The sequence below is a fragment of the Tursiops truncatus genome, chromosome 18, assembly GCF_011762595.2.
Source record: "Tursiops truncatus isolate mTurTru1 chromosome 18, mTurTru1.mat.Y, whole genome shotgun sequence".
Lineage (NCBI taxonomy): Eukaryota > Metazoa > Chordata > Mammalia > Artiodactyla > Delphinidae > Tursiops > Tursiops truncatus.
The window spans coordinates 613,406-901,763 of record NC_047051.1 but is presented as its reverse complement, the minus strand read 5'-3'; the positions used below and the strand labels follow the sequence as shown (position 1 = coordinate 901,763).

The window sequence follows — 288,358 nt, the reverse complement described above, 5'->3', positions numbered from 1 at the left end:
AGAGAGCCCAGCGGAAGGAAGCGCCGTCCCTGCGGCTGCGGGGGCGGGAGGTCGCGAGGGAGGAACGGCGCAGACAGCAAGCTCGGTCCAGAAGTGACTGTGTACGCAGTTAAAGTAACATAGAGAACCAGTATGTATTTAACCAGAATCTGGGACGTGGATTTGTGACGAGGACAGAGGGAAGGGGTGGGCACTGGGTGGGAGCAGTGAGGGTGAGTGGAAGCCAACCCTCCAGGTTCCATAAACGTCAGCAGGTCTAAAACGCACAATCAGGAAGTAGCAGAATAAGCACATTGTGTAGAAATCACGGGGTAACTCTCAGAAGAGCTGTAACAAATGAAGGGCTTTGGTTGCCTTTGGGGCAAAGTGTGGCTGTAAGTAGAGGGGTGGGCGGAGGGCTGAACTGTTTCCTGAAAGCCTTTTAGGTCTACTTGAAGTTTTAAATTGTGTACACTTATTATTTTGATAAAATTTTTAAAATAATTAGTATTTCAGTCAATATTTAGTTAAACGGCATAAAATACAATTAAAATCTGTATTTCACGAATTTAAATAATGGAACATAGTTTTACCACGACACTCAGCAAGTATTTAGTCCCAAATGAGACAGAACTGGGAAACAGAACCTCCCGGCTGAAGGGACGGCGGCCTCGCCCTCGGCAGCCCCAGAGGAGTGTTGTCACTGCCAGTGGCATCTGACCCCGCAGACTTAATAATGGATTTGAAACGCAAGACCTCTGAAGACGAAACATTTAGCTATAAACGTTGTTTTCATGATGGAGAGGAATCTAGGACAATTTAAGGACAAGGAAACGTTTATGACCTGAAATACCCAGGTCAGCCATCCAAATTGATTAGGCCATGCCCCTCCTCCCTTCCACGGGCCCTAAAACACGCCGCTCTGGGAAACAAGGAGGGCTCTGTCCTAAGTTCTCTTCCCTTAGGAAGCTGGGATAATCAACTCCCCTATGAGTGCAGTGCGCATCTTTCTTTTCACACATTAGAATACTGCTCCCCCTCACAGAAGTGAATGAGATTTAAGACTCTGAGCCCCACCCAAGAGCATGTGGTTACGAATATCCCCGAAGACCTTTACTTATGGGCTGTTTGCGTTGTGCAGACGACGCTATGGTACATTTCCCGGGGGCTGATGGAATCCTGGACTGAATGAACCCCAGTGAGCATCGGACGTCATCACAGGCACAGAGTGGAGAGAGGCCTGGAAGGAAGAATTCCTGTCCCGGAGGAGCTCGTGATCCCACTAAGGATGCTGTAAACCTACAGAACAGGCAGTTCGAGAAGGTGCCTGAGGAGGAAGGAGGGGGAAGGGAGGGGTGATTTTCTGCTGGAACCATCAGGCGAAAACCTCAGGAAGCAGGCGGTCCAGCAGACTGGCCGCAGCTCCCACAGCCGCTCATCCCAGCATATCCTGCTGCTCTGACTGTCCCCTCCCTGTCCAGTCACCTGCTGTTACCCTGTCGTCCATCTGTTGGAAGAGAGAACATCCATCTCAAAGTGGGAGTTGTGATAAAGCATTTCCTGATTGCTCACTTGAAACACTGTCATTGGGACTTGCCTGGTGGCACAGTGGTTAAGAACCCACCTGCCAATGCAGGGGACATGGGTTCGAGCCCTGGTCTGGGAAGATCCCCCATGCCGCGGAGCAACTAAGCCCATGCGCCACAACTACTGAGCCTGCGCTCTAGAGCCCGTGAGCCACAACTACTGAGCCCACGTGCCACAACTACTGAAGGCCGTGCGCCTAGAGCCCATGCTCCACAGCAAGAGAAGCCACCGAGATGAGAAGCCCGCGCACCGCAACGAAGAGTAGCCCCCGCTCGCCGCAACTAGAGAAAGCCCGCGCGCAGCAACGAAGACCCAACACGGCCAAAAGTAAATAAATAAATGTTTTTTTTTTTAAAAAAAGAAACACTGTCATTTAACTAAACTGCTGGCCCTTCCTCACGCCCCTACCTGGAGCTCCCAGCGATCTGCTGCATTTCATTGTCTAAAATTGTGTCGTTCCCAGTCGTGGCTCCTGACACCAGCTTAAAGCAAAATGGACAGCAGTTGACAACCCATCTGCACAACTGTCAGGAAACTCTGAGAAACCACAAGATTTCAGGCAATGGCTACTAAATACTAAACCCCACGGGCCTCCATCTGCCTTGTCACCACTGTAACCCAGTGCTCAGGACAGAGGGGCCTGATAGGCCTCTGCTGCCTTGAGAAAACACGTGAATGGCCAGTGCACTTATAAGAAATCCTCCAACCCCGTTTCTGGGTGGTTACCAGGAAAAACAACGCTAACTTGAAAAGGCATCTGCGCGCCATGTCCACTGCAGCATCATTTACAATAGCCGAGGTCTGGAAACAACCTAAATGGCCATCAGTGTTTGAATGGATTAAAAGAAAGATGTGTTCCCCACACAATGGAACGTTACTTGTTCAGCCTAAAGAAGGAAGCCCTGCCGTTTGCGACAATGCGGATGGACCTCAAGGGCATTAGGCTCAGTGAAATACGTCAGAGAAAGGCAGGTACCGTATGATCTTACTTCGTACAGCCAACAAAAACCAGGCGCGTAGATACAGAGAACAGACTGATGGCTCTCAGAGGTGGTGGCGGGGTGAGGAAGGTGGGTGAAGGGACTCAACGGGCACGAACTGCTAGTTGTGAAATAAGTAAGTCATGAAGGCGGCAGCACACAGCATGAGGGCTATAGTTAGCAACACTGCATGTATATTTCAAAGTTGCTAAGCCAGTAGACCTTAAAAGCTCTCCCCACAAGGAAAAAACAAAATTCTGTAACTGTGGATGTTGACAGATGTTAGCTAGACTTAACCATGGTGACCATTTCACAGTATATACAAATATCGAATCACTGTATTGTACACCTGCAACCGATAAAATGTTATATGTCAATTATACCTCAATCAAAACAAAACAAAACAGAAAAAAACCACAAAAACAAATTCTCCTTGGTAAGTAACAAATGGCAAACTGTTTACGCCTACAAGAACTTCTGTGCTGTGAAAAATGCATAGAATATTTTGAGGCTCCAAGAAAATGTTTCTAAAATACCTGATCTTATGAAAGGAAGAGGCTGAACTCAGCCACGTGAAAGCACTGTTATCAAAGGAGTGACTGTCAGGCTCTGAGCTTGGAAAAGGAAGAAGGGAAATAATGAGCCCTGCTCAGGGTGAAGTGACCTGCCCGCTGCCGCCCAAGAAGGCACAGAAGAGGAAACGATGAATAAATGGATCACATTGAAGGAAATGACAGAGTGCGACAGCCACTGGGACAAGAAGGACATGAAAGAAAAACTGGAGAGACTCGTTAGGGAGAAAAATTTTAAAGATAAAAGGTTTTAATTTCAAAGCTTCCCTTTTTCCCAGCATGTTTCTGAATAGAGCTTGAAAAGGAAGCAAAATGACCCCAAACCAAAAAGTGGCAGCAGAATTCCCCAATGCAGAGCTGGCGACCACCGTCGGGGCCAGCAGGGACCCCCCAGGCCTGTCGTGCTCACCAGGGGGGACCTGCGGCAGCGACGGGGGACTCGTACATCCGCTCAGGCCACGCTCGTGTCCACACCCGCTCGGAGTCGGCTCTGAGACACACAGGAAGATAACACGGCCCCATTTCTCACTTGGCCGAGCGGTGCTTCCCCAGCTCAGACACTTCTTTGTAAGCAGCCCAGATGCAGAACAACTTTCGGGTGTTTCCAAATATCAGATCCACTCACCGGGTGAAGCTCCGTCCGAGAGCAGCTTCTGTAGCAGCGGGGCCCAGGGTCAGCAGGGCAGGTCCTGGGTCCGCCTCTCGCTCCTTATGGGACGTCAGGCTCGTCCCCGTCCTGCTCTGAGACGTGGTTTCTTAGGTGTGAGGGCTACAGTTGCTCTGCAGATCGTGTCAGGTCGCTGCGCAGACAGGCTTTGCACGCTGTCGACCTGCATTCGCACAGGCTCCGAAGACAGAGACCCGTGATGGGCCAGAGGCGGGGGCATGGCCAATCCAGGCGAGTACTGTATGGGCCTGACGCTGGGCCCAGCCAGGGGGTCCTGCACCCCAAAGGCAGCTCGGCTCAGGCTGAACCCCACGAGGAGAGAGCCCCGGGGCGGGGGGCCGTCCTGGGTGCGCCGGCCCCAGCCCAGCTCCCGGCGGACAAGCTGCATGCGATGGGCAGAGCCCACGGGATCCTGAGAAATAACCCACCAGTGGTTTTTAAACCACTAAGTTTTGGAGCCATTTGCTACACAGAACCGATAACTTAAGCGACAACTCTAATAAAAGTTTCCATCGTTGACAAAACGGTTCCTTCGACAGGCAGCTCTGCAGAGGAAGCCGTCATTCGGGTGACTAAGCCCTCCTCTGGGTTTACGTTAATTAGCAAAGCTCCCTGTCCACAGAGGTGGGAAGAGGGACCCACAGCTGGTACCTGCCGGGCACCAGGGCTGCTCACACCTGGCAGCTCAGCCACTTTCCCCAACCCTCCCCCAAGACCCACAGACAGTTGGCTTGCTACAAATAAAACACAGATTTTTACTCTTTTCAGTTTCTCCTTTTAAAATTAAAAAACCCACTGAAGGGCTTCCCTGGTGGCGCAGTGGTTGAGAGTCCGCCTGCCGATGCAGGGGACACGGGTTCGTGCCCCGGTCCGGGAGGATCCCACATGCCGCGGAGCGGCTGGGCCGGTGAGCCGTGACCGCTGAGCCTGCGTGTCCGGAGCCTGTGCTCCGCAACGGGAGAGGCCACAGCAGTGAGAGGCCCGCGTACCGCAAAAAAAAAAAAAAAAAAAAAACCCACTGAAATAGTCACTCCACGTACTACAGAAAAGGAGGGCAAACGGGCTTGGAGATGTGAGCTGAGGCTGTGTCACCCCAGGGCAGCAGGTGGCTGCCTGGGCCCAGGTGCTCTGCCCGGGGCGGCCGCCATGCCCTGTGTTACAGCCGGGCGTCCAGTGGATCCGCGCCGGGTGCTGGTCCTTCCTCTGCCCCAGTCAGCCCTGGACTGTCTACGAACCGGTCACTCTTCCTGAGCTGGCCTCCCACCTGGTGTTTCCGCAGGTAATCAGCTCCCAGCCGTCGGCCGCGTGGCACAGGCCTAGTGAGGAAGCGCTGGGGAAGTGACCCTTGTGCCATGTGGAACATCAGCATGCGTTTCAAGCTCTCGTTGCCCAGACAGGTCCCCGTGGACAGCACCTGGAGGATGTCGCGGACGAGGGGGGCCTCGAAGAGACGGGGGTCAGGGGCAGGCTGTGCCCTTCCTGTGATGGTTCACTTTAGGAAGCAGAATCAAGGGGCAACTTTCCAAACAGCGGAGCTGCTACTTCCAAGTGTAAAAAGACCCCAAGAGGTACAGCCTTTGACGGCTACAACCTTAACCTCAAACTTTACGCCCCCTTCACCTGTGTCTGGGTCCACACTGCATGACAGATGACAGAGAAAAAGGATCATCGTTACGAACATTTATAATCAACCTCATAGAAGTCAATTGTTTGGGCTGAATTACTCACATGATGAATGGAACCTGACATTACATTTCCAAGACCTCAAAAAGGCCAGAAACTTAGACAGGAGAGAGCTGGTCTTCTCCAGGAGGGCGCGGCTGGCACAGAGACAGAAGAGCAGTCAGTGTAGACCGGAGCATCAGGACCCGCTGACCGTCCCTCTGAGGCTGTGGGTCTCTCTGAGAGTCTAATCAAGGCTACGACACCTTCCCTAGAAGGACGCACGTAAGCTTGGACACAAGCTTTGTGGACAATTGCGTGGAGCTCAGGGACCAGAAGCCCATCCTTGTGGCTTTGCTGGCAGAGCATGGGCTCCAGACTAAGACTCCTCCACACGATGCCTGGGGTCCCCGCCCCGAGGCCAGGAGATGGGAGCTCAAGTCCTACCTCTGCCATTTCCTAGCTGTGCATCTTGGTCACACCACTTAACCCTCGACCGTAGAATGGGGATCACGCTTGTATTTCAAGGATTGTTGTGAAGCTTAAAATCAGTTAAGATACACCCGATAGCACATTATCTGCACACAAACAAATGTGAAAACAATGCCTGAATATGTGGGTGACATTCGTCTGCAAGCCCTAAGAAAGCGTTGACTCCGCTGAAGGACAGAAACGAGGTTTCTGGGTCACTGTTGGCCACAGGCCGTCACATCTGTGAGCAAATCAGAGACCAAAACAGTACCTGGAGGGACCAGGGTCGGGGACCCCCAGCAGCTCAATGCAGTTCTGCCGGGGACCGTTGTAAAGGACAGGAATGAAGGGTGAGTAGGTGGCCTTGCTGTCCTTCCAGGGGACTCTCCGCTGCAGGAGGAATGAAACAATGCCACTGGTAAGCTGGCCCTGATTTTGTGAAAAACTGGAAGGAGGGATGAGCCCATAGAACTGGGGTCCGTCCCGGGGCTCCTGCAGAGGCCACAGACGTCCGTCCGACATCCCCGTTCTCTTCTGTCACCTCCCGTTCACAGCGTCACGCCTCTACTCTGCTTTACAGGACGGAGGTGTTCCTGCCACCCCCATTTCTGCCGGTATTTCATTCCAGGCACATGAGGTGGCGGGAAGAGCCCAGGTCGGGAATCAGGAGGCTGGGTTCAGACACTCTTACGTGTCTGGGCAGGTGCCTGCCTACGTGTCTGGCTCTGCCTCGTCCAATAAATACTTGTGAAATGAAGAAATGAATGACCCTCTCTGAACCCCTCGCTCCTTCCTCACCTGAGAACCGTTTTCCAATGAGCTCCCGTGTGGGAAAGCACCACAGGATCCGTGGGGCACGGACAGTGAGTGGTGTGAGGACACACACCCCCCCCCCCCCCGCTGAAGACCGGGAGAAACCACGCGGAGGGGGGCTCCCCGTGGGTGGGGGGGCCGCCAGCAGAGCTCAGCAGTCGTCACACCCACAGGGCAGACCTGGGTTCAGCAAGACAGGTCTTTGCCTCGATGTCACCTGTGCCCACCGAGCCCGAGAGGTGTGCGTGTGTCCACCTTTCAACCGCACCTGCCTACGGACGGCGGCGGCAGCTCCGCAGGGCTGAACCACGTCCCCCAGTGCGGGGTAAGGACCACGTCAGTGTCGCTCCTTGCCCCACACTTAACTACGTGGACTTGGGTGTCAGCTATCGAGGACACTGGGTTTTAATGACACGTGAAAAAGTTTACAGCAACATCACACCTACAGAAGCTAATTCTGCAGAGCTGATTTCCTAGCAAAGGAAGAGTCTTTAAAATCATTACTCAGAAAACCTACGTGAGAGAAGAATCTGAAAAAGAATAGACATATGTGTATATATATATGTGTGACTGAGTTACTGTGCTGTACACCTGACACTAGCACAGCAGTGCTAATCGACTAGACTCCCATACAAAATACAAAGTTAAAAGAAAAATCATTACTCAGGTTAAGGAGATGAGTGCTCGTTCCAGTTAACAAAACTCCCTGCACACCTGCTGTGGACAAGGCACTTTACGGGCTGCTGTGCTGGGTGCTGGGTGCCGGGTGCCGGGTGCCGGGTGCCGGGTGCCGGGTGCTGGTGCTGGGTGCCGGGTGCTGGATACTGAGTGCCGGGTGCTGGATACTGGGTGCTGGCACTGATGCTTGGTGCTGGGTGCTGGTACTGGGGCTGGGGGCTGGGTACTAGAAGAGGCAATGATATTTCTGTTCTCAGGGGTCTTTTATCCTGAAAACATGCAAGTAAACTCTCAGTATCACATATCACAGAGCGACCTCAGTACGGAGTAATCGTGTGAACGACGCACAGAACGGTCAGGGGGAAATGCCTGTTATTCATGAGAACCAAGAAAAGCAGCTGTCAGCTGAGCCCTGAGAACAGGAATGAATTTTCCAGCTGGAGGAAGCAAAATCCAGACCCCAGGAGCGGCATCGCCCAGAGACGCGCAACGACCGGCACCAAGTGCGTGGAGGGCATCGAGGACGGATGTGCCCGAGGCCGGCCGTGCGGGTCCACGTGGGAGGTAGGCGCCCAGGTGGGGCAGGGCGGCCTCAGGGGCAGCTCCGCGGCCGGAAGCTCTCCTCTAGGTGCCCACTTGAGGGCCTGGGCCGCCAGCCCGCAGCCTCTCACCTCCTCCGGCCACTCCGCACAGGGGGTTGGGGGCGTCCCGGCCCTCTGCCTGCCTGGCCCCCGGCAGGCCCCAGACAGAGGGTCCAGGCCCCCCGCACGGTCCCCAGGGCCACCCCGCCCCCATTCGTGGACCCTCAACAAGCGAGGCAAATGAAAGAACCCGCCAATGAAAAGGTGACAACGGCCCAAATAAAGTCACCAGAAAGATGAGAACAGAGACAACAGAGAAATGGGAGGAGAGAAGCAAGGTGGTGCCCCAGGGAGGGGAGGACGCCGGTGAGTGGGAGGCTGGGATCCCGGGTGGGGCTGGATGGGGCAGCGTCCCCCCCACCAGGCTCTCCCCTCTCCCCTCCATGACTTTCTGTGTGATCAAATTTGGCAGGATCAGTAATAAGACACTTTCGAGTCTCTACTTCCCCACCGACCGTTCCCTCGCCCTGTTGGAAACTAGCACACAAGGGGCAAACTAAATCAAAGTTCTCACTAGCCACGGGTCTCGGGGTGTCATTCACCTCGATTAAGAGGAAATGGCTCCAAGGTTGCAATGGCCTGTCGCAGAAGATGCTGCCCGTCGGTGCCACCTGATTCAGGGATGTGAGTTGTGGACCAGCTGATGCTAAGCTGCTCTCCTGGCACCAGCTGGACGTGCACAGGCCAGGACGCGACCCGGAGGGGGGGCCCGCCTCCAGCTGCTCCCAGGCAGCGTGGCTGCGCGTCCTCCGAGCCGCGCAGAGGTTTTCATCAAAAATTAGACAGGGCAGCGGTGGGCACGGCCCTGTTCCGCCGACACGGAGGGCTGCCTGCCTGGACGGCCCGCGCTGTGGGCTGAAGGAAGCCTCGGGAGTAAAACAGCTGCGGCTTTGGGTCAAAGTCCCGCCGCGGCCGGACAGCCCAGCGCACTGAAGTCAGCTCCCATTCTGCAAACAACCCCAGCGGAGTAGACGATAGGTGTGTCCAAACCCTCTTTGCTGCTCAGAAAATAACGCTTCGGGAACCCAGACCTGCCAACGTGGGGTGCTCCCTGCCTGTCCTCTGTAAAAGCCAGAAGCCCCTATAGCCCTTTCTAAGCAGCCGCCCCGCAGACACTGCAAAGGAGGGACCCTGAGTGTGGAGGCCGGAGCCCCCGACATAAGGCAGCTGAGAGGAGACACAGACAGCAGAGGGGCTGAGGGGGCCAAGGGCTGCAGCCCGGGTCTCCCGCCCTCGCTCGGCCCCTGCCAGGTGCTGTGTGAGGCCTGGAACACCACAAGTCCTCACCTATTTGCTGAGCAAATGAGAGAGAAATCGCCGCAGGGATCCGTGTGATACAGAACACATCTCTTAAGAGAGGAAGCTGTTTCAACATTTCAGCATTTGTTGTGAGTAAATGCTGTTAGCTACAGAGCACTCTTCTGTGAATTAACGCCAGACCTTAAGCTAAAGAGCTCGGGGCTTTTCTGTACTGATTTTTTAATTAACAGACTTTATTTTTTAGAGCAGCGCTATGTTTGCAAGCACAAAGTATAGAGAGTTCCCACACACCACCTCTCTCCTACACAGTTTCCCCACTATCAACATGCCCGAGAGATGGTACCCTTGTTACAATAGGTGAACCTATAGACACACATCATCATCACCCAGAGTCCATAGTTTACACTGGGGTTCACTCTTGGTGGTGTACTTTCTATGGGTTTGGGCAAACGTATAAGACGTGTCTCCACCATTCTAGTCGCATACAGAGTAGTTTGCCCTGAAAATCCTCTGTGCTCCATCTTTTCATCCCTCCATCCCCCCAACTCCTGGCAACCACCAATCTTTTTCCTGTCTCCATAGTTTGGCGTTTTCCAGATATCATATAGTTAGAATCATACAGTCTGTAGCCTTTGCAGACTGGCTTCTTTCACTTAGGAATATCCACCTGTTTCCTCCATGGCTCTTCGTGGCTTGACAGCGCATTTCTTTGTAGCGCTAAATAATATCCCACTGTCTGGACGCACCACAGTTTATTTATCCATCACCTACTGAAGGCCATCTTGGTTGCTTCCAAGTTTTGACCGTTATGAATAAAAGCGCTATAAACATTCGCGTGCAGGTTTTTATGTGGACATAAGTTTCCAGTTTCTTTGGGTAAATACCAACGAGCACAACTGCTGGACCCTATGGTAAGATTAGCCTTGTAAGAAACAGCCTACTGTCTTCCAAAGTGGCTGTAAATTGTGAATTCCCACCAGCAGTGAGTGAGGGTTCCTGTTGCCCCACACACGCTCTGCAGTATTTGGACTTTTCATGGTTTTGGATTTTAGACATTCTAACAGGTGTGTAGTGGTATCTCATTGCTGTTTTACTTTGCGTTTCCCTGGTGGTGTAGCTAAAAAGTCATCACCAAACCTAAGGGTACCTCTAGATTTTATCTCCTATGCTATCTTCTAAAGTTTTAAAGTTTTGGATTTTACATTTAGGTCCATGATATAACCCATTTTGAGTTAATTTCTGTGAAAGGTCTGTGTCTAGATTCTTTCTTTCTTTCTCTCTCTCTTTCTTCCTTCCTTCCTTTTTCTTTTCTCTTTCTTTGTCTTTTTTTGCATGTGAATGTCCAGTTGTTCCAACACCATTTATTGAAAAGACTATCCTTTCTTCGTTGAATTGGTTTTGCTCCTTCATCAAAAGTCAGTTCACTGTATTGATGTGGGTCTGTTTCTGGGCTCTCTGTTCTGTTGCACTGATCTGTGTTTCTGTTCTTTCACCAGCACCACACCTTCCTGATTCCTGTAGCTTTATAGTAAGTTTTGAAGTTGGATAGTGTCCATCCTCCAACTTGGTTCTTCTTCAATATTTTGTCATCTATTCTGGGTCTTTTGCCTTTTGCCTTCCTGCTCTTTTGCTTGGTATAAATTTGATGATCGTCTTGCTTGTTGTTGTATCCACACATAACTTGCTGAGATGTGGACTGAGATAGCTTTAATCTAGAGACCAAGTTGGGAAAAGCTGGCATCTTAATAACGTTAATTCTTCCTGTCCAAGAACATCATTGTGGGTTGAATGGGGTCCCCCAAAACGACATGTTGAAGCCTTAACCCCCAGTACCTGTGAATGTGACCTTATTTGAAAACAGAGTTTTGCAGATGTAGTTAGTTAAGACGAGGCCACACTGGATTAGGATGGACTCTAAATCCAATATGACTGATGGCCTTTTAAAGAGGAGAGAACGGTGACCTCAGAGACACCCAGGGAGGAAAACCATGTGACCACAGAGGCAGACACAGGAAGGAGGACCTGGAAGCCTAGGAATGCCAGCCACCACCAGAAGCTGGAAAGGAGCAAGGGCGCATTCTCCCCTAGAGCTTTCAGAGGGATCAGAGCCCGGCCCAAAACTTAATTTTGAACTTCTAGACTCCAGAACTGTGAGAGAAAAAAGAAATACTGTTGTTTTGTTCACTCAGTTTGTGATATTTGTTGCAGCAGCACTAAAAAACGAATTCAAACATGAAATATCTCTCTATTTATTTAGATCTGTTATTTCTTTCATCAGAGTTTTGTGGATTTTCTCATATAGGTCTTGTACATATTTGCTAGATATATACCTATTTAATTTTCGGGTGCTAATATAAGTAGTGTGGTGTTTTTAATTTCAAATTTCAATTGTTCATTGCTGATATATAGGCCAGTAATTGACTTCCGCATATTTAATCTTGTGTCCTGTAATTTTTCTATAATTGCTTGTTAGTTGCAGGAGAAATTTTATTGATTCCTTTTTTTGGTCATGTATAAAATAAGAGAGTTTTATTTCTCCCTTCGAAGTCTGTATGCCTTTTAATTTCCTTTTCTTGTGTTATTACATTAGATGGTACGTCCAGTGGGATGTTGATTGGAATGTAGGGCCTTGTTCCTGATCTTAGGGGAAAGCATTGAAACATTTAGAAACAAATAACAGAATAAAAAGCCAGCTGTGGGGCTGGAACACGTCACCCAAACGGAAGAGATGGGTTTTGCCCTGTGTTGAGGTGGTCCCTTTTTTGGACACTAGCAAATGCAACACATTCTCTGTGGCTGCTTTGATTGCAAAGTTCTTTCCTCGATGGTCCTGGAACAGCGGCCGCTGGTCTGGAGCATGACCGCTCAGGCGGTGTCGTGCGGAACCAGCTGCGGGAGTGGGAACGTGGGCAGTCCTGCCTCAGGAGCAAGAGCCATTTCCAGGCTCAGCTGCTGTGCTGGTGGGCCCCACCAGTCAAGATGCAGACCCTCACGGAGTGGCATCTACTGTGGGGTAAGGACCCTGCCTGGTGCTGTGGGAATGAGAAAACGTCTTAAACTGCTTATAATCCCCAAAGAAGTTTACAATCTACTTTAAAAAGTGAGTTATTTAGGGACTTCATTGGTGGCTCAGTGGTTAAGAATCTGCCTGCCGATGCAGGGAACACGGGTTCGAGCCCTGGTCCGGGAAGATCCCACATGCCGCAGAGCAACTAAGCCCGTGCGCCACAACTACTAAGCCTGCGCTCTAGAGCCCGCGTGCCACAACTACTGAAGCCCGCGTGCCACAACTACTGAAGCCCACGTGCCCAGAGCTCACGCTCTGCAATGAGAAGTCAGTGCACTGCAATGAAGACCCATCGCGGACAATAAATTAATTAATTAAATTTTTAAAAATTGAGTTATTTTACTATGCCAACGTTTGTGCCCTGCCTGGGGCGGCCTTGGGCATTCAGAGCCGACCTGTGGGAGGGGGCGCGGGCCGGATCTTTGCCAGGAGCGCGGGGCTGGCTGAGGAAGGCCCCCTTCGCTTCCCGGGATGAGGGGGCAAAAAGCAGAGGTGACTAATAAAATAACCCCTTTAACTCAATAACGTGGTCATTAATGAATAAAGACCCACAGTCTCTGTGCCTCCAGGCTGCTCTCTTAACAGGGCCTTGCACGGGCGCCTGGCGGGCTGCTAAGAGGGCGGCAGTGTCCAGAAAAGAGTAGGCTAAATCCCGGGAAAAACACAGCCTGCGCCGAGCACCGATCCCACCGGGTCGAGCCCGTCGGAAGCCTGGCTGCGGGCCCACCCGGGCCCACTCGGCCAGGCCTGCTCCCGGGGGGCGCGGGCGCAGGCCCTGCCCCCGACCCCCCGGCGCTGCGGGGACACCAGGGCCGCCCCGCCGGGCCCGGACCGGGCTGGGCAGGCCCCGCGCCCCGCGCCGCAGAGGGAGTGCCCGCCCGCACGCCCGTGCGCCCCGCAGCCCGCGCCCCGGGGCGGGTGCGCTCCGATTCCCGCGCGCTCGTCTCGCCTCCCGCCCGAGGAGCGTCAGGACAGAGGCGGGGTGGGGCGCGGTTAAAAGGCGCTGCAGGTGGGAGCCGGGCCATCCCAGAGCGGGCGGAGGGCAGCTGCAGACGTCGCACTCCCGCCGAGCTCGCGGCTCCCTGCGGCTCCCTGCCCTTCCTGCCAGTCCGGCGGCCGCGCAGGCGCCGCCCCGCGCCCGGACCCCGCGCCCGGACCCCGCGCCCGGACCCCCGCGCCCGGCCGCATCCCCGCCGAGCAGGTGAGGGGGGCGCTACCTCTCGGCCCCTCGGGCGGAGGGCTTGTCTCCGGAAGCCGGAGCAGGTAGGTCGGCGGCCCTTGGCCCCCTCCCCCTCATCCCCCGCGCCCGCCCCCGTCGGCGACCCGCTCCAGGGCCCGCGGGTGGGGGGCGGTCCGCGAAGCCGCCCGCGCCCCGCATCCTCCCGCGGCCCGGCGCGCTCGCAGGAACGAGGATGGGCTGGTTTGACTTTTACACCGGGCGGTCCCCCCTGACTCGCACAACAGGTTTTGCGGATGCGTCACCTCGTGGGTACAGGTGCCCCTTTCCCCCACCTCCTCTGCTGCCTTTTGGATTTTCTTGGCTTTCATGGGTCCCTGACGAGGTTCGGCTCGCGTTTAGGGGAGCGGGACTAGCCGGCAAGCCCAGGTGGAACTGGCCGGAGCGGCCGCTGGACGTAAGCCCGGGAGCCTGTGAGCCGCACGTGACACTAGCACCATCACTGGACAACAGTACTTGTCACTGGTGACACATCTCAGTAAAAGGTGGCGGCACCGGAAGGTACTTCCTGTCTTGTGGAGGAGACCGGCCCCAGGTGTCACCCGGCACAGGGTGTGGGCTTTTGACCGGCTTGGCCTCCCTTCCTGCAGAGCAGGACGGAGTCTGAGGTGAGTGCGGCCTGGATACAGCTGTGGACGCCTGAAGGGGCTGGGGGCCTGCAGCCACGCAGGGACCCGGGCCAGCGACCCCGGCACCATGTCCCCCAGGTCGAATCTGGCCGTGGGTTTAGCGCACGGTTGAATTCAGCCACGCACCCCTGCTCTTTCCCTTGGGCGGACTTGATGCCACACAAGTCTTTTCTTGCCCCAGTTCTGGCAGTCTGGTCAGTATTCTAGAAGAAGACGTCCTGCCCCAGCCAGACTCCTTAGAATTTCAGGATGTGCTGTGTAGAGCTTTGTCTGCTGCTCCGAATCCCAGGGCCACTGGGGTGGTGTTGGAACCCTGCCAGGCAGGGGAGAAGGGGTTATGAAGAGAGAACGTCCATAGAGAGAGCCTGTGATATAACTGGGGGAGGGGTGTTCCCGTTGCCATCACCGCGTGGATCCAACCCAGAAGGCGTCAGTCAGTTCAGCTGCTTCACGGTGTCTTGATTTAAAACAAAATTCTGATTCAGGAAATGGGAACTTCATTCTCTTTTTCTTTGACTTTTCTGAAGTATAAGAGCTTTAAGAAGGAAAAGAACCAGCAGAGGTTCTGACTGAACAATTTCAACAGGGTGAGAGGAAAATTCTAACTTGCGGGTCCTTACCATGCACCCCTGGCTCAGTCTGAATGTTCTAGGAGCTGTGAGTGGTTTGTATATTTTAGTTAAAAATTTTAGGTAGAATGAAATTGTGGGAAAATAATTTCTGGTCCAAGCTTCTAGGTCCGTGAGGGCATAATCCTGCCAGTGGCTTCATTATCATGGTAAGATTTCTGTTTGACTCATTTGATCCAGGAGAATGGACCGGGGTCCCCAGAGGGCTTTTTCTGTTTTTATTCCCAGGATCATTTAACTCCAGCTGGACTTAAATGTTTGGAAAGGACACAGGTTTGCTTCAGGGAACAGAGACTGCTAAATGGAAAAAAAATTTTTTAACTCTTTGAATTCTCCAATGGATTAAGAATTACATGTACGGTATTAAAATACTCCTTCCTGAAAAAAATATTTTGTGGGTTTAGATTCTAAATAATTGTGGCAGTTTCCTCTGGACTTTAACTGTATACATTAAATGCATTTTTGAATATACATATGTATTCAAATTAGAACATATTTTAATTTTAAATTTATCCTTTAATAAATATTGATTGTATTCTCCAAAGAATTTAATTCAGAAGACCCCATGATATAACACACCTCCCACATATGGACATACGATTACATTGAATCTTGGATTATGATAGCTCAGAACCATCAAAGTTTACTTTGGACAAAAAAAAAAAGAAGTCCATGTAATTCTATGAATTGTCCATTTTTATGTTTAGACTCCATAGACAGGATTTTTTTCATTTTTATTGAGTTAATTTTGAAGAAGTCTATAAATCCTAAATCCATTTTATCACTGGTCATTACTTTGAAGGGACAGTTGATGGATTTTTGAGTCACTAAATTTAAAAATCAGCTATCAGTTTGTCCCTTGGATGACCTGAGATTTCCAGAGACAAAAGGAAAAGATTCTTCTTGATTACGGAGAGAGTTTAAGAATTTTTTTTTTTTTAGGCTGCTGACTTGTGGGGTAAGGGAGTATATCCAGTTCCTCAAACTCCACCTTCTTTTTTTTTTAATGCTCAGGGGCATGGGCCTGAGGTTTGGGATTGGGCATTATTATCATTATTGTTATTATTTTGAAAGGGAAAAGGATCCACATTAAAGATTTTATTTTGATGTTACTGTGTATTTGAAGTACAGGGCATCAGGAAACTGGCAGGTCCAGACACCCCCCTTAACCGTTCTGGGGACAAAGGAAAACTACCACCCGGGGTCGTGCAGTGGACCCCCGGGGAGGAGCTGAAGGGCTGTGGCCACAGCTACTAGTTTTCCTGTCACGGGCCACACCCTCACTGCCCTCCGGAAGCTGCACCCGGGTTCCCGTTCCTGGGGGTGCTGAGCGCCACTGGTGGCCCGGTGGTCGGTGATCGATGGTGCAGGGGAGCCGGGTCCCAGAAGAGGGAACCTCACCCTGAGTCTCCTCTGGCCGCAGAGCTGCGAGTGCCTCAGGCGCTGCTTTTGCCTTGGCGTTATTGCGTCTCATCAGCACAGACTCCTCCGCTGTCCAGAGCCAATGTGGACATGGTGAGGGATGCTCTGTCCTCAGGTCCGACAGGGAGTCGGGGATGGCTTTGGAGGGAGTGCAGATGCTGAGGGGATGCTGGGGCTTTAGTTTTGGTCCTGTCGTCAGTGAAACTGACACGGCTTTGTTAAGCAAACTAGTTATGCTTAAATTCTTAAATAAGAATTTTTAAAACAAGAAATTATATTACTGAGGCAGAATGCTAATAGATTTAAACTATTTGAATTTAAGAGGGAAGCACCATCTCTCTTCCTAACACTCTGTGTCATCAGAAGTCAGGTCACTGATTTCCTATTTTCAGAGCTAAGCAATTGGACCACAGCTGTGTGTCCGCAGTGACTAGAGACACTGCACAGCCCAGTGGCGTTTGCTTCTGTGAGCTTGATTGTCAACCACCTTTCTACACAGGAGCCAAGCAAACTTATTCTTTGCCTAAAAGACAGCCAGGAAGGTGCCAGTTAAAATAAACCAGTCTGGGGACTTCCCCGGCAGTCCAGTGGTTAAGACTCTGCCTTCCAAGGCAGGAGGTGCAGGTTCGATCCCTGGTCAGGGAACAAAGATCCCACACGCTACGGAGTGTGGCCAAAAACTAAAAAAAAAAAGTAAAATAAAATAAACCGCTCTGGTTCACAAAGAAAGAGTTAATATTTTGCTTTTTATTGAACAAAATTTTTATTATTAAAGCTTTGTTTAATACTAATTGTGAGGGGTACCGACAGAGGCAGTTACTTTGGAAAGTAATTTTCAAAGTGTCTTCACATCTTCTGCCGCCAAAATGTTTCTGGCAGGCCCCCCTGAGGCTCTCCTGCCGCGGAAGAGGGGGGGTGGGGGGGTGGGTCCACACCCCCGGCCAGTCTTCTAGGAGGTGAGGTGAGCTCTGCTTCTGTTCGAAGCCTCGACAGTGACGTTCATCCAGACAACAGGGCTTCTCCCTAAGGGAAGGATGGGAACAGACGCTGTAGGAAGCCATCTCATTTCTTTTTCACCCTTTAAAGGCAAATTGCTGATTTTTAGTCAGAGTCAATAAGTATCGTAAAACAGATTATTTTCTGTTCAGCTTTGCTACTTTGATAGAGCGTGTCATCTGGGGACCCAGAAAAGTCAAAAGAAATAAAGATGCTGCCACAATAATTGCCCCTGTTTTTTAAGAGATGCCCCAGGGGGCAGGAGTCAAGGATTCTGCTCTAGAAAGCGGGGGACCTCGTGGGGGGAGATTTGACCTCCTGACCTCTCCCATGACGTCAGCCTCTCCTAATTCCTTCAGGCCAGTGGCCTCTGGCCCCTGGGAGGGGGAGGGTGCTGCCTTACTCAGGCAGCTGAAGATAGACAACTCAGAGAGGAAACAGCCTTCTTACCGGTTGGGGAGTTTCAACTCTCTGCACTTTGGAGGGTTGGAGAAAATGTGACCTTTATTTGAGAAATCAAAACCTTGCTGGTCGGGCGTTGAATTCCGCACTCTTCAGTGGGAGATGCTTACCAGTTAACTAGAGAATATCTCCAGCTTGTAAACAGACAGGATGGACCTCCCAGGTGAGCCGACACTGTAAACTACATTCAAACCTCAAGATATTTGTGTTTCTTCCTTCCACTGGGTGCGTCCCGGTGCTTCCAGGTCAGGAGGGCTACAACTGGGCAGATTTATTCTAACAACTTCCACCAGGAGCTGAGAGTGAATTCTACAGTTCGTAGCTCTCCAATAAGGTTTTTAAATCAAAGACTCATTACCGTGGACTTGGAAATCCTTTAGGTCACGGGGTCAGTGGTCTGAGGCGGGGGTTAGACGCAGATCCTGAGACCAGTCTTCCTGACCGAGGCCCCCGTGTCCCCCCAGACCCGCGTCGGAGGCTCACACAGCCTCTGATCAGAAGCATTAAGGACAAGGAAACACAGCTTTAAGGAGTGTGTGTTTAAAGAGCTGTGCTTTTTTCTCAGCTCTCCTTTTCAAAAAGCAAAAGCCTGGCTGTGTGTACATCCGCCTTTGAGTCCCGCTTAGTCCTGGATCCACACAGGAATCCAGCCCCCAGCCCCTTCGCTGCTCCCGGGGCTCCTTCCAGGCCCTGGCCCCCCGTTCCCGGCCAGGTGGATGCCCACCCGTGTGCGGGCCGTTCTGGAAATGCGCATGAAGAGCCGCCCAGGGCGCCCGGGCTCCACTCTCCTCACCAGCCTGAGAGGGAGAAGCCTGAGCCCACGTTCAAGTGCAAGAAAGTCTCCCCCAGGGGGGTTGACAGAAGGCCTTTGGGGCCCCTCCCCCGAAAAGGCTATGAGAACTTGGGTGAGCGTGTCTTTCTGAGGAGATGGTCTTTCAGAAGATTCTCAAAGGGTCCATTATTCTTTTTTCTTCTGAGCAGAATACTGACCGACTTTGGTCTGCCGTGGCAATGCAGAAGGGGTCCGTTTGCTTTGTGCAGAGTTTCTTTAGGAGTCAAGGCCCCTTCGCCTCAGGATGTTGGATCAGAGCCTTCACAGGGGACCCTGCACTGCAGGTGGGGCTGGTCCTGCACCTGCGGCTCCTGCTGTAAACTTGGCACCTGTCTGGCAGGGGAGCAGCGCTGCCCATTAAGGGGAGAAAAGTGAGCACTTTCTGTAAAAGCCTGTGGTTCTATTCTGGAAGAGGCTCTTTGAGTAGCTTACGGCGTTAGGTTTCCTAAGAGCACATGATTATGGCAGGTCATGTTGTCCAAGCTAGAAGTAAATACAAGCTTATTGTACAAAGTGAACTAATAAGTGTTTGGTTTCCTTTTTTCCTCTTCGTAGTCCATTGGGTAAAACAGATTGTGTCATTCCAGTGAATGATTTTTTTTCTTGGATAAGCCCTTTAACAAATAAAATCTACTGAGGGGGCTTCCCTGGTGGCGTAGTGGTTGAGGGTCCGCCTGCCGATGCAGGGGACACGGGTTCGTGTCCCGGTCCGGGAAGATCCCACATGCTGCGGAGCAGCTGGGCCCGTGAGCCATGGCCGCTGGGCCTGTGCGTCCGGAGCCTGTGCTCCGTAGTGGGAGAGGCCACGACAGTGAGAGGCCCGCGTACCGCAAAAAAAAAAAAAAAAAAAAAAAAAATCTACTGAGGAACATCTGTGATCCCTTGGGCAAAGCGAAACAGGGATTAAAAGGGAGCTTGGAAATGAATGTGTTTGCCTGAGGTCCTGGGTTAGTGGCTAGTGTCAGGCAGCAACCTAACGTATAATCCGAGTTCAGCTGGACCCAGAGGCTTGTCAGCCCCCGCCAGACGCGAGAGTGCTTTCAGAGTGGGTGCTGTCCCTCCCAGAAAACCACCTCCAAGCAGCTCGCGGGGTGAGCTCAAGAGAGACGTCCTCCTGTCTGTAACATTACAGCAGCTTTACAAATTGCAGGAAGGTTCCACTAACTACCCTGTGCTCATTTTCGCCTGTTCAGGATAAAGCGGCAGCATGGACTGGGGCACGCTGCACACGTTCATCGGGGGCGTGAATAAACACTCCACCAGCATCGGGAAGGTGTGGATCACCGTCATCTTCATCTTCCGCGTCATGATCCTGGTGGTGGCCGCCCAGGAGGTGTGGGGCGATGAGCAGGCCGACTTCGTGTGCAACACGCTGCAGCCCGGGTGCAAGAACGTGTGCTACGACCACTTCTTCCCCGTGTCCCACATCCGGCTCTGGGCTCTGCAGCTCATCTTCGTGTCCACGCCGGCCCTGCTGGTGGCCATGCACGTGGCCTACTACAGACAGGAGGCCGCGCGCCGGTTCAGGCGCGGGGAGAAGAGGAACGAGTTCAAGGATCTGGAAGACATCAAACGGCAGAAGATCCGGATCGAGGGCTCCCTGTGGTGGACCTACAGCAGCAGCATCTTCTTCCGAATCATCTTCGAGGCCGCCTTCATGTACGTGTTCTACTTCCTGTACAACGGGTACCACCTGCCCTGGGTGCTGAAGTGCGGCATCGACCCCTGCCCCAACCTCGTGGACTGCTTCATCTCCAGGCCCACGGAGAAGACCGTGTTCACCATCTTCATGATCTCCGCGTCCGTGATCTGCATGCTGCTCAACGTGGCCGAGCTGTGCTACCTGCTGCTCAAAGTGTGCTTCAGGAGATCCAAGCGAGCACAGACGCAAAGAACGCCCCCCAACCACGCCCTCAAAGAGAGTAAACAGAACGAGATGAACGAGCTGATTTCCGAGAGCGGGCAGAACGCCATCACGGGGTTTCCTAGTTAAACGGGGCCAGGCACCGCGCAGCTGACGTAGCGTCGCGGAACTACGGCCTTCCTCGGAAGGCAGCGCCGACCAGGCGTCCTGGCTCTCAGCTGAGACTCTGTCCTTACAAACGGCTTTCACCATTCATAGACACCCGAGTTAGCTTTCTGTAGAATAATTGGGCCATGAATGTGCCACGTAATCAAATGTGTGGCCCGGCTCTACAGCCGGGCCTCGGTGTGACTTTTACATGTGGGTTTAAGTGGACCGTCTGACATGGCGGTATTTCCTGAAAATTTAAGGACGTAACTGTTGTCAATAAAACATTTATCTAGAAATTGATACTTTTATTAGGAAGAGATATTTTTATAGGATTGAATGTTTTAGTTCTGATTTTGAATTTATGTAAAGTATTTTTATAATGACTGGTCTTCCTTACCTGGGAAGACACACAATGTTAATTTTAGAATCATGCCTTCAGTGTCTAATATTTAAGCTTCCTCTGTCTCGTCGTAGGTATTGTTTTTCCTTGTCTGCTGACAAATGTGTGACCTGTCATGGCTCTTAGGGTGGAAAGGGTTCACTGTACCATGTATTTTCACTGCTGTCTGGGCATGGCCGGAACTGTATGGAAGCGGGAAGCTTTTCGTAGGGGCTGATTTGCAGTCCTCGTGAACGGCTGACGCAGGAACGCGCTCCCTCAATAAAGATGAGCCCTTTGCTGAAGCTTCTGTTCCTTCTGGGCCACTGCGTCGCTGGCGACCTGAGGGGCGGCTCGGGGCAGGCTGCTGGGGAGGCCGCGTGGCTGGAGTGCTGGTGTCCGCGCACCCCTGCACCCTCTTCCCATCCCTCTGGCAGGGTCGCTTTAGCAGCCCCCAGGCCTCAGCTTGGAGAGGGGTCGGCTGCTCCAGGACATGGAAGGTGTCCCCTGGGTCAGCTTCCAGCCCCTCGGACAAGGGGAGAGGGCCCTTCAGTCCACAGCTCTGCACCCACAGGTGGTAAAGGGGAGGGCTTCCTCCCGGGCTTTCCAGGTGGGACACGGATGCCTTTAGTGGGGGTATTGGTGCACCAGCCGGGGACCCATCACCCTGGAGATGCCACACCCCAGGGCCACCCCTGTGAAGGGTGCAGTCAGCACACGTGCTACGCATAGGGACGGACACCTGGTGAACCGCGAATATTCTCCAGGGCTGGACCTGCGTGCCGGGGTTCCAGACCCTCTCCCCAGAAACGCAAAACAGGAAGTCTCATTTTCTTCAGAGTCCGAAGCAAATTCCAGACATATCCTTTCATCCATAAGTATTTTCGTAGCGATCCATGAAAACCAAGATCTAACCTTTAAGAACAAAACCACGATTTTTTCACAGGGAAGATCCAGTCCGCCTCCATAATTCCTGATGGTCCCGTGACAACCTTTCCTGATAAACGGCTGTTGAATGGGTCTCAAGCAAAGCCCATAAACAGGATGGGGGGACATGGGGGGGATGAAAAGGCTTTGGCGGCAGCCGCACTGCGTGGGAGAGGCTCGTCCCGCCCGCCGTGCTCCCAGGGCTCCCAGCCACCCCCTTCCTCCATTTTCCCTCTCTCCTCCGCTCCTTCACTGCCCTCAATGCTCCTGCCCCCGGAGCTGTGTCTCGGCCGCCCCTTCGGGTCTGAGGTGGTGGCCACACTGCTGGCCTCGCTCACCCGTCACCTCCCAGCACCTTAATCTGGGCCCAGCCCCGCTACCAGCCCAGGCCGCCAGAAGCACCAGTGACGTTCTGACACCAGCGTAATGGCCTCTTCTCAGCGTCATCCTCATAAAGCTCTCCCTGAGGCCGTGTTCTGTCTGGATTCCGAGACACTGTCCCCTACCCTTGGGCCTCCTGCGCTGGCTTCTCTCCCTCGCCCCCTCCCTCGGGTGGAGACCTTTCCTCTCCTCTCCCTGCACTCTTCCTTGTGAGATATTATCCCCATTTTACAGATGAGGCCACTGAGGCTCAGACCAAGTTTACCCAGCTAATCAGCAGCAGGGCCAAGATTCAAAGCAGGCTGAATGTCTCCAGGATCGGTGGCTTCACTGCCGCTCCCACAGCTTGGTGCTCAGGGACCACAGTGCCAACATGCCCATCATCCCTCATCCAGCTCCAGCAACCATCTAGCCGTGCCCGTTCGCATTCGGGGGGTCTCGCCCGATTATCCCCCAGCCTGGATGACTGTAAAGCAAATCCCAGACAGATCGTTTCTTCTGCAGATATTTCAATATGGGTCCTTTAAGAGTATAGACTGGGACCTCCCTGCTGGTCCAGCGGTTAAGAATCTGCCTTCCAACGCAAGGGACATGGGTTCAATCCCTGGTCGGGGAACTAAGATCCCACATGCCGCAGAGCAACTAAGCCCGCGTGCCACAACTAGAGAGAAGGCCGAGTGCCACAACTACTGAGCCCTCGCACCACAACTAGAGAGAAATCCGCACGCCACGAGGAAAGATCCTGCATGCCGCAACAAAGATCCCACGTACCGCAACTAAGACCCGACACAGCCAATAAATAAATATTAAGAAAAAAAGAGCATAGGCTAAGCTTTTAAAACAAAAACAATGCCACCATCACACTAAAATAGCTAGTCCATGTTCATAATTTCCCAATTGTCCTGCTCATGTTCTTTTCTTTTTTTAATTAAACTTGTTATTTTGAGATAACTGTAGACACATGTAGGTGGAAGAAATAAAACAGACGTCTCGTGTGCTTTGGGCAGTTTCCCCCGATGGTAACATCTCGAAAAACTACAGTCCAAGACCTCAGCAGGACACAACACTGACACAGTCCAGATACAGAACATTTCCATCACCACCAGGATCCTGGTGGGGCCCTTTTATACCCATACCCGATACCCTCCGATTCCGATCCCACCCACTCCTGGCAACCACTAATTTGCTCACTGTTTCTCCGATTCTGTCATTTCAAGAAAGTTGCATAAACGGAATCGTGCAGTACGCAACCACTGGGACTGGATTTTTTTCTCAGTGTAATTCTCTGGAGACTCACTTGGGTCACCGCACCAGGAGTTTGCTCCCACTGCTGGGCTGCATGGTGGTTGCACGTTTCATTTTTGAAAGCAGCCGGTGTTTTCCAGAGCAGCGGCATCATGACACACCCCCACCAGCAACGTCTAAGTCACCCGGTCTTTCCTGAGCCTCGCCAGCATTTGGTGGTGGTGTTATTTTTCATTTTAGCCATTCTTCTTATTTTCAATAACCGGTTCTTAGATTGAAGTATAGTTGAGTTACAATGTTGTGTCAGTCTCAGGTGTGCAGAAAAGTGATTCAGTAATACATATATTCCTTTTCAGATTCTTTTCCATTATAGGTTATTACAAGACATTGAATACAGCTTCCCACGTCATTTTGTCGTTCTGATAGGTGTGTTGCATGTGCACTTCACAAGTAGCTAATGAACTTGACCACCTTTTCATGTGCTTCTTTGGCATCTCTCTGTCCTCTTCAGTTCTTTCGCTCGTTCTCTCATTGGATTGTTTGTTTTTCTACTGTTGAGTCTTGAGAGATCTTTATGTACTGTAGACACAAGTCCTTGGACACAGATAGTGGTTTGTAAATATTTTTCACTCTGTGGCTTTTCTTTTCATCTTCTTAACAGGGTCTTTTGCAAAGCAATAGCTGTTCATTTTAATGAAGTCCAATTTCTCATTTTTTTAATTTTATGGGTTGTGGCTTTGGTGTCAAATCTAAGAACTCTTTGCCTAGCCCTAGGTTCCAAAGATTTTCTCCTATGCTTTTTCTAAAAGCTGTCTAGTTTTATGCTTTACATTGAAGTCTGTGGTCCATTTTGTGTTAATTTTTATAAAAGGTCTGAGACTTGAGGTTCACTTGTTGCCTGTCGACATCCAGCTGCCCCAGCACCATGTGATGAAAGGCTTGCTTTCCTCCATTGAATGCCTTTGGCACTTTGTTAAAAATCAACTGGAGGGCTTCCCTGGCAGCGCAGTGGTTAAGAATCCGCCTGCCAGTGCAGGGGACACGGGTTCGAGCCCTGGTCCGGGAAGATCCCACATGCCACATAGCAACTAAACCCGTGCGCCACAACTACTGAGCCTGCACTCTAGAGCCCGCGAGCCACGACTACTGAAGCCCGTGCGCCTAGAGCCCGTGCTCCGCAACAAGAGAAGCCAACGCAATGAGAAGCCCGTGCACCGCAACGAAGAGTAGCCCCCGCTCGCTGCAACTAGAGAAAGCCCGCGCGGCAACGAAAACCCAACGCAGCCAAATATAAAATAAATTTAAAAAAAAATCAACTGGGCATGTTTGTGTGGGGCTATCTCTGGGTTCTCTGCTCCACTGACCTCTGTTCTCTCCCTCCACCAGCACCACAGTCCTGATTCCTGTGCTTCATTTATGTCTTGAATGCTCGAGTGATTCTTCCCTCTTTATTCTCCTTTTTCAAATTTTTTCAGCTACTCTAGTTTCTTTCCCTTTCCATATAAATTTTAGAATAATCTTGTCTATGTCTACAAAAAAATCTTGCTGTGTGTTCGATAAAAATGGCATTAAACTTGTATATCAATTTGCAGAGAATTGACATCTTTATTATGTCAAATCTTTTATCCATATACACAGCATATCTGTTTATTTACTCCGTCTTTGATTTCTTTCATCAACATTGCATAGTTTTCAGCATACGAATACGAAAAGTTTCATTTTATGTAAAAAGTAAAAAGATTTACTTCTAAGTATTTCATTTCCTTTGAGTGATTGTGAATAGTATTGTATTTTAATTTCATTGTCCGTATGTTCATTGCCAGTATATAGAAATAACCGTTATATTTGTTGGCTTATTTGCTTATATCCTGTGATCTTGCTGAATTCATTTAAAAGTTCTAGATTTCTGTAGTTTCCGCGGGATTTTGTGCACAATCATACCATCTGCAAATAGAGATAGTTTTATCTCTTCCTTTATGATCTGTGTGTCTTATATTTCTTTTTCTTGCCATGTAGCACTGGCTAGAACTTCAAGCACTATGTTGAATAGGAATGATAAAAGCAGAAATTCTTGTTCCTGATCTTAAGGGGAAAGGATTCAATCTTTCACCACTAAGTACAATGTTAACTGTAGGGTTTTTGTAGATGCTCTTTATCAAGTTGAGCAAGTTCCCCTCTATTCCTATTTTTCTGCTGGTTTTTATTATGAATAGGTGTTGAATTTTGTGGAAAAAAAATATTGCATTAAATGATATGATCATGTGATTTTTCTTCTTCAGCCCATTAATATGATGGATTACCTTGACTAATCTTCATACAGAAACAACCTTGCATCCTTGAAATGAACCTCACTTGGCCATGGTGTGTAATTCTCTTTATATATTACTGAATTTCGTTTGTTAATATTAAGCCTTCTTACATCTACGTTCATGGGGGATGTTGGTCTGTAGTTTTCTTTTTTTTTTTTTTGTATTGTCTTTGTCTGGTTTGTGTCAGGGTAATACCAGCACCACAAAATGAACTGGGGAATGGTCTTGCCTCCTCTGTCTTCTGGAATAGGTCATGCAGAACAGGTGTAATCCTTCTTTAAACATTTGGTGGAATTTCCCAGTGAAACTATCTGGGTCTGGACATTTCTTGAGTTTCTCTTTAACAAATTCAATATCCTTAAGAGTTACAAGGATCTTAAAATTATCTGTTTCATATTTGGTGAATTGTGATAGCTTGTGTGTCTTGAGGGAGTGATCCATTTCATCTAACTTGCAAACTTTGTAAGTATAGAATTGTTTATAGTACTCCTTATTATCCTTTTGATGCCTGCAGGGTCTGTAGTGATGTGCCCTGTTTGATTCCTGATACTGGTCATTTGTGTCTTCTCTCTCTCTCTTTTTTTCTCCCTTTGTCAGTCTTGCTGGAAGTTCATCAGTTTTATTGATCTTTGCAAAGAACCAGCTCTTTGTTTCATCAATTTGCTCTATTCATTTTCTGTTTTCAATTGAATTGATTTCCTCTCTTTATCATTGTCTTGCTTTTGCTTGCTTTGGGCTTATTTTTCACTACTCTTTCTAGATTCTTGAAGTGGGAGCGTGGTCTATCGACTTGCGTCTTCTCTTCTTCACTCATGTTTGCATTCAGTGCTGTAACACCCTATCAGCACTCCCGTAGTGTGTCTTGCAAATTTTGATCCCTTGGATTTTTTATTTTCATTCAATACAACGTATTGACCCATGGTTTATTTAGAGCTGTGTTTTAGTTTCCAAGTGTTCAGAGATGTTTCCGTTTTCTTTCTTTCCACCTATTATTGATTAATAATTATTGACCTCCACTTTGGTTCCACTGGTTCCATCAGAGAACACACTCTATTATTTCAACTATTTTAAATGTGCTGAGGTTTCTTAATGGCCCGTGTATGAAGCATGCCTCTTTATCCTGATGCCTTGGTATCTGTGGCCTTACTAACACTGGGGAGACGGCCCCTCCCAGGGCTGGCTAATTCCTAGAGACAGCAAACAACTCTTCTGTGACGTGCACTTTTCATATGCCCACCGACCAACCCAAAATCCACACCCACACCCCCTCTCTCAGCCTCTCACAGGGCTGTCACACGCCAGACCACTGTCCACCTGCCCTAATCACCCCAGAGCCAGGCCCCAGACCAGTCGCTGAAATGTTTCACGCTAGCCAACCCTACGCCCGTCTGCCCTGCCTCGCCTCACCTTTCCGACAGAAACCGCACTGAAGGGTCTGCCTGAGGGCCCTGCCTGGTCTGCTTCCTTCTCACCAGCTTTCAGAGCTGTTTGCTTTTATATAATTTCCAGGGGTTTTAGTTGTACTTGGCCAGGAGAATAGGAAAAACGACATCAGCTGTGTTCCCAGAAGTGAAAATCCCCTTCTTTTCAAAGAGCAGTTAGCTCGGAATCACTGAAATCCATATGCTGCCATCGGTTAACGTTTCTCTCAAGCCTCTTTAAGCTGCTGGTTCCCCTCCACCTCTTTTTATTTCCTTGCAACTTTCTTTTCTTAGAATCTGGGTCATTCGTCTCCCAGAGTTTCTCACAGCCTAGACTTTGCTGATTGTGTATTCATGGTGGTGTTTCATGTTCTTTCATCCTCATGTTTGCTATAAACCAAGAGCAGGTGTGACGTCAGCATTATTCCCCAGTCTCTCTCACTGGCGTCTCTGTGCTCTCCGTCCCCATCCCTGATTTCCCCACATATATCCTCCCCACCCCCCTGACCGCCCCCCTCCCCCCGGCATCGCACGAGCTCCCTCCTCCAGCCCGTCCTCCTAGACTAGTTCAAAGTCTTCACTCCCAAACACCCTCCCCCAGGGTCACTGTGGTGTTTGTGCTCCAAGGTCCTTGCTTCTCCGCTGGGGGTGGGGGGGCTCCTGGACAGAGCAGGGCCAAGCCTGCTCACTCTGCCCCCAAATGTGTCCCTTCACACAGCGAGCACCGGTGTGTGTGTGTGTGTGTGGAATTCACTGCGGTCCTGATCACCAGCCCTCTCTCTCCAGCTCCAGGGCAGGGCAGTGGGAAGCTCGCCCTGTGCCCTGCCGTGGGGACCTGGGGTGGCTTCCCGAGGCCCAGGGAACAACCTCCCAGCCACCAGGGACACTTAGGTGAATGCTGATGCCACAGCAGACATGGCTGCCCAAGGCCTTTTCAGGTCATTGTCAGAGGGAAAAGTTGGAGAAGTGACAGAATGCCTTGAAGTCATTCAGATGTCAGAGCGCAGCAGGAAGAACTCACCATGATTTAGTTCCTCTAAATTAACTGTGAAACCACGGCCAAGAATCATTTTAAAACTAATACTGCAGACCTCAGAGACTCCATCCTTAATCAACCTCAGGAACATGAAGGTTCTTGTCAACCTAAATCGTTTCTGGGTGTGATTTATTAGACAGACACTAAAATAATTTATTTCTAGCTTGTTTGCTAACATAACTTTTAAATTTACGGAGTCAGGACTAATGTGGTATTTTAAATTGTAGTTAGCACTAAGCTCTAAGTAAGTAATCATTTCTTTGTATCCGTGTTACCCTTATTCACCGCTTATTAGCTAAGAGATTGGTTTCTATCCAAAACATAGTAATAGGGACTTCCCCAGTGGCACAGTGGTTAAGAATCCGCCTGCCAATGAAGGGGACACACGGGTTCGAGCCCTGGTCCGGGAAGATCCCACATGCCGCGGAGCAAATAAATCCGTTCGCCACGACTACTGAGCCTGTGCTCTAGAGCCCGCGAGCCACAACTACTGAGCCCGCGCACCACAACTACTGAAGCCCGCATGCCTAGAGCCTGTGCTCCGCAACAAGAGAAGCCACCGCAATGAGAAACCCGCACACCGCAAAAAACAGTAGCCCCCACTCGCCACAGCTAGAGAAAGCCTGTGCGCAGCAACGAAGACCCAACACAGCCGAAAATAAGTTAATTAATTAATTTTTAAAAAACACATATTAATAAAATGTGAGGCAGTGTCTTCTGATCTGTCTTCTGGTCCTCAGTATCCAAATAATCAATGTTCAGATAAAGGAAGGCCTAAGTTGAGAAGGGAATCAATTGCTTCTGGTTGAACTTCAGCCTTGAAAGGACCCGGGAATGGCCTAGATTCTGCCTAACAGTCGTGAGGAACGGACATCTGGGTTCAGCACTCACACCAAAGAGCTCCTCCTGGCAACACGCCAGAGCCTCTCCCCTTCTCACCAGACACTGGGATTCGGGATTTGATCCCATTGTGCCTCCACCCTGGACACGGCAGTTCTAACGCAAACAGGAGGCGGACAGCCCTCGGGTGGAGTGCGCGTTGCGGGGTCGGGATCCCAAGTTTCCCCTGAGGCACGTCTGTCAAGACAGTGCTGAATCCAGCCACAAAATCGTGAGGACAAACTAACACATATCACAGGCCATGGGTTCCCAAAGCCACTGGGTCAGACTGTCTGGCCCCACAGCCCAGGAATCTGCATGTTTAAGAAACTCTTGCGCTGGTTTTCATGCAGCCAGCCTGGTCCCACTTTCCCATGGAGCAGTCAGGTTCAGCACACCCTCCCAGCTCCACTCCAGTCTAATTCAGCCAGCTCGGTGGCGGGCGGGGTGGGGGGGGGGGGGTCTGCATTCCAACACCCCCTCCACGGGGAGCCTCACGCTGGATTCCAGAAACACTCACATTTCAGTCAGGAGCCTTGACAATAGCTGCCCTCTGGAAGTGCTGTGCACGGCGGCAGGACGCTAAAAACCTGCACAAACACTAGGGCCTGCTTCTCCTCTTTGCAGCCCCCGTGGACCAAAAGCAAGAGTCTGCCCTTCCAGCAGCCTGTCGTCCACCCCCCCAGCTCCCGCCCTGGGGAGGACGTCCTGCTGGCCACTCAGCAAACACCCTGCGGGGGGCCAGGCCCTCATCTCCTCAGACAAACCACAATTAAAGGCGCTGATACACACTCTTTGGGACCTGCTGCCCCTCTTTACCCCGATGCGCTGTCTGCGTCCTCGCCCCTTTCCTGCCAGCTCTTCTGCTTTGTTCTCGTGCCGCTATCTGCTTTCTCCTCCTTTTCAAAGGGTTCTCCTTATCTTCCCCCAGAAAGACCTGGTCAGGGGCCAAGCCCATCACGAGGTGACAGCCCAGCGGCACGGTTTGCTCCGTCAGGGGACCGTACCTCTTGCAGGTCCAGAGCCCGGGATGTCGTTTTCACCACCATTGATGTTGGGACCACATCTTCCCTCCAAGGGTGGAGGTGGGTCGATTTCTGGCTCCAGCTGTTCCTTCCCCCAACATTTACTCCATCCTTTATGCAAAGGGAGTCCAAGGCAGGTGCTGGACTGGATTAAAAATGCTCTCACAGAGTTGTGTGATAAAGAAAACCCACAACGTGCGGCACACTTCAGGGCATCCAGTCGTGTGTAAATGTTTAACGCAGGGACCTCTGCCTTGGAGGATACCCAGAGACCCCTTCGTTTATGTGTGTGTTTTGTGTGTCAGTTACACAGTCTACATTCGTGGTCCAAACACGTGACTTCTACAAGTCTGTTTTGTCCTTTGGTAAATTGTAGGCAGGCTATGCTGTCTGAAAACATAGCATCCTAACAACCTAGTGCAGAATGTCACACAGTCTGTAAGGGAAGATGGCTGCTTCCCACCAGACGGTGGCTGAGATGATGCTGCCTCCGTTGAGGATGAGACCCTCCAGGCTGACCCACACTGCTTCCCCCAAACATCCACTCTCCGTACGGAGCCCCCGACCACCAAAGAGAGGAGCCCAAGCTCCACCCTCAAGGGTTTATTTCAAAGGCAGTAAAGAAACAACAATAGGCTATCTGTCTATTGTCTCTTCTTTCCCAAAGCACAATAGTCCGACACCCACTTTTGACATTAAATACGTAACCCATTAAAATAGCCGACCTGTGACCCTGAGCTTACTAGACATCAGGGCATCAAGTATGTGTCCTTTTGTAGATAAATAATTTTATTGTTAGTAAAAGACCCAGTCAGATAGCGCTGTTGCTTCTCCCCCATCCCACGAGCCCACATCCTCAGACCAGAGAGGAGCCCCGGGGAAACAAGTCCGATGGAGGAAGGCATCTTCCAGGGTCATAAGCGGCTGGGAGCTGCTGGGGTTCTTGGGGCAGTGAGCTCGCAGGGGGCACGGCAGAGGAGGGGCGGCGCTCAGGGCCTGGGTGTCTTTCCTGCTGTGACACCACTTCTCCTGAGGCCACAGTGATATGCTTTCGCCCTGGAAATGACGTTCCAACGTTTTGTGACAGAAGTCTACAGCAACCAGTACATCTCACACTGGGACTAGCACACGTGTGAGTATGAAAACACACACGAAACACACATTTCCTAAAACACGACTTAACTCTTATTAAGAGCAGTGTGTTCTGATATTTCCTATTCTATTCTATTTCATTTAATTGTGAAAAAAAAGGAAAGACAGTTATTTCCCAGCCTATTAACGAGGTCGCGACAAGCAACACTAAAGGACAAGAGTATCCATCTTTCTTCAGCGATCGTCCCCGTTTCCCTGACGAGTCTTCCCAGTGCCATCTACTGGGAACTCTGGGTATTGCAAGCGCCTTTTCCCAGCACAAAGATTTTTCAAGGATGAGGTGAAACCAGAGAAATCTATACACCAATACAGTATGTGCTTCTTCCCCCAACGTAGAAGGGGCTCTGAAACAGTTTAAGGAGAAGTCTAGATGAATGGCTAACACACAAACCAAGCTCTGAATTCTAAGATCAAAGACACCATGTCCAATTCCCAAAGAGAATTTCCAAGCCAGAGAACAGCCACCTGACCGGGCTTGTCGGTGCAAAACTGGCCCTGGAATCAGTGGTTTCCAGACAGCGACAGACCTGGGACCGTCCACACTAGCATTTCACAAAAAGCCGCTGTGGTCTAGCAGACACAATCCAACAAAGGAATCATTACTCTGCAGCCCTTGGTCAAACCTATGCCTATAATTTTTTTTTTTTTTTTACTAAAGCCACCCATATTATGAGTGTTTACTAGACCCTAACTTATTCCCAAAGCTCTTCAAGATGGTATATGACACAATATTGTTCTGACACACTAACATGTAGAAATCTCTTTTGTTCCTTTATGAGTTGTGCAGAATTTCCTTTTTGACAACTCACCAAAGCGTACAGAATTTAATTTTTATATTCAATAGAAGTCAATTTTCCCCCACTAGTTTGCCTGGGGAGTTATAGCTTTGAATTCATTTCTGACCAACACATGCTTTTGATAGAAATACATTTGGAAGCATCTTTGTAATCTCTCCACAGTCTGCTTAAATAATCATACAAGAGCTATACGGATGTATTTGCCACTAAGAGCATCTGCTCGTCCAGTAAAGCCAAGGAAATTGACTTATTTTACCATGGCCTTGCAGCTGACACATCTGAGAACTCAAATTGCCCCCAAATATTTCATGTACGAACATAAGAATAGAGTGAGGAAAGTGGAAAGGCTTATAACATTTTCAAATTCAAAAGTGGGAATTTTTATGACTTTAATTTGAAACTGAAGAGAAGAACAATTAAACTAGTGAAATCTGAAAGTTTAACATACTTGGAATGTAACAACTGATCCTTTCCCCTAAATTATTTGACATTAACAATTTTCAGGATACATAAGTGAGGGTGTGGGTCAAAGGTACAGAGAGAAATCTTGTGAAATGCCCTTCTCCTGTGATAATTATATACAAAAACGTGAAAGGCCACTCCTGCTTTCAAATGATATTATCGTATGTAAGTCATTATTAACAAATTATGCAGAGACTTTCAGGGGCTCTTAATATCTGCTCATTTGAGGAGGGCTGAATTTTCCCTTTTTTGCCAATTATTAATATGATTAATATTTCAACAGCAAAGTCGAGAAAGTGGCTGCAGACCAATAGCTCGTGGCTCAGAGACATCCAATGATCCCCGAACTGCCAGGTGTTAGCACGGGGATTCCTCTCTCTCATCAGTCCCTTCTTGCCTTGAGACATTTCTGCTATCACCTTCTGTTATCACGTATGATTTGTGAGTCAGAAATTTAACTGAGACATTCTTCATGTACATTCAGACCATCCTTCCCAGGGGGAACTCAAGGGGCTGCCCCATCAGGCAGCTGGCAGGCAATCATTCATTAAAATATATTAAGAAATAGGATTTGTCTCACACTGATTTCTTGCACAACAGCAGCTTTTTTTTGGCTTATTTGTAAAACAACTGTCAACTTGAAATATCAAATAGCTTTACACATTAGCACTTCCCCTTATAGCCTGACAACTGCATCACTTTAATTTTTGATTTTTTTAATAACGACTTTTTAAAATAAATTTATTTATTTATTGCTGCACTGGCTCTTCATTGCTGCACGCGGGCTTTCTCTAGTTGCAGAGAGCAGGGGCTGCTCTTCGTTGCGGTGCGCGGGCTTCTCATTGCGGTGGCTTCTCTCGTTTCCGAGCACAGGCTCTAGGCGCGTGGGCTTCAGTAGTTGTGGCACGCGGGCTTCAGTAGTTGTGGCTCGCGGGCTCTAGAGCACAGGCCCAGTAGTTGTGGCACACGGGCTTAGTTGCTCCGTGGCATGTGGGATCTTCCCGGACCAGAGCTCGAACCTGTGTCCCCTGCATTGGCAGGTGGATTCTTGACCACAGCACCACCAGCGATGTCCCTGCACCACTTTAAATACCTGTATAAAAGATCAGCTAAATTTTGAATGCCTGGGATTTGTCTTTTTGCTACTAAGTACTTATGTAAAAACCTTAGTCACACATCTCTCTGACACTGTGAGGTGACAGGTGCAGCTGTAACACATACCCACCAGTTTAGCCGTCAATATTTATTCAATGACACCCGGACCTTCCCTGAAAAGGGCCAGTCCTCCGTATCAGCTTCACTCAAGACCTACCCAGGAGACGCCAGAGTTCTTCCATAAAACCGAGTCCAAAACTGTGCTCTATGTTGCTTGCTGCCTAGTTGATGAGGCTGGAGAGGTGGGCGCATCGGGCTGGGGAGGCTGAAGCGGAGGGCAGGACGGGTCAGGATGACCCTTTCAGGATGAAGACCTGAAAATGAAGGCTTATTTTCTTTCTTTTTTTAAAAATTTATTTATTTATTTATTTTGGGGGGCGTTGGGTCTTCGTTGCTGTGCGCGGGCTTTCTCTACTTACGGCAAGCGAGGGCTACTCTTCATTGCAGAGCACGGGCTTTAGGCATGTGGGCTTCAGTACTTGTGGCACACAGGCTCAGTAGTTGTGGCACACGGGCTTTGTTGCTCTGTGGCATGTGGGATCTTCCTGGACCAGGGATCAAACCCGTGTCCCCAGCATTGGCAGGTGGGTTCTTAACCACTGAGCCACTAGGGAAGTCCCTGAGGCTTATTTTCAATGTTTACATATAACAAAGTAATGCTTTTAACCAAAAATAATGCCGCAATATGATTGTGCTATTCACAGAATAATTACAGGATTTTTAAAACATTAAGCTGTGGTGTGATCTGCTAAGTGCACAGACATCTAAGCTCGTGTGGCGATAACTTCAAATGTCCAGACGTGAGACCCTTTTTCCATCTTACCCTCCCTCCCCTCCTCTGCTCTGGAGGACACGAAATACCTCCACGAGATTTCTTGCCCCATCCGAATCCGAGTCTGGTTGGGAAGAAGACACCAGTGCACAGAAAACAACAGAAGTCACACCAAACAGAAGACAATCAGGTGCTGCGTTGTAGTTAAGATTTAAGAGCTGTAGGGGTTCTAACCATAAATCCTCAAATACAGAGTGGCTAGGATATTCAATCAGACAGCAATACACTGTCATTATGCAAATCAGGAGGATAAGTCAGGGAACACAGGAACAGGAAGTTGAACAGCAACCTGCGATCATGATATAGACACGAAAAGGCAAGGGGAAATCCTTCAGCGGGGGAAAGCGAGTCAGCTTTCAATGTCCAAACCGCCTTTACCAGCTGGCTTCCTGCAAAGGTTCCAGACACTTCCTTCACTCCAATCCCAGAGCCCCACAGAGCGATGCCCTGACAACCTGAAGGGCGTTCCCTGCCCCCCAGCTCCCAGGAGGCTCAGGCCAGGAAGGTTCCTCCAGGCCACCCACGTTTGCCTTGTAATTTCCAACCAGCCGATTCAGCACATCTCTCAGATGGGCCTTGTAGGGCTTTGTCTGTTCATGAACAGACACTCCTTCCCGGACTAAGACCTGGGGCTGGAAGGTGGGGTAGTGATAGGGGGACAAACTCAGGTTCGCCCAGCAAGAATGGCCTAAACTGGCCCGTGGCGATGAGGTGCAACCTTTAAAAGGAAAAGTCAGTACCTTTACGCTAATGTTCACAATCACGGGAAACCCATTTCTAAGGCCACATCTGCCCTGTCAGGGTGAATCATCTCTGCTCAACTTAAAACCGACCTAAGTGAAGCCAAGCGTGGGAGCGAGCACGCCTGCACCTCAGGGCTGGCCCCTTTGCAGGAATCCTGGGGTGAGTTTCCTGCCCCCCGTGCGGGACACAGTTCCCCAGACGCGGCCCACTCTTGCGATTTTAATTCTCCATCCACTTGCTTTGTGAATGTCAAAATACCCAGCCACATGTGAACAATGAAACCTTGTAATCCGAGCTCAAGCTTCCGGGAGAGGAACCGAGCTTCCCAGGGAGCCTCTCCAGAAATCCCACCAGCGCGCCCCTCCGAGACGTGTGTGCAGGGGAAGGGGTCGGTAGACTTCATTCAGGGGGGGCTCCGCACCCCGAACTGAGTAACCTTCTTGCTATTTCTCAGCCGTGGGAGTAGGAGGACGTGGGCAGGGTCCGGGGGCACCCTCTGATGGGGCGCAGGGATGGGCCCGCGTGCAGGGTCCCTGGCGCTGGCCTTGTGTCCTCACCACGTCCAACTCCGGCCCTTGGCACGTAGTGGAAAGTGATCGAATCAAACAGGAACTCAAGGAGACATTCGTTAAGTTTGCCTGCGAGGTTTGGGGGAGAAAGAAGCAGGCCCTTGGCCAAGCCCGGCGGTGCAAGCCCGGCGGTGCCCCCCCCCACCCCGCCCACCGTGAACCCACATTCCCAGGAGGGAACCGGCCCAGGGCAACCGCGCTGCCCGGGGGGAGCCTCGCGGGGAACCGGACCTCCGGCCTGAACTTACTCTTCAAATAAAAAAAAATTAAAAATAAAAATTAAACCGGAGCTTTGACTACGACTGTGCTCTTGAACCGGTCCACGTAGAAATAACAATAACAGCAACGACAACGATCCTTTAACCTCACCCTCTCCCCAAAATCGCAGGGAGCCGAGGCTCAGCGTCGCCCCGCTCGGACCCGGGCGGCCGGGGGTCTGGGGGCGCGGGGATCTGTGGTGCTCGGGGGACTCGGGGACACGGGGAAGCGCTGAGGACCCGGGGCCGGTGCGCCCCGCCCGCGGCGCTGGGGGCGGCCGGACGCCGAGGAGCCGCCCCCTCCCGGACTTTCTCAGCAGCTCCGGAGAAGAGGCGGGGTGCCGGGCGCGGTTAAAAGGCGCCGACGAGCGCACAGGTGTCCAAGGCCCGAGCGCCCGGCGCGCCGAGCTCTCCCGACACCGAGCAGATAGCGGCCTCCGCCGCCCCCCCGCGCCCCCTCGCCGCCGCCGCCGCTCCGGCCCCGCCGAGCGCTCCGCGAGACCCCGGGGAGTCCGCCCCGCCCGTGCGCCCCGCTCCAGTCGGTAAGGCCGGCTCCCACTCTCGGCTCCTCGGGACGGCTGGGGGCTGCGGACCCGGCGGGGAGAGACCCCAGGAGGCCTGGGGCTGTGGGACCCTCGGGAAGGGACCCGGGTACCCCGGGCTGGATCCGGCGCGCACCGAGGCCCCGCGCCGCCGGGTCCCGGGCAGTGGCGACAGCGGCGCTGGGGTGCAAGGAGGGTGGCGATCGCGAGCCCCTGGCCGGCAGCTCCTCGGGCCGAGTCTGGGGTTGGACCCGGCCGACCCCGCGGTGCGCAGCGCGCGGACTGGCCCGGAGCCGGGGCCGCGCGGGGAAGGAGGGCCGGACAGGTGCGCGGCCCCCGAGCCGCCTGGCAGTCGGCCTGGTTCCTCCGGGGAAAGCCTGGCACAGACACCGGCGCGCTTCGCCTGCCGCCACCAGGAGCCTGTCCACCAGGAGCCTCGACCTGGCCGAAGGGTTCGCTCAGAGAGGAAAGTCCATCCCGTGGGTTACGCGGAAGCTTAACCTGGAGGAAACTGACCTTTGCCTCCTGGCGCCGCTTTGCCGCCCCGCACAGCCGGATCGAGTCCGCGCTGTGGTTGCCTGTTTTTCTCCTGCAAATTCGAGAGCGGCGTTTCCAGGGGGCGGTGCAGTCGGGGGGCAGGTGGGGTGGGGGTCGGCTTTCGGGGCGCTGGTCCAAAACCGGGGAGCCGTGCTTTAGGGCCGGCTGCGTCGGCCCTGAACGTCCCCTACCGGACAGGGAAGAAGCCTAACCCGTCCTCCAGCTTCCTGAGAGCTGGCCCCTGCGGCCGTCCCCCGGGACTCTCTCGAGATGTGTGGCGACAGCCGTGTCCCCATTTGCCCTTTGAGTCGGGGTCGGGAGTAGTGTGCGGCCAGTCACAATTACAGACACGGGGGGACGGGGTGGGGCCTGTGGGCCGAAGGGCCACCATCAGCAGAAGTAAGGACTGCGAAGCTAAGGAGTAAGGGATCCCTTTTGCCCCTTCTGGAAGCTAGTACTTCACCCAGCAGCCTCCCGACAGGACAAAACAGCTCCTCTGCCCCCGACCCCACCCCCGCAGGTGTGGGCCGGCCAGGAAGGGCGGGGGCCAGCACCCCGCTGCTCACTGTGGAGAGCAGTTTCATCCCGCTGGGTCGGTCCGCCTCTCCCTAGCCCATCGGGATCCAACTTTAATTTGCTCCTCTTTCTAAAGGATCTTTAGAACAGGTAGCTGCAGCCCAGCCAGGCGCTTTAAACAACAACAAGAGTATAGGGTTTACTTGGAACTGTCTTCTTCGCAGCCGCTGCTGACTGGACTGGTTTGAGGGGTGTGGGTCCTGCACTGGGCGCTGGCCTCATTCCAGATTTTTAGCCAGATGTACTGATACACGCCAGACGGTCTGTTTCTGTGAGTGTCCTGTTTCCATTTAGTAACAAGGGCCAGCGAAGAACTGGAGGGTCTGATTTCACAAGAGCTTCGAGTACACTGCTAGGGCAGGACGGACCAGGTGCAGAACCTAAGCCCTCCCGGACCGTCTGTATTTAAGGGTCAGGGCTGAGCCCAGAGCAGACCTTTTCCCAGGGATGTTTCTCTCTTTCGAGCTGAGCTGGCTGAGCGTTTCACGAGGATGTCTCAACGCTCGTAGCTCTCCTGCCCTGACCCTTCTCATGTCTCTGCTGTGGCCTCTGAACGAGGTGGCCTTGGATGGTTTCAGCCAGACCTCTGGTGCCCCCAGCAGCGCCCCAGAGGCAGCAGGGTGATCAGACTCTCCCCAACCTGCTCAGGAAGCCCATCGGGAGACAGGACCCGACTTGCTTAGAATAAGGAGAGCACTAAGCTTTTAAGTAAGAGAAGCTGGAGGACTGAGAACCAGTTTGGAAGGAGTGGACACATTACTCATCAGATTGTGGAGGGTGGGGTCTTGTTTAAAAGAGGCTTGATTGAGACAGACAGGTGTGACTCTTAAGTATGTGAAGACTGTTCATACCCTGGGATGAAGAGGCCACTGGCTGGTGGAAGGTGAGCGCACAGGCTTCCCAGGTCCCTTCAGTAGGCAGCACATCACCCAGCAGTGTCGGTACTGACCTGCAGTACCGTGAGGGTGCCCGGTAGGGCCAGTCCTGGGGAATCACCGAGTTAAACGTTGTCATTTTTTTTTTACAATGCACCCCTTTAGAAACACTTCTAAACACCATAGTCCATGATAACAATGCACCGTCGCAACACTTTCCAAACCTGAGTACTAACCGCTCGGTCAGTCCCAACAGGACAGCAAGGACCCCAATCTATACACAGAATGGTCACAAAAACCCACGCACACAGGGGCTTTTCTCCATGGAAGGACCATTTCTAACCTGCCCCTTTTCATATAGAGACAGGAAGTGAAGCCCTTTGGGAAACATTAAACGTGGATTTTACCATTGGGGACAATCATTTCACTGCTGCATCCCACATCCATGAAAATGAATTGAGATAAGGAAGGAGGTGCTGCCGTGAGACTTGGCCTCTCGGCCTTGAAGGCGACGTCGAGGTCGTCCCCGGCTGGCACGAGGCCAGGGTACCGTCCAGAACAAGCACTTGGGAGGGCTGCATGCCGTTGGAGGGTTGGGGGGAACCGCGCAGGGGTTCAGTCAGCGCCTCCAGCAGGGCCCTGCGTCGGCGCGCACGTTTGCCGGGGTGCCCCACCCCACGTGTTGATCGTGTGCTATGGACTGGGTGCGCTAGTCAGCTGGATATACCCCTCTTTACTAGAGAACGCGTTCCAGGTGTTCTGCGCACTACGCGGCTAGCCCTACGGCAGAAGAGGTTGGTTTGTTTTCCTCTTGTTGGGTGAGGTAGTGTGAGAGCCGGCATTTGTTCGGGAAGGGATCTCTGGGCGCTCACTTGCCCGGACCCAGCAAGCCCCCCACGAGCCGGTCCTGCCCGGTCCCCTCCATGTTGTGTCACTTTGTCTTTTCCAGCGCAAACTGACCGGACGAGAAGATGGACTGGGGCACGTTGCAGACGATCTTGGGGGGCGTGAACAAACACTCCACCAGCATCGGAAAGATCTGGCTCACTGTCATCTTCATCTTCCGCGTCATGATCCTTGTGGTGGCCGCGAAGGAGGTGTGGGGCGATGAGCAGGCCGACTTCGTGTGCAACACGCTGCAGCCCGGGTGCAAGAACGTGTGCTACGACCACTACTTCCCCGTGTCCCACATCCGGCTCTGGGCGCTACAGCTCATCTTCGTGTCCACACCGGCCCTGCTGGTGGCCATGCACGTGGCCCACTACAGACACGAGAAGAAAAGGAAATTCATGAAGGGAGAGATAAAGAGTGAATATAAGGACATCGAAGAGATCAAAAGCCAGAAGGTCCGAATCGAAGGGTCGCTGTGGTGGACCTACACGGGCAGCATCTTCTTCCGGGTCATCTTCGAGGCCGCCTTCATGTACGTCTTCTACGTCATGTACGACGGCTTCGCCATGCAGCGCCTGGTGAAATGCAACGCGTGGCCCTGCCCTAACACGGTGGACTGCTTCGTGTCCAGGCCAACGGAGAAGACCGTCTTCACGGTTTTCATGATCGCCGTGTCTGGAATTTGCATCCTGCTTAATGTCACCGAATTGTGTTACTTGATGATTAGATATTGTTCCGGAAAGTCCAAAAAACCAGTGTAACACAGTAGCCAGCTTTAGATACAAGAGAGCGTGAGAGGATGGGGCAATCAGTGCTCAGCTGTGGGGCACGGTCACCCGCGCCACCCAGGTCCAGCGTCTCGTCTTCAAGGCCACCTTTGACCCCCTGTAGATCTCACGTGCGACCCCAGATGCCCCCAGAGGCTGCACTCCTGCGAGTGTCCGAGCCTCTGCTGCTCTCCGAAATCGGTCCGGTGAGGCCCGAGCCAGCGGGGGTGACAGTGCCAACAGTACTTCCCTATTTCAGACAAAGGATATGGCGTTTGTCTTCCTTTCTTTGAGGAAAGGAGAGAAACGCCAGGGCCTGAAGACGATGCTGAGAAGGTCTGGTTGATCCCCTTAGGGCTACCTGTGCCATTTCCCTTGAATTAAAGGTAAACATGAGAATACTGGGTTTTTTATTTGCTTTGACGCTTTAGTCTTTAACAATGGACGAGGTTACCTAATGCTTCAAACTCTGTTATACTTGCTTCAAACTCTGTTATACTTTTTTAAGTGAAAATTTTAAATAAGATATGTTCTTTTGATCTACAAGGAACATTCATTATACGTTCCTCTAATTTCGAAGGCTCAGATTATGATATGTAAACGGTGTATCATTAGATGCTCTCAGTGAATTTAAATACGGCCTTTCAGGTGTGAATGGTTTGCAGCGCCACCAAGAGGCTGTCCGTTGCATGAATTGTGGCGTGTGCTACCTGGAAGCATTTCAGCTCTCAAGTGAAACAACCTAGAAGTCCTTAGTGATGGCTTTGAATGGCAAACGGCCTCATTTCAAAAGCTTAGATGTGATTTTTTATGAGAAATACAGATTGCATGTACCACCAGCTACTACCGATGGTGGGTTGCCTCAAGACACCCTCAGCTCCCCTACGACGTTGCCTTTTCCACTCCCATGGTCCACGGGAAGAATACTGACTGAAAGAGATTGCTTGGGAGTATTTTATTGCCACAGTACAATTTAATGGTGCAGAACAAAATGGAAAAATTGCGGGGGGGTAGTTACTGTTTCTAAAGAACAGGGAGAGACTAGACCCTAAATTCTGACAATTAAAAATGAGTTTCATCTACTTCAAAGGTTTGTTTGCTTCCCTTTTCAGCATCCAGGTTTTTTAAGTGAAAACAGAATTAATAGACACTTTTTAAAAATACAAACTAGGGTTTAGATAACTATTTAGCAGTTCTATAAGACAAATTGAATCCTAATATTATCATGATGCTTGACATGGTTTCCAAAAAATGGTACTCAACATACTTCGATGAGAGTAAAGATTTTCCTGTTGCCAAGAATAGCATTATAAAAACATTTTGTAATAATAAATAATAGCTTTAATTACATACTTGTAACTAAAATAATTTTGTCATATCTCAAGTCATTTAAATATTAAAATATAATTAATTCACATAATAGTTATTTAAAATCTATTACAATTTTTAATCGAATAGCAGCTTTTAATTTCACCTATATCCAGTTTTGTAAAAGTATGTTAGTATTTTATATTTCAAACACTAAATGGGTAAGTTACCACGGTGTCTGTCCGCGATTCTGGGATTCTTCCACGCCAGTTACAGAAAAACCTGTCACCAGAAAGACTGACAGGGAAGGGAGAAAGAAGGATGATTCCTATCCCGCCCCACGCTCACCGCTAAAGGGTTTCTGAGGAACACGCACAGTGTGGGGTATGGATTGCCTTCGTTGCTTGGAGGATGCTGAGTTGCGGTCACATGACCAGTCTGGCTCCTAGAAGAATTATTTAAACACTTTCAAATGTTATTCACGGTCAAGGTTGGCTGAGGCATGAGAAAAATTCTGTCAGGTGTCTTTTCTATGGGGTTTTCTACAGGATTTCATACAAATGCACGTTTGTATATAACCACAACTGGTCTCATAAACTGTTTTCTGTTCCGGGAGCCCTTTCCCATCCCTGTGTGTGGCTTGCTGGCCCCGGCAGCCTCCCGGGACAGCCAGCAACAGGCCCGTGGTCTGAGCCTTCATCCAGGGACCTGAAAGCACTGTACACATCAGTAACTACGAGTGCTTTTATGAGGATCTAAAAGGCGTGTGCCTTTTAGATGATTTTTTTTTTTTTTTGGCTGCACCGCGCAGCTGGTGGGATCTCAGTTCCCCAACTAGGGATCGAACCCGTGCCCTCGGCAGTGAGAGCACGGAGTCCTAACCACTGGGCCGCCAGGGAAGTCCTTAGATGGATTTAAAAGGACAAAAAGCAGTCAACTTTCCTCCAGGTGATAGAGAAAGGATGAGAAATGGTCCCCGGCCACCTTCCAGGGTGCCCTACACACAGCCCGTCACGGGAGCACGTGACTTTTTAAATAGATGTGCTCACTTACAAGCTATGAAGATGGTTACTCTCGGGTATTAAAAGCCTAGACTGAAATAATCACAGATGACTGCTGACCACTTTTAAGAACTTACAGACAGGCTTGGCCACATGCCTGAAAATTAGAGCTTGAACCCTGGAAATGATCGTCCTGAGTCTATATCTCAGACCATCCACTTACAATTTGTAGTAGGTAAGAAAAAGCTCCGTTTTGTCTTGTTTTGCTTTGGGTCGCGCCGTGCGGCTTGCGGGACCTTAGTTCCCCGACCGGGGATAGAACCCAGGTGCCTGCAGTGGAAGCGCGAGTCCTGACCACTGAACTGCCAGGGAAGTCCCTGTTTTATTTTTAACGATTCCACCAAAGGTCTCTGTGTCAGGTTGGCCACAACAAGCCTGTGGCCTCACAGGCCAGCCTCGGGAGGGCCTCGGCGCTGGCCAGGTGCCAGCATGACCTCTGGGACCTTAAGAGGCAGTGGGAACAGCCCAGCTGCTAATTCTTCCTTGTTCGAGGCTTATTAGGACACTAGCAATCCTGGTCTCACCTCTTCCGTACGTGTGAGGCTCTTGGCAGGTGGATCCGGGTTGAATCAGGAGGACAGAGGTGGGGTTCTCGGGGTGGCCAAGGCTGAGCTGCCCCTCACGGGGTCATTGACCTTGGGGGTGGGCCGGGGCGCAGGCAGCGCGCCGAGGGGTCACCGTGGGTACACCTGCTTCTCCAGACCTGTTTCCTCATCTTAAAGGGCCTGCCGAATACTCCCCGAGGTTAATGGCAATCCAACTGCGAAGTAAGTCAGAAAGAGAAAAACAACTACCGCATATTAACGCATATATGTGGAAACTAGAAAAATGGTACAGATGAACCGGTTTGCAGGGCAGAAAGAGAGGCACAGATGGAGAGAACAAACCTACGGACACCAAGGGGGGAAAGTGGTGGTGGGATGAATTGGGAGATTGAGATTGACATATATACACGAATATGTATAAAATAAATAATAAGAACCTGCTGTATAAAAAATAAATAAAATTCAGAACTTCAAAAACAAAAATAAGGTAATTTACGTAAACCTCTCCGCGCAGGAAAGCACAAAGCGGAATACCATTGAGCTTTTCCACTGGACGGATCCCAAGCTGCACAGTGGATGGATGGGGCTCTAGACAGGAAGGACCCTCGCAAAGCTCGACACACGGGAAGCCTGGGGAAATGCCCGTTTCCTCAAAGCCTGAAATAAGTCCAGTTGGGCTGGGCCGGGGGACTGAGACATCCCTGAGGAGGGGGAGGAAAGGCAGAGGGGCGATGGGACAAAAGGGCAGCCCCGTTTGTAACTGGAGAAAGATCACGCGTAAGAAAGCAAGCTCTGATTCATCCCCTTAGGGTCCCCACACACCTTCCGCCCGCATTACCAAGTACTTTACACACAGGACGTCATCGATGCCGCCCAGAAACGCTCCAGAGTTGTAGCCGAGGCCTCGGGACGGTGGGAGCAGCTCAGGGCAGGGGCGCAGGGGATGTGGGCGGGATTCCGGAACCCCCAGGGCTTAATTCCTGAAGCTGGCGGCCCTTCCCCAGCGCCGGCAGGGCTGAGGGGTCCCGCCTCCGGAGACACCGGTTCCGCTCCTGCCCCCCGCTAAGTATTTATTTCCTCAGCCAGTATTTACCGCGTGCCAGCCGAGCGCCAGGAGCTGTTGGGCAGCAGGGCTGCGAACAAACAAAACACAAACAAATCCCCCGAAGACGAGTGCAGTGGAGAAAAATAAAATCAACGGGAAGTAGGAGGGCCGGGGCCCAGGCAGTGCGGCGTGGCCACCAGGATACCTGCAGGTCGGGTGAGGGAAGAGCCGCAGGTGAGAGACAAAGGCCGGGGCGGTGAGGGGCCCGAGAAGGGGCCTCTGGGCTGGCGTGACATCTGCCGCAGGACACCTGCTTCCCTGTCTTCTCTGCCCTCTGCTGGTCCAGGAGGAGTCTGTCTGCCACTCAAGAACCTTCCATAGACGAGAACACGTCCAAGTTCAGCCCTAACTTCATTTTCCAGCGACACGGGTCCTCGTTCGCCATTCACTCGTTCACTCACTATTAAGCTGCTCCTGGGTCCGGACCCACTGGGTCCAGGCAGAGAAGAAACAGGACCAGACGCACTCTCGCCTCTGCCGTGGAGCCCGGCCCTGGCCAGTGTCCAGCAGGAGGGGCACCTCTGGACCCCCCTGTCCTCTCCGCAGGGAGGCGGGCCCGGCGACCACCTGGGACGTGGCCTTATCGCTAAAGGGGTCTGATCTCGAGTTTGCTTTTTAACAGTCTCATCACCTTTCCTCATTGTCAATCAAAAAGGCCCCCGACGTGATGTGTGTAATTGTAGAATTACTATATAAATACATTTGCTTTGGGATTAAATACAGAAATAGATAAAGTCAAGGTGAAAGTCTCCTCTCCAGCCCTGCTCAGAGTGTGGGTACCAACGTCTCGGTGCAGAGCCCCCCAGAAGTCCCGCGTTGCAGGTGCTCACAGGCAGACACGCACACACACACACAACCACACTGTTGGTTGGCCTGCAGTTCTTATACCATTTTCTCTGTGATAGCGTCTCGTTTGGTAATGCGCCTCGGAACTCTCTGCGGGTCTGTATATATAGCTCTGACTTGTTCTTTTTAACAGACGTGCAATGTTCCGCGGAATGCCTAGCCTTAGTCGTGTAACCATGGCCTCGTTAGTGAGCAATGACACCGTTTCCAGCTTTTCACGAAGAGGACCCCCCTTCCTCCCCCCTTCCTCCCCCCTTCCTCCCCCCTTCCTCCCCCACTCCCGCCCACACCTCTACTTTCCTCTGTAGCACGTGTCGCATGGATTTTCCAGCCTAAATCCAGGACTTGGCCTTCTCCTGGGTGGATTTCATCCTGCTGGTCCTGGCGCGTCCCTCCAGTCCATTAGACCTTCCTGGGCCCTGTATTCAGTTTATTAGCAATGCCTTCCAACTGTACATCACCTGTCAGTTTATTGAGCCTTCAGTTACTGCAGCCGATAAAAAGGTTGACTGTGGAACGCTTCCAGACACTTCCTTCAAGCTTTGCCGCAGTCCCTTTACCAGCAGGCTTGGAGTTTTCAGGATAAATGTACTTAGCTGGGTCTGGTTTGCACATTTGCTTCTTACTAGTAAGGATATTATGACAACTGGGTGAAGGGTCTTACACAAACATCCGAGTGTGTTTGCCACTCCATTATCCACTCTAGACACACTCGCTGAGGTCCTCGCGTGCAGAGCACCGGCGGGGCCCTGGCGAACGCAAAAATGATTCCAGAAGAGGTCCCGGTGTGCAGGACAGATGTGTCCCAGGTGGTCACTTCACAGAACAGAACGTCGACTAGCTGGGTGTGACCTGCACACCAAGTCCCGCGGGAAGAGGTCGGGGCCGGAAATCGTTTCTTTGGGGACTAAAGGAACACAAACTGAACCATGAAAGATGGCAGCCTTTTGCCAGGAAAGGAGGCTGCTGTTCAGTCTGGTGATCTTCCATTTCTCTGAGAAGCTGCATGACTTATCAAGACCGATTTCTGCCACCGTTACAACTGGCCGGCGGGTTTCTGGGCAGCCCAGTGGGGACGGGACCCCTAGGCGATGCTTCCGCTTGCCTCAAGGGAACTGCGGGGCGCGGCACCCCCCCACTACACCCCCCGCTTCCCTCGCGACTGCAGGGCGCCAGGTGGAGGCGGTCTCCTTAAGAACCGGCCGCATCTACCCTCATGGAAACCACGTTGCTTCCTTGCTCTGGGGTTTGTATTTCCAATTTGTAGGTACATGGCCGTTGTTCTTTAGGGTAACCGTAAAAAATGAAAAACAAAATTCACATGTAAACATGCACCATTTCCTCTCATAAACAGGATATGAGCAGTATTAGCAAACTTCTACGATCTCGTGGTTATATTTACAAGGTTCTGATTTAGGTTTTTCCTCGGGCTTCTCTAACTATTCCATTGCTTGTATTTTGAAATCTTACCATCCAGGGCCATGAATGCCACGTTGAGATTATTTCTTATTCATCACTCATCTGTGGGGCAGGGAAGTCTCGTATTTAAAATATTTTTAAACCGTCATCTAATATTAACACAGCAACTCTTTAAGTATTCAGTATTATTTGGTCTTAATTCCCTTACGTTGTCTGGGGAGAAAATCACCTAATATATTCCACTCAGAGTTTTCAGGCTCTTTTCTAACTGTGATACCTACTTTACAAAACTTGAAGAGTCGGTTTAGGGCCATTGTGAGTCACAAGAACTCAAGAAAGCATGAATTTTTCCCATTTGCCTCGACTTTTCCAAAAGGAAAAGATCTCAGTGTAAACAGGTATTTGTTTGCCCACGTTCACAGCAGCATTGCTCACATATGCCAAAGACTGGAAGCATTACAGGCGTCCATCAACAGATGAACAGATAAAAAAATGTGGTTCATATATTCAATGAAATATTATTCAGCCTAAAAAAAAGGAGATTCTGACACAGACTACACCATGGATGAACCTTGAGGACATTATGCTGAGTGACATAAGCCATTCACAAAAGGACAGATACGGCGTGATTCCACTTCTATGAGGTCCTTAAGGCAGTCAGACTCACAGAGACAGAAGTAGAAAGGTGGCTGCCAGGGGCTGGCGGGAGCTGGGGGGGGCATAATAGTTTAATGGGGTCAGAGTTTCAGTTTGGGAAGATGAAAAGCTCTGGCACTGATAGTGGTGATGGCCGCACAATAACGTGAACGCACTTTAAAGTGTGAGCATAAAAATGGTAATATGGTAAATTTTATCTTATGTATATTTTACCATAGTTTTTTAAGATGTCTTTTCTCAACACAAGAGACAGTGGATGGTCTCCATGAAGGACTCTGATGGTGACCACGAGCCCTAAGAAGTGTTCTGAGCCCAGACGCATGTCACACACTGCGAACGTCTCCAGGCTAGTTTACTAGCGCTGTAACGCCCCACGTAACTCCCCGGATTAGCCATAAACATGATGCAAATGAGACAAGTCTGAGCAAGGAACCCAGTCCTTCCTGACCCGTGGGGAACACTCCTTCTCAAGTCCGGTCAAGTTCAGATGCAGGAGTGACCTCTCCTCGCCTCAGAAGTACTTGCTGTGCTCTGTTGCCCGTGCCAGGGAGGATATTACGAATAGAAAGGATGTTCAGGAATGGTGATGAAAACAGAGGAAATTCCCGTGGCCAGATCGTAAGAGCTCACGTGCCTCTAAGTCCCCGAGCTGCCGCCAAGCCCCCGGTCAGCTCCTCTTCCGAAGCCGGTGTGAATTCACGCCCACTGCAGTACCGTGCCCTGGTTTCACTTCCACCCCAGACGGAAGCAGCAGCTTTCACAGTACTCACGTCCCCTGAATCCAGAAGCACACGGGGGCAGAGTGTGCTCCCAGCCGGCAGCACGTTAAGTCACAAAAAGAATTCTTGTGGGCTTTTCGTTCTCAAGCATCATGACCACTTTTGTGTTTCTGAAAACGTATGCAAAACTCCGGCAGCAGCAGAGTCACCGTCTTTACGAGAAACAGAAAAGGACATTTCTGTGCTTGTTGGCCTTTTTAAACAGTGATTTCTTCTGGGCTCCTTCTGCTTTGTCAGGGACAGGAAGGTCCTTTTGTTTATCACCTGGGAGATGGTGGAGAGCTGAGCTGAACGGCTGCATGTGTCGCTGCCTCGGGGCCGTCCTGTGCGGCTGGGGGCCGGGGGCCGGGGGGGACACTGGCCCCTCGTGTGCACAGGGCCTTGATGAGAGCCGCAGGGATCGAAACCCCAGGAGCTCCTGCCCTGACCCCCTACCTCTCCCACATCCCCTGCGTGCGCCCTGAGGTGAGACCCCAAGGAGCTGAACAAAACCCCAGTCTATTGTTTGAACTGACCGACCCCACCTTATTCCGGGACCCCAGAGCGGTCCACCCTGGACCCCAATAAAGGACGTGCCCAGGTCCTGCTTCTCTCTGTCTCTGCACCTGCCTTGACCTCCCCGGGCGGCCCCGGTTCGTCCTCCAGGACCCGTGAGTCCTAAACTTCTCTGTCTCAACTCCCCAGTCACCGTCCAGCTCCAAGTGCGCCGCCGGCACAGGGCTCACGACCAGAGTCAGAGCAGAGAGCGGAGCTGTGGTCCCGCCAGAAAGGAGCGGAACAGACGAAACTGGCAAATGTCCAGCACTGCTTTTACAGGTGCAGGAAGGCCCAGGGGCCAAGGAGGAAACACTTGCTCCCAGGGACGAGCACAGAATAATTCTGGATTCACCCGCGCAGTCCCAACACGGCTCTGAGGAGTCACGGTGCCCTTGCAGGAGGACGGGGGATCGTTCACGTCGCGACAGTGGCAACAGTCCGGGGACGTTTCAGGTGGAGGAACAAGGCGAGCGGTGCCCGAGGGGACAGAAGATGGAAGGTGGGCCGGCCCGGCTGTGGAGCTTGTCGTGTGGGGACAGGACGTGAATGCTGCTCCAGGGAGACAGCTCCGAGCTCCAGGCGCCGCAGAAGAGAGGCTGCAGGGACGGGAAGGGCCAGACACCCTCGTGCAAGGCCCAGGTCAACCCAAGGGGTCGTGCACCTCGCAGTTCATTAAGGGGGTAGATCTCCCGTTAAATGTTCTTACCGAGAGACAGAGAGAAGAAGGACGCACGCTCTCTGTGTAGCGAGACCCCGAGCCAGCGTGTCCCCACAGCGGTACAGAGGGACTTTGGGGCCAGGACGAAGGCCAGGCTTTCCAAGGACACAGGCCCCGAGATCCCTCCTGAAGGCTGCGCAGACGGCGGCAGCAGACCGTCTGTCGGGGTGCAAGGAAGCGGCTCCTCTCAGCGAGGCCTGGACATGGACGGCTCTCCCGGGGGGGAGGCCCTGGCCTCCTTTCCAGCCTTCTTCCCGAGGCTGCCCGGCCTCCCTCCTGCTCCGAAGCGTCCTCTTTCCACCCATGTTTGCGGAGACGGTTCAGCGTTTCTCGTGCTGACATCACTGGTGCAAACCAGTCCTGCAGAATGAATGGTAGCACAGTGGCTACCTGAGGTTTTCCACAACCATTAGGATTCTTCACATTAAAGATCTCAAAGCATGTTTGGTCTGAAAAACAAAAGCCATGAAAACGCTCGTGCCTGTTTCCACAGAAGGAAAGCTGTACCTCCAGAAACGTGAGCTCATCAGCAGTGCTGAGTTTGGCCCCGAGCCCTTGTAAAATTGATCGTGTGATCTAAGCAGAGGGCGCGTAAAGTCGGTTGGATAAAGGACACCAGGTATTCTGCTGGCCGTCCTCAACTGCGCCGCCTCCCAGGTGGGAAGATGGGTCCCTCTAGGAAGACGGCAGAGGCTTTAAACATTTATCGTCAACGACAATAGGGACTTCCCTGGCGGCGCAGCGGTTAAGAATCCGCCTGCCAATGCAGGGGACACAGGTTCGAGCCCTGGCCCGGGAAGATCCCACATGCCACGGAGCAACTAAGCCCGTGCGCCACAACTACTGAGCCTGCGCTCTAGAGCCCGTGAGCCACAACTACTGAGCCCACGTGCCACAACTACTGAGCCCACATGCCTAGAGCCCATGCTCTGCAACAAGAGAAGCCACCGTAATGAGAAGCCCGCTCACCACACCCAAGAGTAGCCCCTGCTCGCCACAATTAGAGAAAGCCTGTGCGCAGCAACGAAGACCCAATGCAGCCAGAAATAAAAATAAGTAAATAAATAAATAAAAAACAACAGTAATATGCAATGTTTGTAAGCTGCTTTGTAGCTTTTCCTGGTGCCTTCACATCTGTGGGTTCATTTAAGTCCTGTACTCAACACTTTGAGTTTGTTGGTATTATTCCAGGTTCACAGATACAGAAATTAAGTTCAGAGAGATTAGCAGGCTTCCCCCATGGTTATACAACTTATCATAACCAACACTCGAGTAACTTTTTGAGCATCCAGACCATTTATGAGAAAGAGCCCGGCATTGTGGCCGCACGTGGGCCTTGGTAGGGCTGGTAGCTGCCACACGCTCACCCCCTTGCCACGGGGGTGACCCCACGTCGCAGAGGAGCAAAGTGCTGCAAAGAACTAGGTGGCCCGTCCAGAGCAAGACAGCGAACAGGGGCCACGTCGGGACTTGAAGGACCTCCGCCTTTTGTGACCTGCAAATGCGTCATTCCGTCTGAACCTCTGCCCAAGGAAGCCTTCATGTCACTGGTAGATTATTCTAAACGTCTCCAGAATTTCAACCACTGGCACTCAGCGTAAGCACCATCTCTGTTTTTAAAATGCTGGAGAACAGTGACCTGAAGGCCCAGCGAAAGGGAAGAACTTTCAGAACCCACCATCACAGGGTCGAGAGTAGGCGTGTTTGGATTCTGAGATCCTTCTGCCGAGGCAAAGAGAAGCAGCCTCCTGCCTGGAGGAAGCGGCCCGACCTCAGATCCCGGTGGCGGAGTGGGGCCAAGGGGGAGGCCCGGGCGACCGGCAGGTGCTACTCTCTGGGTCAGGACAGGTGTTCGGAAAGGGTGTGAGGGCCTCATCTCCCACGACCAAGGAAGAAGCAGACTTTGCTGCTGGAATAAAGGAATAGGACCGTGGAAGCTGAACGCCCCAGAGTCCAGAGCCCCGTGCAGATGGACGGCAAGCATGCCCAGCACCTCGAGGGGACCAGCCATCGGTCACTGAGCTGACAGGGGGAGCAGGGCAGCCAGCAAGCAGCCGGCCTGGAGGCCCTGAGGACCCGTCAGCCGTGGACCGTCGTGGCCTGAGGCTGGGGGGCACGCCCGCGCCCCTGGTGAACGAGAGCCACAGCCCTGCCCCGGCCCGCTCCCATGCTCCAGCAACACCTACTCAGTGCCCACGTGTACAGACCCGCCTCTTAAATGCCCAGGGGAAGCTCCATCCAGGTGAAAAGCAAGACAGGAGGGCAGCTGTGCCGGGGCACCCCCGAGGGCTCCTGGGGGACGGCACCCCACGGTGCCCTCCCAGCCACTCCTTCAGGGGGCTCCACGCGTGGATGAGCTCGGACGGTGGGGCTGGCCCGCGAGGCTCAGTCCCTGGCTCTGCTCTGTGCTCTGTGCCCCGGGGGAGCCCACAGGCGGTGTGCACGCAGCCGATTCTGTTTTGGAAGGAGAATTGGAAAGCCGCTTGCCGTGCCTTTATAAAGCTGATGCTTGATTTCCACTTCTGGGACCCGCGTCTTATTTCTCCTCGCCTTCTGAACTTGCGGGGAGCTCGGAGGGTGCCGACGTCGATTTGGATTAAATTAAATCCCCGAGAGCCCAGCGCCCACCGCTGGCCCCGCTCAGCACCAAAGGCCTGCTGACTCTCCACCCACAGAACAAAGGGGGGACGGGTTGGTCCTGCCTCGATGCAGGGGATGCTCGACAGCGGAGGGGACACTGCAGGAGCCTGGGAGCTTGCTAGATGAGGCGGGTGGACCCTCGCTAAGCAGACGTGGGGCCAGGTGACGCATGGCAGCAAGAGCAGAGGGAAGGACAACCCCGCCCCCCCAAGGGTGTCCAAGACCTGCCCGCTCCCCATGCCTTTGCCCCACCCTGGGTGGGCGGCCTGCAGCCGGAGCCCCTCTGACGTCACCACAGCCTCTGAAGGCCCCCTCGACGTCCTCGGAGACACCATTTCTGGAAGACCCCGTCCTCCTCTGCATCTGATCTTGGCGTCAGGACACTCCTCCAGCTGGAGGGTCTGCGGCCGCCCTGACCACACAGAGTGGATGTCGCCCTAAGGACCCCCTCCACCCTTGCAGCCACTGCCACACAACTGTCCCAGCGCGGAGCTCCCTGAACCTCCCCCAGAGGCTCCTCTGCTCAGAACTGGCTCTGTTTGCAGGACTCCTGGCCAGAGAGATGTGGAGACGGGCTTCTGTCTCTCAGGCCTCAGGGTCACAAGCAGGCTAGTCCTATAAGTCCTTGAGAGACAGGTTTATAGTTCGAAGCCACAGAATCAAGCAGAGAGCTTTTCAGTGAAGTCTTTATTTTCTAACTCAGAGGACATTAAGAAACATTCCCATGACCACCCAGAATAGTGAAATGCACGGGGACAGAACCGTAAAGGGGCTGGGGGAGGGGGAGGGGAAGATGACTCCCAACCACGGGCTCTGGACACGGCGGGGTCAGCTCTCACTGACCTGCTGACACTCAGGGACCGTTTCCAGCTCTGGGATTCAGCGAGGTGGGCGTCCTTCACTCTCCGACCGAGATTCTGCACCTGTGAGCCTGACGGACATCCTGCGCGGCCGTTGCCTGCTGTAACCCACACGGTACCCCCGGGGGCTGCCGGCCTCCTGCGTCCATCGTCACCTGGCAAGTGCCCAGGAGCGTCCGAGAGCTCTGGGAACGCTCAGCTTGCACTGCTGCCACCCACTCAGAGCTCCTCCTTGTCTGCAGGCCCCCAGCACCCCCCGGCCTCGGACACCCCAGGCACGGCGCTCCCCGCCCGGCGCCGTGTTCTCTCGCACACGGTGCTCGTCACCCTGAGGCGCCCCGGGACCGCCCTGCAATGCTGGGTTCGTGGGGCAGCCCTTCTGCTCCTCCCCAGAGCTCCTGCAAATGCCCCACCCTGGGGTCTCCAGGTCTGGCTCTTTTCTGGGAAGGTGAACTCATCCTGTCTCTTCACTTTGGAGCCCGTGTGCACAGTGGGGAGCGGGGGAGACTCCTCCCAGGATCTCCTGCTGCCTGAGAGGTGAACTCCTTCTGAACTGTCATCCAACGTGTGCCTTTCACATCTGGTCCCCGTCTCTGTTTCCAAACCCATCTCTTATTGCTTCCTTAGCGAAGTCCTTCACTCCAGCCCAAATGGTCTCTGCCTGGAGCTGTGGATATGTCCCATTAGCTTTTTTTTTTTTAATTGTGGTAAACACACATAACATAAAATTTACCATTTTTCAGTGCGCAGCTCTGTGGCGTTAAGCACCTTCACGTTGTTGTGCAGGCGTTACCACCATCCGTCTCCAGAACCTGTTCATCTTCCCAAACTGCAGTTCTGTCCACATTAAACACTAACTCCCCATTCTCCCCTCCCCCAGCCCCCGGCCCCCACCAGCCTACTTTCCGTCTGTATGAATTGACTTATCTAGGGACCTCATATAAGTGGAATTGTACAGTATTTGTCTTTTAGCGTCTGGCTTATTTCACGTAGCGTAATGTTCTCAGAGTTCATCTGTGATGTAGCCTGTGTCAGAATGTCCTTCCTTTTTAAGGCTGATAATATTCCATTGTGTGGATGGACCACATCTTGCTAATCCATTCATCTGTCCTGAGCTCTTGGGGTGCTTCCACGTTACAGCCACTGTCACTAATGCTGCTATGAACGTGGGTGTACAAATATGTCTTTGAGACCCTGCTCTCAATTCTTTTGGGTGTATTCCCGGAAGTGGGATTGCTGGATCATATGGAAATTTTATTTTTAATTTTTGGAGGAACCACCAGGCTGTTTTCCACAGCAGCTGAGCCATTTTGTGTTCCCACCAGCAATGCACAAGGGCTCCAATTCCCCCACACCCTTGCCTGCACTTGTTATTTCCTGGGTTTTGCTGTTTGTTGCTGTTGTTAGTAACCGTCCTAATGAGCGTGAGGTGATATCCCGTTGTGGTTTTGATTTGCTTTTCCCTAATCATTAGTGAAGCTGAGCATGTTTTCATGTGATCACTGGCCACTTGCATATTTCTTTAGAGAAATATCTATTCAAGTCCTTCACCTGTTTTTGAAATGGGTGAGTTTTTTGTTGCCAAGTTTTAGGAGTTCTCTATACTTTCTGGATATTCATTCCATATCAGATATAGGATTTGCAAATGTTTTCTCCCATTCTGTAGGTTGTTTTTTACGCTGTGGGTAGTGTCCTTGGACGCACAAAGGTTTTGATTTTCACGCCGTCCAGTTTGTCTACTTTTCTTCTTTGTGGCCTGTACCTTTGGGATCATAGCCACATAGCCAAGAAATAATTGCTGAATCCAACACTGTGACGCTTTAGCCCTATGTTTTCGTCTAAAAGTGACAGTTGTAGTCTTCTGTTTAGGTCTTGGATGCAATGTGAGTTACTTTTTGTATATGGTGTGAGGCAGGGGTATAACTTCCTTCTTTTGCATGTGCATATTCAGTTTTCCCAGCGCCATGTTTAAAGAGACTGTCTTTTCCCCATTGAATGGTCTTGGCATCCTTGTCAAAAATCATTTGACCATATTTGCGAGGGTCCATTTCTGGGCTCTATTTCTGTCCCATTGGTCCATCGGTCTGTCTATTTGCCAGTACCACACTGTTGTGATGACTGTGGCTTTGTTGTAGGTGTTGAAATCAGGAAGTGTTTGTCCTCTGACTTTGTTCTTCCCTTTCAAGTCTGTGTTTTGGACGTTCCTGAGATTCCATGTACACTTTAGGGTGGGCTCTGCGCCCATCCCTTTGCTCTCTGCCATTGCACTGTTACACCTCTTTTGGACGTTCCTGAGATTCCATGTACACTTTAGGGTGGGCTCTGCGCCCATCCCTTTGCTCTCTGCCATTGCACTGTTACACCTCGTGTCTGGGGCTTTCTTCCCAGCTGTCATTCAACCCAGGGAGGGGGAAGGAGGGAGACACAAGAGGGAAGAGATATGGGAACATATGTATAACTGATTCACTGTTATAAAGCAGAAACTAACACACCATTGTAAAGCAATTATACTCCAATAAAGATGTTAAAAAAAAAAAAAAATTCCAGCTCGGTTCCTCCCTGGAGATTCCCACCCACATTGGCACCCTCCTCTGAGCTCCTGCTTCCTTCGAGTCCTGTCCTGTTCGTTCAAGACAGTGTCTGTCTCTCTTCCTCACTCTTAAATCCGTAATCCTCAGCTTGGAGGTCACCCAATCCGCCGGTCCTTCTTGTAACACGGTGGGGTTTTTTCTTTAAAGCACTCATCATGAGTAACAATGAACTAATTTCTTTTTTTCTTTTTTTCATAAATTTATTTATTTTATTTATTATTTTTTGGCTGTGTTGGGTCTTCGTTGCTGTGTACAGGCTTTCCCTAGTTGTGGCAAGAGGGGGCTACTCTTCGTTGCAGTGCACGGGCTTCTCTTGTTGCGGAGCACGGGCTCTATGCACGCAGGCTCAGTAGTTGTGGCTCGTGGGCTCTAGAGCGCAGGATCAGTAGTTGTGGTGCATGGGCTTAGTTGCTCCTCTGTACGTGGGATCTTCCCAGACTAGGGCTCAAACCCGTGTCCCCTGAATTGGCAGGCGGATTCTTAACCATTGCGCCACCAGGGAAGCCCAACAATGAACTAATTTCTAAGTTAATTCTTAAACATGCAGATTCTAAGACAAACAGTTCTTTCACATTTGAACATCCCTGAAGCAGGGAGCTGTGTCCTGCGATTAATGACATCTTAGCATCATAAACGTAGCTTTTATTTTGGTGGAACAAAGTACAGGGCTCCCTGCTTCTCTAAAGTTCACTTTATGCCACTTTGCTTTTACCAAAGATCTGCATTCGTGCCTGTTTTTGCTAACCAAGAGTAATTTGAAGATTTTCACTTTTACAAAAAAAGGTAATTGCTTCATTTTACGCCATTCGGCTTATGGAAGGCCTCACAGGAACGCTCTGCTTCCGGACAGCAGGGGACACCCGTGACGGTGAGTCTTACAATCAGGGGTGCTTGAGAGTCCATGGAACACGGTACACGTCTGCTGGTGTAGGGCCCTGTTTAGTGATGGTCTCATCGGACTGTAAGTTCCCAGGAAGCAGCGGCCAGCTCAGCTCACGGCTGCACCCCAGGCCTGGCTCAGTCTCTGGCCGGCTGCTCTAGTCAGCTATTTGACGGATGAATGACGAGTCCTTCAAGGGTGCAGTCAGTCCGTGCTGCTTCCCCCGGAGCACACAGCTCCTGGGACAGTGCTGCTTGCGCTTAGCCACTTGCTGAGTCAACAAAATTCAAGCCCGATAGCATCACCCCCGACGGGTCTGTGCTCTCTGATAGAAAGAAAAGGATTAAACACGCCTCATTCTTCTAGAGGGAAAAGCAAGGTAAGCGCGGCCGGGAGAACCCACTGACGTCTCCTTTCCTTTCCTTGCCAAGCAGTAAAGAGAATGCTGCTTCCTGAAATCTGTACACACATGATCTCTCGTTTTGTCTCTGTGGCAATGCTCTCTGCCTCGGACTTTGCCCGGGAATCATTTGAAAGTGGTATCATTTTTTTCTCCCGGGGGTCGACAATGTTCAGAAAATGACACACTTGTAACTCTTGGCAGCTACAAACCACTTACGAGCACGTTGTTCCTACATATCAAGTAAAATGACTCTTGAATAGGCAGGAAGGCAAGTCTGCCCTGTTAGGAGGGGACCTTGAGCTCCTGGTCCCGGTTCCTCGAGTGCAAGTCCACAGGTCGGCGCTTGGGCCGCACGCGCACAGGCAAGTCCTTCCGCCGCTGCCCTGCTGGTGACATGGGGGCCGCGCAGAGGGGCACAGAGGAGAAAGAGGACACAATTCGTGCCATAGGAGCTCCGTTCCCATTTCCGCCTGTTTATTCTCTGCCAAAACAAGTCCCTGATCTCTTGGGGACGGATACTTTTGTAAATTACAGTGTAAACGTCACAACAATGTTAAATTGCTAGAAAGATTTCCAAGTAATAACAATGAGAGCCGTTTGGGGCAGCTACATACCAGGCACCGCATTCGATTGCTTCACACGCTGGGTCACCTGGATTCATCTTCAACATGATCCTACGTAGATAATCTCCATTTCGTGCCCTTTGGGGCACATGACCCTGGCCGAATGCTGGGGAGCCGATGAGGGTCAGATCTGTGATTTGGAGTCAGACATCCTCTCAGTTATCTGAAGAATATACGTGCTGCCTGTCTGATCAGCGCTGCTGAGGGCAGGGACTCTGTCCGCAGGAGCTGCTGGGGGTGGGGGTCTTGCGAGGCCCCCCTCTGCTCATGACCATCACAGGTGGCGGGGGAGCGCGGGGTGGAGGGCGGTGCCGGGAAGAGCCATCCTCGATGGGGAAGCGGGCGAGGGAAAGAAGAAACGGTACGTTAGGCAAAAGCACGATTAAAATGAGGGGGTTGGAAAAGGTAACTGAGAAGCAGATGTAGCCAGGAGAAGCCAAGAAGAAAACGAGTAGATAAACAATTAAACAGGTAATCAGTGAAAACAGCCTGTTTCATCAACACCCCAGCGGCAGGAGGGCGGAGCTCGGCCCCGGAGTTGCGCGGCCCTGTCTGTCCGTCTCCAGGAGCAGAGGCTGCCGTCAGGAAGTGGCTCGGGAGGCCCAGGGCAGCCCGGTCCTCTTCTGGCTCTTCTTATTCAGTGCCGTGGACACTCCGGCTCAGAGAACCCCAGGTTCCAGCAGGTACCGGAGCCTTCTCCTCCTTCATGTACAGAAGACGGCTCAGATGTCCTCTTGACAAATTCCCAAAGTCAACCAGGTCATCAAGTAGGTTTTATTTAACGCGTTGACACACAGTGCTGGTATCCAGCCTTAATTGGATCTGAACTCATCCCTCCCTTCCAGAAGGCTGTCCTCATCACCTCTGCACAGGTGCAGTCCCTGCCAGGTGCTCGGGCAGGCGTTACCCCCTCTTGCCTCGAGCACCTGACCCTACTGGACCTCCAGCACTGGGAACCACCCACTTCTTGATGACTCCCTTAGGGCACTTGTAATGGATCGAAGCAAAAGCCATTCTCCAGTAACTTTTGTCCATAGGTCATAGTTGTCCCTTTGGAGAACACACAAAACAAGCCTAACCTTTCTAACCAAAACATATACATACACTACTGGTTAAGAGCAAGGGCTTGGGGGCTAGCAGGCTCATATGAATGTCCTGGCTCTGCCGCTTACTAGCTGTGTGACCTTGGGCAAGTTAATTAACCTCTCTGAGCCTCCATTTCTTCATTGGAAAACCGGGGAGCCTGTGAACCTCACAGCGTTGCTGTGAGAATTTCTCTTATTGAAGTGTAATTGACATAGCATTTTATTACTTTCAGGCGTAGAATGTAATGATTTCATATTTGCATATATTGCAAAATGATCACCACAGTAAGTCCAGTTAACATCCGTCACCACATGTAACATTGTACCTTGGTATCTGCAGGGGACTGGTTCCTTGAGGCCCCAAGGCTACCAGAATATGCAAATGCTCAAGTTCCTTTTACCAAAGGGCATAATAATTGCATATAACCTATGCACACCCTCTCGTATACTTTAAATCATCTCTAGATTACGGTACTTTCTTTTTTTTTTTTTTTTTGCGGTACGCGGGCCTCTCACTGTTGTGGCCTCTCCCGCTGCGGAGCACAGGCTCCGGACGCGCAGACTCAGCGGCCATGGCTCACGGGCCCAGCCGCTCCGCGGCATGTGGGATCTTCCCGGACCGGGGCACGAACCCGTGTCCCCTGCATCGGCAGGCGGACGCTCAACCACTGCGCCACCAGGGAAGCCCGGATGGTGTCTTTTGATGCATAAAATGTTTACTTTTCATCAAGTCCAATTTTTCTACAGTATTTTTCTTTTTGTTCCCGTCCCTTTGGTGTCATATCTAAAAAATTATTGCCAAATCCAATGTTGTGAAGATTTAGCCCTATGTTTCCTTCTTAGAGTGTTACTGTTTTAGCTCTTGCTTTTAGGTCTTTGATGCACTTTGAGTTAATTTTGTATATGGTGTCTGGAAAGGTTATAATGTCATTCTTTAGCATGTGGATATCTCGTTTTCCTGGCACCATTTCTCAAAAGGACTGTCCTTTCCCCGTTGAATGGCCTCAGCACCATGTAAAAAATGTTTACTTGTGAATTAATACTTTGTATTTCAGAACGGGTTGCAAATTCCCCCAGTGGGCAGAGTTGGGCCCAGAGCTCAGCACAAGGAATTCTTTGGCTGGAGGAAGTGGGACCATCTCACCTCCCCTAGCACCCAGTCACAGCCTTGAATGAGCAGATGTTTAATAAACAGTAGTAAAATTAATTTACAAAAGTACCATAGAAGATACATATACCTCACAAGTAACTAAAATACCATGCATCGCCAATTAGTATAAATAGGTGATGAACGAGTAATTTCCAACTAAAAGGAAAAAGAAATCAGGTAACAATTTTTTAAGCACCTTAAACCTAGTTACTTAAAGAAAAGCACCATTAAATTCTGCTCTCCACGATTACGACAGGATTACTGTGTTTGCTCTGGGCCTCCGCCTTCAAGAAGGACATCTATATCCAACAAATATTTGTTGAACTTCCTTTGTATACAAAGTGCAGATTTATCCAGATTCTATACAGGCCCTGAAAGGTAGTTCCATCCCTGACCACCAGGAGGCAGCCGAGGCGAGCACATCTTCGTGACCGGTGGGAAGGACAAGGGCCGGTGGTGCCTCTGCGGGACCCACGCGCCAGGGGTTCCCCGCTCACAGAGCAGCAGTGCGCTCCGGGCTTTCGTCTCTGCACACTTTTCTGAGCTGGAAATGTGGTCGAATATGGAAATGGGACCTATCAGTTGAGAATTCGGCTCTAAGCAGTTTGGCGCACGCACACGTGTGTATGTGCGCGTGTGTGTGTGATATATGCATGTATGTACATATATATATTTCCCTGAAGTTATCCTAAACACAATCTCCCTTGAAACCAAATGAGAAGCAGTCTTTACAACTAAAACTTAAACCACATGATTAACATCTTAGCTGTCTACCCAGAGTACGTACAATATGACACGTAAGGAAACCAGTGTCTTCTAGTCTTGCTAATCTTTACACAACATCACTGAACATTTTTACTGTAGTAAAATATGCATGCCATAAAATTTACCGTCTTAACCATTTTAATTGTGCAGTTCCGTGTCTTAGTGCATTCGCGTTGTTCTGCAATCACCTCCGTAACCTCATATAAGTGGAATTGTACGGTGTTCGTCTATTCGTGACCGGCTTGTTTCACTTAACATGATGTCCTCGAGGGTCACGTGTTGCAGCCTGTATCAGAATTTCCTTCCTTTTTCCCGGTGGATAATATCTCATTGTACATATAAGCACATCTTTTTAGCTATTCATGGAGTTGTTTCCACCTTCTGGCGATTGTGAATAATGCTGCTATGTATATGCGTACAAACATTTGATTGACACAATATCATTTTAAATCGGCATTTTTAATGACAAGTTTTAAATTATTGCAATATTGTATTTCCACTTTTTATCCTCGGAATACCAATAATAGTGTTTGTTTAAGAGACTAAGTATTAAGAACTTTCAGTTCTTCTGAGATAAGAAAAGATAAAACTATTCTTGCACTTCTCAGAGAGAGTTAAAAATCGAGAAAAATATCTGAAGACCTTCTCTAGTAATATTCCCCAATTAAAAAACAAAACCTAAAAACCTAAGTCCACATAACCACCACCTACTACACACAAACACGTCCGAGTTCTCCAAGGTGAAGGTGCTGTAGACATGCCTCTGGCAGCTTAGCTTTCCTTCTCCGTGGGAGAACCTCACGTTCAGACCTCAACTGAACAGGCAAATTCTGCGGGGCAAGCAGATGGCTCATCAGACAGATCCGAGCGCTAATAAAGGCTCCGTGCGGCTTTGAAAACAACCAGAGCCTCGAATTTCGCCGCCTTCCTGCCCCACTGCCGCCGCTCACTCGGGACTGGTGAGAGCGGCCGGCCCCTCCCGTCACCCAACATTTACTACACCTCCTCCCGGGCCGCCCGGGGGACGCGGGCGCAGAGCAGCGCAGGCCGCACGCAGCGTAGACGCGGCCGCCCCCTGGCCCCCCGCAGGGCAAGGCGCCTCCCCAGGAATCCCGGGGCCCTCGACTGAATTCAGCTTGTCTGACTTGAGCCAGGCTCGCCGCGCTATTTAGAGACCCCCGCACAACGTGGCCGCAGCGGCCGCGGAACACGCACCCCGGGCGGAACCCGGCCCCGCGCGGCGCCCCGCACTCCACGCCCCGCGCCCGCGCGCCTAGCACCCTCAGCGAGCAGGCGGGAGGTCCAGCCGCGGGGCAGGTGCGGGCGCGGGGCGTGGAGTGCGGGGTGGAGCCAGGCGGAAGCGGGCTGTGGAAGGCGGGGTTCGGAATGTGGAAAGGGGCGCAGGACGCGGACTAGGGGGCGGGGGCGGCCGTGGAGCGGGGTGTGGGACGCGCGGTGAGGCGGTGGGATGTGGGATGGGGACGGAGGGGGGGCGCTGGGGGCGGCCGCAGGACGGGGCTGGGCCGGGCGAGGCGAGGCGGGGCGGAGGCGAGGGGCGTGGCGCGGGGCCCGGGCGCGGGGCGCAGCGCGGGGCGCCGGGATGGCTCCGGGGCGGGGAGCCCGGGTGGCGCGGGGCGCACGCGTCGAGCCGCGCGCACGGGACGGCGGTGTCCGGCAGAGCGGCCCGAGCCCTGCCCGCGGGAGGAGCGCACCGGGTTGGCGCGGCGGGTAAGCGCGGGCTGCTGGGAATTCCCTCGGGAATCTGGGGGGCGTTTGTGGGCAGCGGGAACGGACAGCGGGGCTCGGGCACTTCCTGGAGGCTTTCGGAGCCACTGCCACCCGTCTGCTCCTGGAGAGCTCGGCGGAGCGATGGCTTCCTGGGTGGGCGGCTGGAGGCGGCTTCAGGCCTCTTCCTGGGTTTTTCCCCTGAGGGGGAGCGGGACCTGCCCTAGAAGTTCAGGTCCAGGGTCTGAAGGACCCTGTGGACGCTGGGCCGCTGCCGGCCTCGCCACGCTCCCTGCGGGGTGTGCGCTTGTTGTTCCCGAAGGTCTTGCCTCGCCTGCGTTCTTTTAAGAAACTCTCAAAGTTTTTAAGGAAAGACTTTGGCTCTAAGTGCCAAGATCTCATTTCTTGCCGGATGTGCGCGTGGTGGTGCGTTTAAGTAGAATTTGCAGAGAGTGGAAAGATCCCTTATCTGCGCCCTGCCGGAGCCCTTTTGGGGCTGTGCTGACAGCCTTCGCGGTGAGGTCTGGTGAACAGAATCCGTCCTAGTGTGCAGACCTCTCGGTTCAGAGTATTTGTGACAGGGACTTCAGCGACCAGGGGAGTCCTCCAGTTTTTGCTTTATCAAGATATCGCCCAGATGTGCCATTTAAAAATGGTTGTATACAAACAGCGGGATGCGAACAGCTTTGGTTTTTATCACCCAGGAATTCAGAATGATGATTTATGACATGTGCTTCACTTCACTGGCAGGCCATCAATGTGGTGTGAAATGTATTGCAAATCAGACATTAAAAGATTAAAGAGGAAAAAGGACTTTTTTTTCCCGAAGGTCAGTATATTCAAAGTAAGCATCAGCTAGTCGATCTGGCACGGGTTCCACTGCTTCAGCAGTTTGGTTCTTGTTGAGATAAGCATCTAATGAGGGCAGTGCACGTGACTGTCGTGTAAAGTAATTCACAGAAACTTTACAACTGTAACTAATTCGACAATGCTGTTCATGTCGACCAGCAAATGCTAACGGGCTTAAAGCTGTCTTATAATAATGGCGTGTAACAGAATTTCATTGTTTGCCAATGAGAAAAAGAATTTTGACATAATTTCCCTGGATGTTGCTTATATTTTGTGTTCATTTTCTTAACTAAGATAACTTTTACACATTTGAGACTTCAAAATAATTGTATGTATTTATCACAACCATGTTACACAGTCTCACACATGTAGAGAATTTAAACCATAATTCGCCTTCACCTGTTACCATTGCTTGAACAAGTAACAGAATAAATAGGATACACATGCCTTTAGGATTGTACCTCAGTATCGCACATAAATACATCAGTAAACACATAGCTTTTGTAATGTATTAAAATATTATTGGGACACTCTAGACAGTGGGAAGGCCTTTGAGAAGCACTTCACCCTGTACAGAAGGCATGGTTCCCAGGGTCTGTGTGTGAAGGAAGACAGCCAAACTCAGTTGCCATCTCAATATACCATCTCCTTCTCCCCCGACTGTATCAGCCCCCGCCCCTCCCCAATCAGGGCCATTACCAGTACTTTGTAACACGTGTCATATTACATTTTGACCAGTTTTTTACAAGCCTGCCTCTCCCATACACTGAGGGGATGGATGGGATCTGAATTATTCTGGTAATCCTAGTCCCACACACGTAATAAGCGTTTGATAAACGTTTACTAACTTGAAGAGGGAAAATATCCAATACATGTGACCCTAAACAGCACACACGTGTCTCTAAAAACAGTATGTTTATATGGGGATATATGTATACATGTAGCTGATTCACTTTGTTATACAGCAGAAACTAAACACGACATTGTAAAGCAATTATACTCCAATAAAGATGTTAAAAAAAAAACCAGGATGTTTTTGCAATTTCAATGTAATTCTTAAAAGCAATAAAATAGCGAGAGATTCTCACCTTAATTTTCATTCTTACAGCGGTGGAAATTCATCACGATAGATAGGTTAGTACTCTACAACTTGCTTTTTAGTATCTGCATCTTCAAAGTTGTGACTTAATAATGGTTGATGTAAGGGTTTCTGCATTCTTACATTTTCTTTAATTTGAAGGGTTTGTGGTTTGCTTTAAGTTTCCTGTTAACAAACTAAATGGTACTAAATGTAAAAATCACTTAAGTTTTTTCATTCAGATCACCTGATTAGCTCCATGAATGCTCAGCTATTCATGAAACTCCATTTCCCATTAGCTTTAAAATGAATCTTTTATTCTAGAACAGGGAAGAGATTTCTGGTTTATACCAATAGAAATAAATTTGAATAAGGAAATTCAAATTCTATTTATACTATAGAAATTATTATTTCTGCAAAAAGTAGAAAACATTTTGACAGATGTAATTTGTGTCTGTAATATAAATGGAATAATAAAATGCCATAAGGCTGTCGAAATGTAACATGACGTTACATGTGACCCTAAACAGCACACACGTGTCTCTAAAAACAGTATGTTTTTGCAAGAGTGAAGATAATACCGGAATTTGCTTTAAAATGATAATTCCAGTTTATATGATGAAGTAACTGGCTGTTACTAGCACATCAATAATATTTAACAATTGTAGATACTCTGGACTGGAAGAAAAAAGCAAAAGCTTAAAATGTGCTCTAACCCGTGTCTCTCCACATATGTCTTAAAGTGTGGCAGAAACGACTCAAAAGGCAAGTGTTGTAATCTGGACAGTCTGCCTGCTGCTTAATCCCGTGAAGTCATGTGGAAGGGGACCCAGAGTAGACAGTCAGGGGTTTTCGTGCCAACTTCAGCACTGTGCGCTGTGCAACCTCAAGCAACTCCTAGAGCCCTCTCTGGGCCTCCATTCCCAATCTGAAATGAGGAGGGTACTGGGGCCACTTCTAAGGTTCTTTCAGCTCTAAAATGCTATGACTCTATATTCCTTCCATGGATTATGAGTAAGATTCCTGAAAGGTGTCATTGGGATTTGTACAGGGAAATTACCTTTTAACTGCATTTATGAAGTCAGGGTTTGGTGTAGTATTCAGACTTCCCGACCTCATGTTTCAGACACGATGAGCTATTCAGAGTGCTTGTAGCTATTGTACCCCTATAATTTTCTTGATTGTTTTTTACTCTTGGCCCAAACCAGCCTTCAGAGAGTGATGCATTAAGTTAAGGGCAATGACTTTTTTTTCATTATTCAGTTATTAAAACCTTAGGGCTGATGTTGAAGTACATTAAAATTAACACATCACTGAAATGTCTAAATAAAATGTTTGGATAAGTGAAAAACTCTAATGGTATTCCTAGGTCTTTCCCGGAGGTCATTGTAGGAACGTATAATGCTGTTTAATAATGGGCAGAAAAACTAGAGGAGCCTGCAGGGTGGTGGGGCAGGGAAGCTATTTGGAGGGTTTAAAGAGGGAGCCCTGCGTGGCATGAATCGTCTTGGAAGACAGTCATGTTTCTAATTCCACTCCAGACTACCTACATTTTCTGTCAACTGAACTGAAGCTGGGCCAGCTGGTAAATTTCTAGCTTAATATTAGAACTCTAATTGTGGAACTGTGATGTGATACTGATATCTAGAGGGAATATTTATTTTATTCAAGTATTTTGAGAGGAAATACTGTGGATTAAAAACTTAAGTGTACTTTTAATTTTGCCATTGTTGATATACAACATTAAAGGCATTTGTTCGTAAACTAACACAGTTGTTTAAATTGCTTCTAATTTAAAATTAGCTCTCACTAAGCTTGCAAGTGACAGAAGGTCAAAACCAAAGACTGATGAGTACTTCCCTCTGACTAAAGATCAAAGTGTTACCCATATTTACCTTAGCCAAATAAAGACTTAGGAGCATGTGAGTTTTTGAATATTCATAAATGATTAAAATCCCCACATGAAAGAGAAAAATATGAGGATAATAATAATACATGGATGGCAGGAACTATTAAAAGTGCTTTCCATACATTCTTATTTAATAACTAAGATAATTAAATTAAAATATTATTTTAAAACAATTTTATGTTTCTGGAGATTTAGTCTCTGCCAATAAAATATATAATCCTGGAAGTGCTTTAGAATTATTAATAAAGAAGTTGAAAGTTAGTGTATTATAATTTCACTAAGTCAGTTGTTTCTGGATGAGAGTGATGTTTCCTTCCAGAGATTTACATTATTGAAAAGTTGAATTTCCACTTAAAATTAGGAAGGAAAACCCCTGGAACTATATAATAATGAATACTTTTATACTAAGGTAAAGGATACTCTTAAATTGTATGTATGCCATTTATAAAACTACCAGGAAACACTGAAATCTTCACTGTCTATTGAAAAGGTCCATAGGAGTTTTTGACAGATGTATTCTGTGTACTGTGAATATAGCGTGCATGGTACGACATTGAAAAAAATAAACTCTCATTCTGTTTCAAGCATATCAAAGTTGGTTCTTTAATAAAAGAGAAACTTCTAGCAAGACTACTATTTTAAGTCTCAAACAATATTTGGAACCAAACAAAGGAATCTAACTACAGATACCATAGGGTTTTAAAATCATAGGAAAATACCATGAACAATTTTATGCCAATAAATTTGAAATTTAAATGAAATGGAAAATTCTCCAAAAGATGTAAACGATCAAAAATCACTTAAGAAGGGCTTCCCTGGTGGTGCAGTGGTTGAGAGTCCGCCTGCCGATGCAGGGGACACGGGTTCGTGCCCCGGTCCGGGAAGATCCCACATGCCGCGGAGCGGCTGGGCCCGTGAGCCATGGCTGCTGAGCCTGCGCGTCTGGAGCCTGTGCTCCGCGATGGGAGAGGCCGCAACAGTGAGAGGCCCGCGTACCGCAAAATAAATAAATAAATAAATAAAGTCATGACCAGTAAGGTGTTTCACCATCTAAAAATCACCATAGATGCAGGGGGGAAAAAAGTATTCCACTAAATCCATACTTGTTCATGATTTAGAAAACAAAAGACTGAAGGATAATTTATTTGCCAGATACAAGTTGAAACATCACGCTCCGTGATAAAACTTCAGAAGCATTCATTTTAAGGCAGAAACAAGGAAAGATGTCACCACGTCCACATTGTACCAGAAGTCCAGGCCAATGCAAGAAGGCAAGAAAAAAAAATAACGGGGATTCGAACGAGACATCTCTCCTTCATGGCAGACAATACGATCGTGTGTCTTTCACAGAAAATCCAAAGGAATCTCCTGACTTGTTGCAACTAGGAGGGGCTTTCTAACAGGTCGCTGGATACAAGATCAATATATAGAAATAAGGTTCCTAGGTAGCAATAATAACTACTCAGAAATTATAATGAAAACAACTATTTAGAACGAAGTATTAGAACAACCACAAAGCTACCTGGGAATAAATCTAACAAAAGGTGTATAAGACCTTTCGGGACAGCGTCCAACAGCATAAAGATGCCCTCCATGGAACAGTTGTGCTTAGTGGTGGGGGCCCTACATTGTAAAGAGGTAGATTTGATTCATCTGTGAATCCTATGCAATTCCAATCAAAACGGTGTCCAGATTTTTGTGGAACTTGACAAGCTCTGCCTAAATTTCATATGGAAGAAATAAAAGGCCAAAAATTGTTGAGACAAATATGAAGAACAAAGCCGAGGACTTGTCCTGCCAGGTATCAAATGTGTCTGCAGCCATGGCCACTGGGTGTCCTGCTGGTCGCTGAGATCAGTCCTTCTCTTCCGGAGAACAAGTGTCCCGTGTTATTCAGTCTGACACTTCGGAGGTTCAGCTTTTTCCTCTTTCATGCTTGTCTCTGTGGTTGAACTTTTCCACGTTGCTGTGGCCCTGAATAGGGCCGGCTCTTACTCTTGGGAGTTTGGACAGAGCTACATGTTGGGGTCACCTCCCCAGAGTAGAAGAAGAGTGAGTCTTCTGTTACGTTGACACGTTTATTTTGAGTTCTGTTTCCTCTTTGCGCTCTGTTCCGACGTGACCCTGTGCGTGCTCTGCCCCGCCCCCGTGCTCCTCTGGCTCTGCGCGAACACCGCGTGCTGCTCTATTCCGTCCTCACGACGTGTCTCCTTCCTGGCCTTCTTCCCCTGTCGCCCCTCCTTCGGCACTCACTCCAAGATCACCGCCCTCTCCCCAAGGCCCTTCTTTCTGAGCAACCTTCGCAGGGTCCTGTGCCCTCGGGGTGGCCGAGTGAACGTCCGCCCTGTGGCCCCCGCCCCGCCCCCCTGACCGCCCGCCGCACCTTTGCCACGGCCACCGGGACGATGCTCCGGCCTGGAAAGGCGCTCTTTCTCCCTCATGCTTCCCGAAGCCACACCGCCTGATCCCACGGCCAACCCCCCTCTTCCCTGGGTACATGATTTCACACAGATGTCCTTGTTCTCTGAGACCCTCTTCGCTTGCATCACTGCCCGTTTTCCTGACTTCCGTCTCCACACACAGATTTCAGAAGCAGGTGTGTTTACTTCTACTGTGTCCAACGGAACCTGTGGCCCAGAGTTGGGCAGCAGGCTGCCACTGAGCAAATAACCATTGATGGACCGGGAGGGAGAACAACATGACCTCAAGCCCAAGGGGAAACATATAATTTGGAAGGAAAACACAACCATCAGAAGAATGGGAAAGCGGCCACGTAAACTTTGAGACATAAGATCTTTGTTCTGCGATAGTGTCAGAATGAAATTTTTCCTTGAGATAAAAATAGAAAACAATCAAATGGCATCCCATGAAGATAATTAACGTCCCACCTCCGTGTGAGCTCAGTGGTGTGACAGCGCTGGGCCCTGGGGCCTGTGGGCGGCTCTAGCTTGGTCCTGAGATGGCCCTGCGCCTGGATGGTACGTTTCCGCTGCCGACTCCTCTCAGGACGGCCCACTCTGGCCTCAGCAGGGCGTGGAGTCCGTCTGTCGTCCGTTTCCGCTGCCGACTCCTCTCAGGACGGCCCACTCTGGCCTCAGCAGGGCGTGGAGTCCGTCTGTCGTCCGTTTCTGTCCTTACTTGGCCCAGCAGAGCTTGCTGTTCTGAGGGTCTCATCCTCTGCTGTTATTTTGTTCCTTAATTGACGTTAGGGATGCGTGGTACTGACAACACACCCCGAGGCCCCTGTGTGCCGTCTGGAGAGACAGGCTGAGGAGCCTCGGAGGCTCCCGTTTGGATCCGACCGGGCCCCGTGTTGCCGGTCTCCCAAAAGATACTCAACCCTTTGGTTAACTTTTTTTTTTTTTTTTTTTTTTTTTTTTTTTTTTTTTTGGTTGGTTAACTTTTTAATTCATTCATTCATGCATTTTCCACAGCAAGACCAAAGCTTCAAAGTGTGGTAGGAAGGCCGGGAGCAGGAGGAGACAGTCCGGCCCCTGCGCACCTGGGGCCCCACCGTGGGGGGAGAACGTAGCCCAGGGCAAGCCCTGCGTCCTCCGTGACGGCCACTGTTGGGCCAGTGGTGCAACACGTATTGTGCTCGTCCTTTGCGTGTTTATTAGGGACACGATTTAAGAGATCTAAGGTTACAGACCATAATGAGAGAACAATGAGAAAGGACTTGGCAGACTTTTTCCAAAACCAGAACTTCAGAAAATGAAAGTCATGGTCATTAATCTTTTATGATGATAAATGTGATAAGTTGTAATGGGAAATGCAAACAAATATGAAAAGAACAGAAAATTGCCCAGTTCTCAGAAACCCTGCAGCTAACATTGCAGTATCATCCCTGCCCTTCCTTTTCCTATCTGCACGTACAAATGTTTGCAAAATCTAATGAGTACCTTACATTTTGGGAGTTATGAATGAACCGTGGCTTTTCACTTATGCCTGGCCTTATTTTATAAAGATTTTAAGATAGCATATCAGTTGGGAATTCTTTTGTCTGCAGGCGACAGAAAATCTGACAAGCAAATAGGGTTCCTCCTCTCCCGTGAGTCTGGAGGTGGCAGCTGGGGTCAATTCAGCAGGTCCACAGTGTCACAGCAGGGGCCTGGGGACTTTTTTGATGGTTCCCTCATGCTTATGACACATGGTTGCAAGATGGCTGCCCAGCTCCAGGCATCACATCTGTACTCAATGTGGAAAGAAGGGAGAAGGGACAGCATGAGTAGCATCTGCCCTTTTATTAGATATCAAAAGCTTTCCTAGAGGTTCCCCAGCTGACTTCTTACACATCATTGGATAGAACTGCCTTTTATAGTCACTGCCAGCCACACAAGGAGATGGGAAAGCAAGAATTCCCTTCCTGGTCATGTTAGAGAAGAGTAGCACTGCGCGTGGCAGCTGGGTCACCAGACCATGATGTCGCCGTGGACAGACAGCTGCTCTTCTTCATTTAACTGTTCGTCTCTCAGGGGACGCTTCGTTCCCAAGTGTTCCTTCTTATCAGCAGTATTACAGTAAACATCCATGTGCACCACTTATCAAAGGCTCTGATTAGCTCCTTAGTGTGACGTCCTGGAAGTAGAATTGTGGGTCAGGATGTCATCACCTCCACAGCTCTTCACACGTGAGACGAAGCTCCTTCCCAGGAAAGCCTCCCAGCCTGTGCTGCCACTCAGTGCAGGGGATGGGTGCTGCCCCCGGGGACACAGTCTCACTTGCGCGGGGACACAGGCTCTCCGCCGGGGACACATGCTCACGGGTGCCGTCGTGGACTTAGTGAGCCTTGGAAGCTGCCAGATGCCCGCTGGGTTTGCAGGTGGTAACCGCCTTCTGTAGGCTGCACTTGGGGGTCGTGGTGCAGCTTTAAGGCACATTGTTTGAAAGTGTTTTGCGGCCCCTGGACCCAAGGGCTCTGGAGAGGCTGGGCCGCCGCCCCTCCTCCCTCTGACTGACTGAACAGGCCCATCGATAGCTTGTGTCTCTCAGCAGAGGGCGTTTGGGGTGGGACGGTTCGTTCCTGTGTCTGGTTTCCTAATAAAAGGGCAGATGCCGTGGGTGCTATCCCCCTCCCACGCGCGCACACACACACACACACACACACACACTGTGGGACATTTCGCCTCCCTGGCCCTGCAGGGAGATGCCAGCAACACTCTCCAGTCTCCGGGTCCCCTCCCTCTGGGCGCTGGGTGTGCGGACCTGCTGCCCTCGGTCTGGGACATCCCTCCGACGGCTCCCCAGCGAGGATGACCTGCACCTGCTCATCCCGAGGGAGGCAGGAGAAGGACCGAATGGCCCACAGTGTTCAGCTGGTGAGGCCCTGAGTGCCCTGTGCCCAACCCCTCTGCCTGCAGGTGTCAGACAAAGGTCCATGGCCTCAGAACTGGAACCAAAGGGGAAGGCCACGGGTGGTCAGGACCGTCCAGGAGGTTTTCTGTGGAGGCCTGAGGCCACGCCGCCGGGGGCCCTCTGAGGCCAGGCGGTGGTTGGGGAGGGCAGCAGACCCGCGGGCGCAGCCTGACGAGGACGAAGGGCCAGCACAGCCCCACGGTGGCCTAAGTGTGGATGTCAGCAGGCCGGGCCCCGCCCCCCGGCCAAGCTTTAAGGTGAAGAAACAGCGGGTGTGGAAGCTCGAATGAAGCGCTGGGGGCACAGCGGGCTCGTCCTGCCCGGATGGGCTGGTGGGCAGCAGGGGGAGGGCGGCAGGGGGAGGGGGGCGGCAGGGGGAGGGCGGCAGGGGGAGGGGGGCAGGGGGAGGGGCAGCAGGGGGAGGGGGCAGCAGGGGGAGGGGGGGCAGCAGGAGGAGGGCGGCAGGGGGAGGGGGGGCCGGGGTGAGGCGGTGCTGTCCAGGCCCAGATGGGCAGCTGCAGTGTCTGCGTGAGAGTCAGGTTTAACCCAGAAAGTGCCTGACACCTGACTTCCTTCACGTTCAGTAAGTTAAGTCTCTAAATTGAAACATTTTACTCTCTGAGAACAAGCAAAATAGAACAGGTGGCAGTCACAGTCAGGGGCAGGTGGGCTGGTGGGGTCTGAGAAGAGTAAGTTGTCGTGAAAGATCTCAAACAACCAAAACAGTTGGAAATTTGGTCTAAAGAGAGCTAACATTTCTCTGTTTCTTTAGGTCACAGTAAAGTTTTGTATTTTGCCTCAGAACCAACTCATAAACATCAATATTTTTAAACATTTTAAAATTCAATGTGAGAAGAGTTGTCTTTGGTTCCACTGGAGGGCCGTGAGTGTGTATATATGTGTGTGTGCATGTGTGTGTGTGTGTGTCTGTCTGTGTGTGTCTGTGTGTGTGTCCGTGAGGCTGGCAGTGCCCTGCATCGGGGCACGGAGGCCCCCGGGTTCCCCCTGCCGCCTCCCGTGGGGCAGTTGGCCACGTGCGCCCGGGTCCCGTCTTGCAGGGGGAGGCGGCATGGCTGGACCTGCAGCGAGCTGACCGTTTGTGGAACATTTGCCTGGTGAGAAGGGAGGGGAGGGGAGGCAGTAGGTGGACACGGCAGGAGTTACAGCAGTGGCCTGGGAACCACGGCCATCTGGGAAAATCACTCTGATTTCACATGAACAAAAAGGTCCGCTTAGGAATCCACCCAGCTGTGTGCAGAGCACCATGCCCCCCGAGAGCCGCTGGACTAGACCAGGACGGGTGTCGGGAGGCTGGGGAGAGGTCCCTCCCCTCAGGCACCTTTCCCAGTGTCCTCGGCTCTGAAGTGAGAGCGTTAGCAGCCTGCGGTCGTCTCCCTCACGCTGGCCCCTGTGCCGTGTAACTGCCGCCCGCTCAGGGCCACACGTGCTGTGGACGGCCACCAAACCCTGCTCGGTGGACAGCCGGGAGATATGCATGCACGTGCCTGCTACACACACCTGTGCGCGCACGTACACGCACACACCTTCCCGTGGAGAGTTCCCGCTGGTCGGCAGGAGCACGGCTCCCCATGACAGCAAATTCCGACGGCCCTCGGGGCCCAGGGTTGCCCGGGGCTGCACCCTCAGCTCACCTGGCGAGCCTGCCTAGTAACGAGCCTGTTCCCTTGCAGGTTAGCCATCCGAAGCGATGGGCGACTGGAGCTTCCTGGGGAGACTCCTAGAGAACGCCCAGGAGCACTCCACCGTGGTCGGCAAGGTCTGGCTGACCGTGCTGTTCATCTTCAGGATCCTGGTGCTGGGGGCCGCGGCCGAGGAGGTGTGGGGGGACGAGCAGTCGGACTTCACGTGCAACACGCAGCAGCCGGGCTGCGAGAACGTGTGCTACGACCGCGCCTTCCCCATCTCGCACGTGCGCTTCTGGGTGCTGCAGATCATCTTCGTGTCCACGCCCACCCTCATCTACCTGGGCCACGTGCTGCACCTGGTGCGCATGGAGGAGAAGAGGAAGGAGCGGGAGGAAGAGCGGCTGAAGGCCGACGGCCCGCCCCTCGGGCAGGACAGGCCCCCGGTGCGCGACGACCGGGGCAAGGTCCGCCTGGCCGGCGCCCTGCTCCGCACCTACGTCTTCAACATCATCTTCAAGACGCTGTTCGAGGTGGGCTTCATCGCCGGGCAGTACTTCCTGTACGGCTTCCAGCTGAAGCCGCTGTACCGCTGTGACCGGTGGCCCTGCCCGAACACGGTGGACTGCTTCATCTCGCGGCCCACGGAGAAGACCATCTTCATCCTCTTCATGCTGGCCGTGGCCTGCGTATCCCTCTTGCTCAACATGCTGGAGATCTACCACCTGGGCTGGAAGAAGCTGAAACAGGGCATGACCGACCCTTACCGCCCGGACACTCCCGGCTCCAGCGTGAGGGCCGCAAAGCCTGCGTGCGAGCGGCCCCTCCTGCTGCCCTCCCACTCCAACCCACCCGCCCTCACCATCGGGTTCCCGCCCTCCTACGCGCCCTCGGCCTCTTCCCTGGGGCAGGCGTCGGCCCCAGGCTACCCCGAGCCCCCTCCGCCGGCAGCCCTGCCCGGGACCCCCGGCAAGGGCCACCCGGTCGGCTCCCCCGGCGGCCACCAGCACCTGCTCGCGACGGCGCCGAACTGGGCCGGCCGGGAGGCCGAGCAGCAGACTTCTGCCGGGAAGGCCTCCCCGCCGTTGTCCGCGCCCGCAGCCCCGAAGCCCCCGGCCGGCCCCCAGCAGCCCCCTCCGGAGGGCGGGGCGGGGAGCTCGGGCGACAGCGACGGGGAGGGGGCGGTGACTGCCGTGGAGCTGCACGCGCCCCCCGAGCTCCCCGCAGACCCCGGCCGGTCCAGCAAGGCCAGTAAGTCCAGCGGCGGCCGGGCCAGGGCCAGTGACTTGGCCATCTAGCGGTGGCCTAGCATCCAAGACCCAGGGGGCTCACACCGGCGGTGGAGCCTGGAGGCGGGAGGAGGGGGCGAGCGAGGGTCGGGCTCGTGTGTCAGTGCTTGCTGTTCCTAACGCTGGGAGGTAGTGGGGAGCGCGTCCGAGGCAGGGAGGGGGCGCAGGGGCGGGGCCGCCAGAGATTCTCCCAGCAGCCCCCGCGCCCAGCAGCCCGGCCGCCTCCGCAGCTGCTGCGGTCTCCGCGGGGCGCTGTTCTGTGGTGGGAAAGCAGGGGTGTCTGTGGCAGGCAATTCGGTTTTCCTTTCCTACGCCCCCATCCCCGCCCCGGAGCCTCTGGACGGCCCAGCAAGTCTAGATGCTCTTAGCCTTATCTCTGTGTGAGACTTTAACTTAGAGTTGAATTTCATTTGGGATATTTGCCAAACCGCACTAAAAAAAGATTTTGAGCAAGTCCATGTAGCGTCACTGAGTTTCTGAACCGGCATGTGAAGCCCAGGATATCAAGCCACACACTTCATGACAAGTGACAGGAAGCAGCCGCCCATCAGAGGCAGAGCCGCGGCAGGGGGAGAGCAGACCCTTGAGATAAGTCTGAACAGCCGAGGAAACTGAGTGAAAGTGTGGCCGGTATGCCTTAGGTATTTATTTTTTAAATGACATTTTGTGCTTTGATCTGAATCGTACAGGTAAGCCTATTTCCCCCACTTTCTATCTTTCAGGAAAAAAATGAAAGAAAATAAAAGTATTAAAATGGATACTGACCAAGAGAATGCAAATGTGTCCCATTACATACTAGTAGAGATTTGAACTTTATTTTGAAAGAAATTCTTTGACTTTATGAGTCGGCTAATTAATATGAAAATGGACCGTAGAAAACAAAAGCAGGGGAAATCTTTAAGTGCATTTCAAACGCTTGAAGTTGTGAAGTTTTTGAACGGGAGGTTAAAAGTTAACTACTGTTGCCAGAAAAATTATTTATACAGATGAATCCACGACCTACATTTTTTAACAGTACAAAATAAAACTCTTCCAGTTTCCTAACCATTCTTTGTGGGTAGCCTCTTTGCTTTCTAAGCATGAGTGACATTGTCGGGGTCTCCTGCCCGCGTGAGTGCATGTGCTGGTTGGGACGAGGGCCCCGTTTGGCGTCTACACAGATCCTGCGCTGCCCGGGGAGGCTGGAAGATGACACAGGGGTCCCGTCGCTGTTTGTGTACAAGCCAGTGGACACTGGTGATGTTGAGCCTGGGCCTTGTCACACCTCACATCCTACCTCCTCTGCGGCTGGTCAGTTCTTGTCCCACAAAACTGCACCCTGCCCCACCTGATTCATCTTTTTGTGAATTACTGTAACTTCCTGATGATGTATTTGGGGCCAGACTCCACAGCAGACTGTTGTGTTTTTTCTTTTTAATTTTTTATTTATTTTTGGCTGCGTTGGGTCTTCATTGCTGCACGTGGGCTTTGTCTAGTTGCGGCGAGAGGGGGCCACTCTTCGTTGCGGTGCACGGGCTTCTCATCTCGGTGGCTTCTCTTGCTGTGGAGCATGGGCTCTAGGCGTGCGGGCTTCAGTAGTTGTGGCTCGTGGGCTCAGTAGTTGTGGCTCGCGGGCTCTAGAGCACAGGCCCAGTAGTTGTGGTGCCCGGGCTTAGTTGCTCTGCGGCATGTGGGATCTTCTCGGACCAGGGCTCAAACCCGTGTCCCCTGCATTGGCAGGCGGATTCTTAACCAGTGCACCAGAGGGAAGCCCAGACTGTGTCTTATATCGTAAAGAGCGACCCACTGACAATCTGATGAAAAGATGACTGTGTGCAGCTGGCTGGTGACCGCCGGCTTGGAAATTAAAGGCTTTCCCAGCAGACTGATGGAGAGACTTCTCCAAGTGGCTATTTTCTCCATCTCCCCAGGCTGGTGCACAGGAGAGAAGGTAATTCCTCACCCACAGGGGATGCCTCAGGCCCCCGGCTGTGGGGCTGAGTTTTCTTGGGCGAAAAGGGCCACTAGAAAATCCCAATTTGAAAAGCTTTCTGATAAAAAAGCTTCAGCCGCTGTCGCAGTGACCAGACGGTGAAAGGACAGCTCACTGGGTGGCTGTGAATGTTCTCAGTACCCCAGGTTCCACCAGGACACATGTCAGGTGCAATCGTGACCCACGATGTGATTCTGAGTGGGGCTGGAGATGGAAGCGAGAACTGTAACTGTAGTTCGTTTCTACACTTTAAATGTGGACTTTATTCCCTGCGTGTTGGTGACGGTGCCAGTTTGGTCTATAGTCTAGTAGGGCCGCTCGGTGCCGGGTCGGGAGGGTAAAATTAGATGCTCCTACTTGAAAACCACTAATTGATAAAGAAGCAAAATTTCGCAATTCCACGGTGCCTGTGGTATTTCTTCAGGTTAGTGTTTTGATTTCAGTTCGTGTAAAAAATGAAAGCATGTCTCACATTATGTTGCTATTTGGGGCGTCCGTGGCCCTGAAGGCCAGGGTCCTCCTCCCTCACAGGGACATGGCCAGGGAAACGGTTGCCTCTATTCAATCACTTTTAGCACTAATATGTGTGTTAAAAACAGAAACCATCGCCCCTGTGGTCAAGATTCCAGATGTATTTCTTCTGACTTGTTAATATTTGGAAATTTCACTGAAACTATTTTTCTCCCAATTTAATAGAAATTTTTTAAATCCCTAAGCTTATTTTTAAACTGAAATGCCATACCTATTACATTTACACACTCTGTTTCTTTAATCCACAGCGTACAAGACAATTATATTCTTCCACTCCTGTTTTTGGAAGCCCGGTCATCCGGCTGGCACTGCACAACCTATAGTGGTTACAAAGTGTCAAGTATTACTACATTCACAGTGCCCAAATCCAGTGTTTAAAATCCTAAAACACTTCATACATCATCACTCACTTTCCCTTTTTTAAACTTTATTTTACTGAGTTGTTTTTCCCCATGAAATTAACAAAAAAGATACCTTAAGTTTAAAAAGAAAAGAGAAAGGCGAGAAGAGCCAACCAGACGATTTCCGATATAGCCCAGCTTCTTTGATCTTTAAATAAGTGGCTAGATCATAGGTTTCTTGTACGAGAACACCTAGAATAAGAACTGTGAAGACAATTCAAACATCCTTTACAAAAATTAACCTGAGGAGATTTAGGTCTCTTTTCTCTTTAGGCTTTTTTTTCCCCTATTAACACTTTCTTTAATTCTATTAACACTTTCTTTAATTCTTTAGTGTTACTGAATAAAGTGCTTTTTCTAAAATGCTTTCTTTTGAACTTATTCTTCTGATATTTGTAACATTGACTTATGGATCAATTTTTGGATCTCCACCAGAACAAAACTCTGCAGAGTACTGCATGACTTCAAAGGGTGAATCTTTTGTAAAGACCCTGCCACCCCACCCTTGCCTTCAGAGGGCTCAGGGCATTCTCGGAATAACTTTTTAAAATAACATGTACATTGTACATTAAAGTCAGAAAATGTATTTCTCTTCCTAATTCCACATTACACTGCAAAGCTTCAGCTTATTCACTCTAAGATTTCTTACTGCCCCAAAGATTTTTTTTCCCCTTTGCATTATGGAATGCCATAGCAAGACTTTTTATGGTCAGTTAGGAATTTAAATAACTCTAAAACAGTGAACTGTGCCTAGTACCATATATGTAAATGGTAACTTAGGTCATAATGTTTACAAAACTCTTACTAAAACTTTTTGTGCTATAACAGTATCTTTCATAGATTAAACTGTAACTGAAAATAAGCATTTTACCAGATAAGTAATTAAAACTGGCCTTAAATTTAAATCACTAGTTCTGTAGTGAGTTAATTGTTTTTCCTTTTTTTAACTTTTGAAAACTTTTTTTTTGAGGTATAGTTGATGTCAATATTATATAAGTTTCAGTTGTACAACAAAGTGATTCACAATTTTTAAAAGTCCTACTCCATTTATAGTTATTATAGACCACAGACTGTATCCCCTGTGCTGTACAATATATTCTCGTTGCTTTTTTATTTTCTGCATAGCAGTTTGTACCTCCACACTGGTAACTACTAGTTTGTTCTTCATCTGTGGGTCTGTTCCTTTTTTGTTATAGTCACTAGTTTGTTGTATTTTTTAGATTCCACATTTTAGTGGAAACACACAGTATTCACCTTTCTCTGACTTACTTCACTCAGCATGATGCCCAAGAGATCTTTCCCCCAGCAAGGCTGGAGTTTGCGGTTCTTGGGGAAGACCCTTCTGTGTATAATTACACATAATTGTGTATTTGTAGCTCTGCTTTTATGACGCGGGGCGATACCTGTGTGTGTCTAATGGCAAGTTCTTGATCAGAAATGCAATATTCCCACTCACACTGCCCCCGCCTGGCAAACCCACTTCTGGATGGATGCAGGACACAGCATAACAACACCAAGACCAGCCCAGATGCTTCGAAGGCTCGAAAGAAACCCAAATTCAAAATGCAGCCCCACCAGACAAGAATTGGCGGGAAGTTCCCATACTCTTCACTGGTTGTGACCATGGGTGCCAAAGCTGTCCCCATGGATAGTTTTGGGAAGGGGCTTGGCCCTGCGGACAGCGCGTCACCGGCGGTGCCAGGCCTGAGCTGCACGCACGGGGCTCCAGGGGCGCGTCCCGACCCGTCGCCACGGACACACGAGCGGCGCTCTGAGGGGAGGTAGCACCCATCGCCCCGGCCCCGCCAAGCATTCCCGGGGGCGGCCAAGCGCATGGGGGCGGCGAGGGGACTCTCCGCAGCCGAGGGGACTAGGGCCACGGGCAGGTGCCCAGGTGCACGCTCTGCGGGCCCCTTTGGGGAAGACGACCCCAGGCCGCCACGCTGCAGGCCCCACTCAGCCAGGCCCAGGGTGACCCCGAAGTGGTCGGCAGGAAGTCAGGGCTTCTGCGCAGGCTCAGTGGTGCCGTCACGCGTCCTATAACTCGGAAGGTTCCCTCTCCCCCAGCGCAGCCACCCTGCAAGGTGGGCAGGTCCAGCCCAGCCCAGGCTCGGCCTCGGTCACAGGAGCGGGTCTGCGCTCAGCACCGCTCCTTTCCAGCCCCATGACTTCGGGGAATTGGTTTCACCTCTCTGCCTTTATTGATGTTTTCTCATCCGAAAAAATGGAACTAAAGTTGTGGGGAGTAGACCAGAATGGACAGAAAATGCTACGTGTAACCCTGACCCACAGAAGCACCACACAAACCCGCCGGGTCAATGAATTAACATTATCCACGGGCTGCCAGCATTTTCTTGTGTCTATGCATTCCCACCTTTTACCTTTGTTTTAAAACAGAAGGGTTTATACCATGGAAATGGAATGGTTTATTCCATACCATGGAATGTTATTCAGCCCTAAAAAGGAAGGGAATCCTGACACCTGCTAAACATGCATGAACCTTGAGGATGTTATGCTCAGTCAAGCCAGACACAAAGGACAAGCACTGTGTGACTCCACTTGCGGGAGGTCCCTGGAGGAGCCGGATCCACAGAGGCAGAAAGGAGGGTGGGTGTCGGGCTAGGGGAGGGGGATGTAGAGGTGTTATCTGGGAAGAGTTTCAGTTTTGCAAGATGACAAAGTTCTGGAAATGATGGCAGCGATGGCTGCACAACAACGTGACTTAATGCCGCTTAAAAATGGCCAAGATAGTAGATTTTATGTTGTGTATTTTACCATGATTAATATATATATATATATACACACACACACACACATATATATATCTATGCAAAAACTTTTTAAGTTTTACATTGAACTAAAATGTACACACAGGAGGACACAGCTTGATGAATTGAACACACCTTGGCAAGAGACAGAACTTTTCTCCTTCCCAAAGCCTCCCTCTCTTTTTTTCTTTTCTGTGTCACGCTTTTCCTGTTGTTGTCATTCACTCTGAAAGTATTCCTTCTGGGGGACCTTCGGGAGGGGGAAGGAGGAACCGCGTGGAGGGAAGCAGGTGGCGAAGTCTCACCGTCAGAAGCCATCCAGCCTTGCTGCTCCCAGAGACGAGAGCGTAGCGAGCTCTGAACACGGCCCAGAAACTACTGTCGTCCCTGGGAGTCTTCTTCGAGCCACTCTAGGAGTTTTCATGACATTTTTTAGTGGGAAAAACAAAATGGTTTATAGTTTTTTAAATGGCTTATAGTTTTATTGAATAAGTTCTCAAACGTGTGAATATCGAGTGAAGGCATGTAAACGTCCCCTTGGCCTGAGGCCACGGGAGTCACACATGGGGCCGCTGGATCAAAACTCGCCGCCTCTGCAGGGACCTCCCCTGGGTTCCGAACGGTCTGCTGCTCAAGGAACAGGCGCCGACCCCTCCCTGGAGTCTATGCACGTGCAGCTTTACTGTGTGCGACGCCAACAGAACCAGACCTGGACCTTTCCCGGCCGCCAGAACTGCAGGTCCAGTGGTCCACAGTGGGGCGGGCTGGGCGGCACCCCGGGACGCCCAGGGATAAGATGATGACGGCTGGGCTCCGAGGGCGTCCGTGGGGTGGAGGCCCAAATAGGGAGCTAGAGACTCTCGTGGGATAGAGGCCGCGCCCCCCTTCTAGTTTCCTCTCAAAGTTGAAAGCGAGATCAACAGCAACAACAAAGTCACCCTCAGAAGTCAGCGGTTCTCTGGCGGGAGCTCGGACCTGCTCAGGGCGGCCCTCCGTCCTCACCGCAGCGCCCTGGTCCCAGGCGAGGCCCCCGGCGCCGGCCGCGGGGTCCCCACGAAGGAGGAAACATGGGAGCTAAGAACTTTCATTCCCAAGACCCTCAAAACCCCTTCAGAAAGCGCGTCCCTTCCTTCTAGCGTTTATCCCGAGCGTGTGAGTGTGTGCGGACCCCGGTCCTCCCCGTCGTCCTTTCAGGTTTGTTCTTCAACTGTTTAGGGCCCAAACCAGACGAAACACGAGGCAGATGCAGAACCGAGTATGATTTCCTGCCGTTCGCTGCGATGGAGGCTGCGGCTGAGGGTGCGCTTGGGGTCCTGCTTCCCTCGCTCGAAGGTGCCAGGACACCAGTCCTAGGGCACCTCTCGGGTGTCAGGGGTTGGTACCGGGGCATCGTGCCACATATCAAGAGCAGAGCGATCAGAGGAAACCCAGTGTGTTCTGGAGAGGAAGGGTTTTTTCTTTTCTTAAGAAAAGGCCAACACTAATATCACAGATCCAAGCATCAGTCTGCAGGTTCCTCTCCCAACTGCTCACTCCGGGTAGAGCTCAGGGCCGACATCACCACGATGTGGTCATCGCCAGGCAACCCCTCCCCCTCCCTCCCCTCCCCCACTCCGAAAGCTGGGAGCCGGGACTGTGCACGAAAGGCCAAGGCCCGTTCAGTTACGTGTGGACTGTGTCCAGCTCTGCATGAATGAAGGCTGTGAGACTGTGTCTATGTGTGGTTTGGGTCTTCGGGTTTTTTTTTTTTTTTTTAATGAGCGACAGGGACTTTAATGCACAGAAAGAACTTTACAGCTACTTAAATTTCAAATGAATGATGCCTTATTAAAGTTCAAATTCAAAAAAACCTTTTTTTCCTCTAGCTTTTATGTTCATTGTACAAATCTTATGTCATGTTCTAGTATGTGTAAAACTTCAGATAACGTAAGAATCACCTTCAATCAGTTGAACCAACTAAACTCTTAAAAATCAATCCATTTAATTAAATTCTTCTCCACATTTTGAACTGCACTTATAAATTTAATATATTCATTTTTCTTCTTAAATATTTCAAATGTCTGAAGGGCGCAAGCAATCTATATCCCCAACTCAAAAAAACTTATGACAACCTTAAACAACTCGTTAAAAATCCAATAAATCAAAGTTGTAAGTACAGGAACTTTCAACTTCTTGTATACGTTCCAATAGCATTTACAAACTTTGTCAAATGCTCTTAAACTTTTTAATTTAAAAATTACAAGTCTATCAGCCATAAAAAGAAACGAAACTGAGTTATTCGTAGTGAGGTGGATGGACCTAGAGTCCGTCATACAGAGTGAAGTAAGTCAGAAAGAGAAAAACAAATACCGTATGCTAACGCATATATATGGAATCTAAAAAAAAAAAAAGGTTCTGAAGAACCTAGGGGCAGGACAGGAATAAAGACACAGATGCAGAGAATGGACCTGAGGACACGGGGAGGGGGAAGGGTAAGCTGGGACGAAGTGAGAGAGTGGCATGGACATATATACACTACCAAACGTAAAACAGATAGCTAGTGGGAAGCAGCCGCATAGCACAGGGAGATCAGCTTGGTGCTCTGTGACCACCTAGAGGGGTGGGATAGGGAGGGTGGGAGGGAGGGGATATGGGGATATATGTATACATATGGCTGATTCACTTTGTCATACAGCAGAAACTAACCCAACACTGTAAAGCAATTATACTCCAATAAAGATGTTAAAAAAAATTACAAGTCTACACTTAATTATACACTTTACATAGAAATGACAAACCTATTTTGTCAGACTCCCTAATACGCCAGATTCTCCTAAAGATTACGGACACGTTAAATATCCGATATACAAGATGTGACGCTGACACTGACAGAAGGCAGATTAGTGGCTGCCTCGGGTCAGGGTTTTCACTTCATGCAGTTGTGGTGAGATCGACACCCAGAGAACACGTGAAAAGGCCGCCTCCAAATGAAAACAGGCAAATGACACCTAACTTTAGGCTTAAAGGCATCATCCAACATTAACAATTTTTACAGTTACATCCTTAGCTATAAACTTCCGAAATAAATAACTTTGACTTATTGAACGTATCAGACAGTTTACCTAAATCATCTCATTTAATCCTCACAACAACCACACGAGGCAAATAGTGTCGTCAAAGGCAAAAGCTGCAAATTAGACCAAAAGCAAAGTATGAGTCATGCCCCTCACAGCCGGTGTGTTCTCTGCCCTCGTCCTTGGCAGCGGCCTGTGTGTGTGTGGGAGGCTCCCATCGCCACCTCCTTCTCACGGGCAAAAGCTGAGGCACAGACGCCCAGGCATCTGCCCCAGGTCACAGAGCACCTTCTCTCCAGCACCGAGAGGGGCGCTCTGAGCCTGCAGGGAACATCGTGCACGTCAGCTAGGCACTGGCTCCTTCGCACCCCGAGGCACCCCCCAAAGTCCTAAGCAAGAAAACACATTTCCATTTAAATGAATTCTCAGTACATTGGACAAAATTCAGGTTATTGCTTCTATGATCCAGCGTTTCTCTTTTAATGAGTTCTCAAATCTGGGGAGTGGTGTTAACATGGCTGAAGGCGTGGTTAAGAAACTAATCAACTACAGCAGCAAAGTCGCCACCCAGCGTGGGCTGCACGACCAGATCTCCTAGGACCGCCTCTACTAGTCAGACGGGGCTGGTTCGGACGAGACGCGGAACAGTTGCTGAGAATCCTCGCACCCATTTGGAACTGACCCGTTTGGCAAGTCCGGCTAACGTGGAAACAGTTCCTCCCTGTTCACCTGTGTTCCAGGCCTCGTGAGACTTCCGTTTGCTCTTCGTGCCCTCTATGCTCTGTCTTGGGAAGCTTTCCCTGGTGAGAAGTGATCTGTGGCCTCTGGATCATGTTGAAGGTGGGAGTCAGCTCGGCCCAGACCTCCAGGCATCGTGAGACTGAGGGTGAGGCCGGCTGGAGGCCCGAGGGCCAGGGACACCCCACGTTCTGTTCCAGCCCAGCCTCTGCCTCCTCAGGTCCCCCACGGGGTGAGGGAGGGGCAGGGGGATGGGCAGGGCCAGCATCACCGCCTACCTGGAAGGGACAGTAGCAGGAGGAACACCCCCGCCCCGGCCCCGGGGCTTCAGATGGGTTGGGCCCAACTTGGTTTCTGCCCGACCATCTAAACGTCCTGTGTTGCAGGTTGGGGCAGCAAAGGACACGGTTTCAGAGAAGGTCACTCCCGCCAGGCTGGCTGATTCTTTCTGCAAAACCAGCTCTGCTGAGACAGAACGCGCGTTTGCCCTGCGTGCGCCAAAGTGCCACTGCCACTGGGGCCGTGCCCGTCACCCCACGGGCTCCCCGTGCCCCTCAGGTCACCTCCCCTCCACCAGCACCGCCAGGCTGCCCTCCAGCGTCACAGCCCCGTCTTCTCTGGAATTTCACACAAATGGAAACACAGTATGAACTCATCTGTGTCTTTTTCACTCCACACAGGGCTCTCAAGATTCCTGTCTGTTGTTGCTGTCTCGGTAGTTTATGCCTTTTTACTGCTGAGAATTCCAGGATTCGTCCATTCACCCGCTAGTGAACCCTCTGGGCGGCATGGGGGTGTATGCTGAGGAACTGCCTCCCATGGCTGTAGAGACTGATGACCCCCGAGGTCTGCGGTCGACAGGCTGGGGGCCTCGGGAGCCCATCGCGTAAACTCCAGTCCAAAGGCCGGTAGGTTTGAGACCCAAGAGAAGCCAATGATTCAGTCCGAGACTAAAGGCAGGAGAAACACAGTGTCCCGGCAGAGCCGTCGGGCAGGAGAATTCGCTCTTCCCCATGGGGGGTCAGTCTTTTCATTCTGGTCAGGCCTTCAGCTGCTCGAATGGGGCCCACCGTCAGGAGGCGAGGCGTGCAGCTCCATTGCTCATCTCATCCTCAAACACCTTCCCAGACACACCCGCGATCACGTTTGGCCAGATACCTGGGCACCCCGTGCGTGGCCTGTCAAGTTGACGCTACAGTTAACCATCACGAACGGTTTGCTGTTTGGGGCTGATGTGAACATTTGTGCACAAGCCTTCGTGGAGACACATTTCAGTTCTGCGAGTCTGACCACTGGGTCGTGGGGTGAGTGCACATTCAACTTCTTAAGGAAATGGCCATAGAGGAAAACAATAGAGTGGGAAAGCCACCAATGAGTAGGAGAGCTTCAGGTAAAGCTGCCCAGTTCTTGGCAAATAAATAAACATGGAAGATAAATATTTTTATTGAAAATAGAGGAATCATGAAATATACACAGAGATCTCAGATTTCTTTACATGCTGTTTTTAGGGGTTAGTTACTTGATTATATCTTTGGCAGTTAATTCAGTGGAAAAGGAAAATCCCAAGTTACCTTTCAGGAACCTGCGTGTCTCCGTTTTACGTTGCCTAACAGGCCGTGGCATCTGCAGAAAACACAGTTTCTTTTCTATGCTGCGGGCTTCGGCTGGGCCGGGCCGGGCTGTCAGTGTTGGTCGGGACCGTGGTCACCTGCAGGGTGGCAGGAAGGTTGACAGTGGCTGGCCGTTGGCTGACGCAGGGCGTCTGCCGACAGGAGGACCAGGGCCCACGCTCAAGGCCATGGGAGTGGCGGACACAGGCCAGCACGTGTCTCAGCCTCTGCTGGTGCCACACCTGCCAACCCCCCACGGCTGCGGCGAGTCCACAGCCGAACGCAGGATCAGGGGAGAGAAATGGCCGAGGAAATGCTCAGCGGCAGTGCCAGTGATGAGGCTAGAGGGGAGGCCAGAGGGGACAGCGGAAGGGGGTCGTGAGAAGAGGTCAGACTCCAGACAGAACTAAAGACAAGCCACTGTGATGTCCTGTCGGATTCATGGTGCAAAACAGAGAGGAAGAAAGGGGTCAAGGGGGCTTCCCTGGTGGCGCAGTGGTTGAGAGTCCGCCTGCCATTGCAGGGGACGCGGGTTCGTGCCCCGGTCCGGGAGGATCCCACGTGCCACGGAGCGGCTGGCCCCGTGAGCCATGGCCGCTGAGCCTGCGCGTCCGGAGCCTGTGCTCCGCAACGGGAGAGGCCACAACAGTGAGAGGCCCGCGTACCACAAAAAACAAAAACAAAAAAACAAGAAAGGGGTCAAGGGTTGATCTGAGCCTCAGTATCCATGACCTCATAGGAGGAACTCGGGTTAAGGGTAACGTCCATCCGAGGAGTGGACAGACACCCAGAGCCTGGCACCCAGAGGACCGCACACTCAGCTTAACAGTTAGAAGAGGGGGCGTCCCTGGTGGCGCAGTGGTTAAGAATCCGCCTGCCAATGCAGGCGACACGGGTTCAAGCCCTGGTCCGGGAAGATCCCACATGCCACGGAGCAACTAAGCCCGCGCGCCACAACTACTAAGCCTGCGCTCTAGAGCCTGCGAGCCACAACTACTGAGCCCACGAGCCACAACTACTGAGCATGTGTGCCACAACTACTGAAGCCCACGCGCCTAGAGCCCGTGCCCTGCAACAAGAGAAGCCACCGCAATGAGAAGCCCGCGCATCACAATGAAGAGTAGCCCCCACTCGCCGCAGCTAGAGAAAGCCTGGGTGCAGCAATGAAGATCCAACGCAGCCAAAAACAAATAAATTTTTTTAAAAAAAGCAGGGTTTATGTTCTAAAAAAAAAATTAGAAGAAAAGAATTAGAAGTCCCTCCCCTGCTCCAAAGACTGCAAGAAACGTTGCTGCTTTAAACCTTGGTGCCCAGGGGACGGGGTATCCTGCCCCAGGTACTTACAACCATCGCTAGTTCTCACTGCAGATTTGCAGCCTAAACACACGTTCCTAGTTCAATAAAGTCGCTTCACACTGAGAGCTGGATTTAAGGCATCTCCAAACGGGGGGAAAAAAACCCCTGCACTTCCTCTCTGGAGGAATTTTTCTTTATCTTTCATCTCTAAGAAACCCACAAATGATTTTCCAGTGAGTAGCAACTGGAGAGGTAATACTCTCTTTCCCTTTCAGCAACCAGAAAATTCCATTTTTTAATTTACTCTTACAGAGCTCACAGATAAAACTCATACAGGCACAAAAGAAATGAGCCTCCAGGGACTTCCCTGGCGGTCCAGCGGTTAGGACTTGGCGCTTTCACAGCTGAGGGTGCGAGTTTGATCCCTGGTCCGGGAACTAAGATCCCACAAGCCACTCGGCCAAAAAATTAAAAAATAAAATATTAAAAAAAAAAAAAAGAAACAGAAATGAGCCTCCATGATTGAGAATAAACAGAAACAACAGACAGCAGAAATAGACCTACAAGGACTTTAGGTTTTAGAATTATCAGACAGAATGTAATTGAACTATGTTTACTATGTCTAAAGAATTAAAGGGGGGCTTCCCTGGTGGCGCAGTGGTTGAGAGTCCACCTGCCAATGCAGGGGACATGGGTTCGTGCCCCGGTCCGGGAAGATCCCACATACCCCGGAGTGGCTGGGCCCTGAGCCATGGCCGCTGAGCCTGCGCGTCCGGAGCCTGTGCTCCGCAACGGGAGAGACCGCGACAGTGAGAGGCCCGCGTACCGCAAAATAAATAAATAAATAAATAAAGGGCTGTTTAAAAAAAAAAAAAAAGAATTAAAGGCAAGATTAAAAATATGTGCAGAGAACAAGAAATTATAACTAATGACCAAATAGAAGTTCTAGATTTTAAAAAATAATAATGATATTTGAAATTTAAGACTCAATGGATAGATTGAACACACAGATGAAGAAACACTAAAGATACAGTTGAAGGAATGACTAGAATGTTGCAGGGAGAGCCACAGAAATGGGAAGAATGAAAAAGAGGTTCAAGGACGTGAGGACAGAGAGAGAGGGTCCAGGGTATGTCTAATCAGTAACCAGAGGACAGGAAACAGAGAAGGAGCAGAGACAATATTTGAAAAGATTACAGCTGAGAATTTGCCAGGATTAATCGAAGATCCTATCCATAGACTCAAAAGCCCAATAGATCTCAAGTCCAAGGAAAAAATATCTACACCAAGACACATGATACTGAAAGTACAAACACCAAAGCATGAAGAAAAATGTACAGGACACTTAAAATCCCACCCCCAGAGATAAACTTGGCTAATGTTTTGATTTATTTTCTTTGAGATATTTTCCAAGGGATCATATTTATTCTGATATTTTTTTCCTAATATACTATGAACATTTTCCAGGTTAATACATTTTCTTCTAAATCATAATTTTAAAGGCTTCATGACATTCCACCATATAAATGTATGACAATTTGTTTAAGCAGAATCCAATTGTTGGACATTTAAATTATTTCTGATTTTTGGCTATTTTAAATAGTGCGTGTGGTACATAAATCTTTTCCACATCACTGTTTCTTTAGGACACATTCTTCGAAGGGGAATTGCTGGGTCAAAAGACATAAACTCCACTGAGACTTTTGATGTATCTGCCCCCCTGCTTCCCAAAGAGACCAGCAGTTCCCGTGGACAGAATTCTCCTCACCTAAGGAGAGGATGTCCAGCTAACTCTGGACGGCTCGGTGGACGCACTTCCCAAGTTAACTGATTCTCATTTACACATCAGTCCCAAACCAAAAGAGCTGATGCTTCTATACTTGTGGAAGAACACAGACCAGGAGCTTGGGAAGGGGAGGCCGCCCCCGGCTGAGGACTTTGCTGGTGAAGGGAGGGGAGATCAGAGCCCCCCTGATGTGGGACCACTTCACATCCCACGTAGGAACTGAAGTGACCAAAGTCCCTCTGGAACATAGAAAATACGGGCATTTGAAAAGCTTTTCAGCTCTTTTAAAACTTTGCTTCCCTGTTCTCCAAAATGACCGTGCTTCATTCACTCGGACAAAACAGTTTAAAATGCGGTTGCCGTCTGTTCTATAGCAGCCAGACAGCTGTTTATAATAAAGGTGCTCTCAGTTCATGCTGTGTGGCTGAGGGCATTCGGCCTCTAATCGCAGCCGTAATCTCGTGTTCACATTTCTCTCTGGTCCATCCTACTTGACCCTGCTTATTGAAGCACTTTTATTGTGCTGGTTCAAAGGACAAGGGATTGAGCAGAAACAAAAGTGAGGTCTGAGGATTGTGTGCACGACATGTGCCCGGTCCTGCTCTACCGTCCATGAATAGAAACTCTGGAATCCGGCCAAGCCACTTAATGGAAAACTCTGACTTCTAAAAATTATTCCTGGTTCTTTTTTCAAGCACCACAATTCGCCCAGGTTGAAAGAGGAAGGTCCGTCTGCTTACGATAGGAGCCAGCCAGCTAGGTAGCCAGCCGTATCCGCCAGGTTCCTCAAATTTTCCGTAAAGGGCTGGGTAGTAAAGAGTTTAGATTTTCAAGCCAGACGGTCTCCGGTGCAACTGCTCAGTTCTGCTGTTGCTGCTCGAGAGCAGCCAGACTGTGTGAGCCCCTGGCGTCCCCGCACACCAGGAAACCCCCCAGAGGCCAGGGCAGGACCTGGCCTGCAGGCAGCAGCTTTGCCAGGCCCTGGTTCTCAGCTGACAGTCACCTCGAGGGGCCCCTCCAGCCTTGAAGTCCTTTGAATCTGTCAGTAGGCTTGGCATGTGGCATTTGGATTAGGTTGCCCGATGCCGGCTGGTGTGGGGATGAGGGTGGAGGGAGAGGAAATTGCTCCAATCTGCAGAGGCAGACAGACCCTGGCAGTAACACCCGCCAGCCGTGGAGACTAAACGCCCTGCTCCCTGCCTTTGTCTCTTGGCTTAGATGTTGACGTTTGAGTCTTGTTTTCTTTTTAACTCAGATCCTGTTAAATTCTCTTCAGTCGGGGTAAATCTTCCAGTCTACCGATCTGTTAAACCTGTTCTCAGACGTTCTTGTGACGAGGACACTTCACCTCCCGTGGACGGAAGCCTCCTCACGTAAGGAGAGGAACCTTCACCGCATCAGAGGCCAGGCATAAGCTCATGACGAGACGGTGTGGATGGGAAAGGGCCAGTGGGCTGAGTCTGCCCTCACAGAGCCTCTCAGAGGCCAGTGAGTGGGAACACATTGCCCTCTGACAGTTGCAGTGCCTGCTTCCAGGGCGGCCTCCGGAGGGAGGCTGGGCTCTGATCTCCACTCCCTTCACCAGCGAAGTCCTCAGATGGGGGTGGCCTCCTCTTCCCAAGCTCCTGGTCTGTGTTCTTAACTCAGCATCCCTGTCGGCCCCAGTGCATCTGATGCCCGGAACCCTCTTCAGCCCCGCCCGCCTAGCTCCTGGACGTGCCCTATTTGTTCTTCTCTCTCTTCTCCTTAAATGTGGCCATTCCCAGAGTCTCTGTCCTTTGCTCTCTTCCCTTTAGGGTTCTCCTGAGATCCCGTCCATGCCTAGTCTGTCATCACGGAGGTGCCCTTGCTCTTCAGGGTCACACCTGGATCCCGACAGCGCAAGCAAAGCTGATGAAAGGTCTGCCCGGGCTGTGTGCTGCTCGCCACGGCCCTCCTTCAGAACCTGAGAACGACCGCCAGCTCCCGTCCCCTTCAATCCCACATCCCGCCCGCGCTTCCGCCCCAGTTCCCCTGCCTGGCAACTCTCACGTTTATTCCTACCACCTGCTCCCTGGCCATCGGACTGCGTTCTCTGCCTGCAGACTGGGCCCAGTTCAGCCCATCCTGAACAAAACCACTCATATTAATATTTTAAAGCTCCATTTTGAAGTCACTCACCTATTTAAAAACCATCTGTGGGTCCCATTTAAATAAAGCTTCGAGGGCTTCCCTGGTGGCGCAGTGGTTGAGAGTCCGCCTGCCGATGCAGGGGACGCGGGTTCGTGCCCCGGTCCGGGAGGATCCCACGTGCCGCGGAGCGGCTGGGCCCGTGAGCCATGGCCGCTGAGCCTGCGCGTCCGGAGCCTGTGCTCCGCAATGGGAGAGGCCACGATAGTGAGAGGCCCGCGTACCACACACACACACAAAAAATTGCTCAGGGGAACTACATTAAAAATACTTATGATCTATCAATGCCAAGGTAGAATATAAATGTAATTGTATTTATATACAAATCACATGAACATATGCATAAGGACCAGATGGAGGAAATATTGATATGCCAAGAGGGTGAGGTTTCAGATATATTTGTTGTATTAAAATGTTTCCCCTTTATTATAACAATTTAATATTCTTTACTGCTTTTACAAAATAATCCTACCCAAAATATTTTTTTAAATCTAAAGCAGAATATTTACCAAAAAGAATGAGAATTGTCCAGAAAGCTATTATTTAAAAATCTTAACTCCAAAATGTAATTAATTACTTTCTACTATGTCTGATTTAAAAAGCTCTTTAGAATCTGTTTTGCTTCCTGCTCCTGGTTCCCTGCAGGTCACCAACATGTGGTCCATCAGCCCCTCATCACAGCGTCACTGTGTAGCTGTGGCTCTTTGTTGTGTGTTGACTGAAAGCTTGACCACATGATTATCTCAGAGATTCAATTCAATAGGATGGAGAAGCTTCTGGTCCACATCACCAGACTAGGGGGAGAAGAAAGACAAACGGGGATTTAAACCATTACCTCTTATTTCAGAAGGTTTGCTTTTTCACAGTCTTTGAGCAAAACTCACCTAGATTTGAGGGCTTCTGGAATCTACCGCAGAGTTGAGATTTCAGTTACAAAATCAACCCATTTCTTTCTTGGTTGACGCTCCCCCGAGTCACTGGAAATGTCACGCACAGGAATCCATCCCACGTTGCCAAAGAGAAAACCTCGTTCCTTCTTGCACACACAGTGGGGAACAAAATCATGAATGCGCCCGACCAACACATACAAGGCTTTCAAGACGTGGAGGCATGAAGCTGCTTAACTACCCACCAGCTTAAGTCAAAACATACTGTTTTTCACACAGAGGAACAAGCTCAAGTGTATCCAGACAGGCTCTGGAACAACAGCTAGTACTTCAGTAAAGATTTTTTTTTCCTTTCAAGTTCTGGGGAAAGGGCATAGTTTTTCTCCTGCAGCTTCTCAACTGAAGAATGTTGTAAGCTATCAACTTCCTGTAATAATTACAACAAGAGTTACCCTTCAGTGCCCACTGTGCGCCGAGCCCTACTGCAAGGCCAGCCCCACCTCTGGACCCGGGCACGTGGCCTGCAGTTGGGGTGTCCGGTGGTCCTGGGGCCCGTCTACGGGCACAAAACATGACCAGAACGGAACCAGGCGGAGAAAGACGGACTTTGCAGAAGGAACAGCAGGTGTGGGGAGAAGACACTTTGTCCTGGGCCGTCTGGGGAGGAGGCCAGGCCCCCGGGAAGGCTGCCCCGCCGTGGATGCCCCACCGCCTCCAAGGAAGGCCCCAGGGGACCCTCTGTCCGCCGACTGGGTGCAAACCCGACGCCTCCCCGGCGGCCTTCAGAGAGGCTGGTCCTTCCTCCAAGCCTCTCCACCCGCCACCACTCCCGGATCAGCATCTCTGTTAAAGTCACGAGCGAGCAAATGTTTAAAAGGATTATTCGGAAACGGCTCCAGCAGCGCGCTCAGCCCGCCCGCCGGCGGCGTCCCCTGCGGAGCCTGTCTGCGATGGGGCCGCTCCCGGCCGCACCCGGGCCAGGCGCCTCAGGGACCCCGCACATCCCATGGACTCCGCGCATCCCGGGACCGCGCGCATCCCGGGGGCCCCGCGCATCCCCCGCACCCCGCGCCAGCCCGTCGGTGCAGAAGCAGCCCCACCCTCGGCGCACCCCCTACCCCCGCAAGGCCTCTCGGTGAGTGCCCGACGGTGACTCTCCCGGAACGTCCGGGTCGCGCTTGTTGGAGCCTCGGCCCCGGGACTCCGAGCACAGCGCTTGGTCGGGGGTCGGCGGACCCGCGGGAGAAACGAGCGCCCCACCTCCCCCCCACCCACAGGACACAGGTACCCGACCGCAGGCTCGCCCCACGCCCCCGCGCCTCCCCTCCCCGTCCGTCTGTCCATCCGCCGTCTGTCCTGTGTGACCGCGGGGACCCCGCGAGGGCCGCTGTCCCACCTCCAGGGCGTCCACGTACGCCCTGGTAGGGGGGCGGTGCTGGGGCCCAAGTGCAGCTCCCAACACACCTGGTTCGTCGCTGGGGCGAAATCACGACCCAGATAAGGAGGCGAGGCGGCGGCCCAGGTGAGGAAGGGGGACACTGACGCTGGCACAGAGACGGCCAAATTAAAATTCACGCTCAGGCTAAGTCTCAAGCTCCTCACAGACGTTCCTATTTCAAGTCGCGAACGTGAATTAATGCTCTTTCTCTGAGACTCATATTTTTAATGCACCAATTTTTATCAGACTTAAAATTTCTCATTCTTATAAAATATACATGGAACTCTCCACTGTAACCATTTTTCAGTGTGTGGTTCAGCGGCATTAAGTATATCCACACTGACGTGCAGTCATCATCACCATCCAGCTCCGGAACTCTTCCATCTTCCCAAGCTGAGACTCTGTACCCATTAAATACTAATTCCCCATTCTCCCTCCCCTCAGCCCCTGGCAGCCACCATTCTCCTTTGTCTCAATGAGTTTCCCTATTCTAGGTACTTCATATAAATGGAATCATAAGTCTTTTCCTTCTGTGTCTGGCTTACTTCACCTAGCACAATGTTTTCAAGGTTCACCCATGTTGTAGCATGTGTCAGAATTTCCTTCCCTTTCAAGGTTAAATAATATCTCATTGTATCTACACACATTGTTTATCCATAATCTATCTATAAATATTTGGGTTGTTTCCACCTTTTGGTTATTGTGAATTAATTTTTTTTTTCAGTAGTACATTTACATGATTTAAAAACAAAGCGGTACCAAGGGCAAATAGCAAGACCTAGCCGTCTCCTGTCACACTCCTGATTCCTGTCCTGTTGCCCAAAGGCAAGAACTTCCGTATCACTTAGCTCTTTGCTCTGGTCATTACAACCGTATTTCTAAACATACTTGCAGTGCATTTTCTTGAGTTTTAAAATGTGTATCGTCTCCTGACTCCCCACCACAGAAGACTGGCCCTGCTTCTACACCCACCCTTCGCGTACCCACCCAGAAACGTCTCCCTACACCACTGTCCCAACACAACCACATCCCACATTTTGGCAAAATACGTTTCAGTGTTTATAGTACCGTGTGTGCAGTCAGGGTCCAGCCAGGAGACAGCACACCAGTAATATGAACAGAGAAAATTTAACACAATTATTAACTAGTAATTAGGGAATTGACAACTCTGAGTGTGAAAACATCGGGGCTAGGGAGCAGCTGCTGTCTCTGCCCTCCCCCCCACCCCGGGCAGAGACCCGTGCTTGTGACCTCCTGTTGGCAGAAAAGGTGGGTGATGTGCCAATGCTGAGGTTTCAGTGAAACCTGGCCATCTTGCCTGGAAAAGAGAAAACCAACGCCTGAAACCCAAGAGAAGCCAGCCCCTTACTCTCTCCAGGCCCTCCAGTGCCCTCCAGCGAGACCTGACACTGTGACATCACAGAGGAGACGTGTGCAGGTCCAGCTCCCAGCACCACAAGGCAGGGCCGGGAGGGACGCACCCTGGTCCCGACCCGTCACCTCCCGCCCATCCTGTTCCTGGACCCCCATTTTTCCCTTTCCTCCTTGGTCACCTCATTTTGGGGGGGAATTGCGTTGCTTTTTGACAAATGTGTCCAAAAGGTAAACTTCCTGAGAACTTGCATACCTGAACACACCCTGGAAGTCTGGCACGCTACAGAACTCCAAACTGGAAATCACTTGTCTCAGTTTTAAAGGCACCGCGCCATCATTTTCTACCTCCCAGCACTGCTGCTGAAAGCCTGATGACATCTGACTCCTCATCTTTTGTATGTGATGTTTTTTTAATCCTTCCTCTGTGGATCCCTTTAGAATCTTTTCTTCACATGCAGACTGTTTAAATTTCCCAACAGTGTGTCTTGGGTCACAGTCTATAGTCACTCCGTGCGCCCTGGGCCCTCTTCCGTCTTCCTCCCCTGCATTTCCTGTTCTTTCTGGAAGTTCTGGTTGTTTCGTGTGGGACCTCCTAGGCTGAAGCTCAGGTTTTCTTTTGTCTCATGCTTTGCCCTTTTTCATCTTCTTGCTCGACTTTATGCAAATCTTCTCAACCTTGTTATCCAGTCTTTCTACTGGGTATTTCTATCGTATATATTTTTAAAATTTATTTTTGGCTGCGTTGGGTCTTTGTTGCTGCGCGTGGGCTTTCTCTAGTTGTGGCGAGCGGGTGCTACTCTACATTGCCGTGTGGGGGCTTCTCATTGCGGCGGCTTCTCTTGTTGTGGAGCCCGGGCTCTAGGCACGCGGGCTTCAGTAGTTGTGGCACACGGGCTCAGTAGTTGTGGCTCGCGGGCTCTAGAGCGCAGGCTTAGTAGTTGTGGCACACGGGCTTAGTTGCTCCGCAGCATGTGGGATCTTCCCGGACCAGGGATTGAACCCATGTCCCCTGCATCGGCAGGCGGAGTCTTAACCACTGTGCCACCACGGAAGTCCCTCCATCGCATTTTTAATGTCTTAACATTTCTTTTCCATAGCTTCTGATTGCTTCCTGTGTTTATCTTCCCTCAGATATAACTTTTAAATTTTTTAAAAGCTTTCTTCTGCTTCCTCCACGGTAGTTTTTTCTTGCACCTTCCTTTTATTTGGATGTCCATCTTTCCAGTGGGAAGTTTCCGTCCTTTCTCCAGAACGAGAAGACACCAGACAGGAGGCTGTGGACATGAGCAGGGGCTCCTGCCAGACTCAGGGGAGGCTCACTGTGGGGAGCAGACTGGGGTCTCTGCCTCTTGTCCTGGGCTCGTCTGTTTCCCGCGGTGGGGGTGTGCCCCAGATCTCCAGCTTCCTGGGCGCTAGGCTGGGTCTCCCACCAGCCCTCCTGTCGGTCCCGCCTGGCGTCTGTGGCCCTCAGCCTCACCCTCCCCTGAGCCTCCAGACCCCATGGGCGTGGGGGACGCTGCATTGCTAGGGCAGAGGATTTTGGAAAGGGCTAAACAGGTTATTTTACAGACTTTTAAACCATCTACTACACCCTATCTTCAGGGTATCTGCTTAATCCAATTCCTGGGATGCTGGGGCATAAATCACTAGCTCTTTGTTGGATGTATTTCTAGACACTAGTGTAGTGACTGAACACGTGGTGTCTGGGGCCACCCATGGGAACCCTAGTTCCATCACCTCCTAGCTGGTGAGCTTGGGCAAGTTACTCAGCCTCTTTGTACCTCAGTTTCTCCATCTGCAAAATGGGGATGATACAACTACCCTACAATGGCTCCTAGTGAGGCCAGCACACAACCCACAGCCCAGATCTGGCCCACAACCTGTGTCTGCGTGGCCTGTGAGCTGAGAATGATTTTTACATTTTTAAAAGGTTGAAAAAACTCAAAGAAGAACATGAGACAAAACTGTTAAGAGGCCCACAAAGCCTAAGATGGTTCCTATCTGGCCTTTTACAGATCGTAAAAGCCTGGCTTTCAGGGCGATTGCATCAACTGAGTTAATGCAGCTAAAGTACTAGAGCAAAATAAAGCCACTCTTCCCTTTATTCCTCAGTTTGGAGATGTTTACTTTCACACGTGTGATGAAGTCCATAGCGTATCGACAGCACTTAGAGCCGCTGAGCCCACACGAGAGCCCAAAGGGCTCAGTTAATAGAACAGACACCCCAGCTTTTAGAGGTCAGAGAACAAGGGGGATATTATCAAAATACCAAGAAGAGGCGTTATACAAAGTAGAAGAATCAGGAGAACGTAGACTACGGGAAACTAAGTTTTAAGAAGCATTTCAGAAAGAGGCAGTGACCTGCAGCTGCTGGCTGGCTAGTAACACGAGGCCTCAGTCTCCACGGGTCCTGGTGACACAGTGAGCTCGCCTAGTGGGATGATGGACAGAAAACTTCTCAACATTTCAGAAAAAACAGGAGTTAAGGACCATGAGGACAGACAACTCTGAGGAATTCTGCCACAGTGTGAGGGCAATTTCAGAGGATTTTGAAAGACAAGCCCTACAAGGGACCGCAGGCTGGCAGGAGAGGCCCACGTGCTGTAGGTGAATGTGACGGGGACCCACGGAGCCTTCTGCCGGCTTGGACACCTCTCATGTTTTCCACTGAAGTAAGAGGCAGGGCAAGCAACTCAGCACACCTCGCCCGCCGCCTGTTTCTGTGCAGCACACTAGCCAACGATGACTTTTTTACATTTTTTAATGGTTCAGAAATTAATTTAAAATATTTCGTGACATAAGAAGTTTAAATTTCAGTGTCCACAACTAAAGTCTTATTGGAACACAGCCATGCCTTTGCAGCTGCGTATCCTCCAGGGCAGCTTAGATGCACAGGGTGGTCCGGCCTCTCCCAGCAGCGGGCAGGCAGTGCTTCATGTGCTGGGTGTATTGCTCGTGCCCCCGTGTCACGTATTTATTTTTTTTTACCAGTGCAAACCCACCACGTTGAAACAAAACGTTCTCCAGATGTCACGCCACATCACTGTTATTGAATTACAGGGCGTTTGTTGTGCTGCTTTTGCAAAGACCCCCAGCTGTGCTGAAGGAATGCGATATGCACAACACGACCAGACCGGGGCTCCATCCCGGGGTTTCCAACTTACGAGACAGCGACGGTCAGAAAGCTAGAAAACGCGATGGAATACCTCATTCCAGCAGGCAACCAAAGTCAGTTTCCAAGTGGCTCATCCGTCGGCCAGGTGCGCATTTATGGAGCAAATCAAATCATCTGATTGCAGCAGCCACAGAAATGTATCCAGAGAAAACAAGCTCAGCCTTTTGGCAAAAGAGTAGCTCAGAGTTGAAGAGTCAAAAACTGAAAAATGAGGCAAATGTTTTCAAGTGCTTTTCCTCAGCTCTTGAAGAGTGAAAAGATTTTTTACCCAAATGGCTTAGCTGTCTCTCCAAGAAGTCAATGCCGAGTCTGAAGGGACTGAAGACTGGCCTCCATGATTTGCCTGTAGGTGACAACTACAGACAAGAATGTCTTCGAACAAGCTGACGCAACACTCACTCAAGAAAACCTGAAAGCGGCATCTGGGAAGATGTGACTAACGGTGCAAAAACGCGCGTGGAGTAGAAGCCGCCCTCGTTGAAATGGAAGTGTTCAGGGGGTTATCCGCTCACCAGCGGGCCCTGAGGTGAACATTGAGCCAGAGGTGTCAGGGGAAGCCCCTCGCGGGGACTCTCCCGCCATCAGTTCTGGGTGTTGGGTCACAGGCCACACGCAGTCCACGGCCAGGCGGCCCCTGGGCCGAACAGGCAGAACGGCACCCAACCACTGTCACGGGAAATCAGCGGTTGTTGCAGGCTTGATGAAGTTCCCGAATAAAGTCAACCTAAAATGACGAGCGCTGGGCGTACCGCCCTGCGCCCCCATGGCACGTATTTATTTCTTACCAGTGCAGACCCACCACATCAAAACACAGTGTTCTCCAAGGCAGTGCTTGTACACAAAACACACTGCAGTTACTTCCAGCAACAAACGCTGCCTGAATCCCAAGTAACGTCACTTCTCAGGCTGTCCCAAGTGAGAGCAGCAGCACCTCGGTTCCCACACACGTTTCCCACACACATAGAGCAGGGATATCTTCCAAGCTCAAACGACAGCTCCAGCAGTGTTTTTCAAAGACCAATGCAATTGTAAAGGAAAATTCCGTTTCAAATTGTACTTAGCTTTTGCAACTGAGGAGATTCTCTCTAATCTTCACTTGGAAGTGATGAATCTGCAACATAATGACTTGCTAAGAGGCAAACATCAAATTGGTATCAAAATCTGGGAAGTTGTACAAACGCCTCCCAAGTGAGAAACGTGCTTAATTAAATCCCTGGGCTCCGGGACTGAGAGCAACATGTGGCCGTACTTACGTCTGAAAACACATTTTCCAAAGAGAAATACATAAGAGCTAAGAGATGAACACTTGCAATCGGTTCTGATGACAGGGAAGCCTTCCATCCTCCTCGCTGTAGCTGCGGATTAGGAAATGTTATACTCAATTATTATACTTCGAATTTGGTCAGCAGAAACCCTGTGGAAATGTGTTTTCTCTTGCAAATGCCCACAGACCATGCTTCACGTTGTCTCGAATATTCACTCTGGCCCTTTATGTGCATTTGCTGACCCCTGAGCTTCAGTACGGGGGAAAGTGTTAGATTTGAGGAGAGAGGAAAAGGTCTGAAGATAATTGAGGAGAAACAGTGGGTGGCCAGGGCAGCGGGTGAGGGGCAGGCAGGGCACCTGCTCCAGGGCTGGCGGTCCGTGGCCCTCAAGTCCATCTGCCTACCTTCCAGAATTCTGCTGCTGCTCAGCCTTTACTCTGGCCTTGGTAGATGCTTACGCGACATTCCTTCTATCAGTGGAAGCAGTTCCTGGATGGCCGGCGTCGAGCAGAACAGGAAGTGGACAGCAGAGGGGTGAAGGGGCACTCAGACCCGGGGAAGATCTGAACTGGGCTCACAGCTGCACCACTCACCGAGCTTTACTTGGAGACCATATCAACAATGCCTCATGGGCTTTCCCACAGAAAGCACTCCAGCAACTATTCATCTCATTCCCACAGCCACCCTGGAAGAAAAAAAAACCTCAAACTTATGGGAATAGGCAGACAAAATGTCCATCTCCAATGAGCCGGGCGGCCACTTAGTTACGGCGAAACGAAAAGCTTATGTGTTCACAATTCGCTGCAGCTCGATGTAGGTGAAACTAAGAAAGTGGGACTGAAAACAAAACAAAAGGCTCCCATTAACAGCGAGTCCTTCCACGGATATATGGCTTCTCTCAGTGAGTTTCCTACAGAGGGTCTTTCAAACTCTGACCCAAAAGCATATTTCAGTACACAAGTACAGAACAACTTTCATGAGAAAAATGCCCGTATTAAGTTCTATTCTGTTCAATTCTATTTCATTTTTAAAAAAAAATGTTTGTGGCAGATATTTTAAAATAAATTTATTTATTTATGTTTCACTGCGTTGGGTCTTCATTGCTGCACGTGGGCTTTCTCTAGTTGCGGCGAGTGGGGGCTGCTCTTCATTGCGGTGTGCAGGCTTCTCATTGCAGTGGCTTCTCTTGTGGAGCACGGGCTCTAGGCAGACGGGCTTCAGTAGCTGTGGCTCGAAGGCTCTAGAGCGCAGGCCCAGTAGTTGTGGCGCACGGGCTTAGTTGCTCCACAGCACGTGGGATCTTCCCAGACCAGGGCTTGAACCCGTGTCCCCTGAATTGGAAGGCGGCTTCTTAACTACTGGACCACCAGGGAAGTCCCAAAAATTTGCATTTTTAACAAACTTCACAAGTGATTTTTAAGTGTTTCTATTTTGATCACGACTACAAATCATCAAGACGTACATCCCAACCCCTCGGCCGTCACAAACGGAAGGTTACAGGAGCTCAAGCAGCACCAGCGATCGCAGCGCAAATCGGACTGACACACACAAAGCATCCAGGAGACTAGCGTCAAAGGCGAACCAAAAAGCAGGCATCATTTCATGGATCGTAGGTCATGCTCCCCATGGTTCACTTTCAAGGTGCTTGAATGTTAAGGTACTTACAATCAATAATTCACTCAGGGCTTCCCTGGTGGCACAATGGTTGAGAGTCCACCTGCCGATGCAGAGGATGCGGGTTCGTGCGCCGGTCCAGGAAGATCCCACGTGCCGCGGAGTGGCTGGGCCCGTGAGCCATGGCCGCTGAGCCTGCGCGTCCGGAGCCTGTGCTCCGCAATGGGAGAGGCCACAACAGTGAGAGAGAGGCCCGCGTACCCCCCCCCCCCACACACAAAAATGCTCAGAGGAACTACATTAAAAATACTTATGATCTATCAATGCAAAGGTAGAATATAAATGTAATTGTATTTATATACAAATCACATGAACATATGCATAAGGACCAGATGGAGGAAATATTGATATGCCAAGAGGGTGAGGTTTCAGATATATTTGTTGTATTAAAATGTTTCCCCTTTATTATAACAATTTAATATTCTTTACTGCTTTTACAAAATAATCTTACCCAAAATATATTTTTTAAATCTAAAGCAGAATATTTACCAAAAACAATGAGAATTGTCCAAAATAAAAAAAAATAAAATAAAAATTCACTCAACATTTATGACCACCTAATGTATGCTGGGAGCTTCTCCAGGTGCTCGGGACAGAGCAGGGAAGCACACTTGCCCCAGCCCGTGACCTTACCTTCTGGTGAAACACCTGCTCCTGCAGCATGGCGCCCGTGACCGTGGCCAGTGGTGCGGCCCTGCCCTATCCGGGCAGTCGGTGCCCACTCTCCCTCTGCAGGATGGGAAGCAGGGGGCACAGTACAGAGACCTGGCCTGCACTCAGGACTGGAGAGCTGGGCTCACTAAGAGCAGGGGCTTGATAAGTTACTAGACCTGTGTATTAAACTTATTTCATCGTACAAGTGATTGTGCTCAATAAGGCCCATGGCCCCATCTTATTCTGACATTCCATCACACTTTCACTTCTCCCCAACTAGACTAAGTCTTTCAGGAGAGGCACTGTGCTCCCAGTACCTGGCTTAGGGTACCTGAGAGAACCATCACCCGAGTGTTTGTTGAATGAATAAACAATGGCTCCAGGAAACAACAGCAGCCACTCAGAAAGCCCTATCACATTTATGTAGAACAGTCATGCTACAAATACTGAGGCAAACAGGAAAGTAAAAGAAAGCAGTTGTTCTTAAGTCTCAGCATGCAATAATGGCTCTACACCTGCCATTTTATTTATGGCTGTTCTAAGCGTTCCTTGCATTTTCCTTTCAACTGAATACACAGATTTTACAGTAAGCCTTCAGTTACCTCTACCCAAACTAAACGATACAAGAGAGAAAAAATACTAGATGTTTTATTGAAGGAAAATACTAGATCTGCCACTAGTTTTATTACAGGCTTGCAATTCCTCATCAGCAAGTCTGAGATCCAAGAAGTTTGAAAATCTAGCTTTTTGTGCTTGTGACAAAAGCCGAGCTAAGCCATGCAAAACTTTCTGTGGCCGCACACCGCTCACCCCGTCACTACCGATACCTGATTTATCGCTGAGGAGATACTGATTACAGGGTGTTGCCCCGAGCCCACTGAGGGTCCTATGTAACCTACAAGCACACGTTATTTTTGAAAAAGAAAATTCTGAATTCTAAACCCCCAAGAATTTCTGCTAAGGGACTACAGTATACTTACAGTCGTATAGAGACAAAAAGCAACTGAAGCCTGGTGCTGTACACTACTGCCATCTGCTGACGGCAGTTTAGAAGTACAAATACGTAATCAAAATGGAAACGTTTCATCTGCTCATAGGGTTACGAACAGCGACACCGGTGATTTAAAATAAATTTGAGATTCTATTTTTTTCAAAAGCAATTGCTATGAAATACATCCTCAGTGGCTGAAGTTCTTTTAAATTTCTATAATGTATTGGACCTCGTACGTTCCATCCACATCACATAACCTAGAAGCGGAATTATCTTAATTCAATGTGGTTTCATACTTTTCAGTATCATCTCTAACTCATGTTCTAGCGACCCCTTTGGGTGCTATTACAAGTTAGTCTGAAAGCCAGAGGTGAGGACTGATGCCACCAAAATGGAACCATTAAAATAACCAGAAATTGCTCCACTGACCATTTCTTACAGAGCCATAAGCAATGTCAAGGTTACAGGAATCTAAATAAACCACAGGTGGTGCAAATTCTATGAAAACTACTCTAGACCATAATAGCCTTTTAGGGTATTTCTGAGTGTCCACAATCTTGTCTGTTTTAAACTATTATGGATACATTCCCTACGTGTTCCCTAGGAGTTAAATAACCATACAAGTATATCTTGTTTACCCTCATAATTGTAACCTTTGGAACACTGCTGTCTTAATCTTTTATTTTCTCTCCCTCCCTAACTACCATGGTTGGGCAGTAGCTCTTTAGCACAGGGGAAATATGAAACAAAGATTTGTTGTTTAGATTTTGGGATAGTGAATTTTCATGTGCTGAGTTTACCTCTGAGGAGTTATCCAACGATACAAAGACCTCCGTTGGTATACCCACAGGATCTGTGGACCCCCTCCGGTTCTATTCCTAATATGTACTTTATTTACAGATTAAATCTTAGTTTCTCTTTGGTTCTTTTTTCTCAAAAGGTCTAAATTCATGGATTGTTTAACTCAGTAATCAATTAGGACATTATATGTCCAGATATTAAGAACAACTTTCTCTTGTCCAGTTCATTGTAAGGCAGGGGATTACAGCAACTTATTTGGGGTACCCCTCTAAGTAAATACCCTCTAGGTATTTTGGGGTACCTAGCTTCTAAGTAAAGAGGGGAAAAAAAGTACAAATTGAGACAGCATTTTAAGTGTTTCTACTCTCAGATCCAGACTGACACAATTAACCTGTTCTGGTCATCAACTTCTAAATTTATAAGATTTTGTTACGTGGTATCATTTTCAAGCATGATATACCCAGAAACGACAAAAAAAGTACTTAATACAGGAAAACAACATTAACAATGGTCTATTCCTAAGAACACAGTAGAATGGAAAAATTAAAATCCAAAGAGCTTCTCTAAAAATGAGTAAGGGGCTCATTAAGGGGGAAAATTCAACAGTATTGTAATTTCGTTAAAGAAACTTATTCTTTAAAAATATTTTCATGCACACTTTCACGACTGCGTTGTTTGAGGGGGTAAGGAGATGATCCTACAGGCAGGGTCCACTCAGAACATAAGTTATATGCGTATAACAATACATTTTGGAAATAACTGGCAAAATAAAAGTGTAAATTTTCATAGTGGTTTAAGACTGCAAGACATTTAAGATCTCAGATTAAAGGGACCGATTAAATTAGAGTAGTACAGACCAAAACTGTGCGATGTTACCACTTCTGCGTCACTGTGACCCTAACACGGTGCACTCCTAACCACCACAACCACAAAGCAGTCGCCCAGGACAGAGGGAAACCCCATCAGAAAACAGTGACAGAAGTCTGAACGCACAGCACAACACACACCCTCTCCCTATCTCAGTGTGTGCAATCCACTGGTAACAACTCCACGCAGTAGGAGAGAAAGAAACATGAACTACTATTCAAACAGAAAGTATTTTTATGGCCAAAAGAAGAGTTGAGCTTCTTGCCTAGAAAAGTCCTTTAATATCTTACATTACCCAATACAGTTAAAAGTCTTAAAAAAAAAAAAGAAAAAAAAAAAGCAAAGTGTTAATGAAGATTCAATTTAGCATGGGAAATTCACTTTTCTCAATATGGATTAAAAACTTTTGTATTGATTCATTTTAAATGGCAAAATCTTCAGAACAGAAAAATATAGCATCTCCAACAGACATCTAAAGGCAACAATATTATATTTACAGGATGCCGTCATCAGAAATCACTAAGCAGCAGAAAGAAACTATCATTTCACTACCCTTTTCTCAGCAGTCATCTAGGACCACACAAACTAAGGAGATTCAGGAACTAACGAAACATATTCTAGATGAAGCAAGTTTCACAGAACAAACAATTCTCATAAAATAGTATTATTTTTTTCTCCCCCCCCCAAGAGTCAAGTTAACCAATCGTTGGATTGCAATCAAGACAAAGACAAGAGCTCTAAATCCTTAATCATATCAATATCAAAACTATGTAGACACTTCTGTTTAGAAAAGCCAAAATGTACAATAAAGGAAATGAAAATAGCAAGACAAGGTGCTATTAATAGTGGGATCATAGCAGAAATGTAGGGTATTTGGTAAAATATACATTAAGTGACATTTGGGGAAAACTTTATTGCTCTTGATGGAATATAGCACCAGTTCAAAGAATAAAAGATGGTTAGGATTAATCACCTTTAATCAACAATATGCGTTTATATGAAAAGTGCTTAAAGCAGTAGTTCTGGAAAAAGGTGAGGATGAGAAATGTTTTGTATTATATATTTTAAATATGTTAACTACTTCATTAAACAGACAACAAGCAATCTATACCTATTTAAGTGTATGAGATTTGCTACTGTCAGTCTGATTATCAAATCCAGAAATACAAAATCAATTAAGGGACAGAAACGTTAATCAAACTTATAAAACAAGTTAGAACATTAAAAAGTAATTTTTATGCCAAAAATATTTGTTAATTATTGCTTAAATATACAGCTGATTACACTCGTGAAATTCTCCAAATCATAAATGAGAAGATTTCTTCTGAATGCTAACATTTACCCCAAGGAAGAGAGGAATATTTAAGGGGTGTGTAGACATTGCTTAACCACTGTGGAAAATAGCCCAATTTCCCCCAAACAGTTTTAGTGACGAACATCACTGTGGTGGCTGAGGAACTGGAAGCAAGACTACATGAGCACACTCAAGCTCTGTGAAGTCAGCCAAAGGAGTTCTTCATGATAACTGCAGCCGCCACTTCCTCGGCCTTTTAGAAGGCAGGATTTTATGTAAACTTCTTGTTCTAAAAGAAAAGGTCTGAATGGATAAATCGCTATGCAGAAGTACAAAGTTTTTTAATGCAATCTTCTGTAAGAAGTAATTAAAATGTAAAAGCCAAACAATCTAACATCGAACGTAATTTCCTTCAAGATACACTTTATCCATCAGCCTGCACCGTCAGTCACTGCCCTGCTAACCCTCATAGTGAAACGGGTGCTATCTCACTTAAACTAGCCCGACTTTCCGTGACAACAGTCTCAGGAGTGGCATTTTTAAATACCCAGCGTGTGCATCAGTCATATTTGAGGGCAGGCACAAGAATTCTCATGAAGTTGGTGAAGCTGTGGAGTACCACCACCACCTGGGGATGGAAACATGACCTGTATCTTCAAGGGGAGAGAAAAACCAAACGCTTATAAATGAAGGGGATTTGGGATACTTAGGGTTGACACAGAAAACAGAATTTTATATTTTCATCATTTTTGCAAAGAAAATGTCTCCATGATCATGTTATCAACATCATTCTTTATATATGTGTGTGTATACACATATGTACATATACACACACATATATATAAGTATACATACATAATTATTATTGTTTGGGGTGATGCAGAAAGCCACAAATGAGAAAAGGACACTAAGGTTTTAATAAGGGGAACAAAAAGTTCTGTTCACCAGTATAGATTCACATTACAGTACACCAGTATCGACAGCATTTTCTTGTCTATTTTTGGTACAGAAGATGGTATCTCTCTACATAACCTGGTAAGGCTTCAGTAACTAAAGCATAAAACAAACAAAACCCCCGCAAAAAAACAAAACAAAAAACCCAGCCTATTAGTTTACAGTTTATTTTAAAAATTCTGAAAGACACTGCAAGTTCTAAACTTTTAGTAGGTGCTCCCCACACACAACCATCTTGTCAAGAAGCCAGCAGAAGAGCCCCCTCTCCAGGAAGCTTTGCAACAGCAGAGGTGTGCAATATGGGCGTTTCTCACTACAAGAAAAACTTATACGTGGCACATTCTCATTCATATCTTGTAATGTAAAAAGTTACAAACATACCTAATCAAATAAATAATAATAAAAAAAGAATTTGAATGTATTTGTAAGTATCCTAAAACCACTACATAGAATAATGGCAACTTTCACTCACAGATTATTTACAAGGTAATACCCAGTGTGGGTACACTGCTACAAAACTCAAAACAGAAGGAGTAAACTTGAAATGTTTTCCATAGTAAAGATCTAGCAGCATGACTATCTAATGCTGTTTTCTCCCGATTGCTTCTAAAACGTTCCTTTTTACTCTGTGTCTTCGTCCAGTTCATAATTGTCTTTATCATAAATATCTTTTACTAAAAGAACCCGTACGAGCATATTTTCCAAGGTGTTTCGGTCCAACGAAGCAGACGTGTACCAGACAGGGCTGTCTGCAGAGCTAGAGCGTTCTGGTTGCAAATAGAAAACATCCATTCTCTGATTAAGATTCTGGGGACTTCAGGAGAAAGGAGAAAGTCCATGTCACAGTATGTACACGAAATTCCTCACAACTTTCTTCTTTTCTTTCAAGAATAATTCTGCTACCATTAACCACATTACATGGGCAGACCACATGCATAATTACCTACATTAAATATTCTATCACTGAGATATTCTAAAAGTTAATTTCTACAATAAAAGATTATTTTCCCACTATAATTTCTGTATTTCACTGAATCCAAGACACCATCGATAGAAACATTATTTTTAATCATTATTTTAATACTGCCATTAAACAAGTAAAGCACTGCCAATTATAATTTCAAGATGCATCAGTTATAATATGCATCCCAGTTTCAGAGACAGTATAAAATGTGAGAAATGTGTCTTAGAATTGATGAAATACAGTAAAACATAAAATAAAAATACTTAACAGCGTTACACAAAAGAAATAATTTTTAAAATAAGATAATACTGAGATAGGAATTTCCAACTAATAAATAGTTACTACCATTGGAAGATCCAGATACTGGTGCAGGGCCACCCAAAACTATCGTCAGAAATATTAATTATTAAAAATAATCATCCTATAGGTGACATTACTGCTTTTATGGTTCTTGAGAGTTAACCTGGAGAAAATTTATAAAAACAATTTACAAAACTGTTTACATAAGAAAATACATTCTGAGTTCATGCTTGCCTTTTAAAAATTACAGAGTGCATACTTAAAATAATGAACAAGCATAAAATAATTTGTGGTCTCCAAAAATTTCACTGGTTTAAAATATTTTAAACGCCTGTTGGTACCCGCGGGAGAAAGCAGTGGTGCAGTTGGAACGCACAGGGCCCTGAGAAGACGCTGCGCCCTGCCGACACCTCAGGGATCTCCCTCCAGAACCGAGGACTCGCCTCTCTCCACCTTCTCACCAGGGCGTCACTGGGACCCAGGCCCAGGCAGGACTGCTCTCTGCTTGCCACAGCAGAGCTGGCTGCAACAGAGACACCACAGCCCAAAAAGCCTAAGACATGTACTGTCTGACCCTCTACAAGTACAGCAGTCATTTCGTTAGCAGAGAGCGATTTCTTAACATGTGCTTAAAACATGAAGTATAAGCTGGGTATTTTATAATAACAGGACTAAAAACGTTATAACTGAAAGGACTTCATAAGTGAGAAAAGAGAGAAATCTAAAAAAAAGGACCAAGGAAAAAAATGTCACCTCTTGGTGACATAAATTCACAGCAACTAACTGTTACTACCATTTAAAAAAATCAAATGTCATTAACACTTACCTTTTAGACAAGTAGCATTCAAACATTTTCACAGGACATCTAGAAGGATTGGCTGTATTTTCAATTTGTTCAAATACTGGCTCATCATCTTCATGTTTTCTTTTTCCAGTAGTAATTTTATCTTAAGAAATAAAAATCACATAAACTTTCTAAGACTAACCTTGAAGAAAGGTGACACTATTCACTCTGATCACTCCTAGTATCTCTTACACCAAAGAACGGGACCAGGTGTGCTTCAGAGCTCTCAACTGTGGCTTCTGGTAATTCCTAATTTTAAGACAACATAGGCTGTCTTATCTTATGAAAATGACAGTCCTTAGGTTCTTAACAAGTGACCAGGTGGTCTTTAGTAAGGCAAGGAGTGGCAGTCCCTGCCACAGACAATCCCAAAACGAAAACCTGTTACACTACCTTCATTATCTGTTCCACATAAGGAAGACACTTGGTATCGAAGACATGCTTTATTTTCCATTGTTAAAGGGTTTTTTTTCCAATGCCTAAACACAGTGCCAAAGGAAAGCCTTAAGTGCTGTTCCACTGTTTTCAGGCCAAAATACTTAGTGTTAAAGTAGAACAGGGTATTCAGAAGAGCTACTGGAGAGTGTGATCCTAGCTGTTTTATCCTCCAGAGATAATCTTCTTCAACTCGAGAAAATATTGACCCTTAAATAGAGAGAAAGATTTTTAAAGAATTACAATAAACAGTTTTCATGTAACCAGCTAGAAACAGATAGAAGTTAATTCAAGAACAAACCTAGTCCAATCCTCCATTCACTCCAGATCAACTGGAATGAATTTCAGAATCACCTATGCGGCTCTGAAACAACACAGAGCCGGGAAACACAACAGACTACACAGCTAGCACCCCCGGGGTCAGGCCTGGAGTCTGCTCCTGGTCTTCCAGAGGACAAGCAGACCATGGTCAGAAGGGAATTTTACATCTGCAGAAATCCTGAAAAAAAATAGGTGATTTCCATTCAAACAAGTTTTCTTTATACAACTAAAACAGAGGTTTCTTAGAGAAATTTACGTCAGAATCTCAACTGGAGGGCTTAAGAAATGAGCATCCAGTTTCTTACTCCAAAGAAAGTGGGTCACGTTTATTACAAAGTTCTTCATAAACACTAGCTATCAACCACATTCATTTCTAATTCAACGAAAGACGGACCGATGCGTCCGTGAATAAGTGCTCTCTCATTTAAATTATTTCCTAATTATCTTTAGTACACTTTCTATAAACACAGAAAATCCCAGCAGCAAGTGGGCGACATTTTATTTAAAGGAGCATTACCATCTGGAAGTATGCTTGGTTGCCAACTTCGGAGTATTTTATTCAATTCTTGCTCAAATGTCTGGAATCCTGGATCAATAAATATGTTGTCTTTTCGATTACTACCATACAAGTACTACAAAAAAAAAAAAAAAACTTGAAGGATTTAAGATTTATATGAGCTAATTACAGACCACTTATACTCTATTTCCTAAGGAAAAAATAAACGTCTTACGTCTTTGTCTTTATTAGTATACTAATAAGAGATGATTGCCTTCTCTATATATCTGGAAATCAAAGAAACATAAGTTACCAATTAATCTGTTGCTTGAAAAACTCAAAGCTGAAATACAAAGGCAAGAACTCAGAACGTAAGAACTGGATGAGAATCTTCAGTCTGTCAGATACAAACAGAGCACGTGGCTCCAATGCTCAGCACACAGTCCACGGACACGAAGGGTGAGGGCAGGGCGGGAGGGTTTCTGTGCGTGAAGCCTCTCCCAGCAGCCTGTGAGCTTGATGCTTTTCCCCTTGTTTCCTCTCTATGCCCCACTCTCCTTGAGTTAGTGCAAATTTATGAATCTTACAACGTACTATGACAAACCTTAACAGTGAGGGTTGCTAAAGAATGACTTAAACACCAAAGTTTGCGAACTCCATCTCCAGTGGGTAAAAAGAACGCTCAAGTAAAATGTGTGACAACAGCACAAAGAACGGGAGGTGGAAACTGGGATCACAGGGCTTGAGGTTACCACATGTGAGACAGAGCAAGAAGGTCTGAAGGTATACAATGATTAACTGAAGACGCACACTGCAAACCCACTACAAATAATTTAACAGGCATAAATAATAAACCAATGATGGAGATAAATGTAATCACAGAAAAATAATTCAAAAGAAAGCAGAAAAAGACAAAAACAAAAAAACCCCACAAAGAACAGATACAGTGACCCCTCATCCAGTTTCACTTTCTGTGGTTTCAGTTACCCACAGTCAACCAAGGTCCAAAACTATTAAATGAAAGATGACAGAAATAAACAATTCATAAATTTTAATTGCAGGCCATTCTGAGAAGCCATGATGAAATCTCGCGATGTCATGTCGTCCCGCCCGGAGGGACGTGAATCACCCTTGGTCCGGCACATCCCGCACATCAGCCACCTGGTGGCCATCTGGGTTGTCAGATCCACTGCAGGGTTGCAGGGCTTGTGCTCAAGTGACCCTTACTTTACATAATTATGGCCCCAAAGCAAGAGGAGTGAAGCTGGCAATTCGGACACGCCAGAGAGAGGACGCACAGTGCTTCCTTTGAGTGAAAAGGTGACAGTTCTGGACTTAATCAGGAAAGAAAAAAATCGGATGCTGAGGTTGCTGAGACCCACGGTGAGAACAAACCTTCTATCTGCGATGTTGTAAAGCAGGAAAAAATTCAGGCTAGTTTTGCTGTCACACCTCAAACTATAAAAGCTACGGCCACAGAGGGTGGTCAGTGCTTAGTTAAGATGGAAAAGGTGTTCAATTTGTACAATAAGATTTTAGAGAGAGAGAGAGAGAGACACCCTCAATTTGTACAATAAGATTTTAGAGAGAGAGAGAGAGAGACATTCACAGAACTTTTATCACAGCATATTACGATAATTATTCCATTCTGTTAGTAATGATTGTTGTTAATCTCTTACTGTGCCTAATTTACAAATCAAAACTGTATCACAGGTAGGTGTGTAGAGGCCACTGTAGCATACACAGACTTCAGCCCTCCAGTGGGGATCCTGAAGTATCCCCTGTAGCTAAGGGGGGTCAACTGTATAACAAGCACAAACAAGCAGGATTTTCAATCCAGTGATTAATTACATTAAATGTAAAAGGTCTAAACCGGGGTCTGCACTACAGTCCTGAAGGCTGGCCCGCTGCCTCTTTACAAATACAACCAAGTTTTCTTAAAACAGAGTGCAAGCGCCCGGGCTGCTTTCCACAGATTAAGTATGGCCTACAGAGCCTAAAATGTTTACCAGCCGGTTCTTTAAATAAAAAATTTTGTTAGTCTGAACACACCAAGACAAATATTATCAGACTGGATTAAAAATTTTTTTAATTTGAAAAACAAGGCCGGGACTTCCCTGGTGACACAGTGGTTAAGAATCCACCTGCCAGTGCAGGGGACACGGGTTCGAGCCCTGGTCCAGGAAGATCCCACATGCCGCGGAGCAACTACGCCCGTGTGCCACAACTACTGAGCCTGCGCTCTAGAGCCCGCGAGCCACAACTACTGAGCCCACGTGTCGTGCTCTGTAGCAAGAGGAGCCACTACAATGAGAAGCCCGTGCACCGCAACGAAGACCCAATGCAGCCAAAAAAAAAAAAGATAAATAAAAAACAAGGCCCAACAATATGCTGCCTAAAAGGCACCTACTTTATACCTGGAGACACAGCAAGTGGAAAGTAGAAGGATGAAGAACATAAACCATGTGTGCGCTAACCAGCAACTAGGCCAGAGCACCATCATCTGAGTTGACCTAACGTTTCTCCCACTAGTCAGAAGGAAGATTAGAAATAAAAGCACCAGCTCTTCAGGACAATTACATAAGATCTGGCGGCGGGGGAGAGGGGGGTGCACACTGCTTATAAAACAAAGGGAATGCTTGCCACTGACTGAATTCACTGAGCGCTGACCCAGACGTCTTCAGGGGCTGACACAACGACTGGGAAGCAGAGGGAAGGAAAGACACCAAAGTGTGTAACACAGTTCCCTGTCCTTGGGGACAAAGGTTCCATGTCTTTTGCCACATTCATAAAAAAAGAGATGCACGCACATCTAGCCAAGCACGATGGGGTGGGAGGACCCAGGGGAACAGGCGCCCACCACCCACTCTGGGTAAACGTGGTGTGAAGGACTCGCACAGATGTAGAACAGCATGTGAAAGACTGACCGGGACTGTGGGGCTCACGTAGCCCCTTCTTTCTTCCTCAGACATTTCCATATTATGTGAACTTCTGGCGACAGCCACCACCCCTTACACCATCGGAAGAACAGGATTAGCTACCGCATCTGTGAGGGAGGAAAAGGGGCTGGCCCACCCTCACTTCTCAACACACCACCTGCCCCACACGTCCAGGGCTTGGAGAGGAAGCCGTGCTGCTTTTGTTGTCAGCCGGGGACGGAATCAGAAAACGCATCACACAGAGAAAGACGCACATTCTTCCAAAATAGCTCCTACCTCTGTATGCATCCTTGAAGTACCAACAAACAGCAATGATTTCTGGAAACTATCTTTTAGACATCTTATCACCACAGTGAGTTTGAAGATTATTTTTAAAGCTGGTTATAAATACCATACAGTCTTTTACAAAAAATTAAATCAAGCCTGTGAAAATCTGTCCAGTGATGAGAAGAGTAAAACAACTGGTTTTCCAATTGTGGTAAAAATACACAGAACATAAAATTTACCATCTTGACCTTTTCTTTTTCTTTTTCTTTTTTATAAATTTTTTGGCTGCGCCGCACGGCATGTGGGATCCTAGTTCTCCGACCAGGGATTGAATCCGAGACCCCTGCATTGGAAGCGCGGAGTCCCAACCACTGGACCCCCAGGGAAGTCCCCATCTTGACCATCTTTAAGAGTACTGTTCTGGTAGTAAAAATTTATTTTGAGGAAACATTTTTCAGTTTATAAAGAACCTATTTTAAAAAGAAAGGAAATTCTGACGTGTGCTACAACATGGATGAACTTCAGGACATTATGCTGATTTCACGTACATGAGGTACCCGGGAGAGTCAAACTCACAGAAACAGAAAGAAGGGTGGGCGCCAGGGGCAGCGGGACTAAGGGATGAGGAGTTAGTATTTAATGGGGACAAAGTCTCAGGTTTGCAAGACGAAGAGGGTTATGAAGATGGATGGTGGTCATGTTTCCACAAGATTATCAATGTACTTTATACCACAGAACTGTACACTTAAAAACAGTTAAGATGGTAAATTTTGTGTTATATGTATTTTACCGCAATTAAAGAATTGGAAAAAAATGAACCTACTTGAAGACATAATTTATAATCATTAATATTACAATCCATTTAGCTTTCAAACCTCTAATGGTATTTGAAGTTCTACTATATAAATATTTTGCTACTGCAAAATATGTGATGGTCTCTGAATACACAGTAATTTAGAGGTATGTGTTATTCCCCACCACTGCTTAGATAATCTTAGGCAAATTTCTATCCTGAAGAGGGAAAGTGAAATACAAATCAAGACAATTCTAGTTTTCTCCAGTAATTTATTCAGCACCTACTACCTGTTAGCAGCGAAATATTTAATTCGAGGCCTATAAACAAAACTCCACATAAGAACATTTCCCCCCATCATTGACCATATTCACAAATACACAGGATGGAAAGCTAGGGCCTTTTCTGGCCTCTGGGCTCAAACCTGTACTATCTGTTCAAAACTAAAAGTCATTATCGAAAGTGGATCTCCATGTTTATTATGGGAAATGTATTCATTCAAGATTCACAGACATGTGGTTGAAGTTTACCTAAAACCTCTAAAGAATGAAATCTTTTATAAGATGATTCCAAAGAACTAATGAGTACTTACACTATTTAACAAGTTAGAAACACAGCAGAGATGAAACAGACCTATTTGCAGAGGGAAGTCATTTATCTGTTTACATGTATATCAGCACAGATCTATATATACATATATATACCATGCCTCAGAATGTTAATTCATTTATTTGCAGTTGTAAGGTGGGGATGAAATCAACCTGATTATCATATATATACATGGTAACAAACACACACATCATTAGTCCTGTTACAAAAGATGCATGAGCTTCGAGTGGTCTGTTACTATGTTTTTCACCTAAGTTCTTTTTGGTTTTGGTACACAGTTTTGGAGAACCTGAAGTTCACTTTTAGGGACACAGCACATTATAGCAGAAACACCTGTACACAAAGTAGCTAAGAAAACCCTTTATAATATCCCAGTATTTTCGAATAAATTACTTTCGCCTTTCTTGGTAAGCCAATAAACCCTGACGTTCCGTAATATTCCTGAAGCAAAACATTTTTTTTCTCCAAGAACCTACCACAACAACCTTTCTTAACAACATTATATTCGAAAGTAACCATAAAATCACTCACCTCTTGAATCCCGAGGCAAAGATAATAGATGCTGTCAGGTGCATAATTCTCCCCATTTGGCCTTCGGATCTCATTGACGAAATGGGCCAGGCCATAGTCAAGCTCAGCCGTGCTGTGACAGAGTAGATCCTCTTTTAACTTTACTGACTTAGCTAAAAGGAAATAAAATTTAAAATAATAATTATTATTTACTGTCTTAAGATTAAGAAACTTTCTGAAATCACTTTATTCTGTGTAAGAATTTACAGGTAAAATAAGAGCTACATTTAAATGTAAAGTATTTTAAGCTACATTCATCCTTTTTAAAATCAAAGGCAGTTAATAACAAAAACCTTGATTGTTTTTTCAAGGAAAAACATATTTTTCATGTACAGTACATGCAGCTTCATAGTAATTAATGACTCACTTGAGTACCTTCTGGATTTTCACATACTATGGGTATTCTAATATCAGTCAACGTTAAGCCTTTACTGTGGATGAAGGAATGTTCTAAATTTACATGTATTTTCTAATGTAATTCTCATGACAACCCTACAAGGTGGGTACTGTTACCCCCCTTCAGAGCTGGGAAACTGAGATGCTAGTACATGAGGCAACCCTGGCAGTCTGACTCTAGCACCTCCATAAGGCCATACTTCCTACCCTCTCTGTGGTGCCACGGACTGGCCCATGCACAGTAAAGAGTCTGGCCTGCTGCAAAGGGCTCTATCTGCTTAGAGCAAACTTTCTTCTTTACCCACAATCATCATAATCATCAACTTCAATAAGGAAACAAGGTTTGCTTGAGTTGTACTGACCAGCAAGCAACAGGAGCTCCATGAACTGACACTACTGTAAGGGCTTCATTTGTGCAACACGGTGCATGCCCGTGTGTGTGCGTGCGTGTGTGTGTGTGTGTGTGCGTGTGTGTGTGTGTGTGTGTGCGTGTGCGCGTGTGCGCGCGCGCACGCTCAAGCTCACTCATGCACGTAAACGGAAGCACAGAAGAATGGTTACCAAAATATGAATAAAAACCTTGATTTTAAATAGGACATAGGGGAAACAAATCAGAACACTTACGAGATTTTAGCTCATCTAACACCAGAAGATCTTCATCAAGCTGCCTCGTTCTGACCCAGTGTTTCCAGGCGTTTACCCCGTACGTGTACTTGAAAGGGAAGCTGCACTCCGAGTTGTCAGAACTGTCATCATGACACTGGTACCCTGACACTGCCTTCCTCTTGGCTCCCTGGTAGTAAAACACCACTGTCAAATCTTCTTTTTCTTAAGCCTATATTATTTCATGACTTTAGGTAAGCCATCTCTCAACAAATGCACATTACAAAGAAATATATTTACATGATTAGAACTGACTGGAATTTCTGATCTGAGAACAGTTACCTATGACATTACTTGAAATCTCTCTCCAGGAATGCTGTATTTCTGCATAAACTACTCTGTACAACAGAATCGTATTAACTACTGCTGTGAGTTGAGAGTCACTGATGAGAAAATACATATATAATAATTAAAATCTGAAATAGAAGGATTCAAAATATTAATGTAAGAGAGAAACTGAAGAACTTCTCAAAGACACCACCTCATAGGAGATGACTCCTCAACTCCTTCCCACTTTCTTTCTTTCTTTTTTTTTTTTTTTTTTTTTTGGTTTGCAGGCCTCTCACTGTTGTGGCCTCTCCCGTTGCAGAGCACAGGCTCCGGACGTGCAGGCTCAGCGGCCATGGCTCATGGGCTTAGTTGCTCCATGGCATGTGGAATCTTCCCGGACCGGGGCACGAACCCGTGTCCCCTGCATCAGCAGGCGGACTCTCAACCACTGTGCCACCAGGGAAGCCCCTTCCCACTTTCTTGATGGTACTGTTTGCTGTACAAAAATTTTAAATTTGGATATAACCCAATTCATCTATTTTTTCCTTTTGTTCCTGTGCTTTTGGTGTCGCATCTAAGAAACAGTGTCTAACCCAAGTTAATGAAGATTTAGGCCTATGTTTTCTTTTAAGAGTTTTATAATTTCAGTTCTTACATTTAGGTTTTTGACTCATTTTGAGTTCATTTTTGTGTGTGGTGTCAAGTAAGAGTCCAATTTCATTCTACCACAAGTACTCACTCCTTTTTTCAATTTTCCCTTTCTCTTTCTTTTTTGGAGAAATTTGTGAAAGTCATCTTTTTTTAAAGAAAACCTTGCTTTCTGTTGGAAATGAGAAATACGGACAGTTGTTACTGATGTTCGGAACAGCGATACCCGTTTGTACATTTACATCTGGGGTCCCTGAATGAACCGCCCAGCACGTCTTCCTATGTGCTGGGATGCTTCAGTGAGACCAGATGTTACAACTGTGTACCTCAACCTCATCAAAAATACCAATGGAAAAAACAGCTCCCTAGAAAACAGTCTCAGTTGTTGTCTAATAATTGAATTTACTTTTTTAGCAAATATGTAAACCTTTTATCAATGACAACCTTTTATCAAGATAAAAATAAAAAGTTGCAAAATTCACTCTTCTTCTATGAAACTACAACTAAATAGGATATACTTTTATTACCTAGAAATGAAGTAATAAAAGCTTTACCTCTTAAGTCTTTTTTAATTCCAGAAAACAAAGTACCTTCCCACATTCTCAGGTACAACTGAAGCTCAAGTACCCTTGCCCTCTATTACACAGAGACAGGATGTGAATGCAAGAATACTGTTACATTTCATACCTTTTTTTTAGATCGAGGTCTAGGCTGTTCCTCATATTCTTCTCCAAAAACAGGTGGTAATAAAAACTCATTTTCCATATCAAGCTCCTCAGCAGCTGACAATTGAATCAGAAGAACTTTCATTTCAAACGTAATAGCACAGACTCATGCTATATAAACTCAGCCAACGAAGGACCACCCGCTGAATGCGCACACGCACCATGCGCAGGGCAGCCTGTGCTGGGTGGAGAACAAACCATTTTCTCTACCTAACCTGGTCTATAAGTTCTGATAACGCCTGTTCATACTCTTAAAAAACACATGTACAATGCGTATCAACATGGAATTTTGTGGAAGTGTGTGATAGAAAAATTACTAAAACCTGAAATTTAATTATAAGATCTAAATGGTCTCAGTACAAATCTGTTTCAGTCTAGTTTCAATCTATTAAATCTTTTCCAATGTAAAAGGCTTTACATTCTATTCAATATGCTTATTGGCCATCGATAAAGAAAATAAACAATGAAAAACAGAACACATTTCTTTTACAACAAAAGACCTGAAAATATTTGTTTCCCTTTGAAGGTTAACTTAATTTTCAAAACGATTTTAAGAAAAATACTATCAATATTTTATTTAAATAAAAAGACACCAACACTTCTATATGTGTAAAAGTTTCTATAATAAATTAGTTTTAAGAAAGTTTCTTTTTAAGGCTCTGGGAAATTCCTTTTAAGTTCTGTAAAAGTTTCTATAATATGTATCTGTAAAAGTTTCTATAATAAATCAGTTTTAAGAAAGTTTCCTTTTAAGGCTCTGGGAAATTCCTTTTAAGTTCCTACAATTCAATATATGTTTCAGTTTGGAAGTTAACTGCTGAGTTTTATCTGGGTAAAAAAGAAAAGACCAATAATAACAGTACAGGCAATGACATGAACATTAGATTGTTAATGATCATAACCACGATTTTGACACCATAACTAAAGTGCAGAACCACACTTCCACTGAAAGAATAAAACAGAATTTCTATTACCTCTGGGGAAATCTATTTCAATGTCCAAATCTGGTTCATATGGTACATCAGGCATGTTGGACTCTGTCTCTGGGTCAGAGTTCTTCAAGAGATCTGAACCAATTATGTCCGTTTCAATAATTACACCTGTAATCAAGCCATAATATCATCAGAAATCAAAATAGAAAACTGCAACAGTACCTACACATAATCTGGCAAAAGCCATTTAACTGTAAATGCAAGATAGGAATACTTATATTAACATGTACAAAACGAAAAAGCATGCAGCTACCTTGAAATGTAAGCTACTATAAACTCTGTATTAGATAATCATGAATACACAAAAAGTTTCAATCTTGTAAGTTTTGACTGCCCCTCTACAAAGTTAAAAAGCATGCTTTAATAGTAAAACAACTCTGTAGAGTGTTTCTAAGAGCAATCTCTTGTCAAAAATAAACTTACGAGCACGTGTAACTAATTTTCAACATTCTTTTTGAATTGTGACCTAGGTTTTCACATCATTCAATATAGGCTTAGTCACAACCGGCTTCTAACGTTTTGATTGGTTGCTTTAAACACATTTGTACTGCAACCCAGTGAAAAAAGACATTTTATTGAGTTCAGGGTAGTGGTGGGAAACAGAGACACATGCATACACAATGGAAACAAAAGTTTCACAAAACAATACCCTTTCTAGGAGGGATTCATGCTGACATATTTTTTCCGTTTCTTTCTTTCTTTAAAAACAAAAAACAAAAAACAAAAAACCCAGAAAACACTGGTTGCAACCCACTAAATCCATTTCCCACTCCCTAACCGAGTGCTTGCCCAGCACTGTCCCTGCGCGACGCCCTGTGCTCTGGGTGAGGGGAGCAGGAAGCTCAGGGCAGCCCCGGAGGGCTGAGGCAGGAGAAGCATTCCCAGACACATGTCCTGCTACACCGCTTGGCAAGCACTGCCCTAGTAGAAGTTAAGACAACGCTGGCTTAGATAATGCAACTTACTTTCTTAGCATAAATCAATAAAACAAAATTGGGGATAACCATCATAAAATAAGAGTTTGAGTTATAAAAGCCTACTGCAACTTAGTTTTTTGTGTCTGAGCTCGTCCACTGAAACAAGAATAACTTAGAGTCGATTTTACAAGTTAAATCCTGTTAGCAATTAAAACAGGGACCGTACAAGTTCCTGGGCTCGACGTCAGGGAGCACCTGCTAGATACAGTGCGGGCCTCATAACCCGAAATCCACTTGTGCTGCAGCATGCCCACACCCGCTCAGGCTGAAGCACAGCGACAGCCGGCCTCGCTCTAGCAGCAGCCCCCCAACCCCGATGTCGTCCCCCCCCCCAGCAGCGGGGGACTCACTGTGGATGTCGGTGCCCTCTGCCTTCCCCTCGTCCTCAGCCATGTCGGTCACTGTCAGCAGCTCTGTGCCCAGGGGATCTGAAGAAACTGTGCTTTTGAGCTCCTCGGCTGCCGCAGGGATCTTCTCACTGCTGTCCGAGGGGACGGGCAGAAACACGGGGACTGGCACCTAAGTAACCAAAGGACTTACTCTCAGGCTCACTTAACATTACAAGGTATTTTTCCAAATTAAAAATCACTCTGACACATGATCTACTTCATAATGCTGCACTGGTCAGAAGTTTTGGGAAGAACACGTATGTTAAGTATCACAAAGAAAGCCCCGAATACAAGCAGCTACTTTTTGAAGTAACAAGTAATTTTTGAGGCATTTCTGTCACCAGGGGACTACAGTACAGTAGGCCAGCCCTGACACAGTGTCCCCAGCACTGCAGGGGATGACATTTATATGAGCCTCCATTCCATGTATCAGTTGTAAACCTTACGGTTCACAAATCTTTCTTTCTAAAATGAACACAAATATGTTTACACAGTATGTGTAAAGCAGGTGCAGACACTGGCTGAACTTCACTCTCAAGGACGAGCACTTACCTGATCACACACACAGCAACCCCTGGCAAAGCCTCAACCAGACCCAAGTGAACTGCTGATGAAAAGCCAAGCCTCCACCCTCTGTCCCACCAGTGTCACTGAAGCAGTCACCGCCAACCCACTGCTGCCCCGCCTGCACCTGAGAGATCTCAGGAGGAAGGGGAGCTGAAAGTCTGACTTACGGGCACAGGAACGGTCGTGGGCACAGGGATGCTCTGGCTGTACATGTGCATGGGCACCGGCACGTACACGGGCACCGGGATGGGCACCGGGACATACTCTGTCCTCCACTCACCATCTGGGGGCACAGAACGTGTTCAAGGAGCAACGTCAACCATGACCACCACTTAAACACAGCTGCTCAGTCAAAGTAATTTGGTAACAAAGAAAAATTTAAGTGCCTCAGTACCCATTTAAAAGAAGTTCCCAGTTTTCACAAAATTAGGTAAGTTAAAAACAACAGGGACTTCCCTGGCAGTCCGATGGTTAAGACTCCATGCTTCCAGTGCAGGGGGCACAGGTTCCATCCCTGGTCAGGGAACTAAGATCCCACATGCCACGTGGCGTGGCCGAAAACAAACAAACAAAAAAACCAAAAACAACAAAACTGAATGCAGTAGCTGTCCTAAGTTATAGAGAGCACAAACAGAATTTAGACTTTTTTTTTTTTTGGCCACGTGGCACGTGGGGATCCGACCAGGGATGGAACCTGCACTCCCTGCAGTGGAAGAGCAGAGCCTTAACCACTGGACCATCAGGGAAGTCCCTAGACTTTTTTTAAAATAGAAAAAAAACATCTTTTAAAGTATTATATGGTCCCAGACACTCTCACACCCCCACAAAAAGGTTTACTTAATCAAACAATCAGAATACAGCTAACGTTTAAATTTGATGAAAATACATATCTGAATGATTTCAACTCATTCTGACAAGGAAACAATAGTTATGGTTATAGACCACACTCAAAGAGATGGTTTTCTCAGAAGACCACTGTAACTTTAGTGGGTCTTGGCCCCCAAGGAAATTTTTGATACAGCATTTTATCACTGGTGACATAACTTGCAGGCCTTTGTTAGAGACTGATCTTTATTAATGATCTTAAATGACATGCTGTATTCTGAAGCCATGTCTAAAACCAGATAAGCAAAATCAACAGAAAGTGACAAAGTGACCCAACAAATCTATTCTGCAGCCCATTATTTGAGAAAAGCATGGATTTCACTCAGCGAGGGTCAGGATGCGAGTCACCTGTCTGACAGGACTTGCTCTGCATGTGGGGTTTGCAGTAAGTTGCCTTCGTCATGGTCAAAGGTTTGCACAGAACTGCCTTGTTCTTCATCTCCTTGTTGGGGGTTGGAGAAGGGGGTGGTGCTGAGCCCTACCGAGAAACAAAGAGAAACATTTTTATTTCTGCCTCTAATTTTTATTACTTTATGCTGTTGTTAATATCTGGTTTCTAGGTCCAGCGGGGGGAACACACAAAAGTGGAAGAATATAATCAATTTATGCTGTTTCTACTATGTCTACCAAAGTCTTAATCTGGAAGGATCAACATGAATCTATCCCAACTATAGGAAAAGCAGTAGTAATCGTTCATTCTACAGATCTGTTTTTCGAAGGATACCACAGCATACTTTTTAATATAACATAAAAGACAAGTCTCACTCTTAAATAAAAAAGCAAGGTTGTTAACCTGAATTTTGAAAATAATTAGACTCTTATTATGGCTTTCTGATACTCTCTCTCTACTGCATAAACTGCTTATACGTGGTGCTAAATTTGAAAAGAAAAATGATGAAAATTATTACCAAAAATGTTATCAAACTTTAAGTTGTTTCCTCTGTCCCAACCACTGCAATTTTAGGAACGCCTCCTCTCGATACAGATGTTTCAGCCTGTGCACCACAGTACCGTTTACACCACAGAAACACACACACACGCTGTAAAGCAAGCTGCAGCTCTGTGCCTAGGAGGCGACATGAAGGTGCTGTGCACACCACCGATCGCTACGGGGAAAGGGACACAATTCAGAGTTCCTGGTCTTCGGATGCCAAGCGCACAGTTCCTGCGGACACAGACCTCACTCCGAAAACGGACCTCACGCCGAAAACGCACGCCGCACGCGGCGTACGGCGCCCCGCCCCTCCCCGCGCACGCATGCGCAGTAGGTGGAGCCCGTGTCCGGGAAAGCGAGACGGCCTCGCCGCCGTCCCGGCGCTGCGCAGCGCAGGGGAACCCAGGACTCATCAGAAACGAAGCCCGCATGGTCTCCCGGCGCTTCGCCAGGGCCCATCCCGGCCCCGAGGCAGGACCCCAGGATAGTATCTCAGCCGGGGTCAGCGGACAACTCTGGGGGTCTCGGACCGTCTTCCAGCAGCCATTCTGCGGCTTTGCTCTGCCACCTTGTCCAGTCTCCCCGCTGGGCTTGGCCACCTTTTCTGCCACAACCACCTCCACTCATCTGTGTGCGATGCGCACCATGTTTTCAACGCTCCTCTTTTTATTTTCTGTAACACCTTCAAAGACGGACATTTTCCACGCAGTCTCATCAAACATCTTCCAACGCCACTCATTTCCCAAGCGGCCTCCTGATGCTGCGCCCGGCGGGGCCCGTCCCCGGCATCCTCGCTGCAACTGGGCCCTGAAAGCCCAGTGCGCCCTGCTGGGGCTGGGGGAGGGGGAGGGGGAGGGGTACTCAGCGTCTGGGGGTGGTTTCTGAGTCCTCCACCGCAATGGATAACATCCGATAATCAAAACCCGAAGGCTCAAGGTTTTCATTCTGGAGGCCGAGTTCAACTTGTAGGATGATGCAGCTGCGAAACCAACCCCAGAATATTTCGGACACCACCCCTGCTTTTTCTGTCCCACCTCACATACGGGCACACGGGCTAGGTTCCCCTCTAAGTGCTCGTGGTCTGGGGCTCTACGCACCAGAGGGCTGCACTTGGTCACCCTTGGCCTTGGCCCAAGAGCAAGGACACAGAGTCTCAGAAGGATTCAAGTCAGGGCTTCGAGACCACTTGCATTCGGTAGGTTCGTTTTACCAATGACCTTGCAAAAACTAGCCAACCTGCATCTTCCTGCGTAACCCCCAGCAGCCCCCTCTGCAGAGCCCAGACCTGCAGAACCCACCGGGGCCTGCAAGACCCACATTTTTCACATGTGAGTGGGCCAGCACCAGCACAAAGAGGCCACCCTTTCCCTGATCCCGGTGACAGGCTGTGAGCTGACAGTCTCACCACACTGCTGGTCACTGTGCTGTGTTGTAAGCAGTCATAAGCTCACGAATCCACAAATTTAGTCAACATACCATCTTTCCCACAGCTTCCCCACGCACTAGAGTTTACCTCAGCCCTACAGACGCTGGATTTCTTATCCCTCTTTATAGATGAACCATATCGTTCGTTCATCCACGAAACTGAACTCACATGGGTCCCCCAGTCAGACACACAGCACTTTCTGGTGCTTAACCCAGCAGCAAAATCACCAACACAAAGCACAAAAATAGGAAAAACTGGCACTCGTCAGACTGTGAAGAGGACACTTGCTTAAAGCATAAGCTGAGAGGAGATGGCCAAGCAGCCCCCGGGGCCCACACCCCTGGACACTCACGGTCTGCACGTGACCTCGACAGCTACTGGGCACTGATTCAGGGGTGACAGACACATCTTAGAGAGCAGGCCAATTCACAAACGTGAAAGGGTACTAATAAAAAAAGGTGCACGGTGGATCTCTCATAAGTTTCAAGTCCTGCTCATGGCCAAGGGGGCTGGTCCCGTGTGAGCTCATTCTACGCTCACCAGGATTCCAAACCCCGTGCCACGGAAGCTGGTCTGACGGCACCGCCGTGCAACATCAGGCAAGTCACTGGGTCTCCTGAGCCTCAAGTTCCTCAACTGTAAAGCGGGAGGAACAGTTAACACCAGCTATTGAGTATCTACTACACACCAAACCTGGGGAAGTTGGGTCTGGACTGGGAAATACTCTAGAACCCCCTTATGAACCAGGGGTCAAAGTCACAGACATCCTAGGTTACTCGTCATTCTGCCGACAGGGCACCATGTCGACTAAACTATGCCACCTGGTAAAAACCGACACTTGATACTGCTTCTTACTTTTCTCTTGGTCAACAGGCAGGATCTATACCTACTGATAATAAATTCTGAAGAAGGACCACAAATAATGAAAATTATAATGACGAAAGCCACCACACCTCTTGAGTATTTGCTATATGGCCAGGGACTATAAGCTATAGACAATGTCTATGTCCCCCTAAAATTCACACTCAGATCTAATCCCCAAGGGGATGTCTTGTGAAGGTGTGACCCTTAGGTGGTGATTCGGTCATGAGAGCAGAGCCCTTGTGAATGGGATCAGTGCCCCTCATAGAAGAGACCCCCAAAAACCCCTCCCCCACGTGAGGACATGCGACAAGACGGCCGTCTGGGAACCAGGAAGCAGGCCCTCAATAGACACCAGGTCTGCTGGAGCCATGATCTCAGACTTCCAGCCTCCAGAACTCCGAGAAATACCTTCTGTTGTTTGTAAGCTGCCTCACTTATGGCATCCTGTTATACAATATATAGTAGCTCAAACGGACTAGGACACTATGCAAAGCACCAAAGTCACACACCTGATGAAATGAATTCTTTAACCCTCTCAGCACAAGGGGTAGCAGGTGTTTTCTCACTCCCATTTTACAGATGAGGAAACTGAGGCTCAGAAGCTGTACAGCCCAGTGGAGGTGACAGAGAAGAGTTCTAAAGTCAGGGTTCAAGTGGCTTCCCCGATGCAGGCCCTATGTCTCCCAACACCACACACCCTGCCCCATGGGTTAGCGCTCTTGGTGACGACCCCGACGAGGTTCTGTCTCCATGCCCACATTACAGATAAGGGGAAAGTCACACAAAGAACCGTAAAGTGACTTGCCCCAAACTCTACAGCTGAGCTCTCATCCAAGGACAAGGTGGGAGGGGCTCTACGTGACAGGAGGTGATGGCTGCAAAGGCCCATCCTTCCATCCGTCCCATGAGGTGGCCTCAGTGCTGCTGCAGGAGAAGAGTACCTGCTTCTGTGCGGGCGGAAGGGTGTCTTGAAGCCTTGGTCAAAGCTTTGAAACAAGGTTGGGAGTTGCCTTATGGCTGCATGCAGATGCCAAACAGGGAGTGATCATCTGTACACTCCTCAGTAAGGATCAAGTGCCTGGTTAGAATCTGACAATTCAGCTGAATGCTCCTGAATTATCTGACTTAAAAATATATTACCACAAGGGCAGAACAGATAGGGGAGGAAAGCAAACAAAAAAGCACTCTTAACTTGTCTAGGATTCTAACTATTAACATCAAAACCAAAAACTGGGAATTCCCTGGTAGTACAGTGGTTAGGACTCGGCACTTCCATTCCATTTGATCCCTGCGTGGGGGAACTAAGATCCCGCCAAAAACAAACACTGAATGGAATAATATAAAAACACCAATCTTTCATCTACATCAGAGATCCTAAACTGTGGTTACATGTTAAAATCACCTAAAGAACTTTTCAAAACTACAGAAGTTCTGAGTTGGAGCCTAGGTATTCGAAAGGTTTTGAAAACTCCCCAGGTAATTCCAATCTGTAGCCAGAGCTGGTTAACTCCTTCTGCCCAGGAACACACGAGCAGAGGCTCACCATGATGCTGGTAAATGGCTCCCACAGAAGCCCCTGGATCAGGGTGGCTCCTGCAGGCGGGCACAAGAGGGCCGGCCCACTGTTCAGTGCAAGGCTCCTTTTATACAGAAACGGCCACTTTCAGCCCACAAGAGCCTTGAAATGCTAATGTAAAAGCAGAATCTGATGTATTACACTAAGAGAAAGAAAAACACTACAGAAAAAGAAAAAAGAAAACAGAAAAAAACCCAGGAGAAAGCATATGGAAGAACTCCTCAAGTTTACAACTACCAGGGCCTTGCCCCTAGGACAGATCTCCAGACCTGTCTGAGGGGCATCCGCCTAGCCCGGCCTGCCTCCCGCTTCCCAGGATCCCCCTCAGTTCCCTCCAGGTTCGGCCCCAGTGAACAGTTTGGCCAAACATGCACGCCTCTGGACATTATTATTCCTCCGACTTTTCATCGTCTACTGGCAACCTTCTACTCAGCTGTTCAGAAGTTTTGTCACAGCTGCCAGGACCGCATACACTCAACCATTTCAAATGCACCATTGCTACTGCCCTAAAGATGCAGCTGGGATGAGCGCTTCAACGCAAATATTTATATGTCTATCTCGCCCAATGTGGGTAAAGGCCACAATTAATTCACCTTTATATTCCTTAGCAGGTAGAAAAGGACCTGTTTTTATATCGGGTAACTTAGCACAATATGAATGCTTCAACTGTCTCAACAGAGGAAAGTAAAAAAATCTTTTATTATTACAATCAGATTAAAATGGACTAATTACTTTTTCTCCCCACATGATGAAAGTCAGTATTTAGCACTTTACCTATTAAGCAATACTTACTGTCATTTTGGTTCGGGACGTCTGACAACCCTGATCTAAAAACAAACAAATTTAAAATAAGACAAATATCACTTTCTTCAGGATTTTCTAAATCCATATCTCTCATTAATTTTTACTGATTTTTAAAATAGTTACTGAAGAAAATATATTTTAAGTTCTTTCAAATAAAGAATATGAGATCTGAGAGCTGAAATACAGAGATAAGTAGTGGAATTAACTCTCTCCCCATTTTGTCCCCTCAGAAAGTATACACTGCTTTGGGAGCAATACTATGTTCTTAGATTTAACTCAATTATTAATTAAGTCTAAAGGGTTTTCTTTGTTTCTCCTACCTACCCCCAGCACATACAATTTGCTAAAAATAGTTTTCATTTAAAATTGCAAGTGACACATGATAGGCAGATCAACTTTTTTACAATTTTTGTTATAATTCTGTTTAGCTGCTCTCTACCCCCAAGTAGACTCTATTTTTTTCAACTAGCATTACATTTTTAAGAGAATAAAATAAAAAGCAGTACATCTACAGAAACATCACTGAAGGCACTTCCACCCAGGGAAACTACGGAAGTTGCTATTAAACTATCTCTGAAATTAACTGCTTATTATCATTACCTTGAATCCAGATCTCTGAAACTAAAAACTGCTTTACAGGTTTTTCAAGTTACTAACCTAAACGATCACATACCATAATGTAAGTTTTCAGGTCCTTTCTGGGTTGTCATGTTGGGCTCGTTCTGCTGACAGTAGAAACGCAACAAGCAGTGCTGGTCGCAGAAATGTTTCATCTCCCCTCGCCACTGCACCCTCTCCCTCAGGGTGCCTTGAGATTTACAGCAGTCACACCTTGCAGCCTTGACGACAAAAGGAAGGTGTCAGACATCTCCCACGACAAGGTTTAAAAAGTCCGACATGTATTTTACAAGATTTCTAGACATTTCAATGACTGTTGTCAAATGTGATAAAACAATGTCAGATAAAGAAAAAATAAAATTGTATCATAAACATACAGTAAAATCCACAGAAGTTTAAAAAGTAGCAATTTACCTAATTGTCAAAATCCCTTTCTATACTTACCAGAAGTCAAAGACCAGCATTACAAAGATAGGCTATAACCAAAAAAATTGAACAGTGGTAGCAGACCAAATTGGTACAACGTTTTTTTAAGATTTTTTTTTGATATGGACCATTTTTAAAGTATTTATTAAATTTGTTACAATACTGCTTCTGTTTTATGTTTTGGTTTTTTGGCCCAAGGTATGTGGGATCTCAGTTCCCTGACCAGGGATCGAACCCATACCCCCTGGATTGGAAGGCAAAGTCTTAACCATTGGACCACCAGGGAAGTCACGGTACAATGCATTTTAATATTACAAAATAATTTTGAGAGCCATAATGATATGCTGGTCGAAGTCTCCCACAATTATACTACACTGAAAATCTCTGATTAATGAACAGATTTCCCAGGTTAAACTGAGCTCATAATGGACCCATTTATACAACTGTACAGACCAGAATAATTTTGAAACCAGCTCTTATGCTGAGAAAATCATGGATGTTAATTTGAAATGTTTTGTTTCAGTAGTTTAATATAATAAATTTGAAGGGCATTAATACTGGTTATTTTTTTAATTTATTTTTCGCTGCACTGGGTCTTTGTTGTTGCACAGGGGCTTTCTCTAGTTGCGGTGGCTTCTCTTCTTGCGGAGCACGGGCTCTAGGTGCATGGGCTTCAGCAGCTGTGGCTCACAGGCTCTAGAGCGCAGGCTCCAGCAGTTGCGGCACATGGGCTTAGTTGCTCCGCGGCATGTGGGATCTTCCCGGACCAGGGCTCGAACCCGTGTCCCCTGCGCCCTGGCAGGCGGATTCTTAACCACCGCACCACCAGGGAAGCCCCAATACTGTTTTAATGACAAGAACTTCAAGTTCATGTCTTAGAACACTCGGTATTTAATTAATTAAAAAACAATTATATTTTAAGATCACAAATGTGAACTACACCTAGAAAAACAATCAGCCCTAACTAGTCTACAACTTAATATGCAAAATAAAACCAACTAAAATTCATACATAAAAAGTTATACTTTATGATGGTGAATCAATTAATCTAGGGACAGATTTTTGAGAGATTCCATTTTACCTAGATTTTGCCCATTTTCACTAATTCTTAACATCTTGATCAACGAGTAGGCCAAAAGGTATAACAATCAATTTCAAATATAGTACCTTTCATAATTAAGTTTTGGGTTTTTTTTTTTTTGAGGTATGCAGGCCTCTCACTGTTGTGGCCTCTCCCGTTGCGGAGCACAGGCTCTGTACGTGCAGGCTCAGCGGCCATGGCTCACGGTCCCAGCCGCTCCGCGGCATGTGGGATCTTCCCAGACTGGGGCACGAACCCGTGTCCCCTGCATCGGCAGGCGGACTCTCAACCACTGCGCCACCAGGGAAGCCCCATAATTAAGTTTTCAATCTACTTACAGTAGAAATAAATTACTGCAATTTTTAAAATTGCCCTTTAGTTTAGCCACCAACTTAGAAGTTTTGACAAAGCAGTAAATATTAAGTACTTGATAGCTGGTAACAGTCACAGCTGTAGCTTTCCCTCACTGCTCTAATCACCTAGACTTTTATACTGCGGGTTTGGAAACCACTCACTTTATTTTTTTTTATTATTATTATTTTTTTTGCAGTACGCGGGCCCCTCACTGCTGTGGCCTCTCCCGTTGTGGAGCACAGGCTCCAGACGCGCAGGCTCAGCGGCCATGGCTCATGGGCCCAGCCGCTCCGCGGCATATGGGATCCTCCCGGACCGGGGCACGAACCCGTGTCCCATGCATCAGCAGGCAGACTCTCAACCACTGCGCCACCCGGGAAGCCCGAAACCACTCACTTTATGTCTCCACAGGAGTCCCATGAATCAACACTACAACAAATTCCTGGCTGGCACATGAACAAAGGGCTGTGTGGGTAAACAGGTCTTATGTAACAGACATACCCACCCAGGGTTAGAACACAGGCTCTTTATTTCTCCAGGTCAGGGATTTCTCCTGCCAAATAAATTTTAAACCAATGAAGAAGATTTGCAGTATAAATTATGACTATTAAGTGATGCCAATATCGCATCTCTTGTCCAAAAACTTGTGAGCTTAAATGTTATACTGCTGGTAATATAACATAGTAATCTCAGTAACATTAGCACTCACTATCAACCAGGTCCTAGTTTACTCAATAGTAAAAAGAAGTCCCTATATAAAACTCTCACCAGCAAAGACTGTTCTTTAAAATAATCATTGAAGTGCTCCAGGTTTCCGGGATTTTTTCCTTTTTATACTTTATACTCGAAGAAAAGCCAAAGCACCACAGGAGAAACTGAGTCTAAACAGTCAAGAACACAGCAAAAGTGAAGATGAGAACCTGAAAACAAAGGCCAGGCTGCCCTCTCCATTCCACAAGCCTCACAACAGGGCGGGGAAGCTCAAGTCCCAATACAGTAAGTGACTTCTTAGGGCCAAATACCAAAGTGCAGAGGTAGGATTCAAAGCAGACAGTCCAAGTCAAAACCAAAGCTTTATTTAGTGCACCAAGTTACAAAGACAATGGAAAAACAAATGAGTTAATATGAATAACTAGAAATAAAAATCCTAACATGTAAAATGCTGCAAGAAAGTTCTCAGTGTAACATCTAAAACCCAAATCAATTTGTATACAATTTGTATTTGTATAAAAAGTACTGTGCTGACTCTTTGTATATGGTAATATTTCCACTTACACAATAATTTAATAGGCCTAGAGCCTACAACCAAGCACATTCGACCCAAAGAATCTGAACAATAAAATCGCTTCATTATTTTATATAGACATTTGGAATTCTGTCCTAACAACACTTTAAGCTCCTTTCTTCCAGGAAGTTCAAAACAAATTTAGACGATTTCAATTAAAAAAAAAAAAAAGGAGCAAGATTAGTGCTAATTTACAAATGGCAACAAAATATGTATGTATTTTTTCAGGAAAAAGGATAATAATAGAACTCAATACTAATTCAAGCTTAATACCATAATCAAAATTTTAGAGGTTGTAAACCTCTTGTTTTTTGGCTTGTTTTCTCCTTTTGCAGCCACTCATACAAACTCCTGGTAAAATGTCTGGAACCATGCTAAATGGAAAATCTCATTAATGCCCATCATTTGTTACCGACACCAACACCACTACCTCCTACTCACGAGACGGGACTCTTAGGAAAGCTTAACATTCCTACAGCGTAAGAACACATGTTTCTGGTTTAACAAACACTTTGTGGTTTTCCTGTCACTGTGAAAAATCAAGGGTTGTGTATTATTTTGAGGAGGAAAAAAGAAAAAGTTACTGATTCAAACAATCTAAATAATAGGCAGGTACTAACGAAACTCAACTCAAAAACCTTAATCCAACTGCTCAGCTAATCCAGGAGCCTCCTCTGCAGTAACTGAGGAAGGTCATTGGACCTACACTGACACAGCCCCTTACCTGTCTTGGACAGTCTGGGTTGATGTATACACATCCTTGTAACCTTCCACCCTCTTGTTGCCCACTTCCCCAATCAGACCTAATTTTGCAAGGGGGAACCACGAACAAAATGAAACAGGGGATTTTATAGTCATTTATTTAAAAAAAGAATGCAGTAATAAAAGATTGGGCACTGGATACTATGCAAAGCATTCGAGTGATAAGAATTCTTCTGTTACCCAAAGGTACATTTAAAGCGAGAATATTAGGTATTTCCTTTAGAAACTTAATGTCAAAAACAATGAATGATTTTCTAAAATCAATATTTCTGGCAGTTTATAGACAAAAAAGAAAAACACAGAAGCCCCAAAATATTTTCCATTCAGGTATCCTTTTATGAATAAGGCTTATTAAAATGTAAGTATTAATTTGATTACAGCCCAGTCATGCTGTTCGACTGCTGGGGCATTTGCACTGAAGAATTTAACACTGTCACCCTTCACTACTGGTTTTTAAGGCAAATCGAAGCCTATATTAGGGCTTCTCTGGTGGTGCAGTGGTTAAGAGTCTGCCTGCCAATGCAGGGGACACGGGTTCGAGCCCTGGTCCGGGAAGATCCCACATGCCACGGAGCAGCTAAGCCCATGTACCCCAACTGCTGAGCCTGCGCTCTAGAGTCCGTGAGCCACAACTACTGAGCCCACGTGCCACAACTACTGAGCCCACGTGCCACAACTACTGAAGCCCGTGCGCCTAGAGTCCATGCTCCACAACAAGAGAAGCCACTGCAATGAGAAACCCGCACGCACTGCAACGAAGAGTAGCCCCTGCTCGCCGCACCTAGAGAAAGCCTGCGCGCAGCAATGAAGACCCAACGCAGCCAAAAATAATTTTTTTTAAAAAAGCCTGTATTAAAAAACTGTAATTTGAAGAAAGTTTAAGAAAAGCTTATTAGTTCTATTAAGAAGTACTATGAAAGTATTCTTGGGAAACAGTGGGACTTCTGAATTATCTTCACTGTATGTCAAACATGTAGCTTTTATTGTATTACAATACTAAATCCTTTTTCTCCAAAAAATTTAAACTTATAGAAATGAAAAGAACTATCCTCCCACCTGGTTTCACATTATGCCTGGAAACATTAACTTTGAGGAAAAGTAAAACCTACTTCCTTCGAAAGAGTTATCTGGGAGAAGAAAAAAACATTAATTTTATTCTCAGCGTTTTTTGGTTGCATGATTTCAATGGCTTTTGTATTCTAATTTTGAAGAGACAGTATTTAACCTCTATTTTAAATCCAAAAGCAAACCATTTTATAGGCCTGAAAACACAGATTATTCAAAATGTCTTGTCAAATTAAACAAACATAGGTGTAAATATTTTTAATTTTAAAAATATAATATCAAATACTTAAATTTAAACAAACAAAAATGTAAAGCTCTCGAGACTCTAGGTAAATACAGCGTGTGCTCCTCTGTGGCGGCATCAGCTGGGCTGGCTGCTCTCGTAAACATTCCTTGATGAGGCACTTTTTATAGATTATGGGTCACATTTTCTAATGAACTAAAATCTAAAATTCTGAGTTCTTAAATTTAAAAAGTGGAAGGGGAAAGAAGGTCAGGAAAAAAATCATAATTTGGTTGGGACTCAATTTAACACATTTTCAAGATGACCATGTAATGGTAGCAGTGGATAAGGGGACTCATGAGAAATGTCAGAAAAGACACTACTCAAGCAGAAAGCACAGAACACAGGGATTCTCTGACTCAGCACTGGCTGCCTCCACACAGGGCCCAATTAATTAGGAGGGGCAACTATTTCCTCATTTTGAAGGTTGTAATCCTATTGATTACATTAAAAATCATCACTGTTGCTTGCTTTACAAATTCCTATCATGTGTCTTTACTCCTCAGATTAGTATAGCTTGTAATAATGCTATTGTATATATTACACAAAGATCTGTGGGGTTTAAAGTAAGACAAGGAATAATAAAAATGTTACATGTATAGAATACTGACATTAAACATAAACAGATAATTGTCACTAGTTATTTAACGAACTTTCTGAAATGCACTGCCTCATTGAAATTTCATCATTGAACTTATAAAAACATTAGCTACAATTACCCTTTAAATAGGAAACTGGAACAAATGGCAACATTAGAATAATTTGGTCTTTTGCCAAAGAACACTTCTTTGCTTCCCAAAAAAGAAAAAAGAGGAAACCAAAAGATTTCTCTCTTTTAATTATAAGTAATATAAAAGAGAACAGGAAGAATCAAAGAAAGAAGCCAAACAGAGAAATACAGCCCACATGCTGTGAACAAAAAACAATATCCTCCAAGAAAGACTATTTGGAAGAACTGAAGTTTTGAGTTCACAGTTATACGACTGGACAGAAATCTGTATGATAAACTAATGACAGCGGTTCCTCAGTATCACACGGTAACAACCTCTGTCTCAAACAGCAAAGCAAATGGTGAAAAGGGTGACAGTAAGAACAAAGCGGAGTTTCCACATCTGTGTCCACTAAATACCTGCATCCAAAACCAGTTTCTAAGAATAAAACCTCCTCAACAGTGGAGGAAAAGGTATATTTGTGTGCTAAACTGAAACTGAGCGCTTAGAGCCATCAAAGTAACATTTCCTGAGTGACTTCTCATCTGTCTGTAACAAGGTGCTGCTTCAGACGGAAAGGGACGCAGCCTCCAGTGTGTTAGTATTTGTGCTGTGTGTTTCTAAAATGTGAACCTTAATTCAAGGGCTTAAAGTAGTCAGAAATAACAGTAAAATAGTGAAGTAACTTTAAAAGTGCAGCAAAATCTTAGCCTATAACAACTTGGAAAGTATCTTGCTCCTCTCTTTATTTAAAAAGATGTTTGGGGGAAAAAAAAAAAAAAAGATGTTTGGGGACTTCCCTGGTGGCGCGGTAGTTGGGAATCTGCCTGCCAATGCAGGAGACACGGGTTTGAGCCCTGGTCCAGGAAGATCCCACATGCCATGGAGCAACTAAGCCCGTGCACCACAGCTACTGAGCCCACGTGCCACAACTACTGAAGCCCGCACGCCTAGAGCCCATGCTCCGCAACAAGAGAAGCCACCGCAATGAGAAGCCTGTGCACCGTGACAAAGAGTAGCCCCTGCTCGCTGCAAATAGAGAAAGCCCACGTACAGCAACAATGACCCAACGCAGCCAAATAGATAAATAAATAAATAATTGATGTGTAAAAGAAAAAAAAGATTGAACCCTGTTATAAACTATGGACTTAGGGGAAAAAAATAAACAAAAACACATCCTAAGTATCTAAAACAATTACCTGCCAATGTTCATAATTGATGAAGTACTCATCAAAAACATTTCTATTCAGTAAGATAAATTTTAGATAAATAATCCATTTTGTTGAACTACACTGCTGAAAATACAGATACATCCCAGTTTGCGGGCCCACGGGGCCGGCGGTACTTGCCTTGTAGTACCAGTCCTGGAACCGCCGGCAGCAGTCCTCGCTGCAGAAGTCCCTCACCACGCCGTCCAGCTCCTTCGTCGCACCCTTCTTACACAGCTGAGAGCAGTAGTTGCAAGTCACACACCTCAATCCTAAACGCCTTGCAAAATCCTGTTTGTACAACAGTTTGCAGCCTGAGAAATATAAGGCTTCATTATTAAAACAAAAACTCATTTCTGAGGTAAGAAAGAGTTTACAGGTCAAACAGAGCACTGGCTTTAGAAAGTGTTTATAAATTCACATATACAGTCCTCTTTCTCTCCTGATCAAAACTGTGAAATCTACTGTGATCAACACCAGCCTGTGAGAACTGAAACAGAACATGGGATATTATATTAGATATGGTGTGGGTTCAAATAGTTCATGTTCTAAGACTTTCAAGTCTAGTAACACTTCAAAACTGTTGTACCTGCTCTGTGTAAATATAATCCAATATAATCCTGCTTAAGTATCATAAACACACCACAAATGGGCATTTTAGAGAAATGAAAAGTGGAGACTGTTGAGAGGCAATGAGCAAACTTAAAGATACATTCAGCTAAGCAGTCATTTTAGCTCAATTCTCTAGCCTTACCCATCTCTGTCACCCTAAAGGACCTTCAGGGAAGTAAAACTGGTTTAATGACTTGTCCAAAAACAGCATGTTGTTATTCTATTCTTTAATCAAAACACTTCCTTTACCAACTATATAAATGCATTATTTTAACGGTCCTTACATTTAAATTTTATTTATTCCCTATGACATCTCTATAAAGTATTAAATAATCTTCATATGTCTACTCATGCTGTGCACTTAAGAATGACCTTCCACTCTGGTGTTGCTTCCACTTTTGTATCTACCAAAATACTACCCATCCTTTAATAGGGACTGCAACTGTTTCCTATGTAATTTACTTGGCAATTACTTATGAACTGTCCTTATGGCTTCTTTTCTGTTACTCTGAACTATATCTTAAAACATGTTTAATATTTTACCTTTATTAGCTTTATCTTTCTAACTAGGTTTTGATGGTAGTACCAGGTATTACATGTTTTGTTATTTCTGACAGGTTCCAGCAGAGAACTAGGTGCAGTTAGAGAAAGCACAAAATATATTATTAAACAGGAAAAAAATAGACGTCCTTTTTAACCTTTTATTGCCCAGAAAGTCCTTCCAACTGAAAATGATGTTCTTTAATGTCAACTATCTTTTTGTTGCAACTTGTCTTTCACTTTAGTAAGACCCACATAATCCAAATGCTATGTGCGCTAGCCCTCAGCACTAAGGCACTCTGCTTTGTGAATCGCGGCACGAAAGTTCAGGTAAAAGAGCTAAATTAAATCCAGAATCAATGTCTTTAATGCAACATTATGTCACTTTTCATTATAGCTGCAATCTTAACAGTAAACGTGGTTACTTTTCATCTGGGGGACTGAGCCTACATGAATAGGAATGCCTGCTGTGATACAGCAGTACCCTCTTGCAGACATGACCTCAAGTGTGAAATGCTTAATGTAGAAACGGAGGCACTTGTTGAATGGACTAATAATCTTTTGATATCGCTGCCATTCCCTACTGCTTTTAGGATTTTCCAACCTTTTTCTTGCCTCTAGCTAGCGGTAGAAATCGATAGAAAAAGTGGATCCAGGAAGAAGGGGAAAAAAAAAAAACTGGAAAATAATTGAAGAGGACAGCAGGTAGGAAAGCTGGGAGTCCAGTGCCTGGGGCCAAAGAAAGAACAGACAGTGAGAGCCGCAGAGCAGAATAGGACATTTGGGGAAAAGTAAAAATAGAAAAAGCCCAAAACCCTTAGCTACAATCCTGGCTCCTATCTCTGGAGAACCAGAATGAGAAACAAACTTCATTTTTCTAATCTGCCGCCTGGCACCAAAGCAGCAAAAAGTATAAGTGAGAGGAAAGAGAATTCCTGAATGTACTATTACAAAAGCCAGTGTCTCCCTGGCATCCCAAATTGAAAACCTAAAAGTCTTTTCTGCCTGTAGTAATGCCTCGTGTGATGTTCCTTCTGGTATATTGAATACCTTTGTAGACTAGGCAGTAAACAGGCAGGGAATTAAGCCAATGGAAAATAATTCTAATCCACTTGGAAAATCAACTTTCAGATCACAATCTGTCTGTTTAGAAATAACGTGGTATGATAATGCTTTTAGTTTATTCTCAAAACTTCCTTGTAATGGAAAAACATGTTACCAAATTCTTAGAGATAAAACACCCTGGGGCCCAGAGGTCTATAAATATATATAAAGTAACAGTAGAAAAGCTAACTCAATTTTTTTTTCAGCTATACTAAAACTGTACCACTACTCTGAACATATGTAGTTACATATTTTGGCAAAAAATTAACATTAAATATTAAAGAAAGTTATGAACAACACTGTATATGCACTTGCCTTCACTACAGAAAGGTCTCTTAACTCCAGAGAAATTCACTGTTTCATGAAGAGTCTTCTCCTCTTGGCAGTATTCACAATACGTAACTATGCAGTGCAGCTTCTTATAGTCATCTGAACAAGTTTTGCTGCAGAACTGATGCACTTTGTTCTACATGCACAATGGGAACCTTGGTAAGTATATGACATCCACCTCAAGAACAAGGGTGAGAAATACACAAGCCACTTTTACAGAAACAAAGTTAAATCATTTACCTACTTAATGTTATAATCCCTAGTGACACATTTCCTATAGGCCACAGACACCCAGTTTAACTAATTCACTGCTGCATTTAGACACAGCTCCACAAAATTCAATACCATTAACTACCTTAAAATTACTCAGTGAAAGAAGAAAAGTATAAGTATCACTAAGACAAGATGGCAGTCTGGTGTTGCTAACAGAACTGGAGAAATGGGAAGAAAACAATGGAAGATACAACATGGATAAGCTACAAAAAGATAAGAACTATAACAATCATACCATTTTCACTCAAAAAGAAATATTCTTAAAAAAAAAAAAGAAATATTCTTTGTTGAGTACAGTCAAGCAGACTCGATCGCATTCCTACCACAGCTTAATAGTGACAGACCTACTATGGGTAAAGTATTCCACTGGGGGTCATCACACAGTGTGCGGCCAAGTGTGAGACTGAGTTGGTTCCCTTGAATAGAGCAAGTTTAGTAATTATTTAGTTATTTCTCCTGGCCCCAAATCCACAAGAGCCAGAGCTACTTCTCAAATATCCAGCCGACCAGGAAAGGGCGGCAGCTTTTCTTTTCCCATTTCTCCAGTTCTGTTAGCAACACCAGACTGCCATCTTGTCTTAGTGATACTTATACTTTTATTCTTTCACTGAGTAATTTTAGAGTAGTTAATGGTATTGAATTTTGTGGAGCTATGTCTAAATGCAGCAGTGAATTAGTTAAACTGGATGTCTGTGGCCTATAGGAAATGTATCGCTAAGGATTATAACATTAAGTAGGTAAATGATTTAACTTTGTTTCTGTTTTTTTCAGGGCCTTCAACATCCTTCCTGCTGTGATTTAAAGACGGTAACAGTCTCTAAAACTCATCACTGGGTGCTGACAACAGTCTCAAAGAATGACTGGTTTAAATGCTCTTGAGACAGCACCAAACACAATTACAAAACTAAAAAATTTTCTAGGGACTAAATAATAAAATTTCAGATTTCCGAAGTACTCTAGAAATCATGTAGTCCAGTTCTGGGGATCACCTTCTGCCTAAGACTCAGATACTGAGGGATTTGCCAAGAGCCACTATTAAGTTTGGCTCAAGGGCAGCTGTTGTTAGCACTACATCTTGCACACCATTTATTACACACTCCATGCCCTTGAAAACATGGAAAGAAAGAACAGCCGAAGGTGAACACTGCTCGAGCAGCAGCATCCAGCCAGGGCCACCCTGCCCCGTCCTCCTCCCACCCCCATCCATCCACCCATTCATTACTGCCCGCTTACTGAACCAAACATTAATGCTCAGAGTTTCTGCTATGGCAAAAAGACGTGGCAAAGTAAATTAATAAACTGGTGAAGGAAAGAGTGATGAGAAAGGGAGAATAAAATTTATATTAGGATTCCTTTATTAAAACACAATTATAAAACTTTAAATGACAACATGGTAAACATAAGGCAATGTAAGATACTACAGTTAACAGACAATACTTATAAAGGTGGGGGGTGGGGAAGGAGATGGGAACAACACTGCACAAACAAAAGACACCCCAGGTATGTGGCTAAAATGACGTTCTGTGCACTACTATGAACATAATATATTGTGGATATGACTTCAATAATTTTCTGTTTGACCTAAAAAAAACCAGATCCTTTCTTGGTGCTACTCCCACATAAAAAAAGCAAATAATCCAATCATCACAAAATCGGAAAAACTAAGAAATAGGTTCTCAAATGGAAATGTCATAGTTACTATACCAGACTTTCATTTTAGCACTAGACAACATACATTAACAAAATAGGACTTGCCTCCCATTCCAGGATTTCTGGCTTTGAACAAAAGGAATTTTTGCAATAGTTGCACTTCAACTGAATATCACTTGGAGCTACAAACTGGCCGTTGGGAGATGACTGCATGCTGAGAGCCTAAAACAAAGCACAAAACACACCGAGTCTGAGGTGGATTTTAGAAGGTTTTTTTTGTGACGACCATCAAATATCAACGACGTCCAGGAAAATAGTACTTATCTTTCTTAAATACTTATTTCCTCAACGTATAAAACTACATTTCTGAATTTTGTCTTTAAAAATACTAGTATGCTAAGTTCGTTTTATGAAATTGAAGTTCATTTTCTACCACATGATTACTACTATTTATTTAAAATAATACGGAAAAGGAAAAAAAATCATAAAGTTCAATTATGATTTCTTCTTTAAGAAAATACAAGCAAATAGTGAGGTCAGTTCACCAAGTTCTGAACTCGTAAGTAAACACAAAAGAACCTAGCTCCTAGTTCCGCCTCTAGTAGCCACTTTACTAATGATTTGCTGCATTATTGCCATCATTTTCATTCCAAGTCCATCCGTGAAAATAGCCTTTTTATACTTTTTATACTTGTTTTTAAACAAAGTTGGGGGGGTAAGCTTTACAGACGGTATTGATGCCAGAAATTTATTTTAGTTTTATTACATTTTTAAGAGTTAAAACGATTTACAGAGTAGAAAAAGATATAAGCATACGTGGGCTTTAAGAGTTTTGTTCTGGGACTTCCCTGGTGGTCCAGTGATCAGGACTCGCCTTCACTGCTGATGGCCTGGGTTCGGTCCCTGGTCGGGGAGCCAGGCAGCGTGCCCGGCGGGGGGCGGGGGGCGGGGTGGGGGCGCGTGCGGGGAATCTGTTCTAACCTGAGTGGTGAGTATGCTGATATTTAATTCTCACTCTCTAATCCATATTACATATAGGCTGTTGAATGTATGAAATAGTACAAAATTTTTCAAGGCAGCAATGGAGGGAGAAAAAAACCTTTATCATTTTAAAACTTCGATAAACATCATACAACACAGTGAAAATTTGTGAAAAGAAAGAAAACACGCATATTTAAGACTGTAACTACCAGGTGAATGAATTATTTAAAAAAATAAAACCCAGCAACAATACCCTTAGTGTTTCCAAAAAACTGAAGTCCGTTAAAGTTAATTATCCTTTCAAAACAAATGAAATGTTATCCTATTATCTTACTATGAAATGGAAAAACATCTAAGGAAGACATAAAACTTCAAGATCTACGGTTTGCTTTAAGATAAAGAAAAAATGCTGCTTTTCTATTTGTCAACTTTGCACTTTCGTGCAGCCACAGAGTGATGAGGCTGCCCTACAGGCTTATCTTGGATGCATTCCTCCGAAGTAAGAGTCTAAATTGTTTCTTTAAAATATACAATGTACATACACAAATGTTCTTATCAAATGATGGGCAATACAAGTTTCAATTAAATGAAAAAAGTAGTTAAAACATTTTCAATTAACATTTCAGTTTACCCAACATCAAAACGGAAGAAAGTTAAAAATCTGACAAACAGCAAAGACACTGTCCTCCTCTCCCATAATTAATCCTTAGTCCTTAATTTCTATTTTGAGAAGAACCAACAAGTCGAAAGCAATGTTTACCACTCTCAGGACGTATCAGTGGCCACATCCCAACTTCCAAAAGAAAAGTTTAATCTTGAATGTGGTTAATTACCTAAGCTCAGGCAAGGTATAACTATTAACAAAAACAACATTCCCCTGGCTGAATTCAAACTACCTCAATTTAAGGTAGTTAAGAGACCGCATTTTCAATTTAAATCAATTAACTAGAGCACAGTGCCTGCAACACAGTACAACTGTTGGATGAATGAACTCAATCTACCCTGAAATTTCATACATATCAGGTAAACCACTTAACTCATGCTGAATCCCCAACTACTCCACCTCACTGGTCAACCAGCTTACATCTGAACACATACAGCAGTCCTGTCCTGAGACTATCCATACTCCAGCTCTGACAACTATGTCAGAGAGCTCTTCTTTACACTGACCGAAACGGAAAATGTCTCCCCGAAGCTGATCTTGAATGAAACGAAGGCCGACCAGGACAAGTCCAATCTCCAGTCCCACAGCAAGTTTCTAATACATGAAGAAAATGTGCACGCTTGTCACCTCCAGGATAAGTGTACCTACATCCTCCATCCACTTAACATAAAACAGAACCCGTAAAAGTCAGATGCTACTCAAACCATCTGCTAAGAAACAACTGCACGGCAGGCACTGAGCTCAATGACACTATGTGAAAATGAATCAAGAAAAACCTCATTCAACATGGGGCCAGGAAGCTGGGCAGCTAACTTCAGACCAGCAGGAGGAGAGCTGCCTGCTTGCCCAGCAACCCAGCAGCAACCCAGCGATGAGCAGCCCCACCTGGGACGCTGGCCCTCCTCCAGCTACCCCGGGCTCAAATCTCGCCCTTCAGTCTCCAGACTTGCCTGTGGTGCCGCCTCCTCGGCTACTCTGAATCAACTCGATTTTGCTGGCTAGACCACTTACCCTTTTGTTTTAAAGGCTGATAGCTAAAATTTACTTTCCTTCCAAGTCTGTATCATAAATAACAATTAAGAAGTCAATTTCGAGCATCTGTGCTAAGTAGAGGGCTGGTGAAGCTACCTCTGCTCTGACTCCAGAATCTCCACCCTCCAATTTGACCCTCAACAAAATATGTAAAAATCAGCACATTGAATAAAGATGAAGTATATTACACCGCTAATTTTCTTTGTGTATTTTATTGGAAGCATTAGGCAAAGTAAATAACAAACCTGGAATTTAGCCACACAATTGGAATTGCAGAAGTTATACAGTTTTCCATCAGGCATTGTGGCTTGATACTGAGGTAAAGAGTTTCGCTTACAAAAATGGCAAATAATTCCCAAACCTAGGAGAGAAAAAGTACATATCTGATTTTTTATAAAATAATCAAAGTTTTTTTAAAAAAAAATCTTAATTGACCTCTGAGAATAGTTTAATGAAACTTTATGTAAATATTATTTTATTAATTTCTGAGATTATTTGCACCTTAAAAAAATACTGTCATAAAAGAAGACTCTGATACTATCTCTTAAAACATACACAGATACGTGAAACGATCTCAGTTTTAGATAATGTTTGGATGGAAAAACAATTTTAGTTAGGAACACAGACATGGACAGAACTTCACCAATAATTTAAAAATTAAATGATCAAAACCATTAAAGTTTGCACTAAGAAAGTTTAGTGTGGTAATAAAAATAAACCCATTATGCAGTTAAAAGTGAGCATAAAATGAAAGTCAGAGGAGAAAGAGTAGTTAACAAATTATTAATGTTACTGAAGTTTTTTAGCTTTCCAAATACCTGAGACTTACTTTGTGATTTTGCATATTTTGTCTTGTGACTGTTCATGCAAGCAGTTGAACAATAAGGCTCCATATACCCATTAGGACCTATACACTGAGTCATATCAAAAAACCTGCACTGTGTTCGGCAGCCAGTACAAGTGGTCAGTTTTCCATATTTCTAAAATTTGAAACATAAAAAGAAAATTAAAAATTTAACTAGAACAAAATATTGTACTTTTCATTATACTTTTTCTCTCTGCAAAACAATTCTGTTCATCTCTAATCAGGCTTAGTGGGTCAGAAGTCTTCATCTGATGCAAAGTGTTAACTGCAATGCAGCTATATTAGGGTCAAACAAAACCATGATCTAAGCTAAGTCTCCTTCAAAAACAGTGGTTTGCCCTATTAATTAAATAGAATCCTTACATATAAGTAGAAACTGAAGATGTAAGAAAGGCACGGTGTTTTCTGTTCACAGTGATGACACACCTCCTTGTCATGCTAACAGAAGAAATTAAATGAACCTACAAAATATAAGTCCTAATCATCAAACAACTACCCTCCTTCAGAGCTGAGCTGCTATTGTCCCAAGCACTCTGACACTTCTCTTAAAACTGATTTAACACCTTTCTACTACATTTAAAACCTCGTTCAACCAAAATAAAATATTAAAAACTTTAACATTTTTTTAATTTAAAAAATTTTCATTCAATGTTTGGTTATTAAAGTTAATAATTAGTCAATAGGTAATAATAAAGTCAATCGTATCAAAGGTGAATATTGCCAACCCTGATGTAATTCAGAGAATGAGGTAAAACCAAAGGAGGAAAGGCCAAAGGAGGTGCAGCTTGGAAATTACTAGACAAAAGCAGTATCACTGAAATATAGACAGTCTTACAAAAATACAATTCAGAGGAACTGGTGTGTTTGCATTTAAAAATTAACTTGATAGTCACAATTAGAAATCAAACAAAAGTAAAAGCAAGCCTTTAAGTGCAACTTGTATTTGATTTTTTTCCTGAACTGTAACAGAACTGTCATAATCAGTTAAATCAAATATCACATGTCACGATGCAAAGTAATCGTACAGTCAGTCCTCCGCATTCGTAGACGCAAGGTCATTTTATAGAAGGGACTTGAGCATCCGTCTTTCCACATGATGTTTAGATTACTTCACGCATCTTCGCACCCAACACCACCTAGTACAATATGATGACATAAGAAGTGCTCAACGTTCCATGGATGGATGAATAATAGATGTCAGGGAAGACGACAATCAGGCCAAAAATAACAAAAAAATGAGTAAACTGCATGGATAAATTTCACAAATGTCACAGGATTTGAGAAAATAAAATAAGAAATTGAAGGTAAAAACATTAGCCAAAAACAACATCAACACCAAAAAAAGAAAAAAGAAAAAACCTTCTCAGCATACAATTAATATAAAAGTCATGAGAAAACACAGCTGTTTCCATGCCAGGAATGCGTGTTCTATTCCTAGTGGTTCCTTATTTACTTAAACATCACCCAAAGGAAGCCGTAAGTTTTACTTTTCAAAGTGGAAACCAACTCATTCTTCAAGCTCTGATACGCTCAGAAAAAAAGAAAAGAGAAGAAAAACCAAAAAGAAAAACTTATCAATAGCAAAAGGATACTAACACGGAAAAAATAAGAATAACTGCAAACCTATTAAGTCTGATTATGACTCTCCCAATGTTCAGGACAGTAGAGGAGAAGGCTGTTGTTTTGTTTGGAAGGACAACATGTTTTCCTGGGGCCTAATATAATAATTTAAATTTTATTTATATAGGAAGAGGTATCAAGGAAAACACATCAATAAAACAAAGAAAAATAAAAGAATGTTTAGAATCTGGCACCACAGTACAAATGAGGAACACTAAAAATACCAGGACACCTGCCATTGTATCAGAGTTACAGAGAGAAAAATAAAGCAGCTCCCAGCAGGTGGATGTGAGACCTCCACAGAGCAGCATCTATGAAGAATTCTTTTACAGATATAAATGAGGTCCAATCATCCATTCTAATCTTGCACTAGATTTTTTAACTTATTAGAAATATCCTTCAACTTGACAATGATTTTACTGCCAGAATGGTTAAGTAATTAGTAAGTTTTAAGACGTACCCATAAAAAGTAGACCAGTTGATCTGGGTCAAGTAAGCAAGAGGCTAAGCAACCGGTCCCCAATGAGAAATAGTTTTGTGTGAAACTAAGAAAAACAGAATCATTAACACTGAAAACACGTTAACAGCCACTTTCACAGTTGCCACTACTTCAACAACAAAAAGGCCCATCTAACGGGAGAGTATTAGCAAAAAAGATATATGCTGTCATGCCACGTTTTCTCTGCTTCCTATGTAAACAACGTAATCATATTTAAATTTCATGCACCCTATAAATATGCACTGAGTGATTTAAGGAACAAAATTAAGTGGAACAAATTCACAATTATTATATTCCCCATTCAGGCACGGGAAGAAATAAATTATAAATTCAGTAAAAAAAAAAAAAGTATGAGGTAGATGTGATAGAAACAACACTGGTGAGGTAAAACGAAAAAATAATGGGGAGTTTGCAGCAAATGGGCTCATTTTCAGTCTAGTCATTGAAAAAAGGTGCCTTACATTTTCATGTTAACCAGCTCCACATGAATATCAAAGTTAACCATCACAAGATTCTAAAACTTCTCCCTAATTTTTCCTTTTAGATGTAAGTAAAACATCTCATTTACTACATTTTTAACCAAGCAAGTGGACGGCAAGGGTAGGTGCTCAAGAGACAAAGCCTTGATGGACTTGTTACTGCAAATCTAATCTAGGAAATGGGCACAAGTGTGGCTGCACAAAACTGACTTCCTGGCCACATCCAGATACAACTGAAAACTAACTTAGGTCCATGACATCACATGGAAAAATTATTATCTTTATATTCATTAACATCTAACGGAAACGTAGCTTTCTTTTCATTCTGATTAGAGGTAATAAACCACATTAGTTTTAGCAGAACCCGCTAAAACAAAAATCCCCAACTTTTTATCTTATACTGGCAGGTGGCTCAATATATCATTGATGTCCAACATTACTTCAAAAACCATTATATAAATAAATAAATAAAAAACATTATAGTTAATAACCACTATACCTTATTACTTAATGCATTAATACAGTATATATATATATCACATTTCAAAAATTTTTAAATATTTTGATAACTCTATTTGGAATAATTGGTTCTAGTTGTAATCATAGATATTTTATGCATTTAACAGCATGCTGAGAAACCATCTAAGCATGTTACCAAGGGAGTCCAAAGCATAAAAATAGTGAAGAACCCTGTGGAGAGGGGGATAGTGATAAAACTTCAACAATGACATGCTATTATACTAATTTTTATACTAAGTGAAGATTAAGAGATAAATTCAAGTAAACCTTACACTTCTTTTATTCACTCAAGTTGACTCTCAGTCAACCGTATAACTCATTATATAGACATTTTATATAGAAAGGACAGACAGGAAAATAGTAGGCAAAGATGTTAAAAGAGCTACTATGATAAATACGCTGATATACTCATGGAGGAAAAATATGAACACAATGAGGCCAGGAATAGAGGACATAAAAAAGACCCAGATGGAACCTCTAGAGATGACAAAGTCCAAGACAAAAAAATACACCACATGGAACTAACAGTTGATTAGAAAAGATTAGTAAAACTAAAGACACATTACAAGGTCTCTAAAATGAAGCCAGAAGGAAAACAAGACTTTAAAAACCTCAATAAATAATAGAGCCACCGTGACCATGGGACAGGAGCAGGAACTCTAATACACCTGGAATTAGGGTCTCAGAAGAACAGAGGGAGAAACTGAAAAAAACTTGTTTTTAAATAATGGCTTATGATCCTGGACTGGATGCTATACAATTTTTTTTCCTCAATTTACTATAACAGACATTAATGAACAAAATTTGAATAAGGTCCATAGGTTAATCAGTGGTATTATATCAATATAAAATTCCTTATTTTGATCACTGTACTACAATTATAATTATTCTTAATTGTATACATTTATTATTCAAGTCCTAATTTATTCATATGGCTTAATGGGGACATAGATTTGGAAACATTTTTTGAAAGAAAGGATCTTCCCCCTCTCTTTCAGGTAGGCACAAGAGAAGGACTCTTATATCCTATATTTAAATGCCCACTGGGGGCTTCCCTAGTGGAACAGTGGTTAAGAATCACCTGCCAATGCAGGGTACACGGGTTCGAGCCCTGGTCCGGGAAGATTCCACATGCTGCAGAGCAACTAAGCCTGTGCGCCACAACTACTGAGCCTGTGCTCTAGAGCCCACGAGCCATAACTACTGAGCCCGCGTGCCACAACTACTGAAACCCGCACACCCTAGAGCCCACACTCTGCAACGAACAGAAGCCACCACAATGAGAAGCCCGTGCACCACAACAAAGAGTAGCCCCCCTTCGCCAAAACTAGAGAAAGCCCGTGCATAGCAACAAAGACCCAACACAGCTAGAAGTAAATAAATAAACAAATAAATCTATTTTTTTTTTAAATGCCCACTGAGGTCAAGGACTGTGCATTAAAAATCTATATCTTAGGGCTTCCCTGGTGGCGCAATTGTTGGGAGTCCGCCTGCCAATGCAGGGTACACGGGTTCGCGCCCCGGTCCGGGAAGATCCCACATGCTGCGGAGCAGCTGGGCCCGTGAGCTATAGCCGCTGAGCCTGCGCGTCCGGAGCCTGTGCTCTGCAACGGGAGAGGCCACAACGGTGAGAGGCCTGCGCACCGCAAAAAAAAAAAAAATCTATATCTTAAAATAATTTTTTTTTTTTTTTGCGGTAGGCTCAGCAGCCATGACTCACGGGCCCAGCCACTCTGCGGCATCTGGGATCCTCCCAGACCGGGGCGCGAACCTGTGTCCCTTGCATCGGCAGGCAGACTCCCAACCACTGCGCCACCTGGGAAGTCCCTTAAAATAATTTTTAATAACATAAATACCTAAAAGCAAATGAGTGCACACAAGAAAACACATGTAAAATTTAGTGAAATGAGAAAGTTCGTCGGTCTTGAGATAAAGTAAGAAAATAATCATCATCTGACATATTTAAAGTTCATAAATGTTAATACACTTCAAAATGTACACGATTTTTCAGACACACAATAAAGGCAGTAGCAGAGCATGTCATGTCGAGGCCTTAACCCCAGCCACACTCCTGCTTACCTCAGGCTGCATTAAGAAAGAGTCCTGCATGTGATCACGAACCTCCTTCAGAAAGCTTGGATGGCTACCTACCTAAAAAAAGATTTTAAAAGGCTTTATAAAAAGATATAAAGAAAGGCTGCTAGATCGAAAGGTCAACAAGCAATCTGTAAAAGTTGAGTCTTAATTACCTGTTTTGTGACTTACAACCTCGTTCCAACTTTTAAAAATGCCTATTTGTCCTACAGTGCCACTGACCAGCTTACAGAATATTATATATCATAACTTTATAATTATCCTATAGAAAAATAATAGTAACTAGATAAATAAAGAATTAAAAACAGACCCTTAGATTTGACTCACCTCTAAGTAGACCTTGCAAAAAAAAATCACATATTTCTCTTAGATGACAAGGTATTCTAAATGTATTCAGTAAAATCTATTAATAATACATAAAACAGTATCTCGGCAGTTCCCTGGCAGTCCAGTGGTTAGCACTCGGAGCTTTCACTGACGTGGCCCTGGATTCAATCCCTGATCAGGGAACTAAGATCCCACAAGCCTTGCAGTGCAGCCAAAGCAAACAAACAAACAAAAACAAAAGAAAACTGATTTGGAAATTACACAGTTACAGTTTTCATCATCTGCAAATGGGTTGTTTTGGAAACTCTTTTTAAAGCACATATAACAGCTTCCAGCACATAGAAATTTATATCCTTACTCTTTGCAGAAAGCATCCTGTTTTCCTTAAAAATCAAAATACTATGCAAGAAAATGGGAAATAGTCTCCTAGAGTAATGGAAATAAAAACAAAAATAGGAGCTTCCCTGGAGGCGCAGTGGTTGAGAGTCCACCTGCCGATGCAGGGGACACAGGTTCGTGCCCCGGTCCGGGAGGATCCCACATGCCGCGGAGCGGCTGGGCTTGTGAGCCATGGCCGCTGAGCCTGCGCGTCCAGAGCCTGTGCTCCACAATGAGAGAGGCCACAACAGTGAGAGGCCCGTGTACCGCACAAAAAATAATAAAATAAAATAAACAAATGGGATTGAATTAAACTTAAAAGCTTTTGCACAGCAATGGAAACCATAAACAACACAAAAAGACAACCTACAGAATGGGAGAAAATATTTGGAAATGATGCAACCGACAAAGGATTAATCTCCAAAATATACAAACAGCTCATGCAGATCAATATGAAAAAAAAAAGTCAAAAATGGGCAGAAGATCTAAATAGATATTTGTTGAAAGAAGACATATAGATGGCTAAGAGGCACATGAAAAGATGCTCAACATCACTAATCATTAGAGAAATGCAAATCTAAACTACAATGAGGTGTCACCTCTGGCCAGTCAGCATGGCCATCACCAAGAAACCTACAAACAGTAAATGCTAGAGAGGGTGTGGAGAAAAGGGAACCTTTCTACACTGTGGGTGGGAATGTATTTGGTGCGGCCATTATGGAGAACAGTGTGGAGGTTCCTTAGAAAACTAAAAATAGAACTACCATACGACCCAGCAATCCCACTCCTGGGCATCTATCTGGAGGAAACCATAATTTGGTTTTTTTTTTGGAATTTTACAATGTTCACTGATGCACTATTTACAATAGCCAAGACATGGAAGTAACCTGAATGTCCACTGACAGAAGAATGGATAAAGAAAATGTGGTATATATACAATGGAATATTACTCAGCCATAAAAAGAATGGAATAATGCCATTTGCAGCAACATGGATGGACCTAGATAGAGATTATCATACTAAGTGAAGTCAGACAGAAAGACAAATATCATATGATATCCCTTATATGTGGAATCTAAAAAAAAAAATGATACAAATGAACTTATTTACAAAACAGAAATAGACTCACAGACATAGAACAAACTCATGGTTACCAAAGGGGAAAATGGGGGGAGGGGGGCAGGGATAAATTAGAAGCTTGAGATTAAAATATGCACACACCGGGCTTCCCTGGTGGCGCAGTGGTTGAGAGTCCGCCTGCTGATGCAGGAGACACGAGTTCGTGCCCCGGTCCGGGAAGATCCCACATGCCGCAGAGCAGCTGGGCCCATGAGCCATGGCCGCTGAGCCTGCGCGTCCGGAGCCTGTGCTCCGCAGCAGGAGAGGCCACAACAGCGAGAGGCCCGCGTACCGCAAAAAAATAAAAAATAAAAAAAATAAAATATGCACACACCACTATATGTAAAGTAGATAACCAACAAAGACCCACTGTACAGCACAGGGAACTACACTCAACAGCTTGTAATAATCTACAGTGGAAGAGAATATAAGAATATATAGATTTATGTGTACGTATAACCAAGTTACTTTGCTGTACACGTGAAACTAACACAACACTGTAAATCAACTATATTTCAATAAAAATTTTAAAAATTTTTAAATAAAATTTTTTTTTAAGAAAATGGAAACTACTGAAAGACAAGTGTTAAGCACTAGACAGTCCCCACTGCCGGGATCTAGATGATTAATCACCTGTATCTGTATACTCCAGACACTAACTGGGCTACAGGGACAGGGATAAACAGTAAGAGTGGACAACTTAGATGTTAGAGACAAAAGGTTGGGGGTGGAAGAATGCGAGAGCAGGGACCAAAAAAAATCACTGTACAGTTTTAGTTCCCAGGCTTTAGAAAAAGAAGACATTCACTAGAGCATCACTGCAGTGCTCTCCAAACATGTCTGATTATGTCCCTTTATCAGTAACAACATACACACAGATTCCCTCTTATTTACTTAAAATTATGAACATATAGTATGAGAAATATAAAAACTATGACCACTAAAAAAAAGATGAAACACTACTTTGAAATAAGCTTTATTTACTGATATTATGAAGAATACTTTCTGTATCCTCTGGAGGAGAATCATCCTGGTGCCAGTGGGGCTGCAGGGAGCGCAGTAGCAGGCCCTCCTGGAGCCCAGAGGGGAGAGAGCCAGAGCCACAGAAGGAGACAGTCAAAAGATGCTCACACTGAAAGCACAGATACCTAGGATTATGAGCCAAAGGTTTTAAAGCAGCCATGATAAAAATGCTTCAACAAGGGAAAAAAAACACAACAATTAAAAAACAGAAATTCTCATCAAAGAAATAGAAGGTCCAAATGGAAACTGCATGACTGAAAACAGGGGCAAAAGTCCTATGCAGAAAAATTCCAAGTAACTATATACTCCACCTTAAAGGAGAGTGACTTTCTTCCAAACATTAAACAAGGAAGGGGGGGGGCGGCGGGGGCTTTCCGGTGGAGAATCCTGACACCACTTGAGCGAGGTGATCTACATCAACACCAACAGTCATAAGTCATGTTGAGACATGTACCCTTGTTATGTGATGAAAACTGCTAAAGTGCAAAAGGCCAACACCTCTGTCATCTCCCTCCTAAACCCAGAGCCCGGTCTGCCTACAGATGAAAGCAGAGGGGCCTCTTGCAATACACTTGACTCCTAAAAACTGTCAAGCTCGTCAAAGTCTGAGAAAATGTCACAGCCAAGAGGAGCCTAAGGTGACACAACTGCTGAATGTGACGTGGCATCCTGGATGGGATCCTGGAACAGGAAATGAACATTATTCAGATTTTCTTAATTTTTTCGTAAACTATGGACTTTACATACTAATAATATTTCAATATGAGCTCACTAATTGTAACAAATTATCATACCAATTTAAGGTGTCAATACAGAGGGAAACGGTGCGGGGAGGGGCTATCCCATGAGAACTCTGTATTATCTAATCAATGTTTCTGTAATACTGAAACTGTTCTAAACAAAATTAAGTATTAGTAAAATAAATAACAACCACCAAAAATCCCAATGGATGGGACCAAGAGCAGAATGGAAAAGACAGAGGACAAGACCACGGAAGGGGAAAAGAGAAACTATCCAGTCTGAATATCAGAAATAACACAGCCTTGGAGGTAAAAATAAAGAAGAATAGAGCCTCAGGGACCTGCAGGACTGTAACTACAGTAATATAATAACTAATTATTAGAGTCCCGGAGGGAGAGGAGAAGAGGGCAGGGCTGAACGAGTGCTCGAAAGTCTGAAAACACTGCAAATTAGGCAAAAGACTAATTTCAGGGAGAAGAAGCTGAAAGAACCCTAGAATGGATAAACCACAAGAATCCCCACAATACACCACAAATTTCTAAAAAAATTTTAACATCAAACAAAATAAACTTTAAGTCAAAAAACTAATACAAGAAACAAAACAAAACCATACTGGAAAAAGGGTAAATTCATCAAGAAGATATAACAACTATAAACTTTTTCACCAAATATCAGAGACCCAAAATATATTAAGTAAACATTGACAGAAGTGAAGGGAAAAACAGGCAATTCTACTGTAACAGCTGTAGAACTCAATACATACACCCATTTCAATAATGGACAGACCAGCCACACGGGATTTTGGCACTTACGTACAGGATCTGAATAACACTACAAGCCGCTATGTTCTCCCCAAGTGCACATGAAACATTCTCCAGGAAAAGTCCCAATAAATGTATAAAGATTGAAATCGCAGAGTATCTTTTCCAATCATAACAGAATGAAATAAAAAATGAATAACAAAAACAAAACTAGAAAATTTACAAATACAGGGATATAAAAACTACACACTCTTAACCAATGGGTCAAAGAAGAAATCACAAGGGAAATTTTTCAATACTTAACAGATGAGTCAAGGCAAAACCAAAATATACCAAAAGTGACAGGATGCAGTGCAAACAGTGCTCAGAGGAAAAATTATAATTGCAAATACCTATTTTTGAAAAGAAGATCGATAACATAACTTACACCTTAAAGAAACAGAAAAAGAGAGAAAGCTAAACCCAAGCCAGCAGAAGAAAGGAAATAATAGAGTGCAGAGAAATAACGAGTATGAAAATATAATCACTGAAACAAAAAGCTGGCCAATGAAGAGATCAAAAAAGTCAACAAACTTTAGTTATACTAAGAAAAAAGACGCAAAGAACAAAACAGAGAAACAGAAGTAGGGACAATACTACAAATATTCCCTAAGAAAGGACTGTGAGAAAATGCTATGAATAATTATACACCAACAACTGGATAACCTAGATGAAACAGAAATCCCTTAAAAAATGCAAACCAGGGGCTTCCCTGGTGGCGAAGTGGTTGGGGGTCCGCCTGCCAAATGCAGGTGGCTCAGGTTCAAGCCCTGGTCTGGGAGGATCCCACATGCCACAGAGCGGCTGGGCCCCTGCGCCACAGCTACTGAAGCCCATGCACCTGGAGCCCGTGCTCCGCAATGGGAGAGGCCACTGCAGTAAGAAGCCCGCGCGCCGCAACGGGGACCCAACGCAGCCAAAGGTAAAAAAAGAAATTAAATGAATAAATAAATACCTGGAGTGGTTTGCACTTTTTAAAAAAAAAAAAAAATGCAAAACACCAAAACTGACTCAGGAAGAAACAGAAAATATCAACAGACCTGTAAGAAGTAAAGAGACTGAATCAGTCATCAAAAGCGTTGCAGCGGGCTTCCCTGGTGGCGCAGTGGTTGGGAGTCCGCCTGCCGATGCAGGGGATGCGGCTTCGTGCCCCGGTCTGGGGGGATCCCGCGTGCCGCGGAGCGGCTGGGCCCGTGAGCCATGGCCGCTGGGCCTGCGCGTCTGGAGCCTGTGCTCCGCGATGGGAGAGGCCACAACAGTGAGAGGCCCGCGTAATGCAAAAAAAAAAAAGCATTGCAGCAAAGTAAAGCCAGGATCAAGTGACTTCACTGAGACATTCCGCCAAACATTCAAAGAGGAGCTAACACAGATTCTTCTCAAACTCTCCCCAGGTCAGAACACGGTGGACACCTCCCACTCCTATTCCATTAGGCCACCGTTGCTCTGAATCCAAAGACAGACATTACAGACAAATATCTCTTACAAATATACATACAAAAATCTAAAGGAAAATATCAGTAAGGCAAATTCAGCAGCATATTAAAAATATTACACACCATAACCGAGTGGGGTTTATCCCAGTAATGCAAATGTAAAATAATCAATGTAATTACCACATGAATAGAATGAAGGTAAAAACCACATGATAATCTCAAATGATGAAGAAAAAGTTTAACAAACTTCAACACCCTTTTATGATAAAAGACAATCAACAAACTAGGAATAGAAAACCATCTCGACGTAACAAATGCCATATATGCACAACCCATAGCTAACAGCATACTCAAAGGAGAGAAGACACAAATCTTTCCCTCCAAGGTCAGGAACCAGAAAAGGATGCCTACTTTTGCCACTTCTATTCAACATGATAGTGAAAGTTCTAGCCAGAACAAGTTAGAAAAAGAAATAAAAGGCATCTAAATTGGAAAGGAAGAAGTAAAACTATCATTACTGGAGATGAACTGACTCTATATAAAGAAAACCCAGGGACTTCCCTGGTGGCACAGTGGTTAAGAATCCGCCTGCCAATGCAGTGGGACACGGGGTAGAGCCCTGGTCCGGGAAGATCCCACATGCCAAGGTGCAACTCAGCCTGTGTGCCACAACTACTGAGCCTGCGTCTAGAGCCTGAGAGCCACAACTACTGAGCCCACGTGCCATAACTACTGAAGCCTACGCACCTAGAGCCTGAGCTCTGCAACAAGAGAAGCCAGTGCAATGAGAAGCCTACACACCACAATGAAGAGTAGCCCCCGCTCGCCACAACTAGAGAAAGCCCGCACGCAGCAACGAAAACCCAACGCACCCAAAAATAAAAACATTTATAAAAAAAGGAAAAAAAGGAAAACCCCAAGGGGTCAACAATAAAGCTACTAGAGCTAATAAAGACCTAAGTAAATGAGAAAACATCCCATGTTCATACATAGGAAGCTCTGACATTGCAGAAGTGTCAGTACTACCCAAAGCGATCTACAGAATCAATGCAGTCACTATCAAAATTATAAAAGCCTTTTCTGCAGAAATGGAAAAGTCATACAAAACTAGAATGGGGTTAGAGTATCCAAACAGAAGAACAAAGTTGGAGGACTCATTTCCTGATTTCAAAACTTCCTACAAAGATGGTTATCAGAAATAAACCTACTCATCTATGGCCAATTAATATTTGACAAATATCACAAGACCAATTAACAGGGACTTCCCTGGTGGCCCAGTGGTTAAGACTCCAAGCCTCTACTGCAAAGGGCACGGGTTCGATTCCTGGTCGGGGAACTAAGATCCCACATGCCACATGACACAGCCAAAAAACTAAATAAATAAATGAAAAAGTAAAAAAATTAAAAACAACAACAACAAAAACCACACAAGTCCAATAACAGATGGTGCTGGGACAACTGGATTTCCACACACAAGAGAACGAAGTTGGATGCCTGCCTCACATCATCAACAAAATTAATTCAAAATGGACCAAAGACCTAAATATGTGTTAAAACCATCAACTCTTAGAAGAAAGCATAGGGATAAACGACCTTGACCTTTGATTTGGTAATTCTTAGATATGGTGCCAAAAACACAATCAACAGAAGAAAAGGAGGCAAACTGGCCTTCATTAAAATTAAAAAGTTTTCTGCAAATGACATTATCAAGAAAGTAAAATGAGGGACTCCCCTGGTGGTCCAGCGGTTAAGACTCTGTGCTCCCAATGCAGGGGGCCTGGGTTTGATCCCTGGTCAGGGAACTAGATGTCGCATGCCGCAACTAAGAGCCCACATGCCACAACTAAAGACCTGACACAGCCAAATAAATAAACAAACATTTAAAAAAACTATATATGACTTCTATAGGAAGTCATACAAATGGCCAAAAAGCACATGAAAACATACTCAACATCATTAGTCATTAGGGAAATGCAAGTCAAACCACAAAGATATACCACTCCACTCCTACTGTGATGTCTATGATAAAAAAAAAATTTTAATGGAAAGTAACAAGTGTTGGCAAAGATGGACAGCAAATGGAACCCTCATGTATTGCTGGTAGGAATTTAAACTGATACAGTTGTTGTGGAAAACAGTTTAACCATTCTTCAAAAAGCTAAACATAGAATTACCCTATGACCCAACAATTCCACTCCTAGGTATACACCCACAAGAACTTTAAAACAGACCTCAAACTGATACTTATATGCTAATGTTCATTGCAGTATGATTCACAATAGTCAAAAGATGGAAACAACCCAAATGTCCATCATCAAATAAATGAATAAGCAAAATGTATATGCATACAATGAATATTATTCAGCCATAAAAAACAATGCTACAACATGGCTGAAACTCAAAACATTATGTTAAGCAAATAAACCAGACAAAAAGGACAGATATTGTATGACTCCACTTATATGAAATACCTAGAATCAGCAAATTCATCAACAGAAAGTAGATGAGAGATTACCAGGGTCAGGGGTGAAGGGGAAGATGAGGCGTTATTGGCTTCATTGTCACATAGTTTCTGTTTGGGTCACGAAAAAGTTCTGGAAATAGAGGTAATGACTGCACAAATTATGACTGTAATTAATTCCACTCAATTGTATAGTTAAAAATGGTTAAAGTTAGGAACATTATATTATATACACTTCACAATTTTTTTTTTAACATGAGTAGTTTTCACCCTTTTTAATGCTTTGGAATGGTTTAAATAACACTATGGTTGCCTAGTTCAAATCTGATGGAATTTCCCTGTAAAACCATCTGAGCCTATTTCATTTTGTGGGGTAGTTCTTTGATAACTATCTCTATTTCTTCTATGGAAATTTCTCTGCCTTATTCTATCTGCTCTGGAGTCAATTTAGGGAAATTATATTTTGATAGAAAATTACTCACTTGATCTAGGTTTTCAGTATTTCTATATAGGGTTGGACAAAGTAGCCCCTTGTTGATTTTCTTCACTTTTCTCTGTTTTGATGGTTAGTCCAACTTGTCATTTCTTATCTTTGTGAATCTGTGCATTTTTAAACCTCTGTTCCTGATTGACAATCGTTTGTCTAGTTTTTCAAAGACTTGATTTCCTATAGAAGCAGCATTTTGAATTATTTTAGTACTATTTTTATATCCTAATTCATTAATTTCTACTTTTATCTTTTTTCTTGTCTTTTGCTTTATTTTCTTTTTACAACTTTGAGTTTAATAGTTAATTCATTTATGTTCATTTTTACTCATTTAAGTATATAAGGGTATGAACTTTCCTCTGAGCATTTTTATAAAGCAAATATAACACTGATATCTTAAAGACTGAACCAAAAAAAGGAAATTCAAGACTAATCTCACTTATGAATACCAATGGAAAAGTACTAAATATTAACAATTAGAAATAAAATTTAAAATACAATAATGATCTGGTATGGTTTATTCTAATAATGCAAGAATGTTTAGATGAATTAGGAAATCCATTAAAATAATTCACATATTAATAGATTTAAAGGGATGGGGAGGGACATCCCTGGTGGTCTAGTGGTAAAGAATCTGCACCTTCCAATGCAGGGGACATGAATTCTACCCCAGGTGGGGGAACTAAGATCCCACATGCCGCGGGGCAACTAAGCCCCCGTGTCACAACTACTGAGCTCGCATTCCTCAACGAGAGAGCCCATGTGCTGCAAACGAGAGCCCATGTGCTGCAAACTACAGAGCCCACGCGCTCTGGAACCTGCACGGCACAACTAGAAAGAAGCCCGCACGCTGCAACGAAATATCCCGCATGCCTCAACGAAGATCCTACATGCCACAACTAAGACCTGACGCCGCCAAAAAAATAAATAAATAAAGGTGTGGGGGGGGAATCATACAATCACTGCCATAGACACTGAAAAGACCTTCAAAACTCGATTCTCATTTCTGATAAAACATTTAATGAAAGAAATCCATGGATTCTTCTTTAATGTGATAAAATATATTTACCAACTCTGAAGTTGGCATCTAATTTAATGAGGAAACACCAAAGGCACTACCACTGGAAAAAGAAAAATGTACTTACTATTTCCACTCATTAAAAATTGTAGGGGGGGGCTTCCCTGGTGGCGCAGTGGTTGAGAGTCCGCCTGCCGATGCAGGGGACGCGGGTTCGTGCCCCGGTCCGGGAAGATCCCACATGCCGCGGAGCGGCTGGGCCCGTGAGCCATGGCCGCTGAGCCTGTGCGTCCGGAGCCTGTGCTTGGCAGCGGGAGAGGCCACAACCGTGAGAGGCCCGCGTACCGCAATAAATAAATAAATAAATAAATAATTGTAGGGGTTTTCCCTGGGGGCGCAGTGGTTAAGAATCTGCCTGCCAATGCAGGGTACACGGGTTTGAGCCCTGGTCCGGGAAGATCCCACATGCCGCGGAGCAACTAAGCCTATGAGCCACAACTACTGAAGCCCACGTGCCTAGAGCCTGTGCTCCACAACAAGAGAAGCCCTGGCTCGCCACAACTAGAGAAAGCCCGCAAGCAGCAACAAGGACCAAACACAGCCAAAAATAAATAAATATTTTTAAAAACTGCAGGAAATACCATCAGGCAAGACACGTGATGAAAAAAGGCAGGGTGCAGGGGTGGGGCGGGGGGGTGGATTTAAGCAAATGCCCAGGACACAGAGGATGAGTGCTGGGCCATGACTTTAACCCAGGGCAGCTAGCTCTTACCAAACCTAGGTATCAGAAGATAACTAATGCAATGACATCACCAACATCAAACACCACATTGAGTTCTGGAGATTATAATTAGTCTGATCCTTTCAATCACCGCAAAACCTTCCTTATGTTAACAAATCTGAACTATATCAGCACAATGCAAATCCCACGAAAGCAGGAACTATCTACTGTACTTCCTATCAGACTATTTCAAGCAATTAGCACAGTACCTGCAACATAATAGTTGCTAAATAATTGTTTCATGAACAAATTACAGATGCATTTTGCTCATTAAAAGTTTGACTTAATGGGGGAAAGACTAAGACAAACCAAAGCCCAAACAGAAAAATGGGTATAAGAGGTAAACAAACAGTTCACAGAAAAGGAAAGACAATGAGCTCTGAAATATGAAAAGCTGCTCATCAGCATTCCTAATAAGAGAAATATAAATTTTACTAAACATACTGTTTTCATCAAACAGAATAAAGTGCTAAAAGTCCCTGCTGGAGAGGCTACGGAGAAACGGGCACTTCCACATACACTGCTGAAAGGCATACAAACTGGTCCACCTCTAACAGAGGCAATTTAACAGTATCTAACAAACTAACATGTGCACGTACCTCTGGCTGAGCAATCCTGCTTCTAAGAATCTACCCTGAAACAACATCTTCCACAGAGTCAAGGATATACAGGCAGACCTTGTCGTAGCGCCTTGTTTACAGATTGGAGGTCTGTGGCAACCCTGCGTCGAGCAACTTCATCAGCGCCATTTTCCGAACAGCATCTGCTCACCTCGTGCCTCTGTATCACATTTTGGTAATTGCTGCGACATTTCAAACTTTTTCATTATTACTCTATTTGTTACGGTGATCTCTTGGTATAATCAGTGATCTTGGAATGCTACTACTATGATTCACTGAGGCTCAGATGATGGTTAATATTTTTTTAATTAAGGTGTGTACATTTTTTTAGACACAGTGCTATTGCACACTTAATAGTAAACAACTTATGTGCACTGAGAAACCAAAAAATTCCCATGACTCGCTCTACTACGACATTCGCTCCACTGCACTGGTCTGGAACTGAACCCGCAAGACCTCGGGGTTGTTCCTGCACAGGTTACTCATCATCTGTCATCTGCAGCAGCAAAACACGAAATAACCCAAACACCACCAACAGCAAAGTGATCAAATAAACAACAGTCAGCCCCGTACTGTCTTGTATATGGTTAACCACTAGCTCTCGGGAGGTGAAAGTAAGCACCATATTTATTGTAACATCTACCATGACACTCTCCCCACCGTGGCTAATTTCAGGCCACCAACATAAAACTAAACATGAAATTGGGAAGAGATACACAGAAGCACACCATTATGTATAATATTTCCATCTCACAAATAATGTAAATAACCTCAAGAGCACAGGTAATACTGAAATGTAATAAAATAATTAGGAAGTGGTACATTTTAAGTATTTATTTTCTTTGTCTTCAATATTGTGTCTCCCCCCACCTCAAATGAGTATCTTGAAGCCCTAACCGCAACAAGACTGTATTTGGGATAGGGCCTTTAAGGGGGGCGGTTAGGGTTGAATGAAGCCCTACAGGTTAGGTCCAAGAAGACAGACCAGGACACTCTCTCCTTCTGAGCACAAAGGAAAGACCACGTGAAGACACAGCAAGAAGGAGGTTAGCTACAAGCCTGGAGGAGTGGCCTCACCAGAAACCACCCCAGAAAGGCACCTTGATCTTAAGATTTTAAGCCTCCAGAACTGTGAGAAAATAAATTCTTGGTTGTCTGAGCCCTTCAGTATTTTGTTACAGCAGCCCTAGCAGACTAATACAAAGATAATTTACCTGTAAGTTTCTATAACTTAACTTTTTAATAATGGGTGTTTTAACAACTGGCTCACAGAATTCCTGAAAATTTAACTCAGCCATAAAAGGAATAAGGAAGAATAAGGAATATACTGACAGGGAATGATTCCAAGATACAAATGGAGGGTACAGTACAGTACATACAGTATGCTGCCTTTTGTACTGATAAAAGAGAAACTAAGAATACATTATTTCCTTAATTCTTCAGAAAGAAAACAAAATAGTAAGAATTAAAAACTGATATGTATAAAGGATAAGTAGGAACCAAGAGAAGAAAGAAATGGGAGCTAGACCGCTCTGACTTTTGAAACCACAGGTATATATTAAAAAATAAACTAAGCTAAGTCAAAGACCTTAAATTTTAAATTAACAATCAAATGGAAATAAAATAATCACTCCTACGCTAAGCATCAACAATTTGAAAAACCATATTTACGACCCCTCTCCACCACCCAAAAAATGAATCACTTTGGTAAGCATTTACCTTTCTATGTAAAATCACAAACTTATTTCCAATAACCTACATGTATTTCAGTATTCACTTGAGATTGGTTATCGCTACGATGTTAAGACAATAATGGAATTAAATGAGACTTCAAGATAAATCTGGTTAATTAATGCTGTTAGAGTGAAACTATTATAGCAATTTAAAAGCACATTCAAAACAACGGTTGATTCTGATCAGATCATGAATTACCTGCTTGTATTCACTGACACAACTCTGGCAGCAAAATCTCTTCTGCTGACCATCAATGACCAAGACATTGTTCCCAGCACCTTTGCTGGGCAAGTACTCCCCACACTGCTCACAGCAATTCATTATTAGACCATTGGCCATTCTGTATCTATTAAAGCAGTGGTCACTGCACAGCTTATGAGTCATATTTTTAAAGCTAACTTCATGGCGAATCTAAAAGAAAAACAAGCAAAATTTTAAAAAACAAATTAATATATGACACGTAGCTAACTAACAAGGTGCTCCAATAGAAAGAAAATGCCTCAGTTTTTCTGTGTAAAGCTTGTTTACGGAAAAGGCAAGACAAAGTACATTTCATTCTTCTTTAAACTTTTTTATACACACATATATACGGTGCAAGGCAGAGAGGACCACCAGGGTCATCGTACAAACTTCTCTAGACGTATCTAAAAGTGACAGGAAACAACCCAGTTCGGGCAGTGTTAGTATAAAACTTCCAAACAGATTGGAAATCTTTAGATAAATCTAGAAGGAAATTATTTAAATATAAGTACACTGCTGTACAACAGGGAGGAGAGGACTAACATTATAAATAATTCAAATGAAGCATGTATGCACAGATTTCTTTTTATTTCATCAAATGCAAAAACCGTAATACACTTTTAACGAAGTCCTCAAAAACATCCCCTCCACTCGTTCCGCTTCTTAAGCAAGATCGTTTGCTGGCTCTCATGTGCAGTCAGTCTATTTAAACACTATGGGTTTTCTGTGAGTGCTCCAATCTCAGGAAATAAGTCAATTGATGTTATATTTCAATTTTTTTGTAAATCATTCTCCCCATGAGAGAATGGGATTACATAATGGGATATTTATAAGATAGGTTTTATATACCCTCACTTTTAAGGAAATACATACTGATGAAAGATTATGTCAAAACAGTTAAAAGTCAAAAATATTCCCATTAATTAGAACTAAATGATAAAGCACAAAAATACAAACCTCTGTTAGTTTACCACAAATTGTACATCTTGATTTATTCAGCGCTCCTTTAGTAGGATTCTGTTTGTCTTCATAAAGAGACAGACAAGATGTACTACAGAATTCCTGGAAGGATTCGCTCGAATCCACTTGGGCAACAATGGTTCCTTTCATTGTAGTTATATCTCTGAAAAATACGAGGAGCAGCAAAGTCAAACTCTACTTTAAAATAAATCAAAGAGTAATAACTGACATTTTTAATTTCCATAGACTGAAACCCATTTTTAGATTCATTAACTCACTTTTACTATTTAAAAACTCTTGGCAATAAAATATGAACACAGAAGATTGAGAAGCAATACTATTAAACCCTAGCCACTACTCAATTTATCTTCAAGCTCCTTAACAAGGCTTTCAGATATTAGAACCACTTAAAAAAAAAAACAAACAAACAAACAAAAAAAACTTGTTATTTACATGGAGTTTAACGTCAAGGCCTAATTTACTGAGGTATAAATTTACAATACCTATTCAATTTCCCTCTCGTGGGTACGTAGAAAGCATGAGGTACCTAGGTCACAGGAATATGGAGAGGATAAGTGAACTTAAATACATCCCATAACCCAAAAGAACCCCACCTACCATTCTATACAGCTTTCAACTACAATTAGAAATGTTAGGAAATGACAATATTGATGACCTTTGAAGTTTTCCTTTAATTCTGAAGTTCCAGGTCTTATATTGCTGTATGCAAGTCTACTACTGTAAAGCAACCAAAAAACTGTATAACAATTGTTCCAATATTTGAATTTACTAAACGTATACAGAGCACTCAGCCTTTTCCAGTTCTAATATCTAAAAATATCTTTACAAACTTGGGCTGCTTCAAGAGATGGTACAGAAAATCTACCTGTTTAATACTTGCACACAACATACCATATTCAGCTCATTTTTAACTAGTGAGACCAGACCTAAAAAATGGCAGAAGAGGATCCTGTCACTCCAAGGCTGTCAAAAATAAGGTACCTGAGTCTTGAAGAGGTATTAAAATGACAACGTTCAAGACAAACATAAATAAATGCATATAATATCCGAAGATTTGCCAATTTTTAATAATCTTAACATGAAGGTAGTCCAAATTTTGACCTATTTTAATACAAAACTAGTTATACATAAATTGCTTAACAATTTTGTCTGGCTAGAACTAAATTCTTATAATTAATAATGTAAATAAGCATGTATGTATTTTTACGAATTCAAGTCCAATGGAGATTACAGATAAAATTAATTACAAGGGCCTAGTATCTAAAGCGACGCCGAAGCCTGTCCACATAGGAAGGCTTTTAATCCTGAGCCACCGCAGCTTGACAGAGAACACTCCAAAGCCATTACAAATCTGAGTTTGGCTTTAATATTCAAACAAGCTTACGAATTTTTAAAACATAGTAATTCACCTCTAAAACAATTTTTCTCACATTTTATACCACCAATATTCAACCATAAGGAAATATGCTGGAAGGTAAACCTTACTTTTTACACATAACACAAAGCTTCTTTGGAGCAGGCTTGTGAGAGAAGGAAGAGAGGCAGGTGGTAGAACAGAAGAGGTGAGCTGATCCTTTTCGCTGATAAGCTGTCTGTCCCTTCTGTAAAGGCTTTTTGCAGTTTGCACAAGTGACTTTAACTGGTTTAGTGGGTTGCTGTTGGGCAGAAGGCTGGAAAATCTGTTTAGGAAGAGAGGCCACTGGTGATAAAGAATCCACCCCTGGCTGTTTCTGATTTCGGGGAAACGATGCTGACTGGGAGATCCAAGAATCTAAAAAAACAAACCAAAACAAAAACACATACACTGAAATTTATATCAGAGACACAGTTTTAACTTCCCATTCTGTCCAAGTTTCAGACATCGATAAGGCGCAGTATAGCAGAGCGGTCAAGGGCACAAACTTTGGAGTCAGAATTGATGGCTGACATTCAGGCTCCATTACCTACTAGACTGGGAAGTTACTAACCCTGTGCCTAACTCTTCTCTAAACTGGAAATGGTAACTTTAAATGAGATAATACATGGTTTATAAACCACAATGACTGGCACATATGCAGCACTAAAAAACATTAGCCATTAGTTACTAAACAGGAAGAATTTACAAAATATTACTTTAAGCGAGGAACACATACATCAACATAAATATATAATAAAATCTTAACCAACCAGAACCTTTGACAAATACAATATAGTTCGGATTGGGCTTCCCTGGTGGCACAGTGGTTGAGAGTCCGCCTGCCGATGCAGGGGACGCGGGTTCGTGCCCCGGTCCGGGAAGATCCCCCATGCAGCAGAGCGGCTGGGCCCATGAGCCATGGTCGCTGGGCCTGCGCATCCGGAGCCTCTGCTCCGCAACGGGAGAGGCCGCAACAGTGAGAGGCCCACGTACCGCAAAAAGAAAAAAAAAAAAAATACAATATAGCTCAGATAAAGTTTACAAATGACTATATTCAAAACATCTTTCTAGGGACGTCCCTAGTGGTCCAGCGGTTAAGACTCCACGCTTCCAATGCAAGAGGTTCAGGTTCGATCCCTGGTCGGAAAACTAAGATCCCCACATGCCACGTGGTGCAGCCAAAAAATTTTAAAAAAAACCTTTCTAAGAACAACTTTTCCACTTACATGTTTCATTTCATGGCTTCTAAGTATACCACATAATATCAAAGAAATGAGAGTGTTACACAGAAGTGGTGATGTTAAGCCAATGTCTAGTGACCGATGAGACATCCCGTTGCTCTACCACTGCCAGCAGCACAGCTTCAACAGCACAGCATTAAGGCCTGGGGACCCGACCACCAGGGTGCTGAGTTCTCCCTCCTCTTCTTAGTAAGCTTCTTTGGGACTTAGCAGGATGTCTCCAGCTCACCATACTACTTACTGTTACACAGACTCACACTACAATACCAATACACCATAATGTTTTTTCATTTTGAAACTTTTCATGCTACCACTTCTATTTTAATTTCTACTACTTTGGTCTCTTGTAATACTTTTCCTTTCTAGTTTCTTCTGAAATTTGTATTTCCATACAAAAAAGATGCCCTTTCATATGAGAAACAATGTATAAATATATCCAGAGTATGAGGAAATTTCTTTACTACCAAAACCTTGAAGAGGGCAATTTCCTGGTTCTGACCCAGTCCATCAACCTAATGGTTTCAAGGGGCTACATATACTGCTATTCAAATTCTACTTTACTCCACAACCCCTCCAAATAAATATATGTTCTATACACAGAGTAAACAGAGTGCCTTCTGGAATCCTGTTATCCTGCTATCATCAGGGTAACTGACCTGTTTTAATAAAGAGGTAAAAATACTAAGGAACACGAAGAAAGCAAATCACTGAAACAAACTGGCAATTCCATATTATGAAGGGCCTTCAATCAAAAATTATATTTGAGGACGTCCCTGGTGGCGCAGTGGTTAAAAATCCACCTGCCAATGCAGGGGACATGGGTTCGATCCCTGGTCCAGGAAGATCCCACATACTGCGGAGCAACTAAGCCCGTGCACCACAACTACTGAGCCTGCACTCTAGAGCCTGCGAGCCACAACTACTGAGCCCGCATGCCATAACTACTGAAGCCCATGTGCCTAGAGCCTGTGCTCTGCAACGAGAAGCCACCGCAATGAGAAGTCCACTCACCGCAATGAAGAGTAGCCCCTGCTCGCTGCAACTAGAGAAAAGCCCCTGCACAGCAACGAAGACCCAATGCAGCCAAAAATAAATAAATAAATATTTTTTTATAAAAATATTTGAATACATGTTAGAAGTAATAGCTTTTGCAACATAAATAGTGGCTCCTTAGAACTTTCAACCCTGCAGGCTTGTCATTTGAATATATACTTAAAGGAACCTAGTTAGGGACTTCCCTGGTGGTCCAGTGGGTAAGACTCCCTGATCCCAATGCAGGAAGCCTGGGTTTGATCCCTGGTCGGGGAACTAGATCCCACATGCATGCCACAGCTAAGAGTCCGCATGCCGCAACTAAATATACCACGTGCCGCAACTAACACCCGGCAGAGCCAGAATAAATAATTTTTTTTTTGAAAAGGAACCCAGTTAACCCTAAAGGCATCTATCTATCAACTTGATTTTGAAAAGTGGCAATTACTCTCAATTTCGTGCTAGGCCCTGTATAAATAATGCAATGGCTCCTTTTATCTATGCTTCAGTTCTTACATTCCCCTACTTTCAAATTTTCACCTCCTCCAATATCAAAATATTTTTAGGAATGGAAGAGACCTAATCATTCTCTATTTTATACAATGGACACTAAGGGATAGAGGTTAATTTGCCCAAGTCACCATTAGTCTGAGAGCCAGTATAAACAGCCAAGATGTTATAATTCTCTATGACAAACAAAGACAGCACAAACACACAGGAGCTAATCCATAAACTCAGGAGCAAGAGGTGTATCTGTCTGGTTTCCTGATGCATACTTTACATTCCCTGTGTTAAGAGTTTGTGTGAACAGGAACACAATTCTTATAATAAATGTGCTTTGACCCAGCAATAGTCCTCAGGTACTACGTATCCCGACATACATGGATAAGAATATTCTTACGAGTTATTTAAATAGTAAAAACTGGAAGTGAACTAAATAGAGAATTAACAAAATCAAACATATACTCTTGATATAGTCAAAAGTTCAAGATTATTGTTAGGTATTTAAAGGAGCAGGAGAAAGGGAAAGTTTGCAAAGCTATACCTCTATTGCAATCTCAGGTTGGAATTAAATGTACCATATTCTCAACAGTAAGACTGAACATTATGTTCTTTTTCATACACTTATGTTTTTAATATACTTATAAGAAAGACAAAATAGCTATTTTGAAACTAATTTGACTATTATCATGTCTTAAACTTTTATGTGAGCTAGAAGGAAAGACCCTCTAATACAGAGCTGATAGCAGTATAAATTGGTAAAAACTTTCCAGAAGGCCGTATGACAATGTATTTCCACAACTTAAAAACGTTCATACGACGTCACATACACATATATGCATACAATGACCTACCAACAGATATATATAAATACATACAGGGGGAAAGGATCTTGGAAGACATTAGGAATTTTCAAAACTGAGTAATAAGAAACATATTTCTTTCAAAATCACTACAAAGCAGAAAATTTTTACAACCAAAACTCTTTGGAGGGATGGGAGTAGTGATAGTCTTTGGCCCAGTAACTTCACTTCTAGAATATACTCTAAGAAATAATCAGAAATTTGAAAAAAAAAAAAGTTCATCATAGACCGACAAGAGCAAAAAAGGGAAACAATGTAAAAACCAAATATGGGAATGGTATAACCAAATCCATGGTGCAGTCATTAAAACTTCTGTGTATAAATAATTTTAATGGTATGAGAAAATACAGAGTAATATTAAATGCGGGGAAACAGGAAGCAAAATTATGAAGAACTGCACTTCAACCAAGTTAAGAAATACAAAGGGAAAACACTGAAAGACAACCACTCAAAGCATTAACAACAGTGGTAACCTTTCTTCATCATTTTTTAATTATGGATTTTCCAAACATTCTTCAATAACTACATATTACTCTCATAACCAGAAGAATAATAAGTATGAAAGGAAAAACTAGCATTTCACAGAACATTCTACATGGCCTAGGTTTCAGTCATTCCTTATTATTCTCCACAATCCTAGGGTGTAAAGCTGCTCATGAGCCTAAAACGATGAAGCCTGAGAAGGACGGAGAGAAGGTACGTGAGAGACAGGCAGGCCATACAGAGGCCGGGGGCAGACACAGACACAGTCAGGAAAAGCCACACAGCTCTTCGCACAGCTTCCACAGAGCAAAGATGCCTGCAGAAAATGTTTTCAAGTAGTCAAGAAATTTACCAATCTTTAAATGTAAGAAAAAATAACAAAGTGCTAATAAGTAAAAATTATAATCAGATAGGCAGTCAAAATTAAACACAGGGAAAGTAAAAACAAATCTAAATGCAATTATACAACATATTGCTCCTTACATGTGCTATTTATCTTTTTGTTCTCTTTTTACACATAAAAACAATACTATTAAAAATACACTAGCATAGGGCTTCCCTGGTGGCACAGTGGTTGAGAGTCCGCCTGCCAACGCAGGGGACGCGGGTTCGAGCCCTGGTCCAGGAGGATCCCACATGCTGCAGAGCAACTAAGCCCGTGCGCCACAACTACTGCTCCTGCACGCCACAACTACTGAAGCCCTTGTGCCTAGAGCCCATGCTCCACAATAAGAGAAGCCACCACAATGAGAGGCCCGCACACCACACCAAAGAGTGCCCCCCACTCGCTGCAACTGGAGAAGGCCCGTGCGCAGCAGCGAAGACACAATGCAGCCAAAAATAAATGAATTAAAAAAAAATACACTAGCATAAAGTCAGTATGTGACAAATAAGATGCCAAATTATTAGACTTTAGTGGTGCTGAATATAAAGAGTATTTTGTTTTACTTCCTTTAGACATTAATTTATCTGATTTTCTAATTATCTACAGAGAAATACTATATACACGGTTTTACATCTCTTATTAGTTAAAATTTCAAACTTAAAAGTCAATAGAATTAATATATCTTACATGAATAAACTAACCAAAGTAGCACCAATTACTATAATAAAAAAAAGAATCCACCAGTGCAAAATCCCTTCCACGGGGCAGAAGCCCCCTCCAGGCTTACCAGGATTGTGATGAGCTGCAGACTCTCCGTTCTGAAATACGTCTCCTGCCACATTCATTCTACCAGGATTAAAAGGTCCTACTGCAGTCTTGGTCTGTGAAGTTAAAGACGGGGTGTATGTTTGCATATTAACACCAAAGTTACTCGACTGCAGTCCGTTAGAGACATCTCCCAAGCTGGTATTCTGCAGTGATGTTACGTGTGTGATCATTAGGTTCATATCTCGCCCGTCAGTATTTTCTAATTGGCCATCACTCACAGAGCTGACACCTGTTTCTAAGGTCGTAACATTAGCAATCTGAATTTCAGAGTCTGGTTCTGTGGTGATACCACTATTACCCATTCCTGCATTTACCTTACTTCTTGAAAAACTGGAAGTAGAGAAATCCACATCATTGGTTCTGTTTTTAGACTCGGGTGGTCTCCGTTCAATAAAATTGGAGGAATTTTTCTCTTGCCCTTGATTTGTTTCCATGTCCTCTTCATCATCGATGACAATTGTCTCACTTACACTTCCCTTCTGAGAAGCCAATTCTTTTGAGGAAGGAAGAATTTTGGAATCATTTCCTTGTAGCTCTTCATTTTTCGATGACGTAAATGTTATGGTTCTTTGATCGGCTACCACTGGTGCAGAAGGCGGAGGAGGTTGTACAGGTTCGATAAACACAACATCATCATCATCTTCCACTGATGAGTTCTGAAATTTACTAGATCTATTCACTAAAGGGTTAGGTGGCCCACTAAATGAATTTCCTACGTCCGTGAGGCTAGCTGCCATGGCCGTCCTCCCCAGCAAAACAGGAGTCTGATCAGTCAATTCTAATCCTCCTGATGAACCTGTGTCCATGCCAAAGAACCTGTTAAGGAGATGGGAAAAAAATTTTTTTACAAATGTCACTGTATGGCTTTTGATGTTATTCTAATTCAAAAAATTTCTTAAAGGTACTTTTACTTTCTTTCTTACTCTAAATGAGAATCATTCTTATCTAATATCCAGGAAAAATTTTATATGCATTCTGTGATCTTCTCTCATTCACTAATCATTTCATAAAGTTTACACGTGAACTTCTTGCAATATAAAAAGAAAGGTAATTATCGAATTTTCAGTAAGAATATGCAGTATGTTCCCATCTCTACCACCTCCTTTCCACCACTGCTTACCCTATAATTTTAACACTGAAAACACAGATAAATCCTTCTACACACATGTGAACAAAAATATAACTAAAATCTGATCATGAAAATCTCTTCTCTATATCTATCCCATTCATCTACTGTATTAAATAAAATGACATGATTAATCCCTAATTTCCCTTATCTTTTTTTTTTAATCCACTGTTCTCATATTCCCTGGCTCCCATAGCTGTATGATTAAATCCTTCTGAGAATCTGAAATCTTTCTTGACCCCATCTAGAAAGCTTAAATCCCCATCTGCCATGTCCTTTATATCCATGTATCAGGCCGAATAACGGCCCCAAAGAAATCAGATACTAATCCCTGGAAGCTGTAAATGTTACCTCGGATGGAAAGGGGGTCTTTGCAGAGATGATTATGGTTAAGGACTTAAAAATGAGATTACCTGGGCAGGCCCCACCTGCATCTCAAGTGGCCTCATCAACAGAGGTGCAAGGAGATTCCAGGCAATGTAAGCACAGAGGTGCCCGGAAGAGATGAAAGTGATGTAGCCAAGGAATGTTGGCAGCACCAGAACTTAAAGGAAGCAGGGAGTGAGCCCTCCCCCAGAGCCTCCTGAGCGAGTATGGCCCTGCTGACGCCCTGGTTTGAGCCCAGGGCCACTGACTTCTGACTTGTGACCTCTAGAACTGTTAAAGGAAACAAGGTCTGTTTTAAGCCACCAAGTCTGCGGCGACTTGTTACAACAGCCCTAGGAAAATATCATCCACTCCTTGGTCACATCTTCAAAGCAACCCTTGATATGGTTACAATATTTGTCCCATTTTGTGGCTTAGAGATGCTAACTAACCCAAGTCACACAGCTAGAATTCACTCCCAGGTCTTTATAACTCAACAATCCGAACTCTTCATGACTGCCATAGTTAACTCGTATTTCCGAGCACCTATTAGATATGCAGAGCTGTGCTAAAGCCAAAGAGACAGCAGACAGTTAATGGTTAAAAAAAAAAAAAAAGGCCAGAAAAGAAAGAAAATAAGTTATTGAGCACACAGAGAGGATGAGGTCATGGGCACAGGTGGTAGTAGAACTAGTCCGGAACATGGATCACCTTAATTGCAGAGACTAAACAAGGAAAAAACCAACTAGAAGGGAAAATGAAGGGTGAGTATAGACTGCAGGTCAATTTGCGGACGGACAGATACGAGTGTGAAGTGGTTTATTCACTGCAGCCTCAGAGAAGGTGAGGAGACACCAGCTAGCTGTACAGGCATTAAGACTGGCTTAAGGGCCCCAAGGCCAACTCTTAGCTCTTCGGTAATCCTCTCTCTTATAAGGCCACTCAGCCCAGTCTCAAAACAAATGGGCTTAAGAACACTTACTGTTTCATATATATTGCCCTTTGCTTACATTGTTATAAAAGCCTCTGGAAGGATGAGGGCAACACTAATATAAATAAGTATCACTTTGACAGACAGCTGACTGGGATGGAGAAATTATTCACTGTATATTTTGTTGCATTTTCTTAATTTTTGAGCATGATTTCTCACTTATTTTTTAAAGCTAAACTTAAATTAAAAAAAAAAAACAGGGATAGTAACAGAACGAAGAGAGAAGTACTCTACTCTGGAGTCAGAGAAGGCCTCTTCGAGCAGGCGATATCTGTGCTGAGATCTGGAGTGATGAGCAACATCTAACTGGGGGAAAACTGAGGTAAGGGCAGCTCCTGCAAAAGCCTAAAGGGAGTGAAGCTGGGAAGTTCAAGCAACAGAATAAAGGCCAATGTGGCTGGAACAAGGTAGGTGGGGAAGAACTGGATGAGATGAGATATAAAGACAAGTACAGAACTTACCAAAGGCAACAAGTAATTAACTGCATTCAACAAAGATTTATGGAGCACCCAATATCCACAAGACACTGTCTTAGACACTTGATAAAAATCAATAAACAAAACAGATAAACATCCCCGCCGTCAGAAATCATGAATTTGGGAGTTCCCTGGTGGTCTAGTGGTTAGGATTCTGGGCTTTCACTGCTAAGGCCCGTATTCAATCCCTGGTCAGGAAACTAAAATCCCACAAGCCACACAGCATGGCCAAAAAAAAACAACAAAAAAACTGTGAATCACTAGGTTGTACACCTGAAACTTTTATAATATCATAAATCAACTACACCTCAATTAAGAAAAAAACAGTAGCTCAGATACATTAATTAAAAGTGCCCAAGGTTCCAAGACAACATCAGGATTCAAGCACTATGAATCAAGCTTGATTCTAAAACCCTCTTCGTTCCTCTTAAACCAAAGCTGTGTGTGTCAGGATGGAAGACATGCTAATATTGGAAAATGGGAAAAGACACATTTATATCTGCTTTAAAGAAAATGGATAATTCCATTTAAAAACTTAAGGGGTGACTATCTGCCTTACCCAACGAGCTACAAATTAAATTACCATTCCATATTCTAAGACACTTTAAACTTTCAAATACTAAGATATATACTACATTACCCCAGAACAGCTCCTCAGTGAGAAAGACTTCTTTATGGTAAAACAATAGCAATGTGCTGGGAAACCTTCACATAAGGCCTTCACTTAATTTTAAGTAAACATGAAAAATCTTTTAACATTACCATTACAGAAAGTTTTAAAGGTTGAAATAAGCTGAATAACATTTGATTCAAAATTTTTATAACTAATTCAATTAGGTTCTCTTAAAATACAAGTACATTCATCCAGTAATAGTTAACATTTATTTAATGCTTAGTATGAGCCAAATATTCATGATGGTTAAACATTAAACCAACACCATGAAGTAAAATCATTATCTCCCTTATTTATTTTTTTAAAAACCCAATCCTCAAAAGTAAGCTACCCAAGGGACTTCCCTGGTGGCGCAGTGGTTAAAAATCCACCTGCCAATGCAGGGGACATGGGTTCGAGCCCCGGTCCGGGAAGATCCCACATGCCGCAGAGCAGCTAAGCCCGTGCACCACAACTACTGAGCCTGGACTCTAGAGCCCACGAGCCACAACTACTGAGCCCTTGTGCCACAACTACTGAAGCCCAAGTGCCTAGAGCCCGTGCTCTGCAACAAGAGAAGCCACTGCAGTGAGAAGCCTGTGCACTGCAACGAAGAGCAGCCCCCGCTCGCCACAACTAGAGAAAGACCACGTGCCGCAACGAAGACCCAACGCAGCCAAAAATAAATAAATTTATTAAAAAAAAAAAAAAAAGTAAGCTGTCCAAAACCACAGCCAGGAAGTGGGAGAGGTCAGGATTTGAATATTCATAACTACTATGTAATATGTGATTAAGTATTAAATAAAATAATGTAGCATAGCTCTTATTAATTAAAAAAGGACACAGCCATTCAATAGAACAGTAACCAAATCAATATTCAAAATACACAAGTATCAAAAGAAAAATATCAAGCCCAAAGTGCCAAGCTAAAATGAGATTTTTTTCTAAAGTGGAGTATAATTGCTTTACAATGTTACGTTAGTTTCTGCTGCACAACGAAGTGAATCAGCTGTATGTATGTCCCTCCCACCCCACCGCCATCCCACCCATCTAGGTCGACACAGAGCACTGAGCTGAGCTTTTTAAACACAAATGGAGCTGAACTAGTTAACATTCATTTGCCAGAAGGTAGGAAGTATCCTCATCAACAATAACAATTTTCAGAGGAATGGGGCGTAAATCTACTGAGGTTATGGAATGCAAAGGCTTTTAAAGCACGAGTTTTCTCGATCTTGTCTGTGTTTTAGCATACCTAAAACAGAAGACAACAATTTCTGGGGCTTAAGCCACAACTGAATCCACAGTGCCCTCTGGTGGCTGCAAGGTATCCATTCATTCTCCTCACGAGATAACCATGGAGCAGAGAATAAGACTTTCCTTACTACACAGTTCTCTGCAGTAATCCCCTTCCCAAGCAGAATAATTACTCAACCATAACAGTTATTTTCAAATCCTATACTATAAATAAATTTGGTAACTTCTATATGTCACTGAGAATATGCTTCAACTACCAAACACTCATTTAGTCCTATAAAGAAAAGAATCTGATTAAAGTTGATCATTTCTACCTTATCCAAATAAAATCTATTCCTTTTAGCCACTTTTCTACATTAAGTCAATGCTAATTAGCTATTTAACGTCAAGCAAATAACTTCACTTCTCTGGGTTTCAATTTTCCCTAGAATAAAAGGGTATAAATATAGTTCCCAGGGTTTTTCTTAGAATTTAAAGAGATAAATAACTGAATGTGAAAATCAATTAGCACAGTTAACTCCTAATAACCACCAGGCAGTTTTTGCGTATACCTCAAGATTTCATTTTTAGGGTTCATTTTTAAGCTTCCACTCCATCATTGTTATGGACCAAATGCTTGTGTCTCCCCTCAAATTCATTTGATGAAATCCTGGCCTCCAAAGAGATGGTAGTAGGAGGCGGGGCCTCTGAGCAGTGATTAAAGTCAGGAAGGTGGAGCCCTCGTAAGTGGGATTAGGGATCATTTTGTAAAAGACACCAAGAGAGCTCCTTTCCCCCAACCATGTGAGGACACAGCAAGATGGCAGCCTGTCTATGAACCAGGAACAAGCTCTCACCACACAACCCGATCTGCAAGAGCCTTGATCACGGACTTCCCAGCCTCCAGAACTCTGAGAAATGAATGTCGGTTGTCTATGGTACTTCTGTTATACTAGCCCAAATGGACTGAGACAATCATCATAAATTATAAACGCTTTCAGCTTTATATTTTGATTCAGTGAGAATCAACATAATACTCGATGTTCTCATGAAAAAACAAAGAAAAGGTAGTTAAAAAATAAAATGTTGACATTCATAACAATAAAGTATCAGTAGTTGCTGAGAAAAGCTTATGAACTTGCAAAGAAAATCACAAAGAAAGCATTTCAAAGTGATTCAAGGAAAACATTCATCACTTTCTCATTAATAAGCCCCAGAGCCTTCTAGGTGCCATAAGAGGTACAAAGAAAGCTAAGGTGAATTACTCTCTACTCTAGAGGAAAGGGTATTATTCAACATGTGCTAATGGCACTTCTAACACTTCTGAGGCAGTATAACAAATTTTTTTTTTTTTTTTTTTGCGGTACGCGGGCCTCTCACTGCTGTGGCCTCTCCCGTTGCGGAGCACAGGCTCCCGACGCACAGGCTCAGCGGCCATGGCTCACGGGCCCAGCCGCTCCGCAGCATGTGGGATCTTCCCGGACCGGGGCACGAACCCGTGTCCCCTGCATCGGCAGGCGGACTCTCAACCACTGCGCCACCAGGGAAGCCCCAAATTAAAATTTTTAGGAATAAAATTTCTTGGGAGTTCCCTGGCAGTCCAGTGGTTAGGACTTGGCACTTTCACTGCGGTGGCCCAGGTTCAATCCCTGGTAAGGGAACTAAGATCCCGCAAGCCAAACAGCGTGGCCACAAAATAAAGAAAGAATAGGGGGCTTTCCTGGTGGCGCAGTGGTTGGGAGTCCGCCTGCCGATGCGGGGGACACGGGTTCGTGCCCCAGTCCGGGAGGATCCCACATGCCGCGGAGTGGCTGGGCCCGTGAGCCATGGCCGCTGGGCCTGCGCGTCCAGAGCCTGTGCTCCGCGGCGGGAGAGACCACCGCAGTGAGAGGCCCGCGTACCGCAAAAAAAAAAAAAGAATAAAATGGGAAAAATGGATTTATAAATATATATATATCAAACCAAAAGATATCATCCAGCTTAACGGGAAATATTAAAATACTATCATTAAAGTCAAGGTTAAGGTAAGGATATTCTTTATTATTACTACACAGCACTGCTCTGGAAGTACCATCCAATGTAATAATATGAAAAAGATATAACAATTTGAAATAAGGAAAATTATCATTATATGCAAATTGTATTAGCATTACCTCAAAGACTCAAATAATTTACCCAAAAAACTACTACAGTGAGATACAGACATACCTCAGAGACATTGTGGGTTCACTTCCAGACCACCGCAAGAAAGCAAATATCGCAGTAAAGTGAGTCACATGCATTTTTTGGTTTCCCAGTGCATATAAAAGTTATGTTTACACTATACTGTTGTCTATTAAGTGTGCAACAGCATTATGTCAAACACAAGTACATACCTTAATTTTAAAATGCTGTTAGAAAAATGACACTGATAGACTTGCTCAATACACCTTCAATTTTTAACAAAAACTTTCAATTTGTAATAAAGTGCAATATCTGAGAAGTGCAATGAAACGAGGTATGCCTGTAACTTAGTCAAGTGATGGGTATAAACTTAATATGTAGAAATTAATATTAAATTAATTGGATGGTCAACTGGAGACAGAGATAAAATGTTGCTTCCATCAAAAGACCAACTAAATAAGGAGATTAAAAAAAAAAAGACAAACCCACAAGAACAAGGAGAACAAGGGATAATTCAACAGCACCAAAACTTTGGAAGAGGGAAAGCAAAGGAGCATGACTCATTGTAACCGACTCAGCACACCTCAAAAACCCACGGTAAATAAAGTTTTGAAATGACTGGATTACAAACGAAGTTAAACTTATAGTCAACATTCACTTCTCATAAAGTAGGAAGTATCTTGATCAACATAATTTTTAGAAGAATAAGGCAACAGGTCCTCACAGGTCCTTAAAAACAGATGTAGACAGATGTCACCCAAAATGGCAGCATTAGAAGTTCTGGGTATGGGTCCCCTTACCTGAGTAACTAATGAGCTGGACAGAGGGACTGGAAGCAATCTCTGGGGTCTCTGCACCTGACTGGACACTAAGCGCCAGGGGAGTGTGTGAAGAAGAGGCTGCTGCTCACTTTAAGTGGGTGAGCATCCCCCACCTTCCTCCCCCCAGGTCGGCCAAGGGGACAGCACCTGCAGTCCTCCGGGGTCTGGCTGAACACAGGACTGGCGGTGAGGGACTTCCAACAAAATCTGGGATTGTGGCTTGGGCTCCTCTTGGCCTCAGCCCTCTGGGCAGCAGAAGCATTCCCAGTAGCATCTCTCAGATTTAATGAACCACAACCCTGTATAATGTTCTTCTTCTTTTCTACCAGACATTTACAAAAACTTTTTGTCAGGTCACTAGCTCACCACAGGGGTGATAGAACAGTAACTTCAAGGACACAAGCAACAAGAAATTCACACTCTGCAAAAAAATGTTTAAAAAGTCAAAAATAAACAGCTCCATCCCCAAGGAAAAATCAGCAATCTAAGGAGCATCAGATATCCAGAGGTATAATATTCTCAGAATGGTATAAACACACAAAGAAACAGAAAAGTATGCCCTATTCACAGGAACAAAAGAATTAGAAACCATCCCTGAGGAATCCCAAATACTGGAGTAACTAGCCAAAAACATTAAATCAGGACTTCCCTGGTGGCCCAGTGGCTAAGACTCTGTGCTCCCAACGCAGGGGGCCCGAGTTCAATCCCTGGTCAGAAAACTAGATCCTGTACGCCACAACTAAAAGAGCCCGCATGCTGCAATTAAGACCTCACACAGCCAAATAAATAAATAAATATTTAAAAAAAAAAAATTAAGTCAACTACCTTAAATATGCTCAATGAGCTAACAGAGAGCATGGACAAAGAATTAAAGGAAATCCAAAAACAAGGTATGGACAAAATGAAAACATAAATAAACAGATACAAATCATAAAAAGTAACCAAACAGGGACTTCCCTAGTGGTCCAGTGGTTAAGATTCCAGGCTTCCAGGGCTTCCCTGGTGGTTCAGTGGTTAAGAATCCGCCTGCCAATGCAGGGGACACAGGTTCGAGCCCTGGTCCAGGAAGATCCCACGTGCCGCGGAGCAACTAAGCCTGTGAGCCACAACTACTGAGCCTGTGCTCTAGAGCCCGCGAGCCACAACTACTGAGCCCATGCGCCTAGAGCCCAAGCTCCACCACAATGAGAAGCCTGCAGACCCAACACAGCCATAAATAAATGAATAAATTTATATTTAAAAAAAAAAAAAAAAGATTCCACGCTTCCAATGCAGGGGGCACGGGTTCAATCCCTGGTTGGGGAACTGAGATCCCGCAAGCCATGTGGCATAGCCAAAAAAAAAAAAAAAAAAAAGTAACCAAACAGCTGAAGAGGGTGTGGACAAAAGTGAACCCTCCTGCACTGTTGGTGGGACTGTAGATTGGTGCAGCCACTGTGGAGAACAGTATGGAGGTTCCTTAGAAAACTAAAAATAGAACTACCATATGATCCAGCAATACCACTCCTGGGCACACATCTGGAAAAGATAAAAACTCTCAGTCAAAAAGATACGTGCACCTCAGTGTTCATAGCAGCACTGTTTACAATAGCCAAGACATGGAAGCAACCTAAGTGTCCATCGACAGGTGAATGAATAAAGAAGATGTGGTACATATATGCAATGGAATATTACTCAGCGAGAAGAAAGAATGAAATAACGCCATTTGCAACAACATGGATGGACCCACAGATTATCATACTAAGTGAGGGAAGTCAAACAGAGAAAAACAAATATCACTTGGTATCACTTACTTGTGGAATCTAAAAAAATGATACAAATGAACTTATTTATAAAACAGAAAGACTCATAGACAGAGAAAATAACTTATGGTTACCAAAAGGGAAATGGGGGGGGATAAATTAGGAGTTTCGGATTAACAGATACATGCTACTTTTATATATAAAATAGATAAACACTACTTTTATAATAAATACACACTACTCTTATACATAAAATAGATAAACAAGGACCCGCTGTATAGCACAGGGAACTATACTCAATATCTTGTAATAACCTATAACGGAGAAAAATATGAAAAATATATATATGTATAACTGAATCACTTCGCTGTATACCTGAAACTAACACAACATTGTAAATCAACTATACTTCAATTAAAAAAAAAAAGTAGCCAAACAGAAATTCTGGAGATGAAAAATATAATAGCAGAAATGAAGAACTCACTGGAGGGGATCAACAGCAGATCTGAGCAAGCAGAAGAAAGAATCAGTAAACTGAAAGGCAGAATAATTAAAATTATCCAGTCTGAGGAGAAGGAAAAAAAGAATGAAGAAAAATGAACAGAGCCTGAAGGATCTGTGAAACACCACCATGTGCACCAACACATGTAACATAAAAAGAGAAGAAAAGGACAAAAAATATATTTGAACACACAATGGCTGTAAACTTCCCGAATATGATGAAGATGCATATACACACCCAAGAAGCTCAACAAACTTCAAGCCAGTTAAGCTCAAAGATAGCCACACCAAGACAGGTAATAATCAAATTGTGGACCCAACAGTAAAAGAGAATTTTGAAACTAAGAGACAAGTGACTCATCATATGCAATGGATTCTCAAAAAGATTTGGATCATCAGTATATTTCTCATCCAAAACCATGGAAGCCAAAAGCTATGGCATGACATTTAAAAAGATGAACAACAACAACAAAATCTGTCAACCAAGAATTCTATATCCAACAAAAAAACTCCTCCAAAATTAAGGAGAAATTAAGACGTTTCCAGATAAACAAAAGGGAATTTATTACCAGCAGACCTACCCAACGTGAAAAGCTAAAGGGAATCCTTCAGGCAAAAATAAAAACACACCATAGAGTAAATTGAAGCCATAGGAAATAAAGAATACAAATGAATACATAAATATATATATAAAGTAAATACAGAAAATCACTAGAAAGCCAGTATTAATGTACTTTTGGTTTATAACTACTTTTTTCCCTATGACTTAAAAGGCAAATGCATAAAACAATAATTATCAATATGTTAATGAGGGACTTCTCTGGTGGTGCAGTGGTTAAGAATCCATCTGCCAATGCAGGGGACATGGGTTCGAGCCCCGGTCCAGGAAGATCCCACGTGCCACAGAGCAACTAAGCCCATGCGCCACAACTACTGAAGCCCACTCGCTCTAGGGCCCGCATGCCTCAACTACTGAGCCCGCATTCTGCAACTACTGAAGCCTGCGCACCTAGAGCCCGTACTCCACAACAAGAGGCCACCGCAATGAGAAGCCCGCACACCGCAATGAAGAGTAGACCCCACTCAACGCAACTAGAGAAAGCCAGTATGCAGCAACAAAGACCCAACACAGCCAAACAAATAAAATAAACTTATTTTTTTTAATTTAAAAGGATCAAAATGATACAGTATTTTTTCTAATCACAATGGAATGGAATTAGAAATAACAGAAGCATAAATGAAAAATCACAAATAGGTAGAAATTAACACACTTAAACAACCAATGGGTCAAAGAAGAAATCACTAGGGAAAGTGAAGAAATACTTTGAAACAAAAAACAAAAACACAACATATCAAAACTTAAGGGATGCAATGGGGCTTCCCTGGTGGCGCAGTGGTTGAGAATCTGCCTGCCAATGCAGGGGACATGGGTTCAAGCCCTGGTCTGGGAAGATCCGACATGCCGCGGAGCAACTGGGCCCATGAGCCACAACTACTGAGCCTGCGCATCTGGAGCCTGTGCTCCGCAACAAGAGAGGCCGCGACAGTGAGAGGCCGCGCACTGCAATGAAGAGTGGCCCCCGCTTGCCGCAACTAGAGAAAGCCCTCGCACAGAAATGAAGACCCAACACAGCCAAATTAATTAATTAATTAATTTAAAAAACTTAAGGGATGCAATGAAAGCTGTGCTCAGCAGAAAACTTATTGCTATTAATGCCTACGTTAAAAATCTCAAATCAATAAACAAACTTTACACCTTAAGAAACCAGAAAAAGAGCAAACTAAAGCTAGCAGAAAGAATGCAGTAATAAAGATGAGTACAGATAAACAAAACAGAAAGCAGAAAAATACAGTAAAAAAATAAGTAGTTCCTTGAAAATATTAAATCTTTAGCTAGTATGACAAAGAAACAAAATCTCAAATTATTAAAACCAGAAACGAACGGAATTCCCTGGGGGTCCAGTCGTTAGGACTTGGCGCTTTCACTGGTCAGGGAACTAAGATCCCACAAGCCATGTGGTGCGGCCAAAAACAAAGAAAGAAAGTAATTGATATGTGAATAGCAGACCAAAAATAAAAAAGTTAAAAAAAAATCAGAAATGAAAATAAGATATCACTACTGATTTTACAGAAATGAATAAGAGAACATTATGAGCAATTATATGCCAACAAACTGGATAACCAAGATAAAATGGACAAATTCCTAATACAAACTACCAAAACTGACTCAAGAAGAAATACAAACTCTGAATAGAATTATAATATGCAAAGAGATTGAATCAGTAATCAAAAATCTCCCAACAAAGAAACCAGGACCAGAGGGGTTCACAGGTGAATTCTACCAAACATTTAAAGAAGAATTAACACTGATCCTTCTCAAATTCTTCCCAGTGATGCTATGCTCAACATCATCCGTCATTAGGCAAATGCAAATCAAAACCAGGAAACATGTCACATCCATTAGGATGCCTACTATCAAAACAAACAAAAAGTAACACGTATTAGTGAAGAGAAACTGGTTGGTTGGTTGGTTGGTTGGTTGAAGAAACTTGATCCCTTGTGCACTGCTGATGGGAATGTAAAAAGGTGCAGCAGCTATAGAAAACAGCATGGAGGTTACTCAAGCAATTAAAAATTGAATTACCATAAGATTCAGCAATCCAACTCTGGGTATACTATATCCAAAATAACTAAAATCAAGATCTCGAAGAGATACTTGCATGTTTATGTTCACAGCAGCATTATTCATAATAGCCAAAAGGTAGATGCAACCAAAAGTTCCACGAGCAGATGAATGTATAAACCAAATGTGGTACATACGTACAATGGAATATTATTCAGCATTAAAAAGAAAGGAAATCCTGTTATATGCTACAGCAATGATGTACCTTGAGATCACTACTATGCTAACTGAAAAAAGATCACACATAAATGATATAATGTATCTCAAGAAGTCAGAAATCATACAAATAGAAAGTAGGATGGTGCTGAGGAGCAAATGTGGAACTGTTTAATCGTTAGTTTTGGCTTTTCAAGATGAAAAAGTTCTGGAGGTCTGCTGCACAATAATGTGAATATACTTAACACTACTGATCTATACACTTAAAAATGGCCAAGATGATAAATTTTATGATGTGTTTTTTTACCACAGTTAAAAGTAAAAATTAAAAAAAAAAAATGAGATACCATTTCACAGCAATGAAGATGGATTTTTTGATTGTTTGTTTGTTTGTTTGATTTTGGCTGTGCCATTCGGCATGTGGGATCTTAGTTCCTCGACAAGGGATCAAACCCATGCCCCCTGTTGTGGAAGCACGAAGTCTTAACCACTGGACCACCAGGAAGTCCCTGAATGTTTTGTTTTGTTTTGTTTTAATAAATTTATTTATTTATTTATTGGCTGCGTTGCGTCTTTGCTGCTGTGCGCAGGCTTTCTCTAGTTGCGGCGAGCGGGAGCTACTCTTCGTTGTGGTGCACGGGCATCTCCTTGTGGTGGCTTCTCTTGTTGCAGAGTATGGGCTCTAGGTGCACTGGCTTCAGTAGTTGTGGCACGTGGGCTCAGTAGCTGTGGCATGTGGGCTCTAGAGTGCAGGCTCAGTAGTTGTGGTGCACAGGCTTAGTTGTTCCACGCCATGTGGGATCTCCTGGACCAAGTCTCGAACCCACGTCCCCTGCACTGGCAGGCAGATTCTTAACCACTGCGCCACCAGGGAGGCCCTGGATGTTATTTTTATTTATTTATTTTTTTGCGATACGTGGGCCTCTCACTGTTGTGGCCTCTCCCGTTGTGGAGCACAGGCTCCGGACGCGCAGGCTCAGCGACCATGGCTCACGGGCCCAGCCGCTCCGCAGCATGTGGGATTCTCCCAGACTGGGGCACGAACCTGCGTCCCCTGCATCGGCAGGCGGACTCTCAACCACTGCATCACCAGGGAAGCCCTGGATGTTATTTTTTAAAAAAGGAAAATAACAAGTCCTGGAGAAACGTACAAAAATTAGTTATATGTAGAATTAACATATGAGCAGTCAATTCCACGTCTAGATTTATTTATATACATATATACAAAAGAACTGAAAGCCAGGACTCAAATGGATACTTGCATACCAATGTTCACAGCAGTCTTATTCGCAATGACCAAAAGGTAGAATGAGCCCAAGGGTCCATCAACAAATGAATGGATAAACAAAATGTAGGCATACAATGGAATATTATTCAGTCCTAAAAAGGAAAGAAATTCTGATATATGCCACAACATAGATGAACCTTGCAAACATGCTAGGTGAAATAAGCCAGGCACAAAATGGCAAACATTTTAAGATTCTACTTATTTAAGGTACCTACAACAGGCAATTTCATAGAGACAGAAGGTAGAAGAGACGTCACTAGGAGCTGTGGTAAAGAGGCACCGGGCATTATGTTTAATGAGTATGATGCTTATGTTCGGGAATGATGAAAAGGCTCTGGAAATTAACAGTGGTGATTTTTAAAAAACACTTATGAATATACTTAATACCACTGAACTATACATTTAAAAAAGGTAAAAACGGTAAATTTTATGTTAATACATTTTACCAGAATTTTTTCTGAAAAAACAAAATAGAAGACACCTCTATGGGGGAAAAAAATACCAAACATACGACAATGATTAACTACAAAGGAAATATTTGCAACTCATATCCTAAAAAAATGAAGACAAAGAGGTCCTACAATGAGATAAACCAACAACCAGTGAGAATAAAGGACCAAAAAGATGTGAACAGAGTTCACAAGAAAAGAAAATACAAATGTCTCTTAAATATATGAAATATTTAAGAGAAATCCAAGGTAAAACTCTAAAGGGCCACCAATTTTCTCCTAACACACTGACAAAAATCAAAAGGTTTAACCGTGTACTCTCATAGTGTAAATCAGTGTAAACTGGTACAACTACTGACAGCAACTCAAAAAAATATTTCTTTGACCAAGCAATTCCACTTCTAGACATTCTTCCTACAGATATCATCTCATGTTTTTAAGAACAAAATGTAGAAAGACATTCATTGTAAACTTAAAAGACTGAAACACCCTAAATGTCTCTCAACAGACAACTGATAAAATGAATGACAATAAAGACAAACAGTGAAACATTAGGCAGCCTTGGAAACAACTGAGGCAGCTCTCAACATACTTCCACACTAACATGGAACCACCTCTCCCATAAACTAAATGCAAGCAAGGCACCTAACAAAGGATAAACACACGCACCATGAGCACGCGCACACATGCACAGAATAACTCTACATAAACAGCCAAGAAAACGACAACAGTGGTTTGCTTCTAAGGAAGAGAACTGTGTGGATGGAGAGGGGGGAGTCTTCCTTTTTTGTTTTGTTTCGTTTTTTCACCTTTCTACCCTTTTTACTTTTTAAATTTGGTACCATATGTATCTATTCTGGTATTTAGTTAGGATTTCACTGAATTTAGAGATATTTGAAGACAAAAATATTAATTTTTTTACATTATTGAAGTCTTCCCATCCAGATATATGTAAATCTGTCCATTCTGGTTTTCTCGTATGTCCTACTGTATTATTTTACAATTTCCTTCATAAAAGTCTTGCATATTCATTATAATTGCTCCTATTTCTTGCAATAGTGAAATGGATTTTTCCCATTACATTATAAAATGTTTACATAGCAAAGAAGCACCATAAGTAAGGTATAAAATTTTACAAAAGATATATATTATGTTATATATAATATATAATGTGTATATATACTTGTAATCGATATAACAAGAACTGATATCCATTCTTTAGAAAGAACATAAATTAAATTGACAAAACTTTAACTATTTGAGAACATTCAGTATTGTCAAGAATGTGGAGAAACTAGTAGAAAGGGTAGTCAGTACCGTGGTCCAGTGGAAGGCAATTGGGCAGTACCTATAAAAACATGTAATATGCACATACTGACTCAGTAATTCCTATTCTCCAGAATCTCCCCCAGAGAAAACACACATGAACCCAAAGAAACTACTACATGTATATTTCATGCAGAATTTTATATGTAACAAAAAATTCCAAATAGACTGAATGTCTACCAACAGAATAGCTAAACTGTTAAATCCATGTCATGAAGTATCACACAACAGTTTAAAGAGACCTTTACATACTAACTCAGAAAAATGTCTAAGACATACCACTAAGTGAAAAAAGCAAGTCGCAGAAAGATACATGTTTTTAAAATGCCCATATAAATTTACTTTATTACTCTTATAGGTACATGTTAGTATATGCACAAAAAGGATTTATAGTAATACACACTAAACTGATGCTACCACTAACCTCTGGGGAGTGAGCAAAGGGGACAGGGGTCAGTGATAGATGAACACAGATTATGACCTCTGCATATGACCTCATGCTGCTTACCATCTAGCTACGAAATCATTTTATAACATATCTTTATCAGAGATCCACAACAATGCTACTCTGGCTTTAGAAGCTGACAGGAATCATTTAATTAACATACTAAAAATCCATTCAAGGGCTATGACAGCGTCTAAACAAAAATCCCTTTTGATCTAGTTAATTAATTAATTAATTAATTGATTCAGGTTAGCTCTAGGGCACAGAATTTCTGGGGTAAGGAATAATCTCTTCTTTCCCATAGGACCAACTTTAACTGCAACGTACTTTCAAGTAATTTTAACTTCCTTTGGGGATCTCATCCACTCCCATGATTTTAAATAATACCTCAATGTCCCAGAGTCCTTAATTTATCTCAATCAAGATGTTTCAAAGCCCCAAACTGCCTACTCCCTACATCTAGTTATTCAAGCATGCTCTTTCACTCTTCATCTACCCCTCCTCCAGTCTCTGCCATTTGGGGATGTTATGTGTCTAGCTAGTCATACCAGAAGTCTGGAGGCCTTAATTTCTTCTCCATTCTTCACCTACACCCATGCCATCCCCAATTCCTATCCTACTTCCAAAATAAATCTTGAAACTGTCCACTTTTAACCATCTCTTCTAACACTCCTCTAGCCCTAGAAATTCATCACCATTTTTCTGTTGGATTACTGACATCACCTACTATATTCCCCAGACTATCTAAAGATCTTTTTAAAAATTAAATCAGACTACATCAATTGCTTCTTCCGTGGCTTTCCAGTCTACTTCCGTTATAAGACTCCTGCCTGATCTGACCCTGCCTTCAGGACAGGCTCAGTTTCAGCACCACTCTTCCCACCTTGCTCATTAAGCTTCTGCTGAACTAATGCTACCACATTACCCTCTATCATATAGAACTGAGGCTTGTGACCTGCTCTAATACACTGATTAGTAGAATTCAAACATTAATCAGCTGAAGACTTTGGCAACATAAGGATAGGGAAGCAATTATCGAAAATGTTGACTGTTGATAACAATATATATGCAAAATTATTAGTATGATGAGCAGGAAAAAATCATCATGGGATTATGGGGGAACTTACACTTTCTATGTCACATACTTCTTTATTACTTGATTGTAAGGGCACATTTTATCTTCATAACCAAAATATTAAGAACTGCCCTTTCTGATATGCATACAGCTACTCATTTCTGTAGGGCACCGATCATGCTTCATTGCTTACAGTTATTCATGTACACGACTGTCTCCACAAACTGAACACTGAGAATCTACCTTAAAAAAATCACATATTACGCATTTCCTAATTGATTTCTTCTTTTTAAGGGTTTTAAAGCCCAGGCTTAGTTTGTAAGTTTGTATTTTGTTTCACATGCCAGCAAGAATCCCTGAAGATTTTGGAAAGTGAGTGATGTGATCAGACTGGGCTTTAGGGAAAATTAATCTGGCTGTAGACTGGAGAAAGAAATAGGATGGAAGTGCCTTGTAAATATAACTCCCACTTTCTAACAAGATGCACTAAGGTCAAAGTACAAAACAAAACAAGAGAGGGCTAAGCACCTTAGGAAATAAGGATACAGAAAGGTCTCCATATTTGAATCTAATGAGGGGAAGTGAAGGAGATCATCAGAAGTATAAGATAATGTTAAGTTCAAAGTCCCAGAAGTCAATAGAGTTGCAAGGAATATAATAAATTTCAAATCTTACAGAATTAAGACCAAAAAAAGGCACTTAAGATTTGAAAATTAAGTCACTAGTGACCTCAAAACAGCAGATTTGGTATATGTTGAGAGTGCAAATCAGTGAGTTTCTTTGGAAAAGTACAGGAAAAGGAAGTTTGGGAAAGGTACAGAGATTCTGGAGGAGAGAGCATGTTAGCACACTTAAAAGACTAATGAAGGAGCCGTCAGAGAGAAGGCTGTGAACAGGAACGTAATTCCTTCTATCGCATGAGCATTCACTGAGTTTACTGTCCCACTGGTGGCAACAAATTCATGATGTTTGCTCTATATAAACAGGGAAGAACTGTAGCTGCTGTTAACTGAGCACCTACTATTGGCCAATCACATTCTCTGTATTACTTTTAACCCACCTAACAGCAATCTCAAGAAAGCAGGCAGTACTATACTTATTTGTCATGAGTAAATTAAGGCTTAGAGGTTAAATGACTTATCAGAGACCACAAATTGGTAAATGGTGGAGCAAAAATGGTTTTTAACGGTTTTACTGAGGCATAATTTATATAAAATAAAATTTATTTTAAGTGAAATTTGATAATTTTCAGCAAATTTCTTCCATGATCTCACCAAATTCAAAAGTTTAATAAAATCTGGATACGCCTCATATAAATACAGCAAAATTAGACTTACAACATAGGATGCTTTTTCAGATACTGTGTGGTAATTTTTCTTTTTTTTAATGCAAAAGGAAGTTAGGAAAGGCAAATGAACACTGAAGTCCAAGAGGAAGATAGGATGAAATGAAGACAACAAGGAAGAGTGGCAGTCAGGAGCCTGTGTCATGGAAGAAAAAGACCAACTTCAACACAAGCTTTGATGGGCAACAAAAACTGTTCGCAGATATAGAATGTAATGACTTCCTGGAAAAAGGACTTCACAGTATTAAAACAGACATACAAAAATAAACATAGAGAGTGAGACAATATTCATAGTAATAAAAGTTGTAAAGCTAAAACAAGTTTAATTTTAAAGCGACAAATTTATATAATTAAAACAAGAGCAAATTTTTCACTACTTCAAAACAAACAAACAGGACTTCCCTGGTGGCGCAGTGGTTAAGAATCGCCTGCCAATGCAGGGGACACAGATTCAATCCTGGTCTAGCAGAGCAACTAAGTCCGTGAGCCACAACTACTGAGCCCGCACGACACAACTACTGAAGCCCACACACCTAGAGCCCGTACTCTGCAATGAAGAGTAGCCCCCACTCGCCCCAACTAGAGAAAAGCCGCGTGCAGCAACGAAGACCCAGCGCAGCCAGAAATTAATTATTTTTTAAAAAAAGAATTTAGGGAAAAAAACAAACATACAAACATGGACATACAAAAATTCAGATACCACATGAGGGCCAGAAATAATCAAAATAAACTAAAATAATTAAAATAAAACAAGCTTCAAAGAAAAAAATACCAATAGAAATCTAAAACAAAAAGACAAGATAAAAATTTCATTTAACCTAAATTTTCACTTCCACTCTAACATTTCTTTACTTCCACAGAACTGGAAACAAAATTCACTAATCTGATAATCATTGAGGCCACCCCAAATGAGCATTAGCACCAAAGAAACTGCTAACCAACATTAACAGATCACATCTTTTATGACTACCTGATATATAATAGATAGTATACGATACACAATTTGTTGAATAAATGATTTCCACAGTACCCTGATTACCCTGAACTATTCTCAGTCTGGTCCAGCTCAATAGTCCAAGAAACACCGCTCTTCCTAGGCAAAAGATATACCTCTTTGAAACAAATGATTATGAAACTGTTCCAGTATTACAAAGTTTCTTTAATGTTTTTAAGTTACAAAACCATAATTTCAGATTAAATTCTTACAATTAATAAAGGAATCTAGGCTACTACAGAAAAAGTAACATATACATGGCACTGCTATAAAGTAAAACAACTAAGTTGTTTCATTGTATTAGTCACATTTTATAAACTTTCTTCTGTCTGAAACCTCTAACTGCACATCACAATTTTACTTAAAATATTTACTTAAAAAGTATTTTTCTTTTTTTGGCCGTGCTGCACAGCATGTGGGATCTTACCCCCATCAGGAATCACACCCACAGCCCCTGCAGTTGAAGCACGGAGTCTTAACCACTGGACAGCCAGGGAAGTCCTAAGTATTTTTCTTATCCAATCAAAATGTATAGTTAGAAAAAAAATGTTTATTGCAAGAACTATAACAGATCCTTCCCAAAAATTTTAATGAGGTTGCAACAATTAATCCTATTCCTAGTAAATTTATCTTAAATCACAATTTAATATCAGAATCACACTAAAATATTTAATAATTTAAGGATAAAATACTTTAAATTCACAAAAACAAATCTGACCTTCAAATTCACTAGGAACATAGAGAGAAAAATATCTAGAACCCTCTGGGGAAGAGAAATCTGACCCCTGGCACCCTATTGATATTAAAGAGAATGGCTGAAATTCTCTTAACAATAATTTGGTAACTCTTTAAGAAAGATAAAAACAAGATCACATTAATAACAAAAATATGTGAAAGTTTGTTGTTGTTTTTTTTAAAGTCAGGACTATCAAATATTTATCCTAATATCCAAAGTTTACTCTTAAATCATTTCTTGAAATAGTAAACGTTAACACTTATGGGACATTGATCAAATCAGTAAAAATAAAACCCCCAACAGTCACACCCTTCTTTCAAATTAAAGACCCCAAATTTTTCTTAAATTTTACTACTTGTAATTTTCAACAGACTGCTATGAAGTTAAAAATAAAACAGAACTAAGAACAAATCCCAAACTAGTCGTGTGAGCAAGCAATTTAGCAAACCTCTCTACACATTTTAACTCTAGACTTTTCAATAGTTCACAAAAATTTATTCTGCAGTTACAAAGTGCTTCGTGTTGTGTAAAACTTGATCCAAAAGATTAATACATTTAAAAATATGCAATAAAACAACAGATATGCTCAAATGTGTTGTAATCCAACTTTTAACATACTTCAAGATGACCAACTTATCTTGTTACTAAGTTAAGTGTTTAGTGCTGGCCTTCATAATTCTCTTCTCATTACTATTTTAATAACAGAAACCTAAGATTACAAAAGTGACTTGTTTAAAAAACAGGTTACAGATATAAAAATTTGCAATTCCAACTACGTAAAACAATTTTCTTGCTGGTAAACAACCAAAATAAAAAATAAAAAACTACAGTTGTTACCCAGAGCCCCATAGTTCAAAATTACTGATTTATCTAAAAGCAACTTTTCTCAGTGACAACTTTATGGTTCTTACATACTGGAGTTGTCCTTAAGAACTCTGAGATTTCATTAGCTCAGAAGTCCTGTTCAATTCTAAAATCCCAATTCTATGCTCTGACAGAAACAGAAAAAAATTAACCAACTGAAATGAAAAAATGGAAAATGCATGGAATCAACACAATCTCTCTGTGTACTTGTTTCCTAACTTAAAATGCCCTACATAAAATACTGTTAGATAATCCGACGGGAGAAAGCACTTGGGTTTAGGCTCATCTTGCATTGCCTAAAAAAAACACCCGCAAGTTGAATAAGCCAAAGTCCTCCTAGAGTAAGTGTTGTTCAATATAATAATATGTGTGAATAATATTGTTAATGGGGCAGATAGACATGAATGCCTAGAAAAAGACATAAAATTTCTAATTCTACCACACCTTTTGACAACAAAGATAGAGTTCCAGCATTCATACACATTGTTTCCATCACAGTAATAACACAGCATCTGACTAAAGGTGAAGATTCATTTTGTCTCAAATGCATTAAGTTTAGGCACTTTTGTACCTCAAACAAGGGCAACATACAATAAAACTTTTAAGGATATGAACACTGTTGTACAAAGATGGTATGTCAAGCTCCATATCCACACAAAAGTCTGAAACGTTCGTTGTCAGCACCTGTGGGACATCTGAGTGATTCAGAGATGTCCCACCACATGAGGTACAGAACTCCAGCCCATGAGATTATATAAGCAGAACATAGAAAAGCAGGGACCACTCTCTCTTTCCCTCAACTGTTTAAAAGGACAGTGGGAGGAATACATACTCTTAAGGATGCATTAAAGAAAAGTACCATAAATATGTGAAGTATTTTAAATATCAAAATACTTTTAAGTACATCTAAAAGCATCTAACTCACATTAAGTGTGCAATAAATTTATGTATAATAAAGAACTTTGATTTAATCAATGTCAATTTAAAATTGTCAGCTTATCTTCATCTTATTGTCTGTCGCATTAAAGCACCATTAGTTGGTGTTCTTAAGTAAAAGAATTTTTAATTCTGAGCTAAATCATTAAGGAAAACAAGAACTACATCCCTTCAAAAACTGGAGGAGTCAGGGGGTAGCAGTTGAAAATCCATGTATAGGGAATTCTCTGTCGGTCCAGTAGTTAGGACTCCAAGCTTCCACTGCAGGGGGCACAGGTTTGATCCCTCATGCACGGAAAGAGGAAGGAAGGAAGGAAGGAAGGAAGGAGGGAGGGAGGGAGGGAGGGAGGGAGGGAGGGAGGGAGGGAGGAAGAAAATCCATGTATAACTTATAGTTGGTCCTTCCTATTACTGAGTTCCTCCGTATCCGCAGATCCAACTGCCTGCAGATGGTGTAGTACTATTGAAAAAAATCTGGGTATAAGTGGACCAACAATTCAAACCCATGTAGTTCAAGGATCAACTGTATTAGAAAGAACCATGGTTTTCATTAGTATACATGTGTTGACATTACAGAAAAGTCCTGATTATACATTTTGTATGTCCTCATCTCCAAATGTTTACTTAACCAATCGACCTTTCCCCATCAACATCACAAATAAGAACAAAGAAAAAAACTTCAAAAAGGTAAATCTTTTGTGAAAATATGGGGTGATAAAATAAGCACTGCCCATCTAGTTGAAAGATCTAATCCTTGATCCACTATGTCTGAATGATCTAATGCTTGAAAAGAGCTTTAAACTCATTACAGAAGTTACAGTCATTCAAGTTACAGTATTTAGGAAACAATTATGGATACTAAATTGCACAGACACACTGAAAAAAGAGAATATATTATTTCTGTTTCAAACAGACCCTGTTAGTTTTAAGGCAGTCAAATAATCTAATTGATAACTGTGGTACTACTATTTTTTTAAAAGGTACTCAGTAAGAGTCAAACATTTCATATTTGTTTACCCACTGCTCTCCATGAAAACAATATACGCTGAGAAAATTGTAAGCTTCAATTTTTTTCAGTTTCAATTTCTAAATTTGTAAAGCAAGCATATTATATACTTTAAAACAGGACAACATGTGGGACTTCCCTGGCAGTCCAGTGGTTAGGACTCCAAGCTGCCAATGCAGGGGGCATGGGTTCAATCCCTGGTGGGGGAACTAAGATCCCACATTCCACCCCCCGCCCCCTCGTGGCCAAAAAATAAAACAAAATAAAATAAAATAAATAAAAAATGTAAAAAAACAGGACAGCACAGTTGCTGAACTTAGGCCTGTAATCAAACCGGTTAAGTTCAAATCCTTGCTCTACCAAATACTACTACTACCTGGGTATCTGTCTATGCCTCTGTTTCCTCCTCTACGAATTAGGAATAAAAACACTAGGTTTTCACGAGGATTAAATTACTTAATACATGTTAAAAATTAGTCTGGACATGTGTTGATAATTATAGAATGTAAATGATAGGTACAAAGAGGTTCAATATACTATTATCACTCATAAATTTGAAAGTTTTCATAGTTAACTTTTTAAAAAAGCTTAGCTTACTATTGTGCTAGCATACAATAAGGGCTCAATACATGCTATTTTTATTACCCTGCAGGCTATTTGCCAAGAGGAAAGGAAATAATACATGGAAGTGCCGGCACCTGCCTCAATTAGTGTTTGTTTCATACAAGTTGTCATCCTCACATCATCCTTCACAATCAGTATGCAATCAGTATGTTCATCATCAATTATTTTTTGGCCCATTTGGGACTTAATATTGAAGCATGAGCTACTATTACTCATGACTCACCTCTGACAGAGATCTGCAAGTTACAATACCAACTGTCAGGAGGCTCCAGAGATACAATTTTCTAGAATGCTAAAATTCACTGATATTTTGTAACTAATTTCAATTGATGGAAAACGACTCGTTATGTTTACCTTAGTGTCTCGCACATTCCAAGACTACCTTAAAACCAACAAACTGCAAGCAATAAACGATAACCCTCAGATAACACGTTCAAGAACAACTCGAGTGAAGACTAAGCATCACAAAATATGGGGGACTAAGAGTAACCAGAGCAGCGGACTGGTCTCACCAGCACACTAGCTGGTAAACTAAGAGAACTGGAGGAGTGGACCTCATGCCTTTTCCTAAGCAAACACATCAAAGACATCTACCAACTCATGAACCCCAAGAGTCAAAATTTGTGTTTTACGTCGTACACACAGAGTTAAATCCGTCTTTCTGTTCCTCCAACCCCTTCAATCAATTCTCCATTTAAAGGAAGAGAAAGTGTTAAAGATGGTTGCACACCGAGCATCAGAAACGCAACAACTTCACTTCCCGCCCTGGAACTCTAGAGGGCGCCAGCAATATGCCCTCCTTCCCCCACCCCTCCTCCCGGGTAACGTGAGCAGCTGCAGGAGCCCGTCGTCTGGTTGCTGAGGTTGGTATTGCAGCAGGAGAGATGTCTGCAGCGGTGCAAACAGCAGCGCCCACTCCCAGCTGCCTCACCAGCCATTACCCAGGCTGCGCCCCGGGGGCAGCTGCCACCCAGGGGAAAGCTCCTCCCCCTCAAAACAACGGAGACGCTCCGGCCAGACAACCTGACAACGTCCTCTAAGAGCCTCAAATGAGGGGCAAAAGACTCACAATGGGGGTGTTTTCCTCCTCACGTTCTGCCAGGGATGCACCAGGTAGCGATGAAGGCAACTCCTGGTCCTGGGTAAGAGGAAAAATGAAAAATGGGTCAAGAACACCTAACCAGGTGGGAGAACCAAGCCCTTTCCACCAGGAGGAGACAGAGAAGGGAATAAGAGGTCAAGGAGGTTCGGACCTTCGATTATTGCTGCCCAGCCCGTGACCAACAACCCCCTCCTACGTAAAGTAGAGCGAAACGACGTAAAATTTTTATTTGGGACCAAAACCCACGTGAAAGGCAAACCGTGGAGGGAGGAGGCGGAGGGCAGCAGGCCTGCTCCGGGAGGGGGAGGGGGAAGGGCGAGCACAGCCTCGACGCCAGCGGGGAATCCTATCCCCCGAATCGGCCCACCCAGCGCCGTCCCCATCGCGCCCGCATCCACTCAGGGGCGGGGGGCGGCTCGCGTCAGCGCGGGGCGGAAACCCCCCGCATTTACCCCGAGCTCTTGCCCCGGGCCCGAGACTTGCCCCCCCGCAGTCGGCGACCGGCAGCGCTGCCTCCCCGTCCGCCATTAGAGACCCGGCCAAACAATACGTGCGGAGCCGAGCCGCGCGCGCGCCGGGGCCGGGGCGGCAGAGAAGGGGACCGGCGCGGGGGTCCCGAGCCCTCGCCGGCAAACTTGGGGACCTCGCGCCGCCGCCGAGAGGGTGCGAGCGCGGCCCCGAGCACCCATGGAGGCGCCCCTCCCCCACCCCGCCCCACCCCCACCCCACCCCCGCGACCCCCGCCGCCGGCCCCCGCCCCGGGCGGCCCCGAGCGACCCCCGCCGCCGGCGGCCGCCTCACCCGGCCCTCGCGGCCGCGCCCGCACTCCCGCAGCCCGCGGGCCGCCCGCCAAGGCGCCTGGGACATCAGCGGAGCCGCCGGCAGCCCGAGGCCCCGACGCGCTAGCGGCGACGGCGGCCGCGCCGCGGGGCGCTTGTCCCGGGTCGGTGGGAGGCTCCGGAGGCCGCCCTCACCCATCTCCGCCTCCCGGCGCCTCCGCCTCCGCCTCCGCCTCCGGAGGCTGCGCCGCTCCCGGCCACCCCCACTGTCGGCGGCCCTGGGCTGGAGACTCGGCGGGGACAAGCCTCACCCGGTTCTGGCTGCGGCTCCGCGGAACGAACCTCCCCGCCCCCGACCCCCCCCCCCTTCGGCAACACGCGCAACTCCGCTCGGTCCAGTCCCGGCTTTAGCGCTGGTGAGTAGGCGGAGGCTGCGGCCGCGGCGGCGCGGCCCGGCCCAGCAAGCCCCGCCCCCGACGCCCTCACTGGCGGCCGGGGAGGGCGGGCCAGGGGCCTCGGGCACGCCCATTGGCTGCGTCCGCCTTCCTTCAGGACCCCCCCTCGAGGGGGTGGTCCGACGCCCTGTCTTTCAGGCGTAGGCCACACCCCCGCACCTCCATTTCCCCCCCTTCCCCGCCCCCACTCCGGCCCGGCCCGTCAGGGTCGGGCCGCTGACTGCCGTGCCCGCCGCACCCGCCTCGGTTCGGCCCCTGGGGGCAGAGAGCTATCGGGGCCGGGCGGCCCGAGGGCCTAAGCCGGACCGCCTGACCCTGCAGCGGCCGCGAGCGACGCCGCCCGAGGAGCGCCACGGCCTCGATGTCCCCCACGCCCTCCCTGTCCAGTGTCTGGGAGCCCCGTGAGGGCCGAGCGGGCAGGGGCTACGGCGACGCGGGCGGGAGCCGGGGGCCGGGAGGCCGGCGGCAGGGGGGCCCGCGCGCTCCGAAGGCTGGAAGCGCTTCCCCTCGCCTCAGCCCCGTGGGGAGGCGTCCCTCGCTCCCGTCATGGCTGCGGGAAGAGACTACGTCCTCCATCTTGTCGGGGCCGCGGGGGGAACTGGGGGCAACGCCGACTCGTCCCGGGAAGCCCGGGCTGGGCCCCGCCGCCCGGCCGCCGGGACGGCGCCCGCTGGCGGCTCCGCACCTGGCCCCGGCCGGCGCGACGGGCCCGGGCCAGACGCCGCTCCCGCCTCCGCTGGCCAAGATGGAGGCGGCTGCGGGTCCCCGAGCTGGGCGCCCGCCTGTCGGAAGGGCTGGGCCGTCCCCGGCGGGGCCGCCGCGTCCCAGCCCCTGGGCCTCTGCCCTCGTTGGCTCCGAGGCGGACGACCCGTCCCCGTGGCGGGAGGGAACGCAGGTGCCGGCCGGGCTGGGCCCGGTCGGGCCGGGCGAGTTGCGACCAAGGAGCCACCTGGGCGGCAGGACTCGGCTTTTGTTCGCCGTCTACACCTATGTCCCGGGCGCACGTCACGGGCTGTGCGGGTCCCGAGGTTCCACGTAGGAGGCGAGCGGGGAGGCCGCCCTGGCGGCCGTCGGTGGGACTGCAGCCGACGATGTTGGGGAGTAAATGGATGGATAAAGTGGACCCGGATTTCAGGATTGCCTACTCGTAAATAGACGGGTGTTGTTACACTTTAAAGTTCAACACGATGGTGAACAGCATTAACTTTTTTTTTTAACATCTTTATTGTAGCATAATGCTTAACACTGGTGTGTTGGTTTCTGCTGTATAACAAAGTGAATCAGCTATATGCATACATTTATGCCCATAACCCCTCCCTCTTGCGTCTCCCTCCCACCCTCCTTATCCCACCCCTCTAGGTGGTCGCAAAGCACCGAGCTGATCTCCCTGTGCTATGCAGCAGCTTCCCACCACAATGTTCCATCGCAGCACTCTTTACAGTTGCCAGGACATAGAAGCAACCTAAGTGTCCATCGACAGATGAATGGTTAAAGAAGATGTGGCACATATATGCAATGGACTATTACTCAGCCATAAAAAGAAACGAAATTGAGCTATTTGTAGCGAGGTGGATGGACCTAGAGCCTGTCATACAGAGTGAAGTAAGTCAACATGAACTTTTTAATGAAGTTATCCATGAAGTTCTCAGTAAAGACTGATTTTATAGAGATGCCACTTAGCATAGTCTAGTAGAAAGTGAGATTCATTATGAATAGAACAATCAAGTAGTCCTCACGCCTATGGCTAAATGCAATAAATATACTGCTCTTTATTTAAATTGGAGGATGTCCAATATGTATTTAAAACCACTTTCTCAAAATGGCATCGTTTATTTTTCTGCATTTTATTTCTTAATTATAAATTTTTTCAATTTTTGATAAAACAAAATATCCTTGTAAGACTCTGTGTATTACACAGTACTGTTCTACATTGACATTCTCGATGTCAGTATCTTCACAACAGAAATGTCCCCTGTTACCAAATGCAGGGCAACACTGTAATCACTCCGTGAAAACTTACAGTACCATCCCTTTTCTGTCACCATGTACTGTTGCAGTAACTTCTCTTCATTGACTTTATAGTTAGTTAGAAGGCTTAAGTAGAGGTACTTCCAAATAAGCTCTGTCATAGACTTCAGCGATAGATTGGATTGCTGCCTGCTGTTCAATTTAAGGAAGCTCTATACTGCTACTAATTATGAAATTATTGATGTTTTATAATTAATTAACAAGACTAATAATTACTGTAGTATATATTAGTCACATTTTGTATTCATTCAAATCCATTTGTGCATGAAAATGTTCACTGGGTTACCTACATGATATCAGGGAGAATTTTAGTTGAGAGTTGAAAGCTGGGGAAAAAAGAAGTTTTGTGTCATAATTTAAAGAAAAACTACACTTAATTATATAGAAAAGTACTTATAAAAATAATTATGTGAATGTTCACAACAGAACTATTCATAACTTCCAAAAGGTAGAAACAACCCAAATGTCCATTAACTGATGAATGCATAAACAAAATCTGGTAGATCCATACAATGGAATATTATTCAGCAATAACAAGGCATGAAGTTATGACACAGGCTGCCACATGGGTGAACCTTGAAGACATGATGCTAAAGGAAGTAAGCCAGACACAAAACACCGTACATTGTATGATTCCATTTATGTGAATTATCCAGATGAGGCAAATTTATAGAAATAGGAAGTAGAATATTAGTTCCCTAGGCCTAGGGAGGTGAGGAGTTATAGCTAAAGTGTATGGAGTGTCTTTTTGGAGCAAATTGATTGTAATGATGATTGGACAACTCTGAATATATTAAAAACTATGGATTTATTCACTTTAAGTGGATGAATTGTATGGTACGGAATTATAACTTGATAAGTCTGTTACTAAAATTGTGTGTGTGTATGTGTGTGTGTGGAGTTATTCTGTACTAATCACAAAAGCATACTAAACTTTGCAGGAAGGCAACATGAAGACTTGAGCAGAGGACTTGCATTTCAAATACTTGTTTGGCCACTCAAACCCTTGAGCAAGTTATCTTCTAAGGCTTAGTTTAGCCATTTATAATATATAGTAATGCAGTGTTGTAAGGACCAAATAACTCCTAGGAAAGCAATATACAAATATTAGAAGTTGCTAAGAGAGTAGATCTTAAAAGTTCTCATCACAGGACTTCCCTGGTGGTCCAGTGGCTAAGACTCCATGATCCCAAGGCAGGGGGCCCAGGTTCGATCCCTGGTCAGGGAACTATGGCCCACATGCCACAACTAAGAACTCGCATGCCATAACGAAAGGTCCCGCATGCCACAATGAAGACCCGGAGCAGCCAAATTAATAAATAAATTTTTTTTTAATTAAAAAATTCCTCATCAGAAGAAAAAAAATTGTAACTGTGTGGTCATAATGTTAGCTAGAGTTACTTTGGTGATCATGTCACAATGTATACATATATCAAGTCATTATGTTTTACGCTTGAAATTAGTATAATATTATATGTCAATTATACCTCAATACAAATAAGTGTTAGGTACAATTGTATTTTTGGAAACCAAGAGCTCACCAGTAATTGAGATGCAATATAACAGCTTAGGAGGCAGGCTGCCCAAGTTTGAACTTGCTTTACCCACAACGAGCTGGGTGATTTTAGGCATATGTTAATTTTTTTAAATAAATTTATTTATTTATTTGGCTGCATTGGGTCTTTGTTGCTGCACGCAGACTTTCTCTAGTTGCGGCGAGTGGAGGCTACTCTTCGTTGTGGTGCACGGGCTTCTCATTGCTGTGGCTTCTCATTGTGGAGCATGGGCTCTAGGTGAACAGGCTCAGTAGTTGTGGCTTGTGGGCTCTAGAACACAGGCTCAGTAGTTGTGGCGCACGGTCTTAGTTGCTCCATGGCATGTGGGATCCTCCCAGACCAAGGCTCGAACCCATGTCCCCTGCATTGGCAGGTGGATTCTTAACCACTGTGCCACCAGGGAAGCCCTGGCATATGTTAATTTTTTGAAGAACCTCCATGCTGTTTTCCATAGTGACTACACCAGTTTACATTCCCACCAACAGTGTGCAAGTGTTCCCTTTTCTCCACGTGATTGGTAGCCATTCTGGCAGGTGTGAAGTGATATCACATTGTGATGTTGATTTGCATTTCTCTAGTGATTAGCAATGTTAAGCATCTTTTTGTGTGCCTGTTGGCCAACTGTAAGTCTTCTTTGGAAAAATGTCTATTCAGATCTTCTGCCCACTTTTTTTATATTAATTTTTATTGGAGTACAGTTCATTCACAATGTTGCATCAGTTTCTGCTGTACAGCAAAGTAAATCAGTTATACATATTCATATATGCATTCTTTTTTAGATTCTTTTCCCATTTAGGTCATTACAGAGTGTTGAGTAGGGTTCCCTGTGCTATACAGTAGGTCCCTATTCGTTACCTATTTTCTATATAGTAGGGTGTATATGTCAATCCCAATCTCCCAATTTATCACTCCCCCACTTTTCTGCTCACTTTTTTTTTTATCAGGTTGTTTGTTTTTTTTAATATTGAGCTGTATGAGCTGTCTATATATTTTGGATAATAACCCCTTATCAGTCATATCATATGCAAATATTTTCTCCCATTCAGTAGGTTTTTCATTTTGTTGATGGTTTCCTTTGCTGTGCAAAAGCTTTTAAGTTTAATTAGGTCCCATTGTTTGTATTTGCTTTTGTTTCCTTTGCCTTAGGAGACAGACTCAAAAGACTATTGCTACCATTTATGTCAAAGACTTTCCTGACCATGTTTTTTACAGGAGTTTTATGGTTTCTAGTCTTACAGTTAGGTCTTTAATCCATTTTGAGTTCATTTTTTTTACATAGTGTGAGAAACTGTTTCAATTTCATTTTTTTTTTTTTTTTTGTGATACGCGGGCCTCTCACTGTTGTGGCCTCTCCCATTGCGGAGCACAGGATCCAGACGCGCAGGCTCAGCGGCCATGGCTCACGGGCCCAGATGCTCCGCGGCATGTGGGATCTTCCCGGACCAGGGCACGAACCCGTGTCCCCTGCATCAGCAGGTGGACTCTCAACCACTGCACCAACAGGGAAGCCCTCAATTTCATTCTTTTACATGTAACTGTCCAGTTTTCCCAGCAACAGTTATTGAACAGACTGTCTTTTCTCTATTGTTTATTCCTGTCTCTTTGTCATAGATTAATTGTTCATAAGTGTGTGGGTTTATTTCTGAGCTCTCTATTATGTTCCATTGATCGCTGCATCTGTTTTTGTGCCAGCACCATACTGTTTTGATTACTGTAGCTTTGTAATATAGTCTGAAGTAAGGAAGCGTAATTCCTCCAGCTCTGTTCTTCTTTCTCAAGATTGTTTTGATTGTTTTCTTAACTTCTCTTCCTGATAGTTCATTGTTAGTGTATAGAAATGCAACAGATTTCTATATATTAATTTTGTATCCTGCAACTTTACCAAATTCATTTGATGAGCTCTCCCAGTTTTCTGGTGGCATCTTTAGGATTTTCTATGTACAGTATCATGTCATCTGCAAACAGTGACAGTCTTCCTTTCCAATTTGTATTCCTTTTATCTCTTTTTCTTGTCTGATTGCTGTGGCTAGGGCTTATGAAATTTTTTGATCATGACAATCAGTAGGATATATATTATACATGGAGACATAGTGCAAACCCACCTTCATACATAATTACATATCTGAATCAAAAGTTTCATAGAATTGTTTCATTTACTATCTTAGATGGATTTTAATATTTTCTATTCTAATCTATTTAGATCTAGTCTATACTGTTTTTTGTTTTGTTTTTTGTTTACTTGTTTGTTTTTTAATGAACAGTGGTTCCAGCCCACCAAATTGACTACATGGCTTACAAACTGTGGTTTGAAAAACATTATTCTAGAGAAAGCAAATCATGGATAAATTCAGATTCTAAAACAGAAGTGAAAACACAAGATGATACTGAATACTGAGAGTAGTCTGGAATGAACTATAGGTTGAAAAACTCATTTTTTAAAACATAGAGATTTAAGTTGCCATTCTTCCTAATATATGAAATACTTATTCCTTCCTAAAAAACTGCATTACATTTGATGAGACTGAAATGCAGCTGATGAGCAAGTCTCTGGACAAGCATTGTAATGATCTGGAAGAGAACGCAGAACTGACATTGATGTGACTCCACCATTCATCAGCTCTGTGACCCTGGACCTTCTGGAGCCTCAGTTTCTCCTTCAATAAAATAAGGGAATTGTGCATAATATGCTCTTGAAGTAAAGTCCACTTTTATCTTCACAGCCTTCTCATCCCTCAGGATCCCAGTGTCTCCTCCAGCCCCTCTCACTATCCTAACTTATTATGAAGGTTGCCTTCCTCTCAGTTCCTGTGGCTTTTTTATTATTAAATAATTCAATGTTTACCACTATATATGTGTGTGTATATATATATATATATATATATATACACATATATGTGTGTGTGTGTGTGTGTATATATATATATATATGTTATATTCTTTTTTTTTTTTTTTTTTGGCCACACCATGCTGCTTGCAGGATCTTTGTTTCCCAACCAGAGATCGAAGCTACACCCTCTGCATCGGATGCACGAAGTCTTAACCACTGGACTGCCAAGGAAGTCCCATACCACTATGTTCTTAACTATATTCTTCGCTCCACCTTACCTGTTTCACACTTGAGTACAAGGACCCACCATGTTTCTCATTTTATCTCGCAGGCAGCATTGCCCACCCAAGTGCCTTCTGAGCTTTAGAGGTCCTGACTGCAACCAGAAGCAAATTTTTACAAAGAAAATTATATCCAGTGATTATGGAGGTTCTCTCCAGTAATTAAATTCTATGGTTTTTATAAAATCATAAGCTGAAAATAATGATTTAAAGCTTAATTTTTGCCCATTTAAGTGTTCCTTATATTATCAACTTTTTTTTTTGAGTTTCTGTACTAGGTAGCTATTATTCTCTAAGAGATTAAAACCTAAAATTAAGCAAGTCTAACAGTTTTGAATTTAGCATACTTACTTTTTAAAATATTTTTCCTACTTCCATAGTTAATAAATTCACAGTCAGTGACAAAAGCAAAACACAAACAATAACAACAACAAAACTTGGAAAACCTGTGCAAAAAGTGCAAAAGAAAAAGAAAATTACCTGTAATTCTTTACCCAAGGATGGCTATTGGTAACATTTTTTTCAACAGACCTTTTTTTTTTTTTTTTAGCAGTTTTAGGTTCACAGCAAAATTGAGCAGAAAGTACAGAGTTCCCATGTACCCACTGCCCCTACACATGCACAGCCCACCCCACTATCAACAATGTCCACCAAAGTGGTGCATTTGTTGTGTCAATGTGGATGAACCCACATTGACACAACGTACTTACTCCAAGTCCATAGGTTACACTAGGGTTCACTCTCGATGTTGTACATTCTGTGAGTTTTAACAAACACATGATAGCATGTACCCAACATTATACCATCATAAGAATGGTTTCCTGCCCTAAAAATCCTCTGTGTTCCACCTATGGAACTCCATCCCCGTAACTTGTGCCAATCCCTGACCTTTAGTGAAAAGGTCTATAGTTTTATATTTTCCAAAATGTCTTATACTTGGAATCATACTATGATTCCAAAGGCTGGGTAAACAGCCTTTTCAGATTGACTTTCTCCACTAAGCAGTAAGCATTTAACATTCCTTCATGGCTTTTTTGGCTTGACAGCTCACTTCTTTTTAGCGCTGAGTAATATTCCATTGTCTGGATGCACCACAGTTTATTTATCCATTCACCCACAGAAGGGCATCTTGGTTGCTTCCAAGTTTTTGGCATTTATGAATAAAGCTCCTGTAAACATCCATGTTCAGGTTTTTGTATGGACATATTTACAACTCATTTGGATAAATACCATGGATCAAAGTGAACTTTTGCATTTCCACTGGTAATGATGAGAGTTCCTGGTGTCTACATCTTCATCAGCATTCGGTGCTGTCAGTGTTTTGCAGTCTCACCACTTAATAGGTGTGTAGTGGTCTCTCCTTGCTATTTTACATTGTTAACATTTTGATGTATCAATATTTTTCCACAGAATGTTTTCAAATATTTATATCACCGATAAAAAATATATCTTATTAGAAGTGAAGAAGAGATCCAGTAAAAAACTGGTGATATCTAGAAGAATAAAATCATCATTGAGGACTTCCCTAGTAGCGCAGTGGTTAAGAATCCGCCTGCCAATGCAGGCAACACAGGTTCGAGCCCTGGTCCGGGAAGATCCCACATGCTGCGGAGCAACTAAGCCCGTGCGCCACAACTACTGAGCCTGTGCCCTAGAGCCCATGAGCCACAACTACTAAGCCGGCGCACCACAACTATTGAGCCTGCTCTCTAGAGCCCATGAGCCACAACTACTGAACCCACGTGCCACAACTACTGAAGCCTACATGCCTAGAGCCCATGCTCTGCAACAAGAGAAGCCACCGCAATGAGAAGCCCCTGCACCACAACTACAGAAAGCCCGCAAGCAGCAATGAAGACCCAAGGCAGCCAAAAATAAAAATAAATGAAGAAAAAAAACCTGTTTAAAAAAAATCGTCATTGAGAATAGAATCGTCATCTCTGTTTTGTTGTTGTCAGATTAGTAAAAAGATTTTAAGATGAGATGCATACGGTGGAGACTAATATGTAGCTACAGAAGACTTGCGCTTTGGCTTCCCTCTACCCCTAAAACAGAAATCATGTCCAAGGATCTATCCATGGAAAAGTGGGACCCAGAATGACTGCATACTCATGACAGGTAGCGAAATTTTTTAAAAAAGAAGAAGACATGCTTATTTTTTATGTGTGATGTGATATAAAACGGTTTGTGGGAAATACTTTTGAGACACCATATCTATGTCGATAAGAAACTAATTTTGAATTCAGTTGTCATTTTTCAAATGTAATAAATAAGAATTGTAATCAGGGTTAGAGTCATCAAGCATGATAAGACAGAAAAGTTTTATCAGCTAATGCTTAGTGGTACTGTATAGCACAGGAACTATATTCAATATCTTGTGATAAACCATAATGGAAAAGAATATGAAAAAGAATATATATATGTGTAACTGAGTCACTTTGCTGTACAGCAGAAATTAACACAACATTGTAAATCAACTATACTTCAATAAAATGAAAAAAAAAAAACCCTAACGCTTAGTGGTAGTAACAGAAATTAGTCATGTTATTAGCATTGTGTGGAACTTTTAAGATTTTTGAAAATTAATTAATTTATTTATTATTTGGTTGCACCGTGTCTTAGTTGCCGCACGCGGGCTCCTTAGTTGTGGCATGAGAACTCTCATGTGCAACATGTGTGTGGGATCAAGTTCCCTGACCAGGGATTGAATCTGGTCCCCCTGCATTGGGAGTGTGGACTCTTCTTATCCACTGAGCCACGAGGGAAGTCCCTCAGATCTTTGATGTTCATTCATTCCACAAATGTTAACTGAGTTATGCCAGATACTATGGTAAGAGTTCAAGGGATAGAACAGTGAATAAGACAGATATAATCCCTAGCCTCATAGAGAGTATAGTCTACACTCGATTAGAAAGATCTGACAAACACTAAAATGAATGAAAATGAATATGAATAAAATAATTACAGTTGAGTGCTAGGAAGGAATTAAACAGAGCTTCTTAATAGGGAATATCAGTGGAGACCTGTGCTACTGATCGTGGGAGACCTTTCTGAGCAAGTAACATTTAAATTGAGATCTGCCCTAGGAGCAGCCATTAGAATAACAAGGGGAATATTGTTCTAGACTGCCGGCAAAGCAAGAATTAAACCCATCCTAAGAAGTGGAGATGAACAGGGTGGAGTGTAGCGGACCAAGGGAAGCAGTGACACCTCCTGAGCAGGCAGTGCCCAGTAAGAGCAGTTCAAGGAGGGTTTTGTAGGCCATGCTGAGGAGTCTGAATTTTCTTTTCATGCCTGGAGAAGCCATAAAGAGGATTTTTAAGTGAAAAAGTGATACAGTGTGATGTGAATGTTAAGCAGATAACCCTGGCCACTTTGTGGAGGATGGCTCGAGGGCAGCAAGAGCAGAATTTGGGAAGCTGATTTGTGGTCTGGGCAAGAATTGATGCTGCTGGCCTCAGCAGGGAGGTAGAGCAGTCAGTAGGTTGCACTGAGACAGAAGGGTGCGGGGTACAAATGCACACTGAAAGTCACTTCTGAGACTTAGGAGGGACTTCCCTGGCGGTCCAGTGGTTAGGACTCCAGGCTGCCACTGTTGATCCTACAAGCCGCGCTGTGTGGCCAACAAAATTTAAAAAAAAAAAAAAAAAAAAAAAAAACTTAGAAGCTAGTTTAAAGTTTAGACGCAAAGACTTTCTGATATTAAAGTGTTAGCAAATCTGATCAATTTTGTTCAAGAGGGCTTCCCTGGTGGCGCAGTGGTTGAGAGTCCGCCTGCCGATGCAGGGGACACGGGTTCGTGCCCCGGTCCAGGAAGATCCCACATGCCGCGGAGCGGCTGGGCCCGTGAGCCATGGCCGCTGAGCCTGCGCGTCCGGAGCCTGTGCTCCGCGATGGGAGAGGCCACAACAGTGAGAGGCCCGCGTACCACAAAAAAAAAAAAAAAAATTTTGTTCAAGAAAAGATGAGAAGATTCACACACACAAAAATCTATCTATCAAGAAGAGCAGCTGATAGGAGAACAAGAAAGTAATCCTAATTTGAATTGACTGGATTTTGGAAAGAAATATAGTCCAAACTTTTGTAAGTAAAACGTTATTGAGCGATCTACTTATGAGTGCTTTTTACTTTCTTTTTCCACAAACTTGGAAAAACAGCTGTTAGGAATACATTAATGCTTCTGAATACAAATAAATGACTGTTATTTGTAACTAATTTCAAAGCTGTCCAAGTTCTGTTTTTCCAATTTAATTATTTTCATATAATACCATAATAGTTCTTTATAATATTAGAAGTAATCTTGAAGCGTTTTTTCTTTCATTTTGTTCTTGTTTTATGTGTTTTTCAGTTAACCGAGCTGCCCTGGAGTCGCCCAGCTGCCCAGGTATCTATCTATCTATCTATCTATCTATCTATCTATCTATCTTTCTATCGTCGCCCACTGCCCAGGTGTATATACAGGATCACTCAGCTGCCCAGGTATCTATCTAACTATCTATGTATCTGTCTATCTATCGTCGCCCAGCTGCCCAGGTGTCCCGGAAAAAGACCTGGGCCAGCGGGACCTGACGGGCGTAGCGCAGGTCTTTGGGTGGCCAGTGGGGCAGGGCTCCCAGTCCCACCCTAGGACACACGGGCCCCCGCCTGCAAGGCGCAGCCCCCGCCGCAGGCCCCGCCGGACGTCCCCCCGCCGGCTGAGGAGGGGGCCGAGGGGCAGCCAGCAGACGCGATGTGGGAAGCGCGAGGCAGGCTGCGCAGCCCGAGGGCAGAGCGGCGGCCGCCGTGCAGGTGCGGGAGCGCGAAGCCGCGGACGAGGCCGGCCCCGGGGAGCTCGCGTCCCGCAGCCTGCTTCCCGGGCGCGGACCGGCTGCAGCAGCGGGGCCCGAGGTGACTGTGCAGCCTCGGCCCGTTTCGGAAACGTGCCGGTGGAGGGCGGGAGGCCGGGCTCGGGAGAGGGGCCTCCGGCTCTAGAGACCCTCGGCCGGCGCGCGCCGCGGGGCGGGAGCCCCTCTGGGGAGGCCCGGGGTCCGGGCCGCGGCCGGGGAGGGAGGCAGGGGCCGGCCGGGGGCGGGGTTGGGGGGAACGAGCTCCGCGGGGGCCGGTGGGGGGCCGGCCGGTGGGCGGTGGCTGCAGAGCCTCCTGGTGCCCGGGCCGGGGGCCGACCCGCGGTGAGCGGCTGGATATCAGGTGAGGGCGATGGACGGTACCATCCCCCGACCTCGGCCTGCTTGTTGAGCCCTCGATCCTCTCCCTCACGCCCCCTGCCCGGCGCTAGGTCATTGCCCACCCAGTCCTGCCCCCGGAGCTGCGGCCCCCGGGCCTGCTGCGCTGGGAGCGCCGTCAGGACGGTCTTCTGGGTCCGCCTTCCCGCAGGAGGGTAGAGAGTAGAAGGCCTTTCCGCGGCTCCAGGATCTGTCCAGGCGGTCCGGGGGTTGGCCGTCCTCTGGAGCCGGGGCGGAGGTGTGGGCAGAGTTCTGCTGTTCAGCCCAGGGACGTAACGAAGCGCTAGAAACTTCGTCTCATACCGAAAGACTTCGTTCAGGATCAGCCTGCAGGCCCGAGTGATACGTCTCGCCGCCCCTTTTCACAGGGATCACCGGGAGGAATGATCCTCCTCCTGGGTGTCTCGCAGGCCTCCCACGCCACCCATGGTGGACCACAGGACCCTTTGTCCCGTGCTGACACCTGTCCCTTCTTCCCTGCTTGGTGGCCACGGTGGATCCCCTCTGCCCTGGATGCTGTGAGTTTAATGCTGGCCGGGGAAGCAGAGGACGTGAGGGAAAGAAGCAGGCTCCTGGGGTCAGCTTTCTTGTTCTGCATCGTCCTGGTCTTAGTGGCCTGAACAGCACCCCATCTGTGAGAGCTCGAGGCACCTACAGAGCCGCGGGCCCCATCCCCTGGCCACTGGGTCGTGCGCTGCGTGGTCCTTGGCGCCATCTTCCCTGTGGCCAAGCATCTTCTCTGACCACAACAACATGAAGCTGGAAGTCAACCACAGAAAAAGAAATGGGGAAAAAATCATTACATGGAGACTAAACAACATGCGACTAAAAAAACCCAGTGGATCAACGAGGAAATCAAAAAGAGAATTAAAAAATACCTTAAGGAAGAATTTCTATAAAATTCTACTTTTTATACATTATTAATTGAAGTGCATAGTACCTTGTGTCAGTTTAATCAAAGTTAGCAATGTAATTCATATTTCATTGATTAAAAAATGTCTAACACTTAGCTTTATGGGCCTAGAAATTTTTCAATGAAAACTTATTTACATATTTTTGTTGCAGAGCAATATCATAGGATGATTGCCAGCAGACTTTTAAGAACAAATATATATTACACTAGGATAAAATTCTATGGGGGAAGTAGAAAGGAAATGAAGTTCAAGCGAGAAGAACGAATCATGTAAAATTTCCTACTACTGAAGAATTTCTTGTTCATGTACTTTTTAAATTTTTATTTATTTATTTATTTTGGTTGCGTTGGGTCTCCATTGCTGTGCGCGGGCTTGCTCTAGTCGCGGCGAGCACAGGCTACTCTTCATTGTGGTGCGTGGGCTTCTCATTGCGGTGGCTTCTCTTGTTGCGGAGCATGGGCTCTAGAACACGCAAGCCTCAGTAGTTGTGGCATGCACACTCAGTAGTTGTGGCTCACGGACTCTAGGGAGCACGGGCTTCAGTAGTTGTAGCTCACGGGCTTAGCAGCTCCACGGCATGTGGGATCTTCCTGGACCAGGGCTCGAACCCGCGTCCCCTGCATTGGCAGGTGGATTCTTAACCACTGCACCACCAGGGAAGCCTGACAATACAGTATTTAGATGCCATTGAACACATTAATAAAAGTGATTTAAGATTTGTATTTTTAATGGACATATTTGCACTACACAGAAATTATGTTAGATGTCACGTTATATGTGTAAAAGGTTTTATAGTTCATCAAAATCTTTCTAGAAAGTATGTGAGCAAAAGTTTAAAGACTGTTGTTTGAAGGTCCAGCTGAAACATTACTTCCTCTGTCGAATTTCCCTTACCCTTTTCCCCTCCTCTTCCGCAGAACTTTGCTACAGCGAAGAAAATACTGTAACGTAGGTGGAAATATTTGTTGTCTACAGGTCTTCTCCCTGTTCTCTTGGGGGGCAGGAATGATAGGTTATTTATCTTTGTATTCCCATGCGCGTTGTAACTATAGATGCAGAACATATACTTACTAATTTATTTCTATTATATAGTTCATAAAAATTTTCCTAATATAGGGCGTGTCCTAGAGTTTAAAGTGGGAATAGGTTATAGCATGTCTCTGGGGAAATATGCATTGTAATTCCCAAATGCACTGACAAAATGTCTGGTTCTACCTAGAGAAACTGAATTGAAACAAAGTAAATGGCCCCAAGCCATTTGCAATATAGTCCAGTGGGCCTCTCTTACAGAAACATCGGGAAAGCTAAGTGAAGATGTAAGAGTTATTTGGAACTAATTGGCTTAAGAAACAAAATCTTTTGTTGTTTTCAGAAAAAAATCTGGAGGCCAGTTAGTATTGCAAGTGGGGAATGGGGAGGAAGCTGGTGTGGTAGTGACCAGTGTGTAATGTAGTAAATATCAGATCGTGTAATAATCAGACGGTTGGAGAAAACTTAATGACTTTGTTTAAATAAACTAAGGGGACACGTTTGCTTTGAATCGCTTCCAAATTCTGAGTAGGTTAATAATTTTCTTCTCTCCATCACTACGTGGAAGAAAAAAGCTGCTTAACCATGATGGCACCCGATTTTGGCTTACCATAAGGATGAACCCTTTTTTTTTTTTTTTGAGCACAAAGCATGTGGGATCCACCAGGAATCGAACCCGCGTCCCCTGCATTGGAAGTGTGGAGTCTTAACCACTCGACCGCCAGGGAGGTCCCAAGGATGAACCCTATTTCACTTCTTTCTTTTACTTCTTTCTTTTCCTTCCTCCTCTTTTTTCTTTCTTTCCTTTAAAATTAGGTAAATTAGACATTAAGACATCAGTCGGAACCCTCTTCACAAATCTTTCAAGTCCAAATTATTAATAGAATAATATTCTGTATTTGATTCTATGTTTACACAGGTATGTTTACGTAAACATTTATACTCTTAAAATATAAAATGGAATCGTATCATTTATCACTCTCACATTGGCTTTTTTAGTTAATGATATGGTACAGACATGTTCCAGATCAGTACAAATAAGTCCACCTAATCCTTTTTTTATATATATAAATTTATTTATTTATCTATTTATTTTTGGCTACATTGGGTCTTTGTACATGCTTTTCTCTCTAGTTGCAGCAGGGGCTACTTTTCGTTGCAGTGCTCGGGCTTCTCATTGTGGTGGCTTCTCTTGTTGCAGAGCACGGGCTCTAGGCGCACGGCCTCAGTAGTTGTGGCTCACGGGCTTTGTTGCTCCGCGGCATGTGGGATCCTCCTGGACCAGGGCTCGAACCCGTGTCCCCTGCACTGGCAGGCAAGTTCTTAAACACTGCGCCACCAGGGAAGCCCCCCCTAATCCTTTTTAATTGCTGCTTAGTAGTCTACAGTATTGCTATGTGGTACTGCCTTGGTTCCCTTATTTATAATTGTTAAAGGAAAAAACCATAGGCCCAAAATGGCATCACTTGTGCTAAAGCCAAGATTTAACACCTAATCTAATTACAGTTTCAACCTTCCCCAGAAATGTAATCTTAACCAACCAGTTTGGAATTTTCTGGTTGGCACCAATGAAATAATACCATCCTCACCCCCGCCCCTCCCCCCGCCCCCAACCAAGAGGAAGGAGAGGCAGTCTGCATGACAAAACCCTTGCCCAGTCCTTTATCCCAAAAAGTGATGTCCTGGCCCCAAATAACCCTTTCTTTTCTTTTGCTAATGACTTACTTGCCCCACCCTCCAGCTTATAAAAACCTTCCATTCGGTACAGCTCTGCGGAGGGCCCTTCCATCTGCTAGAAGGGATGCTGCCTGCTTCGTGAATCTTTGAATAAAGCCAATTAGCTCTCCAAACTTAGGTGAATTTTGTTTTAAACACAAGTTAGGTGTGATGATAGTACTGTCCACATGGGGTTGTAATGAGAGTTGGAAGCTTTGATATACGTGAAGAACTTAGGAGAGGCACACGGGATATGAACTGCCTAAGTTTGGGAGAAATACCCTGTAGTTCCACCTCCTTCTTCATGGCTAATAGTAGATATTCTGCAATAAGTATATTCCCTAATTTGTAATTATTTATATATTAATTACTGCTTAGGGTATTTTCAATTTTTTTACAATCACAAATTTCGCTGCAGTAGGCATCCTGAAACAAAAATCTTACAATTTTTAACTTCTTACAATTTTCTGCTTCTTAAATAACAATAAAAACTGTTAAAAACCAATGCTGATGAAGTATGAGAAAAAGAGTTAATCTCAAGTACTAATAGTTGGAATACAAACTGGTAGATGAATACAAATATCTGTTAGAGGTAAAATTTGCATATACTATGATCTCATACTTTTTTAAAATTTTTTTTGAAAATTAAAAAAGATATGGAACGCTTCACAAATTTGCATGTCATCCTTGCACAGGAGCCATGCTAATCGTCTCTGTACCGTTCCAATTTTAGTACATGTGCTGCTGAAATGAGCAATGATCTCTCATTCTAACTTTAGGACTCTAATCTACAGAAACAGATATAGACTAATTTTCAAAAATTCAGATAGGTATTAGATTTTATGTACTAAATCAAATATTTATGAGAAAACTTTTTAAAGCTAATCCAAATGCATTTTTTCTTTTGTCAAAGCGGAATATTAACTTGGGTCATGTGGACAAAAAAATGTCCTATCAGTAAACAAAAGACGTTGTGGTCATAAAGCCCTCAGGGATGGCATCCCAACTCCCATCCCAAGGTGTGCCCTGAGGGGATTCAGGAGGGAGAAAACAGGATACTGGCCCTGGATAGTTAAGATGCATGTCAAAAGAATGGTTTCAGGGACGACTTCCCTGGTGATCCGGTGGGTAAGACCCCGAGCTGCCAATGCAAGGAGCCAGGCTGCACCCCTGGTTGGGGAACTAGATCTCGCACGCCACAACTAAGAGTACGCATGCTGCAACCAAGACCCGGTGCGGCCAAAATAAATAAATTAATTTATTAATTAAAACAATGGTTTCAGAGACTTAAAAGAATTAAAACCATTAAAAGAATGGTTTCCAGACTTCCCTGGTGGGCCAGTGGTTAGGACTCTGGGCTTCTACTGCTGGGGGCGAGGGTTTGATCACTGGCTGGGGAACTAAGATCCTATATGCTGCTCAGACAAAAAAAAAAAAACATTTTCTAGTACATCTGAGAAATTATAGCAATTAGTAGATTCTAGGAAAGAAACTGTAAACCTCTTACTTGACTGACTACTCATCAATGCTTTTTAAGTTCTTTCTCATCTTTTGAAAAAATTGCATGCCTTTTCTTCACTTAGAAAATCGCTTATCTGCAAAAATTAGCCTCTAACTAGTACAATCCATGATTAAATGAGCAGACAAGAATAAAATATTATATCTACCAAAACCACTAAATGTTCTAAGATCCGTGTGATGAGGTTATTTTATGGGAAAAATTACATATGATACAATCTGTTAATTCTGGAAAAGTCTGAAACACATCATCTTCGTGATAAAGTTTACTCTTTAGAAAATAGCATTACAGAGAAGTTCTTCTATGTTATATCCTTTACACGTTGGACTTTGAGAATTAATTAAAAGGCGTAGAAGAGACACAGATTTTCAAAAACTTTATTGTTGCTGGCTAGAGAAGCCCTCATTCCATCCAATAAGTACAAATCATCCTTAGATGATTTGTGCTTGTTAGATTTCCTTAGAATTTCCTTAGAATTTTAAAGACTCTCTTGAAGCCCTCCTCATAATGTTTTTTGATTAGTGACATAGAAGCTGAAAAGGGTTACAGAGAGGTTAAAACCCTTGCCGTTCACATAGCTAATTGGTGTTTGCTAATAGTCATTTTTTATTTCAATGAAAAGGAACTCTAGAACAAACCGTCTAGACTTGTATACTATTTGATAACCCTTCCTAGGTCGTTCCTCTGTATCCTACATTAGGAAAATTGCAGCAGTTTACTGAGCAGCGACTCTGGCCCAGAGAATTGATGAGGAAAACCTCACTCTAGCAGCCATTATTTATGGCTGGGCTGGAAGCAGCGTGACTTTGGTCCCAGGGGTAAGAAACTTGATGTAGAAGGGATTTCACTTGACAGCTGAGGTGTCATTCCCTCCTCTGAGATGCTCTCTAACTACTGTGGGGAGATACTACAACCCCTGAGGAAATGAAGTAAGCTAGCATCTTGTTAACCAGGAGTGTCTCAAAATGGACAAAAATATTTTTCGTTGCAGAGATCAGCATTTGGGTGATCAGAAATTGACTGCAGTTGAACTTGCTGCTTTCTTGATGCAAAGGAGCTAGAAAAAGACAATAAATCATACCTGCGGTTCTGTTAAGATGAGGAACTAGCACAAGATGCTGGCTTCCCTCACCACTAAAATCAATTTTGGAAGAATTTTGTCATAAAAATTTTGTTAAAATATTACTGGGGTGGTCTTGGCACCCCTGTAAGTCACTTGACAGCACTGGGGAGGGCTTATTTCTGGGCTATGTATTCCACAGTTTATAGGTCTGTCTTTAAGCCAGTACCACCACAGCTTTAATTACTATAGTTTAGAGCAAGTTTTGAAATTAGGAGCTGTGAGTCTTCCAGCTTTCTTCTTTTTCAAGATGACTTTGGCTTTGGGGTCCCTGGAGAGTCCATATGAATTTCAGGATGGATTTTCTTTTTCTTTTCCTTTCTTTCTTTCTTTTTTTCTTTTTTTTGGCCGCGTGGCATGCAGGATCTTAGTTCCCCCACCGGGGGTCGAACCTGTACCCGCTGCAATGGAAGTGTAGCATCTTAACCACTGGACTGCCAGGGAGGTCCCAGGATGGATTTTCTATTTCTGCAAAATCATTGTTGGGATTTTGTTGGAGATTGCATCGAGCCTGTAGACCACTTTGGGTGATATTGTCATTAACAATATTAAGTCTTCCAGTGAACACAGGATATGTTTCCATTTATTTGGGTCTGCTTTATTTTCTCACAGCAATATTATGTAGTTTTCATTGTATGTCTTTCATCTCCTTGGTTAAGTTAATCCTAATTCCTTAGCATTGTATTCGTCTTTGATGCTCTTGTGAATGGAATTATGTTTCTTAATTTCCTTTTTTGGTTGCTTATTATTAGTGTATAGAAAAGTAACTGATTTTTTTGTGTGATTTTGTGTCCTACTACTTTCCTGAATCGGTTTGTAAGCCTTGTTCCTGATTTGAGAGGAAAAGTTTTAAGTATGATGGGTTAAAACCCCATTTAACTGTGGGGTTTTCATGAATGACTTTTATTATGTTGAGGTAGTTTCCTTCTACTCCTAGTTTATCAACTTTTTTTCTTTTTTGGCTGCACCAGGTCTTAGTTGCTGCATGTGCGATCTTTGTTGCGGAATGTGGCCTCTTTTAGTTGTGGCATGCAGGATCTAGTTCCCTGACCAGGGATCAAACCCGGGCCCCCTGCATTGGGAGCACAGAGTCTTAACCACTGGACCAACAGGGAAGTTATCTTGTCAACTATTTTTATCATAAAGAGATGTTGAATTTTGTCAAGTGCTTTTTCTATATCAATTGAGATGATGGAGTGCTTTTTTCTCTTCATTCTTTTGATTTTAAGGTTTTAAAAACTTTGAATCCGAATTCAGTTTGCTACTATTGAGTATTTTTGCATCAATGTTCGTAAATGATATGGAGCTTTAGTTTTCTTTTCTTGTAGTGTCCTTGTCTGGCTTTGATAGCAGATTACGGTAGCCTCATAGAATGAATTAAGAAGTGTTTCCTTCTCTTCAATTTTTTGGAAGGATTTGATAAGGATCGATGTTATTTCTTCTTTAAATGTTTGGTGGAGGGGCTTCCCTGGTGGCGCAGTGGTTAAGAATCTGCCTGCTAGCGCAGGGGACATGGGTTCGAGCCCTGGTCCGGGAAGATCCCACATGCAGTGGAGCAACTAAGCCTGTGTACCACAACTACTGAGCCTGTGCTCTAGAGCCCGCGAGCCACAACTACTGAAGCCCATGTGACACAACTACTGAAGCCCACGTGCCTAGAGCCTGTGCTCCACAACAAGAGAAGCCACCGCAAGGAGAAGCCTGCGCACCTCAACAAAGAGTAGCCCCCGCTCGCCGCAACTAGAGAAAACCCGCGCACAGCAACAAAGACCCAACACAGCCAAAAAATAAATAAACAAGCAAACAAATAAATAAAATAAATCTATTTTTTAAAAAAATGTTTGATGGAAATCACCAGTAAAGACATCTGGTCCTGGGCTTTTTTTTATTGCAAGGTTTTTGATTACTGTGTCAATCACTCTGTTAGGAGATCTAATCAGATTTTCTATTTCTTCATGATTCAGTTGTCATAGATTGTGTATTTCTAGGAATTTATTCATTTCATCTAGGTTATCCACCTTGTTGGTGTACAATTGTTTGTACGATACTCTTATAATTCTTTTTAATTTCTTAAAATCAATAGTAACGTCCCCATTTCCATCTCTGATTTTAGTAGTTTGCCTTCTCCATTTTTTAAAAAACATCTTATTGAATGAGATTTATTTGTTTATTTATTTATTTGGCTGCACCTCGAGGCACGTGGGATCTTAGTTCCCCAAACTTAGTTCCCCGACCAGGGATCAAACCCACCACATGCCCTGCATTGGAAGTATGGTGTCTTAACCACTAGATCACCAGGGAAGTCCCATGTCTTCTCTATTTTTTGATTAGTAAATTATCTAACCATTTGTCAAGTTTGTTGATCTTTTCAAAGAACCAACTTTTGGGTTTTTTGATTTCCCTGTTGTTTTTCTATTCTCTATTTCATTGATCTATAATCTTTGCTATGTCCTTCCTTCTGCTAAGTTTGGGGTTTGTTTGGTCTTCCTTTTCTAGTTACTTATGGCATATAATTAGCTTAGTGATTTCAGACCTCTGTTCATTTTTACTATTAGTCATTTAGGGCTATAAGGTTTCCTCTTAGCACTGCCTTTGCTGTATTCTGTAAGGTTTGGTGTGTTGTGTCTTTATTTTTATTTGTCTCAATGTATATTCTAATTTCCCTTGTGGGTCCTTCTTTGACCCTTTGACCCTTTAAGAGTGTGGTGTTTCTTGTTTGTTTGTTTTTTATAAATTTATTTATTTATTTTTGGCTGCGTTGGGTCTTCGTTGCTGCACGCGGGCTTTCTCTAGTTGCAGTGAACGAGGGCTACTCTTTTTGCGGTGCACGGGCTTCTCATTGCAGTGACTTCTCTTGTTGCAGAGCACAGGCTCTAGGCACGCGGGCTTTAGTAGTTGTGGCACATGGGCTTCAGTAGTTGTGGCTCGCGGGCTCTAGAGCGCAGGCTCAGTAGTTGTGGCACACGGGCTTAGTTGTTCCACTGCATGTGGGATCTTCCCGGACCAGGGCTCAAACCCGTGTCCCCTGCGTTGGCAGGCGGACTCTCAACCACTGCACCACCAAGGAAGTCCCAAGAGTGTGGTGTTTAATTTCCACATATTTGTAATATTTTTTCTTTTTCTCTTTTGCTGCACCGCGTGGCTTGTGGGATCTTATTTCCCACTGCCCCACACCCCCAGGGATTGAACCCCTGCCCCCTTCAGTGGAAGTGCAGAGTCCTAACTACTGGACCACCAGGGAATTTCCTCTAGTTTTCTTTTTTTTTTTTTTTTTATATTTATTTATTTATTATTTTTGGCTGCATTGGGTCTTCATTGCTGCACGCGGGCTTTCTCTAGTTGCAGAGAGTGGGGCCTACTCTTTGTTGCGGTGTGAGGGCTTCTCACTGCAGTGGCTTCTTTTGTTGCGGAGCACGGGCTCTAGGCGCACAGGCTTCAGTAGTTGCGGCTTGCGGGCTCTAGAGCGCAGGCTCAGTAGTTGCAGCGCACGGGCTTAGTTGCTCCGCAGCATGTGGGATCTTCCCGGACCAGGGCTTGAACCCGTGTCCCCTGCATTGGCAGGCGGATTCTTAACCACTGCGCCACCGGGGAAGCCCCTCCTCTAGTTTTCTTGATAGATGTGAAAGGTGGTATCTCATGTGGTTTTCATGTGCATTTCCCTAATAGTTAGTGATGTTGAGTATCTTTCATGTGCTTGTTGGCGTTTGTACATCTTCTTTGTATAAATGTCTATTCAAATCCTTTGCCCATTTTTTAATTCGATTGTTTCCTTGTTGAATTTTAGGAGTTCTCTATATATTGCAGATTATAATCCCTTATCAGATATGTGATTTGCAAATATTTTCTCCCACTCTGTGGGTTGCCTTTTTACTCTGTTGATAGAGTCCTTTGATGTGCAAAAGCTTACATTTTTATGAAGTTTGATTTGTCTATGTTTTCTTTTGTTGCCTGTGCCTTTGGTGTCATATACAAGAAATCACTGCCAAATTCAAGGTCATAAATATTTAGCCCTATGGTTTTTTTCTAACAGATTTATAATTTTGTCTCTTACATTTAAGTCTTTGATCCTCTTTGAGTCAAACTTCGTATATGGTATTAGGTAAGGATCCAACTTCATTCTTTTGCATGTGACTATCTGGTTTTGCCACCACCGTTTGTTGAAGACTGGAAGATGAAAACTTCTTTCCATTTGTTTGTGTCTTTTTTAATTTTTTCAGCAATGTTGTGTAGTTTTCAGTGTAAATGTCTTTTACCTCCTTGGTCAAATTTATTCCTAAGTATTTTATTATTTTTTATGATCTTGTAAATGAACTGATTTCTTAATTTCTTTTTCAGATTGTTCTTTTATTTATTTATTTATTTTTTGGCCATGCTGGTGTGAGGATCTTAGTTCCCCAACCAGGGATCAAACTGGTTGCAATGGAAGCATGGAGTCCTAGCCACTGGACTGCCAGGGAATTCCCTGCTCATTTTTAATGTTTAGAAATGCAATTGATTTTTGTGTGTTGATTTTGTATCTTGAAATTTTACTGAATTAGCCTTAACAGTTGTTTTTTCCCCCCATGGAATCTTTAGGGCTTATTTCTTATAAAATTTTGTTATCTATGAACATAGATTGTTTTACTTCTTCTTTTGCAGTCTGGATGCCTTTTTTTTCTTTTTCTTGCCTCCAATACTATGCTGAATAAAAGTGGGGGAAATGGAATCCTCATCTTATTTTTGTTCTTAGGGGAAAAGCTTTAAATTTTTCACCATTGAGTTGTTGATTTTTCATATATGGACTTTATTATTTTAAGATAGTTTCCTTCTGTTCTTAGTATATATTATGTTTTTATCATGAAAAGCTGCTAATTTTGCCAGATGCTTTTTTGGCATCATTTGAGATTATCATGTGTTTTTTTTCTTTTTTCCCTTCATTCTGTTAATAGAGTATATTACATTGATCAATTTTTGTATATTGGAACTTCCTTGCATTCCAGGAATAAATCCCACTTGCTCATCGTGTATGATCCTGTTTTTTTTTGTTGTTTTTTTTTTTGTTTTTTTGGCCACGCAGTGCAACATACGGGATCTTTGTTCCCTGAACTCATGCCCTCAGCAGTGAAAGTGCAGAATCCTAACCACTGGGCTGCCAGGGAATTCCCTATAATCCTTTTAATATACTGCTGGATTCAGTTTCGAATGACTTTCAGGAAGGGCGCCATTCCCTATTCAATGGGAAAAGGACTGCCTTTTCAATAAATGATGATGTCAAAACTGGATGTCAACATGAAAAAGAATGAAGTTGGATTCTTTTTCTTTTATTATTATTTTTTATTTTATGTGGTTAAAAAACACCATCATTGGGCTTCCCTGGTAGCGCAGTGGTTGGGAGTCCACCTGCCAATGCAGGGGACATGGGTTCGTGCCCCGGTCCGGGAAGATCCCGCATGCCGCAGAGTGGCTAGGCCCATGAGCCATGAGCCATGGCCGCTGAGCCTGTGTGTCCAGAGCCTGTGCTCCGCAACGGGAGAGGCCACAACAGTGAGAGGCCCATGTACAGAAAAAAAAAAAAAAAAAAAAAAAACACCATCATAACCATTTAAAAAATATATGCTACAATAGTGTTAACTATATGCACATTTTCTGCAGCAGATCTCTAGAACTTTTTCATCTTGTAAAACTGAAACTGTATGTATTGAACAATTTTCTTTTTCCCTCTCTTCAAACTCACTGACAACCATGATTCTACTTTCTGTTCCTAACATTGTGACTATTCTAGGTACCTCATATAAGTGGAATCATATAGTATTTGTCTTTTGTGACTTGCTTATTTCACTGAGCATAATGTCCTCAAGTCATCCATATTGTAACATGTGACAAGATTTCCTTTTTTTAAGGCTGAATGATATTTCATTGTATGTATACACAGTACAACATTTTGTTTATCCAGTCATCCACTGGTGGACCTTTGTGTTGCCTCCATCTCCTGGCTATTGTGAATAATGCTGCTATGTTTTCTTTTTTTTTGGCTGTGTTGGGTCTTCGTTGCTGCACACGGGCTTTCTCTAGTTGCGGTGAGCGGGGACTACTCTTCATTGCAGTGTGTGGGCTTCTCATTGCTGTGGCTTCTCTTGTTGCAGAGCACGGGCTCTAGGCACGTGGGCTTCAGTAGTTGTGGCATGTGGGCTCAGTAGTTGTGGCTCATGGGCTCAGTAGTTGTGGCTCACAGGCTCAGTAGTTGTGGCTCTCGGGCTCTAGAACGCAGACTCAGTAGTTGTGGTGCACAGGTTTAGTTGCTCCATGGCATGTGGGATCTTCCCGGACCAGGGATTGAACCTGTGTCCCCTGCACTGGCAGGCAGACTCTCAACCACTATGCCACCAGGGAAGTCCCAATGCTGCTATGTTTTCAATTGTTTTGGATTTATACCCTGAAGTGGGATTGCTGGATCACACACTAATTAAATTTTTAATTTTTTGAGGATCCTCCATACTGTTTTCCATAGTGGCTGCACTCTTTTACATTCCCAAAAATATTGCATGAGAGTTCCAAAATATTTATTTATTTGTTATATTAAGAGCACTTAACACGAGATCTACTCTCTTAAATTTTAAAGTATACACTATATTATTGTGAAGTTCTATATATTCCTTATCAGATATATGGTTTGCAAATATTTTCTCCCGTTATGTAAATTGCCTTTCACTCTGTTGATTGTTTCCTCTGCTATGCAGAAGTTTTTAAGTTTGATGTGGTCTCATTTTTCTATTTTTGCTTCTGTTGCCTGTGCTTTTGGTGTCATGTCCAAGAAATCATTGCCAAATCAAATACCATGAAGTTTTCCCTTGTTTTCTTCTAGGAGTTTTATATGTTTGAGGTCTTACATTTAGGTCTTTAATCCATTTTGAATTAATTTTTGTATATGGGGTAAGGTAAGGGTCCAGCTTCTTTCTTTCACATGTTGATATCCAGTTTTTCCAATACCATTTGTTGAAGAGACTGTTAAAAGATAAACTGAGGCATATTAAAATTTTTAAAGAGTTTATTTGACCAAAAATCGATTCAAATTTGGCAGCATCCAATCTGGCAGATAGAAAGGAGTTTCAAGAAGCTGTACAGAAGGGGACTTCCCAGGTGATCCAGTGATTAAGACTCTGTGCTCCCAGTGCAGGGGGCCCGGGTTCAATCCCTGGTCAGGGAACTAGATCCTGGATGCCGCAACTAAGAGTCTGCATCCACAACTAAAGATCCCACATGCCGCAACTAGGACGCAGCACAGCCAAATAAATAAATAAATATTTTTTTTAAATCTCTGGTGGTCAAGCGGTTAGGACTCCACACTCCCACTGCCAAGGGCCCAGGTTTAATCCCTGGTCAGGGAACTAAAATCCCACAAGCCACAAAGTGCGGCAAAAAAAAAAAAAAAAAGCTGCACAAAATGAAAGGCTTTTATAGGCAGAAGGGAGCAGGAACAGGGAAATTATATGAGGCAAAACTGCAAAAATCATGTTGGTTATTACAAAGTTACTTTCCTTTAGGGGATGGAAGGGGTCTATAAGGCAGATTACTTAACTAGTAATAATCTAAGTAAGACAACTAAAACTATAATTAAGTCTCAGTTTTGTGACATGGGCTTAGCATAAGCAACTACATTTTGGACCCTTGCACTGTTATCAAAGACCATTTGACCATGTACTTGAGGGTTCTTTTCTGGGTTCTCTATTCATTCCATTGGTCTACAAGTCTGTGTTTATGTCAGGACCACACTGTTTTGATGACTGTAACTTTGTGGCATGTTTTGAAATCAGGACATATGATACCTCCACTTCTTTTTCTTTTGAAGTTGGATTCTTACTTTACACCGTATATAAAAATTAACTTGAAATGGATCAAAGACCTCTGATGAAGTGCTAAAACTATAAAACACTTAGAATAAAACATAGGAGGATAGCTTCATGACATTGGATTTGGCAATTATTTCTTGGATATGGCACCAAAAACACAGGTAACAGAAACAAAAATAGACAATAGGACTATATCAAAATTAAAAACAGCAAAGGAAACAAGCAACAACAAAAAAAAAGGGAAAAAGAAACAATCAACAGAGTGAAAAGTCAACCTATGGAATGGGAGAAAATATTTATAAACCATGTATCTGTTAAGGGATTCATAGCCAGAATATATAAAGAGCTCCTTCACAATAATGTATTGTACACTTACAAATGTGATCAAGACCCCTGTGAACTAAACTCTGACATAGGGCTGGAGAGTTGATATCCTCCGAGGTAGGACAGTGAAGGTCTAATTGCCAGCTTTGCCAGCTGAGAACAAACTGCTCCTGGTGGGCCTTATGGACAGGGACGTGTTCTTTCTCACCCCTAAGCTCTCACTCCACAAGTCCGGGAACCAGTAAAGGGGTACAGCCAGCTGCTGTCTATTCCAATTATGCATTGTGGAACTGGGAGAAAAACACAAGATGTGTTTGGGGACCCATGGGGCTCACCCACGGGGCTTACTGTGTGAAAGATGTGAGCTAAACCTCCATTGATCACCTGACCTCCACAAGCCCCTACTCTGACTGGGGGGCCACAGGGACATGGGTTCTCCTGAAATCAGTGTCCATTCAGAGCCAGTGTCCAGTAGTCCCTGAAAAGTCTGATCATTTCCTTTTCCCTAAAGCACAGTGAACCTGGTAAAAGGCCATCGGTGCCTTTGGTGAAGGCTGGGAGGAAGATTAACAGCATGAATTTCAGGCAGTGCCCTGGGAACCTTGCTCTGAGGACCTGTTCTCTTGTTCATTCAAGGGCTCTGAGCCTGTAAACTAGCTCAAGTGTGGGAACTGATTGACGGGCCATGACGCCCTGATTTTCTGATTCAGGTGAGACTTCTATTCAACTGACCTAGAAATTTTCTGATTCTACACATAAAGTAAGGACGCAATAGTTTTCCTATCTATCTTATTTGTAGGAACACCATCAACTAGCCTTTGGCAGTGGGCCCCTCCCACCTGGGATCCAGTTATTCCCTGGCATTTCGGTTTCCCAAAGCATGACTGCAGTTCCCACTGGAAGGTCCGGCCGACAGAGAAGAGTGACCACGGAGCTCTTCAAGGGTGACAGCTCTCCCCTCACAAATGTATTTCTTCCAGTATTAGTGAAAGGTAGGTGTTCTGGACCTTCCCAGTGCTGGTGAGTACGTCTTAAAAGACAAATCCACTCTTAACATTTGAATCTCCCTAAGCCTTTGTCTCCCTGCCTCTTCATTAAACTAAGGCAGTTCTGCTGTTTCCAGCTCACGATTCGGGCAACTTTTGGTCCACGTTTCAGCCAACCAACCAGATAGCGTTTTCCAACTCCGAGGCGGCAACGTTCAGTGTAGATTCTCTGCTTCGTGCACTCGAATCAATAAATTAGCCTGATCTGGACTCACATTCCCTCCACCGTTCTCCCAGCCTCTCAGTATCCGTCCCCACCCTTCCCCCAGACTCCTGGCTGTAAAATTAGAGACTCAAGGAGTTCTTTGGAGTGCAGCGCACCTCCTCAGGGGCCACACTTCGTACCCCCCCTTTAGCTACCCGTTGGTATATGACTAGCGAGTCACAGGGCTAGGGTGGCGAGGCGATGGCTCCTGAGGAGAACCCCCTGTGAACTGCCTCAGGCCAGGCAGGGGCAAAGAGCCCGACTCCACCGGGGAAGGGGATGGGGGCCGGGGGGCTACTTCCACGGGGTGTGGGGCTCTCCACCTGTCAAAAAGACTCATCAGAACTCGGGGCTCAGTGTCTCCACCTTCCCCAGGGTCTTCCCACCCCCCCGTTCCACCTCGCAGAATCCCATGCTTGCAAAGCAGCACCCTCACCTCCACAGCAAACACTGTGCGACTGGCAGTTCAGCTTGCCTTGTGCTTCACTGTAAGTCACAGGAGGAGACTGTGCTTTTTTGTTTTCAGCCACTTCAGCCCTGGCGCTACAAGAGATAAGGGTCTCCTTCAGGGAAGACACAGCCACCTTCGGCTCATTATACAACACTTGAGCTGGGAGTCTGAGTACCTGAGTTCACCCTTTTCTTCCACTACTTTGTCCAGCAACTAGTCGATCTCATTATGTTCATTAGTTTTTCCACAATGCTTGCAAATATTTACAGTAGCCAGGACATGGAAGCAACCTAAATGTCCATCAACAGAGGGATGGGTAAAGAAGATGTGGCACATCTATACAGTGGAATATTACTCAGCCATGAAAAAGAACGAAACTATGCCATTTGCAGCAGCATGGATGGACCTAGAGATTTTCATACAGAGTGAAGTAAGTCAGACAGAGAAAAACGAATATCATATAACATTGCTTATTTGTGGCATCTAGGAAAATGATACGAATGAACTTACTTGCAAAGCAGAAACAGAGTCACAGATGTCGGAAACAAACTTACAGTTACCAAGGAGGGAAGAGAGGTGGGATGAACTGGGAGATTGGGATTGACATATACACACTGCTATGTGTAAAATAGATAAGTAATGAGAACCTACTGCATAGCGTAGGGGACTCTACTCAGTGCTCTGTGGTGACCTAGAAGGGAAGGACATCCAAACTAGAGTGGATATATGTGTACCTATAACTGATTCACTTTGCTGCACAGCAGAAAGTAGCACAACATTGTAGAGCAACTGTACTCAATATCAATTAATAAAAAATAAATAAATAAAAATAAAAGAGATTGCAGAGGAAGAGAATGCTCACAAATATCATATACACAGTCATCTGCCTCCTTGCTTCTCACAGGCGATCTGTTAGGAGTATCCAATGGATATATTTTGTGCGTCTCGATCGCCAGGTCACACCATGGACCATTGGTAAACTGTTTACTACTGGAACTAGAGTCATTAGCGTCTTTATATAATTAGATTAGGGGCCAATTCTAGAAACTGCAGACCAATTCAGAAAACTCATCTTTAATACTCTGCTCCTCTAGAGCCACTCTTGGCACCAAAATCTATTAGTCAGGGTTCTCCAGAGAAACAGAACCAATAGGGTAGGTGGAGAGAAACAGAGACCGAGAGACCTTAAGGAATTGGCTCCGTGACTGTCTGCACTCAGCAAGCTGGCAGCCAGAGACAGCCGACAGGACAGCTGCAGCTGCGTCCCAAGGCTTGAGAAGAGGGGAGGTCATGCTCTAAATCTAGTCCAAATCCTGCGGCCTGGGAACAGAGAGGTGGTGTAAGTTGCATTCTGAGTCCTGGTCCCAAGACAGGTGAGGACCAGCATCCCAGGCTGAAGACAGTCAGGCGGAGATGGAACACTCCCTCGCTCGGCCTCTGTATTTTCGCCGGGCCTTCAGTGCCTTGACTGAGACCCCGCTTCACTGGGGGCAGGGCACCTTCACTGGGGACGGGGGCTATATCTGCTGTACTCAGACTGCCGGTTCCAATACCAACCTTGTCCAGAAACACCCTTCAAGACACACTCAGAATAATGTGTAACCAAATATCTGGGCACCCCATAATCCAGAGAAGCTGGTATGTTAAATTAGCCATCACAGCCTAGTTTCCACTCCTCCAACCCTTCCGTGATGTTAAAAGCACCTAGTTCCTAGTACTGAATCCTGTATCAGTGAGCGTCCTCATAAGACATTCAGTAACTGGATGACGTTTTAATAAAAGTACTATTTGAAAGGATGAAGGGAAACTACAAGGTGGAGGGAAACCACAGAGGAGAATGTCATGTAGAGCCAGGGACTGAGTGTGCCCTGAGGACGCCAGCGGGGTGGTACCCGACCCGGAGGGAGAAAGCTGAACGAGAGGCTTCGAGGTGGAACTGTGGCCTTTGGTCAAGGGACTCAGCTGAACCACAGTGACCCCACGGGGATGTTTCCACTTCACTTTCCTTCCTCCCTAGTGTTGTCAAGTTTAGCAAACAGAAAAAAAGACACCTAGCTCATTTTGAGTTTCAGTTAAACAACGAATGATATTTTAGCATAAATGTGTTCCAAACCTTGCCTGGTGCATACTTACACTAAAAAATTTTTCATTGCTTATCTGAAATCCAAGTTTAACTGGACATCCATATCTTATCTAGCAACATTATTCTTCCCTCCAGTTTCCTTCCAGACTCAACTGGAGGTCAGAAGGCACAGGAGCCTGTGTGGTGTGGTCCATGCACGTGCACCTTCGCAGATCAGAGGGCAAGATGGAAGAAAGTGGAGAATGGGTGTGGGGAGACAAATACACGTAGGTAACAATCCTCTCCTGATTAGAATACCTGAAGGGCACCTGTTGTCTGCATCAAACTCTGAATAATAAACCCTTTATTAGGTTGAGAAACTTTCTTTTTTTTTTAGGCCTTTATTTTTCCATGGCAGCTTTAGGTTTACAGCAAAATTAAGAGGAAGGCACAGAGAGTTCCCATAGACCCGCCCCCGCCACGTGTATCATCCACGGATACCAACATTTCCCACTGTAGGGATACATTTGTTACGGTTGATGAACCTACATTGACACGTCATAATCACCCTAAACCCATAGTTTACTGTAGGGTTCATTCTTGGAGTTGTATGTTCTATGGGTTTATAAACATGTATAATTATAGTATCACACAGAGTATTTTCACTGCCCTAAAAGTCTTCTGTGCTCTGGTTATTCATCCCTCTCCCCACACAACCCCTGGCAACCACTGATCTTTTCGTTTTGTTGTCTCCGTAGCCTTGCCTTTTTCAGAATGTCATAATGGTGGAATCATATTGCATGAAACCTTCTCAGATTGGGTGCTTTCTCTTCATAACTTACATTTAAGTTTCCTCCATGCCTTTTCATGACATCATAGCTCGTTTTTCACACTAATATTACACTGTCTGGATGCACCACAGCTTATTCATCCACTCACCTACTGAAGGACATGTTAGTTGTTTCAAGTTTGGCAATTATGAAGGAAGCTGCTATAAACATCTGTGTGCAGGTTTTTGCATGGACGTAAGTTTTCAGCTCATTTGGGTCATTACCAAGGAGCATGGTTACTGGATCATATGGTAAGAGTAGGTTTAGTTTTTTAGAAACTGCCGAACTGTCTTCCAAAGTGGCTGCACTGGGGCTTCCCTGGTGGCGCAGTGGTTGAGAATCCTCCTGCCAATGCAGGGGACACGGGTTCGAGCCCTGGTCCGGGAAGATCCCACATGCTGCGGAGCAACTAAGCCCGTGCGCCACAACTGCTGAAGCCCGCGCACCACAACTACTGGAGCCCACATGCTTAGAGCCCGTGCTCCACAACAGGAGAAGACACCACAGTGAGAAGCCCGTGCACCACAATGAAGAGTAGCCCCTGCTCGCCGGAACTATGGAAAGCCCGCGCGCAGCAACAAAGACCCAACACAGCCAAAAATAAGTAAATAAATAAATTTATTTAAAAAAAAAAAAGTGGCTGCACCATTGTGCGTTCCCACCAGCAGTGAGTGAGAGTTCCTGCTGCTCCACACCCTCCAGCATTTGGTGTTGTCAGTGTTCCAGATTTTGGCCATTCTAGTAGGGGTGGTATCGTATTGCTATTTTTATTTGCATTCCCATAATGACATATAATGTGGAGCATCTTCTCATATGCTTATTTGCCATCTGAATATCTTCTTTGATGAGGTGTCTGTTAAGGTCTTTGGCCCATTTTTTAAATCAGGTTGTGCGTTTTCTTTCTCTTTTAAAAAAATACTTTATTTATTTATTTTTGGTTGCGTCGGGTCTTAGTTGCAGCACGTGGGCTCTTCCTTGTGGCGCATGGACTTCTCTTTAGTTGTGGCTCACAGGCTCAGTAGTTGTGGTGCTCAGGCTTAGTTTCCCTGCAGCATGTGGGATCTTAGTTCCTTGACCAGGGCTTGAACCTGGGTCCCCTGCATTGGAAGGCAGATTCTTAACCACTGGACCACCAGGGAAGCCCCTTTATTTATTTATTATTACTATTATATTTTATAATTTTATTTTATTTTTGGCTGCATTGGGTCTTTGTTGCTACACATGGGGGCTACTCTTCGTTGTGGTGCGCGGGCTTCTCCTTGTGGTGGCGTCTCTTGTTGTGGAGCACAGGCTCTAGGTGTGCAGGCTTCAGTAGTTGTGGCTCGCAGGCTCTAGAGTGCAGGCTCAGTAGTTGTGACACATGGGCTTAGTTGCTCTGTGGCATGTGGGCTCTTCTCAGACCAGGGATTGAACCTGTGTCCCTTACATTGGAAGGTGGATTCTTAACCAATGGACCACAAGGGAAGTCCCCCCCCTTTTTTTTTTTTTAAATATAGTTGATTTACAATGTGTCAGATAGGTTGTGTGTTTTCTTATTGTTCTGTTTTGAAGAGTCTTTTGTACATCTTGGCTAACAGTCCTTTATGAGACACACCTTTTGCAAATATTTTCTCCCAGTCTGTGGCTTGTCTTCTTGTTCTCCTGCCACTGTCTTTCCCAGAGCACAAGTTTTTCATTTTAATGGAATCCACTTTATCTTTGATGTCTCTCAAGGACGGTGCCTCTGGTGTTATATCTAAAGAGTCATTTCCATACCCAAGGTCAGCTGAGTTTTCTGCTATGTTATCTCCTAGAAGTTTTATAGTTTGGCATTTTACGTTTAGGCCTGTGATCTATGTTGAGTTAATTTTTGTGAAGAGTGTAAGTTCTGTATCGAGATTCTTTTTTGTATGTGGATGTCCAGTTATTTGAGCACCCTCTGTTGAAGGGATTATCTTTGCTCCATTGTATTGTCTTTGTTCCTTTGTCAAAGATCAGTTGATCTATACCCATGAGGGTCTATTTCTGGGCTGTCTATTCTTTTCCATTGATCTATTTGTCTATTATTTCACCAATACCACAGTGTCTTGATTACTGTAAATTTATGGTAAGTCTGGTAGTGAGGTAGCATCAGTCCTCCAACTTTGTTCTTCTTCAGTATTCTGTTGACTCTTCTAGGCCTTTTCCCTCTCCTCATAAACTTAAAAATCAGTTTGTCCATATCGACAAAATAACTTGCTAGGATGTTGGTTGGGATGCCATTGAATCTATAGATCAAGCTGGGAAGACTGACATGGTGACAATATTGAGTCTTTCTATCGGTGAACATGGGCTATCTCTCCATTTATTTAGTCCTTCTCTGATTTCATTTATTAGAGGTTTGTAGTTTTCCTCATATAGATCTTGTACATATTTTGTTAAATTTATATGTAAGTATTTAATTTTGTTTTTTGGGTTTTTTTAATAGATCTTTATTGGAGTATAATTGCTTCACAATACAGTGTTAATTTCTGTTGCACAACAAAGCGAATCAGCCATTTGCATACACATGTCCCCATATCCCCTCCCTCTTGAGCCTCCCTCCCACCCTCCCTATCCCACCCCTCTAGGTCATCGCAAAGCACCAAGCCAATCTCCCTGTGCTATGCAGCTGCTTCCCGCCAGCCAACTATTTTACATTCAGTAATGTATATATGTTGATGCTACTCTCACTTTGCCCCAGCTTCACCCTCCCACCCCATGTCACCAAGTCCATTCTCTATGTCCACCTCTTTATTTTCCTGCCCTGCAACTAGGTTCATCAGTTCCTTTTTTTTTTTTTTTTTAGATTCCATGTATATGCATTAGCATACAGTATTTGTTGTTCTCTGACTGACTTCACTCTGTATGACAGACTCTAGGTCCATCCACCTCACTACAAATAACTCAATTTCATCTCTTTTTATGGCTGAGTAATATTCCATTGTATATATGTGCCACATCTTCTTCATCTATTCATCTGTTGATAGACATCTAGGTTGGTTCCATGTCCTGGCTATTGTAAATAGTGCTGCAGTGAACACTGTGGTGCATGTCTCATTTTGAATTATGGTTTTCTCAGGGTATATACCCAGCAGTGGGATTGCTGGGTCACAGGGTAGTTCTGTTTTTAGTTTTTTTTAAGGAACCTCCATACTGTTTCCCATAGTGATTGTATCAGTTTACATTCCTACCGACAGTGCAGGAAGGTTCCCTTTTCACCACACCCTTTCCAGCATTTACTGTTTCTAGCTTTTTTGATGATGGCCATTCTGATTGGCATGAGGTGATATCTCATTGTAGTTCTGATTTGCATTTCTCTAATAATTAGTGATGTTGAGCATCTTTTCATGTGCCTCTTGGCCATCTGTATGTCTTCCTTGGTGAAATGTCTGTTTAGGTCTTCTGCCCATTTTTTAACTGGATTGTTTGTTTTTTTGATAGTGAGCTCCATGAGCTGTTTGCATATTTTGGCGATTAATCCTTTGTCCGTTGTTTCATTTGCAAATATTTTCTCCCATTCTGAGGGTTGTCTTTTTGTCTTGTTTATGGTTTCCTTTGCTGTGCAAAAGCTTTTAAGTTTAATTAAGTCCCATTTGTTTATTTTTGTTTTTTTTCTGTTACTCTAATAGGTGGGTCAAAAAAGATCTTGCTGTGGTTTATGTCAAAGAGTGTTTTTCCTATGTTTTCCTCTAAGAGTTTTATAGTGTCTGGTCTTACATTTAGGTCTCTAATCCATTTGGAGTTTATTTTTGTGTATGGTGTTAGGGAGTGTTCTAATTTCATTCTTTTACATGTAGCTGTCCAGTTTTCCCAACACCACTTATTTATTTTTATAAATTTATTTATTTACTTATTTTTGGCTGTGTTGGCTCCCCGCTGCTGTGCATGGGCTCCCTCCAGCTGTGGCGAGCAGGGGCCACCCCCTGCCGCGGCGCGCGGGCCCCCCACCGCCGCGGCCTCCCCTACTGCGGAGCACGGGCTCCAGGTGTGCAGGCCTCAGCAACCGTGGCACACGGGCTCAGCAGCTGTGGCCCGCAGTCTCCAGAGCTCAGGCTCAGCAGTTGTGGTGCATGGGCCCAGCCGCTCCGCGGCATGTGGGATCCCCCCGGGCTAGGGCCCGAACCCGCGTGCCCCACACCAGCAGGCAGACTCCCAACCACTGCGCCACCAGGGAAGCCCTCCCAACACCACTTATTGAAGAGGCTGTCTTTTCTCCATTGTATGTTCTTGCCTCCTTTGTTATAAATTTGGTGCCCATATATGCATGGGTTTATCTCTGGGCATTCTATCCTGTACCATTTATCTATATTTCTGTTTTTGTGCCAGTACCATACTGTCTTGATTACTGTAGCTTTGTGGTAGAGTTTGAAGTCAGGGAGCCTGATTCCTCCAACTCCGTTTTTCTTTCTCAAGATTGCTTTAGCTATTCGGGGTCTTTTGTGTTTCCATATGAATTGTAAGATTTTTTTTGTTCTAATTCTGTGAAGAATGCCATTGGTAGTTTGATAGGGATTGCATTGAATCTGTAGATTGCTTTGGGTAGTATAGTCATTTTCACAATATTGATTCTTCTAATCCAAGAGCATGGTATATCTCTCCATCTGTTTATGTCATCTTTGATTTCTTTCATCAGTGTTTTATAGTTTTCTGAGTACAAGTCTTTTGCCTCCTCAAGCAGGTTTATTCCTAGATATTTTATTCTTTTTGTTGCAATGGTAAATGGGAGTGTTTCCTTAATTTCTCTTTCTGATTTTTTGTTGTTGGTGTATAGGAATGCAAGAGATTTCTGTGCATTAATTTTGTATCCTGCAACCTTACCAAATTCATTCATTAATGAATTAATGCTTAATTGATTAATTTTAGTAGTTTTCTGGTGGCATCTCTAGGATTTTCTATGTATAGTGTATAGTATCATGTCATCCTCAAAAAGTGACAGTTTTATTTCTTCTTTTCCAATTTGTATTCCTTTTATTTCTTTTTCTTCTCTGATTGCTGTGGCTAGGAATTCCGAAACTATGTTGAATAAGAGTGGCGAGAGTGGACATCCTTGTCTTGTTCCTGATCCTAGTGGAAATGCTTTCAGTGTTTCACCACTGAGTATGATGCTCGCTGTGGGTTTGTCATAATATGGCCTTTATTATGTTGAAGTAGGTTCCCTCTATGCCCATTTTCTGGAGAGTTTTTATCATAAATGGGTGTTGAATTTTGTCAAAAGCTTTTTTCGCATCTTTTGAGATGATCATATGTTTTTTATTCCTTAATTTGTTAATGTGGTGTATCACATTGATTGATTTGTGTATATTGAAGAATCCTTGCCTCCCTGGGATAAATCCCACTTAATCATGGTGTATGATCCTTTTAATGTGCTGTTGGATTCTGTTTGCTAGTATTTTGTTCAGGATTTTTGCATTTATGTTCATCAGTAATATTGGTCTATAATTTTATTTTTTTGTGATATCTTTTTCTGGTTCTGGTATCAGGGTGGTGGTGGCTTTGTAGAATTAATCTGGGAGTGTTCCTTCCTCCCTCTGCAATTTTTTGGAAGAGTTTGAGAAGGGTCAGTGTTAGCTCTTCCCTAAATGTTTGACAGAATTCTCCTGTGAAGCCACCTGGTCCTGGACTTTTGTTTGTTGGAAGATTTTTAATTATGGTTTCAATTTCATTACTTGTGATAGGTCTGTTTATATTTTCTAATTCTTCCTGGTTCAGTCTTGGAAAATTGTACCTTTCCAAGAATTTGTCCATTTCTTTGTGATTGTCCATTTTATTGGCATATAGTTGTTTGTAGTAGTCTCCTGTAATCCTTTGTTTTCCTGCAGTATCAGTTGTGATTTCTCCTTTTTCATTTCTAATTTTATTGATTTGTGTCCTCTCCCTTTTTTTCTTGATGAGTCTCACTAAGGGTTTATCAATTTTGTTTATCTTCTCAAAGAAACAGCTTTTAGTTTTATTGATCTTTGCTATAGTTTTCTTCATTTGTATTTCATTTATTTCTGCTCTGATCTTTATGATTTCTTTCCTTCTACTGACTTTGGGCTTTATTTGTTCTCTTTTCTCTCATTGTTTTAAGTGTAGGGTTAGATTGTTTATTTGAGATTTTTCTTGTTTCTTGAGGTGAGATTGAATTGCTATAAACTTCCCTCTTAGAACTGTTTTTGCTGCATCCCATAGGTTTTGGGTCTTCCTGTTTTCATTGTCATTTGTTTCTATGTATTTTTTAATTTCTTCTTTGATTTCTTCAGTGATCTCTTGGTTATTTAGTAACACACTATTTAGCCTCCATATATTTGTGTTTTTTGCAGTTTTTTTCCTGTAATTGATGTCCAGTCTCATAGCATTGTGGTCAGAAAAGATGCTTGATACAATTTCAATTTTCTTAAATTTTCCAAGGCTTGATTTGTGACCCAATATGTGATCTATCCTGGAGAATGTTCCATGTGCACTTGAGAAGAAAGTGTATTCTACCATTTTTGGGTGGAATGTTCTATAAATATCTATTAGATCTATCTGGTCTATTGTGTCATTTAAAGCTTGTGTTTCCTTATTTATTTTCTGTTTGGATGACATGTCCATTGGTGTAAGTGGGGTGTTGAAGTCCCCTACTCTTATTGTATTACTGTTGATTTCTTCTTTCATGGTTGTTAGCATTTGCCTCATGTTTTAGGGTGCTCCTATGTTAGGTACATAAACATTTATAATTGTTATATCACCTTCTTGGATCGATCCTTTGATCATTATGTAGTGTCCCTCCTTATCTCTTGTAACAGTCTTTATTTTAAAGTCTATTTTATCTGATATGAGTGTTGCTACTGCAGCTTTCTTTTGATTTCCATTTTCATGGAATATCTTTTTCCATACCTTCACCTTCAGTCTGTATGTGTTCCTAGGTCTGAAGTGGGTCTCTTGTAGACAGCATATATATGGGTCTTGTTTTTGTATCAATTCAGCCAGTCTTTGTCTTTTGGTTGGAGCATTTAATCCATTTACATTAAAGGTTATTATCGATATGTATGTTCCTATTACCATTTTCTTAATTGTTTTGGGTTTGTTTTTGTGGGTCTTTTTCTTCTCTTGTGTTTCCCACTTAGAGAAGTTTCTGTAGCATTTGTTGTAAAGCTGGTTTGGTGGTGCTGAATTCTCTTAGCTCTTGTTTGTCTGAAAAGCTTTTGACTTCTCCATCGAATCTGAATGAGATCCTTGCTGGGTAGAGCAATCTTGGTTGTAGGTTTTTCTCTTTCATCACTTTAAGTATATTCTGCCACTCTCTTCTGGCCTGCAGAGTTTCCACTGAGAAATCAGCTGCTAACCTTATGGAGATTACTTTGTATGTTATTTTTTGTTTTTCCCTTGCTGCTTTTAATATTTTTTTCTTTGAATTTAATCTTTGTTAGTTTGATTAATTTGTGTGTTGGTGTGTTGCTCCTAGGGTTTATCCTGTATGGGACTCTTTGCTTCCTGGACTTGGGTGACTATTTCCTTTCCCATGTTAGGGAAGTTTTCAACTATAATCTCTTCAAATATTTTCTCAGACCATTTATTTTCCTCTTCTTCTTCTGGGACCCCTATAATTCGAATGTTGGTGCGTTTAGTGTTGTCCCAGAGCTCTCTGAGACTGTCTTCAATTCTTTTCATTCTTTTTTTCTTTATTCTGCTCCTTGGCAGTTATTTCCACCATTCTGTCTTCCTGCTCACTTATTCATTCTTCTGCCTCAATTATTTTAATATTGATTCCTTCTAGAGTATTTTTTTTAATTTATTTATTTTATTTATCTACTTTTGGCTGCATTTGGTCTTTGTTGATGTGCACGGGCTTCCTCTAGTTGTGGCAAGTGGGGGTTACTCTTCATTGTGGTGCACGGGCTTCTCATTGAAGTGGCGTCTCTTGTTGCGGAGCACGGGCTCTAGGCACACGGGTTTCAGTAGTTGTGGCACGCGGGCTCAGTAGTTGTGGCTCGTGGGTTCTAGAGTGCAGGCTCAATAGTTGTGGCGCATGGGCTTAGTTGCTCCACAGCATGTGGGATCTTCCCGGACCAAGGCTTGAACCCATGTACCCTGCATTGGCAGGCAGATTCTTAACCACTGTGCCACCAGGGAAGCCCTAGAGTAATTTTAATTTCAGTTGTTGTGTTGTTCATCTCTGTTTGTTTGTTCTTTAGTTCTTCTAGATCTTTGTTAAACATTTCTTGTATTTTCTCAATCTGTGCTTCCATTCTATTTCCGAGATTCTGGATCGTCTTTACTATCATTACTCTGAATTCTTTTTCAGGTAGATTGCCTATTTCCTCTTCATTTATTTGGCCTTGTAGGTTTTTATCTTGCTCTTTCATCTGTGACATATTTTTTTGCCATCTCTCTCTTTTTTTTTAATGAGTAGGATTGTGTCCCTGTTTTACTGTTTGTTTGGCCTGAGGCTTCCAACACTGGAGTTTGCAGGCTGTTGGGTAGAGCTGGGTCTTGGTGCTGAGATGAGGAACTCTGTGAAACCTCACTCCAATGAATATTCCCTGGAGTCTGAGGTTCTCTGTTAGTCCAGTGGTTTGCACTCGGAGGTCCCACCACAGGAGCTTCCCCCCAACCTCAGGCTCGCGAATCAAGATCCCGCAAGCCACGTGGGGCGGCAAAAAAAAAAAAAAAGAGAGAGAGAGAAATAACAAAGTAAAAAACCAAAATTAGACTAGGAAACTAACAGATATGTTAGAAAGAATGTAAAAATAAAAATATAGATGAATCAACAACCAGAAGGTACATCAGTACCACAATAGTAAAAAAGTGGAGGAGGGAAAGGAAAAAAAGAAAAAAAAAATGGTGGGGGGAAGGCCTTGGCTGTGGAGGGTGGGGCCTAAGGAAGGGCAAGGTTTGGGCAGTGGGCGGGGCCAATGCTCAGGGCCCACAGGGCTGGAAAAAGCCCTGGGAGCTATGGGGGCTGGGGCTTAGGCTCAAGGAACAGAAGGGGCCCAGGTGTGCCCCCCACCCTGGTCTCAGAGGTCAGGGACCTCACCTGGGAGCCCAGCAGGCTTCCTGGGCTCAAGTGCTCAGCGCAGATGCCCTCCTCTCCTCTCCTGCTCCTCCGGTCTGGGGTCTGGGAGGGTCCCTCCTGCCTGCCTCTCCTGATCTCCCTGGCCTCAGGGGCGCTGACCTTGTCTGGCTTCCATTTCTCCTCCACCCTCTGTCTCCCTACGTCCTACTAGTTCACTTGGGGGTTCCTCCCATCTCCTTGGGGGTCAGAGTCCCCCACCAGCGGCCGGCAGACACCCTAGTTGTGGGGAGACCTAACTCCACGTCTTCCCACACTGCCATCTTGACTCCACCCCCTAAGTATTTAATTTTGAAGGGTGCTAATGTAAGTGGTATTTTGTTTTTAATTTAAAATTCCACCTGTTCACTGCTGACATATAGGATAGCAAATGACCTTGTATCCTGCAACTTTGCTATAATGACTTTTTTTTTCTTTCTTTTTTTTTGGCCACATGGCATGTGGGATCTTAGTTCCCTGATCGAGGATCAAACCCGTGCCCCCTGCAGTGGAAGCTCAGAGTCTTAACCACTGGACCACCAGGAAATTCCCCAAAATATTTCTTTTTAATCCGTTGAAATGATTGTATGGTTTTTCTTCTTAAATTGATTCCATTTATTGACTGTGTTAGGTACTTTTCTAGGAGCTCAGGATACACTAATCAACAAAATATAAAAATTCCCACCTCCTTGGCCCCTTGAAGGGCAAAGAGGGGATGCTTCCTGTTTCTTCCCAGCTGAGGGACCATGGCCAGACCCTGGCAGACTACATGGCTCCTGCTGGCCATTCTGGTGACCTGGTACCTCATTTATGGAGCAAGAAAGAAAACCTTTATGAGTGTCCAGTAGTGTCTGCAACAGAAAGTAATGTGACAATCACAGTGTCTTTTGTGACCAACAAGTAGAACAGGGAAATGCCAAGTAGCTTCCATGTGGTTCATGTCCTTTTGCTCCAGAAGCAGCAGACTTCTGATCACATGGAGTCCCCCCTTTACACCGAGATGTGGGGACCACCTGTCAAAAGCTGGAGATACTAACTGTCTTTCAAGAAGGAGAGCTTTACAGCAAATCTAGTGCTACTTTTCAGTGTTTTTTTACTTTGGTTTGGAAAGTACAAAATTCTGAACAAACATTGCAACAGTGACAGCTAGCACTCCTGGAGCCCTCCAGTGGTTACTGTGTTTGAGGGTGTCCTGTAATGAGCAGTAATTCCCAGTAGAGGTTATAAATGTTTGTTGACACATACAGAAATAAAAATGCCTGCTGTCCTACTTTGTAGAGACACAAAGTAGAATAGAGGTGACCCGGGCTGGGGTGGAGGGAACGGTCTGTCATCGCTCAGTAGGGACAGAGTTTCTGTTTGGAACGAAGAAAAAGTTCTGGAGGTGGATTGTGATGATGGTCACACAAGAATATGGAGGTACCTAGTACCCCTGAACTGTGCCGTTAAAAATGATTAAGATAGGGGACTTCCCTGGCGGTCTCAGCGCTTTCACTGCTGAGGGCCTGGGTTCAATCCCTGGTCGGGGAACTAAGATCCTGCAAGCCACATGGCACAGCCAAAAGAGAAACAAACAAACAGAAACATGGATCCCCTTGGTAAAAAAAAAAAAAAAGAAAGAAAGAAAACAGCAATGAGATGCCACTATACACCTGTGAGAACAGCCAAACTCCATAACACTGAGGAACCCAAATGCCAGCAAACGCTGTTGAGGCTGTGCCGCTACAGGAACCTTCACCCGCGGCCCGTCGGGATGCAAACGGCACACCTGCTGTGCAAGACAGCCCGGCAGTTGTCTTGGTCTTTTCCTGCTGCTGCAACAGAATAAAGTAGACTTATAAACAACACAATTTTTTTTTCTCCCGGTTCTTGAGGCTGAAAGATCCAAGATCAAGGCACCAGCAGATATGGTGTTTGGGGGCGGCCCTTCCTGATTCAAAGCCAGAGGTCTTCTCACTGTGTCCTCACAAGGTAGACGGGGTCCCTTCTGTGGGGACGGTGAACCCCTTCACGTGGGCCCCATCCTCGTGACCTAACGACCTTCCAAAGCCCCACCTTCTAACACCCTCACTTTGGGGTTTACAACTTCAACGTATTCAGTTTCTGATTGCAGTTTCTACAGAGCTAACTACATTTTTTTTTTTTTTTTTTTTTGCGGTACGCGGGCCTCTCACTGCCGTGGCCTCTCCCGTTGCGGAGCACAGGCTCTGGACGCACGGGCTCAGCAGCCATGGCTTACGGGCCCAGCCGCTCTGCAGCATGTGGGATCTTCCCGGACCGGGGCACGAACCCGTGTCCCCTGCATCGGCAGGCGGACTCTCAACCACTGCGCCACCAGGGAAGCCCAGAGCTAACTACACTTTTATCATAGGACCCAACAAATGCTCTCCTTGGCATTTACCCAAATGAGTTGAAAACTTATGTCCACACAGAAACCTGAACAAAAACATTTATAGCAGCTTTATTCATAGCTGCTAAAGCTGAAAACTTGTCTTTCAGTAGATGAGTGGACAAACTGTAGTACATCCATACTGTGGAATGTTCTCAGTGCTGAAAAGAAATGAGCTATGAAACCGTGAAAAGACATGGAGAAAACCTAAGTGCATATTGCTAAGTGAGAGAAGCTGATCTGAAAAACCACACGCAGTGTGATTCCAACCATGTGACCTCCTGGAAAAGACAAAACTATGGAGACAGTGAAAAGATCAGGGGCTGCCAGGTGGAGCACAGAGGACTTTAGGGCAGTGAAACTCTTCTGCTTTATTCTAATGGTGGATACGTGTCATACAGGCACCAAAACCCACAGAACGTGCAACACCAGGAATGACCCCGAGTGTACACTGTAGACTCTAGGGATGAGGACGTCTCAGTGTAGGTTTACTTGTTGTAATAAAGGTCCCACTTTGTTTCATGGTGTCCATAGTGCAGAAGGCTTGTGGGCTCAGGGAGCACACGGGAAATGTCTGTATTTTCTGCTCAGTTGTGCTGTGAACCTAAAACTGCTCTGAGAAATAAAGTCTATCAACAAACACACACACGGTGGTTCCTCAAAAGCTAAACAGAGAATTACCCTGTGGCCCAGTCATTGGCCTCCCAGGTATGTATCCAGAAGAATTGAAAACAGGGATTTAAAGAGATAGTTGGACACTAAGTTACAATATTATTCACAGAAGGCAGAAACAACCCTAAGGTCCATGAGTAGTCGATGGATAGACAAAATGTGGTCCATCCACACGATGGAATATTTTTCAGCCACAAAAGGGCAGGCAGTTCTGTACATGTTACAACACGAACCTTGAAAATGTGCTCAGTGAAACAAGCCAGACACAAAAGGACAAGTATTTCACGAGTCCAGTCACATGGACCACCTAGAATAGTCACGTTCGTCGAGACAGAAAGGAAAATCGTGGTTACCAGGGACGAGGGAAGAACAAAACTGAGAGTTATTGCTAAGTGGGTGTTGGGTTTCTGTTTGGGATGATGAAGAATTTGGAAAGGGATGGTGGTGATGACTGCACAACATTGTGAATGTAATTAATACCACTGCACTGTACACTTGACATGATGAAAGTGGCAAATCTTAAGTTAAATATATTTTACCACAAATTTTTTAAAAGGGCAAAAGCACCACCTATTTCTCAAATTAGGGAAGATAAAATTCCCACACAAATAATACTGAGCATCTGTCAAAATTTTACTTGAATCATTAATCTGGATTTATATGAACAGTGATAAAAGGGATGCTGTCATGTGACTGCTAGATTATATGTAAAATCAGTGTTAATACGCTATAGCAAAATAAAACCAGAACCTTCGGGGTTATAGTCTTTACTAGTCAGGAAAAATTTATCACATTGTGTTATCCAGCTCAGGCTGCTGAAACCGAAGACCACAGTCTGGGTGGCTAACACAACAGACATTTATTCGTTCACAGTTTTGGAAGCTGGAAGCCAGAGACCAGGGTACCATCAGGATGGGTGCATGGTGAAGTCTGTCCTCCTGGCTTGCAGTGGCCGCCTTCTCACCATGTCCACACCAGGCCTCCTTGCTCTCCTGCCCCTTCCTGCTCTTGTGAAGCCATCAGGCCTACCGGGCCGAGGCCCCGCCCAGTGACCTCACCTCACCTTCATTCCCTCCTTAGAGGCCCCACCTCCAAACAGTCACACAGGGGGTCAGGGCTTCAACAGAACTTGGTGGGGGACACAATTCAGTCCATGGCACACATCTTACTAGTTTTTTACAAGTTAACCTTTTTTTTGGGGGGGGTGGTGAACATGCTACGTGGCTTGCAGGATCTCAATTCCCTGACCAGGGATTGAACCCAGGCCCTCGGCAGTGAAAGCCCGGAGTCCTAATCCCTGGACCACCAGGGAATTCCCAGGTTAATTTTTTTTGGGCTGCTTTGGGTCTTCATTGCTGCACGTGGGCTTTCTCTATTTGCGGCGAGTGGGGGCTGCTCTTCCTTACGGTGCACGGGCTTCTCACTGCGGTGGCTTCTCTTGTTGCGCAGCTCAGGCGCTAGGTGCGCGGGCTTCAGTGGTTGTGGCACGTGGCCCCTCATCATCTGTAAACAGCAATTTGTTATATTGCCGGAAGTAGAAGACACTAAGGCTAGCTCGTTGGAAAGTGCTAGAGCCGGATATTGTTATGTAATCACCTTTTTTTGTTTCCAAATTTTGGAAGATTTTCCTAAACAAAATAGATTATGGACATCTCTCCAGGTTAATTGATAAAGCTCTAATTCATTTTGATAGCTGAACGACTAATCCACAGTGCAAATGTTCTACAAATAATCTATTCCCCAATTATGGACTGACAGGGTTTTCTTCCAACTTTTTAGCACTGCAGGTGATGTGCTTTTATATCTTTGTGTATATATTTCTTGATATTGAAGCTCCAATTCCTATAAGATGGGTCCCAAGCAGGAATATCTAAACCAAGGGAAATAGATATTCTCATTTAAATGCTATGGCCACATCTCTTCATGAAGTTTGACAGTTTTAGGTGTAGTCCTGTACATATTTCTAACCTCGTTACGTCAAAACAACCCTAACAAGGGAGTTCCCTGGCGGACCAGTGGTTAAGTCTCTGTGCTTCCACTGCCAGGGGCACAGGTTTAATCCCTTGTAGGGGAACTAAGATTCCACATGCCAAATGGCGTGACCTAAAACAAACAAAACCCTAACGAGATTAAAAATGCTGATATCCTGTTGACAGCTGTTGACATCCCATGAAAAGGTGACAAGTATATTTCATGCCATGAACTTAATAACAAAGACTGCTCAAGCTCTGAAAATATAACCATATCTCTTTTGGTTTAGAGAAAATGTTAGTATTTTTCTGTTTTTTTTTTTTTTTTTTTAAAAAGCTCACACAGAACAACTAGGATGAAGAAAACAAAAATCCTCGGACGATATCTACAACCAAATTAGATGGTACAGCAACCCCAAGATCTCCAAAACACGAGCAGACAGCAGCGAGCCACCTAACGCTGCAAGAGGCAAATGGTATCAGCATGTGTGCCAGAGGGAGCAAGAGGAAGAAACAGGCCCAGAGAAAAGCAAAATCCCCAAAGACCAGTCGGTATTCCCAGGAAGGCCTGTGAGCCAACTTGAGAGCAGAATCTGAAACACCAGCGTTTTGTACCACGTGTTGTCAGTAAGATACAAAGGTGCTGAAAGAGACTGCCCCGCCAAACTCTCAAAACTAACCAGCCTAGTCTCTCTTCCTAGGAGTGTTAAAGATTTAAGCAGCTCAGGATCTAAGGAGGAAAATGAAAAAGAGAGTCCAGATAAAACAGGGTGGATTGCGAGGCAGTCCTTTTAGTCTCAGGTCAGCGGCCTTTTATTATTTAACTTTTCATAGAGGCAACAGAAGATGGCGCCATAGAGCTGTAAAGTCAGGAAAACAAATTACACCTCCCACCTTAAAGTTTGGGAAACTACTATAATGTAAGAATAAATAACTGAAACAGATCCATGCTGAATCTTACATAAGATTAATATTTTTTAAAAATAGAGAGTAAGAAACCAGATAAGTTCCCTAAAGAAAATAAAAGGAAGACATGCTTACAAAACAGACAGAAACAATGGCCAAGTGTTTCAAAACTAGTTAAAAGACATTAAAAATTATAAAGAATTGAAAAAACAATGTAAATAAGAACCAGAGAAAATCAGGGATGAAGTAACATAATTCAGAAAAGAAACATTTCAGGACCTTCTCTCGTGGTGCAGTGGTTAAGAATCTGCCTGCCAATGCAGGGGATACAGGTTTGAGCCCTGGTCCGGGAAGATCCCACATGCCATGGAGCAGCTATATATATATATATATATAATTCAAGAAAATTTTGTACCAAAATTTAAAAATTGAAAGGACAACACTCTGCATCTGGGAAAACTGACCCTGAATGACATACATGGAAACATATTTTTTAAATTGTTAGACTTTTTAAAAAAGAAATGAAAAAGGAAATAGTCTCTGGGTTCCAAAGTACAAGTAATGAAAGAAAACTGATTGTCACCAGACATTCTGTTTTTTTTTTTATTATTATTCATTTATTTATTTTTGGCTGCATTGGGTCTTCGTTGCTGTGCGCGGGCTTTCTCTAGTTGCGGCGAGTGGGGGCTACTCTTCGTAGCGGTGCACGGGCTTCTCATTGTGGTGGCTTCTCTTGTTGCAGAGCACGGTCTCCAGGCACGCGAGCTTCAGTAGTTGTGGCATGTGGGCTCAGTAGCTGTGGCTCGCAGGCTCTAGATCTCAGGCTCAGTAGTTGTGGTGCACGGGCTTAGTTGCTCCGTGGCATGTGGGATCTTCCCGGACCAGGGCTTGAACCCGTGTCCCCTGCATTGGCAGGCAGATTCTTAACCACTGCGCACCAGGGAAACCCCAAACACGTTTTTGAAAACTACTGTCAGTAATTATGTTGGTGTTAGTGTTGTTATTGTTATTCTAAGTCTGTTTTATGCATATTATGGGCTACAGCATAAGAGGAGTTTCTAATTATATCACTCCTAATGTCCTTGAGAATGAATATTTTCAGTGTGAAAAAAGAAGGCACAGATCCACAATAGAATAGGTTAAGTGAACACCTTTAGTCCTAAATTTGAATTGACAGTATTGGTATGAACTCAAGAAGTGTTTCCTCTTTGCAGGGGAGGGAGTATAGATGGAGACAGATTTCCCAGCTTTGTCTATTGAAGCGCAAGGACTGGATGACTGATTCCAGGTCTTGGGTGGGAAATGTACACCGTGAGCCTGGAGTGTCTTGTCACCCGAGGTAGTGAGGACCATAGTCGTGTTATGTTTAAAGTACTTGAAAGCTAAGTTGAAGAGGCTCCCACTTGACAAAGATAAGGCAATCTGAGCAGTAAATAAAATAATTTCCATAGACTGAAACACATCAGATATGTTTAAAACCATGAGCCCTTTATGATATTTCTTGTAAAAAAAACTGGTCACCTTTGATAGATATGAGGGCCTATTAGTTGTTGAATTGTAAGAGTTCGTCATATTTTCTGGATACTAGACCTTATTAGATATATGATTTGCAAATATTTTCTTGCATTCTATAGGTTGTCTTTTCACTTTCTTGACAATTGCCTTTGATACACAAGTTTTTAAAATTTTTTGTGTGTGTGTGGTACACGGGCCTCTCACTGCTGTGGCCTCTCCCTTTGCAGAGCACAGTCTCCGGACGCGCAGGCTCAGCGGCCATGGCTCACGGGCCCAGCTGCTCCACGGCATGTGGGATCTTCCCGGACCGGGGCACGAACCTGTGTCCCCTGCATTGGCAGGCGGACTTTCAACCACTGCGCCACCAGGGAAGCCCAAGTTTTTTTTAATTTTGATGAGGTTCAAGTTATTTAATCTTTCATTGCTCAGGTTTTGGTCATGAAGATCTACCAAGGTCATGAAGATTTACCCTACGTTTTCTACTGAAAGTTTTATAGTTTTAGCTCTTTTATTTAGGTCATTAATCCATTTTGAGTTAATGTGTTTTCTGAGTTAATTTTTGTATATAAACCACTTGTAAAAATGTACACATTTCATTGTTTCCCATATAGACATCCAGTAGTCCAAGAATCACTTGTTGAAGAAACTATTCTTTTCCCAAATTGCCAGAGAAATTAGCAAGAAAAAGCAAAAAACAAGGCATGGATGTACCTTGAGGACATTATGCTAGGTGAAGTAAGCCAGTTACAAAAAGTCAAATACTGTATAATTCCACTTATATGTCAAAAATCATAAAGACAGAAAGTAAATGGTGGTTACCAGGAGCTGGGGGAGGGGAGAATGGACAGATGGTATTTAATGGGGGGCAGAGTTTTAGTTTTACAAGGTGAAATACGGGGCTGGATGGTGGTGGTTTCATAACAATATAAATGTACTTAATACCATTGAACTGTACACTTAAAAATGGTAAATTATGGGAATTCCCTGGCTGTCAAGTGGTTAGGACTCCACACTTCCACTGCTGAGGGCGAGGCCAAAAAAATAAAAAGCTAAATTTTATGTCATGTGTATTTTACCACATAAAAAATTTTTTTAAGAAAGTTGTTTTTTTTGCGGTACGTGTGCCTCCCGCTGTTGTGGCCTCTCCCGTTGCGGAGCACAGGCTCCGGACGCGCAGGCTCAGCGGCCATGGCTCACGGGCCCAGCCGCTCCGCGGCACGTGGGACCTTCCCGGGCCGGGGCACGAACCCGTGTCCCCTGCATTGGCAGGCGGACTCCCAACCACTGCGCCACCAGGGAAGCCCCTTAAAAAAGTTTTTATGTGTCTGTTAAGAGATCCAAAAGGAAAAATTAGGGATAAGAAGGGTGAGGCAATATTTTTTTAAATAGTTGAGAATTTTCCAGTATTAAAGAAAGATATGAATTTCCAGAATGAAAAAGCATACTTAGTTCTGCACAAGATAATTAAAAGAAGTCCTCACAGCAAAAATCATAGTAAAGTGACAGAATATCTAAGACACAAAAATTTCCAAAAGAGAAATTAAAGTGTTTATACAAAAAAGTCAAATTATAATAATTATAAACTTCTCATTAGGTACAATACATATCTGAATATGATGCAATAGTATTTTTAATGTGCTGAGGAAAGATAATGGTCGACTTAGACCTCTATATCTACTTAAATGACGCCTCAAGAGTGAGAGCAGGGGCTTCCCTGGTGGCGCAGTGGTTGAGAATCTGCCTGCCAACGCAGGGGACACGGGTTCGAGCCCTGGTCTGGGAAGATCTCACATGCCGCGGAGCAACTAGGCCCGTGAGCCACAACTACTGAGCCTGCGCGTCTGGAGCCTGTGCTCCGCAACGAGAGGCCGCGATAGTGAGAGGTCCGCGCACTGCGATGAAGAATGGCCCCCGCTCGCCGCAACTAGAGAAAGCCCTCGCACAGAAACGAAGACCCAACACAGCCAAAAATAAATAAATAAATAAATGTTTTTTAAAAATTAAAAAAAAAAGAGTGAGAGCAAACACACACTTCCCATGACAGAGGCTGTGCGGTTTCCCCATTGCCCCTCACTGAAAGAACGAATACATGCGATATTTCAACAAGCAGGAATATTAAACAAGAACCAAAAAGTGGCATTCAGGAAGCATGGTAGAGAAAGAACATGTGCATAAAAGAAAAAAAAAAGGAGAAGAAAAAAGAAAGAAAGCATATGTGTATATATGCTGGAAAATATAAATAATCATGCACTGCATGAATTAAAAGTGTGATAAGAATCATGTCTAATTGGAGGAGAGTTAAATTAAGGCAACCCCTGTGGCAAGAGGTGTAGGCCATGGCCTGGCGGTCAGCCTCCGTGGCTGAGGAGGCCACCAGGCAGCGGTGACAGCAGTGACAGCGGGCGGGCCAGGATGACGTCACCCAGGTTGGTTAGGACTGATGGCCTCTCATCTCCAAATTTACCCTTTTGCCTCCCAGGTGAAATGGGTTGGGGTCCTTTGGTGTTTTTTCTCCTCCAGCCGGCACGACGCCGAGGCGGTCGGCAGGGGGCGCGGGAGAGCGCACTGCAGGAAGGAAAGAACTCGCACCGGCTGGATGTTTGACCTCCAGGCCCCGCGCTGTACGCGAGGCCGCCTGCAGCCCGGGGGTGAGTAGATTTCCAGAAAGTTCTGCTGGTGCCGCCCTAACGAGCATTCTCCGACACTCTGAGAGTTATGGTCACACCACACCCTACAGACCCTGCTGGTGAGGGGTCTTCCTGGGGGCTCTGCTTAGCCTTGAAGGTGGCAGCCGCTCCTCACGCTGTCACTCTGGTCTCGTCCCTCCTCGCCAGCCAGTTGCTGTCACCCCGCCTCCTGTTCTAGGAGTGAGTCACACCTCGAGGGCCAGGAGCTCTTCAGACCGTCCTCACTTCCCGTGCTTCCCAGACCCCCTCAGGTGTGGTGGCTCGTGACTGACTCACAGGAAGTTATTATAGTCACGGTGTGTTACAGAGAAAGGAGACAGGTGAAATCCACCCAGGGCGAAGTACGGGGGTCTAAAGGCAGATCTCCGGTTGTTCTCCCCATGTGGGAACATGGGGGCATTGCCTCCCCACCCCCGGGTGTGATACCCAACCAGGCATCTCACCACACTCCTGGTGTCTGTTTTTATTAGCCATCAATCACACTCTGCCCCTGTGGGCAGAATTAACTTCTAGTCTCCAGCCCTTTCTGGTGGCTGGGCTGATCCTCTGTCTCCACTTCCTCCTGAGCTTGGAACGGATGTGGCACAGCCAAAGCCCCCATCCTAAATCACACTCTCAGACTGTCTGGTGGCCAAAGCTCCAGGCAGACAAAGACTCCCCTTACTTCGTAGACCAAGAGATCAACTCCCAAGAGCTGAGGGTAAAGGCCAGACCTCCGTTCACTACACACCTGTTACAGTTTATAAATTTTTATAATACTTTATTAGTTGGAATATTTATAGAGAGAATCTTTGTATTAGTAATTTCCTAATTCTGAGATAGTTTCTAGAGAAAAAAAATCAATTATTTCTCTTTAGTTACCAGTTTTCAAGATGATGAATTATTTTACAATTATCCTTCTAAGGGATTATTTTATTAGGATGTGATTAACTCAGGGATTAAAACATACATGATGGTTTTAATCCTCTGTAGTTATCATTTATTGATGGTCATAATGTGTCACCCTGGTCATTTCAGCTTTGCTCCTAAGCCCTTTCGCTATGATCTGAGTCAACCTTCATGTTTCCTTGCTCTCTGTTATGACAAGATGTTCCAGGATCATCTGATACATTTCCTGCCCCACACCTGATGCAGTCATTTCTCCAGGGAGCCTGAGGGTTTTTTGGGGGGTTTTTAGTGTGTGTGGTGTTGTTTCTTTTTGCGGTATGCAGGCCTCTCACTGTTGTGACCTCTCCTGCTGCGGAGCTCCAGACGCTCAGGCTCAGCGGCTCCGGACGCGCAGGCTCAGCAGCCACGGCTCACGGGCCCAGCCGCTCCGCGGCATGTGGGATCTTCCCGGACCGGGGCACGAACCCACGTCCCCTGCATTGGCAGGCGGACTCTCAACCATTGCACCACCAGGGAAGCCCGGAGCCTGGGCTTTTTAGTGGAAAACGATTTTAGTGTGACTCGAGCCTCACCAGCGGCACATGGCAGAGGTGATGGATATTACCCTCTTAATTATTATTATATAAGGACCCCTCTTAGCAGACTGCAGAGATATTCTCTTTGCTTGCTCAGTGAAATGAGCGCTTATTTGGGGGGAACCTACATGGCCAGGACTCGTGGGCCACCTCCAGGATTTCCAGACAGCTTCTAGCTGACAGCCAGCAAAAAGCTGGGGCCCTCAGTCAGACAGCCTTCAGAAAATGAATGCTGTAAATGCCTGAATGACCTTGGAAGTGGGGTCTTCCCCAGTCACGCCTACAGGTGAGAATGCAGCCTCCCCGGCCCCCGATCCCTAACTGTAGCCTCGTGAGACCCCGAAGCAGAGGACTCAGCTAAGTCCTACCTGGGTTTCCAACCCAAAGACACGGGGGAATAATCATTGCGTTCTTTTTAATTAAAAAATATATAATTTCATAGTTTTGGATAACAGAAGTCCAAAATCAGTTTACCGGGCCAAACGCGAGGTGTTGGCGGGGCTGCGTTCCCTCTGCAGGTTCAGGCCCAAACCCATTCCTTACCACTTCCAGCTTCTGGCGGGCACCGCGCACCTTCACTTGGAGCCACCGCATTCCAACGTTTACCTCCATGGTCACGTTGCTTTCTTCTCTCTGTGTGTCAGATCTTACACGGATCCCTCGTATAAGGATATATGTGACTGCACTTAGGGCCCTCACTGATTCTCCGATAATCTGCCTAACTCAAGACCCTTAATTCAATTACTTTTGCAAACCTTTGCCGTATAAAGAAACAGTTACAGACTGCAGGGATTAGAAACTGATATCTTTGGGAGACATTATTCAGTCTACTACAGTTAGTGAGACCCATTTGAAGTTGGCTCATGTGTACTTTTTAAAAACTTTTTATTCAAGTTTTTTTTTTTTTAATTACACAGTATTCAGGTTGTCTGTCTCTCCATGTGTGAGTTTTGGCAGGTTGTGTCTTTCAAGGAATTGGTCTATTTCAAGTAGGTTATGCCCAAATTTAATTGGTTTCTGCTCTAATTCTTATTTCTTGTTTTCTGCTTACTTTTTATTTAATGTGCTTTTCTTTTTCTAGTTTCCTTAGATGGAAACTTCTTTGACTAATTGTAGATCTTTCTTCTTTTCCAGCATATGCGTTCAGTGCTATAAATTTCACTCTAAGTACTACGTTCACTGTATCCCACAAATTTTGGTAAGTTGTATTTCCATTTTCATTTAGTTCAAAATACTTTAGTTTCTTTTGGGATTTCTTCTTTGACTCATGTTATCTAAAAGTGTGTTGTTTAGTCCCCGTTTGTTTGGGGATTTTTCCAGTTATCTTTCTGTTATTTAATTCTAGGTTAATTACACTGTGGTCTAAGATCAGACACTGTAGAATTTCTATTCTTTTAAATTTAAGGTGTGTTCAATGACCCAGAAAGTGATCTACCCATATGAGCTTGGGAAGAATGTACACGTTAAGAGCTGTAAGTCTTCTTGGAAAATCGACTTATTAATGCCCTTCTTTACCCCTTTTTTTTTTTCCCAATATTTATTTATTTGGCTGCGCCTGGTCTTAGTTGCGGCCCTCGGGATCTTAGTTGTGGCATGTGTGTTCTAGTCCCCTGACTAGGGATTGAAACCGGCCCCCACTGGGAGCATGGAGTCTTTTTTTTTTTTCACATCTTTATTGGAGTATAATTGCTTTACAATGGTGTGCTAGTTTCTGCTTTATAACAAAGTGAATCAGCTATACACACACATATATCCTCATATCTCCTCCCTCTTGCGTCTCCCTCCCACCCTCCCTATCCCACCCCTCTATGTGGTCACAAAGCACAGAGCTGATCTCCCTGTGCTATGTGGCTTCTTCCCACTAGCTATTTTACATTTGATAGTGTATATATGTCCATGCCCCTCTCTTGCTTCGTCCTAGCTTACCCTTCCCAAGTTCATTCTCTACGTCTGGAAGCACGGAGTCTTAACCACTGGACCATCAGGGAAGTCCCTACCCCTGTCTTTTGCCTTTTGGTATGCCTTATATGTCTCGATTGCCAGACATAATATGCTGGGTGAAAGGAACTGCTGTGATTAGGCCCTTTGTAATGAGGTGGGGAGAGAGGGGAAGCCATCCAAAGCCCTATGACTGGGTCTTGGTCTTAAGGAGCCTGTGAACTGGGGACTGTGAACTTCACAAGCGTTTTCTGTTGTTTTATTTCTTCACATTTCCCGGGAGAGGATGGTCAGGGTGGGCTGGAGTTGGATATTTGCCTTCTCTCAGGTGAGAGGCCAGAGGGGGCTGAAGCTGGGTGTTTCCCTTCCCCCAGGTCAGGTTAGGCTCTGGTTACATAGTTTCTCCTGAGGGCAGGTTGTTAAAAAGAACGGTGTGCTCTGGCTTCAAAACAGTTCCCTTTCCCTGCCCACTGCAGGAAGCAAGAAGGGATTTTTCCTGATATTTACTGTAAGAACCTGGTCAAGCTCCTGGATGTAAAACTCACAGAACTGTGCCCACCCCCTTCCCCGACTGGGTCCTCTTCAGCTTTTTAACTCTCAAAATTATCCACACTGAGGGACTTCCCTGGTGGTCCAGTGGTTAAGAAGCTGCCTTCCAACACAGGGGACACAGGTTCTTTCGGGGAACTAAGATCCCACATGTTGCCAGGCAACTAAGCCCGCGCGCCACAACTAGAGAGTCCACGCAGCCAAAAATAAAAATAAATAAATATTAAAAAAAAATTATCCACACTGAGCCTCCAGCCACTCTTCAGGTTTTCCGACCATAGCACTGGTTCCCATGGGCAGTTCCACTCCCGGTCTTGCTCCGGCCAACCAGGGCTCCCTGTGTTGGACGGTCTGTTCCTCCAGTCCTGAGGGATGTGGTTTGCCTTGTGTCCTCAACTCACTTATGGATCCTGGTAGAGTTGTCGATTTTTCGGTCTATTTAGCTTTTCATTTGTTTTTAGGACAAAGTGGCAACTTCCAAGTGCCTTAGATGTGGAATCAGAAATTGAACCCTGACATTCTTCCTTGTAGTTTTGATTTACTGTGCTCTAGTGATTACTGATATTGAGCATCCTGTCATGTGCTATTGGCAACTTGTATATCTTCTTTGGAGAAATGTCTATTTATGTCCTTTGCCAGTTTATAATTGGGCTGTTTTTTGCTACTGAGTTTCAGGAGTTCTCTATATATTCTGGATATTAATCCCTCACAGATACATGATTTGCAAATATTTTCTCTCTTTCTGTGAGTTGCCTTTTTACTCTGTTGATAGTGTCTTTTGATGCCCCCCAAATTTAATTTTCATGAAGTCCAGTTTGCTTTATCTTTTGTTACCTGTGTTTTTGGTGTCATATCCAAGAAATGATTGCCAAATCAATATTGTGAAGCTTTTACACAATGTTGTTTTCTAAGAGTTTTAGCTCTTACATTTAGGTTTTGATCCATTTTGAGCTAATTTTCTATGTGTTGTTGGGTAATGGTCTAGCTTCATTTTTCTGCATGTGAATATCTGGTTTTCCCAGCACCATTTATTGTAAACACTCTTCTTTTGTCATTGAATGGTCTTGGCACCCTTGTCAAAAATCATTGACAATGTATGACTGAGTTTATTTCTGGATTCTGGATTCTGTTGCATTGTTCTATATGTCTAACTTTGTGCCAGTGTCACACTGTTTTCTGTTTGTTTTTTTAATTGAAGTATGTTGATTTACAATGTTTTGTTAATTACTCTGTACAGTAAGGTGATTCAGTTATACATATATATGTTTTTTTAAATATTCTTTTCCATTACGGTTTATCACAGGATATTGAATATAGTTCTCTGTGCTATACAGTAGGACCTTTTTGTTTATCCATTCTATATATAAAAGCTTACATCTGTTAACACCAACCTCCCACTCTATCCCTCCCTCAACCCCCTCCCCCTTGGCAACCACCAGTCTGTTCTCTATGTCTGTGATTCTATTTCTCCTTCATAGATAGGTTCATTTGTGTCATTTCTAAAAATTTTTTTATTTATTTTTGGCTGCGTCGGGTCTTAGTTGCAGCATGTGGGATCTTCGTTGAGGCATGCAATATCTTTCATTGCTGCACGCAGGCTTTCTCTAGTTGCAGAGAGCGGGGGTTACTCTTCATTGCGGTGCACGGGCTTCTCATTGCGGTGGTTTCTCTTGCTGCAGAGCACAGGCTCTAGGCATGCGGGTCTCAGTAGTTGTGGCTCTCGGGCTCTAGAGCACAGGCTCAGTAGTTGTGGCGCATGGGCTTAGTTGCTCCGTGGCATGTGGGATCTTCCCGGACCAGGGCTCGAACCCGTGTCCCCTGCATTGGCAGGTGGGTTCTTAACCACTGTGCCACCAGGGATGTCTGGTTACTGAACTTTTATAGTAAGTTTTGAAGTCAGGAAGTGTCAGTCATCCAGCTTTCTTCTTTTCCAAGATTGTTTTGACACTTTGGAGTCCCTTGAGACTCCATATGAATTTCAGAATGGATTTTTCTATTTCTGTAAAAATGTCACTGAGATTTTGATAAAGATTGCATTAAATCTACAGATTGCTTTGGGTAACACTGACATCTTAACAATATTAAGTCTTCCAATCCGTGACCATAGGATGTCTATTTATTTATGTCTTTTTAAATTTACTTCAGCAATGTTTTGTAGTTTTCATTGTATGAGTCTTTCATCTACTTGATTATGTTCGTTAGGTATTTTATTCTTTTTGATTCTACTGTAAATGGAATTATTTTTTTGTTGTTGTTGTTTTGGCTGCACCGTGCCACTTGCGGGATCTTAGTTCCCCGACCCAGGATTGAACCCAGGCGACCACAGTGAAAGCGTCAAGTTCTAACCACTGGACTGCCAGGGAATTCCCTGGAATTTTTTTCTTAATATCCTTTACAGGTTGTTCACTGTTAGTGTACAGAAATGCAACTGATTTTTGGGGTTTGAGTTCGTACTCTGTTACTCTGCTGAATTCATTTATTAGTTTTTTAAAAAATTATTTAATTTATTTTTGGCTGCATTGGGTCTTAGTTGCGGCACGTGGGATCTTTGTTGAGGCATGCAGCATCTTTTGTTGCCGCATGCAGGCTCTTCATTGTGGGGCGCGGGGCTTCTCTCTAGTTGTGGCCTGCAGGCTCCAAGGCACATGTAGTTTGTGGCACACAGGCTCTCTAGTTGAGGTGCACAAGCTCAGTAGTTGTGGCATGCAGGCGTAGTTGCCCCTCGGTATGTGGGATCTTAGTTCCCTGACCAGGGATGGAACCCGCGATCCGTGCATTGTAAGGTGGATCCTTTACCACTGGACCACCAGGCAAGTCCCCATTTGTTAGTTCTAAAAGCTTTTTTTCTGGAGTCTTTAGGGTTTTGTGTATGTAAGATTATATGATCTGCAAAGAGAGATCATTTTACTTCTTCCTTTTCAATTTGGATATCTTTCCTTTCTTTTTCTTACCTAATTGCTCTGGTTAGAACTTCCAGTACTATGTTTAATAGTAGTGGTGAAAGTGGCATGCTTGCCTTGTTCCCGTTCCTAGAGGAAAAGCTTTCAGTCCTTTACCATTGAGAATGATGTTAGCTGAGGTTTTTCATACATGACTTTTATTCTGTGGTGGTAGTTTCCTTCTCTTCCTAGTTAGTTGAGTGGTTTTATCATGAAGGGTGTTTCTGCATTTTCTGAATCAAGATGGTCTTGACGGTACAGTAAGTACCACAGGACTTAGATTACACGGGACTCTCATCAATCCATTAACAGTGCTTTTGTCTTCGTTGATCTGTGTCTGTCACTCAGTAAACCCGTGCCTTTACCAGTCTCCAGAAGAAATAATCAAAGGGGGCTCAATCTGTTTTTAAAAAAGAAGGAAAATCATGTTAGCCGTATTTCCAGAAATCATGGTCATACGGTGTTTCACCAACTTCTATTAAAACCAACAGTGTCGGCTGCAGTCCCACCGCCTGCCGCCAGGGCCGCCTCCCCGCTCACCTCCTACGTGACACCTCGGGACCCGCACAGCCCGTGATGTGCGCCCGGGACATAGGTGGTAGACGACGAACAAAAGCAGAGACCCGCCGCCCAGGTGGCTCCTTGGTCGGAGCTCGCCCGACCCGGCCCAGCCCGGTCCGCACCTGCGCTCCCTCCCGCCGCGGAGCCGGCCCGGGGCCTCGTCCGCCTGGGGGCCGACGAGGGCAGAGGCTCGGGGGCCGGCCCAGCCCTTCCGACAGGCGGGCGCCCCGCTCGTGGACCCGCAGCCGCCTCCATCTTGGCTGGCGGAGGCGGGAGCGGCATCCGGGCCGGGCCCCGTCGCGCCGGCCGGGGCCAGGTGTGGAGCCGGCAGAGGGCGCTGTCCTCGCGTCCGGGCGGCGGGACCCAGCCCGGGCCGGGACGAGTCGGAGTTGCCCCGAGTTCCGCCCGCGGCCCCGACAAGATGGAGGACGTCGTCTCCTCCCGCAGCCATGACGGGAGCGAGGGACGCCTCCCCACCAGGCTGAGGCGAGGGAGAGCGCTTCCAGCCTTCGGAGCGCGCGGGCACCCCCGCCGCCGGCCTCTCGGCCCCCGGCTCCCGCCCGCGTCACCGCAGCCCCTGCCCGCTCGGCCCTCACGGGGCTCCCAGACACTGGACAGGGAGGGGGTGGGGGACATCGAGGCCGCGGCGATCCTCGGGCGGCGTCCCTCGCAGACGCTGCGGGGGCAGACGCTGCGGGGGCAGGCGGCCCGGCTCAGGCCCTCGGGCCACCTGGGGCCAAGCCAAGGCAGGTGCAGCGGGCACGCGCGTCTGCGACCCGACTCTCACGGGTCGGGCCGGGGTGGAGCCGGAAAGGAGGAGGTGGGGGTGGAATAGAGGTGCGGGGGTGTGGCCTGCGCCTGATGGACGGGGCGTCGGACCACCCCCTCGAGGGGGGGTCCTGGAGGCAGGTGGGCGCAGCCAATGGGCGGGCCCGAGCCGCCCGGCCCGCCCTCCCCTGCCCCCAATGAGGGCGTGGGGGGCGGGGCCTTCCGGGCCGCGCCGCGCCGCTGCAGTCGCAGCGTCCGTCTCCTCACCAGCGCTAAAGCCGGGACTGGACGGAGCGGAGTTGCGCTTGTTGCCCAAGGCGCGGGATCTGGGGGCGGGGAGGTTCGTTCCGCGAAGCCGCAGCCAGAACCGGGTGAGGCTTGTCTCCGCCTAGGCTCCAGCCCAGGGCCGCCGACAGTGGGGGTGGCCGGGAGCGGCGCAGCCTCCGGAGGCGGAGGCGGAGGCGCCGGGAGGCGGAGATGGGTGAGGGCGGCCCCCGGAGCCTCCCACTGACGCGGGACAGGCGCCCCGCGGCGCGGCCGCCGTCGCCGCTAGCGCGTCGGCGTCTCGGGCTGCCGGCGGCTCCGCTGATGTCCTAGGCGCCTTGGCGGGCGGCCCGCGGGCTGCGGGGGTGCTGGCGCGGCCGCGAGGGCCGGGTGAGGCGGCCGCCGGCGGGTGGGGTCGCTCGGGGCCGCCCGGGCCGGGGGCCGGCGGCGGGGGGGAGGGGCGCCTCCGTGGGTGCTCGGGGCAGCGCTCGCACCGTCCTGGCGGCGGCGACGGCGCGAGGTCCCCAAGTTTGGCGGCGAGGGCGCGGAACCCCCGCGCCGGTCCCCTCCTCTGCCGCCGGGGCCGCGGCGCGCCGCGTCTTCTCGTCACAGTTTATCTGGGCGAGTTTCTAATGGCGGACGCGGAGCGGGCAGGTCTCGGGCTCCGGGCCAGTGCGGGGGTTTCCGCCCCGCGGCGACGCGAGTTGCCCGCGAGTGGGTCCGGGCGCGACGGGGACGGCGGAGGGTGGGCAGCATCGGGGGCTAGGATTCCCCGCTGGCGTCCAGATTGCGCTCGCCCTCCACCTCCCTCCTGTTGTTCATAGGGACCGTGTAGTCTCTTGTGGTCGTGGCGGGGCCTTGCTGTTTGTACCTGGCGTCTCGGCGGCATTGCGTTGGGGGAGGGGGGGAGAGCGCGGAGACGCCTTGACCTCTTGTCCCTTTGCTCCGTCTCGCTGGTGGTTACGAGCCGGTGCTGCGTCCAGGTTGGCTAGCACTAAATCATTTGTCATTCTTCGTTCTAGGACCAGGAATCGCCTTCAGGCCAGTCTGGTGGACGTTTGTCTGAAGCTGAGGAGGACCGCGCCGCCACTGTGAGTAGTTGTCCCCGCGTTTCTGTCCAGTACCGTGAGCGCCGCGCCAGGGTGCGCCTCTGTGGCGCTTGCCTTTCTTTCTCTTACCTTCAGCGGGTTTCTGGGGCGGGCCCTGTCGCCAGAGCCAGGCCAGGCTGAACCCTGGGAACGCACTGGGAGCGGGCGCTGACATTTTACACCGCTTGTATTCTCTAGGGTTCTAAAACAAGAGTTAAAGGTAGCTCCGTTTTTAATGCTTTCTGGTTAGCTTTGGGGGTTTTTTTGGCCTTCTTATGGATAGAAATAATTTTTTTCTTCATCGCTGGATTAAGAAAAATTACTGAATGTACTGTTGTTAGGTCGACGGAGGCGATACTTCTGTGTGAGTTTGTCGTCTCTTTGAGGAAGATTTATTTGTGTTTACGCACCCTGGCAGCTCTCTAGCCAGGGTCAAGTCAGGAGATAATCTTTAAAAAAAAAAAAAGAGGAGATAATCTAGTTCTCACCCTAGCCGTGATTCTGAGACTGACCACGGAATTGGTAGTGACAGCCTCCATTATGAAGTTAATGGGTTGTTTCCTTGTTACTAAGAAGTAACCTATGTGCTGTTCACTTTGGTGCAATAAAATACCCAGTGCTCTGTCAGCTGTTCAGTTAATGGCTTTAACACCAATCCTTGCCTGAATCAATAATTTTATTAAGAGTCTGAAAATGATGTGGTTTTTTTCTAAATCTGATTCTCCATGTATTATCTGGGATTCTGTATAGTCTTAGGTCCTGCCTATTTTGTCCTTTTGGATCAGTTTTCCACTGGTCATCAAAAAGAAACCTGTGATTAGTGCATCTCTCATAGTAGTGTTCCTGCCTTCCCTCTGCCCTTGTAAATCCTTGACAAACTTGGCTTTGCACATAGGCTGTTAGGCGTCGCAGCACACTTCATTCGTTAGACAGCTTTTAGGAATGGATATTGTTTCAACTGGGTAATGTTCATCGGGTATCTGAAGTGCTGATATTTCACGTTACTTGATAGTTTTGTGAGATGAAGGGATGTGGGTAGGATGCTAGAGCTATGAGGGACCTTCATAGGGAAAGGGAACTAGCGGGGACTTAAAGACTGGCGGGAGATCAAGTCACTGACTCAGGTATTACCACTTAGAAAAGCCACTTTCTCAGCAGTGTGTTCCTAGCGTAGTTGAGCGCAGTGTGCAAAGGACTAGGTTTAGTGCCAGCCAAATTGGGGTTCACATCTCTGCTCTCTTACTACTTTGGCAAGTGCAAACTAAGTAAGAGTCAATAAATGCATCTTTATAGATGCACATCTTATTCAATTAAATACATTTTTATTATGCACATTTTATAAGTGAGTAAATTGTGTCTGTCTTCCCGATTGCTATGAAGATTGTAAATCGCCGCCTAGCCCATAAGTTATGTGGGACACACACATACACACACACACACATACACACACACACACACACAGTTAATGGTGGCTGCAATTCTTATCTTTGTTTTGTTTCCTGATATTTCTTCCGCTTTATCTTACTGCGTTTTCCATTTCTGCTAAGCTTTTCATTTCCAAAAGCTCTTTTTTATACTAGAAATATTAGTTTTATATGGTCTTTGCTTGTCATGTGTCTGTCTAGAGTACTAATAGTTTGTGGGTTTTCATTTTACGTTTTCTTTTTCCTGCCTTTTCTTCTTTCCTTTGTGTTTTTTTTTTTCTCTCTTTTAACAACTAATTTTCTTATTAGAAGCTTTTTCCAGATAGTTCATAGTTCTTGACAGGTCTACTCATGATTAAGAATTGGGAAATGGAGAATAGATTGGAAGAGTGAATGGAACTTTCAGCTTGGAGCTTCACTGTAGGATGGTTCTTTTTTGGCCAGTTGATGGAGAATCTTTAAAGTCGTTATTTTTAGGTCTTTCCTTTTTTCGTGTTCCTAATTCCACAGAAAGGAGTGTTTCTGAGAAAGAAGTTTTCCAGGGAATAATAGTCTGCTGCTTGCAAGATAGAAGTCTGGATGCCAGCTCTCTGGAAATCAAGTGAGAGAGGGGGCATTTCATATGCATGCTATTGAAGCATTCACCAGTGTCTGGTGAACCGGAGACAAAGACCTTATGTTCTATTCTCTCCAAAGAATAAAAGTCTAGAACTTGGGCCAGGGTGGGGAAGGACCTGTCATCACCAAAATAGAGGGAGGGAAGAGATTTGGGATTTCACATCCTCCTGTTTTAGCCACCTGCTCCTTAGTCCCGTGATATCTGGAGCTATAGGCTTTGAGTCTCGTGAAGATTCTGAGCATAAGTCAGGATATTTCTCAGCCTATTTTAGAGTTTGGCTATCTCAGCAGAGTTGGTTAACTGCTTATCCACCTGCTCTTTAGCTTATCAAATTTTGTTCCTTTTGTTTCTTCTTTTTGTTTTTCTTTTCCTTGTCAGTAGGAACTTTACTGTTGTTATGGAGGTTTTAGAAGGGATTGAAGTTAGTTGTGTGTGATCAGTCTACAGTCTTAATCCCTACTAGGCTATTGATTTCTAGATAGTAGTTTTGTATTTAGACACTTAAGTAATTCTCTTGCTGTTTGTCATAACTGTTCATTTGATTTTTCTTTTTTCCTGTTTCATTACATTTGTGAGTAAAACCTCCAGAATCATCATACATTTTTATTTTGTTTCTGATTTTAAATGGGAATGCTTGTAGTATATACTCACTATCATGAAGCTGGCTTTGGAATTGATATTATTTTTAGGTAAATATATAAATATTTTAATATTAAGAAAGATCTGTTCTGTGACAATATTAAGTCCAGAGGTGCTGTAGAACATGTCATAAAACTCATTAGTGTTCAACAGGTTGCTGTAGCATGCATCCTTTATCTTTTATAGAGCCGCAAAAATATAGGTGTGCTTATAGGTGGCCAAAAAATAAACCTTTGAAGCAATAATTAAATAATTGAAAATACTTTCTTGGTGATTTTAACATTTGAAGACTCATGAGCAGGTTAGTTTACCGTTCTCATCACATACTAATCTTGTCATATTAATATCTCACCATTTCTATTTTAGCAGCTGTTTTTTTAACTGATTCATTTTAATATGTAAGTTTTACTTAATTGTACACAAACATAATTGAATATTGAATGGCTACTAAATTATTCAATTGGTTTTTTTTTTAATAGAAGGTGATCTCAGGAAAATTCATGATACTCAGTTATATCTTAAGAATTCAGCAGAAATTTTTACAACTTTAAACAACCATATTTAAGGGGCTTCCCTGGTGGCGCAGTGGTTGAGAGTCTGCCTGCCAATGCGGGGGACACGGGTTTGTGCCTCGGTCCGGGAAGATGCCGCGGAGCGGCTGGGCCCGTGAGCCATGGCCGCCGGGCCTGCGCGTCCGGAGCCTGTGCTCTGCAACGGGAGAGGCCACAACAGTGAGAGGCCCGCGTACCGCAAAAAAAAAAAAAACATATTTAAAAAACTAACACTGAACTGCACTCTTAAAAATGATTAAAATGGCATTTTATGTTGTATATATTTTACCGTAATTTTTGAAAAAAAAGATAATTGTAGCAACCTTTAGGAAATAAAAACTGCTATGAGATGTTACTAAAAGTAAACACAATAGGGCAAACTACCCTTATTTGTGTCTTTGTTTTACTGTTAACTCTTGTTTTTACCCCTAATTAAATACTTTCTTAACTTTGCAGGGTTGTTACCCATAACCTAGAGATAGTTTGCATTTAAGAGTCTTGCTGGGGTTTCAGCCTAACTTCCTGTTCTTAGGACAACTTTTTTTTTGGCTGCACTGGGAGGCTTGTGAGATCTCAGTTTCCCGACCAGGGATTGAACCGTGGGCCACAGCAATGAAAGCCTGGAATCCTAACCACTAGGCCACCAGGGAACGCCCATTAGATTCTGCACTTCTCTGTGTGGATTTTCCTTTGATTTTATATTAATTTTCATTGCATCAAAATGAAGATCGATTAAACATTAAATAGTTGTAGATGAATAAGATACCCCAGGAAGAGTAAGTAAATATTTAAGATTAACTAGACATTTGTTGAAATCCTAAGGTGTAGGCAAAGTATTTGTCTGAATACCCTCTCAGTGGAGAGGGATTTAACATTTTTTGCACTCTGTAATATGTCCAGGCAGAGAGACTAGGGACTTGCAAGTTCACTTATCACAATTAAAACCTCAGAGTCCTTTTTATCCCCATTTGCAGTTTATAGTTTAGAAAAGTAAAACTCGGGCTTCCCTGGTGGCGCAGTGGTTGAGAATCTGCCTGCTAATGCAGGGGACACGGGTTCGAGCCCTGGTCTGGGAGGATCCCACATGCCGCGGAGCAACTAGGCCCGTGAGCCACAACTACTGAACCTGCGCGTCTGGAGCCTGTGCTCCGCAACAAGAGAGGCTGCGATAGTGAGAGGCCCGCGCACTGCGACGAAGAGTGGCCCCTGCTTGCCACAACTAGAGAAAGCCCACGCACAGAAACGTAGACCCAACACGGCAAAAATAAATTAATTAATTAAAAAACTCCTACCCCCTAACATCTTAAAAAAAAAAAAAAAAAAGTAAAATTCAATGAAGTGAGGTAATTGGCTCAGTGTCTTAGCTAAACTGTAACTTTTTCTCTTTTTAGATAATGTTATAGAAATGGTTAAAACTTTTTTGTAGTCTTATGTTTATGGAATTAAGAAAGTGTTTGATGGTTAAATTATATACACAATGACTTCTGATAGTGGTTAGGGTTAGGTTTTAATTTTTTTACAATCTGGAATTTGAAAATAGGTGAATACTTAAATCTTTTATCAGAAATAGATGACTACAATGAGCTGAGCATAAAGATTGCTCTTTCTGTTATTTCCTTTGGGAAGATTAAAATAGGGCCTAACAGCCACCAGAGGGTACTGTGGAGTCAGCTATAGCTCTTTTCCAGAAATGGTTCTTTTTTGTTCTAGGTTTATTCAAATACAGAAAGGACAGAGAGAATTCGTATATAACAGCTCTTACATTTCATAATTCAGTTTAGGCTGAATTATTGCCTCTTTTCTCTGAAAATCAACCACATAATAAGCTTACTGGATGAGTGTTAACCATGATCCTAATTTTTGTATTTCCTTTATAACCCTTTTAAACTGGTTCCTTAGATTTGTTATTTATCTTTGAACTAGAGTTATTTGAATGTTGATTTTGTTTTAATGAATTCACTCATCTTAATAAAACAAGTAATTTTTTAAAAAATTGTATACAGTAATTGCACATAATGTAGTGGCTGTGAAATAGATTATAGAGTCAGATTTCTTGGATTTGAGTCCTGACTCTACCCTTTCCAGCAGTGGAGACTTGGGCGGGCCAGGTGGATTACTTATCTTCTTATCTTCTGAGTCTTAGTTTCCTGATGGGTAAAATGGGAAAAAGAATAGTTCCTGCCTCACCTTTATAAGCATTTACTGAATTGCTATATTTAACGGCATAGCGCCTATTAAGAATAAACATTACAGAATGTATGACTGTAAGTACTATCACTTAAAATTAGTTGGGAAAATTTTAGAATAGAATGTTACTTAGTATATTTCAATATGAGATGTTTAAAATTGAATGATGACTGCTGTATGAGTGACTTTTCTTTATTATTCAACACCCATACAGATCCTACCTCCTTCACTGTCTTGAGCTTCTAAGAAAATTGAAGCCAGGATGTATAAACTTACCTCAGCTTTCCATCTATTATTTCTACATACTTACTTACGTTCTAATTACAACTGGACAAAACCTTGAACAGCATGGGTTTGGACTGCACGGATCCACTTACACATAGATCTTTTTCAGTAAATACTATAGTACTGCACGATCCAGGGTTGGTTGAATCTGCGGATATGGAACCTTGGATTCGGAGGGCTAACTGTGGGACTTGAGCATCCATGGATATCCTGGGACCAGTCCCTCCGTGGACACCAAGGGACAGCCATACACTTACCTTTTCCCCTCTCGCTTTTGAGATAAAGGTGACTTTTGTTCATGATCAGTTTCACTACCAGCTGTGCACGCATCCTCCTCTTCCTCTTCTCTCATCTGCTTTCAGAGCTGTGCTTCATTGGTCGGTCACTTCTCCAGATTCTTCCAACTATGTCTCTGCTGGATCCTTTCGTTTGTCATTCTCTAGTGCATAGTAGGTACACAGAGGTGTTTGCTGAATAAAACAAAGTGGCTAAGAATTTGGAGCCTAGAGTTAGAGCCCTGAGTTTGAGTCCTATTTGGCCTTACCCAGATTCGTTTCCTAATCTGTAAAATGAATTGAATTATATCTACATCATGGGTTTTTCAGAATTTTGTATAAAAAACCTATAGCATAGTGTCTGGTGATTCCTCAACAAGGACAAAAAAAAAAAAAAGATTCAGAAAGGTTTAATGTTGGAAGCAGAGAATTTGAAAAACAATGACAGAAGACCCTAGGGAAATAGAGTTTGGACAATATCATAGTCATTTTAGTAGATAAAAGTATATTTAGTATAATGATTGTTTTTGGACCCTGAGTTATTGGTAATTGATGGAATTATTTTGAACAATTTTCTGTTTCAAGGAAGGACTTAGATAAAATCACATAAAATAATTTAAAATTTCACTTGTGCTATTTAATTGCAATAAAATGCAATGATCATAGTACACTAGAACTTTTTTTTCTCTTCTCTCTCTGTTATAGGTTCTTTGGCATAGATAAATGTTCAGCGGGAGGATTAGACTTGACTGAACAGACTCCTGTTTTATTAGGGAGTAAAGCCATGGCAACTAGTTTCATGGACATGGCATTTGGTGACCCAGCTAGTCCTTTAGTTAATAGATCTAGAAACTCGTCAGCAGAGGATGATGATGATGATGTTGTATTTATTGAATCTATACAACCTCCTTCAAGTTCTGCTCCAATAATAGCTGATCAGAGAAATTTTATATTTGCTGCATCAAGAAATGAAAAGCTACAAGGAAATTATTCCATAATTCTTCCTTCCTCAAGAGGTTTGGCTTCTCAGAAGGGAAGTATAAGTGAGACAATTGTCATTGATGATGAAGAGGACATGGAAACAAATGGAAAGGAAAAGACAATTTCTTCTAGTTTTATTGAATGGGCACTTCCTGGAAGTAAAAACAGAACCAAAGATTTGGATTTCTCCACTTCCAGTCTTTCAAGAAGTAAGGTAAATGCTGGAATGGGTAATGGTGTTATCACTACAGAATCGACTCTGAAATTCATATTACTAATGTTACAACCTTAGAAAGAGGTATTAAGCTCTGAATGATGGGCGAGATATGAACTTAATGATTACAAATATAACATCACTATAGAATACCAGCTTGGGAGATGTCGCTAACGGACTGCAGTCGAGTAACTTTGGTGTTAATATGCAAACATACACCCCGTCTTTAACTTCACAGACCAAGACTGCAGTAGGACCTTTTAATCCTGGTAGAATGAATGTGGCAGGAGACGTTTTTCAGAACGGAGGATTTACAGCTCATCACAATCCTGGTAAGCAGTAAGTGATACTAAATATTTTCTTTCCACCCTAAGTAAATAAACTTTTGGCTGTTACTTTTAGTACCTATTTTATTCTATATGTGAAATATTTTTTGTCAACTTTCATATTAAAATAGAATTTTTTGCTAAATAAAACTGTGCAGTCTACTCTATTTTACCCAATGTGATTTATATGTGAAGTGTTTTAATTGAAAACTCCCATAACTACTACCTCCATCTTTGTTTACTAGCATCTTTATTTTAATGTAAAAGTCATAGAATAAAAAGATGGATAGTGAACTAAAGGATTAAAGTAATATTACATAACAATTAAATTTTATTTAATTTGTAATTACATAATCTGACCTTTCAATTTTTGCTTTTCAAGTGTTTACTTTTAGACTGCTTGTCTCTGATTTTTGGTTTTAAATCAGCATTTTATTAGTTGCTTCATTTTAAATTTAGAAAACTTTCTTACCTTTAAATCAGAGACTTGTTTTTTTCCCCTATTTTTTGGCCGCACCACGTGGCATACAGGATCTTAGTTCCCTGACCAGAGATTGAACCCCTGCAGTGGAAGCATTGAGTCTTAACCAGTGGACCGCCAGGAAAGTCCCAAATCAGATATCTGTATTTTAAAGACTCTTATGAGGCCAGTTGTGTTCTGGTAAAATATAATGAAAGTTATTTAAAATTTAGCAAATCTTTTTTGTGGATTTTTCATGACCTGGTGTGCTGTTTGTTTTTTCAGGTTTTTGTTTGTTTTTTGTTTGTGTTTGTTTGTTTTGGGTCATTTTAGTGCTTTTAGCTATTGACCAACTTAGAATTTTAGGAAAGGACTGGAAAGTAATTAGAACTAAGAACCGAATCACTGGTTGTTTTAATGGAATGCTAGTATTTTTTTTCTTAAAAAATTTTTTTTAATTAATCTTTTTCTCTGGTTATGAGAATATTACAGAACGTTTGAAGGAAATCATAGTTAGAAATAAGAAAATAGTATCTGTCACCTACCTTACTAAGTAGAAGTGACTGACAACTTAAAATGTTGTTTTGTTTGCTTTCAGTCTTGTGCCTCTGTGGTTCTAAAAATAGAATTTAGAGCATATTGTATTTAGTTTTGTGTTCTCTTGATTTATTTAATCTAAATTTTATTTTATTTATTTATTTGCGGTATGCGGGCCTCTCACTGTTGTGGCCTCTCCCGTTGCGGAGCACAGGCTCTGGACACGCAGGCTCAGCAGCCATGGCTCACGGGCCCAGCCGCTCCGCGGCATGTGGGATCTTCCCGGACCGGGGCACGAACCCGCGTCCCCTGCATCGGCAGGCGGACTCTCAACCACTGCGCCACCAGGGAAGCCCCTGTTATGTCATTTTAAAAGTAGAGGTTTCAGTGGCTATAAAATATTCCTTTGTCTGAGATATTTATTCCTCTACTTTTTAAGCATTTGTATGGCTTTTCATTTTTTACTATTGAAACTCTCACACTAAATGTCTTCGTTTGTATTGTTTATTAATTTCTATAGGACAGTTCTCAAACTTTTTGGTCTCAGTTTCACTCTTGGAAGTGATTGAGGATCCCAAAGTTTTTTGTTTTGTTTTTAATCTGTTATCATATTAGAAATTAAAACATAAATTTAAAAGGTATTTATTCATTTAACAAAATTATTATGTGACATATTTTTAATGAAAGATAACTACTTTCACTAAAGAAATTTAGTGAAAAGTGATGTGTTACAGTTACAGAAATTTTTTTTTAATTTTTTTATAAAGCATTTTATTTTTAAAATTTTATTTATTTATTTATTTTTGGCTGTGTTGGGTCTTCGTTTCTGTGCGAGGGCTTTCTCTAGTTGCATTGAGCGGGGGCCACTCTTCATCGCGGTGCGCGGGCCTCTCACTATCATGGCCTCTCTTGTTGCAGAGCACAGGCTCCAGATGTGCAGGCTCAGTAGTTGTGGCTCACTGGCCTAGTTGCTCCGCGGCATGTGAGATCTTCCCAGACCAGGGCTTGAACCCGTGTCCCCTGCATTAGCAGGCAGATTCTCAACCACTGCGCCACCAGGAAAGCCCCACAAATTTTTTGGAAGTCTGGCTTGATAGAAAACAGCAAGGTATATCTAGCTCCTCAAATTTAGTTCTACATTGAATGTGTTGCAATATCTTCTTTTGTTTGAAGTATAAGAAGAAAATCTGGCCTCACATACATACGTGGCTGTAGAATGGAACAATATTTTAGTAGCCTTTTTAGTTAATTATGGATAGTTTTTTCCTTTTCCTTTTGACACAGCACCAAAACTTGATAAGTGGTAGTTTCTTAAAAGTTCCTACAGTGTGGAATCTGAAACTATATAATGAACTTTTCATGCTTTATTACATTAAAATTCATTTATCTTTGAATGAATTTTACCTTTGTATGATTTGGTAACATTGTGCTTTAATTATTTGGAAAGTGTTGATTCACTGAGTTACCTAGGTCTTCTAAATGTTGACACCTTAGAAAGCTGTCACGCTAGCAGTGGTGGATGCAGGTTTTCAAAGACTCTGATTTTCACTCGAAAGCTCAAATTTTCTCACTGGCAACAAATACTGTTATTTTTTTGAAGTGAAAGGCTTATTTTAAGAAAATGTCAATAACCAGTTTGTTTTGTCATTCCTTTAAGGCTAGTTCAGCTTGCAGTGCAACAATTTTACAAGTGCTTTTCCACTCTTTCTCATTGTTCTTTGGTATGAAACAGAAGTGGCTTCTGGATGCTTCCCTGTTCATCATACAGAGTATTAAGATGTAGTCAGAGGCTGAAATTTAGTAAAATTAATACTAATTTTTACCTTTTCACTAAGGACTTCTGTTGGATAATAAATAATTTCACTGGCCTTTGTCCCTGGTTCTTGGGAGAGAGAATAAATCCTTGAAATTTACCAGATTCCTAATAACTAATGATTAAGGCTGAGGGTCACCAGAAAGACCAACCGTGTGATTTGAGTGTTGGGCCTTTGAGCCAGCCCAGCCTTCATGGAGGAGAGAGAGGCTGGAGATTGAGTCCAGTCACACGCAGCGAATAATCCCACCAGTCACACCCACACGATGAAACCCAGTAAAAACTCATCTGTGCCGGGTGGGTGACGCTACCCGCTTCCTCAGAGAGAGGGCACAGAAGCTCTGGCATTGGGACCCTTCCTCACCCCGTATGTCTCTTCATTTGGCTGGTCCTGATTTGTATCCTTTAAATAAAACTGATCATAAGTATAGAGCTTTCTTGAGTTCTCTGAATCATTCTAGCAAATTATCAAATCTGAAGGGGCCTTAGGAACCTCCCACATTTACAGCCAGTTGGCCAGAAGTCTAGGTGGCATGTAAAGTGAGGGCAGTCTTGTGGACTCTGCCTTCAAAATGGGGGCTGGTGCTGACTCCAGGTAGTTATAGCATCAGAATTGTGTTGACCAGTTGTTGTTGGAAGAACAATAGGAAGTACAGGTGCTACTTTTCCTTTCTTTTGTGCAAGTGCCTGGTAGTGAAGAAAATTTTACTAGTACAGTTTGGTTCCACTGCCAGCAGTTTTACCTAACATCATTGCTTCTGCCCCATTAGTGCAGATGCCAACACGATGAAAAAGGCACATAATCTTAGTTTTATTATGGAAATAGTTTGGCCTGGCAGATCCCCTTTTATTTCTTATGTAATGTTGAATAGAAGTGATCGGAGTATAAAGTCTTGTCTTGTTCTTTTTTTTGTTGACCATGCCTCGCAGCTTGCAAGATCTTGGTTCCCTAACCAGGGATTGAACCCCAGGCACTCAGCAGTGAAAGCGCCTTCTGTTGTCTTGTTCTTGACCTGGGGTGGAGGGGAAGCATTTGACATTTCATCATTTAGCGTATTCGCTTATGTCAAATATAGTAAGCTTTTTATGTTCATAATTTATTTAATAGCTTGTGTCTTAGTCTTTGCAGTTATAAACAGGTTTCTCATGAATATCTCTAAGTTTGTCACACATATTTTCTAGTGAAAAGTTTCTGTAGGTGAAATTGCCAAGTCAGATGTCAACATATTTTTAAAGCTTTTCATGGTTAATACAGAATGGTCCTCACCAAAAAATTACGGTGTTTTTTTTTGTTGTTATAATATTGTAAGCTCTCCTCAGGGGTAGGAGTATTATTAATGTTTGCTAAACTGATCATTTAGAGGTGATATCCTCTTAATGATCATTGAACTTTTAAAAATACTTTTGCAGACTTTTTATGAATTTGTTCATTTATGTTTGTCATCTACTTATTACTATGTACATCTTTTGTTTATTAATTGAGTGAAACCTGAAAATTAATATAAAAAACTTGTGATTTCTGTATTGAGTGATGTGTTAAGCTTAAAAGCGGTTGAAGATGATGTTGAAGACTTGAAATAATGTCCATTGAAAATCATTCTTTTGGATCTCTGTTTCTTTCACTCTTCTTTTTAAAATTTTTTATTGCAGTGTAATTGATTTGTTTCTTTCACTCTTTTTTTTTTCACTTATTTTTTGTTTTGTAATTATTTCCTAAATTTTACATGTATATTTTTACAAGCATGAATTACATCTTATGTACGTATAAGCTCTTAAGTGAAGTTAAAACCAGAAGGCTTGCCATGTATTTCTTTTATGTTTCAGCCTTGACCGTTTTTCACCTTCTGGAGTAAATTGAAGTTGTGTATTGAATGATGAAGTGGATCAATTTAAAGGCATAGCACATAGACTGATACTTAACTGTAAAAAATCATACTGTAGTTAGATGCTATACTGTTGCTCCACTCAAATTGTGGACATAATTGAGACTAGCAAAAGTTGTTTGAAAGTAGTTTTGACTGCTCTTGGATGTATTTTTATTCTTGTCATCCTTTTATCTCATTAATTCAAAACTGTATTTTATATTACAGTGATAATTTTCTCATGCCGTGAGGTATCAATGATTTTAAAAAGTAACAGACAAAAAGCATTAAAGGACTCCCCTGACATTCATTCATATATATGAAGACGTTCTTAACTACATTTAAACTATTTTGTTTGTGCTGTGGCAGTGAATTTCTGTTATCTTTGAAGTGTGGATGAATTTACAGTGTTCCTGGGTTCTCTAAAGTTCTATTTCGGGGGAAAAAAGTTACAGAATTATATCCTTTATTTATTTTATTATTATTTTTTTAAAATAAATCTATTTATTTATTTATGGCTGAGTTGGGTCTTCGTTGCTGTGCGCAGGCTTCTCATTGTGGTGGCTTCTCCTGTTGTAGAGCATCGGCTCTAGGCGTGTGGGGCTCGAGTTGTGGCTCGCAGGCTCTAGAGCTCAGGCTCAGTAGTTGTGGCGCACGGGCTTAGTTGCTCCACGGCATGTGAGATCTTCCCGGACCAGGGCTCGAACCCATGTCCCCTGCATTGACAGGTGGATTCTTAACCACCGCGCCACCAGGGAGGCCCTATCCTTTAAATAATACCATTTGGCCCAGAATTCTAAAAAGAGGGTCTACAGAGTTGTCAGGTAAAGAGTGATGGTGAAGATGTGTCTGAAGCTTTCTGAAAGGTGGAGTCACTTGTCAAAAAGGAGTTTATTTATTTATTTATTTATTTATTTATTTATTTTTGGCTGCGTTGGGTCTTCGTTGCTGCCCGCGGGCTTTCTCTAGTTGCAGTGAGCGGGGGCTGCTCTTCGTTGCGGTGCACGGGCTTCTCATTGCGGTGGCCTCTCTTGTTGCGGAGCACGGGCACAGGCTTCAGTAGTTGTGGCGTGTGGGCTCAGTAGTTGTGGCTCATGGGCTCTATAGTGCAGGCTAAGCAGTTGTGGCACACTGGCCTAGTTCCTCCGCAGCATGTGGGATCCTCCCGGACCAGGGCTGGAACCCGTGTCCCCTGCATTGGCAGGCAGATTCTTAACCACTGCACCACCAGGGAAGCCCCAGGACTGTCTTCTTGTTGTTGCTCTTTTCACTCTTTGTTTAAGTTGGATGTAGCATAGTGAAAGCTGTCTAATTTTAGTATTAACCCTAAATTTTGTTTTTGCTTGCTGTCAGCTTTTGTAAAATTAACCAATTTTACCAGAAGACTTACAGAATAATATGGTGACCATTGTATTACTATTGTAATTGTTGTTATTTAGAGTCAGAGCTCCCCCAGAGTATCTTACTTTAGTTGCTGTGTGCTTCCCACTTCTATAGAATGAAGGATTTCCAGCACAGAAAAAAGAAAAAAAAATAAGAGCAAGATGAGGATTTCTGGAGTTGAGTTATATTTGAATCTAGGGCTTAAGGGTTCAAATTTTATCCTATAAAATTATGGCTCTGCATAAAGTACAAATAAAACTGTGTAATATCTTATGAAAATAAGATCATGTCCATTAGAATGGACCTTTGAGTCATTTAATCTTTTCTTTAACCTCTAGGGTAGACTGTATTTCAGTGAAAGTTCTTCAGCCATCATGTATCTTTATGTAAACAGCAAAATTTCATCAAAGAAAATACTCAGACTTAGAAATTGTTCTTGCATCTGTGTTGTATTTTTGTTGGATTATAAACATTTCTGGCTATGATACTGATTCTAGGAAGTTCTTCTTCTGATAATAATAGACTTTAATAATCGATAGGTAACTCCTGTCCCTCCTGCAGAGAATAATGGGGGACAGGGAGACAAAACATATAAAATATCGAAAGCATCACAGAGCTACAAATACACTAAAAAAATGTTTCTCATATCTGAGAAGAAGCCTCAGAGGAGTCATCTCTTACTTGGGGTTGCTTTTCTCTAACGGGTATGTGTTCAGTTCCAGAAAAGGCTGCTAAGAATCTAAGGGGAACTTTCAACAGACTCACAGGGGCCAACAAAGACGGACACTGATTTAAAATATATATATATCGACTTTTGGATTGGGGATGCTAACATAATCCAGAGTCTCAGTTTTTTTTTTCAGTTTTTCATGTAAAACTATTAGGGATATGAGGAGGCAGGCCATGTAATGAAATAAGAGAAAAAGCAGACAATAGAAATGAACCCACAAGGGGTGCAGGTACTAGGAGTATCAGACAGTCTACATTTTAACTGTAGGTTTGGCACAGCTGAAGAGAGTGTGAATGAACTGGAATATGTATCAGAGTATTATCTAGACTGAGTCAGAACCAAAAGGGGGACATACAGAAAAGAATGTAAGAGACTTAGGACATTTGATGAAAAGGACATGTAATTAACGTCCCAGAAAGAGGAAAAAAGAAATGAGGCAGAAGAGGTGTAACTGAGGATTTTCTAAAATGGAGAAAAACATCAACCCTTGAATTCGAGAACCTTTACAAATTCTGAGCAGGATAAATACGCAAGAGACCCTTAAGAGACATGTAGAGAAATCATAGTCAAAAATTGGAAGCAATCATCCGCCTGTAGATGGTAGCCTCCTTCTCCCCTGAGTAGCAAAGACTGGTCCCATGTCCTGCCTCCTGTCTGTTGTACACAGTGGGGTGTTGCTCCAGGAACTTTTGCTGTGGGCAATAAACCCAATAGCCCTTACCCAATAAACCTTTGATGTCCCCCCACCAAAAAAAAATTGGAAGCAACCGAAATGTCATCAGCAGTAGAGTGATAAATAGTATCAGCCACACAATGGAATACTCAACAATGGAAACAGATGAACGACTACCTTCAGTGTGAGTGAAACAGATGAGATGTTGAGACGAGGGTACATACTACGTGATTTCATAGGCGAAGTTCAAAATAAGGCAGAACTTATCTTTGAAGTGGGGATATGGATGGCTTGTGGGAAAGGAGGGGAGTGACTGCGTGGAAAAGACATGAGAATCCTGGAAGTTTTCTGTGTGTTTATCTGGGTGGTGGTCATAGAAGTACATATTCATTGTGAAGATGGTCATTGAGCTGTGCACTTAAGATTATAAACTTCATGTGTATGTGTTACTCTTTAACAACTAAAAACCCCACTGAGACACTGAAGTAACTTCACTAGCAGACCAACACTAAAGAAATACTAAAAGGTTGTTCTTTAGGCAGAAGAGTTTAGATGCAGGAAGAAATCAAGAATCTGTAAAACTTGGGACTTCCCTTGTGGTCCAGTGGTTGAGAATCCGTCTCGCATTGCAGGAGGTGCCTCTTTGATCCCTGGTCGGGGAACTAAGATCCCACATACCGCGGGGCAACTGAGCCCGCGAGCTCTGGAGCCTGCGCGCCACAACTAGAGAGCCCGCACACCGCAACTAATGAGCCCGCACGCCGCAACTAGGACCTGATGCAGCCAAAAAATAAGTAAATAAATAAAATAAAAAAGAATATCTAAAACTCAAATAGTGGGTCTGGTACTTACTGGAATTCTGGGCAAATCACCTCTAGCTTCTAGGCCTTAATTTTCCTTGCATATAAGGAGGGATTTGGATTAAATCCTTCTGGGCCCCTTCTCTTAAAATTTATTCTGGGGATAGAGCATGGAAGAATTTGGTTGAGAGACCTTTTATTTTAGCAGTCCCCAACCTTTTTGGTGCCAGGGACTGGTTTTGTGGAAGACAGTTTTTCCACGGACGGTGGGGGGTGGAGGATGTTCCAGGAGGTGATGCAAGCGATGGGGGGATGGGGGGTGGCAGGTGAAGCTGTGCTCGTTTGGACTGCTACTGGTCCCAGGCCCAGGGGTTGGGGACCCTGTTTTATTTAGCCTGTAGAAACTAACACGATAAAATAAGAATTTGATGAAATAAGAAACTTTGAAATTAGGAGAAATTCAATAGTTGCAGTATAAACAAAGAAAACATTTGCTTTACTTATGTATGCACCAATGCTAAAGTGAAAAAAACCCTGCAGAATCTATTGAGCAGTATAGTTGATGTCTCACTTTACATAATTATATATAACTCTATCCCCTTTAAGTATGGGTAAGTGTACAAAATTAAAAAGCCCAGGGCTTCCCTGGTGGCGCAGTGGTTGAGAGTCCACCTGCCGATGCAGAGGACGGGTTCATGCCCCGGTCCGGGAGGATCCCACATGCCGCAGAGTGGCTGGGCCCGTGAGCCATGGCCGCTGAGCCTGCACGTCCGGAGCCTGTGCGCCACAACGGGAGAGGCCACAACAGTGAGAGGCCCGCGTACTGCAAAAAAAAAAAAAAAAAAAAAGCCCAGAGAATTCCCTGGTGGTCCAGTGGTTAGGACTTCACACTTTCACTGCTGTGGGGCCAGGGTCAATCCCTGGTCAGGGAACTAAGATCTCACAAGCTGCGTGACGCGGCCAAAACAAAACTTTATGGTATATACTTCATATTTGCCAGCGTATCTTTCTGCGGAGTGAAAGAATTCCTTTGGTTACTTGTTCTGTTTTGGTTTTGCCTGTTAAGATAAAAATATCTGGAAAAGGACAAAATTAGAAGCAGCAATGGGTAGGAATTTAGAAGTGAAAACAGAGTTGTTAGTGTTGGTAGTATTATGAGAGGCGCTTAGAGCTATAATAGGTGGAGGGGCCATAGACCTTTACCTAACGACAAAAGCTATTTTTGAAGAGAGATGACAGAATAATTCAGTGCTCTCGGGCCTTGTTTCTCAAAGCTTCAACATTACTCAAGAGGTAGTTAGAAATGCAGAATCTCAGGCCCCTCCCTAGACTTACTGATTTAGAATCTCTGTTTAAACAAGATTCCCAAGTGATCGTATGCATGTTAAGGTTTGAGAGGCACTATTACCTGTACATAATATTGTACCATTTTGAAGCTAACAGTAATATACGATGGAGTCCCCGTGTGAAGGTAGGAAAGCTGGGTCTCCTGTGTAATCCACCACCTACACTAATGCCTGGGAAATAGTCTAGAAGGCTGGCAGGTAATTGTAGACAGAGTTGCCTTAAGATGCTATGTCTAAATTACATGTACTTGCAAGTATTTTGGAGGGAAGTGCACTAGTACCTACAAATTACTTGAAATACGTAGAGAAGATAGATTATTTAGCGGGGTGAATAAATAGAAAACGTGATAAAGCAAAAAGTAAAATAGTATAGAATCTATATGATGGACATATTTTTCACAGTAAAATTCTTTCAGCTTTATATGCTTTAAATTTTTCATAATAAAATGTTAGGGGGAAAGCTGTTATGAAAATGGGTATCATACACCAGACTATAATCTTTATATTTGTATATTTGCTTTATTTTATAATGTATTAATACTTTTCTCTTAGAAAAGAAAAAGTACCTTAGGAAGTACCCTGTGTACAGAACACAATGCTTTACTATATGCATTATCTCATGTAGTTTTTTTCTTCCCCTGCTGCACAGCTTGTGGGATCTTAGTTCCCTGACCAGGGATTGAACCTGGGCCATGGCAGTGAAAGCGCGCAGAGTCCTAACCACTGGACCTCCAGGGAAGTCCCTCTCATTTAGTCTTCATAACACTAATAGGTTGGGTATCATTGTGATTTGTAGCTGAGAATACCAAGACCTAGTTTAAATTACTTGCACAATCTCTAGCACAGAGGGTCTGACTTGGAGATGCTGGCTACCGCATTGCACAGTTCCGGGGCCGCCATTTCCAGTGTTGGCACAATAGAGCATCATTCACTTAGGGTACAAAGGGGAGAGTCCCCCTGGGGTTGTACAGCAAGGCTTCCTCACTATTCTCTTAGACTTGTGCAAAATGAAAAATTTAAATATTTTTCTGATGGGAGTTTTTAACTGTTCCGTGACTTTTCTTATGTGTTTTATTTTTCAAGATTCTTGGATCTCCCAGTCAGCATCCTTTCCCCGTAATCAGAAACAGCCAGGGGTGGATTCTTTATCACCAGTGGACTCACTTCCTAAACAGATCTTCCAGCCTTCTGTCCAACAGCAACCCACTAAACCAGCTAAAATCACTTGTGCAAACTGCAAAAAGCCTTTACAGAAGGGACAGACAGCTTATCAGCGAAAAGGATCAGCTCACCTCTTCTGTTCTACCACCTGCCTCTCTTCCTTCTCTCATAAGCGTACTCCAAAGAAACGCAAGGTGACATGTAAAAAGTAAGCCGTACCTTTCAACATGCTTCCATATGATTGGATACTGGCAGTATGAATTGTGTCCTGAATGTACTTAGAGAGTTGCGGAAGATTCATGGATAGAATTGATGCACAGGTTTCTTCAAGTTTATGGAGCTTGAGTTGTCCTAGCATATGTCAGAGCTGTGGGTTATTTGTATTGTACTTACTCTTGGCAGGAAAATAGAGTTTAGGTATAGAAATAAATCAACCCTACCCCACCACTGCCTTTGCCTCACCCCCTTCCCCATCCTCTACCTTGGTTCTACCCGGTTGCTAACACCCTTTTTGAATGCTTCTAGAAGTCATAACCTGTGGCAAGGTCCTAAAGGTCATAACCTGTGACAACAAAATATTTTTATCTCTGAATATCTTGCCATATTATTTAGGAACTGTTAGCAATTAAACCAAAATGTGGATTTTTCTAGATCCAAAAGTTATAGTTGATTCTTAGGATTAAATCATGAGAAAATGAAAAATGTCAATTATTGTTCATATATATTTGACTTTTATTAAAATGCAATGTTCTTAGGGAGTTCCCTGGTGGCCTAATGATTAAGATTCTGGGCTTTCACTGCCATGACCCGAGTTCAGTCCCTGGTGGGGGAAATGAGCCACTCAGCATGGCCAAAAAATAAGAATGCAGTGTTCTTAAATTGTGTCTATCCCTTGTGTTTCAGAGGTGCACCTGCAAAACAGGCTACTCTTGTTCCTCAAGGGGAGTCAAGTGAATGCTTCCAAAAATTTTGTGGTACGTCTTTGTCTCCCTATGAAGATAACCAGAATCTTCGAAAAAGAGTTCTGAATAAATCAAGATGTACAATCTGCAGTAAACTAACAGAGGTCTGTGATTTTATATCTTAAGTTATTATCTAGGTTAACAGTGATAATTTTAACTTTTAGGTGCTATTATATGTTCTGCCATCTACCTAATGGATGAGTCTTGAGTCTACTCAGTGAAGTTGAAGGGAATAATAAGCATATGTTAGAATTGTCTCATAACAAATGTCCCACCCCATAGTATGGGGGGTAATCATCCATTTGTGTGGAACTGAATGTACTCATAAAGAGAGCAATAGTTTTATGGTGGATTTTGTTCTTATTAGCCACAGTAAATGAAAATGTAGGTTCAGGACATGAAGGAAACAACCAGTCCTACAAGAACACGTAGAACAGGTGGAGTGAAAGTATGTAGGTCACTTCACATTTCTTAGGCGGTATTGCCATCTTCCCAGGCATCCAGGGACTCCCCACTTAACATGGTCTTTGGTAACTGAATTTGGTCTGGATTACCCTGAAGCCGTGTAAATCCCAGACACAATTTTATCTTAGCTACCATAGAGCTGAGCAAAGCAAGAACTTAGGTATATACAGACTCCATCCTGAATGTGGGTGATACTGGTTCCCTTCGCCCACCCCCCACCCCAGTTTTCTAGGGCAGTGAAGTTTATAATACCTACAAATTCCCAATCCACTTATTTTTAAGCAGGTCATATCAAAACCTGCTAACCATTTCCTGTAATTTTTTTTTATAAATTTATTTCTTTAATTTGTTTTTGGCTGTGTTGGGCCTTTGTTGCTGCACATGGGCTTTCTCTAGTTGTGGCAAGTGGGGGCTACTCTTCATTGTGGTGCGCAGGCTTCTCATTGTGGTGGCTTCTCTTGTTGCAGAGCAGGGGCTCTGGGCGCGAGGGCTTCAGTAATTGCAGCACGTGGGCTCAGTAGTTGTGGCTCACAGGCTCTGGAGCGCAAGCTCAATAGTTGTGGGGCAAGGTCTCAGTTGCTCTGCAGCATGTGGGATCTTCCCGGACCAGGGCTCGAACCCATGTCCCCTGCATTGGCAGGCGGATTCTCAACCACTGCACCACCAGGGAAGCCCCTGTAATTCTAAAATGTCTGATTTTGTTGCTTTTTGTTCTATGAATCTTACTTTTCCTTTTATAAAATCAAAGCACAATTTTACAAAGAAATCAAAGATAAAAATGAAAGAATAGTGAAATGTGCTTTTGTAAAGTCTTTTACGTGAATGTTTCATCCACTGAGAAATTACTAAAGGTTCTTTATTTCTGTTGAAAAAACTAGGTATCTCGTGTATGGTGCTAATCCAGTTCATTTATTTAATAAATTGGTTTTTGTTTTTAGATTCGGCATGAAGTCAGCGTTAACAATGTAACACATAAGCTGTGCAGTAACCAGTGCTTTAACAAGTACAGGTTGGCCAATGGTCTAGTGATGAATTGCTGTGAGCAGTGTGGGGAGTACCTGCCCAGCAAAGGTGCTGGAAACAATCTCCTAGTCATTGAAGGTCAGCAGATGAGATTTTGCTGCCAAAGTTGTGTTAACGAATATAAACAGGTAATTCTTTTTTAATGAGTTTTAAATGATCAAGTTTGCAGTAACTTCTCCCTTGATAGCTTACATGAAGCATATTTATCTTAGAATCTCATATGGTTCCATTTCTGTCAGTCTCTCATCTCATACTCAAATGAGTATTAAAATTAATTGTTGTAAGTAAGCTTGTTTTAAGTCTTTATGTTTTGCAGACGTTACAATGAGTAATTCTTTTCTCTACCATTTTGCACTCCCACTGACAACTTGATAGTTCCAATTATTCTGTAGTCTCAACAAAATTTGGTGTTGTCTGTATTGATTTAATCTATTCTAGTGGGTATGAAATGATTATCTCATTGTGGTTTTAATTTCCTGATAACTACTGTTCCTTTCTCATCACTCATATATCTTCTTTTGTAAAGTATCCAAGTTTTAGCTCACTTTTTTTATTGGATTGTCTTTCTATTATTGAGTTGTAGGAATTCTTTTTATATATTCTGGATACATATCTTTTGTAAAATAAATGTGTTTAGAAGATTTTTCTCCTGGACAATGTTTTGTCTTTTTGTTTTCCTAATGTTGGTTTTGAAAAGCCCAAGTTTTAAATTTTGATAAAGTCCAGTTTACTATTTGCCTTTCTGATTAGTACTTTTTGTGTCTTGTTTAGGGACTCTGCCTACCAAGGTTATGAAGATATTTACCTATGTTGTCTTATAAGCTTTTTAGTTTTAGATTTTATGTTTACATCTGTGATCCATCTCAAGTTAATTTTGTGTATGGTGTGAGGTAGGGATTAAGGAAGTGTCATCTTCCTGATTTCAAGACATTAAAAACCTCAAAACATCGCATCATACACCATAAATTTGTACAGTTTTTATCAATTTTACTTCAGTAAACCTGGGAAAAAAGACATTAAAAAGCCATAGTAATCAAAGTGGTATGGTATTGGCATATAAACAAATAGATCAATAGAATAGACAGGCCAGAAATAGAACCACACAAATACAGTCAGTTGATTTTAGAAGAAAGTACAAAATCATTTGGATGGGAAAAGCAAGATTTTTTTCAGCAGATGGTGCTGGAACAATTTTTTTGTTGGTATGGACATAAATAAGCCAGACCTCAGATTATCCCACACAAACATTAATTAAAAAAAAATAATTTAACATGGATCCTCAATGTAAAACCAGGAATGTTCTTAACCCCATTTCACTGGACGAGGGTTTAAATGGTTAGCTTTTAAGGAAAAGTAACTCTGAAGTGCGAGGCTTATTACACAGTAGAGGAAACAGTGGATACCCATAGTTGATTTTTTAGTTCTTGCAAGGAAGGCTTATTTATGTTATCTTTATTATCTTCTTTGTATATATTATGCCTCATATTTAACAAAGCTTTTGGGTGCAGCTTATAGAAGATTGCAGTCACGTTATCGTTTCAAAAGAGTACATGTCAAAACTACCTTCTGCTTGAGGGCAGACAGCAGAAGCAAGAAGAACTACAATTCTGCAGGCTGTGGAAGGAAAGCCACATTCACAGAAAGATAAACAAAATGAAAAGGCAGAGGACTTTGTACCAGATGAAGGAACAAGATAAAACCCCAGAAAAACAACTAAATGAAGTGGAGATAGGCAACCTTCCAGAAAAAGAATTCAGAATAATGATAGTGAAGATGATCTAGGACCTCAGAAAAAGAATGGAGGCAAAGATCAAGAAGATGCAAGAAATATTTAACAAAGACCTAGAAGAATTAAAGAACAAACACCTAGAAGAATTAAAGAACAACAGAGATGAACAATACAATAACTGAAATGAAAAATACACTAGGAGGAATCAGTAGCAGAATAACTGAGGCAGAAGAATGGGTAAGTGACCTGGAGGACAGAATGGTGGAATTCACTGCTGCAGAACAGAATAAAGGAAAAAAATGAAAAGAAATGAAGGCAGCCTAAGAGACGTCTGGGACAACATTAAACGCAACAACATTCGCATTATAGGGGGTGTCCCAGAAGGAGAAGAGAGAGAGGAAGGACCTGAGAAAATATTTGAAGAGATTATAGTCGAAAGCTTCCCTAATATGGGAGAAGAAATAGCCACCAAAGTCCAGGAAGCACAGAGAGCCCCAGGCAGGATAAACCCAAGGAGAAACAAGCTGAGACACATAGTAATCAAACTGGCAAAAATTAAAGACAAAGAAAAATTCTTGAAAAGAACAAGGGAAAAACGACAAATAACATACAAGGGAACTCCCATTAGGTTAACAGCTGATTTCTCAGCAGAATACAAGCCAGAAGGGAGTGGCCTGATACATTTAAACTGATAAAAGGGAAGAACCTACAACCAAGATTACCCAGCAAGGATCTCATTCAGATTCAACGGAGAAATCAAAAGCTTTACAGACAAACAAAAGCTAAGAGAATTCAGCACCACCAAACCAGCTCTACAGCAAATGCCAAAGGAACTTCTCTAAGTGGGAAACACAAGAGAAGAAAAGGACCTACAAAAACAAATGCATAACAATTAAGAAAATGGTCATAGGAACATCCACATAGATAATTACCTTAAACGTGAATGGATTAAATGCTCCGACTAAAAGACACAGGCTCACTGAATGGTTACAGAAACAAGACCCATATATATGCTGTCTACAAGAGACCCGCTTCAGACCTAGACACACATACAGACTGAAAGTGAGGGGATGGAAAAAGATATTCCATGCAAATGGAAATCAAAAGAAAGCTGGAGTAGCAATACTCATACAGATAAAATAGACTTTAAAATAATGTTACAAGAGACAAGGAAGGACACTACATAATGATCAAGGGATCAATCCAAGAAGAATTTATAAGAATTATAAATATATATGCACCCAACATAGGAGCACCTCAATACATAAGAAAACGGCTAGCAGCTATAAAAGAGGAAATCGACAGTAACACAATAATAGTGGGGGGCTTTAACACCTCACTTACACCAATGGACAGATCATCCAGACAGAAAAGTAATAAGGAAACACAAGCTTTAAATGACAAAATAGACCAGATAGATTTAATTGATATTTATAGGACATTCCATCCAAAAACGGCAGATTACACTTTCTTCTCAAGTGCACACGGAAAGTTCTCCAGGATAGATCACATCTTGGGTCACAAATCAAGCCTCAGTAAATTTAAGAAAATTGAAATCATATCAAGTATCTTTTCTGACCACAGCGCTATGAAATTAGAAATCAATTACAGGGATAAAAATGTAGAAAACACAAACACATTGGAGGCTAAACGATATGTTACTAAATAACCAAGAGATCTCTAAAGAAATCAAAGAGGAAATTAAAAAATACCTAGAGACAAATTACAATGAAAACACAACGATCCAAAGCCTATGGGATTCAGCAAAAGCAGTTCTAAGAGGAAAGTATATAGCAACACAAGCCTACCTCAAGAAACAAGAAAAACCTCAAACAATCTAAACTTACACCTAAAGGAACTAGAGAAAGAAGAACAACCAAAACCCAAAATTAGTAGAAGGAAATAAATCATAGAAGATTAGAGCAGAATAAATGAAATAGAAACAAAACAATAGCAAAGATCAATAAAACTAAAAGCTGGCTCTTTGAGAAGATAAACAAAATTAATAAACCTTTAGCCAGACTCATCAAGAAAAAGAGGGAGAGGACTCAAATCAATAAAATTAGAAATAAAAAAGGAGAAGTTACAACAGACACTGCAGAAATACAAAGCATCCTAAGATAGACTACTACAAGCAACTCTATGCTAATAAAATGGACAACCTGGAAGAAATGGACAAATTCTTAGAAATGTATAACCTTCCAAGACTGAACCAGGAAGAGGTAGAAAATATGAACAGACCAATCACAAGTAATGAAATTGAAACTGTGATTTAAAATATTCCAACAACCAAAAGTCCAAGACCAGATGGCTTCACAGGTGAATTCTATCAAACATTTAGAGAAGAGCTAACACCCATCCTTCTCAAACTCTTCCAAAAAATTGCAGAGGAAGGAACACTCCCAAACTCATTCTATGAGTCCACCATCACTCTGATACCAAGACCAGACAAAGACACCAAAAAAAAAAAGAAAATTACAGACCTGTATCACTGATGAATATAGATACAGAAATCCTCAACAAAATACTTGCAAACAGAATCCAATAACACACTAAAAGGATCATACACCATGATCAAGTGGGATTTATCCCAGGGATGCAAGGATTCTTCAGTATACGCAAATCAATCCGTGTGATACAGCATATTAACAAATTGAAGAATAAAAACCATATGATCATCTCAAAAGACGCAGAAAATCTTTTGACAAAAGTCAACACCCATTTATGATAAAAACTGTCCAGAAAGTGAGCATAGAGGGAACCTACCTCGACATAATAAAGGCCATATATGACAAACCCACAGCAAACATCATTCTCAATGGTGAAAAACTGGAAGCATCTCCTCTAAGATTAGGAAAAAGACAAGGATGTCCGCTCTCACCACAGTTATTCAACATAGTTTTGGAAGTCCTAGCCATAGCAGTCAGAGAAGAAAAAGAAATCAAAGGAATACAAATCGGAAAAGAAGAAGTAAAACTGTCACTGTTTGCAGATGACATGATACTATACATAGAGAATCCTGAAGATGCCACCAGGAAACTACTAGAGCTAATCAATGAATTTGGTAAAGTTGCAGGATACAAATTTAATGCACGTAAATCTCTTGCATTTCTATACACTAACAACAAAAGATCAGAAAGAGAAATTAAGGAAACAATCCCATTCACCATTGCAACAAAAAGAATAAAATACCTAAGAAATAAACCTACCTAAGGAGACAAAAGATCTGTATGCAGTAAAGTATAAGACTCTGATGAAAGAAATTAAAGATGGTACAAACAGATGGAGAGATATACCATGTTCTTGGATTGGAAGAATCAATATTGTGAAAATGACTATACTCCCCAAAGCAAACTACAGATTCAGTGCAATCCCTATCAAATTACCAGTGGCACTTTATACAAACCTGGAACAAAAAACCTTAAAATTTGTATGGAGACACAAAAGACCCTGAATAGCCAAAGCAGTCTTGAGGGGGAAAAAAACGGAGCTGGAGGAAACAGGCTCCCTGACTTAAGACTATACTACAAAGCTACAGTAATCAAGACAGTATGGTAGTGGCACAGAAACAGAAATATAGATCAATGGAACAGGATAGAAAGCCCAGAGATAAATCCACGCACAAATGGTCACCTTATCTTTGATAAAGGAGGCAAGAATATACAATGGAGAAAAGACAGCCTCTTCAATAAGTGGTACTGGGCAAACTGGACAACTATATGTAAAAGAATGAAATTAGAACACTCCCTAACACCATACACAAAAATCAATGGAACAGGATAGAAAGCCCAGAGATAAATCCACGCACAAATGGTCACCTTATCTTTGATAAAGGAGGCAAGAATATACAATGGAGAAAAGACAGCCTCTTCGATAAGTGGTGCTGGGCAAACTGGACAACTACATGTAAAAGAATGAAATTAGAACACTCCCTAACACCATACACAAAAATAAACTCAAAATGGATTAAATTCCTAAATGTAAGGCCAGACACCATAAAACTCTTAGAGGAAAACATAGGAAGAATACTCTTTGACATAAACCACAGCAAGATCTTTTTTGACCCACCTCCCAGAGTAATGGAAATAAAAACAAAAATAAACAACCAGGACCTAATGAAACTTAGTTTCTTTTGTTGTGCAAAAGCTTTTATAAACAAGATGAAAAGACAGCCCTCAGAATGGAAGAAAATATTTGCAATATTGTCCACGAATCAATGGACAAAGGATTAATCTCCAGAATATATAAACAGCTCATGCAGCTCAATATTAAAACAAACAACCCAGTCAAAAAATGGGCAGAAGACCTAAGTGACATTTCTCCAAAGAAGACATACAGATGGCCAAGAGGCATATGACAAGCTTCTCAGCATCACTGATTATTAGAGAAATGCAAATCAAAACTACAATGAGCTATCACCTCACACCAGTTAGAATAGGCATCATCAGAAAATCTGCAAACAACAGATGCTGGAGAGGGTGTGGAGAAAAGGGAACCCTCTTGCACTGTTGGTGGGAATGTAAATTGATACAGCCACTATAGAGAACAGTATGGAGTTTCCTTAAAAAACTAAAAATAGAATTACCGCATGGCGCAGCAATCTCACTACTGGGCATATACCCAGAGAAAACCATAATTCAAAAAAACACATGCACCCCAGTGTTCATTGCAGCACTATTTACAGTAGCCAGATCATGGAAGCAACCTAAATGCCCATAGACAGACGAATGGATAAAGAAGATGTGGTACCTATATACAATGGAATATTACTTAGCCATAAAAGGGAATGAAATTGGGTCATTTGTAGAGACGTGGATGGATCTAGAGACTGTCATACAGAGTGAAGTAAGTCAAAAAGAGAAAAACAAATATCGTATATTAACTCATATATGTGGAACCTAGAAAAATGGTACAGATGAACCGGTTTTCAGGGCAGAAATAAGAGACACAGATGTAGAGAACAAACGTATGGACACCAAGGGGTCAAAGTGGCAGGGGTGGTGGTGGTGGTGGGATGAATTGGGAGATTGGAATTGACATATATACACTAATATGTGTAAAATAGATAACTAATAAGAACCTGCTGTATATAAAATTCAAAAAAAATTATATTGATTACATGTTGAATGACAGTATTTTGGGTATAAAAGGTTAAATTAAAAAAATACTCTCTGCTTTGGTAATAAGTAACTATCTTAAGTCATATTTGTACGTGGGTGTGTATGTGTGTGTGGATGATTGACCTGTACCTGCTTAGGCTCTGTGCTTTTGCTCAGTTAAGAACAATGAGTTCATAAACTTCAGACAGATACACTGCTTACCCTCTGAAGAACGTAAGGATGGCTCATAGCTTATCAGTCTTTACTTTTAAACGAACCCCGGAGGGGGTACAAATGGGAAAGTGAACATAGTCGAAACAGGCAGCAGCCACTTATTCAGAATTGCTGGAATAACTATCCTGACTGCCACTCTGATCCCCCCCCAAAGTGTCTTTTTGTCTTCTACCATGCATGTGTCAGTCATGTACATAGCTCATAAGCAGTTGGCAAGCACAGGAATGATATTTCTGTATAATACAGAAGTTTTGTAAATGTGCTTTCCCCGTACCACGTTAGTGTTTATAAGTGGTTAGTGGCAGGCCTTCACGATAGAAAGCCTTGGTGATACATGAGGACCTTAAGGAAAAACTGGCTTATCAGTTAGTGGCTTATCTCAGAATAGCATGCACAGTCATCAGTGTAAAGATGGAATCTGGGTCTTGGCCACTGACCTAATGGGGGGTGATTTTGTCCCCCTGGGGACATTTGTCAAGGTCTTCCAACATTTTTTTTTTATCACAACTGGGAGAGTGCTCCTGGCATCACTGAGTGGGGGCCAGACAGGCCTTCACAACAAAGCATTATCTGGCCAAGTATCAGTGGTGCCAGAGTTGAAAAAGGATGAGTAGGTGGCTGGAGAGTGAGTGTGTGTGATAAGCACAGTGAGAAGGAGAACTAATTGTGCATCTTCCTCATTGAGAAGTCAATAGTGATGCCTAAAACTGGGAGGAAAAATCAGTAAAAGCAATACAAACATGTTATTTTGATATTTGGAAGTGAACACGAAAAGAATCAGCTAAAAATGTTGAAAGTTGTTAACTTCTGGGAACGGGGGGGGGGTTAATTAGTTTAATTGTTTGTTTTAATTAGCCAGGTATCATTAGTTGATGTTCTTTATTAAATGTATATTCAATTTCAAATAAATAAAACCTTTGAACTATGTTAAAGATACTGAATTTCAGAGAAGTGTCATACCGAAAGTCACACAGCTAGATTTGACCTCACACCTGAAACCTTAATTAACGTGGGGAAGTAAGATCCCGCAAGCCGCGTGGTGTGGCCAAAAAAATGTACATAGTATATATGCTCTAGTGCATCTGATACCAACATTTAATTATACGAACGCCATGAGTTCCCTGAGGCTAGGATCTACATTGGATTCGATTTAGTGATCTCCAGGATGATGAGTCTTAGATGTGTGGGGAATTATAACAACTTGACTGCCTACTCACTACCGAGAAACTCAGGAAGGGAAGAAATAAGCCCAAGGCTTGGGTTTGGTTATGTTAAAAAAAAAAAATAACTCTAACAGTCCTTGGCGTTCTGTTTCTTCTTAAATATGCTCTTCTGGTTATAGTCTTATCCAATCCCATAGTTTCAGTGAATACATATTTTGATGACTTCCGGAATATATCGATAGATCGTATTTCTTCAGTTTCACACTAGTACATCCATCTAATTTCCATTTGAATGTTCCACAGGTATCTCAAACTCTGTGTCTAAAACTGAAACTCCAAACCTGCTTTCCTTCTTTGTTTCCCAAATCAGTAAACAGCCCCATCCGGTCAGAAACTTCCCCCATCCTGGCAGAAACTTCGGTTACGTTTGCTCCTCTGTCTTCGTCCCCAGAGCCGCTCAGTTACCAGCTAACCCATATTCTACTCCCTACCCTCTCCCGGCGCTGTCTCCAGCACCACACCCTCGACGTGCCCGCCCTCCCCTCTTGCCCAAACTGCCCCCCAGCCTCCTGGCCTGTCTGTACCCCGGCCTTCCTGAGCACCGGAGACGGCTGTGCCATCAGAGCAGTCTTTCTTGAGCACAAACCTGATCGTGTCACTCCTGCTTCTCTTAGCTCAGCGCTGTGTCTGCGTTCGGGACTGAATCAACAATGCTCTTAGTTCCTTGAGCGCCGTTGGATACCGTGGTCCCTGTACTAAAATGTTACAGCTAGCAGGATGTCCTTCACAGTGTATGCACCTGTGTTATTTTGACTGTGTTTTTGCATTTTTATTTTATTGACTCCAGAGAGCTAATGTGTCTTTTCATGGGATGGAGTCATATACTGTGTGGTACCTTGTGACGGACTTTCACATATCATAACTGTTTTCAAGGTGCTTCCAAGTCATAGCATATATCTTTACTGCACTTAACTTTTATTGCCAAATAATATTCCATTGTATGGATAACACCACATTGTTACTTCTCCTTTTTGGTTACTGTGACTAGTGTTGCTGTGAACACTTTGTGCAAGTCTTTGTGTGGACATATGTCTTCATTTTTGCATTGTTGGTAACTTTGAGGAGTTGCCCCTGTGTTCCCAGGCAGTAGCACCATTTTACGTGGCCACCAGCTCCTGAGGAGGTTCCAGTGTTTCCACACCTCTGTTAATGCTTGTCATCATCTCTTTTTTCATTACAGCCATCCTAGTGGGTGTGAATGGGTATGTGGTGGTATTGATTTGTATTTCTTTGATGATTAATGATAAGCATCTTTTTATGTGCTTATTGGGCATTTGTATATACATTAATTTTTTTCAGTGTTAATAATTTAAAATAAAATTGTAATCTATTTTTCCTCAGATGATGGAAACAAACTCAAAAAAAGTGCTAGCATCAGAAAACAGAAAAAGGAATGCTGTTAGAGAAGAAAATGAAAGAGAATTGCATGGGTCATTGAATATACTTTTGGAAAAAATAGAAAGAATACCAGTGAAAAAGGAAAAGACTTCAGAACTACAAGTTTCAGCAGAATGTAGCCAAGATACACCATTGGTCCAACAGGATGTGAATTTACCTCCTTCTGTGTCAACCATAGCTGATAAATTTCAAGAGCAACTGGAAGAGAAACAAGCAGAAGACTCCATTATACCAGCTGTGCTTTCTGCAGATCCGGGTACATGGCCCCGAATTTTGAGTATTAAAGAAAGGGACACTCTAGTTGAAAATGATCCACCTCAAGTGAGAAATTTTAACTTTCCAAAGGACAGTACAGGGAGGAAGTTTTCAGAAACTTACTATACAAGAATTCTTCCAAATGGTGAAAAAACCACTAGATCCTGGTTACTTTATTCGACCTCGAAAGATTCTGTGTTTTGTCTATATTGCAAACTCTTTGGGGAAGGAAAAAATCAACTAAAGAATGAGAATGGGTGCAAAGATTGGCAGCATTTATCACATATTCTTAGCAAACATGAGGAGAGTGAAATGCACATCAACAATAGTGTTAAATATTCAAAATTAAAATCTGATTTGAAAAAAAGTAAAACTGTGGAACACAGATTACAGGAGAACATGGGAAAGGAGGGCGTGAAGCTGTTGTACACCTTAGACCTGATCTGACATGATGAGGTCGCACACTTACTCAGGCCTGTACCCTGACAGTTGGTGCCTCTGTGCTGAGGCTCCCAGACGGAGTGATTCATCAGCTCATTAGCAATAAGTATCATAGCAAGTAACTAGTGAAGATGGTTTCTGCTCCAGATTCTAAAGCTAATTGGATTTGTAGTGATTAATGCCGATTTCAGTGAAGGCAATTGTTGATCTTTTCAGTTTTTCAATTCACACCTTTTAAAACGGGCACTTCAGGGCTTCCCTGGTGGCGCAGTGGTTGAGAGTCCGCCTGCCGATGCAGGGGACCAGGGTTCGTGCCCCGGTCCGGGAGGATCCCACATGCCGCGGAGCGGCTGGGCCCGTGAGCCATGGCCGCTGAGCCTGCGCGTTGGAGCCTGTGCTCCGCAGCGGGAGAGGCCACAACAGTGAGAGGCCCGCGGACCGCAAAAAAAAAAAAAAATAAATAAATAATAAACTGGGCACTTCAGGGCTGACATTTGACTGGTGTGGCTAATACTCTGAAAGAGGGAGGGAAAGACTTGAATTTATCAGTACCAGTGGAACAAGGTGCTTAGGTGGACAAGAGTTGTTGTTCAGAGAGAGACGGGATCTGAGACTGCCGCTTTCTGCCGTTAAACCAAATACTTACGGTTCATTTCATTTGGGCAAAATGTTATTTTATTATTTGAGCAAAGCAGCATCATTTGTCATGTTAAATAGATTAAAGTGATGAATTTTGTGTTTTATTGGTTTTGTTTTAACTTAATTTGTAAATGTTTTAGCTTTTATTGTCATGTAAAAACTATAAGCATAAAGAGTGTATACCTATTTTTATGTTGGTACAAATATAAGAAATATTAAAATAAAAATATAGTAAGTTAACCTTTTTGTGTTGTGGCATTTTTTTCTTTTCATCTGAAAGAAAAATACACTTACGAAAATTAAGGGTGTCAGTTTTTTCAGTTGGTTAATCAGTGTTCCCTTCACCATGTATTGACTAATTCTCCCTTTGTTTCTGGTTTCTGACAGCAGTTCTGTTGTGTATCCCATCCTTACATACACTTGTTTCAAGGCTTTTCCTGTGAGCGATGCCTGAGCAGATCGAGATGCGTCCTTGGTAGGGCCAACACGGGAGCGCTTGCAGACTCTCTAGGCGAGGCCAGCGCAGAAAAGTGTTTGGGGAATAACCAGGAAGATCATTCTCATTAGTTTATAACCGTTTTGTTTTCTGACAGCTGGACCATTTCAGCCTTTCATATTTGGGTCTGAATGGGGCTCTGGGGTGTTTCCAAAATCCAGCCTCCTCTAGAGGCCTGTGGGGACACTCTGAGCATATCCAGTTCTGAAGTCCCTCTGCAAATGGTTCCTGTGCCTGTTATTCCATGAACACTTACCTGTTAATCAAATGACAGATTTGTTATGTGATTGTCTTAGATAGACGCTTGTGTATCTGAGCAAACTAATGAAATCCACCAGTGGCCACTTTATCCATTGAGAAGACAAAATTAGATCCTCAACTTTTAACTTCTTTCATTTCTTCAGCATACTGCAGGCACACCTATGAGGCACGTGGTAATGAGTTAAATGTGAAAAATTCAAAAGATGTAGGTGCTGGGTTTATCCGTGTTCACTGTAAATTTCTTTCAACTTTTTGATGTGTATGAAATTTTTCATAATGAGATGTTGAAGAAAAAGTCAACTGTAAATTCAGAAGATGATAAAAGTAAATCTCTCTAGCCTGGTGAATCATTTAGTTTCTTTTTCCTTATCTAGCTCTTTTTTTCACATTGTAAAATTAGTATGGACTCACCTGAAAGAAGGAAGGAAGAAAACAGTAAGTGAAAGTCCTGCTTACCGTCCCCCACTCGCCTGCTGCAGGATTTGTCACCTCTGATCTGGACATACCCAAGGTCTGTTTTCATCATTTTAATTTCACTGAGAAAAGGCATTAGAAAAAAATTATCTCCTACTACAAATTTAACATCAAAAATTAGGAAGGGCAATTCAGAATAACAGCCCTCAAGAAGTGGCAAGTTATTGGTTTTGTCATCTCACAGAGCACAACTGAATTTTTTTCATAAACCTCAGATTTTCAAAATTGCTGTATTTAAGACTCTTACATTGGGGCTTCCCTGGTGGCGCAGTGGTTAAGAATCCACCTGCCAGTGCAGGGGACACGGGTTCAACCCCTGGTCCAGGAAGATCCCACATGCTGCGGAGCAACTAAGCCCGTGCGCCACAACTAGTGAGCCTGCGTGCCTATAGTCTGTGCTCCACACCAAGAGAAGCCACCACTATGAGAAGCCCACACACAGCAACAAAAAGTAGCCCCCGCTCCCCGCAACTAGAGAAAGCCCGCATGCAGCAATGAAGACCCAACACAGCCAAAAATAAATAAAATAAATAAATTATTAAAAAATAAAGAATAAAAAAAAAGACTCTTACCTTGAGCCATTTTCTGCCTGTGATCCCCTGTCCCTCCCTTACTCAGTACTGTAGTCAAGTAAGAGTTGCTAATAGCCACTGTGTATGTATAAGTTATAGTTCGCTGTACAGGATGGAGAAGTGAATGAGTAATTGGAGCAAAGAGCTCAGTCAAGTTTGGTGGAGGGAGTGACGCTGTATTATTTTAGGTCGTATCACTTCTGTTTCAAAGCCCTGAAGTTCCCCGTTGCTTTCAGGTTGAAACTCCAGCTCCTTGGCATCAGCGGTAGGCCGTAGGGAAAGAGGTGGTGGGTAAAGACAACGTGAAGTACAAAATTTGAGAAGTGGAGCATATCTCTTATAATGTTGAACTATA

General features: G+C 44.4%; 5 protein-coding genes, 2 long non-coding RNA genes and 1 other non-coding gene across 33 annotated transcripts; 5 read left to right on the top strand and 3 right to left on the bottom strand.

The window, feature by feature from the left end:
- The first annotated feature begins 13,397 nt into the window (after nt 1-13,397).
- Nucleotides 13,398-21,282, top strand: GJB6 (gap junction protein beta 6). Of its 4 annotated transcripts, none has more exons than XM_033843380.2 (2): nt 13,398-13,578; nt 19,778-21,282. In XM_033843380.2, the coding sequence occupies exon 2, from the start codon at nt 19,792-19,794 to the stop codon at nt 20,575-20,577; it is 786 nt and encodes a 261-aa protein (XP_033699271.1). In that variant the 5' UTR covers nt 13,398-13,578; nt 19,778-19,791; the 3' UTR covers nt 20,578-21,282. The 4 variants fall into 4 exon arrangements, with proteins under 4 accessions (XP_033699271.1, XP_033699269.1, XP_033699270.1 ...); XM_033843378.2 differs by having other exon boundaries at nt 13,399-13,640; XM_033843379.1 differs by lacking the exon at nt 13,398-13,578 and adding an exon at nt 13,957-14,222.
- Nucleotides 21,283-35,360: 14,078 nt separating this feature from the next.
- On the top strand, nt 35,361-41,445 carry GJB2 (gap junction protein beta 2). 2 transcript variants are annotated; one of them, XM_033843360.2, is made up of 2 exons: nt 35,361-35,501; nt 39,648-41,445. In XM_033843360.2, exon 2 carries the CDS (start codon nt 39,670-39,672, stop codon nt 40,348-40,350), a length of 681 nt encoding a protein of 226 aa, XP_033699251.1. In that variant the 5' UTR covers nt 35,361-35,501; nt 39,648-39,669; the 3' UTR covers nt 40,351-41,445. The 2 variants fall into 2 exon arrangements, with proteins under 2 accessions (XP_033699251.1, XP_033699250.1); XM_033843359.2 differs by lacking the exon at nt 35,361-35,501 and adding an exon at nt 36,569-36,710.
- Nucleotides 41,446-61,905: 20,460 nt separating this feature from the next.
- On the top strand, nt 61,906-74,934 carry GJA3 (gap junction protein alpha 3). Its single transcript, XM_019936935.3, has 2 exons — nt 61,906-62,056; nt 72,936-74,934. The coding sequence occupies exon 2, from the start codon at nt 72,953-72,955 to the stop codon at nt 74,183-74,185; it is 1,233 nt and encodes a 410-aa protein (XP_019792494.1). The 5' UTR covers nt 61,906-62,056; nt 72,936-72,952; the 3' UTR covers nt 74,186-74,934.
- A 6,876-nt stretch (nt 74,935-81,810) lies between these two features.
- LOC141276994 (uncharacterized) lies at nt 81,811-92,650 on the bottom strand. The gene is made up of 2 exons (XR_012327492.1): nt 91,385-92,650; nt 81,811-91,294 (listed from the first exon to the last, which is right to left on the bottom strand). It is a non-coding gene; the product is annotated as an uncharacterized lncRNA (long non-coding RNA).
- On the top strand, nt 83,309-85,110 carry LOC117308850 (uncharacterized). The gene is made up of 2 exons (XR_004523095.2): nt 83,309-83,787; nt 84,320-85,110. It is a non-coding gene; the product is annotated as an uncharacterized lncRNA (long non-coding RNA).
- A 13,168-nt stretch (nt 92,651-105,818) lies between the features above and the next one.
- Nucleotides 105,819-194,896, bottom strand: ZMYM2 (zinc finger MYM-type containing 2). 14 transcript variants are annotated; one of them, XM_073794905.1, is made up of 27 exons: nt 194,645-194,662; nt 193,522-193,590; nt 168,769-169,270; nt 168,414-168,507; nt 163,211-163,496; nt 161,702-161,867; nt 160,703-160,915; nt 147,568-147,639; nt 142,336-142,486; nt 141,752-141,867; nt 138,935-139,051; nt 136,892-137,042; nt 134,462-134,634; nt 127,202-127,367; nt 126,517-126,551; nt 121,273-121,402; nt 120,207-120,322; nt 119,434-119,602; nt 118,089-118,214; nt 117,077-117,171; nt 116,481-116,561; nt 115,433-115,601; nt 114,374-114,525; nt 109,256-109,370; nt 108,376-108,627; nt 107,965-108,085; nt 105,819-106,688 (listed from the first exon to the last, which is right to left on the bottom strand). In XM_073794905.1, exons 3-27 carry the CDS (start codon nt 169,258-169,260, stop codon nt 106,496-106,498), a joined length of 3,951 nt encoding a protein of 1,316 aa, XP_073651006.1. In that variant the 5' UTR covers nt 169,261-169,270; nt 193,522-193,590; nt 194,645-194,662; the 3' UTR covers nt 105,819-106,495. The 14 variants fall into 14 exon arrangements, with proteins under 14 accessions (XP_073651006.1, XP_073651004.1, XP_073651010.1 ...); XM_073794903.1 differs by having other exon boundaries at nt 168,414-169,270; XM_073794909.1 differs by lacking the exon at nt 116,481-116,561.
- A 56-nt stretch (nt 194,897-194,952) lies between these two features.
- Nucleotides 194,953-286,440, top strand: LOC101337293 (zinc finger MYM-type protein 5). Of its 9 annotated transcripts, none has more exons than XM_073794918.1 (15): nt 194,970-195,978; nt 196,148-196,390; nt 205,829-205,864; nt 221,950-222,142; nt 223,122-223,282; nt 225,071-225,201; nt 244,730-244,857; nt 247,494-247,557; nt 254,401-254,469; nt 261,152-261,641; nt 261,880-261,973; nt 272,655-272,940; nt 273,636-273,798; nt 275,098-275,310; nt 284,809-286,440. In XM_073794918.1, the coding sequence occupies exons 2-15, from the start codon at nt 196,286-196,288 to the stop codon at nt 285,565-285,567; spliced, it is 2,892 nt and encodes a 963-aa protein (XP_073651019.1). In that variant the 5' UTR covers nt 194,970-195,978; nt 196,148-196,285; the 3' UTR covers nt 285,568-286,440. The 9 variants fall into 9 exon arrangements, 8 of the variants coding, with proteins under 8 accessions (XP_073651023.1, XP_019792512.2, XP_073651022.1 ...); XM_073794919.1 differs by adding an exon at nt 221,787-221,860 and having other exon boundaries at nt 194,970-196,390; XM_073794917.1 differs by having other exon boundaries at nt 194,970-196,390.
- LOC117308897 (U6 spliceosomal RNA) lies at nt 211,012-211,118 on the bottom strand. Its single transcript, XR_004523148.1, has one exon. It is a non-coding gene; the product is annotated as a U6 spliceosomal RNA (small nuclear RNA).
- Nucleotides 286,441-288,358: the final 1,918 nt, after the last annotated feature.

Coding starts and splice junctions, on each gene's coding strand:
- GJB6 (XM_033843380.2), top strand. CDS start 19,792: ATGGACTGGGGCACGCTGCACACGTTCATCGGGGGCGTGAATAAACAC.
- GJB2 (XM_033843360.2), top strand. CDS start 39,670: ATGGACTGGGGCACGTTGCAGACGATCTTGGGGGGCGTGAACAAACAC.
- GJA3 (XM_019936935.3), top strand. CDS start 72,953: ATGGGCGACTGGAGCTTCCTGGGGAGACTCCTAGAGAACGCCCAGGAG.
- ZMYM2 (XM_073794903.1), bottom strand. CDS start 169,260: ATGGACACAGGTTCATCAGGAGGATTAGAATTGACTGATCAGACTCCT. Junction 161,868..163,210: donor CTTTGTGTTATGTGTAAAAA/GTAAGGTTTACC, acceptor CGTATTTTTCAG/AGATATAACTACAATGAAAG. Junction 134,635..136,891: donor GAGACCTTTCTGTAGTGAAG/GCAAGTGCATAT, acceptor TATATTTCTCAG/GCTGCAAACTGTTGTACAAA.
- LOC101337293 (XM_073794918.1), top strand. CDS start 196,286: ATGTGGCACATATATGCAATGGACTATTACTCAGCCATAAAAAGAAAC. Junction 222,143..223,121: donor TCTTCCAGTATTAGTGAAAG/GTAGGTGTTCTG, acceptor AAATATTTACAG/TAGCCAGGACATGGAAGCAA. Junction 254,470..261,151: donor AGGAGGACCGCGCCGCCACT/GTGAGTAGTTGT, acceptor TCTCTGTTATAG/GTTCTTTGGCATAGATAAAT.